The sequence below is a fragment of the Pinus tabuliformis genome, chromosome 7 (genome assembly GCF_031772625.1).
Source record: "Pinus tabuliformis cultivar Carrire ecotype Pingquan chromosome 7, CPIR1, whole genome shotgun sequence".
NCBI classification, from domain to species: Eukaryota; Viridiplantae; Streptophyta; class Pinopsida; order Pinales; family Pinaceae; genus Pinus; species Pinus tabuliformis.
Genome location: NC_142293.1, coordinates 1,436,333,413 through 1,436,621,770, shown reverse-complemented (window position 1 = coordinate 1,436,621,770; position 288,358 = coordinate 1,436,333,413). Strand labels below are relative to the sequence as shown.

Genomic DNA, 288,358 nt, shown 5'->3' with positions numbered 1-288,358 from the left:
TTTCAACGTTTTGGAACAGGAGAAGCTGCAACAAGGTGTCTTCTTTTGGCTACATGAATTGTATGTGATACAAAGAACACAATGTTAAATGTTGTAGCGGAAGAAAGAAGTTTGAGTCTGGCTATGACTCTGTGAGCAACTTATGGAGCTTCTCAATGCTAAGGGCCTCCATAATGTTCTGAATAGTCTTTTGAAGAATTCAATACACGTGAAAAGGTTCTTGAATACTTTGTGGATTTGATACCTAGAGAAAATGTTGAAATGTAAATCACTCACTGTGAAAACTAATTTTCGCAAGTGGCCCCAGGAATCATATTACAGTTGGTTATTGCAGTAAAACAGAGAAATTTTTTAAAAATCCGTGATATGGGTTTTTCAGAAGGACCCAAATTGACTTCCACATGGCAATTTTATGGAAATTATGAATGGTTTCAGAGATTTCGCAGGTTTTTCAATCTCGATTTTTGCAAAAACGTCGTACAAATGACTCAATTATGATGAATTCGATTTGTATTTTGACAATTTCCTCTCCGCAAGAGACTCAAAATCACTATTTTTAAATGGTGTCGTTGAATTCTTGGCGAATGAAGCATAATACCAACTTATTTCACTCTTCTTATGCAACTAATTAAGAATGCTCCAGGGTGAGACTTTGATGTTCAAAGAGTTTGTTGTGACGCTTTCGAATGGTTGAAATAAATTTCCATTGATGGGGAAGAAAACATTTTAAAGTCATGTGTGAAGTCACATTCTGCGCTGTTTGGGGCGATGCGTAGCAGAGTGGGGCGATTCTGAGAATCGCCCCGCCACCACAAAATCACTATTTTTAAATGGTGTCGTTGAATTCTTGGTGAATGAAGCATAATACCAACTTATTTCACTCTTCTTATGCAACTAATTAAGAATGCTCCAGGGTGAGACTTTGATGTTCAAAGAGTTTGTTGTGACGCTTTCGAATGGTTGAAATAAATTTCCATTGATGGGGAAGAAAACATTTTAAAGTCATGTGTGAAGTCACATTCTGCGCTGTTTGGGTGATGCGTAGCAGATGGGGCGATTCTGAGAATCGCCGGGTGGTGGGGCGATTCTCAGAATCGCCCCGCCACCGCCCCACCACCACAATAAAATATGAGAAACATAATTATGAAATATTTTATGTTTAAAATAGAATCACCCCATATTTTATGTTTTTCGATGGAATCTTGCCTATTTGTACATTTCGAAGAAAGAGTTCTCTCCGCCTTCAGTCACATAAAGGTAAAGTAAATAGTATACCTCGGACAGATTAAGAGCGATCACGGAAAAGTAGCATTGGTCCCATAAAATTTATATTTATTTTTAACATAGTATATATCGTAGTTTCCCATGAATAGGTTGAGTAGGTTAAATATCTTTATTTTCATAGCTATTTGTGTAAAGGGAATTAACATATCATTTCCCAATGACATTCGATCTGCTCTAAACATCTTGTTAATAATAACATTGGTTTCATAAATATTATAGGCGTAAAATGACAAGTAACACATCTTTTATTCTTATAAATTTTATTGAAAATACATAATATAAATTTTCATTTTTTATTATTCTATTTTATTTTAAAAATATAACAATTAGAAATAAAATATCTTTAGAGGCCGATCTTACCTCACTTCACAGACGTTTTCCTTTCTAGCGGGCACGGTAAAAGATCCTCTTCATTGCACTTGTATTTTATTACGATGTTGTGATACAATGCATTTAGGTTTTCGAGATAAAAGAATCGGGAATCTAAGTTCCGGGGTCTGGCATTTGTCTTAAGGTTGCTGCATGCAGCAAGCGTAAACATATAACAACTATATTTTATGTTTAACATAATATGAGAAACCATTACGACAAAATTGCTATTAAAAAGTTAAATATTACATTAGAATCCATGATATGAGTATATAACAGCTATAAGCTGCACGGGAGAACTTGATATATCTGCTAATATCGAGACAACCCATGATACCATCACATGACACCTTACAGGTAGAAGGGAAACTCTATATCTGCTAACATCCCGAGATAGATCGGAGATTAAATAACCCCCAACCATTTCAAAGCGTAAGTCGATGGACATTTAACATGGCAATTTTATGGAAATTACGAATGGTTTCAGAGATTTCGCAGGTTCTTTCAATTTCGATTTTTGCAAAAACGCCGTACAAATGACTCAATTATGATGAATTCGATTTGTATTTTGACAATTTCCTCTCCGCAAGAGACTCAAAATCACTATTTTTAAATGGTGTCGTTGGAATGAAGCATAATCCCAATTATGCAACTAATTAAGAATGCTCCAGGGTGAGACTTTGATGTTCAAAGAGTTTGTTGTGACGCTTTCGAATGGTTGAAATAAATTTCCATTGATGGGAAGAAACATTTTAAAGTCATGTGTGAAGTCACATTCTGCACTATTTGGGGCGATTCGTAGCACTGTTTGGGCGATTCTGAGAATCGCCGGGTGGTGGGGCGATTCTCAGAATCGCCCTGCCACCGCCCCGCCACGCCCCACCACCCGACGATTCTCAGAATCGCCCCAAACAATGCTGAAGATCTGTAAGAGTCGCGATCAGCCTAAATAATACGAAAAAATACTTTTAATCAGAGACAGTGAAGAAATAGAGCGATCTTATTCTTAGATTGATGATTAAATACAATATGAACGGACTATTCTATTTTAAACATAAAATATGTATATAATCATATTCCATCGAAAACCATTATTAAAAAGTCAAAACATAGTATGAGAAACCATTACGACAAAATAAATGGTGGCGGGGCGGTGGCAGGGCGATTCTGAGAATCGCCCCACCACCCGGCGATTCTCAGAATCGCCCCAAACAACGCTGAAGATCTGTAAGAGTCGCGATCAGCCTAAATAATACGAAAAAATACTTTTAATCAGAGACAGTGAAGAAATAGAGCGATCTTATTCTTAGATTGATGATTAAATACAATATGAACGGACTATTCTATTTTAAACATAAAATATGATATAATCATATTCCATCGAAAACCATTATTAAAAAGTCAAAACATAGTATGAGAAACCATTACGACAAAATTGCTATTAAAAAGTTAAATATTACATTAGAGTCCATGATATGAGTATATAACAGCTATAAGCTACAGGGGAACTTGATATATCTGCTAACATCGAGACAACCCATGATACCATCACATGACACCTTACAGGTAGAAGGGAGAACTCTATATCTGCTAACATCTTGAGATAGATCGGAGATTAAATAACCCCCAGACATTCCAAAGGGTAAGTCGATGGACATTTAACATGGCAATTTTATGGAAATTACGAATGGTTTCAGAGATTTCGCAGGTTCTTTCAATCTCAATTTTTGCAAAAACGCCATACAAATGACTCAATTATGATGAATTCGATTTGTATTTTGACAATTTCCTCTCCGCAAGAGACTCAAAATCACTATTTTTAAATGGTGTCGTTGGAATGAAGCATAATACCAACTTATTTCACTCTTCTTATGCAACTAATTAAGAATGCTCCAGGGTGAGACTTTGATGTTCAAAGAGTTTGTTGTGACGCTTTCTAATGGTTGAAATAAATTTCCATTGATGGGGAAGAAAACATTTAAAGTCATGTGTGAAGTCACATTCTGCGCTGTTTGGGGCGATTCGTAGCACTGTTTGGGGCGATTCTGAGAATTGCCGGGTGGTGGGGCAATTCTCATAATCACCCCGCCACCGCCCCGCCACCATTTGTGGTGGCGGGGCGATTCTGAGAATCGCCCCACCACCCGACGATTCTCAGAATCGCCGCAAACAATGCTGAAGTCGAAGGCTACCATTCTTCCTGTTTCTACAAAGTGGATCCTTACGAGCTCCGGTGGACAGACAAAGATGGAGCATACACTGAAGCCTTGCGTAGACATGAACAGAAAAAACATTCGACTCTCAAACTGGTGAAAAAACCGCACTACATTCTAACACTATTCGAAGTTGGAGAATGGCTCTTTCTCATTCTGCAGAGATAATCGGTTTCACGCTGGAGGGGTGCTCATCTCTCACAATCTTTTCCAATTCCGTGTTAGTTTTCAATTTGTTGGATTGATCAGTAAATCCTTACATAGTCATTTCACGCTGTTTCTTTATTTTCCTCTTTGAATAATGATCAGTAATGAGGAGCTCTTGAGTGTTAAAAAAAGTTTCAAAACCACTGTTGTATGTTGCTAAATACCCAACTGGAGTGGAGGACAAATTACAAGATTTTGAAATGACAGTGTTGAAGGAGCAGGAACAACCGGTGAATGCCAAGGTTGTGGGGATTGTAGGTTGTGGCGGTGCTGGAAAAACTACACTGGCCAAAGCATTCTTCAACCGTAAGAGATCCGCTTACAATGAATCCTCCTTTTTATTTGATGTTAAAGAGAAGTCAGAGAGAATGTCTGTAAATTATTTGCAGGCTACGCTCATTGAAGACTTAAACGTAGAAATATCAAAATTGAGAGTCCTGATGACACCGGAGCTCGTAAGGCTCCACTTTGTAGAACACAGGAAGAATGGTAGCCTTCGACTTCAGCATTGTTTGGGGCGATTCTGAGAATCGCCGGGTGGTGGGGCGATTCTCAGAATCGCCCCAAACAATGCTGAAGTCGAAGGCTACCATTCTTCCTGTGTTCTACAAAGTGGAGCCTTACGAGCTCTGGTGGACAGACAAAGATGGAGCATACGCTGAAGCCTTGCGTAGACATGAACAGAAAAAACATTCGACTCAGTAATATATACACGAATTCAGAAATGGTGCTAATCAGTAGTTTCCCATTTCGTAATATGAGGAATTTGCAACTTGTTGCAACCCACGAAGATGGTTTAGAACGCATATTGAAGAGGGTTCAGTCCCCACATCTCATATGGCTCCGCTGGTATGGATGTTCCTGCTTTTCCTTGCCTGACTGGATCCCGATGGAGAGTTTAAGAGTTTTAGAAGTGCAAGGCAGTAGATTGAAATTTCTATGGCCACAACAATCTCAAGTATGTATGTGTTTATTCTTTTTTCATTTAATTTCAATTTCAAGAGTACAATCATTGCATAAATAGATTATGTCTTATAGATGAAACTTCGACATTGCAGGGGCCTATTCAGTTGAGAGAGTTAAATCTTGAGGCTCCCCTCTCGGAGTTTCCAAAGTCTATAGGGCAGCTGGGGCACCTCGAATGGATTGCCATAAATGATAGAGGTTTATTCTTATCCACAGTCGAAGCTTTGCCCCAAGAATTTGGTCATCCCCGCTCTTTGAAATACTTAGTGTTAAAAGGGTTCTCAAGAATGATGTCGCTGCCTGATTCCTTCGGAAAATTAACAAATCTGAAGCACATTGATTTGGAAGGTACTTCCAGTTTGCAGATGCTTCCAAAGTCCTTTGGGGATTTAAATTGACTCAAACATCTATCTTTGGCATGATGCTCCAGTTTGACCATCTCAAATGGAACACTTGGAAACATTACAACACTGGAATATTTAAATCTACAGCGTTGTAGCAATGTGAAAGAATTGCCTCCCCCAAATCGCACATCAACCGTCTTTGAAAACACTATTCATGGAATGCACATGCTTAAAAGAATTTCCATGCGGTATTGGAAACCTGTGCAATTTGGAATTGCTGCATATAGGTAACGATTCGTTGGAAGTACTGCCACCTTCGGTCTGTTACCTCGAGAGTCTGAAGGATTATCAGTGCGCCATTCGCCCAAATTGAAATGCCTGCCCGATTCCATTGGACTGTTGACTCAGCTGACAGAGTTGATGTTAGAGGGATGTGGGATAGTATACTTACTGCGAGGACTTTTGAAGTTGAACAATCTCAGAGGTTTAACAATACGGAATTGTCCATTGGAGGAACTTCCATTTAGAACTGTTGACGGAGAAGCATGAGGTCGAAGATCTTGGAATAAACTGGACTGCGCCAAGGACAAATGCATGCTTGGGCTTTGGCGGTTGTCCCTTAAGGGCACAAAAATATATGAGGTAGCCTTTGCCGAAGGTGTTTGCCCAAACCTTAGTCTTCTGTACATTAATGGCTATGAGGAATTAAGAAAAATACGAGGGCTTTGTGGTCTGTCCAAACTTGTTATTTTCCGCATCCAATCCTGTGTAAAAGTAGAGGATCTCGAAAGTCTTGAAACCTTGAGATCTTTGAGGGAGGTCAGAGTTAGAGGGTGTAGGAAACTCAAGATCATACAGGGATTGGCTTAGCTTAGAAAGCTTCAAATACTAGAGGTTAATGGATCGGATGAGATAGTAGAGTTACCAGGTGTGGAACACTACATGTCGTTGGAGTACTTGTTAATAATTGGTAAATTCACTTAGAGACCAGTAAATGTGAAATGAATAGCCAAATTGAAAGCTCAGGACACAACATTGATATATAAAGTAGATTCTATATAAGAGATTGTAGGATCTTGTCACGTGCAATAGATTTGGATTATTGATCCGACCATTAATTCAATGGATGGTGTTTGACATGAAGAGATTGAAATATGTTACTCATGAAGTAGATGGTGGGATTGAAAAAAAAAAAAAACATAGCACCATTGATGTTGATGTTATGGTTGAGAACATGTTGAATTTATACTTAGGAAAGAAAAATGATATTCTACGAAAAACATTAATGTGTTTTTTCCTCATAAACAACTTTGTTTGCCAAATAAAAATTTGGTTTTACTAGCATTTTTTTAAAAGTTTGAAAATTGATCCTAAAAAAAAAAATTATCGTTCTAGTATCATCACTTTTTTGTTTTGAAGCTATATTTTGCACGAAAATTTTGTAGTAAATTTCGTAGTCACTGCCATTTCTAAAACATATTCAAAATTGACCCCTAAAAAATAAAATCATCGTTCCAGTATACACACTTTTCGTTTTTAGCACTGTTTTTGATGTTTTTTCGGGGTTTTTTGGCCAGAGTTCCCGTTTTGAGGTTATAGTTCCCGTTTCAAAGTTTACATTGTTAACATGCAGCAGTATGTTGGTAAAACACTTCAAGAGTAGGGCCATTGTGGGACACTGGTACCCGATAGTGTCCAATGATTTCCATGAGCATGTTATGACTGGTATGATGGTCATGAGGCATATATATGCCTTGATTTTGTATCTTCCAATGTGAGGAAGCCTTGCCAAGGGATGGACTACCCGGGATGGGGGTGCCAGTGCAACTTGGAAGGTGGGTGACTACACAAAAGGGATTGACTGGATTGCCCGAGGGGCTGTGTAGCAGAGAAGGGAAGGTCAGGGATGGATTTGTCTTAGTCATTAGCATTGCCATATGGAATCAGATGCACATTGGGATTGCGCCCTAGAACAATGAGTCGGTAACTATTCGCTGAGAGGACAAGTGGTGCAGGATTGTAGCGCTGGACATTGGACGCAAATTTGACTTTGCATTGGATTCTGGACTTCCTGGGAAGGAGGTGAATCTTCGTATTACTTTGAGGGTGGAGGTGTGAGCCTTTGGATTCCCTTGTTGTGGATGCAGTCATCATATCCTTTTATTTGTTGGTTGAGAAAATGTGTATATGTGTGTACTATTGTAAATATTGTATCAAGATGGATCTATAAAGCTCCATAGATAGTATGATTATTTGTTGGTTAAAACAAATGTGTATGTGTATATGTGGTTATTGTAAATATCGTAATGAGTTGTGTTATAAAGCTCCACTACACAATATGTTGTCATGATGATTTGTTTTTGAGTAGGTCTTTCATTGTAAATATTGCAATGATCTATGTTATAAAGCTCCATGGGTAGTATGTTTTGATTTCAGCGGTCTTGTTGGTTATAGGTGTCATTGAACACCGAGGACAGTGTTCCCCCAAGGGGGAGAGTTTTGTAACAACCCTGGTGAAAATTCCATGTAAAAATATATAAATACCATGGATGATGGGACATGTATTCCAAGATGAATGTTGGGTAGGACATCCTGGTGTGGGTGTTCATTTGGTTGTTTATGGCTAAGGAAATTGGCAAAGGCAATTGGTAAGGCTTTGGAAGGCATGTGACATTTATTGGCATTTTATTTATGAAAATAAAGGAAAATATGAGAAAAGGAAGATGAAAGGTCACAGGTTGCATGTGAGGAGGAAAATTAAGGAAAATAATGGAAAATGAAGAAAATAGAGGCCTCATTGATAAAATGGCTTTTGAGGATTAGTGGGCAAGGCTTGATCAGTTCAGTTTTGGATCTCTCTCGTTATTCTCTCTCTCACACACTCTTGGACACTTAGATTTTTCTTGGAGCAACTTTGGAATTGGAGAAATAAAGACAAAGAAGACAAGAGGAAGCAAAGGTCAAGCAGGGAAAGGCAGGATCAAGCAGCTACAATAGGCTTCCTTGCATATATCAACTTGCATGTGTATTTTTCTTTGCTATATTTGGCATGCATGAGATTTTATGTGGTTATTTTCTATAATGGCATGGGTTTTTCCAGGTGTAACAATGTTTTCAGCCTAGCCTTTCCATTTCTGAATAGTCATGGTGTGATGGGGTTCTCATGTTTTGGTTGAGCTGGATTGTCAGATGGATTCGAAGCTAGTGGGGTGGATCTATGAATGATAGAGCACATGGCCTAGTGGTCCATGAACCAAATTGTGGATCACAGTAAAGCCACTGGCCTAATGACCCCTAAGCCAAACTGTGGGTTGCGGTAAAGCCAGGATTGTGTTGCCTTGGTGGGCCTAAGAATCATTGTCAGTGAATGGCAGGATATACGGTAAATCCAAGAGGTGGTTTGCTCTTCGTTGGGCCTAGTAATCTCAGGTTTGGGATATGCGGTAAATCCTGGAGAGTGGGTCTTGGTTTAGGGCCTAGTGATCCGGGTTTGGATTGTGGTAAAGCCTGAGAGACTAGGAGACAGGAAAATTCCTCACGGTGTAGGTGGAGAAATCCAGTGGCATCCATGCTTGTTTGGCCTAATGATTGGGTGGAGATCACGGTAAAGCTTGTTATGATGTGTTCATTGTGTTGGCCTAGTGATTTGAGATGGATTACGGTAAAGCCTGGTTTCTATTGATGAGGGTGAGGTGGTTTAGCCTTGGTATGCCCTGGTTGGTTCTTTGGTTTGAGTCCCACATTCATGCTTGGAATATGACAGGGGGTGAATGGATGAAGAGATATTTGGCTCAGCCATTCTATGGTTGGGTGGAACGTGGTAGTCCCATCTCCGATTGGTTTATTGCATTTATTAATGAGAAATTCATTCCCTTGATTTTCATGTGTAAATTTACTGATGTATATGTGGATTTTATGGTTGATATGCTTATGATATTTTTGTCCCTATTATGTTAGTTATATGTATGTTTTATGACAACAACTATGTATGGCTCTCAGCATGTTTTTACTTGTAAATGAATGGATAATGTATCTATGGCCTAATAGATGATAATGTAGCAAATGACATGAGGGAACAATGGTTCATAGTGATTCTCAGATAAGTATGAGATCCCTACACTTAATTTTTTTGTTTACACCTATAGGTTACATGTTGATGATATGTTTGACAAAATTCCTGGCATGGCTAGTAGGGTTCTGGATAAGGTCTTATTCAAATTATTGCTTTGGCATCATTCTTTCCCTATAATTTTACTAATTTTAAGTTATCACTCCATTCTAGGCAATGACCTGGGCTCTAGGCTTGAAAAAGTGGCTTAAATATTGGAGTCGCTAGCACAAAATTAATAATTTTACTCTTTGGCTACTGGCAGGCAAGCCTGTGAGAGCAACTTTGGGTTTTTGAACGCTCTCTTTCCCATAACATGGGAGCGACTGTGTCCTAAGAGATTCAGAACATCAGGGGGACCTAGGGATAGACTATCTGAGTGGCTGACATGTCTCCTGAGGATTCTAAAGTTGACGTTGGATGATTGTGTGTGATGTTTACATCAATTCCAATTCCTTAAGGTCTCATAGGAGGTAGAATCTGATCATAGTAGCCTCTCGTCTCATGTTTAGCCTGGTCGGCATGGTTACTTGGATGGATGTGGGAGGAGGGTGTTACACAGTGCCACTATGGCCACCACTAAAATCCAAAAGAATGAGCTTGAAGATCCAGAGGAGGGGGAACACATCTTCCACTCATAGATGTGGGTGAAAGGTTCTCCACTGCAATTCATTGTCGACAGTGGGAGCCAAAAGAGCCTCATTTCAGCAGAGGTCGTGAAGCAGCTGGGCCTACCGACGATAACACATTCATAGTCATACACCATCGGGTGACTTTACCAAGGACAAGATCTCCATGTCAGCTAGTAGTGTCACCTTCCCTATAGCATCAAGCCCTTCACGGATGAGGTACTATGTGATGTTGCTCCTCTTGAAGTTTGTGATGTATTATTAGGACAACCATACTTGTGGAAGCGACATGTTGTATATGAGTCTAGACCTCACTCTGTGATTATTACTTTGGGCAATAAGTTGTACAGGATACTGGAGGTAGCCCTGCCTACCGCCATCTCTTTGATCACTGCAAATCAATGCAGTAAGATCATTTCCTAGACCAGGAATTTGTTTTCCTTATGATTCGCCCTCAGGGCAAGAAGAAGGTTGTGGCCACGGCTTCCAGACAGGGCTCCTCTGCATAGAAGCAGTAGATGGACAAGGTCGTGGAGGAGTATAGGGACATTTTCACCTCACCTACAGGGGTACCTATGCACTGTCAAGTCAAGCACTCCATCAATTTGACCCTCGACACGCCACTACCCAATGGACCAATCTATCAATGCTCTGTTCTGGAGAACGATGAGATCAAGAGGCAGATTCAAGAGTTATTTCAGAAAGGGCACATCAGGCCAAGCTCATCACCCTATGGGAGCCCAATTGTATTGGTACAGAAGAAGGACGAGACCTGGAGACTCTATATTGACTATCAAGCGCTGAACAAGATCAATGTCCGGAATAGGTACACAATCCCATGGATTAATGACATTCTGGACCAGCTCAGGGGGGCAAAATATTTCACCCAAATTGACTTGAAGTTTGATTATCACCATGTTCCTATCGAGCCCTCCAATGCGTGGAAGTTTTCCTTCAAATCCAAGGAGGGCCTTTTCGAATGGTTGGTCATGCATTTCGGGTTGATGAATGCCCCTGCAACCTTCATGAGATTGATGGATGGCATCTTGTGACCCTTCACCTATGCATTCATGGTGGTGTATTTAGATGACATCTTTATCTTCAACCAGAGTTCAGAAGAGAACCTCCACCATATTCGACAGGTCCTTCAAACCCTGCGACAACACAAGTTGTGTGCCAATTTTGAGAAATGCACTTTTGGTATGACCCAAGTTCAATATCTGGGGTACATCATTAATGAGCAAGGTGTGCATGTGGACCCAACCAAGATACAAATAATTTGGGATTGGCCAGCCCCAACCACTTTAAAAGAACTTTGTAGCTTTCTAGGTCTTGCCAATTTCTACTACAGGTTCATGTTGGAGTTCTCTCATATCATTTGGCCTTTAAGTCAAGTCACCAAGGGCGGAGCGAATGCAATTTTTTTTGGTCTAAAACCCAACAGAAGGCGTTTGCTTAGTTGAAGCATCGCCTCTGCTCTGCACCAATGCCCACATTACCATACTTGCAACACCCATTTGAGATTGAGACAGACGCCTCTGACTATGCTATTGGTGTAATTCTTACTCAGCAGGGGCATCCAATGGCTTACCACAGTGAGACACTTTCAGACACAGTCCGAAAGTATCTCACTTACGACAAAGAAATGTATTTAATTATGCAGGCATGTCGTCAACAGAAGCATTATAATCTAGGGAAGGAAACATTCATCCACACAAGCTACCAACCCCTGTAATTTATACAAACATAAGGGAAGTTGTAAAATGATCACCATCAGAAATGGTCCACATACCTGCAACAATTCCATTTGAACACTAAGTACAAGAAGGGAAACACTAATAATGTTGCAGATTGCCTCAGCCGACCACCAATCATGGCATTGATCACTATGCTCGACTCCTGTGGGCATGAGACTTCGGGGTGGTTGCATCTTTACAAGAGCGATTTAGAATTCGGCAGCACATACCAGACACTCTTGGAAGGTAAGCAAGTTCCAAATTTTCACCTCCAGGATGCATTGTTATGCCACCTAGGACACATATGTGTTCCTTCAAGCGAGCATGCCAAGATGATTTGGGAGGCGCACTACAGTCGGGTCGTTGGACATTTCAGAGTAGAGAAAATAGTGGCAGTACTGCAGAAGTATTTTTATTGGCTGAACCTTCGTCGGGATGTTGGGAGGTACATTAAATCCTGCACTACCTATGCCATTACCAAACCAACCATCAAGAAGCAAGGCCTATATACTCCTCTGCCTACTCCTAGTCGACCTTGGGAATCCATCTCCATGGATTACATGTTGGGCCTTCCTTCTACTAAGCACGGCAACGACTACATTTTCGTGGTCATTAATAAATTCTCTAAGATGGCCATTATGGTGACCTGCAAGAAGAGTATCACAACAGAGGCCACTGCTAAGCTCTTCTTTAAGCAAGTGTGGGTGCACTTTGGGATCCTACAATCGATTGTCTCTAATAGGGACAACATATTCCTAAGTTAATTTTGGCCAAGTCTCTGGTCGATGCTAGATACCAAACTCACTAAGTCCATGACTTTCAATCCCCAAACTGATGGCCAAACAGAAGTCGTCAACAGGATGATCATACACATTTTGCGCATGTACAACTCAAAGCGTCCACACACATGGGATGAAAGCCTCCCCTATGTCCAACACAACTACAACAAAGTTCTCCAAAACTCAACAGGCCACAACCCCTTTCAGGTAGGGCCAAGATTTCAGCCATTATGTCCCATTGATGTGGCCATACCATTTGCAGCTACTCAGGCAGATTCAACTCATGTCCAGTCCAAAGCTGATAGGGCTAACAACTTCATTGAGTGCATTCAACACATCTGCCAATAGGTCCATGATATATTGGACAGAGCCAATGCTAAGTACAAGTAGTTCCATGATCAACATTGGGTGTCACACAAGTTCCAGGTGGGCAAAAAATTTTGGGCTACATTTGCAGAAGGAGCGCCTCGTTGGACCCCATCACAAGCTTCACCCGCTCCGATATGGGCCATACACCATCACCAAGGTTATAGGGGACAATGCCTTCGAGCTCAACATTCCATCGTTCCTTGGTTTGCACCTAGTGTTCAATGTAGACCACCTTCGACCATACTTTCCACCATTGTTGGACACATCCGACATTGCAGAACAACTCACACCAACAGAGCTAAACCTAGACTGCATGGAACATGCCACAACTGATCAGATCATGGACACACAAATAAAGAACACTTGCCAGAAGAATATCCAATTGTATCAGGTTGTCAAAGCTGACCAACTCCTACACCAAAGCAAGTGGCTCACCAAGGACCAAGTTCAGCAAAAGTTTCCCCATCTCATGGAGGCACTCAACACAATAGGGAGCATTGCTTCCTAAGGGGGGAATAATGATCTGGATGGATATTGGTGGCCACCCTCCTATTCCACTTGGTCCCCCAACACTGTTTCTTTCAGTTTTTCAGTTTCCTTAGTTGTAGCACAATTTACTATTTTTGGCAGTTTTTTTTAGGTCCTATACTTCCAGAGTCGTTTTGAGGTCCTAAATGACGTTTTTAGGGAAAACAGAGGGAATAGAAAAGTCCCAAATAGATTCACTAATTTTTTTCGGCCTACTCTTTGAGATCTTCGAAACAAGGTATTATGATAGTCAAACGGAGATCGTATGCCAAATTTACGACCCCGAGAAATTGATGTACCAATATACCCTAACGGGGCCCTCAGTTTTGGTGCTTCATCTCCTAGGGCTAGGTTTCTAGATGTTTAGGGTTTTCCATTGTTTCTCAATAATAAATAGGCATAGGAGCCTCATTGTAACACAGTTCAGAAGCATGTAGCCGCCACATCTCTTCTCAAAGATAAACTACCATCGCTCGAGCTAGTTATTTCCATTTTGTTTGTAAGCATATTTTAGTATTTTGATATTAATGAAATGAAGTGTTATTTATGTTGCATTTCTGTATTTATGGTTATATCTGTAATTTGTTGCATTCCTGTTTAAGTTCGGATCATAGCCAGTGTCATAAAACATATACATAACCAACATAATAGCAACAGAAATACCAAGAAAATCACAGCCATATGATCCACATATAAACCAGTATAATACTCATAGAAATACAAGGAGAAATAACCTCATATTGATGATGCAAAATCCAAACCCGGGATGGGACTACCATGTTCCACCCGACCATAGAATGGTTGAGCCAAATCTCTCTTCATCCATTCACCCCCGTGCCATATTCCAAGCATGAATGTGGGACTCAAACCAAAAGAACCAACCAGGGCATCCCGAGGCTAAACCACCTCACCCTCATCAATAGAAACCAGACTTTACTGTAATCCATCCCATATCACTAGGACAACACAATAAACATGTAATAACAGGCTTGACCATAATCTCCACCCGATCACTAGGCCAAACAAGCATGGATGCCACCTGATATCTCCACCTACACTGTGATGAATTTTCCTGTCTCCTAGTCTCTCAAGCTTTACTGCAATCATTTGTCCTGATGTCTCTAACCCGCTTCTTATCTTACCACCAGATGTTTGCTTTACCTCTGGGGCTGAAGATAGCTATTTTGGCCTTCATATTATCTGTGTACTCATGCAACTCAAATAATTTGTTCATTCCAAGTATCCAAGCCACTGCATATTCTGGCTTCTTCACACCTCCATCAAAAGTAGGTGGCTTTTCTTTCTTAAACTCATCTGACAAATATCCCTTTCATTCCTCCTGTAAGGATGATAACGATGACAATCATGATGCCTATCAGAACTAGAACTAGAATAATATTTGTATCCATCACCTCTCCTATCTAGAGTTTCCAACAATCTACCATCTCTAACCATGTCATCTCTATCCAGCCTATAACCACCATGAGACCTATTGCCATATGACCCATTAGTTTTGTCCTCCTATCCATGGTTGATCTAAAGTGGCCCTTGTCGTTGCAATTCTGACAAACTTTGAAGAAGTATACCATTAACCTCTGTTTGTTTCTCTTGTACCTGCATGATTTTTTCATTGTCCGCCTTACAATTCCTTATTTCTTCCTTCAAGCTTCTCAATGTGTCTGCCAAATCAGAAGAGTGCCCAACACCACGCTACTCATCTGATTCATAGGGAGAGTCTTTGTAGTCTACCATTTGATCTCTTTCTTGCAAGGTATACTATGTCAGCTAAACCAAATCACAATAAACCAATGTACCTTAACACAATTCGGGGAGGATATCTTGTCTGCAAGATCATCAAATCAACGTGATACATGTACAACATAATCGTAACATCATATAGACATATAATACATAAGCATATAACCATGTAACAATCAGTCTAGCTAGAGTCCAGTCATCAATGCATGACCATATCAACTACACATACCATGACCTCATGCATGACAACAACAACTATACCAACATACACTGACAATACGCAAGCATAAACAACATGTAACTAATCATACATTCATGAAAACATACTTCATAACAACACATCCTCATTCACATGGCGACATCACTGCAACCATGACTGATGCCATGCATATGCAACAAGCACATAGGTCACAAGAATGATTAACACACGTGCAAACAACATGAATGCATGACCAACACACTACCCATCTAGTCCAAGGGGTGAACCATGCTCTAATACCACTCTGTAACACCCTCCTCCCACATCTACTCAAGTAACTAGCTAACTGGGGTAAACATGTGATGAGAGGCTACTATGATTGGATTCAACCTCCTATGTGACCTTAAGGAAGTGGAATCGACAGAAACACAACATACAAACCTTCCACATCAGCTACAGGACTCCCAGGAACCATCCCAACCACTCAGGTAGCTAGCCCTTAGGTCCCACTAAGGTTTTAGACCACTTGACCCCTAGATGCTCCCATGATATGGGCCTGAAAATGTCCAAGAGGCTCTGGACACTCTCATGCCAAGGCATGCCAGCGTCTAGGGACTATTTTTTCTAGTTATGTGCTAGCGTGCCCAGGATTTGAGCCACTTTATTAGGCCGAGAGCTGAGGTCACTGCCCAGAATTGAATGACATCGTCAAAACAAAAAGATAACAAGGAAACAATGATGCAAATGTAAATACTTGAACAAACCCTTAATTGGACCCCTACTAGCCATGACATACCTTTCATCAAACATATCATGAATATGTAATTTACATGTGTAAACAACATATTTAAGCATAGGGGTCTCATACTTATCTGAGAATCGCTATGAAGCATTGTTCCCTTATATCATTTGTTACATTATCATCTATTAGGTCATAGATACACTGTTCATTAATTTACAAGTAAAAACATGATGAGATCCATGCATAGATACTGCCATAAAACATATACATAACCAACATAATAGCAACAAAAATACCAAGGAAATCACACCCATATGATCCACATATAAACCAGTATAATACTCATATAAATACAAGGATAGATAACCTCGTATTGATGATGCAAAATCCAAACCCGGGATGGAAATACCATGTTCCACCCGACCATAGAATGACTGAGCTAAGTCTCACTTCATCCATTCACCCTCGTGCCATATTCCAAGCATGAATGTGGGACTCAAACCAAAAGAACCAACCAGGGCATCCCAAGGCTAAACCACCTCACCCTCATCAGTAGAAACCAGGCTTTACCGTAATCCATCCCGTATCACTAGGCCAACACAATAAACATGTAATAACAAACTTTACCATGATCTCCACCCAATCACTAGGCCAAACAAGCATGGATGCCACTGGATCTCTCCACCTACACTGTGAGGAATTTTCCTGTCTCCTAGTCTCTCAGGCTTTACCACAATCCACACCAGATCACTAGGCCCTAAACCGAGACCCACTCTCCAGGATTTACCGCATATCCCAACCCGAGATTACTAGGCCCAACAAAGAGAAATCCACCTCTTTTCTTTACCATATATCATGCCATTCACCGGCAAGGATTCCTATGCCCACCGAGGCAACACAATCCTGGCTTTACCGCAACCCACAGTCTGGCTCAGGGGTTACTAGGCCAGTGGCTTTACCATGATCCATAGTCTGGTTCAGGGATTACTAGGCCAGTGGCTTTACCGCAACCCAGCTCAACCAAAACATGAGTACCCCATCACACCATGGCTATCCAGAAATGGCAAAGCTAGTTTGAAAACACTGTCACACCTGGAAAAGTCCATGCCATAACAACAAAAGAACCACATGCAATACCATACATGCCAAATCTAGCAAGGAAAATACACATGCAAATCGATACCTGCAGCGAATACTATGTAGCTTCTTTATCCTCTTCTTCCTTGCTTGCTCCTTCCTTCCTCTTGCATTTTTTGCCTTTCTTGATCCAATGGAAAAATGCTCCAAGAAAACTCTAAGTGTCCAAGAGTGAGAGATAGAAAGAGAAAGAATAATGAGAGAACTCCAAAACCGAAGTGGTGAAAGGTTACAAATTGATCCTCAAAAGCCTTTTTATCAATTAGGTCTCTATTTACTTCATTTTCCTCCTCACATGCAACATGTGACCTTTCACCTTCCTTTTCTCCTAATTTCCATTATTTTCATAAATAAATGTGCAAAAATTTTCATTTTGCCTCTCCAAAGCCTTTGTCTTTGCCAGTTTCCTTAGCCATAATAAACCAAATGAACACCCACTAGGATGTTTTGCCTAACATTCAGCTTGGAATAAGTGTCCTGTCAACCGCGGTTATTATTTTTTCCTTTATTGACTTTTATTACATGGAATTTTTACCAGGGCTATTACATGGCAAGGATAATCGAATAAGAAATTGTCCACGACATCAAGGTGGCAGACCGGAGATTTATAGTGCTCAAGAAGCACAAATAATGGGGGATGTTGGACAGAGTATTCCATAGATTTATGCAATATTAGATAATAGGCATGCAGATCACCAGGCATATATTATCGAGATGGACAGTAAGATTTATGATCAAGTTGTTTCTATTTTGTTGAACTTGGATATAATTATAGTTGTGTTAACCCTGACATGGTGGATAAGTATGGTTTGAATAAAGAGGTACATGCAAAATCTTGGTTAGTGCAATTGGCTACAGGTACAAAGAAAAGAGTTCATTATTGGGTAAGAGCTTGTACATTTGAGTTGAATGGTATGCCTACATCAGTGCATCTGAATGTACTCCCGTTGGGTTCATACAATATGTTGCTGGGTATGGATTGGTTATATATTCATAGGACCAAGGTGGATTGTTATGATAAGGTTATTGAATGCTTGGATGACAACGAAGAACAAAGGATCTTGCAGGGTAAGAAGAAGGCAACATCAGTTAGAATGGTGATAGTTATGCAGGAAAAGTGCAGTCATAGGAAAGGGTGTGTATTATTTACAATACATATTTCCAGTCATAAAGGTAAGGATGTTGAGGGTGAAAAAGTTTTGAAGAGGTACCAAGTTTTACAATAGTTTCAGGATGTATTTTTTGTAGAGATTCTAGAGTTACCGCCTCACAGGGAAGTGGAATTTTCTATTGAGTTGGTACTATGGGCAACACCAGCATCAAAGGCACCTTACATGATGAACACTTGAGAGTCAGTGGAATTGAAGTTATAGAAGAAGGAAATGCTTGACAAGGGATGCATTAGGCCAAGTATGTCACCTTAGGGTGCACTAGTGTTGTTTGTGAAGAAGAATGATGGTACTCTTAGATTGTGCATTGATTACACGCAGTTGAAAAAGGTTACCATCAAGAACATGTATCCATTATCGAGGATAGATGACTTGTTTGACCCATTGAAGGTAGAAACAGTGTTCTCAAACATCGATTTGATATCATGATACCGTCAGGTACATATTAAAGACAAGATTGTTTTTCGGACTAGGTATAGGCATTATGAGTTTGTTGTAGTTCCTATTGATTTAATTAATACTCCAACTACATTTATGTGTTTGATGAATAGTGTATTGTGTCTTTATCTGGACAAATTTGTTATTGTATTCATTGATGATATTTTGATATATTCTAAGAATGAGGAAGAGCATGTCGAACACTTAACATCAATATTGAGATTGTTAAGAGAGCCTCAATTGTATGCGAAGCTTAGTAAATGCAGTTTCTTTCAAACAAAGGCATATTACTTGAGGCATGTTTGTTACACAACATTTTGTCACTGTCCCTGTACTCCCCATTCCTCGATCCTGTAGGACCTCTACAGTGAACCTTACATGCTTTCCCTTCATGACGAAACTCCCATTATGTCCCTCTTCATGAGCATAACGATTCCATTTTGCACCATTTCCCCAAAATCTTATGTTTTTCCCAATTTAAAATACTGGTGCTAATGACCCTTGTCCTCCTCGCGCCAATATGCAGGAATTAACACTGTCCCTAACGCCGACCGGGGAGACTGAGTTTTGTTTCAGTCACACTGATCCTTTTTTGAAAAGTTTTTTAAATAAAGAGTCGAAGCTTCCAGCTCTAGAAGCTTCGTAACAAAATTCTGGTAAATGGTTGAGCCGAATGGAGTCGAGGATGTCAGTTTGGGCTCCTTTCCCCTATAAAGATGGAACTACCTCAAGAGATAAGACCTTCTCCCATGAGAAGAGGAACCATCTCCTGTCCATGCATGCTATATAAACCTCCATTTGTCCCAAGCACAAGCTAGTGTTAAAGTTGGTGTGCTAGTGCTAATAAAGTTTGGAGTAAACAACAAGCTATTCATAATTGTAGCTCTCTATTTGTGTGTGAGGGAGAAGTGTGAATTTGGGTTAGTGTGAAGCCTAAAGGGAAGAGCCTTAAAACTATCATTGTTGAGGCCAACGTGGAATGCTAACGGAAGTGTGTGAGAACCTGGTTTTGTCGAAGGAGAAAAACAACATCAAGACACGGGTTGTAATATCTTTTTGATTCAATATATATGCAACTATCGATTGATTTCCTACATAATTTGTCATCTCACATATTTATGGCTTAATGTTTCTTGACTTGTTAAGTAGGTTGAATTACAATTTTTCTATTATCACGGTTGTTGTTTGTTGTTGTTTACTTGTTTCATATATATATATATATATATATGGTGATAATGTTTGATACATCAAAACCCCAAAAAATAATATGTGTGTTCAAATAACATCGGCGGCTCGCAGGCCTCATATATCTGTGGCACGCAGGCCTCAAAAATGTAAAATGATGGACCTAGGAACTAATCAGCATGGTGATTGTGGTAGCATGAAATGGCTCGTGCAACATGAGCTAGAAATCGTTGGATCCGATCCATTACTCCCACCGTGTGTCTCTGGTACTAGTGATGAATGTCTCCCACACAAACATACTCTGGGATACCACGAGTCAACCCCTCAAGGTTCCTCGCGATCTCCTCCTCGTTGTCACTCCCCTCCTGATAAGGAGTGACATCAAACTGGCGGGCAAAGTGCCTGGCTATCAGGGACATCCCAGCAGGATGCTCTGGTCCAACATCTACATTGACAAAACGAAATGTTATAAACACATATATATCAAAATAATTAAAAAAACAAAAAATGATTTTTTACCTTTGTCATCGAAATCCTCCCCATCTAGCAGCGGCATGTCAGGATCTCCGCGGAAGTCAATACCACTGTATGGCCAATCTTCCATGACGATTAGTCGTCGTCGTATCCATGAAAAGAAGGCGGGCTTGAGACATATGCTGGCCCCCAGTGATCCTCGGAATCAAACGACTCCAACGGGTCATCCATGGGTCTCGTGGCATCAGAGGATCTACATCAATCAGTTGGTACTAGAACAACGACACCTATTCCAAGAAAAAGGTCACTAGTACGGATCCGAAGCAAATTGCTTCAGATTCCCCACCTTAGCTTTTGTCAGCTGGCGTGTGTTGATGTTCATGGCTTCCACCCAATTGAAGATCGTCGGTGTTGTACGGTCGATGGCATATAGAAAGTTCGACTTGTTAGTCTTGTGCACTGCTTGGGACCCCTCCACTTTGTTGATAGTCAACAATAGCACTCTCAGTGTCAGATATTGCGTGGTGGCAATCTCAATCTTGCCGCTCTTAGATTTGAGGGCTTCAGGGCAATGTTCGGCAAGTAGCATGGATATGCTTGCCCCATTCAGCCGTGACCCATATAGGTTGACTAGTTCCCCTCTCCGGGATAGTGTTGTGATGAAATATATGTCTGAAGTTTCTAACTCCAACTCCTGGTCACCAATTATGAATATTTCCTGATTTATGTCCCAGAGACTGTAATGCCCCACTTAAATATTATCCTACAAATTTTGTTAATGTTTACATGATCTAAAAATATTGAGAAATATTGGTCTAATATAAAATTCATGATTTCCATTATTCCAATTCCCCACTTACCTTCTCAAATTGAATATTAGGTAGGATATGGTCTCCTTCCATTATTTCAAAATATATGTATTCATTTCACATTACCCAATGTACCCTCACATTTACTAAGGAGAAGACATGGTCCTCTCCATGTAATTACATTTCACATTCCCTAATGTACCCTCACATTTACTTGGGAGAAGACATAGTCCTCTCCATCTTATTATCAATATATATATTCATTTCACATTCCCCAATGTACCCTCACATTTACTTGGGAGAAGACATAGTCCTCTCCATCTTATTATCAATATATATATTCATTTCACATTCCCCAATGTACCCTCACATTTACTAAGGAGAAGACATGGTCCTCTCCATGTAATTACATCTCACATTCCCCAATGTACCCTCACATTTACTTGGGAGAAGACATAGTCCTCTCCATTTAATTATCAATATATTATATATTCACCTCACATTCCCAAATGTACTTTTCAGATTTACTTGGGAGAAGACATGATCCTTTCCCATTAAATTCTCAATTTTATATTCATGTCACATTTCCAAATGTACCCCTAGCTTACTTGGGAGAAGAGAAGTCAATTGTAAGGATGGATGAGAAGTTAATGACATTAATGAGAGGTGGTTGAGATGGAGAAGGGAAGGAGGGTATAAAAAGGGAAGGGGGAAGGAAGAAAAGGGGGGTTGGAGTCTTGCTTAGGATTGTGGGGGTTGGTTGTGATTGTTTGGCCTTGTCATGATTTTGGGAGACCTTGGAAACCTGTGGAGGTTTCTTGGGTTTGAGAGGAGGAAAGTATCATTATCTAGTTTTGCACATTCTTCTTGAGGACACACTATATCTGGTTGGACTTGGGCACGGAGGGCTAGGGAACCTGTGGAGGTTTCCTGGGCTAGGAATTTATTTCCTAGTTGGCTGGGAGGTAAATCCGGTTGGGTCGGTGAGAAGGAGCGTTCAGCAGGAGCTATAAGACAAAGGTATCATCATCAACCGCCGGAACAGGTATTTTCCATGGACCACTCTTGTTAAGTTGATATCAATGGAATGCTCACCTTAATTTATGTTGCTTATGATAAAGTGATAAGATGTTAAATGTTTAAATCTATGTAAGAAGGTCAGCAAGTTCTTTTTTTTTTTTACTTTTAAAACAGTAGGAAAATAGATTTGTTAGTGTATAATAGATTGAGACTCTAATAATAGGAATCAGGCCCCTACACATGGTATCAGAGCTTTGGTTCAAAATCTGGACCCAAAGCCCACTAAACCCAAATTCCAATATAAGGAGCTTGTAACCCTCATAAGGACTTATAATCCTAAAATATATTCATATAACAGATTGTTTTTAGAATGAAAAAAAAAGGGGATACCCTCTTTATCGCCATGAAAAAGCAATAGAAATAAGTTCAGTAATTGACCAGAGCTAGCAGTAAGTAGCCTGCGAGGGAGGTTTACCTCTGCTTTTATTGTTAATCTTACGGCCAAAGGAAGAAGCCTTGCAGGGCATTTCCATGGATTCGCCCAAGAGCATCGATGACAAAATGGTCTGCATCTGCCCAGAGCTATAGCAGGGCTCGAGAAGTTCACAATAAATAACTAAAAAAAAGAGGTTCATTTTGAGTATTATGTACAAAGTTCAGCTCTCGTTGTTGGGCACTGGATCTGTAGATTAGTGTCCAGTAAGCTTCATATCATTTCTGTTGGGGATTAAACCTCTGCTTTTATTGTTAATCTTACGGCCAAAGGAAGAAGCCTTGCGGGGCATTTCCATGGATTCGGCCAAGAAATAATTGGACAAACCCCTCCTGCAAATTATGCAAACAAGCAGTCAAAATGAAGAAAATATTACAGCAGCCCCGTTCGAAATTGAGACAGAACAGTTTTATTAATGAAAAAATGGTTGCCATTAGACCTACTTTCGAGAAGGGAGGCTTTCTCCGACAGAATTCATGTGGAAAAGAGGGCCGCCATTGACATGGGTTATTTGTGGAGGCAAGAAATTCCATGCAGAATTGCCGCTGTCAGTCATGTCGTCCGAGGAAGCCGAGGAGGCCCTTGAATCGAGTGAAGAAATAGAAGAAAAAGATGCTGAAAATGAAGATAAATCACATGTCGGTATGAAGCGCTCTTCCGCCATGGCTGCTAAGAGGGTTTTGAAATGAACAACAATCTTGAATTTCTGTCACGGAATCTCTGTGTATTTCTTTCTGCAACAACCGAAATTCTCCTCCTGCCAGAAGTTGTGTCGGGCATTTTGGAGCGGGCAGAGACAAGGACATCTCCCCATATGACCACAGAAACTTTGCCACGTGGAAACCTCAAGGGCGGGCTCGGTTCTTGCAGCAGGACGGGAAGTGAAAGTTTCCCCTGGGTAGTTTTTGGCTCCCCAGCCAACTGTTTTAGCGTTCCCATCTGGCAGGTTTCCTATCCGAATGTTAGTAGACTTAACATGCCATGTTGGCAAGGAGCTAGCGCCCTTTGAATTTAGGTCGATGGTCGTTCCTATGACGTGGGGACCATCGAGGCACTATGAAAATTGAGGTAAGGTTTCTGCTTGGTCAACATCATCCAGATCCTTATTTATATCGAGTAAATGGGATTAGAACAGTCGGGAACCGATAAAGTCAATGCTTCCATTTCGTGAAGTGCCCAATCATCCTTACTAGAATTAATAATGGAATTGTGTAAGATGTCCACATTGAAACACCCCTGTCATGTATAAAGATGTATGTGTGTGCCCCTTTGTTACACCATCGCATGTTCTTTGTCGCCATTTTCCTTTTCATTCCAGAAAAGTATTTCGCTTCTTATACAGAGAAAAGTGAAATGCAAGTATATTTATCAGCGTAACTCAAAGAGGGGAGCCTGAGATTTTCATTTGAATAACATAGACTTTCTTCAAGTCTGTCTCTTTAACCACTCAGATAACAATAACTTAAAGAAGAACGCTAATCATAAAATTTTGGACTTCCTGGAAATCCTTGTCCATACTATTCTCTCGTTTTTGGGCGCCTTCCAAAGTGTGGGGATTGAAACTGCAACTCAACCATCCCACTGTAGTTGTAGGTGTCGGCCTTACCAGTTGCCGCTTTGGTGCGGTGTGGATACAGTTATAGCAATTGTTTTGGTGGCATTGGAAAAAGTTGCAAACTCTGTGAGATGAAAGAAAGTTTAAAGCGGCATCGGTCGTTGTCAATTGGGATGTCTACGCCCTGGATTTTGAATAGAGGAATGAAACACAAGTAAATTGGGTAGCGTAGGGTTACTATGCACAAGTGGACAAATAAAGATCAGTTAAATTCTCTTCATTTCCCCATCAATCTGTTGATAATTCAGTGAGGATTAAACCCTGGAATATCTAAATACTGCTTTGCACAACCTTTTTCTATCACCAAGACAATGAGATGAATGGCTTCGTCAAATTGTCCCGGATATATGACTTTTATAAACTCTTGAGGAAAACAAATTTTCTTTAAGAAGCTAAAACATCCATTAAGATACTGCGAACTATGATAATATTTAATAAAAAAATATTATTTTCCTTTAGCCTTTAGTAGAATGCATGCTCTTGAGAATGAAATAGACCAATTTTAAGTTTCTTTTAATTTATATTTGCACCAAATGAACCGAAGCATGTTCCAGATAAATTTAGTTAGTGCCTGAACAACCTGTAGTATCTCTCAACTAGGTCATGAGCTACACAGAACTAGTAAAATCTAGTTTATCTGGACAGAATTTCATTGCTGAAACATTCCTGAAAGTGAAATTATGTAACATTCAGTTTTACCTGACTTGCTGTTGGTATAGGTGCGAAGATGTACAAAACCTGACAGTGCTAAGATCTTACGTACTTAAAACTGATTTTATCTTTTATGTTAGCTTTTCAGCTAAAGCTTTTTGACTTGATCCATCTGAAATATCACTTCATGCAACGTAGCCCTAATCAAGTAAGGGTGACTTGTTCATAAATAAATCTTATGCCGATTATTAAAATTTATTAACACAATTTGAGGCTGAGTTTTAATAACGATTTTCGTTGAGTTGTGGCTTCAATTAACAGTATCATAACCATTCCCCTTCGGAAAACGCGTGAAGTACTGCTAATAACCTATTCACCATATGCCTGCTCAATCCTTACCAAAAAGCCATAACCAAGTCTCCTCAATGTTTCCTTGATCAGATTTAGGATCACAGTTTGTCACAATAGCTTCCCTGAGCCCTTTCTTACTACATCTAAAATCCTATTAGCTCTAGATAAACTGTGACAGAGGCCCCATAGATGTTATGATCAAAGCAGTCTTCAAAAACAGGAAAACTAGGGCCCCTAAAAATCAATGAGCTGGGGATCTGTCCTCGTGATATGAATCCGCATCGATTGGAGTTGCTTCTTGCCTCCCTGGCCTGGTCTTTGTCCTCTGGCACTTCTGCAGCAGCAGTCTGAAACTTTTAAGCCTGCGTGAAATCCATGCAGTAACAACCGAGTGTAAAAATTGAGCAATAGGTCTGCTCACTGAACTAGAAACAAAAGATATGTCTATATTTTTGGAAAAATTGGATGTCAAACTCTGTACTGGACAGTATGTACAGTTTTATGTGAATATGAATAGATAATAGATAACTAGCTAACTTTAAAAAAAAATGTGTATATATATATATATATATATATATATATTCTTGAAAAATAAAGCCATACACAAAGGCAGAAATAGTCAACGCTGAAAGTTTCCCTACAACAACAAAATATATATATATATATATATATATTCTTGAAAAATAAAGCCATATACAGAGGCAGAAATAGTCAACGCTGAAAGTTTCCCTGCAACAACAAAATCCTCTGGGGACATGTTCAAACTCAGGATCCAATATGTGCAAGTAATACCATATTTGGAGGCACAACTCAGAACAATACTATCTCTATGAATACCAAAACAGAAAAATGCAATTTGCCCAACTTGTTTGCCACTCGAATGTGCATTGGATATTTTATTAAAGTTGTTACAGAATTGAACTCGAGGGAATTGCCCAAACGATTGCATACCAAAATCATTTTCTTTTAATGGTCTAGGAAAACATCACAATGTTCAACGCCAATAAAACAAAAACAAAAAAAAATCCGTTGTCTAAAGAGTTCACAATTTTCTCGGAAAACAATGGAAATTCCAGCAGGATTTTCAAAATCCTGCAGATTTTTTTAAAAATCCTGGTTACAGCGGTCAAGCTTCAGGATTTTGGGTGCCCCAGGGGTTCCTGAGGGTGCTGAATCCATTTCAAACATTCCCAGGATTAGATTTCTTGAACAAAAAAGATTCACTGGATTCCAGCAAGAATTTCGCCGTCCGGGCAAAATTGTGGCCTCGGTAGATGAGGCCTAAAACACATAACAAATTAGCAACATATCCAAACAAATAAAAAAAATTAGCAACATATCTAGCGAAGTGTAGAAGCTATGCCGCCTAATACATTCATCAGAAGGTATTTTCTTTTCAAGGAAATATATGCAAAATACAAGACCAAAAAGAAATATATGTAAAGTAGCTGACTCATCCCAATCATTACATCGTTAAGCATATGGTGATCCCAAATAATTAAATCTTTAAAAATTTGGTGATAATATATTCATTTTATACGCTTGTAAGATAAAGGGAAGTATTTCCATTGCATGTCTCTTAAGCATTGCAGAGATTAGCTTTGACTTTTATAAAATTTACGATCCTTAGAGCTTGATTCCAACGTTCTGCAGAGCTTTAAAAACACATGTGAAAACAAGTCTTCTACAAAAAAATAAAGAAAATATTAAATTAGAGACCCTTGCATGGTAAGGGTCAATTACAATTCAGAATACAGATTTACAGGAGACTAAACTATCTATTGTATCAATCTCAATTTCCTGCAATTTGAGCACCTACCCATTGAGTCATATTATCAGACAAGTGACCTATCAAACACCCTTGTCAGTTGTACATGTGAAGAATCAAAACTTTCATAATTTGAATTATGTTGCCACGAGCTCCTTTCTCTATCACTGTGTATCAAGCATCTTAAACTTCCATATTTCTTGCTATCAAGAAGCATAATCCAAACACTCGATCAATTAGCAACATTGCTCTCAGGCCAAGTGCTTGAGATTTCGACATAAAATCCAGTGAATGATTGACTGGATATGCACAACATACAGACATTAATCAGTTAGACCAGACATGAACCAAGCCATGCCAATTGCCAGTATATATTTCATTCCGCTCTTCATCGTAGAATAAGGCAGTGATGTCTTCAAGTGCTTCTTCTACAGTACTTCTGATTGTAGAGGCATTTGGGCGATTTCTAGGACTAATCTGAACATTTGGATCATTCGCACGAATCTTCACCAGGCACTTTCCAGTTAATATGTTGCTTATATTTATAGAACCAACTGCAAACTCCCAGGTACATCTCAGTCATTATATATAAAGAAAAATAAGAACTGTTATAAGAAAGTAAATCTTTTCAGCAATAGAAAATTTACAACCTGTAACTGAACAACAAAGTTGAGGCCTGGGATATCTTACCATTTTCTTCTGCTCCAGAAGAAAGAGGAAGTGCCTTGCAGTAAGAAATAATCAAATCTTGGTCACTAGTAATATAAATGTTATTTGTATTGCAATCAGGATGCCATAGCAAGTGGTCCTCAAATGAGGTAACCAGCTCCCCTCTGAAATTCCATACAGCCACTGTACGATTGCGGAATGTCAGGAATAACTGATTCTCATAAAGAAAAATAAACGCTGAAGGAGTCAAGAACTCTGCCCTGCTTACTTCAGTCAATTGCGTATTGCGAACCTGCCACAATGATTGGCAGCATTTACAGATAGAACTTTATGCAGAAATATAGGTCAGCATTTCAAAAAAACCAATAATTGGAAATCATTAAACTAAGATTTTAAAAGAAAAAAAATGGGGTTACTGAGAAAACACAACTCACATCCAGTATTTGTAGGTTCTCATTTTCTTGTTTTACGAGAAGTTTCTCATTGAACTGCTCAATAAAGTCAACCTTCTTATTGCGATGCAATAGGTGATTAAATGCTTTTAAAACAGTGCCATCCTCTATAGATAAAAATTTTAACGGAACATGCCCACTGGCCCTGTCGAATATTAGTAACATTATCCCTGGGCTGTCCTCCAATCGGCAACGAAAAAAAAAAAAAAGGAAAAGAGAAAAATGGATCAGAAGATTTAATGGAAATCAATGTAAGAACAATGGTCCATTCACAAAGTCTAATCATTGCTAGGATTGACAATTGTTGAAATATCCATTTCAAAGGAACTTGAGCTCTGTTTTACAATCTCTTAGATAAAGTAGATCATATCATCTCTACCTGATCTTTATCTCTTGAACATGTTCATCTGATATTGAATACAATAATGTGTAGTTCTTTAAGTCGAACACCTTATAGATGCTAAAACCATCAGAAACACCACAACACAATTAGGAGATCTAGTAAAGTTTTACGAAAACACTATGCATCAAAAAGTTGTTCACATAAATACCAAGCTTACCCATCCTGGGCAGAGTAGGTAAGAACTTTTCCGTTCACATCATCAAACTCTACAAAACCAGGCCATTTCAATGGCTCGGACTCGAATAAGGCAAAGCCTGCATCTGGTTGACCCCTCCGGATATACCTGCAAATTTTCATGATTCGTGTCATTACCAAAACATCTATCATTCAAGTTGCACAAAGCTTAAATACAATTGCATATATTCCAAACCAAACTTGAAGTTCATGATTCACAAACTTGGATCAGAATAATTCAAAGAAAAACATACTCAATGGGTGTTGTTCTGCATTTCAGTGAACTGAAATTACCCGAGGCATATACTGACACTGTGATTAGAGAATCATTGTTCTTATTATAAAAGAGGTTGCGTAGCACTTCTTCTAGGCTTATATTCAGGTAGCATATTTTCTTATTGGCCTCTGTCAATGCAGAACAAAAATTCAAACAGTAGCAAGAAACCACCTTACAGAACCGAAGAGAATATCAGCCACATAATTAACACTTCGAAAGAAAATGGTCTTCTTAAACATGTCTATCTTATCACCCTTGCTAAATGCTGCACAAACACTAGATTGGGCCAAAGCTAATACAATATCACGTGCTGCAACAATTTCTATGATTTTCGACCTCTTCTTCAAGAACTGCAGCTTCAAAGACCAGAGTACCTTGGGATCATAAGTGTCAAATTCCTCCTGAAAATAATAACAAATTCAATAAATCAATATCGTGCTAAAAGTCCACCATTTAACATACAAAAAAAAATTCATGTATTGCTCTAGAATTTGAAAGGCATCTATGGTCAGCATGCTTTAAACTGCAACTACAGGTCACTGGCAACTGCCAAAAGAAACAAAATCTAAGAAATTTATAAATATTAATGAACAGTAGACTTAACTGCCTGGATATTGAGAAAATGCTCAGTAAAGAGAATCACGAAAAATAACTCAAACCCAAGAAATCTCGGGATGGAATCTTCAACGGTCTATAAGAAAGTGGACAAAACTTCGCAGGTTTTTAAATATGCACTCTATAAGCAGTACGCATGAAAATTTCTCACGAAAATAAATCTTGAGAATAAAGGGCAGGTGTTCCCAATAGAATAAACTAGCAGACTAAAATCTAAACCCAATTGGTTTGTCTATATTATTGATTTGGCAAGAGATGTAATATTCGAATATTTCATGGAAATTTTCAAAAAAAAATTACAGACCGAGACATCAAAAGTTTGCTCTGTTAACTATTATACTTCATCGCAATTGACACTTAATGGTCTCAAATTAATCATTTAGGAAAATGACTCTTTATGCTGCTCAATTACTAACAAGCGCTAGAAAAACTGCCTTAACTTGGGCTAGCCAATGTAGGGCACAACCCAGAGTGTAAAAGTACCTTATCAGAATGGATAACATAAATCAAGGGTTCTCGATCATTCAAGGTCCTGTTCAAAATATCCTATATGTGACGTTAATGATTATTCTATGGGTGGTGGAATTTTCTAGTGAAAACATAGATCGAATACCATGGACTTGTGTAACGCTTATTATGATAGTTGTTTTGATTATCTTAAATTCAATAAGAAGATCAGTTCGTAGAGAAATTGGGATTTTAGAATGAAAGCTTATTTAGTCAATAAAAGACCAATGAAAATATTAGAATACACTTTTACCCTTATTCTAGTGTTGAATAAAAATGCCGTGAAAAATAATGTGTCTCTAGTTTTGGATAAAAGGACCCTCAACTTTCTTCGCAACTTTTGTGGTCACTGGCCACTTGTGAAAGGAGTAGGCATCTTTAGAGATGTGGTGCCATTTAGAAGGGAAATACTAATAGCAACAGGGCAAAGGGAATTGTTCCGTTCGTTTAATTATTTCTCATTTGTTGGTCATATTGTGAGCTGCAATATATATCATGAAATTGTTTTAGTACTAGTAAAGAATGATTAAAAATATAATAAAATTTGAACCTTTGACATTTGGAGGACATTTCTCTCAATTTAAAAAAAAAAAAAGGTATGAAAATCATGTTGGAAACAGTTTCTGAAGTTTTGAGTCTTTTATTTTCAAGATTAACTAATTGGTTTGGAAGATGAAAAAACAAGTTGGAAGAGTGGGACTTTTATATTCACTAAGGTATTAAAGAAATTATATGCATGAAACTTATACTAGAACCTTCTAGTGGAATTGATAGTGCACTAATCCATTGCTTGCCATTATTTTGGTTTTGGTACCACCTTATAGCATGTCCGAGTTCAAATGCTATTTTCCATGACGGACAATTGAATCTGTTTCAACTCTAATTTTTATTGAGGGGTTCCACAAGGATGTCGCATAAGCATTTATGATGCTCATTTTAACATAGATAGCCACCTACATTAAGGTTCTATTTTGCAGTTCCATGTTGTTTTTATGAACATTATATACATTTGGTTGGACACGTGAAAATCAATGGATGGATTTGGTATTGATGATGGAAATGTTGGATGTATGACCAAATATATGACTTACTTGGTTACAATTTATCTAGTGTATGACTTGTCAGAGTTATTATTGCATAGTATAGGTTTATATAGATATGATTTATCTAATCAATGACTTAGTGAAATTATGATTTATCTGATGTAAGATTTATTTCCAGTATGAACAAGAAAAAAAAATTGACATGTGGACACTAGGCTTAATGAACATGATGTTTAAGATCATGTATCTATATCTATTTTGTGGTTATATATATGCATGGATGAGAACTAAACTACAGATTGGAAAGAACCGTATGATAACCAAGATCTACTATTCCATTGGGGAAGGTCGAGACGACCAATGAGGAAAGGTACGATGTACATTGTTTTATTACATTTGGTATCTACTTGATATGCACTCTTATGACACGAGTAAAATGAAAATGACAAGTGGCAAGACGACCTGACTGGATTATTCGATGACAAGTCCAACCAGCTCTGTAGTGAGGTTCGTGTTAGGGCGTTGACCCTAGTTGTGAAGGAGGGGTGGAGGCATTTCCCACCGTGTATCCTCCGAAACCTGGAATCGTGGGAGGGCAGTGGTGGACACGCTCCCCTAGATGTGTGATGATGATTTCCAGTTGCCAACTGGGGAAGTTAGGTCAATGTATTCGACGCTTCCACCATGTCGGTTTTATCAGTGGTTAGTATGGCCTTTGCCACTAATAAAGCAGTAGAGGACGGATAGGGTGGGCACGTAAGTAGGTCAGGATGGATAGGAGGATATAGACCAGTTGGAGACTCTTGATGGGAAGTAATGTCATTGTCTGACTTATCAAATTTTATTGCTATAACTCTCTCTGGTTTGCTATGCTTTCGAACTCCCTATATCTTTTCATTCTAACTTCGGGACGCAGTTTTCTGAAGGAGGGCTGTATGTAATGCCCCACTTAAATCTTATCCTACAAATTTTGTTAATGTTTACATTATCTAAAAATATTGAGAAATATTGGTCTAATATAAAATTCATGATTTCCATTATTCAAATTCCCCACTTACCTTCTCAAATTGAATATTAGGTAGGATATGGTCTCCTTCCATTATTTCAAAATATATGTATTCATTTCACATTACCCAATGTACCCTCACATTTACTAAGGAGAAGACATGGTCCTCTCCATGTAATTACATCTCACATTCCCCAATGTACCCTCACATTTACTTGGGAGAAGACATAGTCCTCTCCATCTTATTATCAATATATATATTCATTTCACATTCCCCAATGTACCCTCACATTTACTAAGGAGAAGACATGGTCCTCTCCATGTAATTACATCTCACATTCCCCAACGTACCCTCACATTTACTTGGGAGAAGACATAGTCCTTTCCATTTAATTATCAATATATATATATTCACCTCACATTCCCAAATGTACTTTTCAGATTTACTTAGGAGAAGACATGATCATTTCCCATTAAATTCTCAATTTTATATTCATGTCACATTTCCAAATGTACCCCTAGCTTACTTGGGAGAAGAGAAGTCAATTGTAAGGATGGATGAGAAGTTAATGACATTAATGAGAGGTGGTTGAGATGGAGAAGGGAAGGAGGGTATAAAAAGGGAAGGGGGAAGGAAGAAAAGGGGGGTTGGAGTCTTGCTTAGGATTGTGGGGGTTGGTTGTGATTGTTTGGCCTTGTCATGATTTTGGGAGACCTTGGAAACCTGTGGAGGTTTCTTGGGTTTGAGAGGAGGAAAGTATCATTATCTAGTTTTGCACATTCTTCTTGAGGACACACTATATCTGGTTGGACTTGGGCACGAAGGGCTAGGGAACCTGTTATCACTGAAAATTCTGTTACTAAAAATTTTTAGCCTAGCTTAAAGACAGGGTGTTTTCGCAGCGCTACCTGTTTAGGTGATTTCGTAGCGTGCTACGAAAATGGGGATTTGTTCGAAGTTTTCAGTGGAGGTCCAAAATCCTAGCATGCCTATTGAACAAGTTAGCTCTTCCAGCAGTTGGGAATGATAACATAATAGTGCGAGAAAATTCTGCATCAAGCGTGGAAGGTGTCGAAGAGTTTGAGGGGGACAACTCGGCAGAGTCTGAAGAGTACATGTTTGTTCTACGCATTGTGTTACTGTTATTTTGGGCATGACTCACTTTACTTTTCTTTAACTCAACCTTAGTGGTGGTACCTGTTTCTCTCGGCCGGGCATTGTTTGCTTTTGTTCTTCGGTTTCCTATTACACCTGGGATCAAATGCAATGATCTTTACGCCTTCAACATTGGATGCTATATTATTTGGGCTGTTGTAGATGGAATTGGATATGCTGTTGATTTTCTAAAGTCACATAACTTGAAATATCTTGTTAACCAAGTTTTAATGTGGTCCATGATTGTTGTCAAAAGCTCCATTCTGTTGTCTTTGTGGATCTTTGTTATCCCTGTTCTCATTGGACTATTATTTGAGCTATTGGTGATAGTGCTTTGCGTGTACCCATCAATGAAAGTCTTGTGTTCCGTCTTTATGAAGATTGGGCGTCGGAACTCATATTTCTCAAGATCTGGACAAAGTAGCCTTTGTAGTTGCTCTCCATTTAAGCTTGGCCGTACCTCAACAATCTTTTCTTCACTCAGATATCGACAATTCTGTAAATATTTTGGCAGGATTCATTTGTACAGTTCTTGCAGGTTTTCTGGGGTTCCGGATTTCATTTACAGATACATTTGAAAACTTAGTGCCCGTCAGTTTGGTTTTATTGGCCTCAATTTCTCCAGTGCGTTTTAGGGTGTGAATTGAAGCAGACCGAGGCTTGGAAAGCTTGGCATATATGCATCCGTCGCAGAGACCCCCTCAGAGTGGCGTTATGAGCCCTACAAGTGCCATGTCGGCGCCTATCGTGAGGCCCGCTGTGGCCGTTATACCTCCTGCGACGCTTGTTTTTATGCCCAATGCGAGGCCCCATATTGGTATCTTTGGCTTAACTGCTGCTGCTGCTCCTGTCTCTGGGCCCATCATGACGGTGCCGCCTATCCCTGGAAATGTATTTTTGGATTCGCCCTCTAAGATTGATATTGCTAGAACACATGCTCTTGAAAAGTTCCAAATTGACGCAAAATTGATATCGACTGAAAAAAAAAGAAGAAGCAAAGAGGCGAAGTGTACTGGCTCAGCTTGAACAGATTGTCAAACGCTGGGTGAGGAGAATAACTTAGCAAAGAGGTCTCTCAAAAGATCTGAGAGAAAGCAGTAATGCAAAAATATTCACCTTTGGGTCTTATCAGTTAGGGGTCCATGGACCAGAAGCAGATATTGATGCTTTGTGTGTTGGCCCATGTTATACAACATTGGAGGACGACTTTTTATTGTTTTGTACAACATGCTTAAGGACACACAAGAAGTTTCAGAGGTTCAATGTGTGAAGAGTGCAAATGTTCCCTTGATGCGGTTTAAATTCAGTGGGATTTCAATTGATCTCTTATATGCAAGGCCTTCTCTGAGAACAATTCCAGAAGATATGGATATTCTCGATGAAAAATTGCTTGAGAATATTGATGATACAACTGTCAAAAGTTTGAATGGATGCAGAGTTACTGCACGGATCCTTCAGCTAGTACCCAAGATTGAGAATTTCCGTTCCACCCTGAGATGTATCAAGTTTTGGGCAAAGAGGAGAGGAATATATTCACATACTTTCGGGTTTCTTGGAGGAATACACTGGGCTGTGCTTGTTGCACGTGTTTGCCAAATGTTTCCAAATGCCACCTTCAGTATGCTGGTTTCAAGATTCTTTTGGATATATGCACATTGGCAGTGGCCAACTCCAGTGACATTGGTGGAGACCCAGCCTGATTATTCTGATGGATCAGAAAGACATCACCATATGCCAATTATCATACCAGTGTACCCCTATAGTTGCTGCAGTTACAATGTTACAAGAGGCACCCTACAAAAACTCAAGTCAGAATTTTCACGTGGTTGGGATGCGATAATGAAAATGGAGTTAAATTGGAGCACCTTGCCAAATAGTGGTGACTGGAATGTACTCTTTGAACGGTTTCCTTTCTGCTCTAGTTATGATTTTTTCATTCAAATCCATGTTACAGCTTCAGATGAAGATGATTTTCGGAGTTGGAGAGGGTGAGTTGAATCATGTTTCCGTCATCTTCTCTTGAAGTTTGAAAAGCTTCCAGCATACTGTGATCCAAATCCATACCCATATTTTGACAAGAATCTAAAGGAAGCCACCAACAGGGTAGTTTTTTCCATAATGACCAATAACAACAGCTGCAACCAGTGGGTTTGTCTACGATGGCAGTATCCTTCAAATGGTGAACCGTGAAGCCTAGCAAACAACAGCTATTCAATTTTGTGAGGAGTTTAGAGGAAGACTGTGTTTTTTAAATCACACAGCAGTTTCGTAGCGCGCTACGAAACTGCTGTAGGTGGTGTTTTTAACATAAACAGGCAGTTTGGTATACAAGCGGGAATTTGAAAGAGAGACACCTGTCCATCAATACAGCCTACAGCACATCCAGGATGTGGCAGCCCACTCTTTTTGTTAAAGGATAAAAGCAAGGATAAAGCATACTCCTTTGGATTCGAATATGTCGAGGCAAACCAAGGACCGACAAACAAGAACAGTTTCCTATATTTCAGGGTGTTGGAAAACATGTTCTATTAAAGGCCAGCAAGCAACTGCAGACACCTGTCACAACCAAACTAAAAGAAGCCATTTGTAAGAGGATGAGCCTGTTCTCTCCTTTTTCTCGTAGGAGCACCATCTTGATTGTAATAAATGCTATTTCCAGCATGATGTAGAAGTAGAGTTTTAATTGTTCTAGGATTCCAGCGTTGTCAATGAATAGTCAGCTGTAATTATTAGTTAGTTAAAGGTTAATAGGTGTCATCATAGGTAGAATCGAGCTCCCCTCATGCTGGAGGAGGAAGCTCCAGGTAGTTAGAAGCATTTTCCTATATATAATGAAAACTCAGATGTATTTAGGGTTGGAGATTTATGAAAAAACAGAGTTTTTTATCAGCTTATGTAAAAAGACTTTTGACAGTAATATAAAGATTACTTTTTCTTCCCAAGATTCATCATGTGTTCAATGCTCAGAATATGTATGGTTTTGTCATTATCCTTTATATATTTTACAGCTCACTAAATATGCAATCACTCTGAATTCACCTAGTGCTCAGACTTCCTGTGTATATTTATGAGTTGAGGTTCTTTTTGAGAAATGTTTTGAGTGTTAAACATTATATGCCTTGGCTTCCATGATTGAGTGGTTAATAGTTTACTGCAGAAGTGTTTGACTCCATGAGCCCAATGGAAGAAGTGTTATTTTGTTGTTCCAACCAGCTTATTTTCATGTACTGTTTGAAGAGTTAGCCATCTGTTTTTGTTATTAATTCCTATCAAAAATCTGTGAGAGAGCCCTCTCTGACTAAGGAGGCTAAGCCTTAGTCTAAAGCCTGGTTTGAAGTAGTTGCATGAGATCTTGCTAAGTAGCAGCCCTTAGTACACGATTTTGTGATAACATTTTGGTGCGTCTGCTGGGAGTCTGAAGATTATTCTTTCCCGAAATTATGAAGCTGAACTTCTGAAGGTAGCAGGAGCTCAGAGAAGGTTTTTGAGGCTGCAAATCTACCTTGGCGACTCCATTGTTGAAGAGTTCGAAATTCATAGGTTCATGGTGATTCCACTGGAGTTATGAAGTACCCAGATGCTACCATTCTTAGTTCAAGGTATGCATGCATAGATTTTTCAGGAATTCATGGTTTCCCAAATAATTTTCCCAAGGATGCATATTTTCTAAGGAATGGTCCCAAATTTAATGGAGAGGATTTGAGTTTAACTCTGAAGCATATCTCAGATTTCTGTCATTTTGCTGAGCTTCTTAGAGTTAAACATGAGGATGTTTGCATTATGTTATTTTATGATTCACTTCAAGGGAAATGCAAACAATGGATTGAAAGTTTTCCTACCAAATCTATTAAGTCATTTCAAGACTTTTGGCTTATGTTTTTGGAGGAATGGATAGACAGGTCAGAGGTGATGGCAAACTCTCCTTCAGTTCAAGGTTTCAAACAATGGAATAATGATCATAGTAAAGGAGAAACAAATGAATATTTTTCTTTGTCCTTGTCCTCATATTTAAAATCCTTTGACTGCAAGTCAGAGGATAAGATGAGATTTTTGAATGAAGTTGCTGAGGATATTGAGAAAGAAATTGAAGGTTTAGAAGGTCAAATTCAGGCATATAGTTTTCATAATCATGATCATTATTTTCAGAGGTTTTCTATGGCAGAACGCAAGGAGAGAATGCTGGTTCCTTTCTCTTTCACGATTGAGGAACTGAACACTGCTGTTGAAGATCAGTTTGCACAGCTGGAAAGTTACAAGGAAAAACAAGCTGATCATGTATTCTGGGATCCTGTAGCTGATTACATGGAAGAGTTTTACTCTCCAGTGCTTCAGTTTACTTATAAAGATCAGAGACAATTTCAGTGGCAGCGGTCATCACACCATCATATTGGCTCTGAATTCCGATGCAGTCAAAGAAATCAAATATCAGATAAAACAGAGGATTGGCTACATTGGAAATTTCATATTGATTGAGCAGAAAGAAGTTGAATTTGTTAGGGTAGGTAGGTAGGTAGGTAAATACAAATAAGCTCAAAGTCAACTGAGCATTTTTCAGTAGATGTAGTTTTCTTTCTCCTACAGTCATGCTTGTCAACCAAATTTATGTGATAAGGCACTGGACCTGCGAGTTCTTAGTGTACCACAAGGGCACACTATCCCAAGTGGAGCCACTGTTATCACTGAAAATTCTGTTACTAAAATTTTTTAGCCTAGCTTAAAGACAGGGTGTTTTCGCAGCGCATGAATTCTTTTTTTTAGCAGTTTCGCAGCGCTACCTGTTTAGGTGATTTCGTAGCGTGCTACGAAAATGGGGATTTGTTCGAGTTTTCAGTGGAGGTCCAAAATCCTAGCATGCCTATTGAACAAGTTAGCTCTTCCAGCAGTTGGGAATGATAACATAATAGTGCGGGAAAATTCTGCATCAAGCGTGGAAGGTGTCGAAGAGTTTGAGGGGGACAACTCGGCAGAGTCTGAAGAGTACATGTTTGTTCTACGCATTGTGTTACTGTTATTTTGGGCATGACTCACTTTACTTTCCTTTAACTCAACCTTAGTGGTGGTACCTGTTTCTCTCGGCCGGGCATTGTTTGCTTCCATTCTCCGGTTTCCTATTACACATGGGATCAAATGCAATGATCTTTACGCCTTCAACATTGGATGCTATATTATTTGGGCTGTTGTAGATGGAATTGGATATGCTGTTGATTTTCTAAAGTCACATAACTTGAAATATCTTGTTAACCAAGTTTTAATGTGGTCCATGATTGTTGTCAAAAGCTCCATTCTGTTGTCTTTGTGGATCTTTGTTATCCCTGTTCTCATTGGACTATTATTTGAGCTATTGGTGATAGTGCTTTGCGTGTACCCATCAATGAAAGTCCTGTGTTCCGTCTTTATGAAGATTGGGCGTCGGAACTCATATTTCTCAAGATCTGGACAAAGTAGCCTTTGTAGTTGCTCTCCATTTAAGCTTGGCCGTACCTCAACAATCTTTTCTTCACTCAGATATCGACAATTCTGTAAATATTTTGGCAGGATTCATTTGTACAGTTCTTGCAGGTTTTCTGGGGTTCCGGATTTCATTTACAGATACATTTGAAAACTTAGTGCCCGTCAGTTTGGTTTTATTGGCCTCAATTTCTCCAATGCGTTTTAGGGTGTGAATTGAAGCAGACCGAGGCTTGGAAAGCTTAGCATATATGCATCCGTCGCAGAGACCCCCTCAGAGTGGCGTTATGAGCCCTACAAGTGCCATGTCGGCGCCTATCGTGAGGCCCGCTGTGGCCGTTATACCTCCTGCGACGCTTGTTTTTATGCCCAATGCGAGGCCCCATATTGGTATCTTTGGCTTAACTGCTGCTGCTGCTCCTGTCTCTGGGCCCATCATGACGGTGCCGCCTATCCCTGGAAATGTATTTTTGGATTCGCCCTCTGAGATTGATATTGCTAAAACACATGCTCTTGAAAAGTTCCAAATTGACGCAAAATTGATATCGACTGAAAAAAAAGAAGAAGAAGCAAAGAGGCGAAGTGTACTGGCTCAACTTTAACAGATTGTCAAACGCTGGGCGAGGAGAATAACTCAGCAAAGAGGTCTCTCAAAAGATCTGAGAGAAAGCAGTAATGCAAAAATATTCACCTTTGGGTCTTATCAGTTAGGGGTCCATGGACCAGAAGCAGATATTGATGCTTTGTGTGTTGGCCCATGTTATACAACATTGGAGGACGACTTTTTATTGTTTTGTACAACATGCTTAAGGACACACAAGAAGTTTCAGAGGTTCAATGTGTGAAGAGTGCAAATGTTCCCTTGATGCGGTTTAAATTCAGTGGAATTTCAATTGATCTCTTATATGCAAGGCCTTCTCTGAGAACAATTCCAGAAGATATGGATATTCTCGATGAAAAATTGCTTGAGAATATTGATGATACAACTGTCAAAAGTTTGAATGGATGCAGAGTTACCGCACGGATCCTTCAGCTAGTACCCAAGATTGAGAATTTCCGTTCCACCCTGAGATGTATCAAGTTTTGGGCAAAGAGGAGAGGAATATATTCACATACTTTCGGGTTTCTTGGAGGAATACACTGGGCTGTGCTTGTTGCACGTGTTTGCCAAATGTTTCCAAATGCCACCGTCAGTATGCTGGTTTCAAGATTCTTTTGGATATATGCACATTGGCAGTGGCCAACTCCAGTGACATTGGTGGAGACCCAGCCTGATTATTCTGATGGATCAGAAAGACATCACCATATGCCAATTATCATACCAGTGTACCCCTATAGTTGCTGCAGTTACAATGTTACAAGAGGCACCCTACAAAAACTCAAGTCAGAATTTTCACGTGGTTGGGATGCGATAATGAAAATGGAGTTAAATTGGAGCACCTTGCCAAATAGTGGTGACTGGAATGTACTCTTTGAACGGTTTCCTTTCTGCTCTAGTTATGATTTTTTCATTCAAATCCATGTTACAGCTTCAGATGAAGATGATTTTCGGAGTTGGAGAGGGTGAGTTGAATCATGTTTCCGTCATCTTCTCTTGAAGTTTGAAAAGCTTCCAGCATACTGTGATCCAAATCCATACCCATATTTTGACAAGAATCTAAAGGAAGCCACCAACAGGGTAGTTTTTTCCATAATGACCAATAACAACAGCTGCAACCAGTGGGTTTGTCTACGATGGCAGTATCCTTCAAATGGTGAACCGTGAAGCCTAGCAAACAAACAACTATTCAATTTTGTGAGGAGTTTAGAGGAAGACTGTGTTTTTTAAATCACACAGCAGTTTCGTAGCACGTTACGAAACTGCTGTAGGTGGTGTTTTTAACATAAACAGGCAGTTTGGTATACAAGCGGGAATTTGAAAGAGAGACACCTGTCCATCAATACAGCCTACAGCACATCCAGGATGTGGCAGCCCACTCTTTTTGTTAAAGGATAAAAGCAAGGATAAAGCATACTCCTTTGGATTCGAATATGTCGAGGCAAACCAAGGACCGACAAACAAGAACAGTTTCCTATATTTCAGGGTGTTGGAAAACATGTTCTATTAAAGGCCAGCAAGCAACTGCAGACACCTGTCACAACCAAACTAAAAGAAGCCATTTGTCAGAGGATGAGCCTGTTCTCTCCTTTTTCTCGTAGGAGCACCATCTTGATTGTAATAAATGCTATTTCCAGCATGATGTAGAAGTAGAGTTTTAATTGTTCTAGGATTCCAGCGCTGTCAATGAATAGTCAGCTGTAATTATTAGTTAGTTAAAGGTTAATAGGTGTCATCATAGGTAGAATCGAGCTCCCCTCATGCTGGAGGAGGAAGCTCCAGGTAGTTAGAAGCATTTTCCTATATATAATGAAAACTCAGATGTATTTAGGGTTGGAGATTTATGAAAAAACAGAGTTTTTTATCAGCTTATGTAAAAAGACTTTTGACAGTAATATAAAGATTACTTTTTCTTCCCAAGATTCATCATGTGTTCAATGCTCAGAATATGTATGGTTTTGTTATTATCCTTTATATATTTTACAGCTCACTAAATATGCAATCACTCTGAATTCACCTAGTGCTCAGACTTCCTGTGTATATTTATGAGTTGAGGTTCTTTTTGAGAAATGTTTTGAGTGTTAAACATTATATGCCTTGGCTTCCATGATTGAGTGGTTAATAGTTTACTGTAGAAGTGTTTGACTCGATGAGCCCAATGGAAGAAGTGTTATTTTGCTGTTCCAACCAGCTTATTTTCATGTACTGTTTGAAGAGTTAGCCATCTGTTTTTGTTATTAATTCCTATCAAAAATCTGTGAGAGAGCCCTCTCTGACTAAGGAGGCTAAGCCTTAGTCTAAAGCCTGGTTTGAAGTAGTTGCATGAGATCTTGCTAAGTAGCAGCCCTTAGTACACGATTTTGTGATAACAGAACCTGTGGAGGTTTCCTGGGCTAGGAATTTATTTCCTAGTTGGCTGGGAGGTAAATCCGGTTGGGTCGGTGTGAAGGAGTGTTCAGCAGGAGCTATAAGACAAATGTATCATCATCAACCGCTGGAACAGGTATTTTCCATGGACCACTCTTGTTAAGTTGATATCAATGGAATGCTCACCTTAATTTATGTTGCTTATGATAAAGTGATAAGATGTTAAATGTTTAAATCTATGTAAGAAGGTCAGCAAGTTCATTTTTTTTTACTTTTAAAATAGTAGGAAAATAGATATATTAGTGTATAATAGATTGAGACTCTAATAATAGGAATCAGGCCCCTACAGAGACTAATCAGGTTTCGAAGTAGCTCAGGTTGGGCTCGCATCCCTGGCGTGAGAAAGAACTTGAGGAGCCACAATTCCTCAAAACATTCAGGCAATTTGGATCATTCAGTACCTAGGTGTCCACATCTTCGTGCTCACGTTCTTTCCATTCTACCATTTTCGACGATTCTTTCCTGCAAAAACCATGTATTCAAGTCAATAATCATTTTTGGCCAATAAAATTTGGATTCAAACGGTGGTTTTGAGAGGAAAATGATTTTTTCCTTGTTCACAGTGTCGACATGCCTATTTTAAAAACAGTTGCACCAACGGTGTGATAGGGAGTTTTAATCACCCTCAACTGGCGCGATTTCAAGCCCGGAATTCGCGTCGACCGAGGGTGATTTTTTTTACAAAACCTCCCTCAAAAATCCAAAAAATGGATGAAAACAGGAATAAATGGTATAGAAATGGAGCTTAGGGCTTTGGCTCTTACTCGTAACTGGCGGCTCGGTGAATGACCTCCCGGATCTCCCGCAATCAGGGCCAGAACAATTAGGGAAAAGGTGGGTGAAAAGTTGTTCACAACAAGGTAAAATGGTAAATAGTAAAAACATATTTACTGTTCCTCCCTTTTATTCAACTTTTCATGAAATATTAGGTTTTGTAAGTGTTTTGACCTATTTTGCCTCAAGATCTTGATAATACACTTTACCCTTTTTTGCGCAGCAACAGGTGATGGATGTTCGACGATGATGCCGAGTCATGTTTCAGCTCTTTTCTCGACTCGTAAAACTCAAATGAAAAGATTACCGAGTATTTTTCCCTTTTGACTCGTAAAAGAGAATAAAATGGGGGGTCCGCTTTCAAGCTCTTTTCTGATCCTTTAAACACAAAAAGATAGTCGAGCCCTTGTCATTTCGAACTCGTTAACGGATGTGAAGCATCGTGCGCCCAGTATACGTTTACCCCTTTTTTGGGTCGAGATGCACTATTTACGAAAAAGGTACTCCTTGACTGAAACGGTCAAGTGATTCTCTCAAGTATTGTTTTCTACCTTTTCGGGCTCGAGAGACACAAATGTACGAAAATGGACCATGTGGAGTTTTCTTTTCCGTGTCTTTTTCAAACTCTCTAAACATGAAAAAGATACTGAGTTGCACCTTTGTCAGACTCATTAAAATATTAAACGACATCAGATTTGTCACATGACGAACATGAGCTTCTCCTTCCTAGGGCTCATTAAACTTACTAGGTCGGATTTGTCTGAAGGATGAACTTACAGTGCAAGCATATGTTATCCCTTTCAACCTTGCGATTAAAAAACAATTGAGGTACCTGCCAGGAATGGTGGGGGAAATTTTGGAAATTCAATCAGTTGTGTTGGCAACTCACTCTTGAACATGACACTTTCTGCTTCGTGTCGGGTTGGAATATCCACCTTTGTATCGTTGACCTTCCTGGGTTGGGCCGTTTATTCTTGCCTTCCATTTGATCTCTACCACGTCATCATGACCACCGATCCTATGGATCCAAAAGCTGCCAAACTTCTAGTCGTGTCGCCGATATGTTCAAGAGTTGTCCTTCTGCAGTTACACTTACCCCTGATTCTCTATATCATCTAAAATCATTTTGCATCGCTTTGTCTTGTGTCAATGATGTGGGATACATTATGGCCCTCCTTCAACACAGTCGCTTCCTATCAACTTCAGCTCATTATCCGGGAAGTTGACCGAGAGACTCCCTTCCGGTACCTTAGAGCTTGCATGCCCTAATGGAAAGTTCTTCGCACTCGACGACAAGTTCACATCATTTGCTTTCGATCGAGTGATTTCACGGGTGTTCGACTTCAGTTCCTCTATTCACATTCTGTGATTTGTGTTGATAGTACCTTGAGGACCATTGTCATTATTGGTGGTTTCTCTCGCGCTTGTTAATGGTTCACATCATTGGCTGGCAAGCAAGTGATTTTCTAGCATGTTCGACGTCAACGCATCTATTCACATGTTAGAATTTGTACTTTGATCGGCTCGTGTTGGAGTGCAAGACCCTAGGCTCAGATTACAAAAGTCCAGGTTGCAAGGCGATGTGACATGATTATGTTGATATGCATGTCTCTCTCAGATGGATGGCTATGACCATACCATGAGTTATCATATGTGATCCTTCTCATTATCGGATGGCTGAGCCCATGCCTGGATCCATTTACATGAAAAGTCTCTAGATGGCTGCATCCATGCCACAATTCATGTATCATTTGACAAAGTTTTCAATTATGTATATGTATTTGTACTTGCTTGCAGGTTTTCCGACGACAGACTTTGGTTCCCCGAACTGATTCATAAAGCATTTCATCCATCACTCTAGTTTGGCCTTCACGCTTTAGGGGGGCATCTCTTACACATCATTTTGTCATTGTCCTTGTACTCCCTATTCCTTGATCCTGGAGGACCTCTACAATGAACCTTACATGTTTTCCCTTCATGAAGAAACTCCCATTGTGTCCCTCTTCATTAGCAGAACGATTCCCTTTTGCACCATTTCCCCAAAATCTTCTATTTTTCCCAGTTTACAAGACCGACGCTAATGACCCTTGCCCTCCTCACGCCGATATGCAGGGATTAACACTGTCCCTAGTGCCAACCGGAGCGACTGAGCTTTGTTTCAGTTGCGTCAATCCTCTTTTGGAATTTTTTTTAAATAGAGAGCCGAAGCTTCCAGCGCTACAAGCTTCGTAACAAAAGTCTGGTAAATGGTTGAGCCAGATGGAGTCGAGGATGTCAGTTTGGGCTCCTTTCCCCTGTAAGGATGGAACTACCTCAAGAGATAAGATCTTCTCCCATGAGGAGAGGAACCATCTCCCATCCATTCATGCTATATAAACCTCCATTTTTCCCAAGCACAACCTAGTGTTAATGGTGGTGTGCTAGTGCTAATTAAGTTTGGAGTAAACAACAAGCTATTCATAGTTGTAGATCTCTAGTTGTGTGTGAGGGAGAAGTGTGAATTTGGTTTAGTGTGAAGCCTAAAGGGAAGATCCTTAAAACTATCATTGTTGAAGCCATCATGGAATGCTAACAGAAGTGTGTGGGAACCTAGTTTTGTCGGAGGAGAAAAGCAACATCAAGACAATAGTTGTAATCTCTTCTTGATTCACAATATATATGCAACTATCAATTGAGTTCCTACATAATGTGTCATCTCAGATATTTATGGCTTAATGTTTCTTGATTTGTTACATAGGTTGAATTACCATTTGTCTATCATCACGGTTGTTGTTTGCTGTTGTTTACTTGTTTCGGGTGTTCGAAGAAGGAAATGGGAAATAGTTGGAGTGAGCAAGCAAGGTCATCACCAAACGGGATAAGCGTACTAAGAAGTAGGCCCTCTTAATTGGTTCAAACCTAAGGAAAATTTCCATAGAATGTATCGGTTGTGGCTAGACCCATTATTAGGCTAGAGGAATTGTTTGTGTCCGCACTCATAATTTTACTTCACCACAATGTTGTCTCCAAGGAAGACCTAGTAGTTGACCCAAAAAAAGATTAGATCTAATATGGAATGAGCATCTCCTAGGAATGTGGATGAGGTTAGATTATTCATGGGGTTAACAGGTTATTATAGAAGGTTCATGAGGAACTTCTCACAAATCGCTTATCCTATTACATCATTACAAAGGAAAGGTAAAAAATTTGAATGGATAGAAGAATGTGCAACTAGTTTTGAGCAATTGAAGCAGTTGTTGACAAATGCTCCAGTTCTAAAAATCGCAGATCCAGACAAGAGTTTGTGGTATGTACAAATGCTTGCAAGAGAGAACTTGGTGGGGTTCTAATGTAGGAAGGACAAGTAGTATGCTACGAATCAAGGAAATTGAATGAACACGAGCATAACTATGTGGTACATGATCTTAAGTTGGTAGGGATCAATCATCCATGCATTGAAGATGTGGAGACACTATCTTTGTGGCAGAGGGTTCATCTTGATGAGTGATCACAGTGGATTGAGATACCTATTTGACCAACTGAACCTGAATGCCAGGCGAGCTAGATGGTTGGCCACGATCAGTGAGTTTGACTTTGAGATCATATACATTAAAGGAAAATATAACAAGGTTGCATATGCTCTTAGCAAAAGAGTACAGGTAAATTACGTAACAACTCATATGGAATAGATTTATAGGATCAAATCTTACAGGCAAGTCAGTAGGATGACATGTATAGGGAGCTTAGGCACATGTTACAACAGGATACAGGTGATTAGGATGGACGGATAGTTTGGTCAAATTTAGGGACATGATCTATGTGTCAGACAATAGTGAGCTCAAAAAGCTTATCTTGAGGGAATTTCATGCTAAGCCGTATTTAAGTCACCCAGGATATCAAAAGACATTGACAATGGTGAAGAAGTTATATCATCGGTTGAATTTGAAGAAAGAGGTGGAAGAGTTTGTGACTAGATGTTTGGATTGTCAACATGTAAAAGCAAAGTGTAAGCATCCAGGTGGATTGCTACAGTCGATTCCGATTCCAAAGTGGAAATGGGAGGTCATTTCTATGGATTTCATCATAGGTTTGTCGAGGACATCTAGACATCATGATTCCATCATGATTGTAGTTGACATGTTCAAAAAGGTAGCACACACTTCATTCCAGAGAAGTCTACTTATTCAGTTAATGATGTATCACATGTCTTAATCAAAGATGTAGTGAGGTTGCATGGTGTACCGAAGAAGATTGTATGAGACAAGGATGCTAAGTTCACTTCTAGGTTCTAGAAAGAGTTATTTGCAAGATTGGGTACAAATTTGGCTTTTAGCACAACTTATCATCCACATACAGATGGACAAACAAAGAGGGTCAACAAGATTCTAGAGGACATGTTGAGAATGTATGTGATGCATCAACAATGAAAGTGGGAAGAGTATCTTCCACTGGTTGAGTTTGCGTACAACAATGGTTATTTGGAGTCACTAAGGATGAGTTCGTTTGAGGCTCTTTATGGGCAGAGTTGTAATACTCTTATCAATTGGAGTGATCTAGTGAACAGGTTATTGATAGGACCAAACATGTTAGCAAAGACGGAATAAGAAATGCAAGTTATCAAGAATAATCTAAAGGCAACACAAGACAGGCAAAAAAGTTATGTGGATCAGCATAAGGTATTTAAGGAGTTTCAAGTTTGGGAATGTGTATTTGTGCATTAATCCCAAGAAGAACTCCTTGAGGGTTGGGTCATGTGCGAAGTTAGCACCTTGGTATTATGGGCCCTACGAGATCCTAGTGAAGATTGGACCAATGGCCTATCGACTTCACTGCCTCCCACAGTGAAAGTCTATGATGTTTTCCATGTGTCATGATTTAAGAAGTATGTTAAGGATGTTGATCATGTGATTGATTGGTCTGTATTGCAGGTGGAACTAGAAGGAGAATTCCTGTTGAAACCTTAGTGTATTTTGTAGAGAAAAATGCTCATGCTTTGGAACAGAGCAATCAAGCAGGTTAAAGTGCAGTGGAAGCACCTTGGGTTCATTGAAGCTACATGGGAGATGGCTGATCAGATGCGAGTTATGTATCCTTCATTGTTTGTCAGTTAAGGAAAAGAAATTTTAGTATATGTACATATTTATGTATGGTTGTTATTGTAATACCGTAACGAGCTATGTTATAAAGCTCCAATAAGCGGTATGGGTGTCATGTTCTTATGTTTGTCATGTTGGTTTGATTTTCAGTAGGTTATTCGTTGTAAATACTACAACGGGATAAGTTATAAAGCTCCATGGCCAATATGTTTTGGTTTTCAACGATTTGCTAGTTGTAGATGTCATTGAACACTGAGGATGGTGTTCCCCTAAGAAGTAGGGGTCTATAACAACCCTGAGTTAAAAATCCATGTAATAAAGTTTATAAAGGCAAAATAATAACCAAGGTCATGGGACACGTATTCCAAGCTGAATGATGGGCAAAAACATAGTGACAAAGATCACTGGTGGTTAATTAATGGTTATGGAAATTGGCAAAGGCATTGGAAAAGGATTTGGAAAGGAAAAGTGGCATTAATTGAAATTTTATTTATGAAAATAATGGAAAATAGGCCCAAAAGAAGGTGAAAGGTCATAGGTTGCATGTGAGGAGGAAAATGAAGAAAATAGAGGTCTCAATGACAAAAAAGCTTTAAGGATCAGTTCATAGCCTTTTGTCAGTTTTAGCTTGGAGCTCTCTCTTTTCTATTCTCTCTCTCATACTCTTGGACACTTAGAGTTTTATTGGAGCACTCTTGGAGGAGTGTGGCTTACTTGGGATTTGGAGCAAGAAGGCAAAGGAAAAGCAGGGAAGCGCAAAGGAACAACATGATAAACAACTATATCGATTTGCTTTGTAGGTACCGAGTTGCATGTATGATTTCCTTGGTAGTTTTGACATGCATGACATACGCATGTGGTTGTTTGGTCATGATCTGTCATTGGCATGGAGGATTGTCTAGATTGACAATGGTTTTGCCTAGCCTTGCCATTTCCTGGATAACCATGGTGTTGTGGGTTTTCCCATTTCTTTTCTGATTGGTGCTCATGTTCCATATGGTTGTGGGTTGAGTTAATATTTCCTGAAGCCTTGTTTAGACAAACGCTCTGGAAGCCTTGTAACTACTTGGGTTGAGTTACTAGTTCTGGAAGCCTTGGTTGGACAAATGCTTTGGAGCCTAGCGACAACTATGGGTTGAGTTACTCGTCCTGGAAGCCGGGTTGGAACAAATGCTCTGGAGCCTTGGACAACTTTGGTAGAGACCAATTTGGTGATGGTTAGTGATGTCCGACCGTGACGTGGAATCACTGGTTGCGGGTTGAGGTGGTTTGGCCTATGAAAGCCCTAACTTGGTAAATCCCTGACTTGGTTGCATTTGCACATGTTAATAAGAACTCTTTTCCTCTTGTATTTTATGAGTAAATGTACTTGTTATTGTGTGGCTTTAATGGTTGTTCTAGAACTGATATTTCTTTGGTTATATGTTGGTTATAAGCATGGTTTATGATAGACTGGAGTTATGGCTCTCATCATGTTTTGATTAGTAAATGAATGGTTAATCGATGTATGATCTAATAGATGATTTTGCAACTATTATGAGAGGGCACTAGACTTTCTTGACGAATCTCAGATAAGTATGAAGTCCCTATGTTCATATGTGTTTTTATGACCTATACATTACATGTGCATGATGTGTTTGATGAAATCCTTGTCATGGTTAAGATGAGTTGGGTTAGGTCCTTGTTCAAGTTTTGAATGAGAGACTTTGTCTTCTAGTTATTTATCATTTCTAAGAATTTCATCAAGTTATGGGTAGAGGCTCTACTCCTAGCCTTGAAAAAGTGGCTTAGAATTTGGGACTGCTGAAACAAAACTGCCTAAAAAAGACTGTTGTCACATGAATGCCCTCGTTATGGGAACGACTAGAGGGTTACAATCACATGGAGGGCTTGTCATTGGAGCAGCTGAGAGTCTAGCTCAATCAAAAGGCAGGTTAACTTAGGGGTTGGGCACCTGGAGTGGTTGGTTAGTCCCTAGGGATCCTGTAGCTCCTGGGGAAGGTCAGTTTGATTTTGGTTTGTCGATTCCACTTCGCTAACTGTACTTGGGGAGTTGAATCATATCATAGTAACTCTTCGTCACATGTTTACCCCAGTGGACTGGTTAGCTTGGGTAAATGTGAGAGGAGGGTGTTACAATTTTCTTCTTGTTTTCAATGTTATTTTTTGTCATTTGAGATAACTAGTGATGATTTTATGCAAATTTTATCTTATCTTCCATTTCTAATAGTCAATTTACAAATCATACAAATTGTAATTATAACCATTGTTTAGATTATCTTTCTGATCCATCGCATAAGGATTCTTTTTCATCGACGTTTCGAACTAGCAACGATGGTTCATCTTCAGGATGTGAAAAATATTGAAACACTGGTCTTATTTTTCAATTATATATAGAGATGCTTAATCGACAAATATAATTAATTTAATTATTCTTTTTTACTTTCAGGTTTATGGTTGTATTAATTATATTTGTTTTAATTTTCTAATTATATAATTATTTTAATTTAATTTTAATTAATTATTTCTATTTTAATTATTTTAATTATTCCTTATTTTAATTATAATTATTTCTTATTTTAATTTTAATTATAATTAATTTTAATTTTAATTATTTATTTATTTTAATTATTAATTTTAATTGTTGTAATTATATTGTTGTATAAATTTTAATTATTGGTTTATTTTAATTAATTATTAATTGTTTTGATTGTATTTATTTATTTAATTATTATTCTAATTGATTATTAATTATTAATTGTTTATTGTTATAATTATATTTCTTTTAATTTATTTATTAATTATAATTATAATTTTAATTGTTGTAATTATATTTATTTCAATATTTTTGTTGGTCATGATTATTTATTAAGGCTCTCTAAATATTGTCCTATGTTGAAGAGTTTATTATAGTTAAGATATTTTTTATTGATGTTTAATTTCTATGATTATTTTTATTTATTTTTTTAAAGGACAAAGTGTGTTATTAAATTAAAATGGTTTAGATCTATTAAGTTTGTTCTAGGTTAATTAGGGGACGATTCTCGTTAGGGGTAGATTTGGATATAACCTACAATCTCATGAATTGTTTAATAACTAGCCTAAATCCATTGGATATAACCTACAATCTCATGAATTGTTTAATAACTAGCCTAAATCCATCTTAACTTTGGATCTGCCAAGAGCCCAGAGGGATCAAATCTTTTTTCACTCTAAAAGAAATTTGCATATCAAGAGAATTGATCCCTCTTGTCACTTGGTAGATCCGAAGTTAAAATGAATCTAGATTAGTTTAATTATTAATTAATTATAAATATAATTATTAATTTTATGTTATTTTATTTTTAGTTTTATGTAATTTGACCAAATCAAATGTTCACAAAACATTACATTATATTACATCATCTCTATCATAAGAACAACTCTCCAAACAAAAATATATCCCCATCCCAATCACTGTGGCGCTTACCTTTGTGTTAATCACTCTAATAACTTTCTTAAAGAAAAACACTTATGATAGAGTATTTGGTTTATGCAAAGTTTAATTCCCATTAAATGTCATGCTCAAACATCATGGAAAACCAGATAGGGAGTCTAAACTATGGTAAGTTACAGCATAGGGAGTCTAAACTATGGTAAGTTACAGCATTTTGGACTATGCTATGCTAATCCACATTGTTTTTTTCCACCAACATCCCCCACGTTATTGGAAAAAAAACCACCATGTTTAAAAGCCACTTGGTTTTATTATATGACCGTACCCCACACCAAATCAGCAAAAAAACTTAACTGAGTTTCACAAAATCAGGGTTAGGGTTTTGGAGCTTCGCTTTCTTAGGTCAATTAGGGTTTGGTTTTGAGGTGCGAGAGGGAGGAGGAGGAGTAGTAGTATTGGTTTTCTCGCTTTTATTACCAGTAACAGTCTTTTGTTTTGAGGTGTGTTCGGCAGGGTTTGGCGCGAGAGCGAGGGAGGAGGAAGTGTAGAGTCTCAGGTAAGCTTTTGCAATCATGTATACTGCAAGAAGGAAAATACAGAAGGAAAAGAATGCCGAGCCCAATGAATTTGAGGAGTCTGTCGCTCAGGCTTTATTTGATCTGGAGAGCACCAATCAGGAGCTTAAAAGTGAATTGAAAGATTTGTTTATCAACTCTGCAAGCCAATATGACATCTCTGGAAACCGTAAGGCGGTTGTTGTTCATGTTCCATACCGCTTGAGGAAGGCTTTTCGCAAGATTCACGTTAGGCTTGTGCGGGAGCTGGAAAAGAAGTTCAGTGGAAAGGATGTAGTCTTGATTGCAACAAGGAGAATAATGAGGCCACCAAAGAAAGGTTCAGCTGCTGTTAGACCTCGCAGTCGTACATTGACTGCAGTTCATGAGGCAATTCTAGAAGACCTTGTTTATCCTGCAGAAATTGTTGGGAAGCGAGTTAGATACCGCGTCGATGGTTCCAAGATAATGAAGATCTATCTGGATCCCAAGGAGCGCAATAACACAGAGTACAAATTGGAGACCTTTGGGGGAGTTTACAGAAAACTATGTGGAAAGGATGTCGTTTTTGAGTACCCTCTGGCTGAGGCTAGTTAAACTATGTTGAATTTTTTTCTTATCCCAAACTGGGGCTTACCAAAGGTTGGACTACTTGGTTGTTAAGTTTTATGTCGAGATTATTGTTTACTTAGTTTTGGTCTTGAGTAGACATCTGAGGCCGTTTAGGGATACATGGTTATTGTTAATTTCTTTAGTATGTGAACTTCTTGAGATATATAAACGGGTCAGTTTTGTTTTCTAGTCTGTATTTGGCGAAAGTGATCGCAGTTCTTTTTAATCTAAAAAAATTTAGGGTTACGATTTTTTGGAATCCACATGAGGTTTCCTTTATGTCACTGTTCTTAGTTGCATCAGAGACGTGCTCTTTTTAGCTTTTTGTTTATGCTTACCATTAAAATGAGGATTTTGTGCAGTGTATCGATTTCCTGTTTTTCCCTGATTGAATGAGGTCTGTTATTTCCGTCTGTTGTCGTCATTCTGTGTGTTGGTTGGTCGGTCTGACAAAGAAACTGTGTACCTGTGTATGTTCTCATGGCTAATTGGAATTTTAGATAACGTTCGGAACCTCCTTGTTTTTATCATATGGCTGCACCCAACACTGAATCAGGAAAATACCAGTATTGCAGGTTCACAAAGTTTTAGGATTCGAGCTTTTCTTTTTTTAGTGCAAACTAGGGTTAGGGTTTGTTGAAGTTCACACGGGGTTTTCATTCTATTAATGTTCTTAGTTGTATTAGAGTCGTTCTGTTGAGCTTTCTAAAATCCATGTAAGTCTTCATTTTTATTTTTTATGCTTGCCGGGAAAAAGAAGGGCTTTTAGTTTCTATCGCAGTATATGATTCCTCAATGGGTTTTGACATGATTTTGTTTTCCGTAATCCCCAATGGAGGCAACATTTAGAAAAATTCTCGATGGGCAAATTCCGTTTAATACACCAGGGTAGATCTTGAGCGCAAACTGATTTGAAAGGAGTGGTTCCTCAGCTCCATAAGGGTGAATGACAGGGGTTTCCTTGTCTGACACCATCAAAAAAATGTGGAGGAAAATATTTATGAACTGAAGGGGGATCACAGCTCTCAGTTTCTCTGACATTTTGAGGCTGTTTGAGATCAACATACATGCATTTGATGCTGTGAAGATATAAAATGGGGAGTAATATTTATCCTGGTAGTGGATTCCATCCCTGGCTGCTCATATTGCTTATGAAATTATTCGTGGCAGAGCTTTATGATCATCAACTAAGGGTTCGAATTCCAACTTCTATATCTATCCGCAAGGACCTTTTCCTTCCCAGTTACCTGAACCTCGTGCCAGAACTAATAACTCTTTCGCTATTTTCTGAGCGAAGGTGAAGTCCATCACTACTGCTTGATTGTTGTTTCATTGTTCTGACACAAGGTCCTTGCCAAGACCTTTTCTGCAAATCAGGAAAAAGTCCTGGATTTCACTTGCCATGGAGGGGATCCCAGCGTCAACATTTTTCCTGGCCAGCTGCTAAGAAACTTTCTTTGTATCCCATGTTAACCGCATTCTTTCCACAGAGATTTCATGACCAAATCAGTTTGTCATCTCCCTCAGATAAATGCATAGAACACAACTGAAGCCTCTTGATATCGTTGATCAACTAAATAACATCATTTCCAGTAACGGCAAGGCCTGCTAAGCTCCTCCCGTTTTGGCAAAGAGTGCCTCGTATTTTCGCTGAATCTGTCAAAATAAGGATTCATTGTTGTTTAAAAAATGTTATCTCCATAAGGTAACTGCATATAATACAACTGAAGCCTGTTGATATAGGCATTTCACTGAACAACGTCATTGCCTTCTTAGTAAGGCTTAAGGTTTTTGAGCTCCTCACCCATTTTGCCAAAGAATATCTCTACTCTTGTCAGCCCAAGTAGCCATAGGTAGGGGATTCCTTGCGTCTTAAAAAGGCACCAACACCATCGCATTCAATCATGAAGTAGCAAAAGGTAGGGATTCATTGCGTCTTAAAAAGGCACCAACACCATCGCATTCAATCATGGATCCATACCCTATGTTCCCCAACCATGGATCCATACCCTATGTTGTGCCCCAACCATGGGGATCCATACCCTATATTCCCCAACCATCTGTTTCCAATTTACTAAGCCAGCCAGTTCCCTGGAAGGGAATAAGCCAGAACTAAAGCTCTTCTGATAACAGAAGCATTTGTAAGCCAGAACTAAAGCTCTTCTGATGACAGAAGCATTTGTAGTAGATATATTTTTCTGCTTGATTCAATCATGAAGTAGCAAAAGGTAGGGATTCATTGCGTCTTAAAAAGGCACCAACACCATCGCATTCAATCATGGATCCATACCCTATGTGCCCCAACCATGGATCCATACCCTATGTGCCCCAACCATGGGGATCCATACCCTATATTCCCCAACCATCTGTTTCCAATTTGCTAAGCCAGCCAGTGGGAATAAGCCAGAACTAAAGCTCTTCTGATAACAGAAGCATTTGTAAGCCAGAACTAAAGCTCTTCTGATAACAGAAGCATTTGTAAGCCAGAACTAAAGCTCTTCTGATAACAGAAGCATTTGTAAGCCAGAACTAAAGCTCTTCTGATAACAGAAGCATTTGTAGTAGATATATTTTTCTGCTTGATTCAATCCAAAGTCACATGGTTCGAGTTGGGGTTTGGCAATGATTAGGTTTGGTTTGAGTTTGAATTTTTTGATGAAGTTTGCCATTAGGTTCATCTATATATATATATATATTGATTTAAAATGAATTAGTAAGAAATCAACATCAGTAAACATCAAAAATAAGTTGCAAGCTTAAGTTGTGATATGAGGTTAGAATAAGTTACAAGTTTAAGTTGTGATATGAAATTATGAGTTTTGATTTATGAACTTCGTCAATGGCTACAAGGTTCAATGAATTTCGGTGAACCTTAAAAATTTTTAAGGTTCGCCAAAATTCAAACTTCAAGATTAAAGTTTGACGAGATTCAATCCTCCACTGATAAGTGGTCAATATAGTTTTGTTTAACCGCTTGTTGCCAAAGGTCTGTACAACAAATTGGCCTCCATATTCTCCTCGCAGGTAGGGCCTTCATAAAGTGATGTACTTTGTTACCTCACTTATTATCTAACTTAAGCCGAACAATGGTTAAATAAGTTATGGGTAAGCAATTCAATGCACTAGAAACAACAAATTGGCCGCCATATTCTCCTCGCAGGTATGGCCTTCATAAAGTGATGTACTTTGTTACCCCACTTATTATCTAACGTAAGCTGAACAATGGTTAAATAAGTTATGGGTAAGCAATTCAATGCACTAGAATTAAAGCGAAGAGAAATGGAGATTAGAAGATTGAAAAAGTAGTGTCAAAGGATTTGTTGATAACGTTTGACAACATGCACATTTACAGCTAGAAAAAGGATACACAGTAGATATACGTTGTGATCGAACAGTATAATTGATCGTAAATATATCATAATTGACCAATGTAAAGACATATTTATCACAAAGCAATAATTGTTAGTACAGAAAATGTTGGATTCATCCTGGCTTGTTCGGCAAAAACTGCAAGTTAACAATGGGAATGTATACGGGAGGAGCCAATGAAATATCAAGTTGATTGTTACAATTCGAGTTTAAGACAGCTGGAAACCCTGAAGATGGTGAAGGAAATCCATCAAGCCAATACATGTCGAAGTACTCTGGGTCGGTGGTTATTCTCAAAAGCGTCTCAAAAGGATCTGTAGACCAAGAAAGTGCAAGGCAACTATGTCAATGTATACTGGAGGAGCAAATAGAATATTGCTCCTCTACGTTCATTGTTAAAGTTTGAGGTTAATTAGCTGCAAATCCTCAAGATGGTGAAGGGAAATCCACAAAGCCAAAACAAGTTGCAGTCAGTTTGGTTTGGTGCTTATTCTCAAAAGCCTCAAAAGCCTCTTAAAGAGCATTGTAGACCAAAAAAAACAAGTGGTAGTCGATGAAATCAGTTTGGCCTCATTATTTGCATGAAAATTCAGTAAACAGAAACCAATCATAGGAAATTAGGAGTGAATTCAAGAGTATTCACGGAAGATGTGTAGGTATAGAAAAGATGATATTAGGTAAAGCAAAAACACATTGACGGGTAAGTACAATGCTGAAACTGGTAAACATTTCTTCAATTGACATATTTCAACCCAAATCAATAAGACAGCGAAAAAGGAGCTCATTTTACTTTTAACACCATCTTTCTTGTATTACTCCCTCTTTCAATGAACTTTGGTGTTCTTGTATTACTCCCCTTCAATGAATTTTGGTGTTCTTGACTTTGGTTTATTTTTCATTTTTGGTGTTCTTGACTTTGGTTTATTTTTCATTAGATTATTTTTGAAATGTCAATTCCTAACCTTTGATATGTAAATTTGACCTCCTCTTGATTTGTGAAAATGTTGCATCATAGAAGATTGCGGCTTAGTTTTTCCTTCCTATTTTCACACAGGTCACATAACCTTTCCTTCCATGGTTCCAAGTTTCATTTTTTCATGTTTCACTTTTTGAGCGTGTTCTTAAATGTAATACTGATTTTCACCATGGTTCTTTTTTTCATGTTTCTCTTTTGGAGCACGTTCTTAAATGTGCTATTCCTGCTTTTCACGACATGGTTTTAATCAAGTGGCTCTGTACTTTGATTTTCTCTTTTAGAGCACGTTCTTAGATGTGCTATTCCTGCTTTTCACCCAGGGTTATAATCAAGTGGTTTTGTACTTTGATTTTCTTTTTTGAGCACGTTCTTAAACGTGCTATTCCTGCTTTTCACCCCATGGTTATAATCAAGTGGTTTTGTACTTTGATTGCCATCTGTTTGTTGAAGTTGTCTATCTAGTGTTCTTTTCTTCAAATGACCTCCTGATTTTCACCCCATGGTTCATTTTTTCATGTTTCTCTTTTGGAGCACGTTCTTAAATGTGCTATTCCTGCTTTTCACCCCATGGTTATAATCAAGTGGCTTTGTACTTTGATTGCCATCTGTTTGTTGAAGTTGTCTTCTGGTGTTCTTTTCTTTTGGCGTGTTTTCGTCTCTACCTTTTTCTTGTGCATATTTTTTGGGCCTTTTATTTTGATTTCCAAATAATCTTTTTGTGCATATCTTTGGGGCTTTTTATTTTGATTTCCAAGTGATTGTGATTCTCAATGTCTCCGACTCTATTTTTGGCTGTAGTTATGCTTAATATGATGAGTATCGCCCAAAAGGAATGTTGGGTAACTTGTTATCAGGTGTTTTTGCATTCATTTGTAGTATTTCTGACTATTTTTGAAAATTCTGCCTTTGTACTTTATCCATTAAGTTGTAGGCATTATGGTTATGTATGAGCATTTGAAAGAGGGAGCATAACATGTGTGATATCCAAGTGTCTGAAGTTCCACATGTGTTTTATATGTTATTTAACCCTCGCACTGTTTTTTATTGTTTTTCTTCCGCTCTTATTCCATGTACCTCCCATTTCTATTGGGTGTGATCAGATAAAAAGTATATCTCATAAGGACTCTTGCATTCTTCAAGTAACTAGCTTGTTATCGGGGTTTTGAATAGGTCTATCTGTTTCTGAAAAATACTTAGCTCCTGTGCTTCAATCCAATCCATAGTAAATATTTAGGTTATTGAACATTTAAAAGAGAGCACAACATTTGCCAATTTCAAGCATCTTTAATTCCACATATATTTTAGTAGGTATTTAGGTTATTGAACATTTAAAAGAGAGCACAAAATTTGCCAATTTCAAGCATCTTTAATTCCACATATATTTTAGTAGGTATTAAGGTTATTGAACATCTAAAAGAGAGCACAACATTTGTCAATTTCAAGCATCTTTAATTCCACATATATTTTAGTAGGTATTAAGGTTATTGAACATTTAAAAGAGAGCACAACATTCGTCAATTTCAAGCATCTTTAATTCCACATATATTTTACAGGAAGGATAAATGTTAATGTATTGCCCCCACCATTTTCCCTTCTGCATGCTAATAACTTCGATTTGTAGAGCACTGCTATTCTAGTTTTTCATGTATTCACAGTGATCCTACCTCCATGAGGCCCCAGTACTGCTCGTCGCACGTGCACTATTTTATGTTGTGTATTGATTGTGTTTTTTGCTGGTTTAATGAACCGTGTTACATCTGTCTCTGGTTTTCATCCTTTGTGTTGGTGTGCCTTGGCAGAGTATATTGGTTTTTTATATGTTTCGTGGCCTTTTGAACCTTGCATTTAAACTCCTTCAAATGTTGCCATGTAAAAAATGAACATGGGTCCTGTCTCTGGTTTTCATCCTGTGTGTAGTATATTGGTTTTTGTATATATGTTTCATTGGCCTTTTGAACCTTGCATTTAAACTCCTTCAAATGTTGCCATGTAAAAAATGAACAGGGGTCAATATCGTCATAAGAAGCTCTAATTTATAATTTGATCCGCTTCACATATGCATTTTACTCTTTGCAGACTCCGCAGTTAACTTTACGTGCATTTAAGAAATGTGTACTTTTAAAAATGAAATAAGCTTCCCATACCCCGAAGCCTATATTTTGTTAGACAAAAAGATTTAGAGCAATTTTGCAAGACACATGGTTTTTGACCTCATTATATTAATAATAACAAAAACGGGTTTTTCAGGCCTCTAATAATGATAACATAAATGATGAGTTTGTGACCCAATGAAGTGAAGGGTGGCAGCTGATGAAGCCATCTGAGACAGTGTGATGTCATTGAGAATTAACCTATGACTTCATTGGGTCACAAACTCATCATTTATGTTATCATCATTAGAGGCCTGATAAACCGTTTTTGTTATTATTAATATAATGAGGTCAAAACCATTTCTGTCGTGCAAAATCGCTCTAAATCTTTCTGTCTAACAAAATATAGGCTTGGGGATGGTAAGCTTATTTCATTTTTAAAATTACACATTTCTTAAATGCATGTAAACTTGAATGTGGAGTCCGCAAGGAGTAAAATGCATATGTGAAGCAGATCAAGTTATAAATTAGAGCTTCTTTTTATGACAATATTGACCTCTTTCATTTTTTACATGGCAACATTTGAAGGAGTTTAAATGCAAGGTTCAAAAGGCAATCCCCATAGATTAAGATTTGGGCACCTGCAGAATATCGTTGCTAGAGAATCAAGGAGTTTGGTGTTCATGGAAGTATAAAGATTTTAATTTTTTTTTCCATGTGAAAGAAAGTTCATTTCATTAAAATTTTTTTTTACAATTTTCCATGCACGTTTCATTTTTCCCATTACTTGAAAAAAAAATCAAGAGCTTTTAAATATGTGTTATGTTGTATGTTAACTATGGGAGCTTTAGACTCAATTGAGCCTCACACAATCCTGGGCTCTGGTGGCAGCATCTCACATATCAGTGAATTGTTCTTTATCAAATATTGAGTTGGAGGCTAGCCTCCAATATTGAGGAGGTCTTACCCTAAACACAATCATCTCACAGATTAATGAATTGTTCTTCCATCAAATATTGAGTTGGTGGCTAGCCTCCAATATTGAGGAGGCATTACCTAAACACAATCAGCCTCCAATATTAAGGAGGCCTTACCCTAAACACAATCATCTCACAGATCAGTGAATTGTTCTTCCATCAAATATTGAGTTGGAAGCTAGCCTCCAATCATCTCACAGATCAGTGAATTGTTCTTCCATCAATTATTGAGTTGGAGGCTAGCCCCCATTATTGAGGAGGCCTTACCCTCAACACAATCTAGGCCTTACCCTAAACACAATCTAATTGGACAAAAATAAATGTATGTCTATATCCAATATGTAGTATAGCCACCTATCACCTCACTTAACAGGGTTTACAAATCACATCTTAACCAATCCAACCAAAACTAGCATAATCTCTGACCGCAGTATATATAAATTAAAAAATATAACGTTTCCTTTGAAAGAAATAGCCCGAGAGTCTGCTTCCAGTAAAGTTATCTCTGTTAAAAAGTCGTTCCTTTATTATTGATCAGTAATTGAGGAGTTTCCAACCTTGGAGCCAAGTTGTGTTAAAGCTTTCTTGAGCTTTTGATGAGATTTAACTAAATTGAAAACGTGCTTTTCACATTTCTTTTGGTTGTTGACAACGTCTTAAATTATGGTTCATGTTGGTTACGTCTCCCAGTTATGCTGATTTGTTAAATTTTCAAGTTGTCAAGAGTGTTATTCACCCCCACTAATCTCATTTTATAAGTTATGAGGAGATTATTATATTATAATTAGGTGCATTGTAATTATTCAACAATTTTGCCTTTTTTATTTATTTTCAGAATCTGTTGATGTAAATGTGATTTTTGGGGAAATCCTATTTTTTTTTAAGGTATAAATTGACTTAGTGCTCTGAAAAACCTTGTGGTATTTGGATTTTGCATATTTTTTCTCTTCTAAGAAAAAATTGAACCTTTCATTGTATATGCTGTAAGCATTCAAACCTTTCATGATAAAAAGTTACATGGTATATGCTGTAAGCATTCAAGTGACTGTATGATTTTACTCATACAGTGGCTGAGATTTGCGTGAGGGATTCCCTCTGCTGCCTCTCGAAGTTTCGATTGCAGTTCACTGACCAGGTTTGGTTTGAGGTCTCCTGTAAGTGGAGAAGCCTCTGCTGAAGTCAGTTTAGGTGCCGCGTGGTCATCAAAAACAAATTATGAACCTACTGTTTCCAGATTTTTTTTTTTTTTTGTTGAGGCTGCTCCAATCCCGGGTTTCCTCAGAAGGGAAAACAACCCAAACAGGATGGGGCAGCAATGTATTTTGTAGTTTTTTTTGTTAATAAAAAGTATTTGTGCATGTCTGAAGAAATGTCTGACCAGTATAACAAAATAACACAGCAAAAGAAGTTTTTTTTGTTAATTAAAAGTATTTGTGCATGTCTGAAGAAATGTCTGACCAGTATAACAAAATAACACAGCAAAAGAAAACAGATAGATGCCAGTACTGGTTGAGATTTCAGAGTGATGGGTTCTGCGCATATGGTGGATGATCGGACACACGGTTCTCGTCCATCTGTTTTTTTTGTTAATTAAAAGTATTTGTGCATGTCTGAAGAAATGTCTGACCAGTATAACAAAATAACACAGCAAAAGAAAACAGATAGATGCCAGTACTGGCTGAGATTTCAGAGTGATGGGTTCTGCGCATATGGTGGATGATCGGACACACGGTTCTCGTCCATCTCTTTGTGCTCTATTCGCCAACTGCCCAGATTTTGGTGCAGACCCTCTTTAGAAAGCTTGTCTGCAGCATCATTGTGTTCCCTGTATATATGAGATAGTGAGATATGATTAAAATGTGATTTTAAGCTCATGGTTTCCTCTAGAAGAGATGATAACAAGTAGTTCTGACATCTGTGGATTCCATTGAACCATTTGACAATGTTTAGAGAGTCCCTGAAGATCTGAATCATGACAATACCCAAATGAATAAGCCAACATAGGAGAAGTTTCAAGGCTGTCAGCTCGGCAAAGTTGTTGGTTCCACTCCCAACGCCTACTGAGGCCGAAAGGCTTCTATGGGGGCTCAAATGTATGATCAATCCCGCTCCACATTTGTTTTCCTAGCTGGATGCCCCGTCGAAGCATGCCCATGGGAATCCCATCCCTGATGGTTTCTTGAACGTGTTTCTTGAATGATCGGTCTGGGGTGTTCTTCATGGGTAGGTTCAGGGATTCTGCATTTTACACATCTTAAACTTACAATTTCAAGAAATTACAATTTCAAGAAATCGATAGCTAGACCATCAAACTTACAATTTCAAGAAATCGATAGCTAGACCATCAAACTTACAATTTTAAGAAATCAATAGCTAGACAATCCTTAATTGAGGAATGTTGGTGAGGAATTTCCAACATTGGAGCCAAGTTGTGTTAAAGCTTTCTTGAGCTCTTGATGAGATTTAACTACATTGAAAACGTGCTTTTCACATTTCTGTTGGTTGTTGACAATGTCTTAAATTATGGTTCATGTTGGTTACGTCTCCCGGTTATGCTGATTTGTTAAATTTTCAAGTTGTCAAGAGTGTTATTCACCCCCACTAATCTCATTTTATAAGTTATGACGAGATTATTATATTATAATTAGGTGCATTGTAATTATTCAACAATTTTGCCTTCTTTTTTTTTATTTTTATTTTTTATTTTCAGAATCTGTTGATGTAAATGTGATTTTTTTGGGGAAATCGTATTTTTTTTAAGGCATAAATTGACTTAGTGCCCTGAAAAACCAAACCTTGTGGTATTTCTGCATATTACACATCTTAAACTTATCTTAAAGTTACGATTTTAAGAAATCGATAACTAGACCATCAAACTCACAATTTTAAGAAAGAATTCAATAGCTAGACAATCCATTACAGCTAGCCCAACAATGACTTTTACAAGCTATGAGCAGAATAAATGTATAGATAAACAAAAAGGGTATTCTTTTACATGATTTAGATTTATTGTGGAGTATAGTTTTTACAATATAAGCTCAGTCAAACTAGTTTTCAGTCAAACTAGTTTTCAGCAAAAATACAAACTTTTCAGATGGGACATTTTTTAGTAAATAAGTCGAATGACAAGATGACACAGGATGTTCTGGTCATTGAAATATTGGTGTTTTATATGGGACATGGTGGCCTTGGAAGCCAGACATGGAAATACAAGTGTTTGGCTTCGTAAATAGGACATGGAGGACGTACAAATAAGAGTATTTGACATGGGGCATGTCAACTAACAAATTAGTGAACTGCATATAAAAAAAATTGTTGGGCATGTCAATTATATATGCATATACAAAATTTTGGGCATGTCAATTATATATATATATATATATAACTAATTTGCTCAATTATATATATATATATATATATATAACTAACAAATTAGTGAACTGCATATACAAAATTGGGCATGTCAATTATATCTATATATATATATATAACTAATTTGCTCAATTATATATATATACAACTAACAAATTAGTGAACTGCATATACAAAAATTTACAACTGCGTATACAAAAAAATTGGGCATGTCAATTATATATATAACTAACAAATTAGCGAACTGCATACTACATATACAAAAATGAGATATAAATGGATTCAAATTTATTTGAAACTTAGAAAAATAAAATAAATAATTTTACATCATGATACATATTCAACAATACAATTAATTTTCTTTTATTAACCATGAAATATATATATAAAACAAATGAGGATATCATATAACTATTTTTCTTTTATTAACCATCAAATAAATAAATAAATAAATATATATATATATATAAAACAAATAAGGATACGTATTCAATCATATAACTAATTTTCTTTTATTAACCATGAAATAAATAAATATATAAAACAAATCAGTGAACTTCATAATTTTAATATCTGTGAAATATAATATATAGCTAACAAATTAGTGAACTGCATAATCTTTTATTATCTGTGAAATATATATATAGCTAACAAATTAGTGAACTGCATAATCTTTTATTAACTATGAAATATAAATATATATATAACTAACAAATTAGTGAACTGCATAATCTTTACAACTAATTTTCTTTTATTAACCATGAAATATATATATATATATATATATATATATAAAACAAATCAGTGAACTGCATAATTTTATTATCTGTGAAATATAATATATAGCTAACAAATTAGTGAACTGCATAATTTTATTATCTGTGAAATATAATATATAGCTAACAAATTAGTGAACTGCATAATCTTTCATTATTTGTGAAATATATATAGCCAACAAATTAGTGAACTGCATAATCTTTTATTAACTATGAAATATAAATATATATATAGCTAACAAATTAGTGAACTGCATAATCTTTTATTAACTATGAAATATATAAACTGCATAATCTTTTATTAACTATGAAATATATATATATATATATAGCTAACAAATTAGTGAACTGCATATACAAAAATGAGATGCAGATGGATTGAAATTTTCTAAAAACTAAAACAAATAATTTTACATGATATAACTAATTTTTGAAAATGAAATTTTCTAAAAACTAAAACAAATAATTTTACATGATATAATTAATTTTTGAAAATGAAATATATATATATATATATATATATATATTTAGTGAACTGCATATACAAAAATGTGATTCCCATGAATTTAGATCTTAATAATTTTACATGATATAACTAATTTTTGAAATGAAATATATATATATATATATAGTGAACTGCATAAACAAAAATGTGATTCCTATGAATTCAAATTTATTTAAAATCGAGAAACTAAAACAAATCAATCATACAACTAATTCTCTTTTATTAATCCTGATATATATATGAAATCTCATTTAAAACAAAAATTTAAATGAAGTGCAAAAATTAGTGAATGCAGATTTCCATAGTACTCTATAATATGTAAGAGGAGGTATGAAAGCTCGAATGAAAGTATGGATGGTTTTGAAAGATGAAATAGATTAATGCAGATTTCCATAGTACACTATAATATGTATGAGGAGGTATGAAAGCTCGAATGAGAAGTATGGATGGTTTTGAAAGATGAAATAGATTATTGCTCTTGAATAAGTATACATAGAGTGCAAGATGTCTTCAAGTAGAAATTTAAACATTGGAAGTAATAATATTAAAAATAATTATCTAATAAAATCAAAACTTGAAAAATAATTTAAATAAAGAAAATAGTTAAAAGTGATTTATTAAAAATAATCATCTAATATAATTAAAGAGAAGTAATATTAATAAAATCAAAACTTAATAAAATTGAAATAAACATTGGAAGTAATATTACTAAAAACAATTATCTAATAAAATCAAAACTTAAAATATTAAAAACAATTATCTAATAAAATCAAAACTTAAAAAATAAAAAAAAATAGTTAAAAGTGATATTATTAAAAATAATGATCTAATAAAATCAAAACATGAAAAAATAGTTTAAATAAAGAAAATAGTTTAGGATAAGTAAAAGTTAACTAAAAATAATCATCTTATAAAATCAAAACATAAAAAAAATGGTTTAAATAAAGAAAAAAGCCTAGGTTAAGTAAAAGTTAACTAAAAATAATAATCAAGAGTTAGGATAACAAAGAAATGGAATGAAATTTAAAAAAAATAAAAACATGAGTTAGGATAACAAAGAAATGGAATGAAATTAAAAAAAATAAAAACATATGAAACACACTGAAGGAGAACAATAAAATCAAACACAATAAGTGTGAGTAAATAAAATAACGGGAAAGTTGTTAAAATAATCATCTAATAAAGTCAACACATGAAAAAAAAAAAAACAGGTTAAATAAAGAAAAAAAGTTTAGGATAACAAAAAGCAATTTAAATAAAGAAAAAAAGTTTAGGATAACAAAGAAATGGAATGAAATTAAAAAAATAAAAACCTATGAAACACATTGAAGGAGAACAATAAAATCAAACACAATAAGTGTGAGTAAATAAAATAAGGAGAACAATAAAATCAAAAACAATAAGTGTGTTGTGAGTAAATAAAATAACGGGAAAGTTTTTAACAAAATGAGTTGTTAACAAAATGATAGGATACACAGTGAGTGTGAGTAAATAAAGTAATGGGAAAATTGTTAACCATAGAGATGCGACTAATTGTGAATAAGATTAGTAAGGCCACATAGTTAGGTTCCCTCACACATAGTTTATTATTATTTTTTTTAATATAGTTAAGTATTTTTTTATATATATATATAATTGATATTATTATTTTTTTAATATAGTTAAGTATTTTATATATATATATATAATTGACATTTAAGAAAATGATAACAAGTTAATGATTATTTATTTAATATTGAATGATGGCAATTTTCTTTTATATAATGTTCATATTATAGTACACATGTCATGTCATTAGAGTATAGATTGATATAATGAGAATTATACATTGTATATGTTATTTTTATTCTTTTTTTTTTTCCAAATTTATATTTTTAATTTTTTTTTGTAAATTAAAAAAATAAAATCCATAAAAATTGTCTATCCAATATCTTATACCAATGAGAAAATGGAATTTTTGAATTTAATTACAAGCCATTTGTGTTTATGGTACATAGTAATTAATATATAATGTTATTTTTCAAATTATTTATATTTATTGTATATGGTAATTAGTGATATAATACATAGTAATTAATAATAAAGCACACAAAAGTCAATTCTTGCCATCATTACACAATACGAGGGGAGACATTTTAACCAATCATATTTGAGATAAATAGAAATAAATTTTATTTTAAAATAATAAATTTAATTTCACACTGTTAAACTTCAGATAGATTTTAAATTTTTTAGTCAAAGAAAAAACTTTTAGATAGATTTTAAATTTTTTAGTCAAAGAAAAACTAATAGCAAGTCAATGAAAAACTGAATATGTTATATGTATAATAATACGTTGCCACGATTAATAATGGGTTATAGAGTACCAAAATTTAAACTCGGGCAAGTGCTAACAGGTTAGAGTACCATAATTTAAATTCGGGCAAATGCGGAATGCATGGTCTGAATTGGTCGGACTGCTTGGTAGCAACCATTGACCCTCCATGACCCTATCAATAAATTCAATATATAAATTCCCAGTCTATAAGAGACCATGTAAAACCCCTTTATGAAAAAAACCCAAGAAACATAAGTGACCGCCAACAATGAAAGGCCCAACCATCTACCCCATCTGTGCTGAATAGATTTTGTTAAATTTTGGTATGTTCTATGCTTAAGAGCGCCATGGAAAGGCCCAACCATCTACCCAATCTACGCCGAATAGATTTTCTTAAATTTTGTTATGTTCTATGCTTAAGAACAATTTACTTCAATTTTCTTGTTAGCCCAATATCAATGTCAAGATTAGCAATCACATTAGCATGATAATAAAATGCAGATAAAACATGGACATAAACAATAAAAGACAAGCCAAGACAAGAGGACAGAAGATGTGGCACCAGCCACGAACAAACCCCAATATGGGAAAACCCTTGATCAAATCTTCTTATAGTCTTCAATAGTTTAATAGAGAGAGATAGTACAAATGATTTAAAGTCAACACTGACTTACCAAATAAGAGATCAGACATCAGAGGTCTTCACCATGAAGATGACACAATGAGGTTGCAATTCTGACACCAAGGGTCAAGGACTGAATATTTCTATACAACAGATGATAGCCATGGAACAACTCAACCAATCACCCAGAGTACTGTGACTTTCCTTCCATAAGACCCTTCTTCCTTCGCTACTGGTTATGTCAACGCTGCAAATCTGGCACCTTTTACATGCTTCAAGGACTGTTGTCTTTTCTTGGCAAACCTGGTCACTGGTTAGGGCACAAACTTTGTCTGCTACAACACCCTAATCACACCCAACAACCCACCTATTGACTGCGACTTTCCTTCACACAGTCCCTCCAATTATACGCTGCCCTTTAATCTTCTCATAGGCTACAAAACAACCTCTTGATCAGGCATAATAGACTATGGTATGTTTCCCTTCCTAACTATTGTCATATGATAGAATATAAGGATAGAACCAACCCCTATATTCACCCAACAATCCACTAAAATGGCTCAGTCCATCCGCAATGTCTTCTGCAATACACTGCTAAAGACAGAGATGAACGTTGCCACAAATAGCCTTACAAACAACCTCGAAGTAAACTGTTGTAAGGTGGTCTTAATGCAGGTTCATGTGCACTTCAAAATAGTCAAGAGAACCACCCTAATGACCTTCCCTTCTTCGCTGAAGTTGGCATAACCTGCGGCCCTAAAATAGAGACCCTTAAGGCTCCTTCTCTTGCTGCAGCTAGGGTTCTTTTAGCTGCGAATGAGGGTCTCCTTTAATTGCGTCTTAGGGCATCTTTTAGCTGCTTATAGAGGGCTCATTTCGCTGCATATAAGAGCCTCTTGGACAACGAATTAGGTCATCACTTGACTGTGGCTAGATCTCCTTTCCATTTGCGGCTAGGGCTCTCCTTTCACTGCGGCTAGGGTTCCTACGACTAGGGATTCCTTCAAGACTGCAGCTAGGGCACATCTAAACTGCAGTTAGGATTCTCTTTGATGACTCTTTCCACAACGTCTTCCTTGAGAGAAGACAAACCCAAAACATGTGGAGAGAGAGATCATGTGAGAGGTGTGTAACAAATGACTTAAGGTCACTTCTATTTATAATGCAACGTTGAGGTTGAGCTGGGGTAATTTGGTTGCTGGTTGACCTTGAAAAATTGTCAAATAATAGAAATAAATTTATATGTCCATAAATACATGTCGGAATTGGATGATCTTTAGATCAATCCTACACCTCTCAGAGAGAGGAATCCAAGAAAAATATCAAATTCCATAAATAAGATGACCCACATAGAGTTTGGCTCTAGTTGCCAATTTTAATACTCCCTCTCATTAGGGAGAACTCCATATACTAATCCATCTGTCAATCAATATTATCTCTTCCATCAATGCAGTGCCCTACACTGCTATGTTGAACTATGAAGAAGAAGAAGTGATTGAGAATGTATCATACCATTTTCTACTGACCCGAAGTCAGTCCCATATAAAGACAGTGTCTCATACCACTCTTATTGATCTGAATCAGTTCCAAATAAAGAGAGTGTCTCATACAATTCTTACTGACCCGAAGCCAGTTCCAATGATCGCAAATCAATATCATCCTAGCATAGGGAGTACTGTAGTACACAATGTGTCTATCATAGTACTATGGTCCCTATCCTCATTTCCCTACTCATTGGCCATATGAAAGGTACTTCCCCATGAGTCCCAAGAATGCATGGGTAGGATGTCTCAACAAGAGAAGGATGAACCACTAATCTTGCCTACATGTCGCGATGGGATATCCTAGGGGAACATTGAACCACTCACCCTGTACACAACAAATCACTAGGGGAAGGCTGGACCACTCACCCTATGATTGTGTCTCAGCAGGAGAAGGATGAACCACTCATCCTACCTACATATCCTACCTACATAGCAAACACTGGGGGAAGGCTGAACCACTCACCCTGTGGTTGTTCATTGCTCCGAGAAGTACCCCAATCCCCCTGGAGCTCCAAAATCTCAATATCCATATCATACAGGATCCTCAGGAGAGGGTCTCTCCACGACTCCTAATTGTACTCAGAAAGTCAAGAATTTGACCTTTTCCAAGGGCTTCATCAGAATATCAGCGACCTCCTCATCAATCCTAATGTGATGGATCCTTATTGCTCTTCGTTGTACCATATCCCAGATAAAGTGCTACTTGATGTCTATATGCTTGGAGCGATCATGAAATACGAGATTCTATGATAATCAGATCCGGCTCTAGTTGTCGCAAAGGATCATGGTGGTATCCAGCACATGTCCAAACAACACACTGAAGAGCTTCCTCAACCAGACAACTTCACAGGAGGCCATACTCGCATCTATCTATTCGATCTCGGCGGTGCTCAAAGCAACCGAATTCTGCTTCCTGCTTATCCAGGATATCGAAGCAGAACCCAAAGAAAAACAACACCTAGAAGTGCTCTTGCGATCCATCACACTGCCTGCCTAATCAACATCAGAATAACTATGCAGCCTCACATTTTCAGCAGTGTACCTCAGTCCATGAGTGGTTGTGCTTCGAAGATATCTCAGAAGATTCTTGGCACCAATCCAATGTGAGTGATGAGGCTCAATCATATATTGGCTCAACATGTTAACTACAAAACATATGTCCGGATGAGAGTTCACCAAGAACATCAATGCTCTTATAAGTTGACGATACTAGGAAGCATTACCCAATTCAGGTTCGACAAATTAAGCTCCATCAGGGTAGTCATAGGCTTGCAGTGCACCATTCCAAATTCAGAATCCAACTTCCTCTTACGTTTGTAAATGAGAGGGTCTACACCTGTCAGAAGGAGGTCATCCATATAAAGCACTAGTATGAGAGATCTATCATCTTCAACCTTAAAAGAAAGGTTTGAATCGGCTTCACTCCTAGTGAATCCCAGCTTCATCAGATAGCCATCGATCCTCTTATACCAAACCTAGGGTGCTTGCTTCAAACCATAGAGAGCTTTCTTCAACCTGCAGATATGAGATTCTTGTACATGAACCTCAAACCCCTCAAGTTGTTCCACATCCGTGGTCTTGCTTTTACTCAATGAGAGGAATAATCCCCTTGTAAGCTTTCCCTTGATACATCCTAGACATATTACCTTTATGCTCTTCTTTGAACTCAAACATCCTTGTCACCATTTGTCTCACATCAGGTAGGGCCTTACAATGAAGATGGGCAGACCTCCGATTCCATTGAAGAGATGTGTCATAAGACATGGTCCCTAATGGAATTCTTGCAACTTGATACAAAGTGCCAACCTTGAACCCAAAAGTAATAGCGTCTTTAAAATTTCTTTTCCAAACACGTACCTTTCCATCGATGAATGCCACCTTGTAACCTTTGTCTTCCATTGCCGAAATGGACACCAGGTTCTTCTTGAGATAAGGTACATATAGAACTTCTTGTAAACGAATCGTGCTACCCTCATTCAATTTAATGGTAACATTTCCTACACCCTTTACGGGATAGGTGGCATCATCTCCAAAAATAATCTTCAAGTTTGTTTCCTTCTCTATCAAATTAGAGAGAGCTCCTTGTATCCGATGAAGTTCCTTTAAGGACCACTATCAATAATCCAATTTCCCAAAGTGTTTGGAGGAGAGGTAGTGGAGAGGGCCGATATAAGATATACTCCTTTTTCTTATCATAAACAACATTTGATTCTTCATACTTGGAGTTCCTTTCTTTCTTGGAGGGTCAACCTTGATGTCCTGCATTCCTTTTTCCTTTTGCCATTATATCTGTCATTCCTTCGATCATTGTTGTTGAAGTTGCCACTGGAATGGTTGTGATCATCATCATGTGATGTGTCCCTTCTATTTGGACACTCCCTTGCATAATGGCCAAACTTATTGAAAACAAAGCATATGCCTTTCCTTCCTCCCTTAGATCCCGGCTTTCCATGGAAATGACCTTTAGACCCTTCATTATTTCTCCTTTTGGCATGAGCGAAGAAAGCAGTGGGGTTGCCTCTATTAGAAGGCATTTCTTGCTCCACCATTCTTGTTTCTTCCTGAATGCATCTTGATATTAATTCTTCAAACCCCGGAATTCGATCATTATTGAGAATAGTGGTTTTGAATATATACCACTTAGGTGGGAGCCCTCCAAAGGTAGTAGTGACAGTAAGTTCTCTGTCAGAAATGACTTTCTCGAATCGATATAAGATCATTCTTGATCTTAGTGATCCTTAAGAAGTAGGATTGAATATCCTTGTCCTTGCCCTTCTTAATATCCTTCAAATTATTTTTGAGGAACAAAATTTTATTTGCATCACTAACCTTGAACATGATTATCAGTCTGTTGTAGATCTCATTGGAGGTGTTAAAATCAGAGATGTAGGCCACCAGATGCTTGTCAATGGAATCTCTGATAATCTTCTTTGTTTTGACTTCATCCTTGGTGTACTTGTTCTTTGTAGCACCTGGTGCATTTGATGGAGGCTCATGGATTTTACCCTTCACATAATCCAATACTTTTTGTTCTTCTAATGTCAGATCAAGAGACATATTCCATCCGTGATTGTCAAACTTTTCACGGAGCTTGTCTTCAGCCGTGAAGTGGGATGAGGAACCCATTGAGCCTTTTGTCCTTTCCAACAATCTTCGGTGATTGCTCTTTCACTCTTGCTTGGGCTTTGTCTTCGCCTCAGCTCCGATACCATGTTAAATTTTGGTATGTTCTATGGTTAAGAGCAGTTTACTTCAATTTTCTTATTAGCCCAGTATCAATTTCCAGATTAGCAACCACATTAACATGATAGTAAAATGTAGATAGAACATAAACATAAACATTAGAAGACAAGCCAAGATAAGAGGACACAAGATGTGGCACCAGCCAGGGACAAACCCCAATATGGGGAAACCCTTGATCAAATCTTGTTATATTCTTCAATAGTTCAGTAGAGAGAAAGATAGTACAAATGCTTTAAAGTCAATACTGACTTGCCAAATAGGAGATCAAACATCAGAGATCTTCACCATGAAGATGACACAATGAGGTTGCAATTCTGACACCAAGGACTGAATATTTCTATACAGCAAATGATAGCCATAGAACAACTCAACCAATCACCCATAGTACCACGACTTTCCTTCCATAAGCCCCTCCTTCCTTCACTGCATCACTGGTTATGTCAAAGCTGCAAATATGGCACCTTTTACATGCTTCAAGGACTGGTGTCTTTTCTTGGCAATCTTGGTTACTGGTTAGGGTACAAACTTTGTCTGCTATGACACCCTAATCACATCCAACAACCCACCTATTGACTGCGAATTTCCTTCACATAGTCCCTCCAACTAGACACTGCCCTTTAACCTTCTCCTAGGCTACAAAACAATCTCTTGATCAAGCATAATAGACTGCGGTATGTCTCCCTTCCTAATTGTTGTAATACGTTGGAATATAAGGCTAGAACCAACCCTATATTCACCCAGCAACCCACTAAAAGGGCTCAGTCCACCCGCAATGTCTTCTGTACAATTCGCTGCTCAAGACAAAGATGAACCTTGCCACAAATGGCCTTACAAACAGCCCATAAATAAACTCCTGTAATGTGGCCTTAATGCAGGTTCATGTGCACTTCAAAATATTCAAGAGAATAACCCTAACGAACTTCCCTTCTTCGCTGAAGTTGGCATAACCTGCGGCCCTAAAATAGAGACCATTAAGGCTCCTTCTCTTGTTGCGGCTAGGGTTCCTTTTAGCTGCGAATGAGGGTCTCCTTTAGCTGCATCTTAGGGCATATTTTAGCTGCATATAGAGGGCTCCTTTCGCTGCGTATAAGAGCCTCTTGGACAACGGATTAGGGCATCATTTGATTGTGGCTAGATATCCCTTCCATCTGCAGCTAGGGCTTCCTTCAAGACTGCGACTAGGGCGCATCTGAACTACAGTTAGGACTCTCTTTGATGACTCTTTCCACAACGTCTTCCTTAAGAGAAGATAAGCCCAAAACATGTGGACAGAGAGATCATGTGAGAGATGTGTGTAACAAATGACTTGAGGTCACTTCTATTTATAATTCAACGTTGAGGCTGAGCTAGGGTAATTTGGTTGCTAGCCGACCTTGACAAATTGTCAAATAATAGAAATAAATTCATATCTCCATAAATACATGTTGGAATCGGATGATCTTTAGATCAATCCTACACTTCTCGGAGAGAGGAATCCAAGAAAAATATCATTTGCCATAAATAAGATGATCCACATGGAGTTTGGCCCTAGTTGCCAATTTTAACATATTTGTCCAGATAATACTGAAATCCTCTCCAAATGCTACTCTTCCATCTTGCTATGGTAGAGGAGGGTGAGTCCCCCACGTCATCCTTGCAAACATTCGCCTCCATATGAACATCGACTTAGCGCATAAATGTTGTGTGTATATACTTAGCTCGATGGTATGCTGCGATATACACTTACTATGTAGACTGCAATAGAAAGGCTCGTGAAACCATTCCTGCATCCCAAAGGGAATTTCCCCTCATGAGCTAGGGTTGTAGTGGTGCCAGAATCCTGTGGAAAATGGGAGGGTCCTAGGGTGTGAGGCGTAGTTGAAGATGGGGATTGGGGAACCTCGTTTCCCCATGACTATATTTTAGAAATATTACATTGGAACACAATCTGGGTGCACTAAATTATTGTGATATGGCATTGAATATTCATTAATCAACTTTCACCGTATTGGAGTTAATACGGGCATGCCAGAGAGCTTGAGAGTGCAAAACAATTGTTGGAAACATGGATGCCCAGGAATAAATGTTCAATGCAATTATGCTTTACCATGGAGCTATGGATTTAATACGGGCACGCTGGAGAGATTGAGACGCCGAAGAGATTGAGAGTGCGACAGACTTGTTGGATTTAAACTTATGCCAAGTGGAATCCCTCAAACGGTAGAGGTATCATAATTTTTTATGGTTTAAATTTGAAATCAGATGTCATTTTGACAAGTTGTAGATATAAAAGAGATGTCAAATCTGACAGGGAAAAATTTCTGCTAGCCGTCAAATATGTCTTAAAACCCAAAATACGTCTTGTAGGACGTCATATTCCAGGCCTACTCTCTCTTGGTTTTCAATATCATCATGATGAAGAAACTTTTGTAACTTAGGCCCTTGACATCGTACCCCCTTGTCCTATTGACGTGATTTTGATGAAACTTTTGTAACTCAGGCCCTTGACATCGTACCCCCTTGTCTTGTTGATGTGATTTTGATGCTGCAATTCAAGGCTCTCCCTTTGAAGGATAAACAAGAGAATGCCACAAGGTGGCAAGTCCCTACCTACGACATCGACATTGAGTTTCTTTATGATTAGTGAAATATGTACTTTATGATTAGTGAAATATATCTAAGTTTGGTTTCTTGGTTGAGTATTTGCGATGAATATAAATATTATATTTGTAAATAAAAATGTGAAATTCATTTCGAGTTGTACAGTATCAAGCCGCAAGCTGTAAAATGCTAGACTTCCGATTACTTTGCAGCATTTCAAATGAAATCATATTCTGTCTTTGCTCATTCATTGTTATGTCTGTAATTGGTTACTTATTTGCAGTGTGGAATGAATTGGAGAAAGAAAACAGAGAATCCTTTTCATCCTATAATTTGAAAAATACAAATGAGAAAAAAAGAGTATCGCAGCCAAGCAACAACCCAACAAATATTGGAAGAAGCAACTGCCCCATTACGCCTTAGCCAAGATTCTTCTGATGCCCAAAACTGACTTCTTCCCATTCAACGCTGATGGACTCTTCGACTCTTTGATACTTAATGATCATATCTGCAGTGTTTGTATTTATGCTATAGTTCTATGTTGTAAAAACTACATGGCTATTGATATCTGACCTGTGTCTTGTTTATCTCTTAGCGATTTTATTTATGTATATATTGTACTGCAAATATGGTAATAGACATACCATTTTGGTTAAGTTGGGGTTACACAACAAATTTGGTAATAGAAAGACTGTTTTCACTATGTTGGGTTGTTATTTGAGTGGCTTTGGAGGTTTTGGCTAGGTTGGGCTATGCGAATTGTTGGCATAAAGTGAGGACCATGAAATTTCACTGTTGCGAGTCTCGATAATTGTCCGAACTTCCATCCATACTAGGACAAGCCCAGACTTTTTGCCATGGCATTACAAATCCTGAAACCATTGTCACTGTTGTGATTTGATAAACTATTGCTATTGTGGTTTTGATAAAGGCAAGGACCTGGTGCTTGAACACATCGAAATCCTGCAGTGATGAAATACTCGTTCACACATTCCAATACTGAAAAGTGTCATCAAAGGCCACACCAATTACAATGGATGATGACTAGCTAACTCTCTAGCACCTGTGCTTTCTTGCTCATTATGTGGACCTAATGAGGACTCATCTTCCTCCTCATCACTATGAACCTCAAGGTTATCTCCAACTTCTTCATATTGACTAATGAGACCTTTCCTTCAGAGGGCTTCCTCTAGGCTTTCACAATCAACTTCATTATATTGGAATTTGGGTCCCTTATACTTTATTAATTTGTTGAGCAACTTGCTAAATGATGAAATGCTTTCAGGCTCACATGAGTCGAGCCAACATCGGTGCTTGTATTCAGTACATACAATAAATAACTCCACAAGGTTGTCTAGATGAACCACATTAACTTCAGAAGTATGCTTCATAAGTTTTTCTATGTGGTCCAATGCTTTGGATGGGTCACCCTTGAATTCTGGCATATTTTGCATAAACTTCCAATCTAGGCCATTTGAGTATCCTAGAACCCATGTGATATCCAAAGCAAGAAACCACTCATGAAGCTTTTTAGAAGCCATTGATCTTTATATATTGATATCATGGGAGTCGCAAGGTGAACTAAAATTGTCTTAACAAATGCTTGCTTCACCCTACAAGCATTGACTTTGAAGTTCAATGAAGAACTAAGGCTTCGTTCTTCTAATGGAGTCACCAACAATGATATGTCAATATGTCATACGGGGAACAAAACACGTGTTTCGTGTCCCCAACAACGGTGCCAAAATGTTACCGCTCAAACTAGTTGTTGGTCCGCCAAAATTAACATTCACTTTCACTCTATTTTTCACCTTTATCCTCATTTTGTCACCTCATTCCATCACATTATCATTACATAACCTTACATTATCATTACTACATGAGTTCACATCTACATTTTCCAAAGTTATTAATTTCATGTATTTAGAGTGAATTTATGATTAAAAGTTAGAAAAATAACATGTATTTGCTTATACTTAAAAATGGCTTGAGTTTCATGACATGTGTAGATCATTTGGAAGCTTCCAAGGCACCCTTATGTGGCCTCCCAAGATCAAATTCGAATTTTAACTCAAGAAGTGGAACATATTCCAAGGAGAAAGATCATGGAGATCTTGATGTGTCATGGGATTTGTATCTAGTATTTAGGGATAAGTTGAGACAAGTATGGGTCTAGTAGATATTTAAGGGATCTACATTTATTGAGTAGATATCCCTAATTCATGTATAAATAAGAAGAACATCTTTCAAAGGAAGAGAACAATTATTAGCTATTCATTAGCATCAGATTTATGATTGTTCGTTCAACATGAATAATATCATTTTCTCCAAAACTATGAGTTATGCGTGTTGTTTGATTCTTAAGGCGTGATAGCTGTTCATGTGTGCTCATTGAGAAATAGAAGGATCCCCATACCAAGCTAAGTGAACTTTGTTGTAGAGTAATGTTCATAGTTGTGAATATACTAGTTTTAATTCTGGATGTTCATATTATTTCTTTGCTGTAAATATTTGTAAATATCATTAATGTGAATTCATTTAATGGAATGTGTTAAGTGAAAATTGTTTCATTTTAGTGATTAGCTTGAATGTAAAAGGACAATTAGGTCATTTTAAAAGAGCCTCTTCTCTGTGAGCTAGGACTAACATTGAACAAGATTCACTTCTTTCAAGCTTTCTTAGATTAAGTTCTTAAGCTTTCATTACATTCTTTTGTGCTTACTTAGATATTGAAAATGTCATTATAGAATTGTTGATGGGAGGACAACCAGAGCTCTTTGAAAGAGCCTCTTCCTTGTTTGTTTTAAAATAGACTAATCTCATTGACCAATCATTTATATGCTTTCATAAAATAGATCTGAATCTTTTCTTTTCAAAATAGTTTAGATTTGTAATATGCATTTCCATTCTGAACAAACTTCCTACAACAGTTTCATCTGAGGTCTCATATATTTTGGTTAGCTTCTAAGTTTACGAAATCCCCGGGTTGACAAATTAAATGATAGGGATTTAGCATATAATTAAATCGCCCTACATTTTGGCGCCGTTGCTAGGGAAACAAACTTAAATGTAAGCTAGTTAGGAAGCATTTTTCATTTAGGATCATTTTCATTTAAGGTTAATTGCATTTAGGTATTTTCATTTAAAGTCTATTTTGCGTTTGCATATAAAAAACATAAAAAAAAAACCCTATTCACTAAAAAATAAAAATAAAACAAAAACACAATAAACATCCATATGTATATCTGTAAGAACCATGAGTATAAGTTTGGAACAACTCACTCATATCCTAGCAAGAGTGAGTCAGGATCTCCTATTCTTGTGAAGAGGAGATCGTGACAGCAGCCAAAAGCTTAACTACTCTTCCAGAAGAAAACAATGAATTAATATTCGAAGAATTCTGTACATCTATTGAGGAACAATTATTCGAACACGAGATTGAAGAGGACAAAGAGAAGTTGCAGCATGATTTAAATCAGAGTAGAAATCACGCCTATGAAAGCTTTACCGAAAGGTGGTTTCGATGGTACGTCTATGAAAGCCTTATCGAAAGGTGGTTTTGATGGTTTCAAGCAAATAGGTTAGATCAATTTCATTTTTGTTCTTATTTCATTAAATCACACTCACAAAAATTAGATTCGATCATCCTTGTATATTTTCATTTTAAAATTGCGAAACTGAAAATGAATATATTTTTACTACTAATTGCGTGAATGGTTACATTGGAAATTTAATTACACATAATAGTTTGTAATTTCCAATTAACATAGAGTAGGTAGAATGGTATTTTCTGTTTCGAATAAGTATGCTCTCCTCCTGCGTCTTCTTTGCACGATCTCAAGAATCAGAAAGTAGGATGTCTATAAATGTTTTTAGAGTTTGTAATATTCTTGTCTCCATTTACTAAAAAAATTTCATCCTAAATTAATAAAAAAATTCTAAATTGTTTTAGGATTAGAATAAAATTTAAATTCTTTTTAAAAGATATTGATTTTAAAACAACATAAGAATTTAAAACATTAGAATAAAATTCAATTTCGATTTTGATTTTAAAACCGGGTAAAAAAAATTTAAGAATAGAATTTATTTATTTTTTAAATTCAAAAAAATAAATCAATTTGATTTTAGTTAAAAAAATAGAAAATAAATCATTTTTTTTTAAACAATACAAAACAAATAAATGTGTGAATTTTAAGTTTTAATACAAAAGAAAAAATAAAGGAGTTGTCTATAATGCGACTTTTTGAGATTCCGGTGACGGAATCCGGCGGAAGAAATTGAGATGAAATCATGATTTGTTGCAGTTAAAATGGTTTTTTAACTGCATATTCGGATTCAGCACCCTGAAAAACCCCTGGGACGGTTTCATTGTGCAGAAATTAGCTATCAAACTTGGATTCCAATAAATTACTGCCGGATTTTCACAGGAAAAAATCGCCGGAAAAGCTTTCAAAAAGTCCCGTTAAAGACTACTCCAAAAATAAAAACTAAAAAATAAATATATAAAAACGTGCAGCGACTTAGATCCTTGGAGTCGTTGGACTCTGCACTCTTTTCTACCTCTTGGGTGGATGGCAAAACACTTTGTCTCCACCATCCTCATGCTAACATCTCATTGGTGAGCAAAGTTTGCATAAACAACCATCATCGGTATAACCTCCAGGAGTGATTAGTAACTGAGAATCCGCCATCCAGTACAAGGTTATGCCGCTAACATATTTAGCCTCGTGGCTCGCCAAGTACATCCTCTGGTTTAAGCGTTGTTCCATGTAAATTGGCAAAACTGTTATAGAAGGCCTCTGTTGTGGCCATATCCTCTTCTGACGTGGAATCCCCTTGCTTGAAGTTCTGGATTGTGAGAGCCGTGGTCAAGGCATAAGGAGAGACAACATTGACTTTGATCTTGAATTTCCCAAGCTCGGCTGCTCCATTCTTAGTCAGCGTATCACTGCATGTTTGGAGGTCGTGTATGCGTATCGAGCTCCTCCCATGATCCCTGCAACGCTGCCCAGTGAGATTATGCAGCCCTTCTTCCTCGGGATCGTTACGTGGACCGCATGCTTTATGCCCAGCATTACCCCTCTTACATTTACGCTTATAACTCAGTGGAATCGCTCCATCTTGCCCTCAACCATAACTGGATCGTTAATTCCAGCGTCTATCGAGCAACCCTTTTTTCTCCATGGCCAACACTTCCCAGTCAGATTATCAACATCTTCAGCCCAGACGCATGATCTCGATTACCACCCTAGCAATCTTTCAAAAATCTGATTCATTGGAACAATATATTTAGAAGTCAACAACGTCAGTAGGGGAGCAAAAGCCTCAAAAATCAATCTGTCTGTGAGAAAAATCAGGTTTCAGTTGGCAAAATATGAAAGAGATCGCGCCAATTCCTCATGCAATAATGCCCATTCCAGCAAGACCAATATGCAATTGATCCTTTGATTAAGTGCAATAGACGCCCCCAATTGCAATTCCAATCCATTTCCGATGTCCAGAAAATCGCTGCGCTAGTTCGAGTTTGTAGAACTTCTGTCATTTTCTGCGGGGCGTTTGATCAAGATCGCAGTTTTCTGGGGTTTCTTTCGTTCAGTTTGAAGTTGTCAGCGGACCTGGATGTTCGTCGATTGGATATGGAGCAGTCAAGAAGTATTCAATCGGTTATTGACAAGAAAAGAGTTGCATCAACAGTTGTGACCGCCCAACTTACCAAGTGTCGGTTAGATAATATATTAGACAAAAGTAAAAGATGCAAAGGGTTGGTCATTCTCCATGTGTCTTGTTATTGGAATCTATGAAACAGATATATCAGAAGTCTATAAAGGTAGCCACTGATTATGGTTACTTGAAAGATATTCCAGAGTGCTTAGTTCATGGTGGAAACATTGCTTCTTTTTTTTCTTCCTATTGCACGGGCCATGACAGAGCAGGGTTGTGTTTAAGATTTGTGCTGACTTTATCAGAAGGAAAATACGCTTTCTGTCGAGATTTTTTCTTTTACCAGCACTAAAATTACGATGCTATCCAGAAGTGAATGCTCTTCTATATGAGGACCTTGGCTGCCTGAATGTGTCCTCCTTGTATCATCATTTTTGGTTACACAGGCTTCGTATCTCATCAACGGACCCAAGACAACTTCCATGGGAAGTTCTGCTGCAGTTCACTTGATTTTAAAAACAATGTACCCAAGACTCGTCAAAGTGTTCCCATTAAAAGGCTTTGGGGAAGAAACAGGAAGCAACAAATTAGGATTTTGAGAAAAATGCCGAGAAAATTAGTTGTATATGTTGGAGAGCTTGCAAGAGCAAGACATATTTTTTTCTTCTTCTTCTGAGAAAAGGGACTCATTTCACATTTTTCACTCTAATGAAGTCTACGTTTTCATAATCCTTGAGATGGATACGAAAACTATTTCTTCTTGGTCTGGAATGCTTCAGCGGTACTGTGATAGAAAGCCGCAGTATTGTGATAGAGCAAGCAATTAGAGTAAAGATATCTTCGATGGTGTAAATCAACTATCCTGAGCAACACCCTATAAAGTATAAATGGTTCATGAATCCATATGGCTGAATCCATGTTTACTGAAATTGGTTTAATCAAAATATATTGAGGGTTTATTCTAAAAAGTAAAATTCTGCATTGAATTGGGTCAAAATATTTTTGGGTTCATCATATTGCATCAAAATTAAAAAATAAAGACATCGTATGAGTTAAAAAAAAACAAATAAAAAAATAAATCAAAACCATAAAAAAAAATACAAAAAATCAAAACAACTAAAAACAAATAAAAAAATCAAAACAATTTAAAAAAAAAATGGACATTTCATAACAATTGAAAACATTTTATGTTAACTTGCTTTTTTGGAGGTGACTGGTAATTTTTTAATTTTATTTCATTGCTAGCGTTCATACTTGCATTTTGTGTCTTTCAAAATGCTCTCACAATTTTCATGTGTATTGAGCTTTTATAGGTGAATGACGATTCAAGTTTATGCAGATCTCAAAAAATCACATTCATCATTGAAAGCTTGAAGAAGTTAATTACATATGTCATGACATTTGCCGCTACACAGAAACATTTTGTGTCATGATATGTTTACCCACACTTCTCCTTCAAATCCTCATCAATCATCTGTTTTGTTTTGGAGTCCACTGATTCATTGCCTTATCCATCATGACTTCATACACGTCTACCTTTCTGAGTTGCATACATTTTTTCCTTCTTTTCAGTTCATATTTTTGTCTCACGAATAAACCATCTCTCTACATTGCCTTGTTTTCCTTTCCATAAAAACTATTTGACCGTGACATCTTTTATCTATAGTCCTACCAATAATTTTGTTCGAACTCATGTTCACTGATGTGGGATTCCTTAAGGACCACATTTCAACAAGTCTTGACCCATCGACCTCAACACCTTATTTGGGATAAAGATTAGAGTCATTATTAGTATCTTGAGGTTTGCATGCCTTAATGGCAAGTCTTCTCGCTAATGAACAATGGGAATACATTAATGTCCCTTGTTTGTCGGAACTTCCAAGTGGCTCGACGTCATCTCATTTATTCGCACTTCGCAAGATGTACTTTGGTACCTTGACACTCATTGACATTAATGGTGAGTTTGCCTCACATTGGTTAACGACATTCATCAATGGCTGGTCATCCAATGACTTCTTTCCATGTTCGACATCGACACATTTATTCACACGGAAAGAATTGTGCCATGATATGGGACGACATGAAGACTATATGATTCAGTAGCAGATTCAACAATATTTTGTACTTTGGAATAGATTCAATAGTAGGAATAAATGATCCACATTCACAACTTCATCCATCATGTATACAACCAAAACGCATATCACATTCTTGTATTCTTCATTCCATGATTCAGCGATAGGAGCTACATTTTCTACATATACACAATTTATCCACTTAGGTAAGTAAAGGTATGTCCTTTTCTAGCTTTTTATCATATAATTCCTTTAATACTGAAATTATAAAATTTGAAAAATGCTTCACCATGTTCATGTTCATGCCTCATATTCACATTTCATGATATATATCACATTCATATTCCATTATCACCTTTCATGTCATATATGTCCTTTATGCACCTGTCATCCTAACCGACATACTTTTCCAAACAAATACTAGTGCATTATGATTCAAACGTTACATGTTTTGCAAATAATGATCGAAGAATGAATCGTTGATTAAATGTTTTCAAAGTCTTTTGATGCAAGACAAAAACAACAAAAGTATTGTTACATAAGAACCAATACTAATCAAATTTTGGTTCACACAAGGACCAACCAAAATAATATGTTGCAATCAAATGTTTTTCAGAAAGAACACTTTGCAAAAAGAACAAAGTTGTAAAAAAAAAATCGATATCAGCCAAAGTTCAAATAAAAGCAAGACAATTCAAAAAGATTAAATCATGATTAAGTGAATCAATGCAATAGATTGCAAGAGGACATGCAATAACTTAAGTTGGGGGTATGTTAGGCCACCAAAAGTAACATTCACTTTCACTCTATTTTTCATCGTTATCCTCATTTTGTTATCAACAATGTAAACTATGAAACGGGAACTGATACTGTTACCCGTTTCGTAGAGATAGCTAAAAAGTGACCTGATTTTGAAAATGGGTGATGCAGAACGCACATGTTTTTTCTAGAGCATAGTTTTTGGCACTTTAGGATTTTTTATGTACATCACGTTTTAGAATGGTAGTGATTTTCATGCTGATTTTAAAAAGTGAGCATTCTGCATCACACTCCTTTCTTAAAAGCCCTGTTTTTTGGCTTTAAATTTTTTAATGTATAAAATGTAAATAATTATTTAGTAAATTTGATAATTTTTGAAGTGGTCGTTTTCTTCACATTTCCTTGTTTTTTATTATAATTTTAATTTTTTTTTTTCGTGAGCTTTTTACTGTTTTGCATTTTTAAATTAGAAGGTCGATATTTAGACTTTTCGATATTCTACATATTTATACATCCTTAATTAATTTTTCAATCGACATGAAATAATTGTTTCTAAAAAACAATATTTTTTAACAATGGACATAAAAATAACCATTTTTAACATAAATATAACTAAAAAACTACACGTTTTGATAATTTTTTGTTAGAATTGACATGTCAAAATCACAATTTTTATACGATAATTTTAACTAAAAATGGTTAAATAATAGTTTTTTCTATGAATTTCATTTCAAAAAAATAATAAAAATCACTTTTTTTTTTTCAAAAAATAATGATTAACTTAAAAATCAATGAAAAAATCACATATTACCAATATTGAACGTATAACAACCATAATTGAGTGTTTATTCTTCTCATAAAATGTCAAAGTCAAAACATTGCAAAGCTTGATTTACAAGCATAACTTAAATTTAATCAACAATGTCACGTAATCCAAACTCTTCGTCCTTTAGAGTTTCATCATTGTCCTCTTCCACAATATTTTTTGTTTCATTTTGCTCATTTTCCTCTTCTAATGGGTCTTTGATGTCTGCGAAACTCCCAATGTATGTCTTTCCAAACATTCCATGTAATGGTGGTTGGGGTTCCTTTGCCTTTTTTGCCACACGTGATTCACCAGGCGGGGGCGCGGGCGAGGCAGGCGCCACCCGGGCGGCCCGCGCCCTCGCCCGACAGGCGGCAGGGCGATTACCAGAATCGCCCTGCCGCTTGCCGGGCCGGGGCAGGGGCCGCCAGGGTGGCGCGGATGAGGCAGGGTGGGTGAGGGCGCCCCGGGGGGGAGGGTGGGTCAGGGCGCCCGGGCAGGGGGGCGGGCGGGTCAGGGCGCCGAGCAGGTGAGGTGGGTGAGGCCGCCGGGCGAGCGGGCAGCCGGGTGAGGGCGCCGGGGCGGGCGGGCGGGGGCGCCCGGGCGGGTGAGGCGGGTGAGGGCGTCGGGCGGGCGGGCGAGGGCGCCTGGGCGGGTGAGGGCGCGGGGCGGGCGGGCGAGGGCGCCGAGCGAGGGCGGGCGGGCAGGGGAGGCGGGTGAGGGTGCCGGGCGGGCGAGGGCGCCCGGGCGGTTGAGGCGGGTGAGGGTGTCGGGCGTGCAAGGGCGCCGGACGGGCGGGCGGACGAGGGCGCCAGGGGGGGCAAGGCGGGTGAGGGCGCCGGGCGGGCGGGGAGGTGAGGGCCACCCGGGCGATTGCCGGAACCGCCCTGCCGCCTGCCGGGGGGGGGGCGGCCGAGGCAGGGTGGGTGACGGTGGCCGGGGGGGGCGGCAGGTCAGGGCGCCCGTGCGGGGGTCGGGCGGGTCAGGGCACCTGGCGGGCAAGCAGGTGAGCGCGCCGGGCGGGCGGGTAAGGGCGTCGGGGCGGGCGGGTAAGGGCGTCGGGGCGGGCGAGGCTGGTGAGGGCGCCGGGCGGGCGGGTGTGGCGAGTAACGGCGGCGGGCGGGCAGGCGAGGGCGGGCGGGCGAGGGCGCCGGGCGGGCGAGGGTGGGTGAGGGCGGGCGGGCGAGGGCGCCGGGCAGGCGAGGGCGGGCGGGCGAGGGCGGGTGAGGCGAGTGAGGGTACCGGGCGGGCGAGGGCACACGGGCGGGTGAGGCGGGTGAGGGTGCCGGGCGGGCGGGCGAGGGCCGGGCGGGCGAGGGCGGGTGAGGAGGGTGAGGGCGCCGAGCGGGCAGGCGGGCGAGGGCGCCTGGGCGGGTGAGGTGGGTGAGGGTGCCGGGCGGGCGGGCGAGGGCGCCCGAGCGGGTGAGGGCGCCCGAGCGGGTGAGGCGGGTGAGGGCGCCGGGCGAGCGAGGGTGCCGTGCGGGCGGGCGGGTGAGGGCGCCGGGCGGGTGAGGGCGCCGGGCGGGCGGGCGGGTAAGGGCGCCCTGGCGATTCCGGGAATCGCCCTGCCGCCCGGGCGCCCTGGCGATTCCGGGAATCGCCCTGCCGCCCGGGCGCCCTCACCCGCCCGCCCGCCTGGCGCCATCGCCCGCCCGGCGCCCTCACGCGCCCGGCGCCCTCACCCGCCCGCCCGGCGCCCTCACCCGCCTCACCTGCCCGGCGGGCAGGCGGGTGAGGGCGCCGGGCGGGCGGGCGGGTGAGGGCGCCCGGGCGATTCCCGGAATCGCCCGGGCGCCCTCACCCGCTCGCCTGCCTGTGCCCTCGCACCCCCGGCGCCCTCACCCGCGTCACCCGCCCGTGCCCTCGCCCGCCCAGCGGGTGAGGCGGGTGAGGGCGCCGGGCGGGCGGGCGGGTGAGGGCGCCGGGCGGGCGAGGGCGCCGGGCAGGTGAGGGCGCCGGGCGGGTGAGGGCGCCAGGCGGGCCGGCGGGTGAGGCGGCCCGGGCGGGCGAGGGCGCCCGGGCGGGTGAGGGCGCCAGGCGGGCGGGCGGGTGAGGCGGCCCGGGCGGGCGAGGGCGCCCGGGCGGGCGAGGGCGCCCGGGCGGGTGAGGACGAGGGCGCCGGGGCGGGTGAGGGCGATTCCGGGAATCGCCCGGGCGCCCTCACCCGCCCGGGCGGGCGGGCAAGGGTGCCCGGGCGGGTGAGGGGGCCCGGGCGATTCCCGGAATCGCCCTCACCCGCCCTGGCGCCCTCACCCGCCCGGGCGCCCTCGCCCGCCCGCCCGGGCGGGTGAGGGCGATTCCGGGAATCGCCCGGGCGCCCTCACCCGCCCGGGCGGGCGGGCGAGGGCGCCCAGACGGGTGAGGGCGCCCGGGCGGGTGAGGTCGCTCGGGCGATTCCCGGAATCGCCCTCACCCGCCCGGGCGCCCTCACCCGCCCGCCCGGGCGCCCTCACCCGCCCGCCCGCCCGGGCGCCCTCACCCGCCCGGGCGCCCTCGCCCGCCCGCCCGGGCGCCCTCGCCCGCCCGCGCCGAGCACCCTCGCCCGCCCGGGCGCCCTCACCCGCCCGCCCGGGCGATTCCCAGAATCGCCCTCACCCGCCCGGGCGCCCTCACCCACCCGGGCCTGGCGGGCGGGCGGGTGAGGGTGCCCGGGCCGGGCGGGCAGGCGGGTGAAGGTGGTTGAGGGCGCCCGGGCCCGGGGGTGGGTGAGGGCGCCGGGGCCGGGTGGGGGGGGCGGTTGTGGGTGCCCGGGCTGGTGGGAGGGGGGGTTGAGAGGGTTGGGGCGCGGGCGGTTGTGTGGGCGCCCGGGCGGGGGGGGTTGGCAGGGTGCCCGGGCCGGGTGGGTCGGCGGGTGAGGGTGGGTGAGGGCACCAGGGCCGGGGGGCGGGTGAGGGCGCCGGGGCCGGGTGGGGGGTCGGTTCTGGGGGCGGGTGAGGGCGCCCGGGCCAGGGGAGGGGGGCATGGAGAGGGATTGGGCACGGGGGGTTGTGTGGGCGCCCGGGCGGGGAGGGTTGCAAGGCGCCCCGGCCGGCGGGTGGGGGTTGAGAGGGCGCCCGGGCCGGGCAGGGGGAAGGATGAGGGCGCTCGGGCAGGCGTTGGGTTGGGTTGGTAGGGATTAAAGGGGCCATGGGTGTGGGTTGTGGGTGAAGGTAGTAAGGGTGTCGAGAGGGGGGTTAGAGGTAGGGGACGAGTCGCGTTGTGGCGCCCACCCTAGCATGTTATGGTTGAAAACATGTTAAATTTATACTTAGGAAAGAAAAATGATATTCTACCAAAAACATTAATGTGTTTTTTTTCCTCATAAACAACTTTGTTTGGCACATAAAAATTTGGTTTTATTAGCATTTTTTAAAAATGTTGAAAATTGACCCTAAAAAAAATAAATCATTATTCCAATATCATCACTTTCATTTTGAAGCTATATTTTGCACGAAAATTTCATAGTAAAGTTCGTAGTTACTGCCATTTTTAAAACATGTTCAAAATTAACGCCTAAAAAATAAAAACATCGTTCTAGTATACACACTTTTCGTTTTTAGCACTGTTTTTGATGTTTTTTTGGGGTTTTTTGGCCAGAGTTCCCGTTTTGAGTTTATAGTTCCCGTTTCATAGTTTACATTGTTTATCTCATTCCATCACATTATCATTACACAACCCTACATTATCATTACTACATGAGTTCACATTTACATTTTCCAAAGTTATTATTTTCATGTATTTAGAGTGAATTTATGAATAAAAGTTAGAAAAAAACATGTATTTGCTTATACCTAAAAATGGCTTGAGTTTGATGACATGTGTAAATCATTTGGAAGCTTCAAGGGCACCTTTTTGTGGCCCACAAGATCAAATTCGAATTTCAACTCAAGAGGTGGACAATATTCCAAGGAGAAAGATCATGAAGATCTTGATGTGTCATGGGATTTGTATCTAGTATTTAGGGATAAGTTGATACAAGTATGGATCTAGTAGATATTTAAGGGATCTACATTTATTGAGTAGATATCCCTAATTCATGTATAAATAAGAGGAACATCCTTCAAAGGAAGAAAACAGTTATCAGTTATTCATTAGCATTAGATTTATGATTGTTCATTTAGCATGAATAATATCATTTTCTCCAAAATTATGAGTTATGAGTGTTGTTTGATTCTTAAGGCGTGATAGCTGTTCATGTGTGTTCACTGAGAAATAGAAGGATCCCCATACCAAGCTAAGTACACTTTGTTGCAGAGTAATGTTCATAGTTGTGAATATACTAGTTTTAATTTTGGATGTTCATATTATTTCTTTGCTGTAAATATTTGTAAATATATTTAATGTGAATTCATTTAATGGAATGTGTTAAGTGAAAATTGCTTCATTTTAGTGATTAGCTTGAATGTGGAAGGACAACCAGGTCTTTTTAAAAGAGCCTCTTCTCTGTGAGCTAGGACTAAGATTGAACAAGATTCACTTCTTTCAATCTTTCTTAAATTAAGTTCTTATGCTTTCATTACATTCTTTTGTGCTTACTTAGATATCAACAATGTCATTATAGAATTGTTGAGGGAGGACAACCAGGTCTCTTTGAAAGAGCTTCTTCCTTGTTTTTCTAAAATAGACTAATCTCATTGACCAATCATTTATATGTTTTCATAAAATAGATCTGAATCTTTTCTTTTCAAAATATTTTAGATTTTTAATATGTATTTCCATTCTGAACAAACTTCCTACAACAGTTTCATCTGAGGTCCCATATATTTTGGTTAGCTTCTAAGTTTACGAAACCCTCGGGTTGACAAATTAAATGACAGGGATTTAGCATACAATTAAATCGCCCTACATTAGCAGGGAGCATAAAAGGGACTCCTAAAAGGACAACTGCTAGATCAAAGGGAACATTGAAGACTTAGCCCACTCTCACCTAAGTTAAGACTCCCTACTCTTTAAGGACTTTCACTGATGGGAGGAGACCCGGTATATAGAAATTCACTTGTGAAGGATGAATCAACAAATAGATGTGAGGTGACCTTAATGATCCTTTCCCTAGAAGAAGATTAAGAATGGAGCTTGCTTGCTTTTCAAGCAAAGTACAAACATTTCTAGGAGGTGAAGATTTAAGGGCTAGGTTAAGGGAATATGACTTGTAAAGGAGTTTCCCAATCCCTAAAATCCTTGCAAAACTTCGATTCTAGAGTTGTCTTGGAAGAATTGTCTTTGATGAGAAATGGGACCACACGGGGCCAAGGGAAGCCAACCTAGGTTAAGGGGAGAGAGTTTAGTAACAAATGATGATCTTAACCTAAACAAGGAAGGGGAAAGGATCAAAACAAGAGTTTCCACTTAAAGGTTCCAAATTGATCCTATGATGTACTAGCCTAAGGAACACCAAGGCAAAGTTCGGTCTCAAGGCTAGGGCTTGGGATATCTCGCAATTCCACCATCATAATTTCTTCAAATTTGGAGGAGACCTTGAGGACACATTAGTGCAGTAGAGGCCAAGAGATTGAACTTTTTCTATGGCTATTTCGTTCGGAAATTGATGCCCTAGGTGGCTTAGCATGGCCAGACCTAGAAAAGAGGGGGGGAGGATGAAAAAAAGAGGTTTTAAGATGATCACCTTATGGTGGATCAATGCCTAATTCCTTTGGGGATATGGATTCAAGAAGAATTATGAGAATGGATCTCGTTTCTAGTTCAAGGAGGTTTTAAGGGCAACTTCATTTAGCTTTAGGGAAAAAAGAGAGTGACTTTAAACCGTTTATACTTCGTTTGCAAATCAAGATGTCTTGTCAAGATAACTTCGATCTCTAGGAAAATTTGTTCAACAAACATGGCCCAATAGAGATATGCTATATACAAACATAATTCCACAATGAAGCAGTAAACGCATTCAACAATTAGCCCTAAGATAGAGAAAATCCCATGATCAATGTATGTTGAAACGTAAAATAAAAGAGCATCAAAATTGTACTTACTTGTAAGAGAATATATCCAACCATCAATAAATTTTCCAATTAATAAGCTCCAAGGTAAGAAAATGCAATCCAAACATCATAATTCATCCATCCTCCAATTTCATCCACCAAGAAGGAAATGTGAAATTCTCAAGAGAGAGAATGATCCAATCCAAGTGATGATACAAAATGAATTCACGTCTCTCCTATTTATACACTCATTAGAAGTTCGAATTACCTAATTTGAGCTACATTATCCCATCAACTAAAATAATGTGCAAATAACTATCATTTGGTGACAAGCCCACTAAACTAGCTCATAAACAACATAATAAGCCTCCTAAAAGGTCGAATAATCAATAATGCATGACATTGGGCTCTTTAAGAGGCTTGATGAATGTAGGAATTTACAGGGCAAGTTCCTTAGATAGAACTCCAAAGGACACCGCTCTCGAATTACCTAATTTGAGCTACATTTTCCCGTCAACTAAAATAATGTGCAAATAACTATCATTTGGTGACAAGCCCACTAAACTAGCTCATAAACAACATAATAAGCCTCCCAAAAGGTTGAATAATCAATAATGCATGACATTAGGCTCTTTAAGACGCCAAATGAATGTAGGAATTTACAAGGTAAGTTCCTCAGATAGAACACCAAAGGACACCGCTCACAAATAGATCACAAATCGATACACCAGTATTCTTGACGTGGTTAAAACCCTCAAAGAGGAACAGTCCACGGCCTGAGCCAACGCGGCCACTTCAGGCAACTTATTAATATAAAAGAAAGAAATTTACATAAGCTTCTCTCATGAACGATTACACTATAAATGATCCTCCATGCTCTTTAAATAGAGATCATGGACCAATCGAGTGTTAAGCCGCAGATCAAGTGTCGGTAATACCGAGGAGAGAATGAACCGTCATATCACATGTCTAGAACATATTGTGATCGTCGAATTGTAAGTTACAAAAGTACATAGTAAAGAAACACACTTTACCTAACTCTACACTAGACCAAGTTATACTTAACTATTTCCTATGTGTCAGAATATCCTAACATCCCCCCTTAAGAACAACTTGGGATAGGATTGAAGGATGTACAAATATGACACAATAGGAGAAAGAAGGAGGCATTAGAGCGTATCCCCCCTTAGTGAAAACTTCCTGAACTCCAACCATAAATCGAAGTTTAGTAAACTTCGCCTCTGTGAGAGCCTTCGTAAAGATGTCTGCAACTTGATCATCTGTTCAACAATATTGCACTTCAAGAGCATGGTCATGAATGAGCTTTCTAATGAAGTGCATGTGTAGTTCAATGTGTTTGCTGCGCTGATGTTGGACTGTATCTTTGCATAGTTGAATGGCACTTTGATTATCACACCAAAGTGTAGTCGGATGCTGCTGCTGAAAGCCAAACTCTGATAGGATCTGACGAACCCACAGGGTTTCCTTACTAGCTTCTACGACGCCACGATACTCTGCTTCTGCTGAAGAAAGAGAAATGGCACTTTGTTTCTTGCAAGCCCATGTAATAGTTCCAAGACCAAGAGTGAAGACATAACCTACAGTAGACTTCTGATCATCAAGGTCACCAGCCCAATCGGAATCAGTAAAACCAACCAATAGAGGAGATGCTTCTCCAATGTAATGAATCCCAAACTAAATTGTTCCTCGAACATAACGAAGTATTCTTTTAGCTACTTTCCAATGACTTTCATGTGGGTTTTTCATAAACCGAGCAATAAGGCCAACAACAAAGGAAAGGTCAGGAAGGGCATGGGTCAGATATAAAAGTTTTCCTACAAGCTGACGGTATAAGGCAGCATCAACTTCAGGGGAAGTACAAGTGACTAAAAGTTTGGCTCTAGACTGAAAGGGAGAAGGGGCTGGCTTACAGTCTTCCATGTGAAAGTGGTGTAGAAGATCACAGACATACTTGGACTGGGAAAGGGAAATACCTTCCTTGGATTGCAAGACTTGAAGACCAAGAAAATAATGCAAGTGTCCTAAGTCTCTCATTTCAAACTACTTTTTAAGGTTGGACTTCACATCGTTTATAAGGTTGGGATCACTACTAGTAAGGATAAGATCATCAACATAAAGAACAAGAATGATAAGAGACTTACCCACTTTATTGGTGTCGGCACTATTTTCATAATGACACCTAGAAAAGACAGTATCTAAAAGAAAGCTATCCATTTTGGCATACCAAGCCCGAGGGGCTTGCTTGAGACGATAAAGGGATTTCTTAAGCCGACATACAAGGCTGGAGTCTGTTTTTATAAAGCCAGGACACTGTTCCATATAGATTTCTTCATGCAAGTCCCCATGAAAAAAGACAAATTTAACATCCATCTGATGGACTTCCCATTTGAAAGAGGCGGCAAGGGAAAGACCAAGGCAGATAGAGTCCATTTTGGCAAGAGGGGAGAAGGTTTCAATATATCAATGCCTTCAACTTGTGAAAAAACCTTAGCAACAAGACGAGCTTTATGTTTATCAACTTTTCCATCTGGTTCATACTTGGTTCTATAAATCCATTTGCATCTAACAAGTTTTCGTCCTTTGGAAGAGGAGCAAGATCCCATGTATCATTTTCCAATTATGAACGATATTCTTCATTCATAGCTGTGTCCCAATTTGGATGGCCTAAAGCTTCTGCAAAGGTGTTAGGATCATAATTCGCTGGAGCTTGAGCCAGTAAAGAAGAGGCTCTATCAAACTGAGAACGAGTGCGATGTTGATCTATAGGATCACTTGCAAGAGCACTCGCTGCATCTTGAGTAGCGCGAACCCATTTTGGAAGCTGACGATCTGAAGGAGGATCCCAAGAAGGTGGGGGAGGATTTTCATCCTCGCTGTCATCATCTGAAGAAGAAATATTTTCAGAAGTAGAAGGGATAGGGAGATCACCTACAAGAGCACTTGTGGCATTCCGAGTAGGACCCATTTTGGACGCTGAGGGGCTGAAGGAGGATCCCGAGAAGGTGGGGGAGGATTTTCATCCTTGCTGTCATCATCTGAAGAAGAAATATTTTCAAAAATAGAAGGGATAGAGAGAGGTGGCACATCCGCCGAACTAGGCTCGTAGGCCAATATATTTTCAAAAAACTTTACATCTTTTCTAATAATAACATTTTTGGATTTAGGTGAAAGAAATCTATATCCTTTGACATCTTCAGAATATCCAACAAAAATACATTTTTCACCCTTAGGTTCTAAGGCTTTATGTTTCTCATCTAGAATATGGGCCCATGCTTCACTTTCAAAAACTTGAAAGTGACTGACATCTGGTTTAATTGAGTTCCATGCTTCTTCTCGAGTGATATTCTTTAAAACCTTAGTAGGAGTGCGATTTACTATTTAATTTGCACAATTAATTACTTCTGCCCAAAAATTAAGACTAATTCCTTTAGATTGAAGCATACAATTAGTTATTTCCTTTAAGATGTGATTCTTCCTTTCAGTTACACCATTTTTTTGTGGAGTATATGGAACAATAAGTTGCATTTGAATTCCATCCTCAGTGCAAAAGTTGATGAATTTGCTGTTAACATATTCTCCGCTATTATCAGATCTTAGCTTAAGAATTTGATGTCCAGATTGTTTTTCAACAAAGGCCTTAAAGGCCAAGAACATGTTAAATACTTCACTCTTGAGTTTTAAGAAGTATACCCAAGTGCGTCTAGAGAAATCATCAATGAAAGTTAAGAAATACTTGTAGCCAGAGAATGAAACAACTGGAAGTGGACCACATAAATCACTATGCACAAGCTGTAAAGGGGCTGAGGCGTGCCAAGAGGCACATTTTTCAAAACTATCTCGATGATGTTTTCCGAGTACACATCTAGAACAAACACCATCTCTGCAAGATACCATAGGAAGACCTGTCACCATATTTTCTTTACATAGATTTTGAAGGGAGCGATAGTTTAAGTGATCAAATCGCTCATGCCAAAGTTTGCTCACTTCATCATTATAAGCGACAAATACTGAGGGAGGAGTTGATGACCCAAAGTTGTTAAACTTATACAACTTTATAGAATCATCAATACTGCCAGTAGCTAAAATCTGTTTAGGATCTCTTAGGTCCTTAATGACAACATTGTGAGGTGAAAATTCAACGGTTTTACCTTCACCTGAATGAGTTATCTGATATAGAGATAGAAGGTTGTAGGATAATGTTGGAACACATAATACATCATTAAATTGACCATTGTCTAGATGAACAATTCCAATCCCTACAAAACTAAGAAATCTATCATCACCAACATATATATTTTTGGTGTTACAATCATTTAAAGAAGAAAACATGGCTTTGTTTTGGCCATGTGATAAGAAGCTCCTGAATCAACGAGCCACTCATGAGAATGAGAAGAAGAAGATACGTTTAGTGCATAACCAGATCGAGATGCTTGACAACCACATGCAGAAAGTGCTATTCCTGAAGATGAAGTTGAAGTTGAAGAGTGCTCCAAATGGATGTTATGCTTCTTCATTGCTGCTTCCAAGTCTTCCATATTCTTAAAGCATTTGAATTCTAAGTGGCCATCTCGATTACAAAATTTGCAATGTATATCACTCTTCCCTTTGTTTTTATTTGCCTTATCATTTTGTTGAATTGATTTTTCATTTTGAGATTGAAATTGTTTAGGACCCTTGTTTGGTTTAAAACCATTCTTTTTAGGATACTGCTTCTTAGGATTATTTGAATTTGGTTGTTGCTGGGCAGCTAAGTCTTTCTTAGAAGAGTTTCCAAGATTAAGAAGACCAAGATGTAAGAGTTTTTCTTATTCTCTTATTAAAGAATCACAAAAGGCATCAAAAGAGGGGGACTTGTAGTCTTGTCCTTGAGAAATAAAGGCTTCTCTAGTAGAATGGAAGGTGGAAACAAACACAGAGTAGGCTAGTCCCAACTTAGTAGGAATGGAATAGATAAGGCTACCATCTTCTTTCTTAACCTTAACACCTTCCAAGAGAAGTCTAAGGGTCCTGAACTTTGACAAAAATCTTCAACGGAAGAAAACTTATTGGGGTCCAAGTTCCAACGTAAGCAACTCATTTTTGAGTTGATGGGCTCTAATTTCATTTTTAACTCCAAAAATTTTAGTGAGCTACTTCATTGCTTCATTAGGGGTATCAAGTTCTGCGATATGGAATCTAATGTCTGGAGAAATAGACATCTCTATCAACCCTCATGCTTGATCTTGCCTATTTTCCCATTTGGTTGCCTTATCTTCATCTTTAGGTTTAGTTTCTTGGCCTGAGGCTATTCTGTAAAGACCTTTACTTCTAAGTAAATCCACAATGTAGGACCACCATTGGAAGTAGTTGGCGCTGTCAAGAATAACTTGGCATGGGCTTTCCATTTTAACAGAAACTGAAGCTGTAGATGCTGAAAATAAGTGTTCCAATGGAAAGATCTCGAAAAATTAGGCCGATTAAAAAAAAACGGCGCTGAAAACGGCTTGCGGTTGAAGAAGTTATGGCTTTTTGAAGAAAAGTTGTTGAAAATGTTGACGAAGTGCATGAATGTGCAGAAATGAATGATAATGTTATATTTAAAAAAAATCCCCCCCTTTCCAAACTTAATCTAATTAACTCACTTAAAAAAAAAGATTTTATGTGACCCACTTTTATAAATAATTGAAAGTCACTTTTACAATGGTACTTTATGAGCTACCCACTAAATTGTAACTTAAATAAAAGATAAAGAGACTTCAGAATTATAAGTGACTCACTTTTTATAATGGGTGAAAACATTTTTACATAAAGTAACTATAAAACATAAGTTACATGTAGTTTTTGAAAAAGTAACTCAACAAAAAGAAAGACTTGAACTCAAGACCTCTATTCTCATAAAGTAATTTTGGACCAAGTGAGCTAGTTTAAAAAGTTAGTAATTTTTGGAAAAGAGGGAAGGTTTTTTTTTTGTCACTGAATCTTTGGGGTGTGTGCTTACTTGAAAAAACTCTCTTTGCCTACAAAACAAAAAACCACACAACTCAACATGGACATACAAAAAAACCAAACCTTATGGCTTGAAGTTAGTTTTCACCAAAAACTAAATATTTTCCTCAATGTTTCTGATTTTCCGAGATCACACTAAGGCGTGGCAAAGAAGAGCATACGCATGAGAAAAATCTTTCCTCTCTGTTTCTGATTTTCCCAGATCGCACAAAGTCGCAGGGCAAAGAGCATACGCAGAAATGAAATGTATAAATCCGGTAATAAAAAAAACAAAGAGCTAAATAAACCGAAATAAACGGAGAGATGAATAACTAAAACTGCAAATAAAGATTGTATACCTCCAGATCTTAAAAATGACGTAGCTAGGATTATCAGAAACCTTTTCGTGTGAAACGAAAGGGGTTCTTCACTGGAAGAGATGATCCTAACACAATAGAGCAATCCTCTCAGCCCAAAAGTAATTAGAAACAATAGATCTAGGAAACGACAATCGCATGCTATTACACAGTAATTTGTCACTGTCCTCATCTCAGTCCCTCTGCTGTGTCATGTGTCAAATAAACATGTTCATATCTTCCCACTAATATAAGAGTATTTAAGCAAATTCTCGCTGATGCTGCAAATTGACCCTCATTCCTTAAGTTTCTACTTCGTCGCGAGTAAATCCTTAATATATGCGACGATCTCATGTCATAAACAATCTCATCGCAACTCCGTCGTAGGTGTACATCTGTTTCCCGCGACGGTCAGATTTCTAGACTCGGCGCGATGTTATGAGCTATATATAGCGACAATGAGTCTGTGTGCATTGCCTCCTAGTGACGATCCAGATTGGGCGAATTTGTTCCAATAGTCGGCCTTCTGGATCTCTAGACTTGGTTGTTGGGTCAGCTTGGGTCGCCATTCCTCCTCTAGAATAGCAGTTCCGTCTTTTGTGCTACCTTCCTTGAGGATGGGCTCTTTCTCCCTCATTTCATGGAGACTCCTTCTCCTGTAAAAAGCACTCACCTTTGCTATGATCTGCTAGTTCTTTTGGTTGGACAGTGCTGCTAGTGTTTTTGAGTTTGATAGATAGCTTCGGTGTAAGTGTGACAAGTGTGGGATTGTTAATAGCTTGTAAGAGGTTGTAGAGTGCCTTTAACTTTGTATTAAAGCTTGTAAGTGAGGGAAAAATATTATATATTGGGAGACCCATCCTCGAGAGTGAATGCTTGAAGAAACATACTGGCTGGATCCTCTGAGAAAGCTTGCGACATCAAGACTTGGTTGTAAGCATTGCTCTTGATTTATTATTAATACAATGAATGATGATTTCCTATGTCTTGTATGTAATTTACTTGATAGCTCATATTTTCTTGACTTTATGAGGAAATAGATCATTGTTGTTTCTCAGTTATGTGCTTTGTTGTTTTCTTGTGGTGCTTCAGGTTGATTGCTCATTGAGGAGAAGAAATGGAAGCTGGAGCAGCGCAACGGAACTTCATCAACCGCCGGTTTGAGGTAGGCCTCCAACGATGACTATTTAATGGAACCAATTTTTGTTTTGTCTTTGCTGTGACTAGACCTACTCTAGAGCTAGAGGGGTTGCCTCTGTCCGCAGAGGGAACACTTTCTTGCATCACAAGTTGGCGACTCCACTGGGGAGTCCTTCCTATGTTTTTCCCCTTGTTTGCTCTTGTTTGATTTCGATTTGGTGTTTTTTGAATTTTGGGGTTCAACCGTCAGTCTTTTGGGTTACCTGGGCCAATCTGGGCAATCCATTTATTGTCTGTAAGGATAGACTGGTCTTTGTTTGGGAGTTTTCATTCATCTTTCATTGTTTTTAAGTTCGTTGCTGGAAAAAGCTTAACAGTCGCGCCGATGTCGCCTTGTCTCTGTTTTAAAGTTCTGTGTGTTGCTGAATCCTGTTGTACAGTTGCGACGATTCCTGAAATCGGCTCGTTGCAGAAGAGACATGTACTCTTGCGACAATGTCGCTTTGTTGCTACGGCTAGTGACTGATCTTCCCTAGTTGCTGGTGTTTCGCTCGCGACGATTCCTATAGAATCTTTTTTTCAATTCTACCTCCTAAATTCACCAGTCTAGTTAATCCCTTACTGTCTTTCTCTTGCCTATTAGTTTGTTTTAATTGCTTCTGGTTAAGGTACTTGCTCTTTGGCTTCATTGAGTGAATCTTGTACTTTTGGCTTTGTAGCCTAGCTTCTTCAAGTTTGGAATTATTTGGCTTGGTTGCTTGTCTGCCCAAGGTTCATTCACAGCCGTCTTGTTGGTTTGCTTGAGTTTTTCCATTGCTTGTTTTTGTTGGTTGATGCTTAGTGTCAATTATTGAACCAATTTTGACGTTGATTCAATTTTTCACTACCAAACATAAATTACAATTGTTTGGATCAATCGGTTCGCGCTTGATTGGTTGTTTCTTTAGAATTCAAAGCTATCAAAATCAAAAGATTGCATTCATTTAGTATACGAAAGTGAAAGTACATTTGCATTTCAGGTTTTCATGTTTGAGAAATTGGAAGGCAAACTTTAAAATTGTCATTAGTAGTATCGATGCATTGTAGGAATTGATGTGCTCATGCATTATGTCTCTTAGCGATTGCATTTGCTAGTCTTGGTTTTGTCTTGGTCTGGGAATGATCTCTCTACCTTTCTGTAAGTAGGTGTTCATCGAAGTGAAATATGCTTTGCTCATTCTAGCTGCATTCTAGGTTTTGATATACATACAATAAGGCCTGGAAATTAAAACATAATTCAAGATCAACTCTAAAATGAACTGAATGAACCTAACAACACTTTGGAACATAACAAACATTATTTAGAGGTCTAGGCTAGAGACGTGCACCGGCGTCATTAAACCTAGTCACTATTGCTTTCAGTTAAGGTTGGGTGATTTCTCCTTCTGTGACTCAATAACTGCTTGTACGGACTTGCGCTCCCAGTACCGTCGAGTATATGTTGGGAGACCCCACTAGGTTATCATCCTATATACTTAGGAAGCCGTGTTTGTCGCCTTGCAAACCGTAATGCAAGAACACAACATTCGGGAAGATTGACTGCCGTACGAAAAGTCCTTGGTTTTCATGTGATCGCCAAGGTGTATATGCAGTTTTACAAGTTGTTTGGTAAACCTTTTGCCTAATTCTCCAAAGTAGTCACTTTCGTTCCTTTTCAGACTCCTTAAAAGAAAAGGTCCATTTGAGCACTTGTCCTTTCAAGCTCATTAAGTATTCGAAGGTGACTAGAGTCATCTTTTCATCCTTTTCTCGACTCTTTAAAGATGAAAATGTCAAGTTCTGTTCCTGTGTCTTAAAATTTATTCGACCACGTTCACATTTACCTTGTTAGATCTTTTTTGCGTAGGATTATTCTCCTTACTCGTTAGTTTTCCCTCGGGTTTTTTGAGTTAAATCATCCTGGCGGAATCACCGATCCCGTCTTCCATTCCAAATGACAAAGGATCTCCATCTTCTATCGCTTCTGAGGTACCAGTTGGTAGTGATACTCTTCCTGTCATTCCGAGTATCCAACTGCTTAACTCTTGCGCTCCAGAGGACGAGTCTTACGATATTAATTGGAACCCCATTTTGGAGCCTTCCGAAGAAGAATTTCCTGTTACTCCTCCTGGTGTTTCGGTCTCGATGTCTTCCTCCGACATGGATGAGACGAACCCCGTCTCGGGTGAAGAAACCTTTATGGCGAGTGGTGAAATCCCTATATCTACGGAAACTTCACCCTTTCGTGTCACCCCTCTTGGTATCACGTTGCCTTTACCCTATAATGATTTGGCAGATATCATGAGCTCTAGATTTCCCCTTACGAGTTCCATGTGGTCTCGTAGCATCACTACGACATCGGAGTCTTTCATGCCCCAAATTCAAAATGTGACTGTCACATCTGTTCCGACTATTCCAACCATTTGTGTGGTTTCTTCAGCCCCCGTTGTCAGTGCCGTCACTGCATCTTCAGTTGTGACCACTGTTGCCGGACCTTCAGCGAGTCCTACAAATAGTGGTCCGTCGACATTCACATCTAGAGTCGTTAATCCTACCCTGAGTGCCCACCTTCTTCTAGTTCCATTCCAGCAGGGGGCATATGATCAATATTTCCAAGCTCTTTAGAATCCGGATCCACAAAATCCGTTTCATTATTATGATTCTCGAGGAACTCATATTTATCACCCTAGACCTATGCCATCTCAACCTGCGGTTGAGGTTTCAGTTCCGTTATCTGTTGCTTGGGGTACCACCACTTATCATGGTGGCCAAGCACAACCTTCAAATTTTCAAGGACCACCCTATCAAGGTCAACCGTCTTACGGGCAGCCGCCTCACGGACAACCGTATTACGGACAACCTTATCCAAGGCAACCTGTCGGCCCACAAGGACAACCCTTCCAGGGACAACCTTCGGCCTTCAGTGGTTCATCTTTCACATACTTCGGGCAACCTTCTGGTAATCCGGGACAACCTTACATCCAACAAGGCCAACCTGGTGTTCAGCAAGGCCAACCGACTGTCCAACCTAGTCAACCTTCTGGACAAATTGGTCAGCCTCAAATCCAACAAGGCCAACCAATTGTTCAGTCTGCTCAACCATCTGGTCAGTCAGGGCAACCCTCGGTTGTGCAAGGTCAACCCAATACCCAACAAGCTCAACCTTCTGGGCAAATGGGTCAACCTCAATCTCAACCAGGTTAACCTTCTATCCAGGTGGCTCAGCCTCAGTTCTCCCAAGGACATCCATCTGGGCTTGCTCAACCGGGCGCTCAAACGCTCATTGCCTCTCAAGCTCCACCCGATTTTCAGCCCTAGCCCGGGCTCCAGGCCATTTTGGCCTTCAAACTCAAGTTGGGACCCAAACCCAACCTGCTCATCAAATGCAGCCTGGCCCCCAGGCTCAGTTTGGAGTCCAGCCGCCTTATGATTTCTAGCAGCTCCAAGGGCAAACCCAATTTTCCCCATACCAAAATTATCAACAACCACAAGCTCAAAAACCTTACATTGCTCCTGTGGGTCAGGTTGGTAATCAGTGGAATGCAGGGGGTCAAATCCAGGGTCAACCATCTAGTTACAGGTATAACCCCTATGGACAAAATACCTACGGACAAAACCCCTATGGACAAAATACCTACGGACAAAACCCCTATGGGCAAAATCCGTCCAGACAAAATCAATGGGGGCAACCGAGAACTGGATGGAACTCTGGTGTTGTTTCTTACCCGCGGCTTCAGATGTCCTTCAATCCTCAATTATTCTTTTTGGCGACGTTGGAATTACCGGATGTGTCTAAACTAACAAATGATCCTATTTTTCATAATCCGTATTGGCCATCGGTTCCAACTAAGATTCCCGATGATTGTCCCAAATTCGACGGTAATTCTAGAGAAGATCCCCAAGCTCATGTCATGACCTATCACCTATGGTGTTCATCGAATTCATGGCTTGATGATTCCATCCGGCTCCGCCTATTCCAACAGACTCTCACTAGCTCTGTCGCAAAATGGTATATTGAGTTAGCTCGCGGAACTTTTCAGGACTTTAACTCGCTGGCTATGGCATTTTTAACTCATTTTCAGTTACCGATTCGATATGAAACGGGCACACACCTCCTGACATCTTTGAAACAGAACACGGCTACGCATATCTCTGATCACATCCATGAATGGAGGCGGCGTCGTCGTTTAATTAAGTTCTGGATCCCCGACCAGCTTCTGACTGACTGGTTTACAACTTCGTTCGTCGGTCCGATAGCCCGAGACATTGCTATGGGGGCATGTGTAACTGAAGAGCAGGCCATTGCGCGTGCTCAGTACCTTGACTTGGTTTACTCCCAGTCTGGTACGCTATATGATTATTTTCCAGATGCCCTGCGACCTGGAACTTCCCAAGTCCTGTCCACACCATCTGCTGACGGTGTCATCGGTTCCGTTCCTCTCGAAAAGCTTTCACGAACCCTGCGAAGCAAAAGTCTAATGCTCCAAATGAAAATGCTTCTCAGGCTTCATCCAATTCTGGTAAAACTTCCGAGGTTAATGCCATTCAGTCCACTGCGGCGGACAAAACCTCGAAAGGTAAGAAGAAGGGAAAAGGAAAGAATAAAGCCGATCAACCAAAGTAGGATCCCCCTAAGCCTCCGGCTGAGGAAGGTGCCAAGTGCAAACCTAAGTATCCTTGTCTTATTTGCGACGAGGATCACTATACTAAAGACTGCCCAAGGCAGTCTGAAGTTAGTCATTTGTTAAAAGGTGCCCCTGGGACTCCTGCTGTGCTCAAAGAGCCTTTTCCCTCGCAGCAGACTCAAATGGTGGCTGATCCATCTCAATCCTCTTCTCCCTTCAGCTCTCAAGTTTTTATGGCTGGGACAATTCCCATCCATATCAGTACACGGTCAAAAGAGTATCCTTCACCCGCTGGGAAGGAAACTGAGGTCCCCTCTAGTGCTCCTCCGTCCAGTTTGGGTCCGCTCCATATCGAGCAACCTAGTACTGAGTCGGTCATTCGACCTCCTCCTAAAGGAGTGCTCCAGAAGTCTTCCTACAACCCTAATGCTCGTGCTGCCCAACATTATAGCATCGTTGAGGACTTAGCCCAAGCTCCTTCGGCTATGTCCGCATTAGAGGTCCTCCAGAGCTATCCCTCCTAGAGGAAGTCATTGCTATCGACCATCGGTGGCATTGACCCGACTGACTCAGATTTGATCACTTTTGACCTGGAAAATCATGTACCGAGACTGCCTCACCAAATAGCCTTCCTTATTCAAGTCATCATCAATTCTAAGACTATTCACCGCACTGTTATTGATGAAGGTGCTTCTACTTGCATCATGTCCGTTGCTTGTTGGAAGGCTATCGGTTCTCCAACCCTGAGCCAGTCTCCCAATACCTTGGAAGCCTTCGATGGGAGAGATTCCCGTCCTTATGGTATACTCCCACATCTACCTATTACCCTGGAAGGGAAGACGGTCGAAGTAGAGGTCGAAGTTGTTGATGCTAATTTGACTTACAACCTCCTCTTAGGACGAAGCTGGACATATGCCATGCGAGCCATGGCTTCATCTCTATTTCGTGTCCTTCATTTTCCCCATCAAGGGAAGATTGTCACGGTAGACTAGCTGTCCTTCTTCGCTTCCTCTTCTTCCGATGGCAACGTGCCTTTCGTGGAGCATACCTCTGTTCCATATGAGAGTGTGGGTGCTGGACTCTTTAAAGATCCTGCCCTCATGGGTGTTTTCTCACTCCCACCTCCCAACATCGCTCCCATCAATATGATTTCTGTTCGTTCTGATCCTTGGGTTCTCCCTCCCGCTGATCAGGTAGAATCTTGGGGCAATGTCATGCCGTTGAGTCCTGCCGAGCTCAACTACATCGAAATTGTTTCTGCATCGGCCTCATCTCCTAAACCTGCTCCTTCAAGTAGGGCTCTCGACTCGTATGTCCAATCCCCTTGGCTTGGAGATAGCGCTTCGTCGGACCCCTTACAGGAAGTTTTTCCTTCTGATGAAGCGCTTATCGAGACTATGTCTTTTGAGGAACCCCCTTGGTCTGATCATCACCATCGTTCCTCGTTTCTCCCTACCCATGGGGCTATGCTTACTTGTCTTGAGCAGTTTGCTTCTTGTGTCCCCTCCCAACCCCTTCAGACACCTATTCAAATCCATCAAGTTTTCTTTGAGGGCAATATGGGGAACATTACGCAAACTCAACCTCTCGACATCTCTGTTAACCCAGGGGTTGTCGAGTATATTCATGTCGGAGTAACCTGTACTCCAGAGGAGATTCAACTTTATACTGATTTTTTTCGAGAATTTCGTGACGTTTTTGCTTGGTCGTATGAAGAGATGCCCGACATCGATCCTAGCATCGTGGTGCATGAGATACCTACATATCAGGGTGCTAAACTTGTTCGACAGCTTCTACGGCCTGTGCACCCCCGAAAGGCTGCAACTATCAAAACGGAAGTTGAAAAGCTTCTTAAAGCTGGGTTTATTTACCCTATCCCACTCACAGATTGGGTTTCTAATATCATCCCTGTGACTAAAAAATAGGGCACTATTAGGGTGTGTGTTGATTATCGCGACATTAATTGTGCCTGTCCCAAAGATAACTACCCTACACCTTTCATTGACCAGCTCATTGATGAGTGTGCGGGGAGTGAGATTTATTCATTTATGGACGCTTTCTCTGGTTACAACTAGATCAATATATCACCTACGAATCAACAAAAGACCGCCTTTATCTACCCGTGGGGTACTTTCACCTATAAAAAGCTCCCTTTAGGTCTAAAAAATGCTAGTGCTACCTTCCAACGTGCAATGTCCTATGTGTTTCATGATATTCGACACATTGTACAATCTTACCTGGATGACCTTCCGACTCATTCAGCAAAGCACCAAGGCCATCCAAAACACCTTCGCGAAATCTTTCTTTGTTGTCGACACTATCCTATTCGTCTTAATCCGCATAAATGTGTCTTCTGCATTGAAACTGACAGACTTCTTGGGTTTGTCGTCTCCAAAGAGGTCATCCACCTGGATCCCCTTAAAGTTGAAGCCATCTTGAATCTTCCTCCCCCTGCTTCTTTGCAGCAATTACAAAGTTTTCAAGGTAAAGCAACTTTTTTACGTCGTTTTATTCCGAATTATGTTGAAGTTGCCAAAGGCTATACGCGGTTATTAAAACGGGATACCCCTTTTGTCTAGGATACCGTTGCACAAAGGTCATTCGAGCAACTCAAGGCGCTCCTTGTTTCTGCTCCTTTGTTACATTCGCCTAATTATCACCGTGACTATACTCTTTATTTAGTCGCCACTGATAGCACCATCGACATGGTTCTGGTCCAAGACGATGATGATGGTACCGAGCATGTCATCTATTATCTCAGCCGCAATCTACTTGACACGAAAACTCGATATGCCTACGTCGAGAAGTTGGCATTGGCAGCTGTTCATGCCATCCAACGTTTCCACCACTATATATTATTGCGCACTACGACGGTGATTTATGATTGCAACCCAATGATGTACATCTTGTCACGTCAGTTACTGGGGGGCAAGTACTCAAAGTGGATTGTCATACTTCAAGAGTTTGACTTGGAGTTTACTACAACCAAGTCTAAGAAATCCCTCATCTTCGTTGAGCTGCTTTGCTCCTTACCATCTGCTACTACGCCCTCTCGGTCAGAGAACCATATTCCAGATGAGTCTTTGTTTTTTATTAGCACCCTCGATCCTTGGTATGGGGATATCATTGTCTACCTTCAGACGTCCTCTTTTTGCCCTGATTTGTCCAAGAATGCTCGGCGACGTATTCGCCATCATTCTCAACCTTATCGCATTATCGGGGACACCCTATACCATCTCGGCGCTGACTCTATTCTCCGCCACTGTCTAACATTCGAGGAAGTTGAACGAGTCTTGAATGACTACCACTCTGGCGCCTGTGGTGGTCATATGTCCAGGTATGCTACTGCTTAGAAAATCCTCCGCGCTGGTTATTTTTGGCTGTCCATTTTCAAGGATTGCATTCTCGCCATCTGCTCTTGTCATGCATGCCAAATCTATCAACGGAAGATGCGTGCGACTCCTGCTCCTTTTCACCCTGTCATTACCGTCGGCCCTTTTTCCAAATGGGGCATTGATTATATGACCTATAAACATCGTTCGACTAGGAGGCATGGGTATATCATCGTTGCCATTAATTATTTCACGAAATGGGCCAAGGCGATGCCTACGCTATCTAATGACGATAAGACAACGACACAATTTTTATTCAATCATGTCATTTCGCGATTCATAGTCCCTCAAGCTATCATCACTGATCATGGTTCTCATTTTCGTAATCATATGATGATTGAGTTAACAACCCAGTTGGGCTTGCGGCATGATAGTTCGATGCCGTATTATCCTCAGGCTAATGGCCAAGTAGAAGCTGTCAACAAAGTTTTGGTCACGATGCTTCAACGCACCATTGACATGCACAAGTCCAACTGGCATCTGATGTTGTTTTCTGCCTTATGGGCCTACCGAACTTCAATGAAAGATGCCACTGGATTTACTCCGTTCCAGTTGGTTTATAGTCTGGAGGCTACCCTTCCAATTGAATGTGAGATCCCTTCACTTAAATTAGCCGTCGAATTGCTCCCAAACACTACTCCGGTAGAAGAACGTCTTCTTTACCTAGAGCGGTTGGACGAGACTCGTCGACTAGCCTCTCTAGTCATTGAAGCGCAGAAGAAGAGAGTGAAAACTCACTTCGACCAAGCTTTTCATCATCGTTCTTTCATTGAAGGAGATTTAGTCATGCTCTATGATCAAGTGAATGATAAGCTGGGGGCAGGAAATTTTGAGCCTATTTGGCATGGGCCTTACATTGTGCAGCGTGTTTTGCAAAAAGGGGCCTATGAGCTGATCGATTATGAAGGGAATCCTCTAAATAAGCCCCGAAATGGGCTTTATCTAAAGAAATATTATGCATGAATCTTGTGCATCTGATTTGTACATACGTGTGTTTTCAGCATGTGTGTTTTTAGTGTGTGTTTGCTTGTATGGCTTGGTGTGTAGGCGTAATTGCCACTTATTGTGTCTTTTTACTTCTTTGCAGATGTATGCTACACCTTACGTTGGTTTCGCTGATGGTGCCTGCCGTAGTACCAGGAACCTTTCCTTTGCGGCATGGGTGATCTACGATCCTCATAGTGAGTTAGTTGACCTTCAAGGTGTTTGTCTGGGTTGCACCACAAACAATGTCGCTGAATATAGTGTTGTCATTGAATTACTGACCGAGGCTATTAACCTTGATATTCGTGCATTGGTTGTGAATATGGATTCTCAACTTGTTGTCTACCAACTTAACGGGCGTTATTCCATCAGAGATCATCGGATTTTAAGGTTGTATTTACGTGTTAAATTATTGGAATTTTTTTTGATTTTATTACATATCAACATATTCCAAGAAGATTAAATACATTAACTGATGCATTAGCAAATCATGTATTAGACATACATTTACGCAACATGTATTTAGACACAATAATGAACCATAAGATAGCATATATATATATATCATGTGGCGCACCGATGCGCTCAAAAAATAAGTGTATATGTAAAAAATAAAGTCTGTGTCTAATACATCCGAGACACATGTCTCTCAAAAAATCAGCATAAAGTAAAGCCTAGGTATCTACTGCGGTGGGTTATGCTCTCTACAACAGACCACTGCTCGCGCAACTCGTCTCAAATGTATATGCACCATAGGTATCACTTCGACTGTGTATCTTTAGTACTCCACTCGGACCTCTTCGATCCCTCTGTAATCCGGGATCCCGTCAGTTAAGCCCTCAAGGTTACAGGATATCTCATCCACTGCATTGCCACCTGGGAGAACCAAGGCCAGCTCTCTGTTGCCTTGCGGATCCCTCCGTGTCTCAGGAGTTAGTCCTACAGGCCTCTCTGGTCACACATCTGCAAGTAACATAAAAGACATCATTAAGACATATGCATGATAAAATTAAAAAACATTATAAAAAACAAAAGACAAAAATAGTGTGTTGTTTCGGTCAAGTGTTTTACCTCCATCATCCCACTGCTCACCAGCAGGAAGCATCATGTCGGGGTCTCCACGAAAGTCCATGCCTGCATATGGCCAATCCTCGACAAAGACCGTCTGGCGATCTAGCCACTCTCGGAATAGCGTCCCCCATGATACCAGTCGACCGCCACCCCCTCGCGGCATAACATGTGCCCAGCGGGTGATGCGGGTCTCCCGTGGTCCAGGCCTATATAAGTCCATGTCCTGTAGTTGAAGAGACGACACCCGCTCCAGCATGAGCGGGATCAAAATAGATCCGTATCCAAACTGCTTTGCCTCCCCGCGACGACACTTTGTGAACTGCCTCTTCATGTTAACGGCCACGACTTCAACCCAGTTATACATGGTTGGGTTAAGGAAATCAAGAGCTAACCAAAGGTGAGTCTTTGTTGCCTCGTGTTGGGCTTGAGAGCCCGCTGTTCTCATCACCATGAATAATACCGAGCGAAGAGTCAAGTCTTCCACTATCGGGATTTGTAATTTCCCGCTAGTGTTTGATTTGCGTGCCCCTGGGCACACCCGTGCTATCAGCATGTCTAGTGTCTCGCCGGCGACATGTTGACCCTCTAGGATCGGCCTCTCACCACGACGAGACAACCTAGTCAAAAAATATATGTCCATAGCATCAAATTCGATTTCTTTTCCCCGGATGATGAACTTCCTGTCCGTAGGGTTCCAAGAGCGGATGATGAACTTCCCGTCCGTAGGGTTCCAAGAGCGGATTATCAGCTCTAGCAAATCAGGTTGTGCTCGAAGATGTGGAGTGAGGAGGAATTTCAGCAACCCACATTCAAGGAAGGCTCTTCTACACCTGGGATCGTTAAATGCTTATTCGTCATTGATATCATGAGTTCTCCCCTGCCACACAAATGCCATGTTGCCCTGCGTCAAAGGAAAAATTGATTAGAACCCTTTTTATAAGCTTAAATGTATCAATTTTAAAAAAATTTGACTTTACGGCATCGTTGCGACTGTTTTTCAAACAGCGGCGATGACTGAAGGTCAGTCGTTCACTTTTCCCTCGACCATCGCGAGAGTACATCTATCTCTCGCGACAATCCCGATGGTGGTATGTGTTATCATGCTCGGCTGTCGCTAACCCAAGCGGATCTTCCGCGACAACCGAGAGGCAGATTTGGATTTTAAAATCCACCCAAAACCACCTACCTAACACCAAATTGAACGAAAAAACCACTGAAATGCAGCGCAAAGGAAAGATTACTTACTTGGTAAAAGTCTCGGGCGAGATCATGGATCATTGGTGTCAGAATCGAGCTCAGAACTTCGCTCAGGTTTGCACGCCAAAACACCAAAGATAAAAACTCACAAGGTAAATGTAAAAATGAAATTACCATACCCCTTTTTATTGTGTTATTCCAAAAAAAATTGAAGTTTTACACTATAGGGTTTAGGGTTTTTTCATTTAACTTGGAATTGTGATTAGGGTATTGAGTTTTTTAACCTTATTTCCGCATATATAATGTAGCTATGTCGAATGGGTCTTATGATGTGGTGTTTTTGTGTAGATACAGAAATGGCAAGCACATGTCATGATCCGTATACACTTGGTCCGTAAAGTGCTCTTTAAGCTCTTTTTTGACTTAAAAGACGAAAAGATTGCCGAGTTATTCATTTTGACTCGTTAAACAAAATCAAAGGTGGTCCTCTTTGAGCTCTTTTTTGACCGTATAGACATGAAAAGATCATCGGAATTTTGTCGTTTCAGGTTTGATACTAGTTATGAAATGACGTGTCTTCGATCGCTTTTCTACTTTTTCTGATTGAGGCCACTAATTACGAAAAGTACTCCTTGATCGTAATGGTCAAGCGGTTCTCTCGAGTATTATTTTGTACTTTTTCGGGTTCGAGGGACACAAATTTACGAAAAAGGACCCCCCTGGAGTTTTCTTTTCCATGTCTTTTTCAAACGCTCTAAAGATGAAAAAGACTTCGAGTTTTACCTATGTCGGACTCGTTAAACCCTGACGACATTGGACTCGTCACCATGACGAGATTCGAGCTTCTCCTCCCTAGGGCTCGTTAAACTATTACTAGGTTGGATTCGTTCGAAGGTCAAACTTATATCACAAGCATATGCTATTCCCTTCAAGCTTGTTTTAAAAAATAATTGGGGTACTTGCCAGCAATGGTGGGAGAAAATTTGGAAGTCATTATTGGCAGCTAATCACTCTTGAACATCGACACTTTTGCTTCTTGTTGGTTTGGGATATCCACATATCGTCCCTTGGCCTTCCCGGGTTTTGGGTTGTCATTTTGCCTCATTCCATCTGATCTATGTTGTTTCCATCAAGCCTCTGATCCCTTGGTACGAAAATGTTGCCACATTCCGGTGTCAGTCGTCGGCATGTTCAAGAGTATAATCCTTCTGTAGTTTACACCCTTAACTCCTCCTCTGATACTCTGCTTCACCATCCACCACTTATTCCTTATCTCTTGTCGTTGATGGGGGAAACATTATGGCACTCCTACGACAAATCGTCTCCTGTCGTCATTATCCAGGGATTGATCTAGAGATACCTTTCAGTACCTTGGAGCTTGCATAATGGCAAGTTCTTCGCGCTTAACGATAGACTTTCATCATTGGTATTCGATTGGGTGATTCCACGAGTGTTCAACTTCAACTCATTTTTCACACTTAGTGGATTGTACTGGACAGTACCTTGAGAGCCATTGGCATTATTGGTGGTTTCTCTCGCGCTTGTTAACGGTGTTCATCATTGACCGGTAATTAAGCGACTTTCTATCATGCTCGACCTCGACACATCTATTCGCATGCTAGAATTTGTACTATGATTGGTTGGGTTTCAAAACCCCGAACTAAGATTACATATGTTCGGGCTGCATGGATTGGTTTGTGATTACATACATGAGTCTTTGATGGATGGCTGCGACCATGCCTGAGTCTTCATGGATGGCTGTGACCATACCTTTATCATTATCATGGTCTTGTCAATTGGATGGTTGCGTCCATACCACAGACCTAGTTTCATATGTCTTTTGGATGGCTGCGCCCATGGCTAGACTATTTGTATTTCACTATCAGAGATATCAGTTGTACTTGTGCCCGCAGGCTCTTCGAGGTAGTATTCCAGTTTAGACAGTTTCGTAAAGCATATCACCCCTCTCACTCTCTCAGGGTTCATGCTTCAGGGGGCATCTGTCACACAATAATTTGTCACTTTCCTCATCTCAGTCCCTCTGTTGTGTCATGTGTCAAATAAACATATTCATATCTTCCCATTAATATAAGGGGATTAAGCAAATGCTCTCTGATGCTACAAATTGACCCTCATTCCCTAAGTTTCTGCTTTGTCGCGAGCAAATCCTTAATATACGCAGCGATCTCATGTCATAAACGGTCTCATTACGACTCCGTCACAGGGGTACATCTGTTTCCCGCAACGGTCAGATTTCTAGACCCGACACGATGTTATGAGCTATATATAGCGACGATGGGTCTGCATGCATTGCCTCCTAGCGATGCCGTCGCGGAGATTTAGTTTACGGATAGTGATGATTCAGATTGGGCGAATTTATTCCAATAGTCGGCCTTCTGGATGTCTCTAGACCTGGTTGTTGGGTCAGTTTGGGTCGTCCTTCCTCCTATGGAATAGTAGTTCCGTCTTTTGTGCTACCTTCCTTGAGGATGAGCTCTTTCTCCCTCATTTCATGGAGACTCCTCCTATAAAAAGCACTCACCTTTGCTATGATCTACTAGTTCTTTTGGTTGAACAGTGCTGCTAGTGTTTTTGAGTTTGATAGATAGCTTTGGTGTGAGTGTGACAAGTGTGGGATTGTTAATAGCTTGTAAGAGGTTATGGAGTGCCCTTAACTTTGTATTAAAGCTTGTAAGTGAGGGAGAGATATTATATAGTGGGAGACCCATCCTTGAGAGTGAATGCTTGAAGAAACATATTGGCTGGACCCTCCGAGAAGGCTTGTGATGTCAAGACTTGGTTGTAAGCTTTGCTCTTGATTTATTATTAATACAATCAATGATGATTTCCAATGTCTTGTATGTAATTTACTTGATAACTCATGATTTCTTGACTTTATGAGTAAATAAATCATTGTTTTTTCTCAGTTACGTGCTCTGTTGTTTTCTTGTGGTGTTTCAGGTTGATTGCTCATTGAGGAGAAGAAACAGAAGCTGGAGCAACGCAACGGAACTTCATCAACCGCCAGTTTGAGGTAGGCCTCCAACGATGACTATTTAATGGAACCAATTGTTGTTTTGTCTTTGCTGTGCCTAGACCCACTCTAGGGCTAGAGGGGTTGCCTCTGTCCGTAGAGGGAACACTTTCCTGCATCACACATGCACTTGTACCGATTTCGGATTTGGATCACCAACGAATGCGGCCCTCAAATAGCTCTGATACCATGTAGGAATTTACAAGGTAAGTTCCTTAGATAAAACACCAAAGGACATTGCTCACCAACAGATCACAGATCAATACACTAGTATTCTTGACGTGGTTAAAACCCTCAAAGAGGGAAATAGTCCACGGCCTGAGCCAACGCAGCCACTTCAGCCAATTTATTAATGTAAAAGAAAGAAAATTTACATAAGCTTCTCTCATGAACGGTTACACTACAAATGACCCTCCATGCTCTTTAAATAGAGATCATGGACCAATCGGGTGTTAAGCCATGGATCAAGTGTCAGTAATACCGAGGAGAGAATGAACCGTCGGATCACTTCATGTCTAGAACATATTGTGACCGTCAAATTGTAAGTTAAAAAGGTACATAGTAAAAAAACACACTTCTAACTCTACACCGGACCAAGTTATGCTTAACTATTTCCTATGTGTCAAAATATCCTAACAATGGAGTCCATAAGTGCCAAACTGATGAATTGAACTTCCAAAACAAATGGACAAGGGGTTGGCCCCTTCTTCTCCACATATTAAACAAGTGGTGCTCCTAATGGCTGTGAGGGCACACAAGTGACCTCATGGGTCTCCAAATAAGTCAAAGATGACTGAAGACCATCTGTCAAGGCTCACATGATGGTGTAAGTGATGCCACATCAACATACAAGTCCTGGGTCATTTGCCAAGTGCATGGTACAATTGTGGGTCTGGCTGGGCAAAGGTGAACTAGGCGCATCTTCCTCCTCCAATGAGCAATCTATGAACATCTCTTGGGATCCATGGAGTGTTGTCTACTGCTGTGGTGGCTCATGGCTCTCAACAAACACCCTACATGTGCCAATGTAGCCCTCTAGAGGGTTAGGAGCTCGTATAGGGAGACCAAACCCAATATGGTGACCACCTGTAATCTTGCATAAGATCCAATGCATCCCGTAGCCTTCCAATACAACAAGTCATCAAGGAAATCGAGTAAAAGAGCTTACAAACCATGGAAAACAAGTAGGGACTTCATAATGGCATGCCCTTCCATAATGGGCTTTGGCATGTGCTAATGTCTCCAAGCTCCAAATGGAGTTAACCAAGTATCCCATTAGGTGGTTTCTACTTGTAAAGGGGATAATATGTCCAAGGTACATCCTTTAAAAGGTAGTGGCATGTGATAAAAGGATGAATGGAGTAAGGAATGAAAAGGGGCAGCCCTGGGCCACATGTTGGGTACAAGGGTAGCTAGTAAAAGGGAAGCCCACACTTGGGTACATAATGTATAGGAAGAAGCAATCGTGGTATATGAAGTGCCCCGACCTTGATATTTCCACCCTTCTTTATATTCCTTTTGCCTTTTATGATTTTTCTTTAATTAACTGCTCGGGGCTCAAGGGTAAGAGCATGATGCGTGAGGTGTGTTGGAATTTCTAAGTCTAACTGTTAGAAACCCTTCATGTACTTCTCTGATTTATTTCTACCTACTTGTTCTGATTAATTAACAAGTTATTTACCATGTAAACACTGAAAATAAATACAAGTACATGCTCAACACATTACAGATCATCAACTGAAGGAAACAAAACAAGAACACAAGTGACAATGTTTTTTTTGGACCAATGTCCTCGGAAAACCTAATGCATAGAAAATCGGTGCAACTATCTGCGGGTTTTATTATTATGCAGTTTCTAAATACAATCTGGGTGCCAAAACCTGCTCACCAACAGAGAATAATCTCGGCAGTAGTACCTCTCTACTCAAAAGCAGAAATTCTAGCTGAAACCCCGGATAAACACTCCGGCAGCTCCACAACTCCAATCTGCCCCACGAATCCCTAGCTTCAGCCTCTCTCTAGCCCAACGTTAGTCCAACATCACTCTGGCTTGGCCTGCGTCAACCTCTGGAGGCATTGCGTCAGCCCTCTGGCCCTCTGCGTCACCCACGCTGGCCCTCTGAGGCACTGCGCAGCTCCTGGCTGGCTTTGCGTGAACCCTTGGCTGCTTCTGCATCCCTCTCTCCGGCTACTGCATTGATCCTCCGGGTGCTATCTATGTCTCTCTGCTTTTGTATTCACTGCCCCTCAGCTGCAACTCTGATCACTCTCTCAACTTTCTTAGCAAACCCAGCCCCAGAAAGTCGAAATCTTGATCTCTTGGTGTGTTCTCCAAGTGACCCTAAAACCTCCTCTTATACTTTTCTCGTTGACAAATCAACAACCAAGATCAAGTCCCTAATCAACGACTAAGATTAGATCTAGCTTGATCCATGACTTTTGGACCGTTCTAACACAATTTTATTTTAAATCACATTAATATTTTATTTTCCCTAAGTTTAGACTTAAGGGACTTTATTAAAAATATTAATTATTTTAATATCTCCCAAACTGTTTAGAATCTACCAAAACCCTTTCTGGGTATTGGAGATCTCATGTGCCTTATCCTGTCCACCAATTTTCATGGCTAGAGCACATCCGATGCTACCCCAAATCAACACTCCCTCTTAGCGAGGATTGTGCCCTCGTAATACTCCTCACTGAGTATCACCCTGATCATCTGGCATCAGTCCTTGTGCTAATGCTAAGCTTGCTGCCCAACATTCTTTGCAATGCTGCATCCCGTACTGCCACCCATGGCCCTGCCACTGCCACTACTGCATCTGCACTGCAAACCCTCTCATCATGTTGCATCGTGCAACTCAGTTACTGAGAAGTAAGTAACTGATCTCCCAACTCTGACATTTCCGTCAAGCTAGAACCACTCCTGATGCTGAAGCTCCCTCTGTCACTAACAAGTGCTCCCTCTTTGACCTCTGCGTTGCTGCAACAACTCTGTGCATCTTGCACCGTTGCACACCTCTCTGTGCCATCCTGCACTGGTGCAACACTCCCGTGCTTCTCGCACTGTTGCAACCTGCTAGCCTTACGCTGTCATGGGAATCCCGTACTATAGCTCCCTCTATCGCTCCATCCGCATCCGTCTCTACTGACATCGCCAATACTGCTACTCCTCTTCGGGGCTCCCGTAGCAAAGGTCTAATCTAAGAGGTTGGGTACCTTAAGGATCCTGCCCCTCATCGCCTGTAGTCCGCCTAACTACAGCTCGATGTCTCCCCACTTCTTCTGAAGTGGCACATGAGCACTCATGACACAATCATCATTTGTCTTCACTTCCTTCTCTACCCTTGCTGGCACTGCCTTGGTCATAGAGGCCTCTCCCTTACTCTTCTTCCTTGGACATTGGGTCGCATAATGACCCAGCTCCCCACAGTGGAAGCATTTGACCTTGGAGAGGTCCTTCTTCTTCAGTTTCTCCTACTTTCCCTCGGATGCTAGGGTAACATCTTCCTCCTCCTCCTTGATTCTGATCCCCTTGCCGCTTCTTCCCGCCTTGCTCAACCTTCTGATCTCTTCTTGGTGAAGAGAAACCCACATTTCCTCCCAATTTGGAAGGGTCGCCTTGCCCAGTATGCTCTGGAAAAACACTTCCCAGTCTTCTGAGACTGCGTTTAGGGCTATTCTCACCATCAATTCTGGATCTGGCGTTGCCCCTGTGGAAGTCAACTGATCCCAGATCTCCTTCAATCGAACGAGGAATGGGTCGATCTGTTCTCCCTTCTGCATCTGGTATGATCGCAGCTGATTTTCTAGTAGCATCTTCCTCTACACAGAAGTATGCTGATACAACTTGGTTAGGGCCTCCCACATCTCATGTGCCATGTGCTTCTCAGCAATATGTGGTACTATATGATCCTTGACCCTGTCAAGGATGATACTCTTAGCCCTCGCCATTACATCCTCGTACTTTTCGTTATCAGCCGGGTCAACTGAGATAGCTATCGTCCTTAAGGTGAAGTGCTTGACACGATTCTTGTCTAGTATAGATAAGATTCTGGCCTTTCAGACTACGAAGTTTGAGGCTCCGTCCAATCTGTCCTGGTCTCTTACTCCGTGTAGTGCCATTTCGTTGCTCATCTACTTCACTCCTAGAAGTTCTCGATATGACTCCTCTGAACCTCGATTTCCCGCTTGGAAACCCTTTTGCCCATGTCGAGATGCCCCTCTCCAATCATCTGTGCGACTGCAACACTGATCTAGATTCCTTGGCTAGAAATCCACCTCGACAACAACTCCCTCTACCTTGGCCATGCCCTGTTAGGTACTCTTCTGCCTACAGTACCCCACCAACTCCACTTTGCAACTTACCCACAGCCTCCTAAACCCCATCAAACTGAAGGTTAGATCTCCTAAGCTCTGGGCAATCCTGACACCGGCAAATCAACCTCCTCAGCCAACTGCATCAGCCCTCCTGGCCTCTGCGTGAGCCTGCCTTTACCTCCCTCAACCTCTGCGCTGCCTCTTCCTGGCTCAATCTTGATGACGCAGGCATTGCATCACCCCTTCCTTGCTGCTACTATGCTAGGAACAACTTCTGTCACTCGGGACATCTGTTTTCTGCTGCTACTGCTCTATTCAGCTGATGTCCTCAATTCTCCTGTGATCTACAACCACCCTCTGATACCATGTTGGAATTTCTAAGTCTAACTGTTAGAAACCCTTCATGTACTTCTCTGATTTATTTCTGCCTACTTGTTCTAATTAATTAACAAGTTATTTACCATGTAAACACTGAAAATAAATATAAATACATGCTCAACACATTACAGATCATCAACTGAAGCAAACAAAACAAGAACACAAGTGACACCGTTATTTTTGGAACAATATCCCCAGAAAAACCCAATGCGGGCAAACCAATGCAGCTTTCTGAGGGTTTTATTAGTATGCAGTTTCTAAATACAATCTGGGTGCCAAAACCAACTCACCCAATAGAGAATAATCTTGGAAGTAGTACCTCTCTACTCGGAGGCAGATATTCCAGCTAAAACCCCAGATAAACACTCCAGCAGCTCCACAACTCCAATCTACCCCACAAAACCCCAGCGTCAGCCTCTAGGGACCGCGTCAACCTCTCTCTGGCCCTGCGTTAGCCCAACGTCACTTTGGCTTGGCCTACGTCAGCCTCTGGAGGCACTGCGTCAGCCCTCTGGCCCTTTGCATCACCCACGCTGGCCCTCTAAGGCACTGCACAACTCCTGGTTGCCTCTGCATGAGCCCTGGATAGATCTGCGTGTACCCTGGCTAGTTCTGCGTGAACCCTTGGCTGCTTCTGCGTCCCTCTCTCTGACTACTACGTTGATCCTCCCGGTGCTATTTCTGCCGCTCTGCTTTTGTATTCACTTCCCCTCAGCTGCAACTTTGATCACTCTCTCAACTTTCTCAGCAAACCCAGCCCCAGAAAGTCAAAATCTTGATCTCTTGGTGTGTTCTCCAAGTGACCCTCAAGCCTCCTCTTATACTTTTCTCGTTGACAAATCAACGGCCAAGATTAAGTCCCTAATCAACGACTAAGACTAGATCTGGCTTGAACCATGACTTTTGGACCATTCTAACACAGTTTTATATTAATTCACATTAATATTTTATTTTCCCTAAGTTTAGACTTAGGGACTCCGTTAAAAATATTAATTATTTTAATATCTCCCAAACTGTTTAGAATCTGCCGAAACCCTTTCTGGGTATTGGATATCTCATGTGCCTTAGCCTCTCCACCAATTTTCGTGGCTAGAGCACATCCAATGCTAACCCAAATCAACAATATGTAGTAGTGGATACCCCTTTTAAGGTAGGGTGGTTCATTGCCCATCAGGGGTTGGGACAATCATGGGTTCCTAAATGGTAAAGGAGGTTCATCTAGGGCCTGTATGAACTAGGGTGATGGCCATGATGATGTGGTAGAGCTCATGTATTCGCCTTTGCCCACGTGCTAAATGTGTTTGTCCCGACCATCTTTTGCATTTTGTGGTACATTTCCTGTTGAATGTGGTCGATTATGCCTTTACTTTTCTTTTCAGCTCCATTGACCTCCGGGGCATTATTCCAAAACTGACCCATGTTGTGGGCAAAGGGAAGGTAAGGCTAACCCCATGTGGACCCAGTGGAGGAATGTGGACCTAGGTGGGAGAAATGATGAAAGGGGTTACAATGAGTGGAAAATGAGTAATATATATGGATGAAGGAGCAGAACCACACAACCAAAATTGGGGTTTCCCATCTAATACCATCCCTAAAACCCAAGGGTCAGTAAAAGAGATCCCACAGGACTAGGGTACAAAGTTAACATCCAAAAGAGGTCTAGGTGACAGGAGCAAAGACCTAGCCCATTCTTTCTGTCGAGTCCCCCCATTAATCCATGCCTAGAAGTGTCCATGATAAGCAAACTATAATACTCAATTACCAAATGACAAGGCATACCTTTAGGTTCAGGAGGCCCACCTTCAAACATATGATCATGGCAGATGGGTGAGGGACCACATGGTTGGCTCAAGTGGCGGAGAAATGACAATGAGCTAGTGGGTGGCTGCAAGGGGCTGCTAGCTGCCGACTGAGGACCATCTTGGAGAAAAACATTTCTCTTAGGGATATCACCCACAAAATGGTGGGTAATAATACTAAAAGATACATTCTAAGAAGTCGTCTTCTAGTCCTCTTTCCAGATGAGGAGGCTGAAACCTTATAACCAAATTAGAGGTTGATCTTGAGGCTGTATTATTTCTTTCAAACGAGATGAGGGTTTCAACATACAATCTTCAGAATTACATCCACAAAAATGTTGAGATATACCTTGGAAAGGAGACCGTAATTCTTTCGCAACAACAACAATTATAGACTAAAATTTTATAGCATTGAGGAAGGACCGAATACATTTTGTTGCTGCTAAATTTGTTTCAAAATTTATATTTCCTTGGTCGTCTAGTTTGCTGTAGCAGATCTATTATCTTAGGGGTGCATCAAACCTCTCCTTTCCTTTGTAACACTGTCTACAAGGGAAGAGTTGTCTAACCATAATTTTGAGCATTGTTTCTCCACGAAGCCATGCATAGTTTTGTTTTAAAATGTCGGTACCAATCACAACAGAGATGGTATCGAATTTCAGTCACTAATTTTAGTCCGAATTTGTGGAAAAGCAACTACATTGAGCATGAAAGATATATCTATGACAAATTCAAGGCATATAAAATTTTGAGTAGACAAGTCCAGAATACTAAGTTAGTCGAGGGCAAGATTTATCTGTGATATCTCTCTCAATAGGCCGAGCTTCTCTATGGCATACCTCTATGCAAAAGGAATTGAAAATTATATGATTAATCCTATGCTACAGGATTAAAAGTCTGGAAGAAACAAAAACTTTGTGATAAAAGAGCCAAATTATGAAGCCTAAAGATCTAGATTAAAGAAACAATATACCTCGTTGTAAGGACTATGATCCTAGTCATATGAGATCCAATGATATATAAATTTTGTAGCCACCCCAAGCCCATCTCAGTAGCGCAAGCCATAGATATAAGAAGGACGAACTACATCATGAAGTTAACATGTTTGATATCGAAGGGGTGTGAAGAATATACAGATGTTGATCCTCCTCTATAAACAATGAATGTGAAAATTCTATAAACCAAGATAAAGGACATTGCTAGCAAAAATCTCTATGGTTCAATGGCTAAAAGTCTGAGGTATCTCTATTTAGTATTAGAGGAAGATGTTACATAACAATTGAAGAATAATCCTTGGATTGGATCCCTATGATTACAAGGATGGACAGAAGCCCTAGCTCTTGAGAATGACATAAATAATGACATCATGATGATGTGATGACAAAGATGGTACAAGATTAAGAGGGATCTAACTCTTCTCAAAAGGTATTTTATACCATTCTCTTCAATTAAGATTGCTTTTATTGTCTTTAAGTTTTTGGATAGTCTCTTGTCCATGTATTCTCTTCTTATTTATAATTATTCTCCCATATCCTCCTAGTGAGGATTGCAGGAAAATAACTAAGGTGACCTAAGGTTTAAAGATTGATTGAAGGATAAACAAGAGGATTTTCCAGATGCAGTCTAGAAGGAGAATCAAGGAGATGGCAAACTTGGAGTAAGCCTTGATAGAACATAGCAAATGACAACATTAAAGCAAAGAAGGTTCTCCCAATAAGGAGAGGAACATGTTAAGACGATTACATCAGATAGAAGAGTTACTCCAGATTCTTGAAGGAGCCTTATGATTATAAAAGACCTCAAAATTTGGAAAGGAAGGACTCATGAAGAAAATAGAAGAGTTACTCCAGATTCTTGAAGGAGCCATATGATTATAAAAGACCTCGAAATTTGAAAAGGAAGGACTCATGAAGAAATATTGACTTCAGAAGGAGAAGGAAGCAGAAGTTGACTTGAAGGATCTCACCACTTGGGACTTGAGGTTACATTGATTGAATTGGTAGTGTTGATGATGATGAAAGACACTACTGATGATTGGGATCTGGTATGGTTTCCTAGAAGAGTATGAAGTGAAACTTTGTTGTGCTGCGGAGGTAGAAGATATGGCAGCTGAAATCGAGGAAGGTCGAAGTGCTTTATGATTTGAGAGTATGATGTAGATAAGAGTTGAGAAGCTACAATAGATCTCCGGAAAAGAACAGGTAGATGATGTAAGGGAAGTATGAGTACTTTTGACACAATCTTGGGCTTGTAGTTATCTCCTCCCTAGTTGAGAGGGAGTGATGGTGGACACCTTGTCCTCCATGTGTCGTGTACTATGGCCAAGACTAATAGCCATAAGCCTAATGCATGAACAATGGTAGGGAGAATGACGTATTGGATAAGCATCTAAGACATACATTCTTGAGTCATGTATTGTGGTTGATTAGGATTAACATCCTAAGTTGGATACATGGACATGGTAAAGAATGGTACGGAGGGCATACTTTCCCTGGGAATTAGGAAATGGTCCTATGAGGTCATACCTTAAGAACACCCAGGTGGGGTATGTACCTTGAGAGGCAGTGGTGTCCAAATTAATGCCTCCCAACATTGTGCTCTGATCTAGTGGAGAGATAGAGCGTACTTGTCAAGGCCTTAGTAGTTTGACAATGTTGGTCATTGATGCTTATCAATTCAGATCCTTTCTTATATGAATATTTTGACTTGAGAATATCGTGTTGAGTCATTATGAATACCTCCCTAGTTAAGAGGGAGTGTTGAAGTTGTAACTAGAGTTGGTCTTCATAATGTGTTGTAAATCTATCATTGATATATTATTATATTCAGTCTTATAATTTATTTTGGTCAAAGCATGTTTTTTTCCCATGGAAAGATCGTAATTTTATTCATATCGAGTAAAATTACATGTTGTAGATGCTGAAACAACATATGCTTTAACAAAACTTGTCCCGCTGGAAACAGGATCTAAAATAATTCACTCTCTATCTATGCTTTCCTACCTTTCTTTTTTTCCACTTTCTGCCAACCGTCATTGTTGGGTGTGGCTGTTACAATATACATTTGTGCTTCATTTGTGGCAGTCAGGATTTCTTTTTCAGAATCTGAGTTTTCTGTAGAGTGTGCTCGCTTGCTACCTCCAATTTCTTGCCCTGGGATGCGTTTCTCACTTTGTTGCTGTGGATTGATTGTCTTTAGGACTATTGCAGATTCAATATGATTTTCATCATTTTGTGGGTTGTGTGGGATGTTTTTTCACTGAGTTTGAATTATTTCCTGGATAATCTACTTCTTGAAATATGTTGGTAGTTTCTGTGTTTTTCTCCTCTTCTATGTCATCTGCCCATGTGGCTAAAAACTGCCATCCTTTCGGCTTTGGTGCCTGTCTTCTTTTCCTGTCTTTTTTGTTTTGTGCGCACGCACTTTGTAGATGACCAGTTTGATGACATATGCGGCATCTGAAGGCAGTGTTTTCATAATCAAGTGGCTGGGCCCATTGCTTTTCGTTGTGGAGTAGGAGAATGTGGTCTGGAAATCCTTGACTAAGATCAACCTCCACACAGATCTTGGCAAATGTATAGATATCCTTGGAAAGGCGCTCATTGTCTACTTTTAAGAATTTCCCCAAAGCGTTGTCAATGCCTTCTAATACCTTGCAGTGCCAAAAGTGCAGAGGTAGGTTATATAACTTTACCCACGCGGGTATTTTGGAAACCACCATGGTGTTTGGGTGAAATTCCGAAAACCAAGACGTCATAAAAAGGCTAGCATCACCCCAGAACCATGGTCCCTCGTTCAATGCATATTCCTTGTCTTTTACTGTGTCGAATTTGACAATAAAAAACCCTTCTGAACAGAGGTGGATATCACAGTTTTCTGTCCATATGGAGTAAATCCATTGACGAAGGGCTTCTGGTTTAGGCCAAAAACCATTAAACCTACATATCATTGCTTTAGATAAATAATCAACATGTATTTCATTTACCTCGGGTACAACAATTGTTAATGCAGGGTTCTGAGTTGTCCACTCAATGATGTAGGCGCCAGGGTTGTAGCTTGTTGTTCTGTTTGCGCTTGAGATTCCATCCTCCCTTTTACTACGTCTTTGAAGGAAACAAGTCCTTTTGAGCTTGTGTCGGGACAGCCTCCGTGGAGTCTTGTGCTAAGGCAGATGGTTGAGTCGTTTCCTATGTCGTATTCTTTTAGTTTGCGCTCCTCCTGCAGTACTTTTCCTGTGTAGATCAAGAGTTGTTTGCAAGGTGGGATTCCTATTCTTTCTTATATCCGCTGTTTGAGTGTTTTTATCTCCTCCCAACTCCCAATCTTGATGCATACTATGTTCCCTTCCATATATTTGATAAAGAGGGTACTTTGTTTAGCCTCCGGCATTTCAAGAGCGGATGGTTCAAGATCCAATGTTGGGGTGTTTGCTTGTTCCTGCACGATCGTCGGAGCTTTCTGTTGATCTGGGTTGTTTCGTTTATGGGCTAACATTTGCCCCTGGTGAGCGCCGCATGCTGATCCAAGGTAATCCTTACCTGTCTGGCCTTCTACTGTGCTTTGGATCTGAGATTTAGGGTAGAGAAGTATCTTGATAGATGCGGGTCCCCGGATCAGATCTATGATCTGAGCCCTCCAAATCTGTGCTTGGTGTGGGCTGATCTGTTTGTTGAGCGCCAGATCTATTAGATCAGTGTCTCCGGATCTGATGGCGAGACAGGCTGCAAAATAAAAGATAGGCTCCGGTGGCTCCTTTTTATTGTTGTCTTCCTTGGCAAGGACAATCGGCCCAGATCCATTCATTGTCCATGCATATGCTGCCTTGCAAAAACCAGGAGCGGGAATAAGGTATATGGAAATAAACTATCCCTTACCTCAGGGTCTGTGACGTGTAGACTGCTAGGTCCGGCCTTGTAATCGTCGAAGCTCCCCTGACCATGGGCCCGGGCGCACGCAGAACAGTTATCTGCATAAACCCTCGTCCTCCCCTTCGTGCATGCTCCATTCTTGTTACCCACACAGCCTATGCTTGTCAGGCCTCTCAAGTTGCCCTTCTTGCAGACCAGATTCACTTTTTCCCATTCAATCTTCTCTTCTTCGCCGTTGAGGTAGCGAGAAACTAGTCGCGCAAACCCCTCCTTCTCATTTTCCCTGATCTGGTTCAACTTCGTGACCTGGCCTGGAAGCTTACAGATCTGGTCAAAGCATGTTATTCATGCTTATAGAGTAAAAAATAGATAATAAAAATTATTTGAGTAATGTCCCATTTGGACATTTATAAGAAAAATAAAAACTATTTATTATTGAGTCTTAAAGTCCCCCAAATGAACAAGTCGGCCCTCCTTGGACAAGTCGGCTTGGCCCTCCAAGAGACACTTGTTTGACGCTCCTAGACAACTATTTATATGAGACAGGTCGACCTACTTTGGGGAAGATATGCAAGCACATACAAGAAGCAATTTTTTGAACCAACAAAGAAGAAAGAGAAGCCGAATTAATGGAGAGAAAAGGAAAGAAGAATCTTGTACATGTGAAGAGTAAATTCTGTAAACAAGCCAAATTTTCCTATGCTATTGCAGGCCTGAAATTTTAGGAGCCGAAATTTTAGGAAATTGATCAGTTTGACCTATGTTGACTTTGACATTGGAGGTGACTTAGAGGAGGGCTAGACTTGCGAGTTTTTTATGGTTGTTCTAGTCTTGGTCTTGGATATCTCATTTTGATCTAATTCTATTAGAGATGGATTGTTGGGTTTCCCCTTAGTGGGGTTTTCCCCCAGCTTGGAGCCTAATTTCAGTGTCTCTCATCTCTTTGTTTTTCTTGAAACAAAGAACTTGTCTAATTGCTTGATGAAGAACACTTAAGAAATAATAAGAAAACATTAATTAAGAAAGAGAAATCAAGCATAATCTCTGCTTCACTTGGTTTCTCGACAGATATTAGACTTCGATGTGCTCACTTGATAACAATCCTTATTGCTTTTGATAGATTTGATTGTGCATGATTATCATGATCTAACTATCTAGACTAATACCATACTAGAAGGTATTCACCCAATATAACACACAAGCTCAACTCCAATGGATTTGATGATCAACATTAATCTTTGATCAATGGCTATGAAATCATTTTAAGCGTGGAAATGCAATAGGTTTATTTATTACCTATGTGCCCATTGGATCCAACGATCCAAGTGAACTTCATCAGACAACGATGATGCATATCAAATCTGAAGAGGTGAGGAGGTTTAAAAAACCATCAATTTTAGATGACATTCAATTGCAACACCTGTCTACCACCTATCCTCCTCCATGCATCAAATTGGTTGCCACATGACATCCACATGTCATTACTAACATCAACAATATGAAAATTTGAGTTTTTTCATAATTATTAATTTGTCTAAGTTCATCAATAAAGATTTTTTCCCAAATTTTCTGCTTCTACAGTGGTCTCATACTTTCACTGAATTCAAGTTTGCAATTGTCAATTTGACTCTTATACCTATACATTTATCATTTTTAAGTAAATTTCCTTTGAATTTCACCTAGAATTGGGCACCTCACCACATTTTGAAACTCTTCTTCCATGTTTGGTTTTGCACTTTGCAATCGAAACCCAATATTACCAATTTGTAGTTGTGATTCCTCTAAACCAATGCCTCTTGCACTTTGTCTGCTATTCAAATTTGACCATTTCCCATATGTATTGAAATTTTAAATCTTTGCATTTCCCCTCCTTGAAATATCTATTGAACAGTTAGCATGCAAACTATAACTCTTCTTTTGCAAGCAAAGTTCAAACCTTCACATTGATACCACCATTTTGTAGCATTCTCAACTACCCCAACTAAGCGAAACTACTACAATCTCTATCTCTAATACCATACGTTTTGAATTATTTTAAATCTAGTTGATATAATTCTTCAAAGCCATAATTATCCATGCCGTGCATATGCATTGGTTCATATGCAAAAGCACCACATAATGCAGTCCACCATTACATGCTAAAATATTTAATTATGCACATTGCATATACATACATATATTGACATGATAGTGAATCAAACACATTTTATACTCAATAACTAAACAAATAACCACATATATGATTATAACAAAAGATAAATTTCCACCAACTAGCTACTGACTAAGGATGTTCCTCCCAAACTTAGGCACTGTTGTTCCATGTCTCTCAACAACATATCACCCATGAGTTGTGGCTATGACACCACAAGGGCTAAGAAAATCACATTGTCACTCACCCCAATACCTTTTGGTACACAAATAGATCACTCATACAACCATTCCAATCACCAACGCTCTTTTCCCCTTGGACCACCCAACCCAATAGGAGATCCCCCTTCTCTGCAACTGCATTCCCTCAAGTTAAGTCCCTCAATAGGGCTCCAATGTAGGTTGGCCAGGAAAATATATGTTGGGACACCAAGGATGCTCCTATGGTAGTATCACACTTGTTTCGACATGTAAATCAATCTCCATAAGGTCCCCTCGTGCTCCCCTTGAACCACCACACTACTTGGTGACCTCCATAGACTAAAAATAAATGACCAAAAGTGACTAAACTCCCTAAAATCCTCACTTTTATGTGCATGGTTTTTAATTGGCACATGGAACACGGAGACTCCCTTCACTAAACTCAAGGTTGACATGGTAACAAAAATTTGGGTAGGAACAAAATATTATCATTTTGGCTTTGGCCCCATTTTTCACTCCTCTGGTTCACCTCTTATGGAGTCATTACATCCCATACTCATTTTGTCTTTTTATCATGCAACTAATAATGTGTTCTTTTATTATCAACATGTAAAATTTTACATTACATAGGTTGGCCCTTCGCCATATCATCTAGATCACCACTCTATGTCATAGTTATATACAATTTACCTTACAAAAACAAGGGTATTAAATCTTTCGATCCAAACCCTAATTTGCCTTGCCATACGTTATTGTCATCTTTCTTAAGTTGTTCTTGCATATGTTTACTAAGCAAAAATCTCACTTGACTCACCTTATTATAGTTAGCAATCTTGCAAATCTTGTCACAACATTAAAAGCCTAAGTTTAACATTATTCAATCCTTACACACATAGCTTTACAATAGAGATTGACACACTTGTCAAAGGGAATTTTTGAAGCTTTCTCCTCCCAGAGGTAATTTGTTGAGAAAACCACTTATGGCAGTTTTTGTGCAAGTGGAAGATATGCATACAATTTCATTGTTCAACAAGATTTGTGGGTGATGGTTTGGGCTCATAGCTAAGAGGGAAAGTGGGAAAGTTACATACATATTTGAGATCAATGATCTTAGAAATAAACACACTTATAGGCATCCTCACGTAAGAAAAGGTGCCCCAAAGTATGGTAAATGTGATCTCAAAAGCATCTTCTAGTTCCATCCTTACCTTATTGTAGCCTGAGAAACCATCCAACATTCTTTCTGATCCCCAGCAACATTTGGTACATTTTAGGTGATTTGAATGGAATTATTAATCTGAGGAATGGGCTCGATTGACCATAGGGAGATCAAGGAAATATTAATAGGATTTAGAAAAAGGAAATAAACCGCCCTGTGAAGCCTATTTCTATCCTTAGCTACCATGATTACATATCTCATATATAAGGATAAGGGCAACCCAAATATAAAGAGATTTAGACATATCATAAAAATATTTCTCTCTGGCAGCATAATTTTCCTTGTTACATAGCCTCTCTCAATCTTGTGTTGTTGTATTATGTGTCTTTCCCATCTCCCTAGCCTTGTTTTTTATAACTTTTCATTGAGATAAATCCCTAACCCTAACCATAATCTCCAAAGTGAATAACAGTGAAGTTTAGATCTCACCTCACTTGAGATCAATGGTTGAGATTAAACCATAATCACTAAAGTAATTTACTTTACTTTTCCTAAGTTTAGTTTAGCTCAATAAGGCAACATAATAATAATGTGTTTTTCCTAAGTTACATTAACAACTTACTCACGCTTGAACAAGTGTTCTAAGGGGTCTTTGGTGACTTTTGCACACCTATACATTTATGCCAATGCAAAAGTACATTTTCCAGCTACAAACATCAACAATTTGACTGGGATTTATTATAGTTAGCAATATTGCAAATCTTGTCAAATAATTAAAAACGTAAAGTTTAATTTTATCCAATCCTTACATGCATATAGCTAAAATAGAGACTGACACACTTGTCGAAGGGTAACATGAGAAGCATTTAAGAAGCTTTATCCCCCAAGAGATAATTTGTTCAGAAAGCCACTTATGGCAGTTTTTTGCCAATGGAAGTTATGCATGCAATTTCATTGTTCAACGATATTTGTGGGTGATGGGTTGGACTCATAGCTAAGACGGAAAGTACATGCATATCTGAGATCAATGAACTTATGGATGGCGATAGCAACATATCAGGCATTGTCCTTCTGGAAACAATGCTAAACTAAACAGAGATCAATGCCTAGCCAAAACAATTACGGTTCTGGGGTAAAATTAATGTTCAGTAGGAAAACCAGAGACGTCCATCAAGAAGTCCAACTAGATTGAGCTCTTAGGAGGACCAATCAGAAGCTCTTGGACCACTATAGAGTATATATAGATGATATATAATATTACGGATGAGTTAAATAAAATAAAAGTTAAACCACTTCTTGCCAAAATCTCTCAGCAGCAACAAAATTTGTCATGATCCCTGTTATCCACTGATTAAGTCTGAAGTATTTGCAGGGATCTTAAGATTATAATTTATGGCGGATAATGTCTGATTTTGCAACTATACCTGTTTAAGCTGGTACAATTTTTTCTTGCAAAAGTCTTGGATAGTACACGGACTTGGAATGATGGGACAATGTATCATGAAAGAATTGGGATGGTTCTGGGATGGTTCTGAGCACATATGACAGAGCATGGAAGGTTCTTATGACAATAGAAAAACTATAGCAATGTAGACAGGATTTCATTTGAAGAAGATGACAGGTTCAAATTTCATTATAACTGTTAAACCAGATAATAGATTTGAATCAGGAGCATGTTGCTAAGTTGATTGTCTTGGATGATGTTGTTTACTCAGATTAAAAGAAAAATATTACCTTATATACTCGAGTCCAGAACACCAATGTTGGATATGTACGAGGACAATATTTGGTCTTCCCCGTGCAAATCCTAAAAAAAAATAAAATTGCATAATAAATAGAGCAACATCAGCACGTGTAGTACTGAAAAGACCAATTTGGAAGGCATTGTTTCAGAGCAGCAAACATTGCAGTGATCAGAATGTCAGGAATGGTAAAGGAACTCTGTATTGTTGTTGTTGTGCCATGATTGACCTCCTCTTCCTCCTATACCAAGATAAACTAATAAGAGGAGGTCAGGTCATTGAAGAAGGAATTCTAGAGTTTGATGTTAATGGTTGGGGACGTATGGATATGATGCTTCAGAGTATGCTATGACAAGATAGCTGACTCTGAAATCTGATGTGTAGAGTTCTGAAAAATTCCTTAAATAACTGATCTTTGTCACACAGCTGATAAACAACGCATGGTTGGTATGAAGCCCTTGCTGTTGCCATGAGGTGTCTCCAGGAGTGAGCTACACAGTCGCCTATTGATTGCCATTTAAGGATATCATGGAAAGGTGAAGCCATTAGAGAAAAATACTGCAACAAATTTTGAAGGCTGATGATGCTTGTTTCAGGACTGTGGAGCACTTCTAGCTTGAGAGCATATCTGAATGATGTTACAAAAGATTTGTAGGTACCTATATAAGTGCAACAACTTTTTATTGGGTGAAAATGTCTAAGCCAACCCAAAATATAGAGTGGGCTGACATGTTTAAGTTCTAGAGCCGACCTGAAAAGTGAAGTTTAAAAAGGGGTCAACCTATACATATGACCTGGAGCCGACTTTTAAGTCCAATATGAATTTGACAAGCACCCTTTGGGATTTCCTTGAGGGTTGTATGCACATGTTGAATAAGTGTTACTGGACCTTCATGGCAACATAGCTGTAATGGGCAGCGGTCACTTTAAGGGGTACCAAGGACTATATATATTGCTTATGTAGAGAAAAGAGATTCTCATCTTAAGGCGTTCAATGATCACTTGGAAGTAGACTTGAAGAAATTGTTTGCATATTGTTACTCATCCATACATCCATATGCATGGGTAACTCTAGGAGAAAAAATTTCTCCTTAGATGCAAATCTCCAGCCAGCAGCCTTATATGATGATTGTCAGATAACAACTTTTCAGATGCCTCTTGCCCACGATCAGATTGCTTGCCAATTGAACTATCCAATGTCTCGTGCAAAGTGGTTACATTTAATGTTTTAGGGCAACTAAGGATCATGCATCGAAATCAGATAATGGATCGTGATGTTTGGAAGTTGTAGTACCTGTGTCCTCATTTACATTGGTGGTCGATATTTCTTCCTAGTCAAGTGTACCGCTTGGGGTTTTTATTTCACTATCTGGGAGGGCATGAATAGGAGTCCTTGATTGATGTAGTGTGTCCATATCCTTTCATACTTAACTTACCATTTTTCCTGAATCTGTTATCCCTGATTTTGTTTGTTGTTGTCAGTCACGTGTACTGGATCCCTACTTGTCTCATTCAATGAGAAGAGGGACTTAGAAATTTTATAGAGGTTGATGCAGCTGCAAAAAGAAATAAAAAGATAAAAGCAAATGCCAAAATATCAAAAGTGCAAAACAATAGCAAGGGATGATCGTTAAAACTCAATTTAAATGGAGCTTCATCCCCGCATGTAAGGCCATCACCTTAGTAAACATGCCTATCAAAGTAAAAGGGACTACCTTTTGAAGGTGAACAGAACATTCACAAGGGGACTTATCTTGATATTTACATGTTGTACACATATGAGAATTGGGTTTCATTGAGTACATACATCTATTATTGAGTACAATCTTCTCAATATGTGCATTGAAAATGTATTTGGAACCTATGATAAGCTAGGGAGGGAGGAAATTTATGTTGAAAGTCAATTATGGGGGAATGTGTTCATACCAAACTTGTACATAAGCAAAGACATCAGACAAGAGTGAGCATCATCATGTCCCTATCAAGTGAGCTTCATGAGAGTGGGCATCATTGTGTCCTTATCAAGTGATCTTCATGAGCTTCATTAGTGTTTGAATTTAGCTAATTTTTCACACTAATGAGTGTGATTTTACCTTAAAGCCCATTAGTGGTCGGTTTCATCATGCTTGGAAATTATTTCCATCATTGGCATCTAACTAGCGGACTTTCTCCTAGTCGCTCATTTTCCAGTAGGAGTAACATACACATTAAAATGAGTTGCAAGTCATGGTTACAAACTTACAAATGAGCATGCATGGTTTGGTCCTCATTCTAATTGATCAAATGAGACACAATGCATTTGATTCCATTGCCTAGATAGGTACTTGGATACATCCCAAGTTTCCAAGGACCAAATTTTACAACATCAGAGTACAAATAGGATGTCACTACCTTGAGTCACTGGGACTTGGATACATCCCAAGTTTCCAGGGACCAACTTTTACAGCATCAGAGTACAAATAGGATGTCACTACCTTGAGTCACCATTGTTAACGACAAGATTACTTGCATAACCAAAGGGTTAAAATTGAACTAGATTCCATCATGCTAGTCCCGTTATAGGTGCATCTAGGTCTTTGTTACCACTCAAACCAGCAGGGGACCTAAAAATGGTTCTTAAGAGGGCAACTGCTAGCTTAACGACAACGATGGAGGCTTAGCCCACTGTCACCATAGCTAAGTCTCCCTTCTCTTTACAGACTTTCACCGATGGGAGGAGTCCCAATAGTGTAGGGATCACTTATAAAGTATATGTCAATGGAATGGTGGAAAGTGACCCTAGAAACCCTTTCCCAAGGATGGAGTGAAGAATGGAACCTGCTTGCTCTTTAAGCAAGGGACTTGGTCCTCCAGGGGTAAGGGGCGAGGATTGGAGGGTTGAGGGAGAAGGAATAGGCTTATAAACGAGGTTCTCAATCACTATAATCCTTGGGAAACTTGGATTCCCAAATGGTCCTTGACAAATAATCTTTATTGAGAAGTGGGACGACACGAGGCCAAGGGACCCAGTCCAAGTTCGGGGATGGAATGTAGCAACCAATGATGTTCCTATTTTGGACAAGGTGAAAGGAAATGACCAAACAAGAATATTTACTTCAAAAGGTTGAATTCATCCTGTTGAGGTCTAGCCTTGGGGATACCTAGGCAAAATTCGATCCTAGAGCTAGGGCTTGGGATTCTTGGAGATTCCACCATTAGAATTGCCTCAAATTTGGAGAAGAGGGAGGGGACCCACCAGCACAGTAGCCTGTAGGAGATCGGAATTTTTCCTTGGCTCAATTCCCGAGAAGTTTATGCCCTAGGTGACCTAATGGGGTTAGACCTAGGGAAAAGGGGTAAAAGGGTTAAAATGATCACCTTTTTTGAGGGATCAGTGCCTAATTCACTTGATCAAGGAGGCCCAGAAAGTCAACGTCATCCAATGTTGAGAGAGAAAAGAAAAGTGACCTTCAAGCATTTATACTTCAAAGCAAATGATGCAAGCTTATCGAGACAAATAATCTCTAGGACATTTCATTCCTATAACATTGGCCCATACATTAAATTAGCTAAAACATGTTTACATTTCAATTATGCAGCAACTAGCCCTAATTTTAGCAGTATGCAGCAACAAGAATATCATCAAAATTTTCTTACAACATTATAGAATATATCCAACCAACATTTCGTTTGTAAGACAAAGCTCCAAGACAAGAATAATAGCCCAAATCCATACGTCAAAATTCATCCATCTCCAAAAAATATCCTCCAAGGAAAAAATGCAAAGTTGTGATCCCAAGTTAAGTGATGATCCAAATGAATGTATCTAACATCAATATATAGCTTCCTAAGGAGTTCAAATTAGCCTTTGGGCTTACATTATCCCCTAATGATAAAATAATGTGCAAATAAAGCCCCTATTGGTGACAAGCCCACCAAACTAGCTCACAAGTGTAGAAATAAGCCTCACAAGGGGCCAAATAATAATATGTACATGTCGTGGGGCCCTCCATAAGCCTAATAATGTCCTAAAGTACCATACTGAGGAATAAATTCCTCAGAATATTATGGTCAAGGGGGTGGCCCCTTGTTCTCCAAGTAGTAGACCTGTGGTTCTCCCAGTGGGTCTCAGGACACATAAATGACCCCATGGGTCTCCATATGAATTGGAGATGCCTGTAGATCCTCTGCAAGGGTCCAAGTGGTGGAATAAATGCTACCATGACATTGTACAAGTCCTAGGACACCTGCTAAGAGTGTGGGGCTCTTATGGGGGCCTACTGGGCATAATGTACCAAGCATATCACCATCATCCCAAAAGTGGATTGCAAGTAGTCTCTGAGGATCAATGAAGATCCATGGAGTGTTGTCCGTTGCTGTGGAGGCCAATGGCTCTTGATGCACACCCTACCTGTATCAATGTAGACCTCTCGGGGTTAGGATCCCGTATAGGGAGACCAAACCCAAATGGAAACCACCTGTAATCCTGCATAAGATCCAATGCGTCCCCTAAGCTTCTAGTACAACTAGTCATTAAAATAATCGGGTAAAAGCGTTTACAAATCATGGATAACAAAGTGGGCACTCCATAATGGCATGCCCTTCCGTAGTGGGCTTTGACATGTGCTAGTGTCTCCAAGATCCAAATGGAGTTAACCAAGTACCTTATTAGTTGGTTTCAACCCTTAAAGGGGATAGTATGACCAAGGTACATCCCTCTAATGGGGGTAGAAAGTGATAAATAAGTGGAATGGAGTAGGGAATGAGGGGCAATTCTAGGCCACATATTGGGGCATAGGGATAGCTAGATAAGGGGAAGCCCACACCTGGGTATGTAACGTGTAGGGGGGGAAATAGTGGTACATGAGGTGCCCCGACCTTGATATGCCTTTTGCCTTTTATGAATTTTCTTTAATTAACTGCTCAGGGCTCAAAGGACAAGAGCATGATGTGTAAGATATAACAGTGATTACCCCTTTTGGGTAGGGCAGTTCATTGCCCTCCAAGGGTTGGGACAATCATGGGTTCCTGAATGATAAAGGAGGCTCATCTAGGGCCTATGGAACCAGGGTGATGGCCATGGATTGGTGTAGAGCTCATGCATTGGATTTTACCCACGTGCTAGTTATTTTGTCCCCACCATCTTTTGCATTTTGTGGTACAATTTCATGTTAAATGTGGCCAATTATGCTTTTTTCTTTTTCTTTTAATTGTTTCAACCTCCAAGGCATATCATTACATGCCTAACCCAAGGTGGGGGCAAGGGGATAGGGAGGCTAGCCCTATGTGGAGCCAGGTGGGAGAAATGATGAACGGGGGAAATGATGAATGGGGTATATTGAGTGGAAAGGGAGTAATATATGCGGATAAAGGAGCAGGACCACACACCCAAAGTCGGTTTTTCCCAAGTACTACCACCCTAGAACCAAATGGCCAACAAAGGAGATCCCACAAGACTAAGATCCAAGGGTAACATCCAAACGAAATCAAGGGCACAAGAGCACAAACTAAGCCCACCCTTTCCGCCAAATCCCCCCATCAATCCATATCCAAAAGTATACATGATAAATAAACCCAATACTCAATTACCAAATAACAAGACATACCTTTAGATTCGGGAGGCCCACCTTCAAACATATGATCGATACAGGTGGGGGAGGGTCCACATGGCTGGCTCAGGTGGCAGAGAAATGGCACAACGAGCTAGTAGGAGGCTGCAAGGGGTTGTTGGCTGCTGACTGAGGTTCATCATGGAGAAAAATTTCTCCTGGGGATGTCATCCGCGAAGTGGTGGGTAACAGTCTGCACATAGATCAAAGATTGTGATAGAGTAATTTTCATTAAATTTTGAGAAACTACTATTTTCAGTAGTTTGATTTTTGCTAAGAGCCAGAGTTTAGGGGTCTACATGTAAGAGATATTTACATATTCTTGGTCTCATGAGCTCATGATGTCAATGATCCTATTTTAGGCGACATGCAAGCAATTTCACGACACTTCAATTTTTAGCAATTTGCAATTCTAGGTTTGCATGTTGTTTCTGAGCAAATATTTTCAATTCCTTGTAAAAAAGGAAGTCTAAGGAGATTGCTTCCATTGACATGGAATACATTTCTATGTTTAGTAGTGTATATTTCTAGACATGCTATGTTTAGTCATAATCTCATAGTTAATAGTTCTCTTCCTTTATCTTTCCTACTTTTCGGCATTAGACTACATTTTTGGGCAGGACTACATTTATCAATTCTATTTATGGTAGGTAGATTGTGTGATGTCATGGTTCCATGTGTCGAGTGGTAGAGTGGTTTCCAAGTTCTTATGGGTGAAGGATGTGTTGACGGCGCTGCACCTGCCAACAATCAGGGGATCACCCCGGTATGAAGTCCCAACTAGACCTCACACCGTTTGGTGTGGGAGTCCCATCCAGTATGATGACCCGGTTGCCATTGTCTTAAGGATTTGCCTCAACTCTTGCTTGTCAACATAGGAGAGTGGTTCACTTTGTCTTCGAGAAGTGAGGTTTTGTTGATGCCTCGAAAGTCGCTGCAACAACATTGGGGATAACCACCCGGTCCGGACCTTAGTACAGCTCCTTTTCCGTTTGGAATGGTGGCTCCGACTGGGGATAATGGGACCAGTTTCCCAAAAATGGATAAAAGGGATGAATGGATGATTGATTAACTAAGCTAATGATGGGCGAATAACTAAATCTATTAACAAGAATACAAGAACTATGACTTATCCCGGGAACTTATTGAGCTTTGAAGTGTAGCGCTTGATAGTCTGTGTCTATAGACAGGCATATAGATGACTCCATCTAACAAACATGGGCATTATTTCATTCAGGATTACTGTGCTTAAATAGTTAAGCAAAGCGATTAAAGCAATATTACTACACTTATCATTTATATCATCGACACATACATGATTAAAAGAAAAGCACACCATAAAACATCCAATAGTGGAAGGAATATAGAACTGCTGTTAAAGCACATGCATATAATCAATAATAGCAAGGATAATCAAATAACAATTCATATGAAAGGAATGAATTCAGACATAGATAGAAGTACCATATGAGCTGCTTGACACTCCCAATATCAATCGCTACTTGTGATTCTTCCTTCAACGCAGAAACACTTTCAAACAAAGACAATAGTGCACAATTGCATACAAAGCTTCCTTGTCAAATTTAGAATAACTGGTCCAGTTTCATAAAAGAATATGGTTGAAGCACAATAGTTCAACTTCAGTCTTTAAGTCAGGTACAAAACTTTACGACCCTTTCCAAAACAATGAAAGGGTCTATAAATACTTAATTAATCTACCTATCTATAAAACAGAAATCCTACTTAATTGGTATCAATAAATTTTGATCCTATTCTCTTCAGCGATCTGGCAGTCGGCGGCATGATTCATCAAGTAGGCTGCTTGCCTTTAAATCTGAGCTGACTTATCGCAAGCATTGGCTCCACTTCAGGTGGTTTGTTGAGGCGCGAGCTGAGCTGGGTGGCATAGGTGGCATCCTGAATATCGGGGATAATATACCCGATTGCATCCGTAAGGCACTTGAGGGCGGCTCTCTGTGTGTGCGGCTTTACCAGGAAGAACCAATAGGTGTCCCAGGTTAAACTGTTAATCCCAGTGATTAATCTTCCCTTTTCTTCTAGATCTGGATAACATGATTGCTCCAATGTTTTCATCGTTGTCAACTTTCCTGGTGTGCATTGGGAAATCATGTTTGATAAGTAGAGAGTGTTATTGACTAATTCAACTAAATTGCTAGAAGTTGATTTACATCTTGAAACCACCCTCTCTGCTTTCATTAACTGGGACTGCCATTCTGTGAAGAGTATATCTTTATGTGATTCTAAGATCCTGGGTAAATTCGCCGCTTGTCCTTGATCAGAATCTTGCCAGTCGAGAAATGCAGCTATTGTTTCTTCAGCTTGATCCAATTCCGTCCTGGCCTTGTCTACTTGCTTACTTATGGATGCCGTTAATTCACATAGTGGCTCTGCCTGGGCGATTTGTTGACACAGAAGCTTAATTTGGGATATTAATGCAGTATTTATTTGTAATGCTTCTGCTCTAAATTCAGCCACTTGTGGAATGCCCTTTATTTTCTCGAGCTGTGATGATAATTGAGTAATTTGCTCATCTTTTGTTTCACCATTTGCTCATTTGCTGCCTTCAATTGTGCCAATGCCTCTGATAATTCTTTCTGCTTCTGGATTGCGCTTTGGTCAATCCTTTGTTTTTCTGCCTGCAATTGTTGAGTTAGTTGACTGTTTAATTGTTGTTGCGTCAACAATTGCTGCTCTGCCTGCTCCGCTTTCTGCTTTGTTTCAGTTAACTGTGCCTGTAACGAGAAAATCTCCTGATCCTTTGTTTTCAGTAAAAGGCTTACCTCCGATGCCTTATCTATTGTTGCTGCCGAATAAGCTCCCGCATACTGTGACAGTTTTGTCAGGTCATCGGAGGGGTCAAATTCCTCCTTCCAAACCACATTGCTCGTGACAGTTTGTTCTGGGAAAAGGGAAGGTTGATCAGTCCTTCTTCTTTTCCTTTGTCGTTTAACCATAGCTTTATGCCTTGGGCTGTAGAAGACATCCAGAGGAGGAATATCTTCTACCTGCAAAACGATTTGGTCGGAGGGGTCCTTTGGTATTATCTCTACCTCTTTAGAAATGGGTGGGTCGCTGGTTCCACTTAGAACCTGTGGTGAAGTGATTTCCTGTGTGTCCGTTACCTTTGCAGTGTCTGTGTCCTTCGAACATTCCAAACCACTGATAATGGAATCAAATTGCTTCCATTCCTGGAGCAATTTAGGGTCAATATGAGTATCCACATTGACATCAATGGTGGTCTGTTTTTCCCTTTCAGCTTGGGTCTCCTCCCGCACTTTTTCCTGCTCTCTCTTCTGCTTTTCCTCCTGTTCTTTCTTCTGATTTTCCTCCTGTGGCTTCTCTTGTTCTTTTGTTATAACTGGAGGTTCCTTTGATTGTTGCCGATCAAGCTCGCTTGACGATGTCGCTGGGGTTGTCGCTAGTAGATCTAGAGGCAGTTGCAACCTCTGTTCTCTAAGTGTGTTAAATTCAGTCAACCCTTCATCATGATATTTCATTTTGGCCAATGATTTAACCTGCATTATTGACTCAGCTGAAGAGAACAGGTTGTCAAACATATCTTCTTTATGATCAAATTTTGACAATTTGGCCTGTTCTAGTGCATTATAAGCAACTTTGTTTGGATCAAATTGCCTATTTAGGAGAGTCGCCAGAGTTAATGATTTAATCTTCGTAGCTTCCTTTTCTGCATGTTTGAGATCATGCAGAGTATAGACACCGCATCTCAAAGGAAAAGAGGGCTAGCCCTGCTTCTTATTTTTCTTGAGAGTCTGTGTAACACTCTCAGCAATAATCTGGTAAGAGATTTCCCTTGCCAACAATTTATCTGGTATGTATAAAGGGAGAACATGAGGTTCGGCTTGGCTACCGAAAACTCTTATATAAGTGAATTTCTCCTCTCCAAACCATCTCCCTACTGCTGTTAAATCAATCCCAGCTTGGTAGGAAATCTTGGGAATGGGTTTATCAAAAATAGAATAATAAATGGGCAACATAAAGCCGTTGCAGACTTGGTACAGATGGTGTTTGTAGGAGGATTTCCATAATTTCTGGTGGTAAATGTGAATAGGCATGGATTCTTGTGGCGTCCACCTCCAGCCGAGCACCGGAAATTCAGAATTAAAACACAAGGTATCTAGGATATAGGCACTGTAATAAAATGGGGGGATTATCCTTTCAGAGATGCGAGTCTTATTCCTAAACTCAAGAACAGCTTTGGCTAGTTTATCTGAGAGAATAGTGGCCCAATCCATTATTATATTGTTGCATGCAGCTTCCATTAAAGGAACCATTTCTATAGTGAAATTAGAAGAGTCATGCAATCCCCACAATCTACACATCATTATTCCAGCGTAGCAATAAGGAGAAGCCAGGGAATCAACAGAGTACTTACCGGAAGACTCATGTTTGTGCTTTGGCGGATTTTGTCTCCAATCCCGGATGGGTTCGGATTCAACTTCGTTCTCGTTTGAGAATTTTTCCAGGAACGCCTTATTGTATATCTTCTCTGGCTCAGGCAAATGATACATTTGCCTCAAATCATCAGCTTTGAATGACCCAAAAATTCTCCCGTCTCTGGTGCTGAAGGTTCTATCCAGGATTGGGATTTCTTCAATTGCCCACCGCACTACATCTGTGTATGGAAGAATTTGTTCCCTAGCTGCTATCCGATGAAGGAAGGAGTCAGCTAAGTCCTTTAGAGTGGCATTAGATTTCCGAGTTGAATCTGCAGTAGCTTCTACTGTTGTCACTTTGGGTTCTTCAACTTCAATCAAGTTGTAGGTGCTCTGCCAAGTAGTTTTGCCGAGACCAGAACATGTGGTATCCGAAATCAATCCTTTCTTTTTGTTTGAGGGATCAGCGACAGCTTGTCCTGCGGCTGGCGCAGCGGAAGCGCCTGTGGTCTTCTTGGATTTCTTCCCCATTTTGCTTGAGCTTTCTCCTTTGGATGAATTCTGCACAAAGGCGAAAATAAACGTAACACAGAGAATTGGCAATGAAAACTTCAATGTGATGAGATATATTGACTGATGCGTGATAAGAGATTAGCTTTTAAAATGGGCGCAGATACAATCCATGGGAGGATTTTAGGACTTACAATTACATTAAATGGCCGTTTAAAACCTGCCAATCCTTAAATATCATTAATCGGCCGAATGATTCATTTAAGCGTGCTGTAGATGTTTTGGCGGTTGAGCGCAGGTGAATCATTGTTGGACGGATCAAGCCTTTAATATGAATTAATCGTGATATCCCTTTATTTTAACGGCTTTTTTGAAATCTGCGCTTTATCGCAATCGGCTATCGGGGCAAGCTTAAACCTTTTATATTGACATCTTTTGAAAACCCCGATCGCTGATCGCCGATCGCCGATATCGCATCGCATCGGGGCCAATGGCATGGGGGCGCTTTAAAATGTGCATAGAGTATTGCCGATAGCGATATCGCATCGGCGGAAACCAATGTGCCACTTATTTATGTACCTTATGTCATTGCGATATGCGATCTTGCGATCGCTTTATCGCAATGGTAAAGATTGATTTATTTGATGAAAATGGGATTTTTTAAAAAGGGTTTTATAATGTTTTCATTTGGTTTTCGGACCTTTTTAAATAATGCAATATTGATACCAATCAAACTCTAAAGGGACCCATTTCATATGATAATTTTGTGAATAAAATGATAAGAAATGGGGGGTTGTTGTAGAGCACAACAATTGGCGATTCGCTGGAAGAAACAGTTATCTCTGAAAAGTATAGAAATACTTAAACTTTTTCAAAATAGAGTTCTAATCAAAGGGTAAAATTCTAATATAACTAGGTATAAATGCATTCCGAGTAAAATGAAACTATTTTGTTAATTTCCTCTCTTTTTAAAGACAATAGGTACATTCTAAGTTTTAAATAGGCCTTTATTGGTTTATAATGATAAAACAGAAAACCTTTCCAAATCAGCTTTTATAGTGAACTCGTCTATCATAGGTAGAGCCTCTGCTGCCAGCAAACGTTCATAGTTTCGACAGGGATACCTTTTAACCATGTTATTGTCCATTGTCCCATCCAATTTAAGAGTGTGATTAACAACATGAATTCAAAATATGTTTTCATATTTTGTATTTCTTTCTTTTTCTGTTATTGATAAGATAAAAGCCATTGTCCTGGTTTGGTAGCCAGCTATTGACAATGCCATTCACTGGTAATAATCTAACCGAACAAGCTGGCTCGTGATGAGACCCCTTGTCTTATAATTCTTAAGCCATTACCCTGTTATGGTATGCAGTATTGGTAATGTCGGTTAAACTATTTCCCTATGATCATGGTAAGCAGGCTTGTAATAAGACCTCTTATCTTTTTATATCAAAATTTTAGAATTACACTCTGAGTAATCATAAACTTTGGTGAATGGGATGGACAATTTTCTCTTTTAAGAGTAGATGGATGACAAGGTAAGAGTTGAAGATGCTGAAGTTGGATTAGCTTCTATCTTGATATTGATAACCTTTTGTGACCAATTTGAAAACAGAAAATGATTTATAATACTTTTAAACTTTGAGAGGTGTTCACAAAACTTGAAGTGTGGTTTCAGAATACAATGATACCTAGTTTCCTAGAAATTATTCCTTTTGGTTAAGACTTCTATTATTTTAAAAGCAAATATCATACTACTTCTGTGGATCAAGTTTTCAAACATAGCAAAGGTCAATGGAAGATACCTTACAACATTATTTTCTAAAAATCCTACAAACTACAAAACTCTATCAAACTAAAAGGAGAAGGGGTTACCTCCTCAATTAAAGAATTTCTTCAAGATAAGGCCATTAACAGGGAGAGAATCTCTCAAACCTGATAAATCTTGCAATATGAAGGTCAAATGGCCTATCTTCTCACAAATCTGAAATGGTCCAAGCCACATCTTCTAGAACTTGGTGTGTTTTCCCTTGTCCTCATGGGCTTTGTCCCATTTCAAAACTAAATCACCGACTTGAAATTGTTTTGAACCGGATGAGACTGAATCAAAAGCAGCCTTGATGATTTGCTGATGTTTGGCATGAATAACCTTGGCTTTTTCTCTTTCCTCTTCTAATTTTAGAATTTGATCATGTCTAAGCTGAATAGAAGAAGAAGGACTTTCCTCAATGAACTGAATTAGGGCTAGAGAAGGAAGAACAAGATTTGTGGGCAGTACTGCTTCTTTTCCATACACAAGGTTGAATGGGGAAGATCCTATAGAAGCTTTCTGTGTTATCCTATCAACCCATAATGCAAACATTAAGGATTTGTGCCAGTTTTTATGATTCTGTTCGATAGTTTGCTTAATGATTTTGATTAGATTTTTATTAGTAGACTCTGCTAAACCATTACCCTGGGGATATTAATTAGCAGAATATTTCAATTTAAATCCTCTTTTAATAGCGAAATCAAACATAGCATTGCCTGAGAAATAAGATGCATTATCAAAAACAAGAGCATTTGGGACACCAAACCTGGTAATGATGGATTGATCTATGAATTCAATGATTGCTTCAGAATTTGCTGTCTTCAAAGGAATTGCCTCAACCCACTTAGTAAAATAATCGGTAGCATGTAAGGATATACTTATGCTGTTTGGAAGACGGTGGAATAATTTCCCCAATGATGTCCAATCCCCATTGCTCAAATGGTTGTTCAATGTTGACTGGTTGCAGAGGGAAAGCTGGTTTACGTTGTCTTCCACTAGAAGTTTGACAATTGAGGCATTTCCTTACATACTCGTGGGCATCTCTAAACAGAGTGGGCCAATAGTATCCAGCATGAATAATTTTGTGAGCTTTTGTGTCAGCTCCAAAATGTCCTCCTGCTGGTCCATCATGTAACTCCTGCAAAACCTTTTGTGCTTCAGGTTTCTCAAGGCATCTTAATAAGATGGAATCATAATTCTGCTTAAAAAGCACATCATCAATAATTGTAAAATTCTTTGCTTTTAACCTAATGGCCCTTTTGTTTTTGTAAGACAAGTTAGGAGGTGCATAACCATTTTTTAAATAAAAGATTAAATCTGCATATTGAGACTCAGAATCAGTAACACTTATCTGGTTGATTTCTTCAGTTTGATTTGTATCACTTGATTCTGGAATGTTGGATGCTCCTGCCAATAACCTGCAAAAACCTTGGCCCCTAACAATCTTTGCTGGCTTAATTTCTAAGTCATATTCTTGAAGCGCTGTGACCCAGTTTGCCCTCTTTTCACCCAGTTCTTTTTGGATTAATAGTTGCCTAACTGCAGGGAAAGGAACTATAACTTTTGTGTGGGTTTTCAAAAGGAAGGGTCTATAATGTTTGACCGCTTTAAATACAACAAAGGCTTGTTTTTCTACTTCGGAGTAATTCAATTCAGCACCCTGAAGATTTTGAACTAAAAAATGAAATGGGTGCTTCCAAATTGTGATCGTTGAGCTGCGTGAGTACTGCTGCATAAGACGAGGTGGAGGCGATAGTGTATAATATAAAATGATTAGAAAAATTAGGAGTATTTAAGGCTGGGGCATCGATTATTGATTGTTTGATTAAATCAAACGCTTCTTTCTCTGCTGATCCCCACTTAAAGACTGAATTCTTCTTGATCATAGTTTGAAGTGGCAAAATAATTTGAGAAAAATCTGGAACAAATCTTTTAACAAAATTGATTTGGCCTAAAAATGACTGCATGGATTTCTTATTGTGCGGGAAAGGGATTTCAGAGATTTCTTTGATCCGATCAGGATCAATATAAATGCCATCTTTAGACACAATAAAGCCTAAGAGCTTTCCTTGGTCAAGAGCAAAGAAAGATTTTTTAGGGTTAAGAGAAATACCATATCTTCTGCAGCGTTGAAAGATTTGATTTAGGTCATGCAGATGATTGGACTTCTTTTTAGAGAATACGGTAATATCGTCTAGATAGACGACTACTGTTCTATTAATCATCCCTCTAAAAGCTGTATCCATCGCTCTTTGGAATGTTGCTCCTGCATTAATAAGTCCGAAGGGCATTTTTTGATATGCATATGTTCCCCATTTGGTTCTGAATGTGGTTTTAAGCTGGTCATCAGGATGGACCAAAACTTGGTTATATCCTGAGAAACCGTCTAGAAAAGACATTAATTCAGAGCCTGCTACTGATTGGAGTATTTGCTCCATGGTAGGTAATGGGAAATTGTCTTTTAAGCTTGCTTTGTTCAAATTTCTGAAATCAATACAAATCCGAATGTCGCCATTTTTCTTTCTGACTGGCACCATATTGGAGACCCAGTTTGAGTGTCAGACTGGAAAAATAATCTTGGCTTTCAAGAGTTTGTTAAGTTCAGTCTTTATTTGACTCTCTAAACTTGGATGTATTTTTCTTAACTTCTGTTGAATTGGTTTCTGATTGGGAAGCACTGGAATGGTATGCTGGATAATGGATGTATCATATGTCTTCAAATCATCATATTTCCAAGCAAAAACCTGTTTATTTTTCCTTAACAGTTTAATGAATGCCTCTTTCTCTTCCAAGGAAAGTCCTAATCCTAAATTAATATTTTGAGGAGCTTGCTCAGTACCCAGATTTATCAACTCAAACCTTAGGGTAGAGCTTTGGAGCTTTGCATTAGTCACAGGTTTAAACCTGTCTTTAATATCATAAAGATCCTCCAGCTTTACCACAGGCTTAGGAATTGAATTTTTCCTGAGGTGTTTCTCTCATTTGAAAGTCATGCTTATTTTCCTCAATACTTTGATTATCATAGGACTTTTTAGAAGTTAAGAATTGTAAAATATCCTCATCATGGTTGAACACTCCAATTAGTGACATTGTCAGGAATTGAAGGCCTAAAAAGCAATTCTACTGAAAATCTATCTGGGCTGTAGTCTTCAGAAGGTAAGAGTTTGGAAGCTACATTGGCTAGCAGGTCGGCTGCCGAGTTTTGAGATCTAGGGATGGCGGAAATATTGAATGCCAAAAAGTGTGAAGTGAGTTCTTGTACTAGCGATTGATAATGTTTAAGATGATTTGAAAGACAATGAATTGTATTTCTCACCTGTTTGATAATAATTTCAGAATCGCTGAATACTTTTAAATATTGTACTTTAAGGCCGATCGCTTTATACAGTCCCTGGACTAAAGCTTCATATTCGGCTGTATTGTTAGTGCATTCAAATTCCAGCCTACAAGACAGCATTGTTTTTTCTCCTAGTGGGCTAACCAAAATACATCCTGCTCCTGAGCCCTCACTAGATTTGGACCCATCGAAATATAATGACCAAAATAAAGAAGTATTAACAATTGTATTTACAGTTTTCTCAGTGTCATTGAAACATCTAGACCTATCTGTTTGTGAAAAAATTTCAATCTGAGATGAAAAATGATTGACTGAAAAAGGGGATGACTGGGCAGTAAAGTTACCAAAGAATGACTCAGATGAATAATTCCCCAAAATGTTGTTATTAAATGCTACAGTTTGGTTTTCTTGTTCAAATTCAGTAACTGTATGGGTCATATGTTTTTCTCGATCAATCCTTATTTGATTTGGCTTACCCTTATAGGGAAGCCACATATGTGACCAATCAGTAGAAATATACCCATGTAGTTTTTCAGACCAATCCCTACTCAAGATTAAACCGTAAAATTCAGGTATATCGGCTATCAGGATATCAATCTTTTGTACTACTCTGGGATCAGCAGATAACCTGATAGTTACGGAATTAATCTCTCCCACAACCTCTACTTTGGTCCTATCCAACTGTACAATATGAATAGTAGACTTTTGGGGTTCAATGTTCAGTTTGGAACAAACTGAAGCTGGCATTATGTTAGAAGATGCCCCTGAGTCAATCAAACAGTTGTGCAGGTTTCTGTTGTAGATCTCATAGGTCAGAAGGAAAGGTGGAGTATGAGAATTTGATCTATCTCCAATCAGAACTGAATCGGTAGCTTCGACCATACCGGGAGGAGGTTGGCCTGAATCATTAGCAGCTTTAGCACTGGAAAGAGGTGTAGAAGGAACAACATTCAATTCTTTGAGAAGCAATTTTTGCTGATGTTTTAATTTACTAAGTTCAAACATAGTAATGTTTGCTTTAGTTTTCTTCATGTCATCAACAATGTTGTACTCCATTGAATCGGATACCACTAATGTTTTAGATGTTGAAGGAGTATTAGAAGTTGAAGGCTGGTTTTGGGGAACTGCTGCAGGTGATTTCTTTGCAGGTATTTTTTTTTGGTTGTAGCGGCACCTGCACTTCTTTTCTTTGACGTTACCTGAACAGGTTCGGAAGTACTTTTACTCCTAGTAGTAACCGGGAACGCTTCTTCTTCATTATCGGTATCGGAGTTGGGGAGTATAAAATCCCACATTCCATGGCATTCTACTACTTCTTCTTCATCATCAGTTGGTGAGATTGTTTCCTCTTCCTCTTCTTCTTGCTCTGAATCTGCATTAGATATGACATTCGGTGGCTTTGGTTCATTTTTCTTATAAGTCCTAAAGGGTCTTTTGGTTGAGGTTTCAGCTACCTGTTTCTTTATTTCAACCATTTCATTTGATAAAGTTTTTAGGACTTTTTGCAAACCCTCCATGTCATATCATATGGATCTTTTGGGGTTTTCTTTCTTGAGTCATTTTTAAACGAGACTTTTTTCGCTTTTCTGTCTTCCAGAGAAGCTTTCTTTTCTAGAGCATTAATGCGTTTCTCCACAGCAAGTGCTTCTTTCATGTTTTCAGCTAAGGTAGGTTTCCCAGCCCTATCTACAAAAATGGCTATATTGGCAGGTAGGGCGGTTATATACCATTCGCTTCGAATTTGTTCACTTGGTTTGGAGGCCGTCGGGATTTTGTTCAGGAGTTTATTGAATCGAGCATTAAATTCCTTAATTGGTTCCCTATGCTCTATCCTAAGATTGGAGAGATCGTTTATTAGGGTAGCCAAAGACCTATCATCTCCATATTTGGTAAGAAACTGCTCTTGGCAAGTGTTCCAACTGGTAATGGAACCAGAGGGTAAAGAAAAATACCAGGATCCTGCTGATCCTTGCAAGGTGTAAGGGAAAAGTCTAACAACAACATCTTGTTCTGTTACTCCTTTCAAGTTGACTGCCAACATGAAATTATTAATGTGTTCCTCAGCCTGGGTCCCATCATCTGGATTAAACTTGGGTAGCCATTTTTCAGGAGCATCTGGTAATGGATGCAATGGTGCAGGCATATTGACTGCACCAGGTCTGGTCCATGGATCTGCCATTATAATAGCAGTAGTGGTTGATACTACTGTTGGAATTCCAGATGTCTGGGAAGGAAATAATGTTGAGGAGTGAGCAGGTTGGGATGTTGAAGCTCCTAATCCCTGATGAACAACAATATGTAATGGGGGAGTGGATGGTTGACTTTGCAAAGGGGAAGATGCAATGGAGGATGTGGATGAAAGCTCTTCACTGTCAGATCCTTCAGTATATTTCTTCGCCTTTTTCCTTTTGGGTAAAGGGAACTCAGTGGGTTCAATACCGAGCTTTTCGCTCTGAAGTCTGGTGAGAGGGTGAGGTAAATTGAACTGCGAAGTCGCACTGCTTTGTGATACCTCAGATTTCTGTGGTGAAATCGAGAAGCTCTGAAGTTTGTGGATAAGAGACTGGACTTCAGGTGATTCAAGACCTAATATTTCTGGAGTATGATGGGTTTGAGCAGTGGTAGTTGATTCCTCTTCTTCTTGTTTGGATACTGGAGAACCAGCATGCAAATGGGAAGTTTGAGGGGATACGGAGGGAGAATTACTCTTAGAATGGCTTGTAGATTTTGGTTTGTGTGCCATTCACAGTTGGGCCCTCCTTCTAGCGCCAAAAATGTTGATGCCTCGAAAATCGCTGCAACAACATTGGGGATAACCACCCGGTCCGGACCTTAGTACAGCTCCTTTTCCGTTTCGAATGGTGGCTCCGACTGGGGATAATGGGACCAGTTTCCCAAAAATGGATAAAAGGGATGAATGGATGATTGATTAACTAAGCTAATGATGGGAAAATAACTAAATCTATTAACAAGAATACAAGAACTATGACTTATCCCGGGAACTTATTGAGCTTTGAAGTGTAGCGCTTGATAGTCTGTGTCTATAGACAGGCATATAGATGACTCCATCTAACAGACATGGGCATTATTTCATTCAGGATTACTATGCTTAAATAGTTAAGCAAAGCGATTAAAGCAATATTACTACACTTATCATTTATATCATCGACACATACACGATTAAAAGAAAAGCACACCATAAAACATCCAATAGTGGAAGGAATATAGAACTGTTGTTAAAGCACATGCATATAATCAATAATAGCAAGGATAATCAAATAACAATTCATATGAAAGGAATGAATTCAGACATAGATAGAAGTACCATATGAGCTGCTTGACACTCCCAATATCAATCGCTACTTGTGATTCTTCCTTCAACGCAGAAACACTTTCAAACAAAGACAATAGTGCACAATTGCATAAAAAGCTTCCTTGTCAAATTTAGAATAACTGGTCCAGTTTCATAAAAAAATATGGCTGAAGCACAATAGTGCAACTTCAGTCTTTAAGTCAAGTACAAAACTTTACGACCCTTTCCAAAACAATGAAAGGGTCTATAAATACTTAATTAATCTACCTATCTATAAAACAGAAATCCTACTTAATTGGTATCAATAAATTTTGATCCTATTTTCTTCAACAATCTGGCAGTCGACGACATGATTCATCAAGTAGGCTGCTTGCCTTTAAATCTGAGCTGACTTATCGCAAACATTGGCTCCACTTCAGGTGGTTTGTTGAGGCGCGAGCTGAGCTGGGCGGCATAGGTGGCATCCTGAATATCGGGGATAATATACCCAATTGCATCCGTAAGGCACTTGAGGGCGGCTCTCTGTGTGTGCGGCTTTACCAGGAAGAACCAATAGGTGTCCCAAGTTAAACTGTTAATCCCAACGATTAATCTTCCCTTTTCTTCTAGATCTGGATAACATGATTGCTCCAATGTTTTCATCGTTGTCAACTTTCCTGGTGTGCATTGGGAAATCATGTTTGATAAGTAGAGAGTGTTATTGACTAATTCAACTAAATTTCTAGAAGTTGATTTACATCTTGAAACCGCCCTCTCTGCTTTCATTAACTGGGACTGTCATTCTGAGTATATCTTTATGTGATTCTAAGATCCTGGGTAAATTCGCCGCTTGTCCTTGATCAGAATCTTGCCAGTCGAGAAATGCAGCTATTGTTTCTTCAGCTTGATCCAATTCCGTCCTGGCCTTGTCTACTTGCTTACTTATGGATGCCGTTAATTCACATAGTGGCTCTGCCTGGGCGATTTGTTGACACAGAAGCTTAATTTGGGATATTAATGCAGTATTTATTTGTAATGCTTCTGCTCTAAATTCAGCCACTTGTGGAACGCCCTTTATTTTCTCGAGCTGTGATGATAATTGAGCAATTTGCTCATCTTTTGTTTTCACCATTTGCTCATTTGCTGCCTTCAATTGTGCCAATGCCTCTGATAATTCTTTCTGCTTCTGGATTGCGCTTTGGTCAATCCTTTGTTTTTCTGCCTGCAATTGTTGAGTTAGTTGACTGTTTAATTGTTGTTGCGTCAACAATTGCTGCTCTGCCTGCTCCGCTTTCTGCTTTGTTTCAGTTAACTGTGCCTGTAACGAGAAAATCTCCTGATCCTTTGTTTTCAGTAAAAGGCTTACCTCCGATGCCTTATCTATTGTCGCTGCCGAATAAGCTCCCGCATACTGTGACAGTTTTGTCAGGTCATCGGAGGGGTCAAATTCCTCCTTCCAAACCACATTGCCCGTGACAGTTTGTTCTGGGAAAAGGGAAGGTTGATCAGTCCTTCTTCTTTTCCTTTGTCGTTTAACCACAACTTTATGCCTTGGGCTGTAGAAGACATCCAGAGGAGGAATATCTTCTACCTGCAAAAATGATTTGGTCGGAGGGGTCCTTTGGTATTATCTCTACCTCTTTAGAAATGGGTGGGCCGCTGGTTCCACTTAGAACCTGTGGTGAAGTGATTTCCTGTGTGTCCGTTACCTTTGAAGTGTCTGTGTCCTTTGAACATTCCAAACCACTGATAATGGAATCAAATTGCTTCCATTCCTGGAGCAATTTAGGGTCAATATGAGTATCCACATTGACATCAATGGTGATCTGTTTTTCCTTTTCAGCTTGGGTCTCCTCCCGCACTTTTTCCTGCTCTCTTCTGCTTTTCCTCCTGTTCTTTCTTCTGATTTTCCTCCTGTGGCTTCTCTTGTTCTTTTGTTATAACTGGAGGTTCCTTTGACTGTTGCCGATCAGGCTCGCTTGACGATGTCGCTGGGGTTGTCGCTAGTAGATCTAGAGGCAGAGTTTGCAACCTCTGTTCTCTAAGTGTGTTAAATTCAGTCAACCCTTCATCATGATATTTCATTTTGGCCAATGATTTAACCTGCATTATTGACTCAGCTGAAGAGAACAGGTCGTCAAACATATCTTCTTTATGATCAAATTTTGACAATTTGGCCTGTTCTAGTGCATTATAGGCAACTTTGTTTGGATCAAATTGCCTATTTGGGAGAGTCGCCAGAGTTAATGATTTAATCTTCGTAGCTTCCTTTTCTGCATGTTTGAGATCATGCAGAGTATAGACACCGCATCTCAAAGGAAAAGAGGGCCAGCCCTGCTTCTTATTTTTCTTGAGAGTCTGCGTAACACTCTCAGCAATAATCTGGTAAGAGATTTCCCTTGCCAACAGTTTATCTGGTATGTATAAAGTGAGAACATGAGGTTCGGCTTGGCTACCGAAAACTCTTATATAAGTGAATTTCTCCTCTCCAAACCATCTCCCTACTGATGTTAAATCAATCCCAACTTGGTAGGAAATCTTGGGAATGGGTTTATCAAAAATAGAATAATAAATGGGCAACATAAAGCCGTTGCAGACTTGGTACAGATGGTTTTTGTAGGAGGATTTCCATAATTTCTTGTGGTAAATGTGAATAGGCATGGATTCTTGTGGCGTCCACCTCCAGCCGAGCACCGGAAATTCAGAATTAAAACACAAGGTATCTAAGATATAGGCACTATAATAAAATGGGGGGATTATCCTTTCAGAGATGCGAGTCTTATTCCTAAACTCAAGAACAACTTTGGCTAGTTTATCTGAGAGAATAGTGGCCCAATCCATTATTATACTGTTGCATGCAGCTTCCATTAAAGGAACCATTTCTATAGTGAAATTAGAAGAGTCATGCAATCCCCACAATCTACACATCATTATTCCAGCGTAGCAATAAGGAGAAGCCAGGGAATCAACAAAGTACTTACCGGAAGACTCATGTTTGTGCTTTGCCGGATTTTGTCTCCAATCCCGGATGGGTTCGGATTCAACTTCGTTCTCGTTTGAGAATTTTTCCAGGAACGCCTTATTGTATATCTTCTCTGGCTCAGGAAAATGATACATTTGCCTCAAATCATCAACTTTGAATGACCCGAAAATTCTCCCGTCTCTGGTGCTGAAGGTTCTATCCAGGATTGGGATTTCTTCAATTGCCCACCGCACTACATCTGTGTATGGAAGAATTTGTTCCCTAGCTACTATCCGATGAAGGAAGGAGTCAGCTAAGTCCTTTAGAGTGGCATCAGATTTCCGAGTTGAATCTGCAGTAGCTTCTACTATTGTCACTTTGGGTTCTTCAACTTCAATCAAGTTGTAGGTGCTCTGCCAAGTAGTTCTGCCGAGACCAGAACATGTGGTATCCGAAATCAATCCTTTCTTTTTGTTTGAGGGATCAACGACAGCTTGTCCTGCGGCTGGCGCAGCGGAAGCGCCTATGGTCTTCTTGGATTTCTTCCCCATTTTGCTTGAGCTTTCTCCTTTGGATGAATTATGCACAAAGGCGAAAATAAACGTAACACAGAGAATTGGCAATGAAAACTTCAATGTGATGAGATATATTGACTGATGCGTGATAAGGGATTAGCTTTTAAAATGGGCGCAGATACAATCCATGGGAGGATTTTAGGACTTACAATTACATTAAATGGCCGTGTAAAACCTGCCAATCCTTAAATGCCCATTATATCATTAATCGGCCGAATGATTCATTTAAGCGTGATGTAGATGTTTTGGCGGTTGAGCGCAGGTGAATCATTGTTGGACGGATCAAGCCTTTAATATGAATTAATCGTGATATCCCTTTAGTTTAACGGCTTTTTTGAAATCTGCGCTTTATCGCAATCGGCTATCGGGGCAAGCTCAAACCTTTTATATTGACATCTTTTGAAAACCCCGATTGCCGATATCGCATCGCATCGGGGCCAATGGCATGGGGGCGCTTTAAAATGTGCATAGAGTATTGCCAATAGCCGATAGCGATATCGCATCGGCGGAAACCAATGTGCCACTTATTTATGTACCTTATGTCATTGCGATATGCGATCTTGTGATCGCTTTATCGCAATGATAAAGATTGATTTATTTGATGAAAATGGGATTTTTTAAAAAGGGTTTTATAATGTTTTCATTTGGTTTTCGGACCTTTTTAAATAATGCAATATTGATACCAATCAAACTCTAAAGGGACCCATTTTATATGATAATTTTGTGAATAAAATGATAAGAAATGGGGAGTTGTTGTAGAGTACAACAGGTTCGCATGCCTAGTGAGTGTACGTGTACTTGTGTTAATGGTTCTTTCACTGTGAGGGGAAAAAGGTGAAGATGAGTTCCAGGTTGAAAGGGATCAGTCCCAACTTGGCTAGGAACACACAACACAAACGGACATACACAACTTCCGGTGGAGCAGTGCACTCGGATGCGGCAGTCACAACATACAAGGTAATATAACACGTACAACACTCATGGAACAATCCTAATGAGTGCAAACGATTGTTACAACAAGGTTAAGGTGAAAGGTCTGTCTAATGTTCGACAGAGCAGTCGACACGAACAGGACAACATTAACAACATATACAACACATTTCCATTAATATATTATGCATTACAACAAATGAACCAGTTTAGATGTAGAACACAGGTTAAGGCAACATGCATTACAAGTGTTAAAGATCAGTCTTACAACAGATACAATACATGTGCGAAAACGTGCTGGCCTGTTAACATGATTATGAATTAAGCGGAAGTTCCAAGACACATCGTTACACCATACATCATTAACCCCGTCAGCCGGGTGTTGGAGCCACTACTTACTCAAAGAAAAGATTACAGACTCTCGTGGCTATGAGGGAGGAGCTGAAGTGAAAAGTCCTCTACATGTACAAATGAGGGGGTATTTATAGCCAAGGGTGAAACTGACCCTTGTGGCTGTTCGACTACCCTCATGACCATTTGACTTCCATGACTCTTCGACTTACATGACTCTTTGTTCAACAAGTGGGTCTCTTGGACTTCCACATTACATCACATTGATTGACAACAAGCCCATAGTGAGGATGTGGGCGACATGACTCATGACGTGACTCGACATGACTTGACATGACAATGCTGGTACATTCGTGCTGTTGCTGGAGTGCATGTCGAGCTATAGTGCTACTAGGTGATGGATGTCTTCATGGTGTATCATAGCTTCACCTCCGCATGGCAAAGTGCATAGAGTCTTCGATGGTCCTTGGTTCGCTTGATGAAGCTTTAGCATGTTGTTCCTTGCTTGCATGTTGGAAGGCTTGACAGGCTCATCTGTTCGCGAAGGTGCTTGTTCGTCGCATTCGTCCGCTTCGCTCGTTTGTCCGTTGGTGAACCCGTCATTCTGCATGTACTCTCTTCGTTCATCCCATTCGTTGTCTTGCCATGTTCGTTGGTGTACCTGTACTTGCAGTCACTCATGACGAGACGACATCAAATCCAAAACCTCCTAGTCTACCATGACATATGATCATTCGGGTGTAGGTGATCGGGAGAGGCAGCAAGGCTGTGATACAAGATGATGACTCAGGGTAACTACAAATGAAAACTGCGCAAGAGTCACTGAGAGATGGAGACAAGTAATCTGAGTTGACATTGACTGTTTGCAGGGTCTGGCTCGGTTGGGAGGCAAAATTGCACAAATTTTGGGAGGAACAATCCGGGCTATTGGAAGGCAAGGCAAGCATGCTCTGCGCATTTTTCAGAACGAACGGACAGCGGGGCTGGACAGCCAGATTTGCGCAAGTTTCTAGAGGAACGGGTCGCGCTGCATGAAGGGTCAGCAAGTAGATTGTGCAATTTTTCTGGGGAACTACCTGGGTCACTAGTAGCGAAAACTGCGCAATTCCCAGAGGGAACTGCCAGTTGGGTGCTGGGGTCACTGGCAACCAAAACTGACCAATTCCCAGAGGGAACTGCCAGTTGGCTGCCCAGGAGACTGGCAACAGAAACTGCATAATTCCCTACTGCTAGGGGTTGCTAGCAAGGAAAATTGCACTGAGGTGGGAGGCCGGCATGCTAATCATCTCTGCGCAATTTCTGAGTTGAGGTGACTGATGGGCAACGGAAGGCCTGCTCATGAACACTGCGCAATTTCTGAGATGAACAGTTGGTCGACTGCCGGGATGACTGACTGGGAAAACTGTGCAATTTTCTGAGGGAAACAAGGACGGGCACTTGGTGTCTATCCGAACTGTTTGCGCAATTTCCTTAGTTAGTGCGAGCGTGTGAAGTCAGTGGCCTCTGCGCAATTTTTTAGGGGAGTCAATCCAGGGGTGACTGCCGGGTCCGACTATCTAAGTGGCCAGCGTGAGAGTTGATTGAATTGCTTGCCGGCAGCGTAACTTGAAAAGACTAGCTTAGTGCTTCTGCATTGTTCTGGTTGAGAGCCGATCGAGTCGATGGCAGGGTGATGGTCCGACTGTCAGAGAGGAGTCTAGTCGTTAGAACCTTCAACAAAAGGCTAAGCGTGTGAACAATTGAAAGATGCATAGGTGATCATAGGAACGCACACTCACATGACTTGACGACGAAATGACCAAATTATCGAGACACACATGTACAACAAGACCAACTGATGGTGTAAGCGACAAGAGCGACACTCATGATTGATCGTTCATTGATCAAGACGAAGCTTGCGCAACAGTGAATGTGACTCTGTGTGTGAATGCGATAGGTGTTTTCATAGCGAACACAACAAGCACATACGAAGCGAAGACTTTGAGCATAACCAGAACATGGTTGCAAGCATGACTCAGACATCAACATGCAGAGACTTGAATGGAATGAATAAGCAAGGTGGATGTAAAGACTCACACGAGCTCATGAAGTGAACCCGAGTGCGTGCAGTCATCAAGTGAAACTCTTCAAGGGTGGCTCCGAAATTGGTGCAGACCAAAATTTTGGAGGGTGGTTGTAGCTACTACAACACTTGGCGACACACTAGTAGAACTCCAACTTCTTTGTTTCAGTTCATTTCTAGTACAGGGCCTTGGTCTTTCGGTGAGTGTTGAATCGCTGTGCGGGATACTTCAGTTTCCCCACTTATCCCATGGACATACATGGTTCACCCTTTGCCACTCGGTCAAACACAATCAAAAGTTTAGCTTAGATCTCAATGTTTTGAATCCGGGAAGGGTAGTTTAGCTTGCAAGTTGAAGATTTTCAAAGTATAAGTTTTCGCCTTTGTATTTTTCAAGAGGACTGTGCATAGGCACTTATTAATTTTGGGGCAAAAGAGGGATCCCAACTTATTGAGAGCAGAAGAGGTTGTTCCTTCAGAGAAGCATGTAAGACCTCTGACAAGCTTTGCTCAGATTTTCCCCTTCTCCGTTTCTACTAGTTGGATGAGCTTGAACACATAGAGCAGAAGGCTGAGTACATGCACAGGGCTTCCCAGTGTGAACACAGATTCATGGTTGGACTGAAATTTCCCTTGCAGATGGTTCATATTTTCCGTCAGGACTTCATCAGCCAAAAGTTACAACCAAGCACAGAGAAGGCAGACACAGGATTGGCCAAGTGCTGTAGTGTCACAAGTTTCCTCAAATTTCAGCCACATACTCTATTCAAAAGCCAGGACATAGTAGTTGACACCACTTATTTCCGGAAACAAAATAGTAATATATCAAATAAACAAAACGAACATGAACAAAAATAGTTAGCAAAATCAAACAAAGCAAAAGAAAAGATAATAAGCAAAACAAACCAAATGAAACAACAAACAACAAGCAGACTATGTACATGGCACGGGTGCAGCCCGACCTATTGAAAATAATGTTTGAGATCTTGGCCATTGGTAGGAAGGTTGTCAATCCTCTTGCCCAGTGATTGCAACTGATACGTGTGTGGGCCAAGCTTCTCCTAGACCAGTGCCAGTCCACAGGCTCCGCTACCGAAACCTAGTGGCATTCCAGAAAACCTTCAAGTGAAGACAACACTACTGTTTTAGGTCCTATGTGCAACATGGGCTCGGATGATGGCACGAGGTAGTTGTTTTTATTCCGAGAAGGATTCAAGTTTCTAAAGTCATGCATAAGTAAATTTTCCCAGATTTCTTACCTGCAGGATTTAAATTAGAAAACCAAGTAAGATGACGAACTTTGCAAGTAATCCAAACACTTAAACTATTAGTCAATCTTTTCGGTGAAAGGAGTGCAAACAACATGTATGTATTACCTGTTCCTTCATGAAATAGCTGGTCTCCTCCTTTACCTGGAATCTCATGTTGGATTGCTCGCGTGTAGTGTGTACTCAAGTCATCATCTACTCGTGCAGACCCATCCCGGTATTGTTCGATCAAGCGGTCAACGATTTGTTGCTGTTGTAGTGTGTAGCTTGTACCGAGATTGGCCATCTTCGGATCGTGGTAGGTTCCTAGGTTTCTTTGTTCGTTCATAGTGTTGGTCCTTTGTGTGTTCAGCATGAGTGCTTCATACTCAGCATCGTTGTTTGTGCTTCGAACTTCAAAAAAGCTCGAAATCATGCATTGTTCATTGTTTTGGATGACTGAGATACACTTGGTCCTTGAGCCATCATGTGTTCTCGACTTGTCAAGACTCATAGCCCACAGCTCGTCTGTACATGGACTATTTGGCATGTTGGTACTGCTGCTACTACCATTGTTGCTACTATTACTACTATTGGAAAAACAAATTGTACAAGTTTCATTATCATCAGTTGGGCAAGGAAGGAGTCCCAACTGCTTGTTTGATGAGGTTGGAGCTGGCCATGCAGGATAACACTCCAATGTCTTTTCCAGGAGGCAGTTGCCAAACATGAGTTTTGTGAAGGCCAACGGTTCGTTCTCGCCGTTAAGGGGAGTGACATTGTGTTTCATATACCTCTTGGATAACACCCGGATTTGGTTGCATCTGCCCTTGTACGGAAGCCACATGTGAGACGAGTCTATAGCAAAATATCCATCTAGCTTGTTGGACTAGTCTCTGCTGAGGAGCAGACCGCATGCTTCCGGTATGTCCACAACAACTATGTTGATGCATTGGTGAACTCGATCGTCGTGAGATAGTCGGATGATCACATCTCGAAGTTCACCAATGGCTGGTACTGATGTTCTGTCAAGTTGGATGATTCTTGCGGATGTTTCGCTCCATCGTGCATTGATCTTCTTAGCAATGGAGAGTGGCATGACGTTGGCTGCCGCACTAGAATCAACCAAGCAGTTGTGAACATTGTAGTTGAAAACTTCAAATGAAAGCAGGAATGGGGGGAAACCTAAGTTTGCTTCTTCCATCCGGAGTGTATTGAGCACAGTAGATAGTGATCCGGGAGGTGTGCTTGCTCCCTTGCTGGTAGAGGCTACGTTGTCCACTATTGTTTGTCCCAATGCACGCAGCAGGATATCTCGCTGGCTCTGGACTTTGGCTGACTCGAACAACGTGATGTTTGCTTGAGTTTTCTTCATGTCATCGACTATGTTGTAGTCCAGAGGTAGTAGACTCATTGAGGTGTTCGGGGTGGAATGGATGTTTGTGCTGTTCGGCAAAGTGTTCTGCAACTTACTGCTCATGGATGTATTCTTATCTATCGCTATCTTCCCGGACTTACTTTGTGTTTGTTGCTTTGAGAGAGCCAGAGAATCGGCCTTATTTATCAGTTGTCTCACTTTATCTTACATTTCCCCAAGTGTAGGGGGAGCCCCTTTACTCCTAAGATTGTAATGATCATTTTGCTTTTGGGGTTGCTTCTCAGTGTTCATCTTCGAGATTACTTGCGAGCACTAATAGTTGTTCACCACATGCCCAAAACTTGGTGTTTCGTCAGGCGCAACCTCTTTGCTATCATCAATGTCTTTCGATTGCTCCTGCATATCGCCTTCCGCATCAAGTGTATGACTGCAGACTGAGGTAACGACTCGATTCCAATCTGAGCAAGAGTTCTTGGGGTGGAACTCTTCGTGGAACAAACAAAAATTAGGATCAGCACAATGCTTGAGTTGGAACATAGGCTTTTGTGCAAATTTGGAAGCGAACCGGTTGTTGCTTGATGAGCCGGTTGATGAACTGCTTGCCTATCTCTGTCTAGGCGGATGGATGCTTGCGAATGTGTCCGTTTTCCGTTGCTTGAGTTCAGACATTTTGGTGGCCAAGTTCTTGACAAGGCGAGTGAGGGTCTCAATATCAGTTGCTTCCTTGTCTCTACCCTTGCTCGTCGTTGCTTGGGGCTTTTTGCTTGCATCCTTGGAGTCTTTCGTTGATTCGTCATCCTTGATGACTCCAATTGCGCGCAAGTCTTTTTCAACAACAATAGCCTCTTCAAAGCTTTCTAAAAGTGTTGGCTTCGCAGCTCGCTTGACGAACTACACAATGGTGGTCGATAGTGCAAACGTGTAATAGTCAACAGTGATGGAGTCATGAGGTTTAGTGTCTGCTACAAATTTGTTCAAAATACGCATAAACCTCTGATTGAAGTCTTTCACTTTCTCTTTTCCCTCCATCCTGAGGCTTCCCAATTCCTTGAGCAGCATGGCTGGGGTCTTGTCATCAGCAAACTTTTCAAGGAACATACGTTTGAAAGAACCCCAGTTCTATATGGAGTTGGGTGGAAGGCTGTGATACCAAGCAGCTGCACGGCCGTCCAAGGTACATGGGAACAGTCTACATGCTACGTCATCATAACATACCTCAAGGGTTTGCAGCTGTAGGTAGAAGTTGTCTAAGTGGTCTTCTGCCTTCACCGCGTTGTCAGGGTTGAACTTGATGTTCATCCTCTCTGCTCGCTTCGGCATCTTGTGCAGAACGGCCGGGAGGGCCAATGGTCCCTGAGTCATCCATTCAAGATTTGGGTCAGCCATCTCTTCGTCTTCTTCCTCTCCTTCGGAGTCTGATGGTTCTGGATTTGAGTCTGTCGGTTCGTCTCCGCCTCCACCTCCTTCGTTGCCTTCCCCTCCACCTTCTATACCGAAGTTCGATCCCAAGATCACAAGAGTGCCTTGTTCATCTTCAAGGAAGATTGGAGGTTCCTCTCCGTCTTCAATAGCTTCCTCTAGACCTTCAAGCATGGCAAGGACTGCTTCTTCCACCAATGATACAACAACTCCTGTGGGAGTGGCTTTTGGCTTCCTAGATGTGTGTGGAAGATGTTGTACGCCTAGGATCAGTCTAACTGCTTTCATGAATTGGCGAGTGACGAGATGGACGGAGTGAAGGTGTTGATATGAAATCTCGTGTTCAATTCTGGGAAGTGAGGAGTAACCAACTGCAGAGTCGTGCGAGAGGGAGTGCGAGTTACTGCCTTGACCAATTAGGGGAATTTCAGCCATGTACAACTAACAATCATCCTTCTAGCGCCAAAAATGTTGATGGTGCTGGATTCGCCAACATTCAGGGGATCACCTCGGTACAAAGTCCCAATTAGACCTCACACCATTTGGTGTGGGAGTCCCATCCGTTATGATGGCCCAATTGCCATTGTCTTAAGGATTTGCCTCAACTCTTGCTTGTCAGCACAAGAGAGTGGTTCGCTTTGTCTTCGAGAAGTGAGGTTTGCGTGCCTGGTGAGTGTAAGTGTACTTGTGTCAATGGTTCTTTCACTGTGAGGGGAAGAAGGTGAAGGTGAGTTCTAGGTTGAAAGGGATCAGTCCCAACTCGGCTAGGAACACACAACACAAAAGGACATACACAACTTCCGGTGGAGCAGTCCACTCGGATGCGGCAGTCACAACATACAAGGTAAGATAACACGTACAACACTCATGGAACAGTCCGAACGAGTGCAACAATTGTTACAACAAGGTTCAGGTGAAAGGTCTGTCTGATGTCTGACAGAGCAGTCGACATAGATGGGACAGCATTAACAACATATACAACACATTTCCATTAATAGATTATGCATTACAACAAATGAAATAGTTCAGATGTAGAACACAGGTTAAAGCAACATGCATTACAAGTGTTAAAGATCAATCTTACAACAGATACAATACATGTGTGAAAACGTGCTGGCCTATTAACAGGATTCTGAATTAAGCGAAAGTTCCAAGACACATCGTTACACCATACATCACTAACCTCGTCAGCGAGGCATTGGAGCCACTACTTACTCCTCAAAGAAAAGATTACAGACTCTCTTGGCTATGTGGGAGGAGCTGAGGTGAAAAGTCCTCTACATGTACAAATGAGGGGGTATTTATAGCCAAGGGTGAAATTGACCCTTGTGGTTGTTCGACTACCCTCATGACCGTTTGACTTCCATGACTCTTCGACTTACATGACTCTTTGTTCAAAAAGTGGGTCTCTTGGACTTCCACATTACATCACATTGATTGACAACAAGCCCATGGTGGGGATGTGGGCGACATGACTCATGACGTGACTCAACATGACTTGACATGACAATGCTGGTACATTCGTGCTACTACTGGAGTGCATGTCGAGCTATAGTGCTGCTGGGTGATGGATGTCTTCATGGTGTATCATAGCTTCACCTCCGCATGGCGAAGTGCGCGGAGTCTTCGATGGTCCTTGGTTCGCCCAATGAAGCTTTATAATGTTGTTCCTTGCTTGCATGTTGGAAGGCTTGACAGGCTCATATGTTCGCAAAGGTGCTTGTTCGTCGCGTTCGTCCGCTTCGCATGCTTCGTTTGTTTGTCTGTTGGTGAACCTGTCATTCTGCATGTGCTCTCTTTGTTCATCCCATTCATCGTCTTGCCATGTTCGTTGGTGTACCTGTACCTATAGTCACTCATGATGAAATGACATCAAATCCAAAACTTCCTAGTCTACCATGACACATGATCATTTGGGTGCAGGTGACCATGAGAGGCAGCAAGGCTGTGATGCGGGATGATGGCTTTGGGCAACTACAGATGAAAACTGCTCAAGAATCACTGAGAGATGGAGACAAGCAATTTGAGTCGACAATGATTGTCTGCAGGGTCTAGCTCAGTTGGGAGGAAAAATTGAGCAAATTTTGGGAGGAACAGTACAGGCTGCTGGAAGGAAAGGCAGGCATGCTCTGCGCATTTTTCAGAATGAACAGGCAGTGGGACTGGACAGCCAGATTTGCGCAATTTTCCATAGGAACAAGCCGGGCTGCATGAAGGGTCAGCAGGCAAGGATTACACAGTTTTTTTGGGGAACTGCTCGGGTCACTGGCAACAAAAACTACGCAATTCCCGGAGGGAACTGTTAGTTGGCTGCTCGGGAGACTAGCAGTAGAAACTGCGTAATTCCCAGAGGGAATTCGCAGTCTGCTAGCAAGGAAAACTGCAATGAGTCCAGGAGGCCGGCCTGCTAATCATCTATGCGCAATTTCTGAGTTGAGCTGACTGATGCGCAGTGCTCATGAACACTACACAATTTGTGAGATGAATAGTTGGTTGACTGCTGGGATGACTGACTGGGAAAATTACACAACTTTCCGAGGGAAACAGGGATGGGCAATTGGTGTCTATTCGGCCTATTTGTGCAATTTCCTCAGTCAATTGAGCGAGTGAAGTCAGTGGCCTCTGTGCAATTTTTTAGGGGAGTCAGTCTCGGGGTGACTGCCGGGTGGCCAACATGAGAGTTGATTGAATTGCTTGCGAGCAGCACAATTGAAACGACTAGCTTGGTGCTTCTGCGATGTTCTGGTTGACAGTCAATCGAGTTGATGGCGGGGTGATGGTCTGGCTGTCAGAGGGGAGTCTGGTCGTCAGAACCTTCAGCAAAAGGCTAAGTGTGTGAATAATCGAAAGATGCATAGGTGATCATATGAATGCACACTCGCATGACTTGACGATGAAACGACCAAACCATCCAGACACACATGTTCAACAAGACTGACCGACGGTGTAAGCGACAAGCGCGACACTCATGATTGATCATTCATTAATCAAGATGACGCTTGCGCAACAATGAATGTGACTCTATGTGTGAGTGCGATAGATGCTTTCATAGCGAACACAACAAGCACATACGAAGCGAAGACTTTGAGAATAACCAGAACATGGTCGCAAGCATGACTCATACATCAGCATGCAGAGACTTGAATGCAATGAACAAGCAAGGCAAATGTAAAGACTCACACGAGCTCATGGATTGAACCCGAGTGTGTGCAGTCATCAAGTAAAACTCTTCAAGGGAGGCTCCGAAATTGGTGCAGGCCAAAATTTTGGAGGGTGGTTGTAACCGCTACAACAGGATGATGAGTCAACCATGGTGTTGGGCAAGTGAAAATGTTCTCCTAGTATCACATTTGGTAGTTTCTATTTATGGTAGGCAGAGTGTGTGTGTCATGGTTCCATGTGTAGTGGTAGAGTGGTTTCTAAGTTCATGTGCATGAAGGATGATGAGTCAACCATGGTGTTAAGCAAGTGAAATGTTCTCCTAGTATGACAATTGACATCTTGTTGAATATTTTTCATTTAAGTGAGGTTATTGCTAAAACATTCTCATGCTAAAACCCCAAATCTCTCTCATTAACTTTAGGAAAATTTTCAAGTTCACACCATAGATTGAATTGATGGTGTTGATATTTTCAAAAGTAAGACCTAATTCGACCTCCTTTTTTTGTAGGTTGGCATGTTACCTAATTTTATCATTCCTAATGCTTTTCAATCCAAACCCTAATTTTCCTTGCCATATGCAATGGTCCTCCTTAATTTTGACAAATCCAAAAATCCTCTCCAATCAAAAAATCCTTGAGTGATGCAAGGGTCCTCAATTTTGACAAATCCAAAACCCTAATTACCATTATAATCCTTTCCAATAAAAAAAGCCTTGAGTGAAGTTGTTCTTGCTATATTTACTAAGCATGATTGACTAGCCTTATTATACTTAACAAATCTTGCAAATATTGTCAAAGCTTTAAAAGCCTAGGTTTGACTTTATCCAATCATTGCACGCATAGCTTTAAAATCAAGATCGACACCCTTTTCCAATACTAACATGCGAAATATTTTTTAAGTCTTATCCTCTCACATGAAATTTGTCGAGAAATCCAGTTATGGCAGATTTTGTGCAAGTGGAAGATATTCCTACATTTTCATTGTTTGAGGAGAATTTACGTGATGGTTTGGTCTCATAGCTAAGAGATAAAGTGCATGCATATCAAAGATCAATGAACTTATGGATGGTTATAGCAACATATCAGGCATTGTCCTTTTGGAATCAATGCTAAATTTAGCAGAGATCAATTCCTAGCCAAGTCAAAACATTTAGGATTGTTGGGAAAAATTCAAATGTTCAATAATTAAACTTGAGATATCCAACAAGTCCTACTAGAGTGAACTCTTAAGAGGACCAATCAGAAGCATTTGGAACACTATAGATGACATGTAATATTATGGATTAAATAAATAAAATATAAGTTGCACATCTCTTTAAAGTGGCCAAAATCCCTCAACAATAAAATCTATTGTGATCCCTAAATGTTGCAAATGAGAGAAACTCTTGGGCAAAAATATCTAATGAAAACAATTTCACCAATTGTGACCACCTTCCAAACGACTTAGTATAAGGTGTTCCACATTTCTTCATCACTTTACAGATTGAATAGATCGAATACCTTGTCTTAGAACAATGGAGCTGCTAATAATGTCATTCCACCATAAATCATTAAGAATAGTGGGCTAGAATGTAACAAGAATTATGAAACAGGGAAATGGATTTTACAAGATAGATTCCAAGAAGGTGCCAACATATGGATAAATCAAGGATTTTTCCACATAATAAGCACGACCCTATAAATCCACACTGTGTTGACGACCATTTCAGTTGATTTGCCAATAGTTTCTAGAATAGTTCTCTGCAAAGAATGGACTTAAGAGGATATTTCATGAATGATGGGAGTTTCATGATCCTACCAGGTCCACCCAATGCCTAAGAGGATTTCGAGAAAGGATAATGAGATTTGGATTATCTGGCTTGTTACTACTCAAACTAGCAGGTAGCCTAAAAGGGACTCCTAAAGGGACAATTTCTAGGTCAAGGGCAACAACAGAGACTTAGCCCACTGTCACCTCAACTAAGACTCCCTACTCTTTACGGACTTTCACCGATGGGAGGAGACCCAGGATGTGGAAAGTCACTTGTGAAGGATGAGTCAACAAATGGATGTGAAGTGACCTTAATGATCCTTTTCCTAGAAGGAGGTTGAGAATGGAGATTTCTTGCTCTTCAAGCAAGGTACAAAGCTTTCTAGGATAAGGAGGTGAGGATTTAAGGGCTAGGTTAGAGGAATATGCCTTATAAAGGATTTTCCCAATCCCTAAAATCCTTATTGAACTTGATTTCCCAAGTGGTTCTTGAAGAATTAACTTTTCAAAGGTATGGGACCACACAGGACCAAGTGGACCCAGCCTAGGTTAAGGGGAGGGAGTCTAGCAACCAATGATGATCTTAACCCATACGAAGAAGGGGAAGCATCAAGACAAGAATTTCTACTTAAAGGTTTCAATTTGATGCTATGAGGTACTAGCCTAGGGCACACTAGGGCAAAGTTTGATCTCAGAGCTAGGGCGTGGAATATCTTACAATCTCACCGTCGAAATTTCTTCAAATTCGGAGGATACTTTGAGGACACACCAGTGCAGTAGAAGCTACGAGATCGAACTTTTTCTATGGCTACTTTGTCGGGAAAGCGATGCCCTAGGTGACCTAACTTGGCTAGACCTAGAAGAGAAGGGGAAAGGTGAAGAAAAATAGTTCTTTGAGTGACCACCTATTGGTAGATCAGTGCCTAATCCCTTGGTGAGAATGGAGTCTAGGAGAATGATGAGAAAGGACTTTGTTTATCGATCAAGGAGGCCTCAAGGACTACTTCGCTTGGCCTTAAGGGCAAGAAGAAGTGACCTTAAATATTTATACTTCACTTTGCAAAAGGAGATGGATTATCAAGATAAATTCAATGGTAGAATTATCCCTAGGAGATTTCATTAAACATAGATGGCCCATACATTGAGAGATGCTATATAGAAACAATAATTCCACAATTTCGCAATTATGACGAAGTAAAACAACAATAACATTAAATGTGTACTTACATGTAAGAGAACATATCCAACCATCAACACCTTTGCCAATAAGGAAGCTCCAAGATAAGAAAGTCCAATCCAAACATCAAAATTCATCCATGCCCCAATTCATCTTTCAAGAACAAGTGCGAAATTCTCAAGAGAGAGAATGATCCAATCCAAAGTGATGATACAAATGAATTCATGTCTCTCCTATTTATACACTCATTAAGAGTTCGAATTACCTAATTTGAGCCTACATTAGCCCATCAACTAAAATAATGTGCAAATAACTATCTATTGGTGACAAGCCTACCAAACTAACTCAAATAAAATAATAAGCCTCCTAAGAGGTCGAATAATCAATAATGCACATCGTTGGGCTCTCTAGGAGGCCTGATGAAGTCCATAAGTGCCAAAATGATGAGTTGAACTTCTAAAAGTAATGGACAAGGGGTTGGCCCCTTGTTCTCCACATAATAAACCTGTGGAGCTCCCAAAGGTTATGAGAGCACACAGGTGACCTCATGGCTCTCCAAGTAAGTCGAAGATGCCTGTAGACCATCTGTAGGGGCTTAGATGATGGTGTAAGTGATGCCACATCATCATACAAGTCTTGGGTCATCTCCCAAGTGCACGGCACAATTGTGGGGCTAGTTGGGCAAAGGTGAACCAAGTGCATCTTCCTCGCCCAATAAGTGAATCTCGAGCAATCTCTGATCCATGGAGTGTTGTCTACTGCTTTGGAGGCCCATGGCTCTCAACAAACACCCTACATGTGCCAATGTAGCCCTCTGGAGGATTAGAATCCTATATAGGGAGACCAAACCAAAGATGAAGACCACTTGCAATCCTACATAAGATCCAATGCATCCTCTAGCCTTCTAGTACAACAAGTCATCAAGGAAATTGAGTAAAAGAGCTTACAACCATGGACAACAAGTGGGGACTTCATAATGGCATGCCCTTCCATAACAGGCTTTGGCACGAGCTAATGTCTCCAAGCTCCAAATGGGGTTAACCAAATATCCTATTAAATAGTTTCTACTTCTAAAGGAGATAATATGTCCAAGGTACATCCTTCAAAAGGTGGTGGAATGTGGTAGAGAAATGAGTGGAGTAAGGAATGAAAATGGACAACCTTGGGCCACATGTTGGGGTACAAGGGTAGCTAGTAAAAGGGAAGCCCACACTTGGCTATATAATGTATAGGAAGGAGCAATTGTGGTACATGAGGTGCCCCAACCTTGATTTTTCCACCATTCTTTATATGCATTTTGCCTTTTATGATTTTTCTTTAATTAATTGCTCGGGGCTCAAGGGGTAAGAGCATGATGTGTGATATATAATAGTGGATACCCCCTTTTAAGGTAGGGCGGTTCGTTTCCCACCAGGGGTTGGGAAAATCATGGGTTCCTATATGACGAAGGAGGCACATAGAACCTGTAGGAACTAGGGTGATGGCCATGATGATGGGGTAGAGCTCATGTATTGACTTTTTACCAAGTGCTAAATGTGTTTGTCCCAACCGTCTTTTGCATTTTGTGGTACATTTCCTGTTGAGTGTGGCCAATTATGCTTTTACTTTTCTTTTAGCTGCATCAACCTCCAAGGCATCATTCCAGGCCCGACCCAAGTTGTGGGCAAGGGGAAGGGGAGAGCTAGCCGTATGTGGACCCAGGTGGGAGAAATGATGAATGACATTATAATGAGTGGGAAGGGGGGAATATATGTGGATGAGGGAGCGAGACCACACAACCAAAATTAGGGTTTCCCATGAAATACCTTCCCTAAAGCCAAATGGTCAGTAAAAGAGATCCCATGGCACTAGAATCCAAGGTTAATATCCAAAATGGGTTTAGGGGACAAGAGCACGAACCTAGCCCATTCTTTCCACTGAATCCCCCCATTAATCCATGCCCATAAGTGTGCATGATAAGCAAACTACAACACTCAATTACCAAATGACAAGGTATACCTTTAGGTTTGGGAGGACTACCTTCAAACATACGATCATGGCAGATGGGTGAGGGACCACATGGATGGCTCAGGGGGCGTAGAAATGGCACAACGAGCTAGTTGGTGGCTGGAAGGGATTGTTGGCTACCGAATGAGGACCACATTGGAGAAAAAATTTCTCCTAGGGATATCACCCACAAAATGGTGGGTAACATGGCTAATGCAAGTTTGGGAATCATGCCGTATTGAGTCGAGAAGATGTAGATTTAGTATGCACCCCTAAGAGTTACTTTTAGTTTTAAGGATTCTAGAAGATGGCTTTTGATGAGGTGTGTGCCAAGTCTATGTGCTAGTGTAGTCTTTACGAGACTTGCAAATACTCCTTCCCAATCGTAATTTAGTGCACTAACAGTATTGTTGCATATGAGGCACTCAGTGAACATGGCTCTGGTCAATCTGTATCTATTAAGCTAGTGTATGATATGTGGAAAATCTCTAGCTATTATCAAATTATATGGTAAATTCTCTTGTTCAACGTTCATTCGGATTAACCAATCTCTAAGGGGAATAACCTTTTAGGACCTTATCAGTTCCTTCTCCCTCATTAGTGGAATTTGGAGATGGTACAGTAGGCATTGCCCTAAATTTGGGATCGGATAATGTTGGAGCTGTATTAATGGGCGTCTTTTTCCTTGAATTTTTTCCCTAGAGAAGAGTATTTGAGAAGAGTATTTGAAGGTAGATTCTCTAGCAATCCACCATCTCTATTCATTCCTCACCCAACCATCATTGATAATTCCCTCAACGTTGAATTGATATACAGACCCTTAATTCCTGACAGAATGTTGAGCATATTCCTGAATTCCTGATAGTAGCTGGAGGGCTAAACAAGAAGAAGGAAAGGGGAAGGTTAGCTGTAATTTTCAGCAAAAGAGGATTGAACAAGTATGTTATGACAACATGGGTACTTTCAATCTAAAAAGAAACGTTATCATCTAAGCCTCATGACTCTTCAATCCTTGTTTACCTAGAATGACAAGCTAAGAAAAGGAAGACCTAATGAGGAGCCTTCTTTCTGCTAAGAAAAGGAAAACCTAAAGAGGAGCCTTCCCTCCACTAAGAAAGGTAGTAAAGAGAGAAACATTGGTAAGTTTGGCCACACAAAATTCTTAGCTGGAGGGCTAAACAAGAAGATGGAAAGGGGAAGGTTAGCTGTAATTTTCAGCAAAAGAGGATTGAACAAGTATGTTATGACAACATGGGTACTTTCAATCTAAAAAGAAACGTTATCATCTAAGCCTCATGACTCTTCAATCCTTGTTTACCTGGAATGACAAGCTAAGAAAAGGAAGACCTAATGAGGAGCCTTCTTTCTGCTAAGAAAAGGAAAACCTAAAGAGGAGCCTTCCCTCCACTAAGAAAGGTAGTAAAGAGAGAAACATTGGTAAGTTTGGCCACACAAAATTCTTAAATTTCAATAGCTCTTGTACTGAAGATGAGACTTCTAATTTTATTGAGTTTTTCAAGGACTTCAAATACATTTTTGTATGGCCATATGATGGGATCAAATCCTAGGACTAAATCATTTTGTAAAATGTGATATTCCCTCTTAGCAACATTGCTAAGGGAAATATCAATTTTGTCCAGCTTTGGAAAAATTTGCACTAACACTTAGGAAGTGTGGGTTTAGAGGCCCCACATGTATTTTTTAATTAAAGTGAGGCCAAACATTAGAGGATGGAGGAGGAAAGTTGAGCCACTAGGGCCACCCATAGAGAAATGCGGCCTGTTACCGCTCAAACTAGAAGGGGACCAAAGGGGAATCCCTAAAGGGAAAATGCTAGGCCAAGGGCAACAATTTAGCCCACTATCACCTCAGCTGAGGCTCTCTTCTATTTATGGACTTTCACCGATGGGAGTAGACCCGGTATGTGTGGTGTGACAAATGAAGGATAAGTCAATGGATATGAGTGGCCTGAATAACCCTTTTCTAGAATTCGAAAAGATAAAGATTGCTTGCTTTATAAGCAAGGTACTAGGTAATCTAGGGAAAGGGAGAGAGGATTTGAGGGTTAGGTTTATGGGATAGGACTTGTGAAGGAGTTTCTCAATCCCTAAAATCCTTGTTAGAATTGGTATCCCGGATGGTTCTTGAAAAATGGTCTTTCAAAGGAGTGGGACCACACGGGGCCAAGTGGACCCAGTCTAGGGTATGAAGGAATGTAACAACCAATGATATTCTTACCTTAGGCAAGGTGGAGAGAGGATCAAAGAAAATGTAATTACTCAATGATGTTGGTTTAACCCTGGGAAGTGCTAGCCTTGGGGATGACAGGGCAAGTTTTGGTCCCAGAGCTAGGGCTTGGCTTTTCTCCCAATTCCACCGTTAGAATGTCTTCAAATTTGGAGGAGGGCTAGAGGAAAGGCCAACACAGGAGATCCTAGGAGATCGAATTTTTTCAGTGGCTAGCTTGTCGGGAAATTGATGCCCTAGGCACCCCAATGTGGCTAGACTTGGGAGAAGGTGAAAGAATAAGAGTTTTGGTGACCACCCTTGGTAGATCAGTGCCTTAATCCTTGGGATAATGGAGTATATGTTGATTATGTGTAAGATTTCTCGGTTCCCAATCAAGGAGGCCTCAAAATTACGTCACAAACCCTCTAGGTCAGCTGAAAGCAATCTTGCAGCTTTTATACTTCAAATGCACAAGAAGAATGGATTATCAAGGTCAGATTTTACCCCTAAGAGATTTCGCTCATACTACATGGCCCATACATGGAAAGAACGTTATAATAGAGACAATCCCACAATATTAAGCAATAATTTGCATGCAACAATTAGTCCTAAAACAACGAAAGTCCCAACGCAGCATATATGACAAAAGTAACAAAAATAACATCAAAATTTCATACTTACATGCAGTAGAGTATATCCAACCATTCACAAATGACAATAGAGAAGCTCCAAGAGAAAATAGACCAATAACCACACATCAAAATTCATCCATAAATGCTCCAATTCATCCTCAAGAAAAAGTGCAAAATTCTCTAAAGGAAGAGAGAGATACAATCCAAAGTGATGATGAGAAATGATCTCACCTCACTTGTATTTATACACATCTTAAGAGTTTGAATTAGCCTCCTTAGCCTACATAAGCCCCAAAAATAAAATAATGTGTTAATAATACAAATTTTGGTGACAAGCCCACCAAACTAGCTCATAAATGAAAAAGTAAGCCTCTCAAGAGGTTAAATGATAATCTATGCATGTCCTAGGGCCCTCTTAGAGGCCTAATGAGGTCCATGGGTGCCACAATGAAGAATAGGACCCTCAAAAGTAGTGGACAAGGGGTTGACCACTTGTAATAACCTGTGGTGCTCCAAATGACATGTGGTGGCACACAAGTGTCCTCATGGGCCTCCAAACAAATCGAGGATGCCTGTAAGTGGCCTGCAAGGGATAGGATGATAATGTAGGTGATACCACATCATCGTACAAGTCCTAGATCATCTGCCAAGTGTATGGTGTAGAATTGGGGCAAGTTGAGCATGATGGATCAGGTGCATCCTCCTCATCTAATAAATGAACCACGAGCAATCTCTGAATAGTTGTGGGGATCCATGAAGTGCAATTTGCTACTGTGGAGGCCCATGGCTCTCAACGCTCACCCTATATTTGCCAATGTAGCCCTCTGGAGGATTAGGACCCCGTATAGGGAGACTAAATCCAAATGGAAACCATCTACAATCCTATATAAGATCCATTGTGTCCCCTAGCCTTCTAGTACAACAAGGCATTGGAGAAATCAAGTTAATGAGCTTACCTAATCATGGACCATAGGTGGGGATTTCATAATGGCTTGTCCTTCCATAATGGGTTTCAAGATGTGTCAATGTCTCCTAAACTCTTAATGCGATTAACAAATTATCCTATTAGGTGGTTTCCACCTCTAAAGGGGATAATATATTCAAGGTACATCTGTCAAAAGGTGGTGCCATGTGACAGATAGGTGGATGAAGTAGGGGATGAGAAGGGGCAGCCCTCGGTCACATGCTAGAGTACAAGGTTAGCTAATAAAAAGGAAGCCCACATTTGGGTTTATAATGTGTAGGAGGGAGCAACCGTGGTACAAGAAGTGCCCCGGCCTTGATTTTTCCACCCTTCTTTATATGCCTTTTTCCTTTTTATCATTTTCTTTGATTAATTGCTCGAGGTTCAAGAGGTTAGAGCATGATGTGTAAGATATAGTAGTGGAATCCCCTTTTTTTAAGGTGGGGTGGTCCATTGCCCACCAGGGGTTGGGACAATCTGTGAAAATTCTATCACTACAACATCTAATTTACTTTGCCTACTTATTTTCATTAAATTATTTATGAAATTCCTTCAATAAACATTAAAATAAATTCTGCGGCAGATAGCACACCATAATACAGAAACAAACACATGCACAAGAATCAACACATCGACACAAATATTTTGGACAACAATCCCCTGAAAAACCCAATGTGGAAAAACCGGTGCAGCAAGGGAGGATTTTATTATTCAACAATTCTTCAATACAACCGAGTGCCGAATTGGCTTTCCCAACAGAGAAAAAAATCCTCCAACACTTCTTCGAGTCTCAACGTCAACCTGGCTGACCTCTACATGGCTCCCAGACACTTTGCGTCAGCCCCTGCTTGTCTGCGTCAGCCTTGGGCCTCTCTGTGTCACCCACACAGGCCCTCTAGTGACTGCGTAGTCTCCTGCTACCTCAACGTCTGCCTCTCCTGCCTCTGCCTTGGTCTTCTGTTGCTGATCCTGACTCTCTCCTCTGTACTTGTTGCCTCCTGCTGCTCTCCAGACTACTAGTTCAAATTTCTCAGCTAACCCCGCTCTAGAAATCAAACTGATTTGGTCTCCCTCAGTGTGTTCTCCAACTGACCCTCAAGCCTCTTCTTATACTTTTCTCATTGGTTCATCAACGACCGAGATTAAATCTCTAATCAACGGCTAAGATTAGATCTGGCTTGATCCATGACTTTTGGACCATTCTAACTCAGTTTTATATTAATTCACATTAATATTTTATTTTCCCTAAGTTTAGACTTAGGGACTCCATTAAAAATATTAATTATTTTAATATCTTCCAAACTGGTTAGATTCTGTCCAAACCATTTCTGGGTCTTGGAGATCTCATGTGCTTTAGCCTCTCCACCAATTTTCATGGCTAGAGCACATCCGATGCTACCCCAAATCAACACTACCTCTTAGCGAGGATTGTGCTCTAGTAATACTCCTCACTGAGTATCACCTTGATCATCCAGCATCGATTCCTGTGATAATGCTAAGCCTCCCTGCCCAACATCCTCTGCACTATTGCATCCTATACTGCTGCTCATGGCTTTGCTACTGCCACTGCTGCATCTGTAGGACAACTCCTTTGCATCCGTGCTGCTACTGGTCCTTTTCTCCCAACACTGCATCCACACTGCAACTCCCTCTGCATCCATGCTGCTATCACCCCAATTTCTACTACTGAAACGGGTTCTTTATCATCCCCATCTTTTCCCTGATGTAATCAAACTTTGTCCTTCCAAGGGCCTTGGTGAAGATGTTTTCCACCTGTTCTCCTGTAGGAGTGTAGCTCGATTGTACAGCTCCTCGTTGGACACAGTCTCTCACAAAGTGATATCGGATATCAATATGCTTTCATCGATCATGAAACATTGGATTCTCAGAGAGCTTGATGCAACTCTGATTATCGCACATGATCCTGGTCGCCTCCATTTTCCTTCTGAATAGGTTCACAAACAATTTTCTAAGCCATATGGCCTCACATGAAGTTGTGCTCACTGTCATATATTCTGCCTCATATGAGCTCAGTGCCATGGACTTCTATTTCCTATTGCGCCAAGAATTCATTCCTGATCCAACGTTGAAACAGTACCCAGAGGTACTTTTCCAATCCACTGAAATTCCTGCCTAATCTGCATCAGTAAATCCACTCACTCTGATATCCTTACCCCTGGTGTACAAGAGTCCATAATCGATTGTTCCCTGTAAATACCTAAGAACGTGTTTGGTTGCTGCCCAGTGCGCCCTCTTCGGTTCCACCATGAACTGAATGAGGGTGTTGACAGCGTAGCAAAAGTCTGGCCTGGTATTGACCAGATACATCAGGGACCCTATGAGCTGCCTGTATAGGGTGGGATCAACACCCATGTCTTCTAATGGATCAATCTTCTTCTAGTTGGTGATCATTGGAGTAGCCATGGGTCTACAGTCCTCCACCCTGAATCTTTTCAGGATATTCCGACACATAGGATATAGTTAAGTTCAACTTGGTCTAGCATAGAGTTAGGTTAGAGTTAGGTAAAGTGTGTTTCTTTACCGTTGTACATTTTGTAACTTACAATCCGACGGTCACGATATGTAGTGATCCGACGGTTCACTCTCACCTCGGTATTACCGACACTTGATCCGTGGCTTGACACCCGATTGGTCCATGAGTTCTATTTAAAGCGCATGGAGGGTCATTGTTCGGGTAATCCGTGCATGAGAGAAGCTTATGTAAATTTTCATTCTTTGATTAATAAATTGTCTATACCCACGTTGGGACAGGCCGTGGACTGTTTCCCTCCTTGCACTCTGAGGGTTTTAACCACGTCAAAAATACTGGTGTATTGATTTGAGATCTGGTTGTGAGCGGTGTCCTTTTGGTATTCTTTCTGAGGAACTTACCCTGTAAATTCCTACATGGTATCAGAGCTATTTGAGGGCCGCGTCCGTTGGTGATCCAAATCTGAAGCCGGTAGAACTGCATGCGGCTGTCGTTTCCTAGATCTGCTGTTTCTGACTGCTTTCGGGCCGAGAGGACTGCTCTGTTGCGTTCGGAGCATCTGTTTCAGTGAGGAACCCCTTTCGTTTCACGCGAAAAAGTTTCCGGTAGCCCTAGCTGCGTCATTTTTCAGATCGGGAGGTATACAGTGTTTTTTTGCAGTTTACTGTCATTTTCTCTCTGCTTATTTCGGTTTCGGTTTATTTAGCTTTTTTTTTCCCGGATCTATACCTTTCATTTCTGCGTATGCTCTTTGCCCTGCGACTCTGTGCGATCTGGGCAAATCAGAAACAGAAAGAAAGGATTTTTCTCATGCGTATGCTCTTTTCCCTGCACCTTAGTGTGATCTTGGAAAATCAGAAACATTGAGAAAAATATTTAGTTTTTCGGTTAAAAGCTAACTTTGAGATTTTTTTTTTAAATTCTAGTTTTTTGGCTAAAGCTAACTTTGAGCCGTAAGGTTCGTTTTTCTTTGCATATTCGTGTTGGGTTTTGTGTTTTGTGTTTTGTAGGGGAAAAGAGCCTTCCCAAGGCAAGCACGCAAATCGAGGCCCCCCCCCCTCTCTCTCTCTCTCTCTCTCTCTCTCTCAAATATTTTGTATAGATCAATTGGTTCAAAGACTTTTTAAGAGAGTAGAGGTCTTGGGTTCAAGTCTCCATTTTGTGGGGGCGGATTTTTTCATTCCCGCACATTCGCGCACTTTGCCGGCAACGTCAACAATTTTTTTTCAAAAAGCCATAACTTCTTCATCCGGAAGCCTTTTTCAGAGCCGTTTTTTTTAAAACCGCCTATTTTTTCGAGATCTATCCATTGGACCACTTACTTTCAGCATCTTCAGCTTCAGGTTTTTTTCAAAAAATGGAAAGTCCATGCCAAGTCATTCTTGACAGCACTAACTACTTCCAATGGGTAGCCTACATGGGAGATTTACTTAGAAGTAAAGGTCTCTTCAGAATAGCCACAGACCAAGAGAAGAAACCCAAAGATGAAGACAAGGCCGAAAAATGGGAAAATAGACAAGATCAAGCACGTGGTTTGATAGGAATGTCTGTTTCTCCTGATCTTAGATTCCACATTGCAGAAATTGAAACTCCTCATGAAGCATTAGAAAAACTTGCTAAAGTTTTTGGGATTAAAAATGAAATTAGAGCCCATCAACTTGAGAATGAGTTGCTTACTTTGGATCCTAATAATTTTTCTTGCATTGAAGATTTCTTGTCCAAATTCAAGACCCTTAGATATCTCTTGGAAGGTGTTAAAGTTAAGAAAGAAGATGGTAACCTTATTTATTCCATCCTTACTAAGTTGGGACCAGCCTACTCTGTATTTGTTTCCACTTTCCATTCTACAAGGGAAGCTTTCATTTGTCAAGGCAAAGACTACAAACCCCCTTCCTTTGACTCCTTTTGTGATTCCTTAATAAGAGAACAAGAAAAACTCTTACACCTTGGTCTTCTTAATCTTGGAAACTCTTCCTCGAAAGCGTTAGCCGCCCAGCAGCAACCAAATTCAAAGAATCCTAAGAAGTCTTATCCTCAAAGGAATGGTCCTAAACCAACTCAGCCTCAAGATGAAAGATCATTTCAGCAAAATGACAAGACCAATAAAAACAAATGGAAGAGGACTGACAGACATTGTAACTTTTGTAATCGAGATGGCCACTTAGAATCTAAATGCTTTAAGAAGATGGAAGCCTTGGAAGCCGCAATGAAGAAACATAACATCCATCTGGAGCCTACTTCAACTTCAACTTCCGGAACGGCACTTTCTGCATGTCATCGTCAATCATCTCAGTCTGGTTATGCATTAAATGTATCTTCTTCTTCTTCTCATTCTCATGAGTGGCTCATTGATTCTGGAGCCTCTTGTCACATGGCCAAAAACCAAGCCATGTTTTCTTCTTTAAATGATTGTAACACCAAAAATATATATGTTGGTGATGATAGATCTCTTAATGTTGTAGGGACTGGAACTGTTCATCTAGACAATGGTCAGTTCAATGATGTATTATGTGTTCCAAACTTATCCTGCAACCTTCTATCTGTCTATCAGATAACTCATTCAGGTGAAGGTAAAATTGTTGAATTTTCACCTCATGATGTTGTAATCAAGGATCTAAAAGATCCTAAACAGATTCTAGCTACTGGTCTTGCTGATGATTCCAAAAGGTTGTATAAGTTTCACAACTTTGGGTCATCCCATCTTCCCTCAGTATTTGTTGCTCATAATGATGAAGTGAGCAAACTTTGGCATGAGCGGTTTGGTCACTTAAACTATCGCTCCCTTCAGCATCTATGTAAAGAAAATATGGTGACAGGTCTTCCTATGGTATCTTGCAAAGATGGTGTTTGTTCCGGATGTGTACTCGGAAAACATCATCGGGACAGTTTTGACAAACGTGCCTCTTGGCACGCCTCAGCCCCTTTACAGCTTGTGCACAGTGATTTATGTGGTCCTCTTCCTGTTGCTTCATTCTCTGGCTGCAAGTACTTCTTAACTTTCATTGATGATTTCTCTAGACGCACTTGGGTATACTTCTTAAAACTCAAGAGCGAAGTATTTAGCACTTTTTTGGCCTTCAAAGCATTTGTTGAAAAACAATCTGGACATCAAATTCTTAAGCTAAGAACTGATAATGGTGGAGAATATGTTAAAAACGCATTCATCAACTTTTGCACCGAAAATGGAATTCAAATGCAACATACTGTTCCATACACTCCACAACAAAATGGTGTAGCTGAAAGGAAAAATCGCACCTTAAAGGAAATGGCTAATTGTATGCTGCAATCTAAAGGACTCAGTCTTAGTTTTTGGGCCGAAGCAATTAATTGTGCAAATTATATAATCAATCGCACTCCTACTAAGGTTCTAGAGAATATCACTCCAGAAGAAGCTTGGAGTTCCATTAAACCAGATGTAAGTCACTTTCGTGTGTTTGGAAGTGAAGCATGGGCCCATATTCCAGATGAAAAGCATAAAGCTTTAGAACCTAAGAGTGAGAAATGTACTTTTGTTGGATATTCTGAAGATGTAAAAGGTTATAGACTTATTCCATTTAAGTCCAAAAATGTTATCATTAGAAGAGATGTAAAATTTGATGAAAATAAATCGGCCTGCGAGCCTAGTCCGGCGGATGTGCCACCTCTTCCTATCTCTTCTATCTTTGAAAACATTTCTTCTTCTGATGATGAAAGCGAGGATGATAATCCTCCCCCACCTTCTCAGGATCCTCAACTTCCAAGATGGGTCCGTGCTACTCGGGATGCAGCAGGTGATCTTGCCGGTGATCCTACAGATCAGCGACGTACACGTTCTCAGTTTGAAAGAGCCTCTTCTTTACTGGCTCAAGCTCCAGTAAATCATGATCCTGACACTTTTGCAGAAGCTTCAGGCCATCCACATTGGGAAGCAGCTATGAATGAAGAATATCATTCATTGATGACAAATGATACATGGGATCTTGTTCCTCTACCAAAGGGACGCAAACTTGTTAGATGCAAATGGGTTTACAGAACCAAGTATGGACCAGATGGGAAAGTTGATAAACATAAAGCTCGTCTAGTTGCTAAGGGCTTTTCACAGGTTGAAGGCATTGACTACACTGAAACCTTCTCTCCAGTTGCCAAAATGAACTCTATCCGCCTTGTTCTTTCCCTTGCTGCCTCTTTAAAATGGGAAGTCCATCAAATGGATGTTAAATCTGCCTTCTTGCATGGGGACTTGCAGGAAGAAATCTATATGGAACAACCCATTGGCTTCATACAAACAGACTCCAGCCTCGTTTGTCGACTTAAGAAATCCCTTTATGGCCTCAAGCAAGCTCCTCGGGCTTGGTATGCCAAAATGGATAGCTTTCTTTTAGAATCTGGCTTTTCTAGGTGTCATTCTGACAATACTGTCTACACCAAGAAAGTGGGCAACTCTCTTATCATCCTTGTTCTTTATGTTGATGATCTTATTCTTACTGGTAGTGATCCCAACCTTATAAACCATGTGAAGTCCAGCCTTAAAAAGAAATTTGAAATGACAGACTTAGGACACTTACACTATTTTCTCGGTCTTCAAGTCTTGCAATCCCAAGAAGGTATTTTCCTTTCCCAGTCCAAGTATGCTTGTGATATTCTTCGTCATTTTCACATGGAAGACTGTAAGCCAGCCCCTTCTCCCTTTCAGTCTGGAGTCAAACTTTCAGTCTCTTGTACTTCTCCTGAAGTTGATGCTACCTTATACCGTCAACTTGTCGGAAAACTCTTGTATTTAACCCATACTCGTCCTGATCTTTCCTTTGCTGTTGGCCTTGTTGCTCGTTTTATGCAAAACCCCCGTGAAAGTCATTGGAAAGCAGCTAAAAGAATACTTCGTTATGTTCGAGGTACAGTACAGTTTGGGATTCATTACAGTGCCAAAGCAACTCCTCTGTTAGTTGGTTTCACTGATTCTGATTGGGCTGGTGACCTTGATGATCGGAAGTCTACTGCCGGTTATGTCTTCACTCTTGGTTCAGGACCTATTACATGGGCTTGTAAGAAACAGGCTGCCATTTCTCTTTCGTCAGCAGTGCCGTGGAAGCTAGTAAGGAAGCCTTGTGGCTTCGTCAGATCCTATCAGAATTTGGCTTTGAGCAGCAGCCTCCAACCACACTTTGGTGTGATAATCAAAGTGCCATTCAGCTATGCAAAGATCCAGTCCAGCATCAGCGCAGCAAACACATTGAACTACACATGCACTTCATCAGAAAGCTCATTCATGACCATGTTCTTGAAGTGCAATATTGTCCAACGGATGATCAGGTTGCAGACATCTTCACAAAGGCTCTCACAGAGGCGAAGTTCACTAAACTTCGATATATGCTTGGAGTTCAGGAAGTTGTCACTAAGGGGGGATAGGCTCTAGTGCCTCCTTCCTTCTCCTATTGTGTCATATTTGTAAATCCTTCAATCCTATCCCAAGTTGTTCTTAAGGGGGGATGTTAGGATATTCCGACACATAGGATATAGTTAAGTTCAACTTGGTCTAGCATAGAGTTAGGTTAGAGTTAGGTAAAGTGTGTTTCTTTACCGTTGTACATTTTGTAACTTACAATCCGACGGTCACGATATGTAGTGATCCGACGGTTCACTCTCACCTCGGTATTACCGACACTTGATCCGTGGCTTGACACCCGATTGGTCCATGAGTTCTATTTAAAGCGCATGGAGGGTCATTGTTCGGGTAATCCGTGCATGAGAGAAGCTTATGTAAATTTTCATTCTTTGATTAATAAATTGTCTGTACCCACGTTGGGACAGGCCGTGGACTGTTTCCCTCCTTGCACTCTGAGGGTTTTAACCACGTCAAAAATACTGGTGTATTGATTTGAGATCTGGTTGTGAGCGGTGTCCTTTTGGTATTCTTTCTGAGGAACTTACCCTGTAAATTCCTACACCTTGCCCAATGAAGATCTCTCCCTTCTGTTGCCAAACTTCCAACCCTAGGAAGTAATGCATTAGTCCCAAATCCTTCATATCGAATTATGTGGCTAGATTCTTCTTGCAGTCCCCAATGAGCCTGGATGATCCTGTCAGAAAGAGATCATCCAAATACAATACTAAGATTAGCGGCTCATTCTTTATAACCAAATAATAGAGATTCGGATCCGCGTCACTTTTACAAATCCCATCTTCTGCAAGTAGTCATCGATTCGACCATACCATGCTCTAGGTGCCTGTTTCAGCCCATACAAGGCTTTCTTCAATTTGCATACATGAGACTTCTTCTCATGTGTCTCAAAGCCCTCTAGTTGTTCAATGTATACCTCTTCTTCTATTACCCCGTTCAGAAAAGTTGTTTTGACATCCATTTGATGAATCTCCCACCCCATTTGAGCTGCAAGAGATATCACGGTCCTAATAGATGTATACCTGGCTACCGGGGTGAAGGTCTCCTCGTAGTCAATTTCTTTCTTTTAAGCATACCCCTTAGCCACAAACCTAGCCTTGTATTTCTCAACACTATCGTCTGCAGCGTATTTGATCTTGTAGATCCATCTCGAATCTACTATTGATCTATCTTGAGGCCTTGGCACTACCTCCCAGACATCGTTCACCATTGTGGAGTTGTACTCCTCTACCATCACATCTAGCCAAACCTGATGTTGAGCTGCCTCCTGGAAACTGGCAGGCTCCCCATCCTGAGCTACTAATGCCTGATATCTATTTGGCTGTTTTCACTCCCTATTATTGTTTCTTGGCGCATTGATGAAGTCCTCTGCATCTTGCAAAATCTGACGTTCCCTGCTAGTTCTTCCTCTGCCAGTAGGTGCCTTTGGTAGCTCCTCTTCATCTTCTGAATCTTCCTGATCTAAGGAAGAATTCTTTACTTCTGTTGGTTGAAGAGGTTTAACCAACAACTCTTCTTTTCACTACTCCTTGCAAGGCATCTCACGAGATTTTCTAAAATCCTTGTCCTCCATGAACTTTACATCTCGTCGAACCACTACCTTCCTTCTCCCTGGAAGATAGATTTTGTATGCCATAGCGTTCTCGCTATATCCCACTGGATATCCCTTTTCCGCAGTTTGATCCAGTTTTTTCCTCTTTTCCTTGAGTATACGGCAATATGCTAAACTCCCAAATATCCTGAAATCACTGACTTCAGGCGTCTTCCCTGTGAAAACTTTCTCTGGAGTAATCTTGACCAACGCCTGATGAGGAGTCATGTTCTGAACATAGACTGTTGTGTTGTATGCTTCTGCCCACAGGAATTTTGGCATATCCTGATCATACATCATGGCCCTAGCTGCTTCTAAAATAGTCCTGTTCTTCCTTTCTGCTACTCCATTCTGCTCCGGATTGTACAAAGTTTTCCACTCTCTTCTGATGCCCTCCTTAGCGCAAAAATCAATGAAGTCCTTATCGACATACTCTCCTCCATTATCTGAGCGCAAAAATTTTATTTTCTTCCTAGTCAAATTCTCCACCAGAGCCTTGAACTCTTTGAATCGACAAAAAACCTCGTCCTTGGTTTTCAGAAAATAAATCCAAGTTTTCCTTGAGTGATCATCAATGAAGATAAGGAAATACTCGGCACTACTAAGAGCTTTGGTGGACATACGTCCGCAGATATATAAGTGTATCAATCCTAGTACACTCTTAGCCCTATGTTTACTCCTAGGAAATGCTGCCTTGGCATACTTTCCTAGAGCACATCCTCTGCATACATCATCTCAATTCGTACTAAGATCTGGAACTCCTGTTACAGTGCTCCTGAGAATTCTCAGAGCCCCATGGTGCAAATGTCCCATTCTTTTGTGCCATAGTTCGTTCAAGTCCTTGTCTCCATGACTACCTATTAGTGCCATTGGTGATTCTAGTTGTAATTTGTACAACATGTTACTTTTGATCCCGATATTCACTTTCTTTTTCTAGCTCAGGTGTTTGAAATACACCTTCTCCTTGATGAAGTAGTTGTCATAGCCCTTGCCTTGAAGTTGCGACACGAAAAGTAAGTTCATCCCCAATTCTGGTACATGCGGCACATTTGTAGCGGGAAACCGTTGTCCCAATTTTGTTTGAAAATCTATGGTACCCTTCCCTACTAGAGTACACTTTGCCTTGTTCCCCATGGTGATCTGAAAGTTTATCTTCTCTTCTCGATAATCTGAGAAACATTCCTAGATTCCCGTCATATGCCAAGAGGCTCCATTGTTTATATACCATACTTCTGATGATGCAGAACTAGTCATACAAGCCACTTCTTCTTCCATCCTAGAAGCCAACATGGAGAAATCGAAATCTCTTATGCAATTTTTTTGAAAATCTATGCGAGTCCCCTGACGTGGATGCCTCTGCATCATGGTCTCGACCCATAACTAATTTTTCCTTCCTGTTTCTGATTACTTACTCTGATACCATGTGAAAATTCTATCACTACAACATCTGATTTACTTTGCCTACTTATTTTCAATAAGTTATTTATGAAATTCCTTCAATAAACATTAAAATAAATTATGTTGCAGATATCACACCATAATACAGAAACAAACACATGCACAAGAATCAACACATTGACACAAATATTTTGGACAACAGTCCCCGGAAAAACCCAATGTGGGAAAACCGGTGTAGCAAGGGAGGATTTTATTATTCAGCAATTCTTCAGTACAATTGGGTGCCAAACTAGCTTACCCAACAGAGAGAAAAATTCTCTAGCACTTCTCCCAGTCCTAGCGTCAGCTTGGCTGACCTCTGCATGGCTCCCAGACACTCTACGTCAGCCCTGGGCCTCTCTGCGTCACCCACGTAGGCCCTCTAGTGACTGCGCAATCTCCTACTGCCTCAGCGTCTGCCTCTACGCTGGTCTTCTGTTGCTGATCCTGACTCTCTGCTCCATACTTGTTGCTTCTTGCTACTCTCCATACCACTAGTTTGAATTTCTCAGCTAACCCCGCTCCAGAAATCGAACTAACTGGTCTCCCTCAGTGTCTTCTCCAACTGACCCTCAAGCCTCTTCTTATACTTTTCTCTTTGGTCCATCAACGACCGAGATTAAGTCTCTAATCAACGACTAAGATTAGATATGGCTTGATCCATGACTTTTGGACCATTCTAACTCAGTTTTATATTAATTCACATTAATATTTTAGTTTCCCTAAGTTTAGACTTACGAACTCCATTAAAAATATTAATTATTTTAAGATCTTCCAAACTTGTTAGATTCTGCCCAAACCATTTCTGGGTCTTGGAGATCTCACGTGCTTTAGCCTCTCCACCAATTTTCATGGCTAGAGCACATCCGATGCTACCCCAAATCAACACAATCATGGGTTCCTATATGATGAAGAAGGCTCATAGAACCTGTAAGAACTAGAGCGATGGCCATGATGATGGGGTAGAGCTCATGTATTTGGCTTTTTCCCACGTGTTATATGTTTTTGTCCCGACCATCTTTTGCATTTTGTGGTACCTTTCCTGTTGAATGTGGCCATATATGCTTTTAACTTTCTTTTCAGCTGCAAAAATCTCTGGGCTTCATTCCAAGCCATGACCCAAGGTGTGGGCAAGGGGAAGGGGCGAGTTAACCCTATATGGACCCAGTGGAGGGATGTGGACCCAAGTGGGAAATATGATGAATGGGGCAATAATGGATGGAAATAGGGTAATATAAGCGAATAAGGGAGCGGGACCATGCAACCAAAATCAGGGTTTCACGTGAAATACCATCCTTGGAACCAAAGATCAATAAAAGAGATGCCACGAGACTATAATCCAAGGTTAATTCCTAAAAGCGTTCTAGGGACAAAAGCACAGACCTAGCCCATTCTTTCTGGTGAATCCCCCCATTAATCCACGGCGAGGAGTGTCCATGATAAGAAAACTACAATACTCAATTTCAAAATGACAAGGCATACCTTTAGATTCGAGATGCCCACCTTCAAACATACGATCATGGTAGATGGGTGAGGGACCACATGGTTGGCTCAAGTGGCGGAGAAATGGCACAATGAGCTAGCTGATGGCTGCTGGATGAGGACCATCTTATCTTGGATAAAAAATTTCTCCTAGGGATATTACCCACAAAATGGTGGGTAACATCTGGCTCCAATTGGGACATGATCTCTCGAAGAAGTGGGCGAAGCAACTAGAACGGGAGGTCACGAAAACTCCAACAATCTCTTGGTTATGATAGACATGTCACCTACACATATAATAGATGGAAAAACATGGGGCAACATGCTTTTCACGGTGTCTCATGATCGCACATATTATATGTTAGGCCATAAAATATATAGAAAATAAACTATGTAGATATGCACCTATTTACCATAAGAAATATCATATGATGTTATTCCTAATGCAAAAATCATCATGCAATGCATCCTACCCTAACATGCATGTAGTAGGGCTAATACCAAGTGTTATCATAAAGCCAATGCAACCAACATATCATCACATCAATATACATATGCCTGTCAGTATGATTACTCATGTAGCACCTCCCAAATCGAATGTGGACATAGTCATATGGCGGATGAAGCGAGTGGGAGGCGGGAAAATATGATCTCCATCTGAGGTAAAGGGAAGTCCTAAGAGAAATAAGACAGGTCAATCTAGAGGTCCCAAGCTTTCTTTCTAGGTACACAATGGTGGAACGAATGATCACTCTGAAGAACTCCTTATCACAATCATTGTCTATAGTATTATGCTTCATATATGCCACAAGGTTGTGATGAGAGGGGAACGAAGGGTTAGGGAAAGAAGGGGTGCAGCAAATGGGATGCTCAATGTGACAGTCACATCGGAGAGGGGAGGTCATGGAGTGATCAAAATCCTGCAGGTGATTCAAAGGGGATAAAGTATATTCAAGGAAGGGGCATGGTCACTCAAGGTCATACCAAAAGGGGCGAGGGACTCACTTGAGGAAGACTCAAGATGATGTACAAGAGGGAAAGGCAAAGGAGAGGGTGAAGTGTCATATTCAAAAGGTTTTCCTGCCCCATAATCTGAAGGCTCGAGTGATTTGAATGTATAATCATGAGGTGGGTAGGTAGGAACCTCATTGCTTTCCCCATTATAAGCATCAAAGATTGTGTTTTCATTAAAAGGAGAATCAATCACTTCCAACTGTCCTTCTTCATGCAAGTGAAAATAATAATTTTCCTTCCCAAGGGTATCGATGGATATGTCATCACAAGTAATGCCTAAGAGAAAGGGGAGATCACTCTCAACCCCATCTTCCTTGTTGGTGTCATAAATAGGAGCACAATCAAATTGAGGATCAACAATTTCCCATTTCTCCTTTTGAATGTGGAAGTAATCGTCAATGTCATCTTCCAAGGGCTAATGGGGTTGCCTTCTTCAAGCTTCTCAAAAGGAGATTCATCGAGAGTAATATCCTTGAGAAAGGTGAGGTTAGTCTAACCTTCACTTTCCATGGACTCACCCTTCCCAACACACGTGTTCTCAAAATCGTTATTTTCATCATGTGGACCCAAGGAGGACTCATCTTCCCATTCATCACTTAGATTCTCAAGGTCTTGATGATGCTCGATAAAGCCTTCCTCTTCAATGCTCAATGCAGGGCATATTTGAAAATGCCCAAAAAAGCCATTAACGAACTCCTCAATAGATGAGATGCTTCTAGGTTCGTGATTTTTCAACCATGAGTTATGAACATAGAGAGAACTAAAGAATAACAACATAAGGACATCCTAGTGGACCACTTTCTCCTTTGAACTATGTGCATTAAGTCTCTCCACATGGTCAACTGCGGAGCTTGGGTCACCACCAAACATGGGTACCCCATGTACCATCCTTCCTGTGACATGATAAGGTTGCCCAAGGACGCTAGCAATGTCCAAAGCGGGAAAATCATCAAAGAGAGACACCCTACTTTGGTTATACATGCAAATTTGGTAGGAGGTGCTAGGGTGATTATAAAGTTGCCTAGAAAAATGCTTGCTTCACCCTACAAGCATCGACCTTAAAGTTCAATGAAGAACTAGGGCTTCGTTCTTCCATTGGAGTCGCCAATAATGATATGTCAATGTGTCATACGGGGAACAAAACACATGTTTCGTGTCCCCGACAACGACGCCAAAATGTTACTGTCAAACTAGCAGGGGACTTAAGGGGAATCCCGAAAGGGCAAATGCTAAGCCAAGGGCAACAAATGGAGTCCTAGCCCACTGTCACCTCGGCTAAGGTTCCCTTCTATTTATGGACTTTCACTGATGGGAGGAGACCAGATATGTGTGCAGTCACAAATGAAGGATAATACAATGGATATGAGTGACCCAAATAACCCTTTTCCAGAATTCGAAGGATAAATATTGCTTGCTTTATAAGCAAGGTACTAGGTAATCTAGGGAAAGGGAGAGAGGATTTGAGGGCTAGGTTTATGGGATAGGACTTGTCAAAAAGTTTCCCAGGTGGTTCTTGAAGAATGGTCTTTCAAAGGGGTGGGGTCAAATGGGACCAAGTGGACCCAGTTTAGGGTATGAAGAAGGAATGTAGCAACCAATGATATCCTTACCCTAGGCAATGTGGAGAGAGGATCAAAGAAAATGTAATTACTCAAAGATGTTGGTTTGACCCTAGGAAGTGATAGCCTTGGGGATGACAGGGAAATTTTCGGTCCCAGAGCTAGGGATTGGCTTTTCTCCCAATTCCACCATTAGAATGTCTTCAAATTTGGAGGGGGTTTAGAGGAAAGGCCAACGCAGGAGATCCTAGGAGGTCGAATTTTTTTAGTGGCAGGCTTGTCAGGAAATGGATGCCCTAGTCACCCTAATGTGGCTAGACTTGGGATAAGGTGAAAGAATAAGAGTTTTAGTGACCACCCTAGGTAGATCAGTGCCTTAAGCCTTGGGAGAATGGAGTCTATGTTGATTATGTGTAATATTTCTTGGTTCCTAGTCAAGGAGGCCTCAAAGTTACTTCAGAAACCTTCCAGGTCAAGTGAAAGCAATCTTGCAGCTTTTATACTTCAAATGCACAAGAGGAATGGCTTATCAAGGTCAGAATTTACTCCTAGGAGATTTCGCTCATACTACATGGCCCATACATGGAGAGAACGTTATAGAGACAAACCCACAATATTAAGCAATAATTTGCATGCAACAATTAGCCCTAAAACAACGAAAATCCCAATCCAACATACATGACAAAAGTAACAAAGAATAATATCAAAATTTCGTACTTACATGTAGTAGAGTATATCCAACCATTCACAAATGACAATAGAAAAATTCCAAGAGAAGATAGACCAATAACCATACATCAAAATTCATCCATAAATGCTCCAATTCATCCTCTAGAAAAAGTATGAAATTCTCTCAAGAAGAGAGATATCCAATCCAAAGTGATGATGAAAAATGATTTTACCTCTCAATTGTATTTATTTATACACATCTTAGGAGTTCGAATTAGCCTCCTTGGCCTACATAAACCCCAAAAATAAAATAATGTGCTAATAATACAACTTTTGGTGACAAGCCCACCAAACTAGCTCATAAATGAAAAGGTAAGCCTCTCGAGAGGTCAACTGATAATCTATGCATCTCGTAGCGCCCTCTAAGAGGCCTAATGAGGTCCATGGGTGCCACAATGAAGAATTCGACCCTTAAAAGCAGAGGACAAAGGGTTGGCCCCTTATAATGACCCGTGTTGCTCCAAATGACATGTGGGGGCACACAAGTGTCGTCATGGGCCTCCAAACAAATCGAAGATGCCTATAGGTGGCTTGCAAGGGCTAGAACAATAATGTAGGTGATGCCACATCATTGTACAAGTCCTAGATCATCTGCCAAGTGGGTGTATATCTAGGGCCAACTGGGCATGATGGATCAGGTGCATCCTCCTCATCCAATAAGTGAACCATGAGCAATCTCTGAATGGCTGTGGAGATCCATGAAGTGCAATCTGCTACTATGGAGGCCCATGGCTCTCAACGCTCACACTATATGTGACAATGTAGCCCTATGGAGGATTAGGACCCCATATAAGGAGACCAAATCCATATAGGGATTATACCTAGCCTTTCGGTACAACAAGTCATTAGAGAAATCAAGTTAATGAGCTTATCTAATCATGGATCATAGGTGGGGACTTCATAATGGCCTGTCCTTCCATAATGGGCTTCGAGATGTGCCAATGTCTCTTAAAGTCCTAATGGGGTTAACCAAGTATCCTAATAGGTGGTTTCCACCTCTAAAGGGGATAATATAGTCAAGGTACATTCATCAAAAGGTGGTGGGTGACAGATAGATGGATGAAGTAGGGGATGAGAAGGGGCAGCCCTGGGTCACATGCTGGGGTACAAGGGCAGCTAATAAGAAAGAAGCCCACACGAGTTTATAATGTGTAGGAGGGAGAAATCGTGGTACATGAGGTGCCTTGGGCTTGATTTTTCCACCCTTATTTATATGCCTTTTGCCTTTTTATGATTTTCTTTGATTAACTGCTCGGGGCTCAAGGAATTAGAGCATGATGTGTAAGATATAGCAATGGAATCCTTTTTTTTAAGGTGGGGCGGTTCATCGCCCACCAGGGGTTGGGACAATCATGGGTTCCTATATGATGTCCTATATGATGAAGAAGGCTCATAGAACTTGTAGGAACTAGGATGATGGCCATGATGATGGGGTAAGCTGATGTATCTGGATTTTGCCAACATGCTAAATGTTTTTGTCCAGACCATATTTTGAATTTTGTTGTACCTTTCTTGTTGAATGTGGCCATATATGCTTTTAACTTTCTTTTCAACTGCATCAACCTTTGGGCTTCATTCCAGGCCATGACCCAAGGTGTGGGCAAGGGGAAGGGGCGGGCTAACCCTATGTGGACCCTATGGAGGGATGTGGACCCAGGTGGGCAATATGATGAATGGAGCAATAATGGATGGAAAGAGGGTAATATGAGTTGATAAGGGAGCAAGACCACGCAACAAAAATCAGGGTTTGCCCCAAAATACCATCCCTGGAACCAAAGGTCAATAAAAGAGATTCCACGGGACTAGAATCCAAGGTTAATTCCTAAAAGGGGTCTGGGGACAGAAGCACATTCCTAACCCATTCTTTCCACCGAATCCCCCCAATTAATCCATGTCCAGAAGTGCCCATGATAAGCAAACTACAATACTCAATTTCAAAATGACAATGCATACCTTTAGATTCGGGAGGTCCACCTTCAAACATATGATCATGGCAGATGGGCGAGGTACCACATGGCTGGCTCAGGTGGCAGAGAAATGGCACAATGAGCTAGTTGACGCCTCCATGGGGCTGTCAGCTACCGGTTGAGGACCATCTTGGAGAAAAAAGTCCTCCTAGGGATATTACCCACAAAATGGTGGGTAACACAACCCACAAGGGAAACACACACTCATTGGAGCGAGTTTGGTGGGGGAAAGTCAAGTTGGGCCCACATGGCATTTTGTGGGTAACACAACCCACAAGGGAAACACACACTCATTGGAGAGAGTTTGGTGGTGGAAAGTCCAGTTGGGACCACATGGGCATTTAGGAGGCTCTTTGACAAAAAGAGCAAGAGGCACTCATTTTGGTCATTCATGAATATTTCAGAAATTGTCTTAGACTAGCACGCTTGAGCTGAACCAAGTCTGTAAGTGTTGTTTAGCACAAGACTGTTTCCGAGCAAAAATATCAACCCTTGCTTCGGTGGATTTTGAGTGCCAGCCCAAGGAGGGAGTCTCATCCATTCCAGTTTGTTGATCCAGGAGCAGAGGGTGCGAGTTTGAGGGAAGTTCTAGCAATAGCAGCACAGACACTGTGTAATTCTTGGAGTCTCACTTGGGGGTTGAGGAGAGAGGGGAGTTGGGGCTGAAACTTGAGGAGTCCGGGGAAGTGTTTTGTTGGTGTTTGCAGCCATTTTGGGGGCTTTTGCAGTAGGATTGATAGGCGGGTCAAATTATCCAGCAGCAGAGCCATTGAGGGAAACTAGGGCCGAAATTCCAAGGTCAATCATCAGCAAATTCCTTCGTGGGATATTTTGGGTATTTGGTGGAGAGCCCGAGATTAATTTCCTGGAATTCTCTGAGCACCGGAGGAGGCCCTAGCAACTATTCTACATAGCCAACAGCTCATTTTCTCGAAATTTTAGCTCAAAGCCAAAGAAGACCAACCAACACACTAGGAGGAAATTTCACATTCGTCACTTGGGCTTAGCTAGCTTGTCTTGGGCAAGCCCAGGTGCATACTTCCAAGCACCCATTGTACTTCATTATTTACCAATAAAATGGGTCAGTGACGCAGTTTTTGGCTCTAAATTGGAGTTCTAATGTTTGTGTAATTTTTCTGTGTATTTATGTCTATGCATGCTTTGTTATTTACTGTAAAATTTCCTTAGGGATATTATAGTGGTATCAAATGTCATAGTCTTGGCTCATCCTGTGGGGAGTGTTGACCACTACGTGTCAATAACCCATAATAGTACACCCACTTTTTTCGCAAAATGAATAGTGCCTGATGGATGTTTGTGTCGTCCAACTATCACCATCAACTTGATCATCATCTTATAATGTAAATTCATTCTGCATGTGTATAATGTATATAATCTCAGCAGATCCATGTCGTGTATGTAATTACTTAGGTAAACCTACTTTTCTGGTGACGATTTACATTCCGGGAGTTTTTTTTGTCTCACTGATCCATTCTCGGATGGTCCGCAGAGTTTTCCTTCAGCCTTACCCCAAGTCAGAATGGATTTTGTCACTGGATCATAAGGGAGTCCTAGTGTTCTAGATCGAGTCTATGTAAAAGTGATTTGGGAATAATTCTAACTATTTGGTTAAGTTATTTTATTACAAATTGCTTGGTCAACTAGATTATATTTGTGTCACAAAATTGGGTAGTCTGTGAGGGTATTTTGCAAATGGGTTTTCCCCTTGAGATGTAAAAAATGTAAAAAACATGAGGTAAAGTGTCTTGAGGGTTGGAAAAATAATTTATCCCCTCATAGATTGATTATTAAATTTTCCGGCCAAAATTAATTAAAATCCTAAGCCAGAAATTTAATTAATTCTAGGGCCTAGGTAAATTTAAATTCTCCGAAGGGAAAATTTGTTGGTCCTTAAAAACTGAAATTTTAAGAGGTCCAGGGACTAAGGTAAATTAATTATTTTGCTAAATTTTAAACCCTTGGTCCTTGAGGTTAAGTCAAAGTCAAAATTTTGAGGAAATTAATTCAAAATTTTAATTTTTGAATTTATTAAAATTCAGTTAATTGAAAAATTCGAATTTCCTCAAGAATTTAAAATTCCGACAGATGAGATTAAAAGAAATTTTGATCCTCATCAATGGTAGAGATTTCTTTGATGTGGATCACTCGAACCAGCCGTTGGAGGATTTATATTTAAATAGGAGGTCATTTTGTCAGTCAGGATCATCCGATTTTTGAATCATGTACTAAGCTCTCTTGTATACTTTTTTGAATTAATGCAAAAGTCTTTGGGGTTTCAATGTGCTGTAGTGTTTCTCTTCATGAATTTATGGTAACATTGTTTTAATTTTTGCTTAATATTATGTAAAAACTGTCAATCAATAGCTCTTTTAGAATAATTTGAATACAAGTATCTTATTCAGTTTGTTGGATCTAGGGTAACATTTTTAATTTTGATTGAAGTAGCAGGTATCTCTATTTCTTCATAATTTTATTGTTGTTCTATTTCTCTACTTGAATTGATGGTTGATCTAGCGTTTGCAGAAGATCTCTCAGATTCTCATTGAGCGTTTGGGAATAGTCTTCGGTTGGACCAGCCAACTCTCAACACATGTTTTCTGAAGAGCCTACTTCATATAAGCCTCAGGATTTATCTAACGATAATGTTTTTTCTGCAGGGTGTTTTTGGGCTAGTACCTCTAAAATTTCAAAATCTTTTAAATATTTTGTGAAAATTTTGATAGATCTAGCTATTAAGTGTCTTAGATTATCAGATCTGGGAGCGGAGTTGGACTCATACTCCTCAGATCCGATAGATCTGTAAATTATTTGTATAGATCTGGTATTTACTTGTGTAGATCTGAAATTTTGTGACATAATTTTGAAATTTAACACTTGGGTTTTGAGATTTTATCTATTTTTTGTACATATTAGGTATTGGATTTTTCTCTTTTCACTTGTGCAGGAATAGATCTGAGAAATCAACCAAAAAAATCTTCAGATCTGAGCTAGATCTAAACCCTAGAGGGCAAGATCTGGCCTCAAAGATTGTGTGCAGGAATAGATGTGAGAAATCAACCAAGAAAATCTTCAGATCTGAGCTAGATCTAGACCCTAGAAGGCAAGATCTAGGCTCAAAGATTGTTTGTTGGAATAGATCTAGGAAATCAACCAAGTAAATCTTCAGATCTGAGATTTTTTCAAGCAGATTTGGGAGTTTTGAGACAAATCTAAGCCCTTGAGGGCAATATCTTGTCTCAAATATTTTTGTAGAGCCAGCCATTAAAGATTTTGCAATAAGTCTGAAGATCTGAAGAAAAATAAACTTTTTCAGAACAAGGGTTTCAAGTTTTGGGGCTCCTAAGCCCAGATCTGCCTTCGCCTAGCCCAACACTAGTTCTATTGGGCCTTGTGCTAGCTCTCATTGGCCCTAGATTCCCTTGCTCCATTTCTGATTTGAATATTTAATTTTCTGAAGCTTTTCATTGGTGGGTTTTTGCAGAAAATTTGGTAAAAAATTGTGTTTCAGGTCTTAAAAATTTTTGGGCAACTTGGGAAAGTGATCTTCAAGTCCTACGGCCTAAGGGTTTGATCTTTAAACCATCTTTTTCCTCACTGTTCACTACAACAATCATATACCTTTCTAATAGTGGTGAAAAATACATCTAAGTGGTTTGAAATTAACTAAAAAATTGCTAAATACATTAATAAGTCATTTATGTTTGATGTGCATCAACAATTTGGCCTAGATCTACATTTTGAGTGACTGTTATCTTTGAATAATTCTGTTTCTGAAGTCTGAAATATAACAGTGGCAAAATTTCATGTGGGTTATCCTAAAATCAATTCCTAAGTTGTCTAATACATTAAGGAATTAATTTCTTGAGTTGGACATTCATCATTAGACTTATTTCATGTTTTAATTGCTGGTTGTAATAAGTACATCAGATTTGATATAATTCTGGAAATCACATCATAATAGGCTGAAATTTTTTGATAATTCATGTGGGCAAGTTTGGAAAAATTTCGGTAAATTTTTGGCATAAAGATATCATTGATAGCTTACTGTTTTCATTGTCATATCCCTGCTGTCATAAAGTTTTTCTTACTGCTGTCCTAGAAACTAATTTATGAAAATTAAGTACTCTGTCATAGAATTGTGATAAAATGCATATCTTTTGTTTCATAAACCGAGTATTTTTTAAGCATCTATTGACATTGATTGCAAGGAAGGTTTTGTTCTCTTTGAGCTATAATCGTATCAAGAAGATCTGAAATAAGCGTGTGATTTAATTGTAATATTTTCAGGAGTTTATTTTTAAGTTTTCATCCAATAAAGTGAACATTTAATTTTGGTGATTGGGGGCTTTTGCGACATAAGTGTTTCTAATCCTCGGGTCCAACTTCTTCTCATCATCTAGTGCATTTGCATATAAGTTAGTTTTTCATAAATAAAATTTACTTCCAAGCATAAGCTTGGTCAATAGAAAGATAGGTATCCATCCATCTTTGCTTGAGAAGCCTACTTTTAATAGTACTTAAAACGGTGACCTTGCAGTCGTCAAAGCCACAGCTCTCTGTAGCAACAGAGGCACCAGGTATGTTAGGTTTTCAGGAGAGGTATCGTTAATCACACCTTAGTGTGTTTCTCCCGATCTTCTCTCTGCCAATTACTACGAAATCAGGCTCAACATAGAAAGGATCGAAGGGTTAAAACTTAGATAGGCATTTAACTAAAATTAATCAAGATTCTTGCATCTCATATTAGCTTTAGGATCTACACTTCATATAAGATAATCATTCATCCAAGCAATAGTTGCAAATCAATTACTTGGTCCTCAATTCCCTAGCAAGATAGTTGACTCCATAAGGCACTGGCATGAATTGCTTAAAATCTAATCAAATCCTATAAATCCTGCTAAATCTAAATCAAGTACTTGGTCGCTTAACTGTGTCTCCCAAACTGGCTGGTGTCCAACTAGTTCTCCGTCATTCCATTTTTGTAGGGTCTACCCCCTTAGCCTGTTGTAAGGAGGCAACTTAGATGAAGAGATTGGGGATCAGGGTGACAACCCCTGAACTGAGTCGTTGTCGTGGTGCCTAGACATTCTGTGCGATAACATTTTTTGACGCCGTTGCCGGGGATATTTTATTCTCAGCACTTCAACGACATTTATCTTCATTCTCCTCATATCATCTTTATCTTTTTTACTAGCAACACCAACATTTTTTGGAGTCGTTGTCGGGGACCAATTCATTGGGCCTTGGCTCTACGACATTTCCTCATCATTCTTCTCATTCCTCATCTTTTCATTTGAGCCTTGGCGCCATTGTCGGGGACCAATTTATTGGGCCTTGGCTCTACGACATTCATCTTTCATCTTTCTCATCTCTCATTCAAGCTGACAAAGTCAACACTCCTTGGCATTTCCACCGGGGACAGAGTTTTTTATATCCTTGGTTTCTTCGACATTGTTTTAATCATTTCATCTTTTCCGCCATTCATTAGCCTGTCAAACGACACAACATTTCCTGGCGTCATTTGATCTTTTCATCGCCTTACCTTTCGTCATCTCATTAATCGTTTCATCTACACTTTTAGCACCTGGACATTTCGATTCATTTCTTGTTTGGGTGGCGGCTCCACTTATTTCATCCATTATTTCTCAAACAAGAAACCCTCCCTTATATCCAGTTGTTTGCCTTTTGGATCTTAGAGCTAGATTCATGTTCAAGTGGCGACTCCACTTCTTTCATTTCTTACAAGAATTTCTACTAGAAGCTCGCTTCTTGTGGATCTCTTGATTTTCTTAAGCAGGGGTCTCTCTCTAGCATCCATTTGGTCTCTCCTTATCCCTTCAAGCAAGTCATCATGGATGATTCATTTACCCCATGTCATTTTACTAATTTTCTCCATGATATACCGTAAACGACCATTCATAAATTGTCTTTGTTCTCAGGTGGTGATTCAGTCACTGTTAAAAATCATTTGCCTAGGGTTTCTCATACACCAATCAAATATTGTAGTTCTCCCTAGTGTAATCATGAAGATGTCAAAATGCATCTATTTGCCTTTTCTTTAGAGGGTGATGCTTTGAATTGGTTTAATAATTGTCCTGAAGATTCATTCGCTTCTTTACAAGACATTGTCAATGCTTTTACAGATAGATATGGTGATCAAGGTGGCTCGCCTTGTGCCCCTAAAATTATGCAACAGAATGAAAGTGATCTTGTAAAGCATCCCACTATCAATGAAAGATTTCAAGACAATTCTCCATATCAGAATGTGCCATCCACTTGTACTGTTGCAAGACAAATCCATGATAGTGGAAAAGCGGGAACAAGTTATTAAATCAGTGTCGACAATGAAAGGGAAAATGATAAGAAAATTATAGAAGAACTAAAGCAGGTTGGTTAAAGACATGCAATTCAGTCAGTCAAACGCAGCTGGTAAAAAATATGGAGCTTAGTCAAGAAAAGTTTGTAATGATTACGTCAAGGATATGAGAACTTTGAACACTCACCTGGAAAAACGTGATAAGGAGATGGAAATCATGAAAATTAAACATTCTGATCACGTAACCGACATGAAGATTCAGCATGCTAAGGAAATTGAGACCATGAAAGCTAATCATGACAGGGAAATCAATTCTATGCAAAGCAAGTTATCAGGCTTAGAAGAAAAGATGATGATCATGGAATTCAGTCATTCAAATCAAGTGACTGCCATGAAAGCAAGTTATCAAGAAGAAATAAGTTTGATTTAGAACAAATTGTCAACTATGAATGAAGAAACGACCATCATGAGATTCGATTATAATAATCAGTTAGCTACCATGCAAGCAGATCATAAGAAAGAGATAAACTATATGCAAAATTGTTTTATGGGCATGAAAGCAAAGAATGATAAAATTATAAAGGACATGGAAGTCGGTCAAATATCTCTTTAGAATAGATTATTGGCCATAGAAGAAAAGCAGGTACCATGGGTCATAAATACAGATGGAATACATATCATCGAAAACAGATTAAAAATAATGGAAGTTAATCATTCCAATCAAATGTCCATTATTCAGAATCAAATAAAGGCTATGCAAGCTAATCATTTCACTCTGCAAGAAAGATTCGTGAAGACTGAACTCAATCAAGCGAAGTTAATAGTAAGACATGCCAGGGAAATGGGTTCACTACAAAAGAGGCTGGAAGAGAGGAAATCACAGGTCCCGTCTTGTTGTGAATATCCCGAGAAAGAGGCTAGCTCCATTAACGAAGATTTAACTAAGAATGACATGATCAAAGAAGAAATTAAAAAAGGTCAAGTTATTACTCATGACACCTGTGCGACTGATCCATCATTCTTGACAGAGCAGATGCAAAATGAAGAAAGAAATGTTACCCATATCTTACATACTTCATCTGAGGGTTTTGAAGCAGAATGTTCCACATCATCAGTGATACAGCCCGTCACAAAGAAAAAGCGCAAGAGAAAGAGAATGAGAAAGTGTTTTGATGCATTAGATGGTCGCGAACAGCTTGATTTCCGGATAGGAAAAAGTCCTATTGTATGCAGAATTGGACATGGCACATCTGAGAAACAGCCGACAGATTTTCCTAAAAGTAGGTAAATGCTCAGTATGCATTATATTGAATGCATCTGATGCCATGGGCATCTTTGTATTGTATTTCTAACCTTATGCTTTGTTATTTCAGTATTTCATTTTGTAGTTAGATTTGTGTTTTTCATGTTATTAGACTAGTTAATAAATGAAGAGCTTATATCTTTCATGTGCTTAACCTTATATGATGATTTTTGGATGGACGCTACTTATGTTGTGTGTTGCGTGGATGCAGATTCTGGATTCTCACATTCCTCCTGTGCAACAACGTGTCCCCAAGTAGAGCCAGATGTTGACCACTACGTGTCAATAACCCATAGCAGTACACCCCCTTTTTTCACGAAATGGATAGTGCCTGATCGATGTTCGTGCCGTCTAGCTATCATCATCAACTTGATCATCATCTTATAATGTAAACCCATTCTGCATGTGTATAATGTAAATAATCTCAGCAGTTCCGTGTTGTGTATGTAATTACCTAGGTAAACCTTCTTTTCTGGTGACGATTCACATTCCGGGAGGTTTTTTGTCTCACTGATCCATTCTCGGATAGTTGGCAGAGTTTTCCTTCAACCTTACCCCAAAGCCGAAATGGATTTTGTCACTAGGATCTTAAAGGAGTCCTAGTGTTCTAGATCGAGTCTATGTAAAAGTGATTTGAGAATAATCCTAACTATTTGGTTAGGTTATTTTATTACAAATTGCTTGGTCTGTTAGATTATATTTGTGTCGTAGAATTGGGTAGTCTGTGAGGTTTCTTTTAAAAATCATGATGTAAAGTGTCTTGAGGGGTTGGAAAAATAATTTATCCTCTCATAGGTTGATTAATTAAATTTTCTGGCCAAAATTAATTAAAACCCTAAACCAAAATTTTAATTAATTCTAGGTCCTAGGTAAATTTAAATTCTCCGAAGGCAAAATTCGTTGGTCCTTAAAAAATTGAATTTTAAGATCCAGGGACTAAGGTAAATTAATTATTTTGCTAAATTTTAAGCCCTTGGTCCTTGGGGTTATAGTCAAAGTCAAAATTTTGAGGAAATTAATTCAAAATTTTAATTTTTGAACTTATTAAAATTCATTTAATTGAAAAATTAAAATTTCCTCAAGAATTTAAAATTGACAGATGAGATTAAAAGAAATTTTGATCCTCATCAACAATCGAAATTGTTTTAACGTGGATCACTCGAATTATCCGTTGGAGGATTTATCCTTAAATAGGAGGTCATTTTGTCAGTCAAAATCATCCGATTTTTGAATCGTGTACTAGATCTCAAGCTCTCTTGTATATTTTTTGAATTAATGGAAAAGTCTTTGGTGTTTCAACGTGTTGTAGTGTTCCTCTTCATGAATTTATGGTAACATTGTTTTAATTTCTGCTTAATATGATTTGAAAATCGTCAATCAATAGCTTTATTAGAATAATCTGAATACAGGTATTTTATTCAGTTTGTTTGGTTCTAGGGCAACATTTTTAATTTTGATTGAAGAAATAGGTATCTCAATTTCTTCAGAATTTTATTATTGTTATATTTCTCTACTTGATTTGATGGTTGATCTAGTTTTTGCAGAAGATCTCTTAGGTTCCCATTGAGTGTTTGGGAATAGTCTTCGGTTGGACCAGCCATGTAACGCCCTGCGGTTGCGTGCACGGGCGCGCGCCTCTCCCATCGCGAAAAATGACTAAGCATGGATTGTGCGAGCGCTCCAACAAGCGAAGGCGCAGTTATATCGTGCGCGCGAGTATAGAGGGCGCTCACACATATATATGGCGAGTTGAGGAGGACTCGTTTAGACAAGCCGACCGAGGTGCGATGACGGATGTAGGGCGAGCTGGTGGGGCGGTCCCGCACCATGGGCGGGCCGACCATGTAAAAGACATCACATATCATTCAAAGGCGCGCGGTTGGGAGTTATTGGAGTGTCGGCCGAAAGCATAGCGCTACACGAAGGTAGCGTATATATGCGCAGAGGAAGTTGGCATTTCAACCAACAATCATTGCTTCGATCTTCAACGAAAAGGAGAAGTGCGAATAGGGGATAGCCGCAGCAAAGGGCAAGGGATGCGCCCGGGTGTCGCGCACGGTTCTTAGACTTCGCACGACGGTTGGAGGTGCGGGTGATGGGCGTGCAAGGGCGCCCGCTCGCCGAAGTGTATATGCGAGTTGGGTTTGTGTTGGGCGTGGGTTGTGCACAGGCGCGCCCGCCCGTTCGACAAAGAACTCGGTTGTATGTTGTATTGTGTATTCGATTAAGGTTGAGGCAAGACCCCCGTGCGCTCTTGCACGGGCGGGCGCCCGCCTTGTTTATAAATGCCGGTGGAGCATTCGCTCCCGGTCATTGTAATCTTTCTCAAATATAATAAAAAGATTACTTATCTTATATTATTGGGTTATTATTGCTCTTGTATTATTGATGGATTCCGCACATTAATAATGTTAATTCATGATTATTATGAATTGTTGAAGGCGTAGTTCGTAAAGTTAATTAACGATGGATAAAGTTATTAACTTAGGCGGTGCCGCACCCGACCAATTTAACGAAAAAAGAATTGGGGGCGTGACAATTGGTATCAGAGCAGGTTCACAAGTGGTGAAGTCGTTGCTTGATGATGAACGCAGAAAACAGACATGTATGCAGGGAAAAGTTATGGAGAAATCGTGGATGAACAGTCTGGGTTTCGTAGACTTGATGGTTCATGGCAAGACCATTCAAGCTCTAGTGGACACGGGGGCCACTCATAACTTCATGACGACATGGTTGGTAAAAGAGGTTGGACTGATGATCTTCCCATCGAATGTGGAAGTCAAGTCAGTGAACTCTAGAGCTAAAGTGGCGGGTTTGGTACACGAAGTATCTGTGCAGATAAAAGACTGGAAGGGTCAGTTGGACTTCATGGTGATGGAGATGAACAACTTTGATATGATACTCGGACAGGATTTCTTGAAGGGAAACAAGGCTATTGTTGTCCCCTTCTGTGATGAGGTGGTGCTGGTTGGACAGTCACAAACTTGGACTTTGCCCACTCATAGGCAAAGGAGGGAAGTCAAGGTGCAGCATGTTTCGGCACTGAGTTTGAAGGACGCTGTGAAGGAATCAGATATGGAGACATATGCGGTGATGTTTAAGGATGTCGAAGGTGATGGAGTGGGGACGCCTGTTCCAACCGAGATTTCCGAGGTGCTGACCAAATATGCAGATTTGATGCCTGATGAGCTACCAAAGAAACTTCCACCAAGGCGTGCAGTGGACCATAGCATTGAGCTTGAGCCAGGAAAGCAACCCCCAGCTAAAGCACCTTATCGGTTGTCAGGGCTTGAGTTGGAGGAGTTGAAACGACAGTTAAAGGAGTTAGCTGATGCAGGTTTCATCAGACCTTCAAGGTCCCCTTATGGAGCTCCGGTATTGTTCCAGTGGAAGAAGGATTCGAATGAGCTACGGATGTGCTGTGATTACCGTGCATTGAACAAGCAGACGGTAAGGAACAGGTATCCTTTGCCATTGGCTGCTGATTGCTTTGATAAGCTTGCAAAAGCCCGAGTGTTTTCCAAGCTGGACTTGAGGCATGGGTATTATCAGGTGCGGATAGCTGAAGGAGACGAGAAGAAGACTGTGATAGTAACAAGGTATGGTAGCTTTAAGTTCCTTGTTATGCCGTTCGGGTTGTGCAACGCTCCTGCTACATTTTGCACTTTGATGAACGATGTTCTACGACCATACTTGGATTCGTTCGTAGTAGTATACTTGGACGATATAGTGGTGTTCAGTGACAACATGGAGGATCATAAGAAGCACTTGGCGATGGTGTTCGAGGCACTGAGGGCAAATCAGTTGTTCTTGAAGAAGTCTAAGTGTGTGTTCGCTCAGACCGAGATTCTGTTCCTTGGGCATATTGTTGGTCAAGGGTACATACGGATGGAGCCGAGCAGGGTGAAGGCGATTGAGGACTGGGTTGAACCGAAGAATGTCCATGAGATGAGGGTGTTCTTGGGCATGACCAACTACCAACGGAAGTTTGTAGAGGGGTACTCCAAGGTGACATCGGCACTGACAGACTTACTGAAGAAAGACAAGAGGTGGATTTGGACGAGCAAATGTCAAGAGGCATTTGATGACTTGAAGAAGAGGATGGTTACAGCACCGATACTGAAGTTGCCTGACTTCGAGAGACCGTTTGAGGTACACATAGATGCTTCAGATTTTTCCATAGGAGGGGTTCTTATGCAGGATAGGCATCTAGTGGTGTACGAGAGTCGGAAGTTGCAGGATAGAGAACGGAGGTATCCGGTCCATGAGAAGGAGATGACTGCCATCATCCATTGTCTTCATGTGTGGAGGCATTACCTGATTGGGAAGCTGTTTGTTGTCAAGACTGACAACGTTGCAGCAAGTTATTTTGCATCACAACTGAAGCTTTCTGCGAAGCAAGCTCGTTTGCAGGACTTGGCAGAATTCGACATGATTATCGAGTATAGACCAGGAAGGCACAATGCAGTAGCAGATGCCCTTAGCAGGAAGGGACAACTTGCAGCATTGGAGGGAGAAGACCAGGCAGCTAGGAGTAGGAGTCGAGTTTAGATGTCAGAAGAGATGCAGAATAAGATCAAGGGAAGTGTTGAAACCGATACTTTGGCGCAGAATATAGTGAAGCAGATAAAGGAGGGGAAGACACGAAAGTTCTTTCTACGAGACGGGTTCTTGTTCTTTGGAAACTGACTCTACGTTCCAAAGTCATCTGGACTCAGGAGGCACCTTTTGAAGGAGTGCCACGACTCGCCATGGGCTGGCCACCCAGGGATGCGTCGTTCTTTGGCATTGTTGGAGAGAGGATTCTTTTGGGAGAAGATGCGGAAGGATGTAGAGGAGTATGTACATATGTGCATCATTTGTCAGCAGGACAAATCAGATACTCAGAGGCAAGGAGGACTATTGCAGCCTTTACCGATTCCAGAGAGGCCATAGATGAGTGTCTCAATGGACTTCATCACTCAGTTGCCACAGGTTCAGGGGTATAATGGGATAATGGTCGTGGTTGATCGTTTTTCCAAGTATGTTGTCTTTGTTCCTACAAAGATACCTTGTGGAGCCGAGCGGACTGCGGAGTTGTTCTTTAAGAACATAGTGAAGTATTGGGGGATGCCATTGAGCATTGTGTCGGATAGAGATCCGCGTTTTACAGGCAGATTTTGGACCACATTGTTCAAGCTAGTCGGGACGGAATTGTTGATGAGTTCGAGCTACCATCCGCAGACAGATGGGCAGACCAAGAGGATCAACGCATTGCTGGAGGACTACTTGTGACATTATGTGACGGCTAATCAAAAGAATTGGCCTGAACTCTTGGATATTGCTCAGTTTAGCTACAATATTCAAAAGAGTTCTTTGACAGGGTATAGTCCATTTGAGTTGGTGAATGGACAGATGCCGGTTGCACCACATACAGTAGTGACAGGAGGCTTCTTGAGAAGTCCTCATGCGAAGAAATTCATGAAGGCTTGGGAGGAGACCTTGGAGTTAGCACGGTTGTGCTTGCACAATGTTGCAAGGAGGATGAAAAAGTATGCTGATCGTGGGAGACGGGAGGCACACTTCAGTGTGGGAGATATGGTGTTTCTCAGGATTACCAGGGAGCAGTTTCAGCCAGCCAAGGGGACTACGAGCGAACTGACACAGAAGTATGAGGGACCATTCCGAGTGAAGAAGAGAGTGGGGGAAGTGATTACGAGCTGGAGCTTCTGCGCCATATGCACATGAAGCATCCAGTTTTTCATGTGAGTCAGTTGAAGAGATGTAGACTTGATTCAGACCATCCAGAGAGAGCTGAACCGCCAAGAGGACCAGCCGGGATTGTGGACAAGCCAGGACTGGAGTTGGATAAGATTTTGAGACTCAGAACTACAGGGGTTGGTTGCCACATGAGAAGGGAATTTCTTGTCAGATGGAAGAATGCACCGGAGGAAGAGAGTTGGGAATCGGAGGACTCACTTTGGAGATGGAAGGACAAGATCGAGAAGTACAACAGGAAGTTGATGAGACGAGCAGGATTGTCGAGGGCGACAATGATTTCCAGTGGGGGAGGATGTAACACCCTGCGGTTGCATGCACGGGCGTGCGCCCCTCCCATCGCGAAAAATGACTAAGTCATGGATTGTGCGAGTGCTCCAACAAGTGAAGGCGCAGTTATATCGTGCGCGCGAGTATGGAGGGCGCTCACACATATATATGGCGAGTTGAGGAGGACTCGTTTAGACAAGCCGACCGAGGTGCGATGGCGGATGTAGGGCGAGCTGGTGGGGCGGTCCCGCACCATGGGCGGGCCGACCATGTAAAAGACATCGCATATCATTCAAAGGCGCGCGGTTGGGAGTTATTGGAGTGTCGGCCGAAAGCACAGCGCTACACGAAGGTAGCATATATATGCGCAGAGGAAGTTGGCATTTCAACCAACAATCATCGCTTCGATCTTCAATGAAAAGGAGAAGTGCGAATAGGGGATAGCTGCAGCAAAGGGCGAGGGATGCGCCCGGGTGCCGGGCACGGTTCTTAGACTTCGCACGATGATTGGAGGTGCGGGTGGTGGGCGTGCAAGGGCGCCCGCCCGCCAAAGTGTATATGCAAGTTAGGTTTGTGTTGGGCGTGGGTTGTGCACGGGCGCGCCCGCCCGTTCGACAAAGAACTCAGTTGTATGTTGTATTGTGTATTCGGTTAAGGTTGAGGCAAGACCGCCGTGCGCTCTTGCACGGGCGGGCGCCCGCCTTGTTTATAAACGCGGTGGAGCATTCGTTCCCGGTCATTGTAATCTTTCTCAAATATAATAAAAAGATTACTTCTCTTATATTATTGGGTTATTATTGCTCTTGTATTATTGATGGATTCCGCACATTAATAATGTTAATTCATGATTATTATGAATTGTTGAAGGCGTAGTTCGTAAAGTTAATTAACGATGGATAAAGTTATTAACTTAGGTGGTGCCGCACCCGGCCAATTTAACGAAAAAAAAATTGGGGGCGTGACAAGCCAACTCTCAACACATGTTTTCTGAAGAGCATACTTCATATAAGCCTCAAGATTTATCTAGCAATAATGTTTTTTCTGCATGATATATTTGGGCTAGTACCTCTCTAAAATTTCAAAATCTTTTAAATATTTTGTGGAAATTTTGATAGATCTAGCTATTAAGAGCCTTAGATTATTAGATTTGGGAGCGGAGTTGGATTCATACTCCTCAGATCTGATAAATCTGTAAATTATTTGTATAGATCTATTATTTACTTGTGTAGATCTAAAATTTTGTAACATAATTTTGAATTTTAACACTTGGGTTTTTGGGATTTTCTCTATTTTTGTACATATTGGGTATTGGGTTTTTCTCTTTTCACTTGTGCAGGAATAGATCTGAGAAATCAACCAAGAAAATCTTTAGATCTGAGCTAGATTTAGACCCTGGAGGGCAAGATCTGGGCTCAAAGATTGTGTGCAGGAATAGATCTGAGAAATCAGACAAGAAAATCTTCAGATCTGAGCTAGATCTAGACCCTAAAGGGCAAGATCTAAGCTGAAAGATTGTTCGCTGGAATAGGTCTGGGAAATCAATCAAGTAAATCTTCAGACCTGAGATTTTTTAAAGCAGATCTGGGGGTTTTGAGACAGATCTAGGCCCTGGAGGGCAATATCTTGTCCCAAATATTTTTACAGTGCCAATCATTAAAGATTTTGCAATAAATATGAAGATCTGAAGCAAAATAATTTTTTTAGAACAAGGGTTTCAAGTTTTGGGGCTCCTAAGCCCATATCTACCTTCTCCTAACGTTGGGATTTTGCAATAAATTTGAAGATCTGAAGCAAAATAATTTTTTTAGAACAAGGGTTTCAAGTTTTGGGGCTCCTAAGCCCAAATCTGCCTTCTCCTAGCCCACCGCTAGTTCTATTGGGCCCAGTGCTAGCTGTCATTGGCCCTAGATTCCCTTGCTTCATTTCTAATTTAAATATTATCATTGGTGGGTTTTTGCAGAAAATTTGGTAAAAGATTTGTGTCTCATGTATTGAAATTTTCTTGGGCAACTTTGGCAAGTGATCTTCAAGGCCTGGGGCCTAAGGGTTTGATATCTAAACCATCTTTTTCCTCACCGTTTTCTACAACAGTCATATACCTTTCTAATAGTGGTGAAAAATACATCTAAGTGGTTTGAAATTAACTAAAAAAATTGCGAAATACATTAATAAGTCATTTATGTTTGATGTGTATCAACAATTTGGCCTAGATCTACATTTTGGGTGACTGTTATCTCTGAATAATCATGTGTCTGAAGTTTGAAATATAACAATGGCAAAATTTCATGTGGGTTGGCCTAAAATCAGTTCCTAAGTTGTCTAATACATTAAGGAATTAATTTCTTGAGTCGGGTATTTATCATTAAGCTTATTTCATGTTTTAATTGCTGGTTGTAATAAGTATATTAGATCTGATATAATTCTGGAAATCACATCATAACAGGCTGAAATTTTTTGATAATTCATGTGGGTAAGTTTGGAAAAATTTTGGTAAATTTTTGGCATAGATATATCATTGATAGCTTACTGTTTTCATTGTCATATTGCTGTTGTCATAAAGTTTTTCTTACTGCTGGCCTAAACTAATTTCTAAAAATTAAGTACTCTGTCATAGAATTGTGATAAAATGCATATCTTTTGTTTCATAAACAGAGTATTTTTTGAGCATCTATTGACATTGATTGCAAAGAAAGTTTTGTTCTCTTTGAGCTATAATCGTATCAAGAAGATTTGAAATAAGCTTGTGATTTAATTGTAATATTTTCAGGAGTTTATTTTTAAGTTTTCATCCAATAAAGCTAACATTTATTTTTGGTGATTAGGGGCTTTTGCGACACAAGTGTTTCTAATCCTCGGGTCTAACTTTTTCTCATCATCGGTGCATTTGCATATAAGTTAGTTTTTCATAAATAAAATTTACTTCCAAGCATAAGCTTGGTCAATAGAAAGATAGGTATCCATCCATCTTTGCTTGAGAAGCTTGCTTTTAATAGTACTTCAAATGGTGACCTTGCAGTCGTCAGAGCCACAGCTCTCTGCAGCACCGGGTATGTTAGATTTTCAGGAGAGGTATCATTAATCACACCTTAGTGTGCTTCTCCCGATATTCTCTCTGCCAATTACTACGAAATCATGCTCAACATAGAAAGAATCGAAGGGTTAAAACTTAGATAAGCATTTAACTAAAATTAATCAAGATTCTTGCATCTCATATTAACTTTAGGATCTACACTTCATATAAGATAGTCATTCATCCAAGCAGCAGTTGCAAATCAATTACTTGGTCCTAAATTCCCTAGCAAGATAGTTGACTCCATACAACACTTGACATCAATTGCTTAAAATCTAATCAAATCCTATAAATCTTGCTAAATCTAAATCAAGTACTTGGTCGCTTCACTGTGTCTCCCTAACTGGCTGGTTTCCAACTAGTTCTCCGTCATTCCATTTTCGTAGGGTCTACCCCCCTTAGCCTGTTGTAGGGAGACAACTTAAACGAAGAGATTGGGGATCAAGGTGACAACCCCCAATCTAAGTTGTTGTTGTGGTGCCTAGACATTCTGTGCGACAACAGGGAGCAACATCAGTCTATGACACCAAAAGACCAACAAAACGTAAATTACAGGAGGCAGAGGTACAAAAGCAGAGAGAGACAACTACAAATCACCCCAAATCCAAAGGTTACTGAACCAGAGGTCGAAAGGCCAAAGATGGGGGATAATGTGGGAGACAGGGGGAGTAAAGAGGAGGTTGCCCAAACTCTTCTCAAGGTCGTTCAAGATTTGTCCAAAGGTATTGAGGAGCTGAGGCAACAAAATTGTAGCAACAACAGGGGCAAAGGGATTCAAGGGGAATTCCAAATTGGTGAGGGCTCCAGTACTTCACATCACTAAGGGGGTCATGGCCCCAACGCACCCATCATTCCCAACACACTACCCAGGTCCACCATTTCTACATTTATAGCATTCGGCCTTGGAGGGCCGCAACGGTAAGAGGAGATGCCCATGGGAGACTATTTTATAGAGTCCTAGTCATATGGGCCTGACTTTAGAGAGCCCATTACCTTCAAGGACTTTTGTCAGCTGAAAGGTAATAACAAGGGAAAGGGACAAGGTGGAGGAAGCTACACTCATGGCACCGATCTACAACGTACCATGGGGAGATTGTTCCTCTCAAATTTCGATGGGGTGTCCAAGAGTTCAGTAAGAGCGTGGGTGGAGATGATGGATGTATATTTCCAGCTCAATCAGATGACGAGAGGAGAGGCAATTGCGTGGGTGGAGAAGATGGATGTCTACTTCCAGCTCAATCAGACGACGAGAGGAGAGGCAATTAAAATTGCCACTTTGCATTTAGAGGGAGAAGCCCATGATTGGTGGTTCCATGGGCCAACCACGATGGGGCATATCAGAGTGGCAACCTATGAGTTCATTAGGAGGGGTGTTGCAGCATTTCAAGAGGATAGACCCGGATGAGCATTTTGGGGAGCTGACAAGGCTCAAACAAACAGGAAGCGCTAAGGCCTACATTTCAAAGTTTCTGAGGTTGTTAGTGATGGTGCCTGATCTATCAGAGGCCAGGAGGGTCTTCACATTTGTAGAGGGGCTAGCAGAACCGTTGAAGGGACTAGTGAGGTCCAACAGGCCCACTACCTTGGAGCATGCAGTGGAGAGGGCCCGAGATTTGTAGGATGCCATACCTAGGGCTAGAGCATTATTTCCACCTAGACAAGGATTCCAGCAGTGGAAGAGACACAAGGGCTCCATCACTGAGAGTCAACCAAGGGTGAGGGCAGCTGGATGAGGAGACTAGGACGGACCTCCAGAGGAGGAAGTTGTGTTTCACCTGTCAAGAACCATGGGCACCAGGCCATAGATGTACAGTAGGCAAGGCCCATTACATTGAGGTATTTTCCAACAGTGACCTGGAGGACGAGGTAGAGTTGGAAGTGGGTGGAGATGAAAACACAACACATGTGGAGAGGGGACCACCACCACCACTAGAGGGAGCTCCTTTCGCACCAGAAAGAGGGGTCGTTGCATCTTTGCGAGGGGTACCCAACTTTTTGACCTTGAGGATCAGGAGCACGGTGTAGGGACAACGTGTTTCAGTTTTAGTGGACAATGGGGCTACCCACAACTTCATCGATGCACAGATGGTTCAGAGGAGGGGCATCACAACCAAGGAGTTTGAGAGATTTTCGGTTCTTGTGTCAGGAGATAGAACAATGCAGTGCACTCGCTATGTTCACGCCTTGACAATCACCATTGGGAACTAATTAGTGACAAACCACTTTTTTGTGGTAGATGTACTGGACACCAATGTGGTGATGGATGTTCAATGGCTCTATTCACTTGGCCAAGCCACTATAGATTGGAGAAAGTTGGAGATGGAGTTCATAGGACCAGATGGCAAATTGGTTTTCCTTAGGGGTATGCACTCTTACCCTCCACATATTTTTTCGGCCAACATGATGGAGGCTGATATGAGGCATGGTGATATTGAGTGGGCTGTGGAGTTGAGGGTTTCTAAGGCTAGGGGTCAACCCAAGCCACCACACCCAGACGTACAATCTATTTTGGACAAGTACCTGGTGGTGTTTGGGGACATACCACCCGGGCAACCTCTTGATCGGGGTTTTGAGCATACCATTGAGTTGGAGCTAGGGGTATAGGTCATGATCACTACACTTTACAGACATCCCAAGGCATACAGGGATGAGATTAAGAGGGCCATCCATGAGTTGTTGGCACTTGGGCACATCAGGCCTTAGCTCCAGCCCTTTTGCTTCATCAATTGTCCTAGTGAAGAAGAAGGATGGGTCTTTGCGCATGTGCATAGATTACTGGTTCCTCAATAAGAAGACCATGAAGAACCACTACCTCATCCCACACATAGATGAGCTAATGGATAAGCTGAGGGGGGCTAAGTTCTTCTCGAAGATTGACTTGCGCTCAGAGTGCCACCAAATCAGGGAAAGGGACCAAGATGTCCCTAAGACAACTTTCAGGTGCCACTATGGCCACTTCAAGTTCTTGTTTATACCCTTTGGGCTGACCAACACACCAGCCACCTTCCATTCTTGCATGAACCATGTATTTTGTGGGCAGTTGCGGAAGTTCGTGTTGGTGTTCTTTGATGACATACTGATCTACAACCCAACCTGGGAGGAGCACTTGCAGCATGTAGAGACAATGTTGCGCATTCTGGAGGAGCAACTGTTTTGCGCTAAATTGTCCAAATGTGAGTTCGGTTCAATGGAGATGCTCTATCTAGGGCACATTATTGGAGAGCATGGCGTGCGAGTTCATGAAGAGAAGATCAGAGCCATCTAGGATTAGCCAAAGCCCCAGAATGTGACGAAGTTGAAGGGATTTTTGGGCATTTGCACCTACTATCAAAAGTTCGTGAAGGGATTCTCGCAATTAGCATTTCCTCTCACCAATTTGACGAAGAAGGGGGCGTTTGAGTGGACAGATGAGGCACAAGAGGCTTTTGAGCGCCTCAAGAAGGTCATGAGTAGCTGCCCAGTGTTGGCACTCTGATTTTGCACAACCTTTTGTGTTGGAGTGTGATGCATCACAGGAGGGTGTAGGAGGTGCTACGAGAGGCTGCACTCCATTTACGATAAGAAGATGCTAGCCATCATGCATGCGCTAGCCAAGTTCATGTAGTATTTGGTGGGAAACAGGTTCAGGGTCAAGACAAACCACAACAGTCTCAGATTCTTCTTGGAGCAGAAGCAGTTGCAAGAGAGACAACAAAAGTGGGTGAGCAAGCTCTAGGCATATGACTTTGACATTGAGTATGTGAAAGGGAAGCACAACGTGGTAGCTGGTGCATTGTCCAAGAGGCCAACTATCCTTTCCTTGATGAGCATTGCATCAAATTGGCAAGCACAATTGCTGGTAGAGTATTCCAAGGACCGTTTTCCATGTGAGGTCCTTGACGATGTAGTTTCGGATGACCAATACTAGGTGATGAATGAGGTGATCTACTTCCAGAACCGGATTTATTTGGTACCCAGCTCCCAGTTGAGGGAGAAGATCCTGCAGGCAGCCCATGACTCACCATTATCAGGGCATTAGGGGTTTACCAAGACTTACAGGACCATCAGGGAGCACTTTGCATGGAAGGGCCTCAAGGATGATGTTTTGAGGCATGTTTGGGAGTATGACACATGCCAGAGGAACAAGGGTGAGCAAACAAACCTTGCTGGGCTACTACAACCTCTTCCTATTAGAGCTTATCGATGGATTTTATCATTGGGTTTCCCAGAGCACAGGACAAGGACTGCATATATGTGGTGGTAGACCGATTGACGAAGTTTGCACACATTTTCGCCATCTTAGCTCGGTCCTCGACCTCACAGGTGGCCGAATTATTTTTCGGCGAGGTATTTCAACTTCATGGTCTTTCGAAGACCATAGTTAGTGATCGAGACAACAAGTTCATGGGAGGATTTTGGCAAGAGTTGTTTCGACTAGTGGGCACAGAGCTCACTCTGAGCACCAATTATCACCCCCAAACGAATGGGCATATAGAGATTGCGAACAAATGGTTGGAGGGTTACCTGCGTAACTATGTGACAGAACAACAACGTGCATGGATACGGTGGTTGCACTTGGGCAAGTATTGCTATAACACCACGTACCACATGTCCATAGGTATGTCCCCATTCAAAGCCCTGTATGGTTTCGATGCATTATCTTTTGTTGACGTGATGTTTGGAGACAACAAGGCCCCTAAGGCCAAGGAGTGGATACAAGAAAGCCAAGATATCTTAAGGGCTCTCAAAGATAACTTGCAGACTATGTAGAACCAGTAGAATCTCTACGCAGACAAGGGCTGAGTAGAGAGCCAATTTGAGGTTGGGGACTTAGTCTTCTTAAGGCTCTAGCCATACAAGTAGTCATCACTCAAGCTAAAGGGTGTCGAGAAGCTCAAGCCTCGCTTCGATGGGCCGTACTGAGTCACTAGGAGAGTCGGGGAGGTAGCATATGATCTAGAGCTAACCCTGGGGATCTGAGTACATAATATTTTCCATGTGTCTTGCCTAAAAAAGGCACTGGGAAGTAGGTGAAAGCGGCTACAGAGCTACAACCTATGGATAATGAGGGGCACTTAGTTTTGGAGCCGGAGACTATTTTGGACACCCGTGAGAGGTACTTGTGGAACAGGGTCATTAAGGAGTTTTTGATAAGATGGAAGAGCCTACCAAATGAGGATGCCACTTGATTGGGGGAGAAGATACTTCAACATCCCTCATTACAGTTGCTTGAGGACAAGCAACGTTTTGGCAGGGAGGATTGTGATATTCCCTCTTAGCAACATTGCTAAGGGAAATATCAATTTTGCCCAGTTTTGGAAAAATCGCACTAGCACTTAGGAAGTGTGGGTTTAGAGGCCCCACATGTATTTTTGATTAAAATGAGCCCAAACATTAGAGGATGGAGGAGGAAAATCGAGCCACTAGTGGTATGTGGGGGCCACCCATAGAGAAATGCGGCCCACAAGGGAAACACACACTCATTGGAGCGAGTTTGGTGGGGGGAAGTCGAGCTAGGCCCACATGGGAATTTTGGAGGCTCTTTGACAAAAAGAGCAAGAGGCACTCATTTTGGTCATTCATGAATATTTGAGAAATTGTCTTAGACTAGCACACTTGAGTTGAAGCCAAGTCTGCAAGTGTTGTTTAGCACAAGAGTGTTTCCGAGCGGAAATCTCAACCCTTGCTTCGGTGGACTTCAAGTGCCAACCAAAGGAGGGAGTCTCATCCATTCCAGTTGGATCCAGGAGCAGAGGGTGCAAGTTTGAGGAAGGTTCTAGCAGCAGCAGCGCAGGCAATGTGCAGTTCTTGGAGGAGTCTCACTTAGGGGTTGAGGAGGGAAGGGAGCTGGGGTTGATACTTAAGGAGGAGTATGGGGATGTGTTTTCTTGGTGATTGCAACCATTTTGGGGGATTTTTTCAACAGGATTGACAGGTGGGTCGAACTACCCAGCAGTAGAGCCATAGAGGGAAAATAGGGCCAAAATTCCAAGGTCAACCATCGACAAATTCCTTCGTGGGTTATTCTGAGTATTTGGTGGAGAGCCCAAGGTTAATTTCTAGGGATTTTTTGAGCACCGGAGGAGGCCCTAGAAGCTATTCTACACAGCCAACAACTCATTTTTTGGGCATTTCAACGCAGAGCCAAAAAAGGCCAGCGAGCACGCTTGGAGGAAATTTCACATCATCACTTGGGCTTAGCTAGCTTGCCTTGGGCTTAGCTAGCTTGCCTTGGGCAAGCCCAGGTGCATACTTTCCAAGCACCTATTGTACTTCATGATTTACCAATAAAATGGCTCTGCAACACAGTTTTTGGGTCTAAATTGGTGTTCTGATGTTTGAGTAATTTTTTTGTGTGTTTATGTCTATGCATGCTTTGTTATTTACTGTAAAATTTCCTTAGGGATATTACATAAAGTAACATACCACTTAAGAAAAGAGAAAATATTTTTAAACAAAATCATGAATTGATGAATCTAGCATTAAATCTATTGATTAAGTTGAATTGGAGAAAATGTTGAGTGTAGGAATTATACTAGCCATCAGAGTCCAGACATTTTTAATGGATTTCTCTTGGTGATAGTGAGAAAAAAGAGTTGAGAAAGTAGGCCTTTGTATGGGTTCCTAGGATATAATCAAGTAACCATAGGTTGACAGAAATCAAAATTAGATGATATTCACACAACCATGGGGAATGTATGCTTATGTTTAGTTGCCTTTTGTTCAAAAAACCATGGGGAATATATGCTTATGTTTGGTTGGTTGGCCTTTGTTCTGATAAATATCATAGCTACATTCCAAAGAGAAATGCATCATTTTTTCTATGATCTAATTGGGAAAACTCGTCTAATCATCAAGATGGTCTCATTGTGTATTCAAATCCCCGTGAAGAATAGTTGGCTCATCTTAATAAGTGTTTATACAATGTTGAAGTTAAGACATATCATTGAACCTACAAAAGTGTTTCTTTGTTGTCAACAAAGGGAAGTTGTTGGAGCACATTGTTATCAAGAAAATAAATTTATGTTGACCCAAAGAGGATCCAAGCTATAAATGAGTTGAAGCCCCTTATGAACAAGAAAGGAATTCAATCCTTCTCCAAGAAGATTTATACCTAGTTATGCTCCCATTGTAAGACAAATAAATGATCTCATGAATAATAAAAGAATAGAATATAATCAAGTAACTATAGGTTGAAGGAGATCAAGATAAAACGATGTTCACACAACCATAGGGAATGTATGCTTATGTTTAGAACTTGAGTTGCCTTTTTCAAAAAACCAAGGGAATGTATGCTTATGTTTAGTTGGCCTTTGTTCTGATGAATGTCAAAGCCACATTTCAAAGAGCAATGCATCACATTTTCTCTGATCTAATTGGGAAAACTCTATCTAATCATCAAGATGGTCTCATTGTGTATTCAAATCCCCACGAAGAATATTTGGCTCATCTTAAAAAGTGTTTATAAGATGTCGAAGTTAAGACATATGAACCTACAAAAGTGTTTATTTGTTGTCAGCAAAGGGAAGTTGTTGGAACACATTGTTATGAAGATATGAATTTATGTTGACTCAGAGAGGATCCAAACTATATATGAGTTGAAGCCCCCAACTATAAAGCACTTGAAGCCTTGGACAAGAAATGAATTCAATCCTTCTCCAAGAATATTTATACCTGGTTATGCTCCCATTGTAAGACAAATAAATGATCTCTTGACGAATAAAAAGAATAGGATATAATCAAGCAACTATAGGTTTAAGGAGATCAAAATAAGATGATGTTCACATGACCTTGGGGAATGCATGCTTTGTTTAGTTTCCTTTTGTTCAAAAAACCATGGGGAACGTATGCTTATGTTTAGTTGAATTTTGTTCCGATGAATGTTAAAGTCACATTCCAAAGAGCAATGCATCACATTTTCTATGATCTAATTGGGAAGATTCTGTCTAATCATCAAGATAGTCCCATTGTGTATTCAAATCCCATGAAGAACATTTGGCTCATCTTAACAAGTGCTTATACGATGCCAAAGTTAAGTGTAGAAATTATGACGTAGATTTGCAACTGCTCATGAGGTTTTAATCAAAATCACAAGACACAAACCTACTCTACTACTCTGCGGACATTAATTCACAATTTAGAACAAAAATCTTAGGCATGCAATAAGAAATCACACACATATGCAAAAAGTATTTTTCCTAGGGAAAGCAATATGCTAAAAACACCAATGCCTACTTGAAATAATTTGATGAATAGAGATGTAATACAATTGCTTTGCTCAACTGAGCACAACCTGCAAGTGCATAACCTATCTCTCTGCTCACTGAGAAGCTCTGAACCAGACTTGGTCAAAGTTTGCCTCTACTTGAGCTCCTATTTCCTTGCATTGTTCCTTGAAAAATTAAGCCCCTATTGTTTAGGAATTTCTCCAAAATGGATTGTGCAATGCCTTAGGCTGATCATTTGACTGCATTCAAACACCTATACACTCAAGACTAGTCTACAACTGATGTTACACTGCCTTGGAATCTCCACCAAGCCTGGGGAACTCGAATTATTTTCATGCACTAGCTATCTTGGGCTGATTGATCAGTGAATTAGATAATCACTGAGTTTGATTGAAGTCCCACTGCACCACTGATATTCCACTAGTTCCTTCAACAATGAGAACTAACTTAACTAAAAAACACCTTAGATAACTAACCTTGATTGCTAGAAATTAGCAATCATACATGCTTAACTGAACTCTAACTCCTCCAACTCGAATTTACTGAGTAAACTGGGTGACACAAGCCATGTCACACAAGTTAACTGCAACCAAGTTGTTTGTTGATGTGGAAATTCGAATTTTCTCAATTTAATCAAGGCAAAATCAGATTGGGAATTTCTTGCTGCATTTTTCAACACTCCCTCTCAGCAAGAAAGGGATTACCAACCACCCCTATCCTACATCCATGGAAATCGAACTTCCCTCTTGACAAGGCCTTTGTCAAAATGTGAGCATCTTGTTCCTCTGCCAGAATGTACTGCAACAACATTATCTGCCTCTACACATAATCCTGCAAATGGTGATACTGGATTTCTATGTGCTTGGATCGATGGTAAAAAACAAGATTCTTAGAGAGCTTGATGCAACTCTGATTATCACAGTAGATCACAGTTGGATCCATCATCTGACCAAACAATCCAACAAGTATCTTTCTCATCCAGATCGCCTCACATGCTGCTTGACTTATAGCCATGTATTCCGCTTCTCCCGAGTTGAGCACAACAGATATTTGCTTCCCGTTGTACCAAGAAACCGTTGCGGACCCAACACTGAAAATTCCACCTGATGTACTCTTTCGGTCTGATGGAATCCCCACCCAATCTACATCTATGAAGCCACACAACTTCACTCTCTTTGTCTGCCTGTACCATAAAACAAGATGGGTAGTGACTCTGAGGTACCGTAAAACATGCTTAGTTGCCTTCCAATATAGTTTAGTTGGTCTAACCATAGCTTGGCTTAGCTGGTTGACTACATAGCACATATATGGTCGTGTGTTCACACATTAGCAAACCCACTAGCTGTCGATAAATGGTAGCATCCACTTCTTCACATGAAGTGGCATCCTCCTTCCTCTAGTTGGTCGCTAGAGGTGTCTCCATGCGCTTGTAACTCTCCATGTGGATTCTCTATAGTATCTCATTTTCAGACTTGCCTTGAGAGACAAACAGTTCCTCGTCGCCTTGCCATACTTCCAAGCCGAGGAAGTAGTGCATGAGACCCATGTCCTTCATTTCAAATTCTCTTGCAAGGTCCTCCTTGTAAGATTTGATCAGTTGTTCATCACCTGTTAAAATCAGGTCATCAACATACAAAACAATAATCAACAATTTTCCTTCTACCAAGATATGATAAGAGGTTTGCATCTTTCTCACTTTTGGTGAAGCCCAAACCGGTGAGATAGCTATCGATCCTGGTGTACCAAGCACGCGGTGTTTGTTTGAGATCGTACAATGCTCACTTGAGTCTGCACACATGAGACTCCCGATCAAAAGTCTCAAAACCTTCTGGTTGCTCGATATACACCTCCTCAATAAATCGATTGAGGAATTATGCTTTTACATCCATCTGGTGGATCTTCCACCCCTTCTGCGCAGTCGGAGCAAGAATTGATCTAATGGATGAGTACCTTGCTATAGGAGCAAAGGTACCCTCATAGTCAATCCCTTCAACTTGAGAGTACCCCTTGGCCACAAATCTGGCCTTATATTTCTCTATGCTTTCGTCTGCTTCCTGCTTAACCTTAAAGATCCATCTCGAACCCAAAACTGATTTATCTGTTGGTCTTGGGACCACTTCCCAAAAAATGTTCTTTACAATGGATTCGTATTCCTCCACCATTGCATCAACCCATACAGGTTTCTCTATTGCTTCCTCAAAAGAGGATGGCTCAGTCTCTACAAGCTCAGTCATTAGAGCCATGTAGCCAGTGTACCGATCAGGTGACCTTCTCTGCCTCTGAAATTTGAAGGAGCACCCACATTCTCCCTCGCATCTTGCACAAGTCTCTCATCTTCCCTGGTTCTTTTCCTGCCTTTTCTGGGTGGTTGTGCTTGAGTGGTGGTCTCCACTCTCTGCTCCTTAATTTGTGGGTTGCTCCACAACTTCTTGAGGCTCCTCCTTTCGAGCTAAAAGCTCCTCCGATGGGATCTGAAGCTCCCTCTCAATAAAGCACTACATTGTTTTCTCCTCATCAAATTTTATATCCCTTCACACAACTGTCATTCTGAGGGATAGTAGGTACACACAGTAGTTGTGAGGAGTTTATGTGTAACCCAAAAATACCCCCAAATCTTGTTGTCAACTCTAGCTTCTTCCTTGATTCTTTGGAGATATGGCAATAAACAGAGGCTCCAAAAATCCTGAAGTGCGACGCATCCGACTTTCTCCCCAAGAAAACCTCCTTCGACGTTATCATGCTCAGAATTCGGTGAGGATTCTGGTTCTGCAAATAGATTGTTGTGTTGCATGCCTTGGCCCACAAATGCAGAGGTAGGCTTTGTTCATGCAACATCGCCCTCGCTACTCCCACAATGCTACAGTTCTTTATCTCAGCCACCCCATTCGGTTGTGGGGTGTTGTCAACTCTCGTTGATAAATTCATTCAACACGTAATCACCTCCATTAGCGCTACTAAGAGCCTTCACCTTATTACCAGTTTTTTTCTCAACCAGTGCCTTGACCCCTACGAACTTGGAGAATGTCTCATCTTTCTTCCGCATGAAGAAGATCTAACACTTCCTTGAGAATTCATCAATAAAAATGACAAAATATGTGCCTAGCAATGTAGGTTGTCGAGAAAGGTCCACAAACATCAAAGTGGATCCTTTCTAAGACTGTATGCGCGTTGTTATCCCAAGCATGAAATGTGGATTTTGTGTACTTCCCCAAAGTACATCCTTTTCATACATCCTGTTGCTCAAGTGCTCCTTTGGGGACACCTGTGGTTATTTGTTGCATAATCTTCAGGGTGACATGATGCATATGGCCAAGTCTTCTATGCCAAAGTTCACCGACACCGCAACTCTACACCTTCTTCACCTTAGTGCTTAATGTAACATAGTCTTCCACTTCTAGCTTATATAGGTTCTTCCCACAAACCCCAGTTTGCTTCACCTGTCCCATGACTATCTCAGGAATGCCTTTCCTTTGCTAAAGATCACATCATAACCACGGTCTTCCAAAACTGCAACAAAGATGAGATTTTTCTTTAGGGTCGGAACAAACATGACATCCTTAAACCTGAGGGGGGAGCCCGACTCCCTCTGAAAGGTGACTCTACCAACCATGGTCGCGCTATACCTTCCATCGTCCCCCATCTCAATGTGCACTTGCATATCATTTCCTTCTAGGTCACTGAAAAAGTCTCTACAACATGTCATGTGGAACAAGGCACCTGAGTCCAAGTACGACATGCTTCCCATCATTGTGATGGCCATGCATGCAATGAGGGTAAAGTCAAGCTCGAACTATGAAGCGAAAGCATCACCTACTACTCCTCCTGAGGTCTTCTTGCTTGTCTTTTTGTGTGGACACTTCATGGCATAGTGCCCAAATTCATGACAATGGAAGCATTTAATTTTCGACAAATCTTTCTTCTTGCCCCCTTGATTGGATTCTAGTTTGGATTGAGATTTCTTCCCTTTTCCCTTCTTTGCCTTTCCAGCCAATGCAAAGTTTTCTTCATCCTTGCTCTTGGATGAAGTCCCATCTTTGGTATTTTGCCTTATTTCTTCTTATACCAAATCGGACCAAAAACGCTCCCAATTCGGTATTTTCTCCCGCTCGTTCCCTAAATCTTGATAACTATGCCAACTCTTGGGAAGGCCCAGAAGAGCTAGGCTTACCAAGTCTTCTCAGGAACATTTACACCAACCCTACCAAGTTCATCACAACATTGTGTGAACTTGCTCAAACACTGCGGAATAGTGTCATTCTTCTGCATCTTGATACTTCGAAGTTTATCCCTGAGCGTCATCTTCCTATGGTCACTATTATTCTTGAACAATTCTGTCAGTGCTTTCCACATTGCAAACGAAGTTTCTTTGCTGTGGAGATTTGAGACATGTGATCCCATACTCCAATATTATTCTCCTCGCCTTGGCTACATATTTCTTCTACTAAGAAAGGTTTTGGGCATCAGATTCCGGTGGCTTTGCAACATTTGTCTTGATGTATTCTAGCAATCGATTGTCATCCAATATTGCCTCCATGAGATCCTTCCATGCAACAAAATTAGAGGTGCCTTCCAAGGCATACTCTAGCCTTAGTCCATTGAAGGCCATCTTCTCAACTCTGAAGAGATCCTACTATGCTGAACTCCAAATTCGAACCTCCTGAGAAATAACTTCAAAATTCCTTCTCTAATGGAATCGTGCTCTGATACAATGTAGAAATTATGATGTAGAATTGCAACTTCTCATGAAGTTTTAATCAAAATCACAAGAGACACAAACTTACTCTACTACTCTGCGAACATTAATTCACAATTTAGAACAAAAATCTCAGACATGCAATAAGAAATCACACACATACAAATAGTACTTTTCCTGGGGAAAGCAATCTGCTAAAAACCTCAATAATGCCTTCTTGCATTAATTTGATGAATAGTGATGTATTACAATTGCTTTGCTCAACTAAGCACAACCTGCAAGTGCATAACCTATCTCTCTACCCACTGAGAAGCTTTGACCCAGACTTGGTCAAATTTTGCCTTTGCCTAAGCTCCTATTTCCTTGCGCTGTTCCTTGAGAAAGTAGGCCCCTATTATTTAAGAATTTCTCCAAAATGGATTGCGCAATTCCTTAGGCTAATGATGATCATATGACTACATGCAACACCTGTACACTCAAGACTAGTCTACAATTGATGTTACACTACCTTGGAATCTCCACCAAGCCTGGGGAACTCAAATTATTTGCATGCACTAGCTATTTTAGGTTGATTGATTAGTTAACTGGATGATCACTGAGTTTGACTGAAGTCACACTGCACAACTGGCCTTCAAAAGTTAGAACTAGTTTAACTGAAAACAACCTTAGATAACTGACCTTGATTGCTACAAATTAGCACATGCTTAACTGAACTCTAACTCCTTCAACTCGAAATTACTGAGTAAACTAGGTCACACAAGCCATGTCACACAAGTTAACTACATCCAAGTTGTCTGCTAATGTGGCAACTCGAATTTTCTCAATTTAATGAAGGCAAAATAAAATTGAGAATTTCTTGCTACATTTTTAAACACTCCCTCTCAGCAAGAAAGGGATTATCAACCACCCCTATCCTGTACCTGTGGAAGTTGAACCTCCCTCTTGACAAGGCCTTTGTCAAAATGTCAGCATCTTGTTCCTCTGTCAGAATGTACGACAACAACATTATCTGCCTTTGCACACGGTCCTGCGAATGGTGATACCGGAAATCTATATTCTTGGATCAATCGTGAAAAATAGGATTCTCAAAGAGATTGATGTAAGTCTGATTATCACAGTTGGATCCATCATCTAACCAAACAATCCAACAAGTATCTTTCTCATCCAGATCACCTCACATGCTGCTTGACTTGCAACCATGTATTATGCTTTTGCCGAGTTGAGCGCCACAGATATTTACTTCCTGCTGTACCAGGAAACTGTTGTGGACCCAAGATTGAAAATTCCACTTGATGTACTCTTTCGGTTTGATATAATTCCTACCCAATTTGCATCTAATAAGCCACACGACTTTACTCTCTTCGTCCTCTTGTACCATAGTCCAAACTGGGTAGTGCCTCTAAGGTACCGTAAAACATGCTTAGCTGCCTTCCAATATAATTTGGTTCGCCTAACCATAGCTTGGCTCAGCTGAATGACTGCATAACACATATTTGGTCGTGTGTTCACAAGAGACATTGATGAACCTACTAGCTGTCGATACATGGTAGCATCCACTTCTTCACCTGAAGTGGCATCCTCCTTCCTCCAATTGGTTGCTAGAGGTTTTGCAACTCTCCATGCAAAATCTCTATAGTATTTCATTTGCATACTTGCCTTCAGAGACATAATTCCCCATCACCTTGCCATACTTCCAAGTCGAGGAAGTAGTGCATGAGACCCATGTCCTTCATTTCAAATTCTCTTGCAAGGTCCTTGCAATATCTGATCAATTGTTCATCACTAGTTAAAATCAAGTCATCAACATATAAGACAATAATCAACAATTTTCCATTTACCAAGATACGATTCAGGTTTGCATCTGCCTCACTTTTAGTGAAGTCCAAATCAGTGAGATAGGTATAGATCCTGGTGTACCAAGAACGGGGTGCTTGTTTGAGTCCGTACAACGCTCACTTGAGTCTGCACACACAAGACTCCTGATCAAAAGTCTCGAAAGCTTCTGGTTTCTCGATGTACACCTCCTCCTCAATAACTCCATTGAGGAATATTGTTTTTACATCCATCTGGTGGATCTTCCACCCCATCTGCATAGCCAGAGCAAGAATTGATCTAATGGATGAGTACCTTGCTACATGAGAAAAGGTCTCCTCATAGTCAATCCCTTCAACTTGAGAGTACCCCTTGGCCACAAATATGGCCTTATATTTCTTTATGATTCCGTCTACTGCCTGCTTAACCTTGAAGATCCATCTCAAACCCACAACTAATTTATCTGTTGGTCTTGGGACCACTTCCCAAACATTGTTCTTTACAATGGATTCGTATTCCTCCACCATTGCATTAACCCATATAGGTTGCTCTACTACTTCCTCAAAAGAGGATGGCTCAGTCTCTATAAGTTCAATCATTAGAGCCATGTAGCTAGTGTACCGATTAGGTGACCTTCTCTGCCTGTGACAATTTGAAAGAGCACCCACATTCTCCCTCACATCCAACACAAGTATCTCAACTTCCTTGGTTCTTTCCCTGCCTTCTTTGAATGGTTCTGCTTGAGTGATGGTCTCCACTCTCTGCTCCTCAATTTGTGGTTGCTCCACAACTTCTTGAGGCTCCTCCTTTAGAGCTAAAATCTCCTCCTCTGGTGGGATCTAAAGCTCCCTCTCAAGAGAGCACCACATCACTTTCTCCTCATCAAATTTTACATCCCTTCGCACAACTGTCATTTTGAGGGATGGCAAGTACACATGGTAGTTGTGAGGAGTTTTTGTGTAACCCACAAATACCCCCAATTCTGTTGTCGACTCTAGCTTCTTCCTTGATTCTTTGGACACATGGCAGTAAACAGAGGTTCCAAAAATTGTGCTCCAAAAATCTTGAAGTGCGACACATCTGACTTTCTCCTCGAGAAAACCTCCTTTGATGCAATCATGCCCAAAATTAGATGAGGACTCCGGTTCTGCAAATAGACTGTTGTATTGCATGCCTCTGCCCACAAATGCATAGGTAGGCCTTGGTCATGCAACATCACCCTGATTGCTCCCAAAATGCTACAATTCTTTCTCTCAGCCACCCCATTCTGTTGTGCATTGTGGGGTGCTATCAACTCTCATCGAATGCCTTCTTTCGCACAAAAATTTTTAAATTCATTTGACATGTACTCACCTCCATTATTTCTCCTGAGAGCCTTTACCTTCATGTCGGTTTCTTTCTCAACCAGTGCCTTGAACTCTACGAACTTGGAGAATGACTCATCTTTCTTCTGCATGAAGAAGATCCAACACTTTTGTGAGAAGTCATCAATAAAAATGACAAAATATTTGTGTCTGGCAGTGGAGGCTATCAAGAAAGGTCCATAGACATCAGAGTGGATCCTTTCTAGGATTGCATGTGCTTTGTTGTCCCGATCATGGAATGTGGATTTTGTGTACCTCCCCAAAGTACATCCTGTTGCTCAAGTGCTCCTTTGGGGAGGCATGTGGTTATTTGTTGCATAATCTTAAGGGCGCCATGATCCAAATGGCCAAATCTTTTGTGCCAAAGTTCACCGACATCGCGACTCTGCACCTTCTTCGCCTTAATGCTTAATGTAGCACAATCTTCCACATCTAGCTTATACAGGTTCTTCACATGAACCCCAATCTTCTTCACCTATCCTGCGGCTATGCCTCAGGAATGCCTTTTCTTTACTGAAGATCACATAATAACCACGGTCTTCCAAAACTGCAACAAAGATGAGATTTTTCTTTAGGGCCGAAACGAACATGACATCCTTAGACATGAGGGGGGAGCCTGACTCCCTCTAAAAGGTGACTGTACGAACCCCAATCGTGCTATACCTTCCATCGTTCCCCATCTCCATGTTCATCTGCAATTATTTTTCTTCCAAGTCACTAAAAAGTCTCTACACCCTGTCATGTGGAACGAGGCACCTAATTCCAAGTACCACATGCTTTCCATCATTGTGTTGGGCCATGCATGCAATGAGGGTAAAGTCGAGTTCGAACTGTGAAGCCAAAGCTTCACCTACTACTACTCCTGAGGTCTTCTTGCTTGTCTTTTTTTGTGGACACTTTGTGGCATAGTGCCCGAATTCATGACAATGGAAGCATTTAATTTTCGACAAATCTTTCTTCTTGCCTCCTTGACTGGATTCTGGTTTGGATTGAGATTTCTTCCCTTTTCCCTTCTTTGCCTTTCCAGCCAATGCAAAGTTTTCTTCATCCTTGCCCTTGGATGAAGTCCCATCTTTAGTATTTCGCCTTATTTCCTCCTGTACCAAATCAGACCATAAGTGCTCCCAATTTGGTAGTTTCTCCCTCTCGTTCACCGAATCTTGATAGCTATGCTAGCTCTTGGGAAGGCCCAGAAGGGTTAGGCTTACCAAGTCTTCTTCAGGAACATTTACACCAACCCTGCCAAGTTCATTACGACATTGTGTGAACTTGCTCAGATACTACAGACTAGTGTCATTCTTCTGCATCTTGATACTTCGAAGTTTATCCTTGAGCATCAGTTTCCTGTGGTCACTATTATTCTCAAACAATTCTGTCAGTGCTTTCCACATTGTGAACGGAGTATCTTTTCAGTGGAGATTTGAGACAATGTGATCCCGTACTCCCTCCAAGATTATTCTCCTTGCGTTGGCTACATGTTTCTTCCACTGAGCAAGGTTCTAGGCATCAAATTCCGATGGTTTTGCAACATTTGTCTTGATGCATTCTAGAAATCCATTGTCATCTAATACCGCCTCCATACGATCCTTCATGTAACAAAATTAGAGTATCCTTCCAAGGCATACTCTAGCCTTAGTCCATTGAAGCCCATCTTCTCAACTCTGAAGAGGTCCTATTGCACTAAACTCCAAATTCAAACCTCCCGAGAAACAACTTTGAAATTCCTACTCTAATTTGAAACCTGTTTTGATACCATTTAGAAATTATGATGTAGGATTTGCAACTTCTCGTGAAGTTTTAATCAATATCACAAGACATAAACCTACTCTACTACTGTGCGGACATTAATTCACAATTTAGAACAAAAATCTCAGACATGCAATAAGAAATATCACACATGCAAATAGTATTTTTCCTGGGGAAAGCAATCTGCTAAAAACCCCAATGCCTACTTGCATTAATTTGATGAATAGTGATGTACTACAATTGCTTTTCTCAACTGAGCATAACCTGCAAGTGCATAACCTATCTCTCTACTCACAGAGAAGCTCTAACCCAGACTTAGTCAACTTTTGCCTCTGATTGAGCTCCCATTTCCTTGCATTGTTCCTTGAAAAATTAGGCCCCTATTATTTAGGAATTTCTCCAAAATGGATTGCACAATTCCTTAGGCTGATCATCTGATTGCATGCAACACCTGTACACTCAAGACTAGTCTACAACTGATGTTACACTGCCTTGGAATCTCCACCAAGCATGGGGAACTCGAATTCTTTGCATGCACTAGCTATTTTGGGTTGATTGATCAGTTAATTGGATGATAACTGAGTTTGACTGAAGTCCCACTACACAACCAACCTTCCACTAGTTCCTTCAATAGTTAAAACTAGTTTAACTAAAAACAACCTTTGATAACTGAACTTGATTGCTACAAATTAGCAATTACACATGCTTAATTGAACTATAACTCTTCCAACTTGAATTTACTGAGTAAACTGGGTGACACAAGCCATGTCACACAAGTTAATTGCATTCAAGTTGTCTGCTACCATGGAAATTCGAATTTTCTCAATTTAATCAAGGAAAAATCAAATTAAGGATTTCTTGCTACATTTTTCAACATTAATACATATCATTGAACCTACAAAAGTGTTTATTTGTTGTCAGCAAAGGGAAGTTGTTGGAACACATTGTTGTCAAGAAATGAATTTATGTTGACCCAGAGAGGATCCAAACTATAAATGAGTTAAAGCCTGTGGACAAGAAAGGAATTCAATCCATCTTCAAGAAGATTTATACCTAGTTATGCACCCATTGTAAGACAAATAAATGATCTCTTGAAGAATAAAAAGAATAAGATATAATCAAGTAACTATAGGTTGAAGGAGATCAAAATAAGACGATGTTCACACAACCATGGGCAACGTATGCTCATGTTTAGTTTCCTTTTGTTCAAAAAACCATGGGGAATGAATGCCTATGTTTAGTTGGCCTTCGTTCTAATGAATGTCAAAGCCACATTCCAAACATCAATGCATCACATTTTCTATGATCTAATTGGGAAAACTCTGTCTAATCATCAAGACGGTCTCATTGTGTATACAAATCCCCACAGAGAACATTTGGCTCATCTTAATAAGTGTTTATACGATGTTGAATTTAAGACATATCATTGAACCTACACAAGATTTTTTTTTTCCTGTTGTCAGCAAAGGGAACTTGTTGGAACACTTTGTTATCAACAAACGAATTTATGTTGACCCGGAGAGGATCCAAACTATAAATGAGTTGAAGCCCCTTATGAACAATAAAGGAATTCAATCCTTCTCCAAGACAAAGTTTAGATCCAAACTATAAATGAGTTGAAGCCCCTTATGGACAATAAAGGAATTCAATCCTTCTTCAAGAGAAAGGGAACTTGTTGGAACACATTGTTATCAAGAAACAAATTTATGTTGACCCAAAGAGGATCCAAAATATAAATGAGTTGAAGCCCCCTTATGGACATGAACGAAACTCAATCCTTCTCCAAGAATATTTATACTTGGTTATGCTCCCATCGTAGGATAAATAAATGGTTTCTTGAAGAATAAAAGGAATAGGATATAATCAAGTAACTATAGGTTCAAGGCGATCAAAATAAGACGATGTTCACATAACCATGGGTAATGTATGCTTATGTTTAGTCGCCTTTTGTTCAAAACACCATGGGGAATGTATGCTTATGTTTAGTTGACATTTGTTATGATGAATGTCAGAGGCACATTCCAAAGAGCAATGCATCACATTTTCTATGATCTAATTGTGAAAACTCTTATCTAATCATCAAGATGGTCTCATTTTGCATTCAAATCCCCACGAAGAACATTTAGCTGGTCTTAATAAGTGTTTATATGATGTCGAAGTTAAGACATCATTGAACCTACCGAAGTGTTTATTTGTTGCCGACAAAGGGTAGGTGTTGGAACACATTGTTATCAAGAAACAAATTTATGTTGACCCTGAGATGATCCAAACTATAAATGAGTTCAAACCCCTATGGATAAGAAAGGAATTCAATCCTTATCCAAGAATATTTATACCTAGTTATGCTCCCATTGTAAGACAAATCACAAATAAATGATCTCTTGAAGAATAAAAAGATAGGATATAATCAAGTAACTATAACTATAGGTTGAATGATATCAAAATAACCATCCTGGATGAAATTTGAGTAAAATCATAGGGAGATAAGTTGAAAATACGAGTTGAAAAAATATTTTTTCAACTCCAAAACTTGATGAGGTAATCTAATCTTATTTTAATACTTCCACTATTATTTTGGAGGCCCATTTTAGATCTCAAAATTTCTCTAATGAGAGCCACATCCCAAAGAACATTTTTAATGATCTAATTTGGAGATTTGTATCTAATCATCAAGATGGTATTGTTAGCGCTTGAAATTTCACCTCAGGCTGAGAAAGGTAAACCTCAAGGCAACATCAAACCACTTAGCCTCGTAGCTAGCCCTACAGGGCAGGAGAGGGCTCTCTCCGGTCTATCTCAATAAAGATCTTCAATGGGCGAGATAACCAATAGGGTAACACTGATTTTAGGCTAGTAAACTGATCAAAAGGGTTGATTTGGGATTTTTAGGGTTTTTGGTGGAAAATTGGGGAAATGGCAATTTTAGGTGCGGGGATTGGACACAGTTTTCGCAGGGGGTTCTTTGGGGCGAGGTAGGAAACAGTATTGATGCCTTTAATAGAGATGGATGGATGAGAATGACCGGTGAGGAGTTAAAGAGAGCAAGCAATAACCTTGAATTCCCTTTAAACAGTCGAAAACATTGATATTAAGCAAACTTAAAAGCAGAGCATGACAGTCATGAGTTCTACTTTAACACTTCATTTGCCTAATGTGCGGAAGGAAAAGTAAGGAAATGATTCACATAACACACTTACAAGTACAAAGAGAAACACACCATCAATACATGTGACCACAAGAATCCCAAAAAGGACTGCAAAACCCTGGTCTTCCTTTGCCAAAAATTGCAGAGATACAGTGAGTAATACAATAAGAGCTTCTCCCTCAAGAGTCCAACCCTGAAAATGAGCAAGAGAGTACATAATATAGATCATCTAACATCTTTCCCTGCCTCTAGGGGTCGAGCTCACTATCCTAGGAGCTGTTTCAACCAATTCTAAACTAAGCACTGAAAACTAGGCAGTCAAAACAACTTGCCTCTATAAACTAGGAAACCAATTCATTCATTTAATTTTCACCTATCTCATGAATGAATCTTCCAGAAGAGATACATAAGTGTAAAAGTGTCATAAATTTACATCATTTACAACAAGAAGGATAAAAATCAACTCCAAAAAGTCAAACACAGTCAAAACTGTGTTTTGCTGAGCTGTAGGCTGAAATCCTGAGCAATTTGCCTGACGGGTCGCGCGCCTTTGAGAGCACTTTTGGGGCACTTTCAGGTGTCCAAATGAGGCAAGAGTAGGCTTGTTGGAAAGGTCTGTGAGTCTACTTTCCAACCCAACTGGAATTTCTGAATTTGGTTGTCATTTACCCCTCCAAAATTGCAATCTCCCAAGACGGCTTTCTGCGTGTCAAAAATGTGGCAGAAAGTCATTTTTTGCTTGTTTTTTGACTTTCAGGAGGCCCAAAACTTCATAAAATCTCTTGGCAATGGGTGAGCATGTGTAACTTTTCATGCCAAATCCAGAAATGCTGAGTTTTTTGAAAATAGAGTTGCCAAGTGAAAGGGTCGCACGGGGGGTGAGACCCATCAAGCGGAAAAACCTGTTTTTTGCCTTAAAAACCAAAAATCACCCAAAATGCTCAAAATTTCTTGGAATTTGTGCTGGGGCTGAGCTATTTAGTGCCATGATCCTTCAAGGAAGCCTCGGCCAAGATGTGGAGGGGATCGGGCCTTTTTATCCGTTTTTGTGCTTTGACCAACCGCCTTTGGAGCACCTTCATCTTTGCCTTGCACACGTGCATCTGTGCCCAATAATGATTCTTCATGTTTCTCAGCAATTTCTTATCTTGGTTGGCCTTATCCAACAGCCTTTCTAAATGAGCATTGAGCCGAATAAGCATAGCCTCTCGCTCAACTGGCACTAAATCACCGGGTCTTCTTCGATTCAAGTTGCGGTCACTACGAATCCTCCACAACTCATCAAGAGTTTGCTCATCCTCCAACTGCTTGTTGCGCTGTGCTAGATATGAGATTGTCCATTGTGCCCCTTCTAATCTCTTCTGCAATGTATCATTTTCAGCTCTAAGGTGCTGAATGATCTCCTTTGACTCTAGGCTAGGAGAACTGACATCAAGATCAACAAGCTCTATATCTGGAACACCTGATGGCCCCTCATCAATCCTGGGTTGTTTGCCCCTCTCTGATACCTGTGCTGCTGTCGGAGACGAGGCCCCTTCCACCTGGTGTGGAGAAAATACTCGCCTAGCTGCTGCAAATAAGGCCCTGTGGCCTCTCTGATAAGTGACCAATGGAGAAGAGCTGACATGGCTAGTCTCGGGGATATCATGCTGCTGTGATGGTCCTCCCTCCTCATGAACAATCTCTGGATGTGGTGGTGGTGTTGTAAAGAACTCACGAGAGATGAACTCCTCCCATGTGATGCCCTACTGAGCCAACTGATGTCTGACCACAAGCTGAATCAAACCGTAATGATAGAGGCTCCTATACTGCTGTGCTGGGCTCTTCCTCTGCATCAAGGGCACCATCCTCTCAATGTTTTGGCACATGAAAACAGGGATGTTCATCATCCGTACCCGTGTGAAATGCATCATCAGGCGAATATGGTACGAATATATCTGTGAAAAACTGCCCTCACAGGTGAAAAAGAGCATGATAAGCCTCATCATGGGAGCATACTCACTCCTCAAAAATCTGAAGGGAAATACACCCGTCAAATGTCTCATGAATGCATGTCTAATGAAAGGCTCAAACTGAACACTGTCCAACATCCTGCGCTTGTTCCACACCTCTCCGACATTCGGTATCCCTGTGGCTTGAGCAATCATCTCGGGTGTCAATGTAAAATCCACCCCAGCAAGGTTCACATGTCCATCATGCAAATGCAAAACAAATAAGCGAGCCAACTCCCTGTGATGCTGAATCCGAGAGATCCTCTCGCAAAACTCATAACAAGACATATAACGGAAACATGATACTGCCATTGGACAAGCCTGCAAATCGGTCAAAGAGGTGGGCTCCTCTCTCCTATGATGACCGCCCTTTCCACCCTTGTGAGGCCTCCTCTGTTCCTCAAACTCTGAAGCTGATGCATGGTCATCACTTTGCTCATAATTGGTTTCGGTTTCTGACATTGTTTTAGGAGCAAAGTGGCTGAAATGTACTGTTGTTTCTGCTTTGCAAACTGCTGATTAAAATGTTGTTTCAAGGGGACATGGAGCACAAGGGAAATGTTAGGGAAGGGATATTTTAAAGGGAAACTGGGAATAATAATGAAACAGGGAGTTTAGGGAAAGGATTATTGCATATACATTATTTTCCAAATTTATTTACAATAATGATATGGGAGGAAGGGCTAGGGTTTAATTTTTCTTTTGATTTCTTGGGAAGAAGGGTAGGGTTTAGGGCTCTTTAACAAATTTGGAAGGGAAATTTACATAAAATGATAAGGAAAATGTAATGGGAGGTGGAAAAAATGAGAACAATGGGATACCTCAAAACAGCATAATAAACCCTAGCAATTTTTACAACTTCAAGCCAAAGCATAATAGAGACTTCTACTTGCAAATGGAGACCTTTACAAATATAATCATGACCTTCTTGAACTGTAACAAGCAATATTTTTTTATGATGGAGGGCCTACCTTGCACAATTTAGCAATTTGTGGCTCCTTGGCAAATTTGCTGGCGGTTTTGCAGAGAGAGCGCTGATGGGTCGTGCGCCTCACCCAACGGGTCGCGCGCCTCTGACGGGTCGCGCGCGTTGTAAATTAACACTGGCGGAGGGTGCCTGACGGGTCGCGCGCCTCTGACGGGTCGCGCGCCTGGTTCGACGGGTCGCGCGCCTTCCCAACTCACAAACTTCACTCAAACTCTCTTGCAATCAGTTGCTCTATCACTTGGATGCATAATGAGGCTTGATAGAGGGAGATTAGGGCTTTTATAGCCTTGTTTGAATTAATTTCATATCATAACCCACTTTATAATGTTTTTCCATGACACTTTATAAACTTGACTTTTTGGTTTCCTTTTGTCCTGAAACTGATTGATTTGATGCTTTTCTTTGATAATTTTTGCAGGGATAGGCTCTAAGGGATCTTGGCAAGGGAGCCAGGGTTATATGCTGTCCTTTGAATCATTTTGAATTTTTTACAATTTTCACAAAATTTTTGAGAAATGACTTTGGCTTTAAAAACAGGGTTTTTAAATCCAAGGTGAAAATTAACTGTACAAGATAGAATCTTTTGAAAAAACACTTTAAAAATCATCCCTCTGGCTTGCTGGGTACTTATTGACCTTCAGAGACATGAGCTTGAAGACAAACTTGACCAAAAACCCTAGACCTAAAAATTTGATCTCAAGACAATAGACAAGTAACCTTGACAAAGTTTGATGACTGAAACAAGCTGATCCAGCAGTGCCCAGAGGGGGACAAAGACACCAGCTCCTCCATCAGGGTTATGGCATGCCTAACGGAATGCAAAGAATGACACTGATGAGACACCTACCTATGCAAATGCAAAGAGCTTTGATCGCTGATGGAGGGCTACGAGACCGACTCTAACATTGGCTCCAATGGGGATGGTAGCTCCTTGGAGGTACCAAGAACCTTAGACCTCTGGGAGAGCAGACCAGTGCTTTATCATCATTGGGCAATGGAGTCAATATTTACACATGTGACCCAAATTTGGACAACTTTATTGACTTTGACAATTGACTGAAATTTGAACTAACTTGGACACAAACCGACTCACTTTATGCAGAAAAAAGACTGATTAAAACAACCTGAAAAACTCACACCAACTAATCACCATCTTCAGAAATATAGCCTTCACCGCGGGCCCCAGACTAAAGATGGAAGATCAGTTCACACTTGCTGCAGAATGAAAGTAAAATGGTAATTACAATGAGAGTGATTAGAGCAGAAAATGCTCAAGCATGATACCTTTTGAGCAGCCGGCCATTCACCGACCCACCGAGACAATCATCACCGTTCATTTCTTTGAGAAGAAAGGCATTTGGACCACGGTATGCTGCAATTTTGTAGGGACCTTTCCACAAGTTGTCGAATTTTCCATGTTTCCCTTTGTCTTCATTTCGGGCATCCCATCTCAAAACAACATCATCTATCTGAAAATCATCTGGTTTGGCCTTTTTGTCATAGATTTTCTTTATAAGCTCCTGCAACTTAAGGGGATTTTGAAGAACCTCCTCTCGTGTCTGCTGTAAATGAATCATTTGACTAATCCGCCGTTGCATAGGATCCTCCTCGCCACCAGCTTCTTGAAGCAACTTTGCTACCAGAATACTAAGAGAAGTAGGAAACACTGCATCTGTCCCGTAAACCAGTTCAAAGGGTGACATACCAATTGACTTCTTTTGACTTACCCGATCAGCCCATAATGCATTTACTAACTTTTTGTGCCAGCTCTTCTTATTGATTTCCAGCAATTTCTTTATGATGTTCACTAGAGATTTGTTCGAAGATTCAGCCAGCCCATTTCCTTGCGGATGGTAGGCGGTCGAATGCCCCAAGCTGATGTTATATTTGTAGCAAAAATCAACCATTTTCTTCGATTTAAAGGCTGCTGCATTATCTGTAATCAACTTATGTGGACAGCCGAAACGTGACAATATGTTATTCTCAAGAAAAGAAATAATTACCGAGTCTGTGGCCTGCCGGGTGGGAATGGCTTCAATCCACTTCGTGAAGTAATCTGTGGCGGTCAAGATCCATCGATGCTGCCCGGAAGATGCTGGGTGGATTTCGCCAATAAAATCCAAGCCCCATTGCTGAAATGGTGCGCTGATTTCAATGGGCTTGAGAGGTAACGGCTGTAATTTCTGCTTTCCTTGAAAAATTTGACATTCATGACAACTCTTAACTGCTTTATATACATCAGAAAATAAAGAAGGCCAATAGAAACCAGCTCTTAAGATCTTATTGGCCGTGGTCTTCCAAAACAAGTGACCCCCACAGTCACCTTTATGAAAATCCTCTACTGTTGTCTTAGCTTCTTCTTCGACTAAACAATTCAGCAATATGCCACCGGGGTCTTTCCAATAAAGTGCAGATTTGATGATACAAAATTTGGCAGCCTTTAACTTCAATGTTCTAGCTTTGTTTCTAGGCATCCCAGGGGGTGAAGACAAATTTTGAAGCACATATACAATATCAGCATACCAAGGAGAGGAAACAAAGATATCTGACACTTGTAGAGTTGAATTCTCTTCGTCTTCATCGGATAAGGCAACAATCAAATTGATGTCTAAGACATGAAGATTTGTTTCAGCCATCAACTTAGCAAGACCTTGACCCTTGATCAACTTGGTAGGCTTAATTTCCACATCATACTCTAATAGTGCAGCGATCCACTTACCCCTTCTTCCTTCCGGTTCCGCTTGTACCAAAACATCCTTAACAGCTGCGTTGGGAACATATGCCAAAATATGAGAATTCAGTATGTATACCCGGAAATCTTTCAAAGCTTTTACTAGCGCCAATGCTTGCTTTTCGATGATATTATAATTCAGCGCTCCGTCCCTTATGATGCGGCTGAAAAAAGCTATGGGCTTCTCAACTCCATCTCTCTTTTGCATCAACACGGCTGCCAACGTATGCTCAGAAGCAAATGAAAATAAAATAAAATCTTGTGTATAATCCGGGCTGATCAAAGTTGGGGCTGAAGATAAAATTAACTTTACCAAGTTGAAAGACTTTACCGCCTCTTCGGTCCATTTGAGCTCGCTGTCCTTTTTGAGCATGTTGGTTATTTCTCTAAGATGTTCGGCAAGATTGGGAATAAAGCGACGCAGAAAATTCAATTTGCCATTGAAGGACTGAATCTCCTTCTTGCTTCGGGGCTGCTCTAATTGCTGAATTGCTTCCACCCGTGCAGGATCTATACGAATGCCATCTTTAGAAATAATATGACCCAGCAGCTTGCCTTCGCTCATAGCGAAAAGGCTCTTCTTCGGATTCAACGAGATACCATACTTTCTGCACTTTTGGAACACCTTAGTCAAATGAAACAAATGCTCTTCATCAGATTTAGAAAACACAGTCAAATCATCAAGATAAACGACCAAAAAGACATCTTTCTCATTAGCAAAGGCCATGTCCATTGCCCGCTGAAATGTGGCGCCTGCGTTCTTCAATCCAAACGGCATCTTGGCATAATGAAATGTCCCCCACGGAGTAGTGAATGCTGTCTTGTCTCGGTCATCTTCATGTACCAAAATCTGATTATACCCGGAATAACCATCAAGCAATGACATCCTTGATGCCCCAACTACCCGCTGCAATATATGATCCATTTTGGGCAGCGGATAATTGTCCTTTAGTGACACCTTATTCAGATTTCTGAAGTCTATACACAAGCGAATCTCGCCGGTCTTCTTTCTCACGGGCACCAAGTTGGAAATCCAATCAGAAAATCGGATTGGCACTATGATTCCAGACTTATATAACCTGTTGACTTCCTTCTCGATCAATGGCAGCAACTTAGGATTAATTCTTCTCAACTTTTGTCGGAAAGGCTTTTGATTTGGCTTTATGGGAATGGTATGCTGAATGATACTTGTGTCATAAGTTTTCAAATCTGAATAGTCCCATGCAAAAACATTAGAAAACGAAGACAACAATCTGATATATTCTTTCTTTACCTTGGGCGACAATGCTTTCGAGAGCTTCACCATCTTTGGATTTTCGGCTGTCCCGAGATTCACATCTTCGACACCTTCTTCCGTTGGCCTCAAAGTTGGTTTGCGGGCCACATCATCTTGATCGAACAATTCTTCCAAAGGAATTAATCCTTTAGGAATGTAATTGTCCTTGAGCTGCAACACATCCATCTGATTTACTCCTTCAGCTTCCATGTCTATGGAGATGTCTTTGAAATTACCCTCAATTTGCAGAAAATCTTTGATCTCTTCGTCATCTTGGAAAACTTGCCAACACCTTTGATTATCTGGAACTGTAGGACGATGCTTCACATATATCTCAAACTTATTGCTAGAATTCATGGGTATTTTCAGATTACTTGCTGCCTTAGCCAATGCATCCGCAACACCATTTTGAATCCGGGGCACACATGTCAAAGTATGTTCTGAAAACAGTTTTAAGATATCTAGGACAACATTCCGATATGCTCGCATACGAGGATGTTTAGCCTGAAATTCACCTTTCACTTGCTTTATAACCAACTCGGAGTCACCATATACCGCTATCTTCTTTGCCTTCAACTTCCAAAGGATTTTCAGACCAGCAATAAGAGCCTCGTATTCCGCCTCATTATTTGAACAATCAAATGCCAATTTATATGAACATACCCGTACCTTGCTAGGGACTTGGTTTTGGACTGAAAATGGGCTTCGAATCCACACACCTATACCAGCACCATCGCTGCCCACCGCACCATCAAAATCCATGGTCCAAAGACCATCCTCATCGTCTTCTAAGTGCTGAAAATGTGATGTCGATGCATTCTCTGTTTGCTGCCCATTTATTTCAGCTGTTGGCTTTATGACAGCAGACCTTTCTTCACTTTCCTTTCTCAAAACTTCTCTAAAATTCTCTGTAATATCTGGTATATCTTCTGCTTAAACTAACTGACTATCTATCTCATTGAAATTATCCGCAAACAAAACAAAAGATTCTAAATCTGTTTGTACATAATTTACAGGATGATTGACGGGCTTTTCCTTACTAGTGATCATGTATTTCATTTTTTGTTCCCGATACAACTTCCTCATCTGACCAAAAACGGGAATTGTAGCATAGGAAAAATCGAGCTGAAGTGTTCCTTTGAGCTTGGCTCCCCATGACCTCGAAAGCAACATGCCAAATCGCGGAGGAATATCCGCCACCACCATATCCATCAAAACATTCTTTGCTGGGATTTGATCTAGACTCACCACCAAATCCTTGATCAAACCAATACATTTCACCCGGCTGGAATCAAACGAATACAAATCATGATACTTCCTTGTGATGTCAAGTCCCAGCTTCTCCATAATCGCTTTGGGCATCAAATTATGTGAAGCTCCCGAATCAAACATGGCATTGTGTAGCACATACTCATGTAATCGCAAACTGATATAAAACGGAGGGACATCACTCTCGGGAGACTCACCATCTAAAGCGGGCCCAAAAATCAGCTCAGGCTGATCATCTTCTACATTCACCGTGTCTAGCATTGGATCGAAATTCAGCATCTTGGAGATTTGGCCTCGGTAAGTGTTGTTCTTCATGATTTCCGTCAAGGGAATAGACACCTTCAACTTTGCAATCTCATTCTCCAAACTGAAAGCTGAAATCTTCTCACCTTCTTTAGCTGGATTGTCTCTTTTCTCACCTCTATCTCTTGGTGCGTTTGATGGCTGGTCTATTTTGCTTGCTGATAATGATTGGCCTGCTGGAGGATCGCTTATTTCTTTCCCTTTTTTTTACGGGACAGCATAACCATTCTTTGCGGAAGCCTCTGTTCTCTTTTGAATGGGATTTATGGGAACAACTCGGTTTCTCAATTGCCTTTGCTGACCTTGCTGAGCTGATAAAGCATGCAAATACCCTCTTTGATACTCTTCGGATTCTTCTTGAAGTGCTGCATCGTTTGACAAAATATAATGCTCATCTTGGGGAATGATGGAATTACTCACCAACTCTTCCTCTTCTGTAATATAAGTGGGCAGATCATCAGGAGTGAAGAAGTGATTTTCTTCTCCAACATTATCACCTTCATCCTCTGATTCTTGGCTAACAAAATTCTGCTGAAAAGGAGGTTTCATTTGCTGCTGAACTGCTGCCTCTTGTGCCTTTGTTTCACGCTGCTTGATTCTATATTGTTGTTGTTGTGCACCTCGGAAATTAGGATTACGGATCTGCGGTTCCGGCTTGTCAAGACGAACATTTTCAAGTGCCCTCTTTATCTGTTCAACATCACAAAGAAGCTGATTTGAGGTGGATGCTTCCTCTTTGATTGTGACTCGCTTTTCGGCCTTCATTCTTGCCCTTTTATCATTTAAGTTTGCCTCAACACTGACAGCAATTTTCTGCATATCCTCCAAGGTAGGAGGATCTCTGTCTCTCAATGAGTAGGCCATCTCCGGATCAAAGCCATCCGGGAACTTAAGAAGTGCTGATTTTCTAGATGGCCTCAAATCATCTGGAATAGCATTGTAAACTGTATTAAATCTGATAATATAATCTTGGACCGACTCACCATGATTACGCTTGAGGTTGTTGTATTCGGCATTAATCTGAAGCGGATCCTTTCTGATTTCCCATCGATCTAAAAACTGGTTCTGAAGTGCTTCCAAGGTGGGAATGCTTCTAGCTGTCAACCCTCTGAACCACTTTCTAACTTCTCCTCCAAATGTTTGCACGAACAATCACATGGTAACATCTTCTTCATCTATCTCATATAGATCAAAGAAAGTGGTCATTTTGTCAATATGTTGCTGAGCAGAAATACTTTGTGGAGTGCCATCAAACATAGGGATTTTACTTTGATAATCGGCTGGCATATCATGAAGATTTTGGGGAAGAGCAAGTGGGGCAAACCGGGCAGCCATTGCTTTAGGAGGGGGAGTAGGATGAGTATGAGGAGGAGAAGCTGTGATAGCAGGGATTGTAATAAGAGGAGTTGTAGTTTGTGGAGTTGGGGGAGTCGGAGGGGTAGGAGGAGTAGGAGGGGTATGGGATGTAGAAGGAGAACCGACTGTGGATTCAGGATAGGTGATTATAGGCGAAACTGAAACAAAAGGAGGATAAGATTCTTCGTGAGCCGTGATAGTGGATCCAATATGATCAGAGATAGTCTCAACAAAATCAGCAAGGGTAGTAGCTTGAATATGTGTCTGGAGATGTCTCAAAATGAAATTTTCGACTAACTTGTTGTGTCTCTCAAATTCAATGACAGCTGCAAAATCAGGGTCAAGGACTAGCGAATCGAGCGCACTCTCGGACTTGGCTTTAAACAGGGACAACTCAAAGCTTTTGTCAAAGTCTAGATCTTCGAAATACTTGATAATAGCTGGAGATGAATGGGATTTGAAAATGGGTCTAGGATCTGTAGCCAGCTTGTTTTTCTCAAAAAGACTAGGAAAGAAAAACCATTCAGCCTGTGAAAACTCTCAACCTATCATCAACGGCTCAGAGTTAACAATTATACTGGGATAAAGTGCCAATGAAGCGCTACGTTCACAAGCTCACGGAGATTAACTGAAGCAGCGTTTATCTACTAACGCTGATGTAAAACAAGAGCATTTTCGAAGGCTACCTGGCGTATCTTCAGACTCCGTCTAAGACTTATGGAATAACACGTCAATGAGCAAACGATTAGTTTGTTCTCCCCAGTATGGTCGCCAGTATGTTAGCGCTTGAAATTTCACCTCAGGCTGAGAAAGGTAAACCTCAAGGCAACATCAAACCACTTAGCCTCGTAGCTAGCCCTACGGGGCAGGAGAGGGCTCTCTCCGGTCTATCTCAATAAAGATCTTCAATGGGCGAGATAACCAATAGGGTAACACTGATTTTAGGCTAGTAAACTGATCAAAAGGGTTGATTTGGGATTTTTAGGGTTTTTGGTGGAAAATTGGGGAAATGGCAATTTTAGGTGCGGGGATTGGACACAGTTTTCGCAGGGGGTTCTTTGGGGCGAGGTAGGAAACAATATTGATGCCTTTAATAGAGATGGATGGATGAGAATGACCGGTGAGGAGTTAAAGAGAGCAAGCAATAACCTTGAATTCCCTTTAAACAGTCGAAAACATTGATATTAAGCAAACTTAAAAGCAGAGCATGACAGTCATGAGTTCTACTTTAACACTTCATTTGCCTAATGTGCAGAAGGAAAAGTAAGGAAATGATTCACATAACACACTTACAAGTACAAAGAGAAACACACCATCAATACATGTGACCACAAGAATCCCAAAAAGGACTGCAAAACCCTGGTCTTCCTTTGCCAAAAATTGCAGAGATACAGTGAGTAATACAATAAGAGCTTCTCCCTCAAGAGTCCAACCCTGAAAATGAGCAAGAGAGTACATAATATAGATCATCTAACATCTTTCCCTGCCTCTAGGGGTCGAGCACACTATCCTAGGAGCTGTTTCAACCAATTCTAAACTAAGCACTGAAAACTAGGCAGTCAAAACAACTTGCCTCTATAAACTAGGAAACCAATTCATTCATTTAATTTTCACCTATCTCATGAATGAATCTTCCAGAAGAGATACATAAGTGTAAAAGTGTCATAAATTTACATCATTTACAACAAGAAGGATAAAAATCAACTCCAAAAAGTCAAACACAGTCAAAACTGCGTTTTGCTGAGCTGTAGGCTGAAATCCTGAGCAATTTGCCTGACGGGTCGCGCGCCAAATCCTGACGGGTCGCGCGCCTTTGAGAGCACTTTTGGGGCACTTTCAGGTGTCCAAATGAGGCAAGAGTAGGCTTGTTGGAAAGGTCTGTGAGTCTACTTTCCAACCCAACTGGAATTTCTGAATTTGGTTGTCATTTGCCCCTCCAAAATTGCAATCTCCCAAGACTGCTTTCTGTGTGTCAAAAATGTGGCAGAAAGTCATTTTTTGCTTGTTTTTTGACTTTCAGGAGGCCCAAAACTTCATAAAATCTCTTGGCAATGGGTGAGCATGTGTAACTTTTCATGCCAAATCCAGAAATGCTGAGTTTTTTGAAAATAGAGTTTAGAAGTGAAAGGGTCGTGCGGGGGGTGAGACCCGTCAAGCGGAAAAACTTGTTTTTTGCCTTAAAAACCAAAAATCACCCAAAATGCTCAAAATTTCTTGGAATTTGTGCTGGGGCTGAGCTATTTAGTGCCATGCTCCTTCAAGGAAGCCTCGGCCAAGATGTGGAGGGGATCGGGCCTTTTTCTCTGTTTTTGTGCTTTGACCAACCACCTTTGGAGCACCTTCATCTTTGCCTTGCACACGTGCATCTGTGCCCAATAATGATTCTTCATGTTTCTCAGCAATTTCTTATCTTGGTTGGCCTTAGCCAACAGCCTCTCTAAATGAGCATTGAGCCAGATAAGCATAGCCTCTCGCTCAACTGGCACTAAATCACCGGGTCTTCTTCGATTCAAGTTGCGATCACTACGAATCCTCCACAACTCATCAAGAGTTTGCTCATCCTCCAACTGCTTGTTGCGCTGTTCTAGATATGAGATTGTCCATTGTGCCCCTTCTAATCTCTTCTGCAATGTATCATTTTCAGCTCTAAGGTGCTGAATGATCTCCTTTGACTCTAGGCTAGGAGAACTGACATCAAGATCAACAAGCTCTATATCTGGAACACCTGATGGCCCCTCATCAATCCTGGGCTGTTTGCCCCTCTCTGATACCTGTGTTGCTGTCGGAGACGAGGCCCCTTCCACCTGGTGTGGAGATAACACTCGTGGTGCTGATGAAGAAGGCGAGACCCCTTCCACCTGGTGTGGAGAAAATACTCGCCTAGCTGCTGCAAATAAGGCCCTGTGGCCTCTCTGATAAGTGACCAATGGAGAAGAGCTGACATGGCTAGTCCCGGGGATATCATGCTGCTGTGATGGTCCTCCCTCCTCATGAACAATCTCCGGATGTGGTGGTGGTGCTGTAAAGAACTCACGAGAGATGAACTCCTCCCATGTGATGCCCTGCTGAGCCAACTGATGTCTGACCACAAGCTGAATCAATCCGTAATGATAGAGGCTCCTATACTGCTGTGCTGGGCTCTTCCTCTGCATCAAGGGCACCATCCTCTCAATGTTCTGGCACATGAAAACAGGGATGTTCATCATCCGTACCCGTGTGAAATGCATCATCAGGCGAATATGGTACGAATATATCTGTGAAAAACTGCCCTCACAGGTGAAAAAGAGCATGATAAGCCTCATCATGGGAGCATACTCACTCCTCAAAAATCTGAAGGGAAATACACCCGTCAAATGTCTCATGAATGCAGGTCTAATGAAAGGCTCAAACTGAACACTGTCCAACATCCTGCGCTTGTTCCACACCTCTCCGACATTCGGTATCCCTGTGGCTTGAGCAATCATCTCGGGTGGCAATGTAAAATCCACCCCAGCAAGGTTCACATGTCCATCATGCAAATGCAAAACAAATAAGCGAGCCAACTCCCTGTGATGCTGAATCCGAGAGATCCTCTCGCAAAACTCATAACAAGACATATAATGGAAACATGATACTGCCATTGGACAAGCCTGCAAATCGGTCAAAGAGGTGGGCTCCTCTCTCCTATGATGACCGCCCTTTCCACCCTTGTGAGGCCTCCTCTGTTCCTCAAACTCTGAAGCTGATGCATGGTCATCACTTTGCTCATAATTGGTTTCGGTTTCTAACATTGTTTTAGGAGCAAAGTGGCTGAAATGTACTGTTGTTTCTGCTTTGCAAACTGCTGATTAAAATGTTGTTTCAAGGGGACATGGAGCACAAGGGAAATGTTAGGGAAGGGATATTTTAAAGGGAAACTGGGAATAATAATGCAACAGGGAGTTTAGGGAAGGATTATTGCATATACATTATTTTCCAAATTTATTTACAATAATGATATGGGAGGAAGGGCTAGGGTTTAATTTTTCTTTTGATTTCTTGGGAAGAAGGGTAGGGTTTAGGGCTCTTTAACAAATTTGGAAGGGAAATTTACATAAAATGATAAGGAAAATGTAATGGGAGGTGGAAAAAATGAGAACAATGGGATACCTCAAAACAGCATAATAAACCCTAGCAATTTTTACAACTTCAAGCCAAAGCATAATAGAGACTTCTACTTACAAATGGAGACCTTTACAAATATAATCATGACCTTCTTGAACTGTAACAAGCAATAATTTTTTATGATGGAGGGCCTACCTTGCACAATTTAGCAATTTGTGGCTCCTTGGCAAATTTGTTGGCGGTTTTGCAGAGAGAGCGCTGATGGGTCGCGCGCCTCACCCAACGGGTCGCGCGCCTCTGACGGGTCGCGCGCGTTGTAAATTAACACTGGCGGAGGGTGCCTGACGGGTCGCGTGCCTGGTTCGACGGGTCGCGCGCCTTCCCAACTCACAAACTTCACTCAAACTCTCTTGCAATCAGTTGCTCTATCACTTGGGTGCATAATGAGGTTTGATAGGGGAGATTAGGGCTTTTATAGCCTTGTTTGAATTAATTTCATATCATAACCCACTTTATAATGTTTTTCCATGACACTTTATAAACTTGACTTTTTGGTTTCCTTTTGTCCTGAAACTGATTGATTTGATGCTTTTCTTTGATAATTTTTGCAGGGATAGGCTCTAAGGGATCTTGGCAAGGAAGCCAGGGTTATATGCTGTCCTTTGAATCATTTTGAATTTTTTACAATTTTCACAAAATTTTTGAGAAATGACTTTGGCTTTAAAAACAGGGTTTTTAAATCCAAGGTGAAAATTAACTGTACAAGATAGAATCTTTTGAAAAAGCACTTTAAAAATCATCCCTCTGGCTTGCTGGGTACTTATTGACCTTCAGAGACATGAGCTTGAAGACAAACTTGACCAAAAACCCTAGACCTAAAAATTTGATCTCAAGACAATAGACAAGTAACCTTGACAAAGTTTGATGACTGAAACAAGCTGATCCAGCAGTGCCCAGAGGGGGACAAAGACACCAGCTCCTCCATCAGGGTTATGGCATGCCTAACGGAATGCAAAGAATGACACTGATGAGACACCTACCTATGCAAATGCAAAGAGCTTTGATCGTTGATGGAGGGCTACTAGACCGACTCTAACAGGTATCATTGTGTATTCAAATCCCCACAAAGAACATTTGGCTCATCTTAATAAGTGTTTATACGATGTCATTGTTAAGACATATCCTTGAACCTACAAAAGTGTTTATTTGTTGTCAACAAAGGGAAGACGTTGGAATACGTTGTTATTAAGAAATAAATTTATGTTGACCCAGAGAGGATCCAGATCCCAACTATAAATGAGTTGAAGCCCCCTATGGACAAGAAAGGAATTCAATCCTTCTCCAAGAAGATTTTATAAACCTGGTTATGCTCCCATTGTAAGACAAATATAAATGAGTTGAAGCCCCCTATGGACAAGAAAGGAATTCAATCCTTCTCCAAGAAGATTTTATAAACCTGGTTATGCTCCCATTGTAAGACAAATAAATGATCTCTTGAAGAATAGAAAGAAATAATCAAGCAGCTATAGGGTGAAGGAGATCAAAATAAGAAAATGTTCACACAACCATGGGGAATGTATGCTTATGTTTAGTTTCCTTTTGTTCAAAAAACCATTGGGAATGTATGCTTATGTTTAGTTGGCCTTTGTTCAAAAAAACATGGGCAATGTATTATGTTTAGTTGGCCTTTGTTCCGATGAATGTCAGAGCCAAATTCCAAAGAGTAATGCATCACATTTTCTATGATCTAATTGGGAAAACTTTGTCTAATCATCACGATGGTCTCACTGTGTATAAGTTGTTGGAAGACATTGTTATCAAGAAATGGATTTAGTCTCACTGTGTATAAGTTGTTGGAAGAAAGTGTTATCAAGAAATGGATTTATGTTAAATCAAAGAGGATCCAAACTATAAATGAGTTGAAGCCCCTATGGACAAGAAAGGAATTCAATCCTTCTCCTTCTTCTTTGATCCAAACTATAAATAAGTTGAAGCCCCCTATGGACAAGAAAGGAATTCAATCCTTCTCCTTCTCCAAGAAGATTTATACCTGGTTATGCTCCCATTGTAAGACAACAAAAAAAATTTTGAGTGGAATTTGGAGATCCAACAAGACTTCAAGAATAATAAATCTGCTATAACTAGTGCTCAAATATTGATTAGCCCAGATTTGGAGAAGGAGTTCATCTAGTACTCCATTTGCTTCCAAGGAGACTATGGCAGCCATCCTCACTCAAAAGATTCATGAAGGGAAATAGGTGCTTGTATATTTCATGAGCGGAAGGTTGTAGAATTATGAGTTGAGGTATTACCCTATGGAGTAATAAGCATTTTCCTTGGGTTGAGGTATTTCCCTATTGAGTAAGAAGTGTTTGCCTTTGTGAAGGCAATGGCTCACAACAAGGCTTCTAGAATTATGAGTTGAGGTATTACCCTATGGAGTAATAAGCATTTTCCTTGGGTTGAGGTATTTCCCTATTGAGTAAGAAGTGTTTGCCTTTGTGAAGGCAATGGCTCACAACAAGGCTTCTGTTCTTTCGGATCATGTTGTGGCTTATGTTTTCTTGCCTCCAATTCAAATGATGTTGAGCCAACCTCTATGGAATAGAACATGGGCTAACGTTTTGGCCAATTTAGAAGAATATGACTTAGAAGTAAAACCCTTCAAGGAAATTACAAGACATGGGTTATGCAAATTGATAATTGTGAGATCCTTATTGCTAGTATCCTCCCTTATCTGCACATCAATGGTACAAAGATATCATATTCTATCTAAATTCAGGTTAGCTCCCAATTGAACTCTCAAGTAAGGAAAAGAAGAGCCGAAAGATGTAAACCATAAGAAAGGGAAATTTGATGGCACGCTTTTGAAATATTTAGTTCCTATCAAAGCTGCCAAAGTGTTGAAGGGGATGCATGGAGGTGTATATGGCCTACTCTTTTTGCAGATTCTTATAAAATTGTGAGAAGTAGTTTGGCCTGTCATAATTTTGAATTTTTAAAGAAGAATGAAAAGAACAGCCATGCCTTTGAAGCCATTTTGATAAAAACAGTATTCCCGTAATCGGGTTCCTATCAAAGCTGCCAAAGTGTTGAAAGAGATGCATGGAGGTATATATGGCCTACTCTTTTTGCAGATTCTTATAAAGTTGTGAGAAGTAGTTTGGCCTGTCGGAATTTTGAATTTTGAAAGAAGAATGAAAAGAACAGCCATGCCTTTGAAGCCATTTTGATAAAAACAGCATTCCCGTAATTGGGCTTGTGTAATTGGACAGCAGAAATATGAAATCTAAGGGACATTCTTACATGTTGAATGCCACAAATTATTTCGTGAAATAGCCTAAAGTTGTAGCATTAAAAGAAACAAATTATGTACAGCTAAATCAGTTCTTGGGGGAAAAGATATTGTCAAGATTCAGTTTCCATTAACAATTTATCACCAATAACAGCTCTATATCTGTTGGAATCAAAATTTACTACACTTTGTTGGAAATATCACATTATTATGGGGAAATCATCAAATTATTATCCCAAAATAAATGGTTTGGTTGAGTCCACTACTAACAAAGCAATAATTCACATTATAGAGAGAACCATTTCTGCCAACATGAGAAATTGGCTCAACAAGATACCAAAAGCTTTATGGGCTACTAGAGTGACCCATAAAGACAGCAATAATCAGTTTCCTTATATGTTGGTCTATGGAAAGGATGCAATCCTACCGGTGCACCTTGAGCTAAATGCATTGGTTGTTGCTAAGGGGGTTAAAGATGATGAAGTTACACCTGTACAATCGTAATATTGCCAATTGATGCACCTAAAGGAATAAAGGCAATGATATTTTGAAGCTATCCAGAGGAGGCATGTTTAGCATTAAAAGCAACAAATTATGTACAGCTAAATCAATTCTGGAGGAAAAGATATTGTCAAGACAGTATTAATCAGTTTCTTTATATGTTGGTATATGGAAAGGATGCAATCCTACCTGTGCACCTTGAGCTAAATGCATTTGTTGTTGCCACAGGGGTTAAAGATGATGAAGTTACACCTCTACAATCATGATATTGCCAATTGGTGCACCTAAAGGAATAAAGGCAATGATACTTTGAAGCTATCTAGAGGAGGCATGTTTAGCATTGAAAAGAAACAAATTATGTACAGCTAAATCAATTCTTGGAGGAAAAGATATTGTCAAGATTCAGTTTCCATCAAAAATTCATCACCAATTGGCACTAACAGCTCTATATCTGTTGAATCAAAATTTACTACATTTTGTGGGACATCTAATATTATCATGGGGAAATCATCTAAATTATTATCCCCAAATAAATGATTTGGTTGAGTCCATTACAAATATGGTTGAGTTCACTACTAATAAAGTAATAATTCAGATTTTAAAGAGAACCATTTCTGCCAACATGAGAAATTGGCACACCAAGATACCAAAAGGGCTACAAGAGTGACCCCTAAATACAGTAATAAGCAGATTACTTGTATGTTGTATGGAAAGGATGCAATCCTACTAGTGCACCTTGAGCTAAATGCATTTGTTATTGCTACAAGGGTTAAAGATGAAGAAGTTACACCTCCACAATCATGATATTGCCAATTGATGCACCTAAAGGAATAAAGGCAATGATACTTTGAAGCTATCAAGAGGAGGCATGTTTAGCATTAAAAGCAACAAATTATGTACAGCTAAATCAATTCTTGGAGGAAAAGATATTGTCAAGATTCAGTTTCCATCAACAATTCATCACCAATTGGCAATAACAGCTCTATATCTGTTGAATTAAAGTTTACTACATTTTGTGGGACATATAACGTTATCATGGGGAAATCATCTAAATTATTATCCCCAAATAAATGATTTGGTTGAGTCCATTACAAATATGGTTGAGTTCACTACTAATAAAGCAATAATTCAGATTTTAAAGAGAGCCATTTCTGCCAACGTGAGAAATTGGCACACCAAGATACCAAAAGGGCTACAAGAGTGACCCCTAAATACAGTAATAATCAGATTACTTGTATGTTGGTGTATGGAAAGGATGCAATCCTACTAGTTCACCTTGAGCTAAATGCATTTGTTATTGCTTCAGGGGTTAAAGATGAAGAAGTTACACCTCTACAATCATGATACTGCCAATTGATTCACTTTGAGGAATAAAGGCAATGATATTTTGAAGCTACCTAGAGGCGGCAAAACATGATTAAGAGATATTTCATTCAAAATATTAATCTGAAATACTTTCAAAAGAGGTAGCAGGTAACCATCATTGCATAACAAATTTGATGTTCTTTGAATTGGTCCTTATAAAATTGAAAACAAATTCACTTTAACTCTTAGTTGCTCAACGAAAGAGACAGAAAGCCTATGAAGTTGCCTATCAATGAGTGGCATCTAAAAAACTTTTTTCAGGGTAGAATGATTTTCTCATTTCATAACATTATATATAAACCAAAGCTCTTGAATATAAGAACTTTTTTCTTCTAAGCTTTTTTCTCACTTCAATTTTTTTTGTGTTTTACTCATAAAAGGTTTCGAGTTTGTAGAAAAAATCAAGTTTAGGAACATCATCCTCTTCTTTGACTCCATTTTTAAGCTCTTGAATATAAGAACTTTTTTCTTCTAAGCTTTCTTCTCACTTTAATTTTTTTTTTGTGTTTCACTCATAAAAGGTTTCGAGTTTGTAGAAAAAATCAAGTTTAGGAACATCATCCTCTTATTTGACTCCACTTTTTCTAAGAAAGGCAATTCTCAATTCTCAATGACCTAGTGGGGGTCATTTCCTACTTTTGGAGCCAAATGTTGATGATATTTTATTCACATCCCTATGTTTACCCATCAATATTAGTCCTAAAAATTTAGTCCTAAGCATTTTTAGGATCTTTTCAAGTATCCTTTGTTTCCTTGAAGTTGCCGTGAGAGTATCACCAGTTAAATTTTCAAGTGTTTTGAAGAGATTCTTTGATTCTATGCAAGCATGCTTAATTGAATAAGTGCTTGGTGAAAGTGAAATGTCTTTGGGTATCAAGTCCCATTCTCCACACTTGTATCTCCACATCTCTCTTAGCATGCATTGTCCCATAGTGCAAGCCAAATGCTGATGATATTTTATTCACATCCCTATGTTTACCCATCAATATTAGTCCTAAGCATTTATAGGATCTTTTCAAGTATCCTTTGTTTCTTTGAAGTTGCCTGTGAGAGTATCACTAGTGAAATTCTTAAGTGTTTTGAAGAGATTCTTCGATCCTATGCAAGCATGCTTAAGTGCTTGGGGAAAAGTGAAACATCTTTGGCTATCAAGTCCTATTCTCCACACTCATATCTCGACATCTGGCTATCAAGTCCTATTCTCCACACTCGTATCTCGACATCTCTCTTAGCATGCAGATGCATAGATATTTTTCTTCTCTTCTTTATTCTCCTCTCCCTCGGCCCCTCTTCCATGCCTTGCATTGCTTTTTAGCATGCAGATGCATAGATATTTTTCTTCTCTTCTTTATTCTCCTCTCCCTCGGCCCCTCTTCCATGCCTTGCATTGCTTTTTAGCATGCAGATGCAAGGCAATGGAAGGAAGGCCCATAACCTTTACTTCACTCCAAACTTCCACCCCACCTTGGAGAGAGATCCAAATCCATGCCACCATACCCTTCGTCTATATGCTCTGCCTCCCCACATCACTTTTAAAATGTTGATTGTTCATATATTTTGGTTAATCTTCACTTGTGGCCATGTGCCAACCCATATTGTGGATGGTTGAGGCTCTTAACGAGCCACCTTGAAGGTAGTAATGGGTGGTTGAGGCTCTTAACGAGCCACCTTGAAGGTAGTAGTGAGTTGTTGCAACATTGTTACACTTTATTACATTTTATTATAATTTAGGGTAATTCCGCCCTAGCCTCCTTCTTGGGGCTAATGCTTTAACCCTACTAAGAATTGTATAAATACACCATCCTTTATTTGTAAAATAATCACATTCAAGCATGTTTAATCATCGTTTTGCCTACGGGAACTGCACCATTTCTCTCCACTCATATTGTGCTCTCTTGAACTCTTTTGTGAAGTTGCTAATTTCAACTTATTTTATTGAATTCATCTTGGAGAGTTCACCTTAGATACTCTACCTCATGATTTCTAACATCATATCAAAGCTAATGTGCATTTTTCTTTCTCTATCCATTAATTTTTAATTTATATTTAGGTCTGAAATTAAGGTTTTCCAGCACCCTTTTTTTAATATCAATCAATTTTTTTTTTTTTATAGTTTTGCATCCTTATCTTCACCAGCGCACCCCTAGTTGCCATTTTTTTGGGGGATTTTGGTGAATTTAAGGCACTTTAATGTGATTTTGATCCCTCCTTAAAGGGAAGGCACTATTTTTTCCTTTAATTCAGTCACAAGTTGTTGTTGATATGCGCTGGTATTGTGACATCTATGCCTGGAAAATGGCTTTTTTACCAGCTTAATGGGGCTAGCAACCTTATCTTCACCATCGCACTCCTAATTGCCAATTTTCCTTGGGATTTTGGTGAATGTAAGGAACTTTAATGCGATTTTTATCACTCCTCAAAGGGAAGGCACTATTTTTCCCTTTAATTCAGTCACAAGTTGTTGACATGCATTGGTACTATGACATCCATGTCAGGAAAATGGCTTTTTTACCACCTCAAGGGGGCTAACAATCATACATGAGCTTTTCAGATGGAATTTCTACTCTGCAATAAATAGTTATGGATGTATTTGGAGAAAACACTTCCCTACAACTGACGATAACAATGATCGTGTATGTCTGAAGAAGGATGAAGCTCTTTGATTGATCACGGTAAACAAAGCATGTTTTGGATGTTTCCCACACCCTATTTTTCATAGTGAACACCACTCAAATCAATAGAATTAGATAAAAATATCCAACTTCAAAATGGTGGATTTTGCTATCATTGAGGAGCACATTTCCCAAGTCATGGGTAAAATGGATTCAGAATATATCAATATTGTTCTTAATAAAGTTGTATTGGGCTCCAGAGCATTGCATTTCTTATCTTGACATTGTGATAGTTGTGGATGTTTTCCACACCCTATTTGTCATAGTGAACACCGCTCAATTCAATAGAATTAGATAAAAATATTCAACTTCAAAGTGGTGGATTTTTCTACCATTGAGGAGCACATTTCCCAAGTCCAGGGTAAAATGGATTCAAAATATATCAATATTATTCTTAATAAACTTGTATTGGGCTCCAGAGCATAGCATTTCTTATCTTTTGACATTGTGATAGTTGTGCTTAGACATATTAGGGTGGCACTAATTCTTTATTTTATAAGATTTGTAGTCCTTTGTATTACCACTTTGTATTAATTATTTCTTTTATAGGAGTTTCACTCCTTTGAAGTACCACTGTGTATTAAAACTTGTGGTCTCAATGAGCATTTTATTTCCTATCTTTTGACATTGTGATAGTTGTGCTTATGACATTGTGATAGTTGTGCTAAGAAATCTTAGGGTGGCACTAATTCTTTCTTCTATAGGAGTTCCACTCCTTTGCACTACCACTTTGTATTAAAACTTATGTACTAACTACTAAGTAGTCCCATTGAGCATTGTATTTCTTATCTTTTGACATTGTGATAGTTGTGAGTAGACATCTTAGGGTAGCACTAATTCTTTCTCTTATAGGAGTTCCACTCTTTAACAATACTACTCTGTATTAAAACTTGTGTACTATGTAGTCCCATTGACCTGACATACCTTTGGTCATTGGTTGGAAATTAATAAATTTATCATATGTTTCCTACGTGCAAAAAGAAATTCGCTTCTTAAATTTATCTTATCCTATTTCCTACATTCAAAATGAAATTCGATCAATTTTTTAATATTCCCCTTTTCCTTCCAAATCCAATTTCTTCTACATTCGAAGATGTATTTTGTAATCTTATTCAGCATCGAGTCACCATGACAAACTTGTCTGAATATCTCCCTAGGAACATCCCCACACTAGCACTACTCCCTCGCCATGTGCACATGAGTCTCTAGGGAAGACTAAGATTAAAGATATTGCTTAGTAAATAGCTAGAAACAATGATCTCTTCGAAGACAAAGCGTATGTTGACATGTGTCATTTTTTAAAAATAAATTATGTAAATGATGATCTCTTTGAAGAGAAAGTGTATGTTGACATGTGTCAATTTTTTAATAAATAATGTAGGACAAAATGACAATGGAATACTTTATAGATAATTTGTGCAGATATCTTGAGATGTAATAAATTTGGCATATGCCACTATCCTTCGAAAATCATAATGCATTTTGGTAAGTATTTGGAATGCACATCAGAGGTACGAAGAAAAACAATATGAATTATGGTGGGCCTAAAAGTCAAGGTGAACAAGACACTATCAACTTGTTGGTTGAAAGTAACAAATATTTCCACTTGTATGTTGATCTAAATGATATTTAGAAATGCAAGAAGAGGAGAGAAAGGAGAATGAAGCTTGGGTTTCATGGTTGGTGAACATTGGAGGTATGACAAAGGGTTTTTTATTTCAGAGAGGTGTGTACTGGTGTGCTAAGTTCAGGGGTATTGCTGTGTTATAAGATTTCCACTTGTATGTCATGATACTTCAAAAATCATAATGCATTTGGGTATTTGGGAAAGTAGTTGGAATGCACATTAGAGGTACAAAGAAAAATAATAGGAAATATGGTGCCTAAAATTCAAGGTAAACAAGACACTATCAACTTGTTGGCTCAAATAAGAGAGATTCTCATTGATATGTTGCACCTAAATGGTATTTAAAAATACAAGAAGAGGAGAGGAAAGAGAAAGAAGCTTGGGTGTCATGGTTGGTGAATATTGGATGTGTGACAAAAGGTTTTTCATTTCAGAGAGGTTGTGTACTAGTTTACATTCCGATTCCAAACAACAGCTCATGAGGTTGAAGGGAGGGAAAACGCATGCCCCTTTAACGCCTTCTACATTCTAAAGAATGTTGCACCTTCTATAGAAAACTAAGCTCCTCAAGATATACGAAATTGATTCCTTCTTGGATGCACATGGTGGTGTTTTAAGTATTCTAAATAAATGGCTTCCACAACTCATGCAAGCATATCTTAAGACATATCACGTTAATATCAATGAGCTATTAGAGCCATACCTGGCTTTTCATTCAATAAATTGGGAAGGAAACTATGGCATAAGTGCTAAGGTATGTTTAGTATATCATCTGCTACAACCTACATAAGACAAACAATCCTTGATTGGGGTGCATTTATATCAAATGAAATTTCTCACTGGTTGATCAATTTCAAATGGACCAACAAAATTTATATGACCTCCATAGTTTTTGCTTTGGTCTTCTACCTAATAAGAAGATATAAAATATGGGATATACCTAATACAGCATTGTTACTTAAATCTTTGGATGCATAAGGCTTCGTTTAATTTAAAAAAAAAAAAACAGGATGCTTTCATGGAAAGGATATGTGAACTCGGAAGGAACACGAGCATTTGATAATGGAAGCATAAAATTTCTTCGTAGGTAAGAAAAATTATTTTTATGAAGATAATTACACCTATAATTTAAATTATTTTTATGAAGATAATTACACCTATGTTAGGATATATAAATTTAAAGGAAAATCCCATTTCTTTCAGAAATTCCAATGTGATTGTTTCTTCCCCATAAAAGTTTCTAGGGAGTATGGTATGTGGTCGAATTTTTTTGATTGAAAGAAAAAGATGTTAGAATAATCATGGACCACACTAGATGGTTCGAAACGCGTCGACAAATGGTATTCCATGTGATTTTCGCCAAAAAATCTCTCACAAAAAATAATCACATTGTTCATCCTTGTTGCCATGATGACTATTCGGCGGCAGTCGACATGAGTCAGTAGATTTAGGTGAAGAATCAATTACAAATGGTGATTGCACTTTAGAAACTCCGGTTGTGGCATATATAAATAATGATGATTTTGAATGAAATTTCAAGCTCTCTTTGGAGAGTCTTCAAGCTCACCTTGTGAGTTTCAACATGGTATCAGAGCATGTTGAAACTCACCAAGTGAGCTTGAAGGCTCTTAGAAGAGAGCTTAAAGATTACATTCAAGAACTGTTTATTTATACATGCTTCAATCGAAGTTTCTACAATGAAATCACCGCATGTAATTTATTCTTCACCTAAATCGTTGACTCCTAGCCGAATGCCGCCGACTAGCCGTCATGGGAATAGGGACGGACGGCATGATTATTCTAACAAAAGAAGTAATTTTTTTCCATTCCCTTTAAGTTTGTGAGTAGCAATATTAGAAGTGTATTGCATTTAGTTGAGATATCCCAGGGATTGTGTTCCTTTGAGTTGAAGGGAGCCAATGTTGTTCCAAATTATGACCTAAGGGAGTATTCAAAGGTAGCTAATGTTGCTCCAAATTATGAGCCGAGGGAGTATTCAAAATGCATATGATGACCATCTGTTATAGCACTAGTTTCACTAGTTTCCCATAGCGTGCAGTGCATGGAGTTGGAAATAACAAGGATGTTAGTATTGAAGATGAGCATGTTAATAAAACTCACACTCAACCCCCAATCTTAACTCATGCTTAACCCCAATCTTGTAGGTAAGACGAAGAATTATGTTCTATAAGCCAACCCTCATACCGTAATTAGTTCAAATTCACGATTTAAGAAGAAAATTCTTTAAGAGAAAGAATATGAGTCCATATTAAACGAATAAGATTCCTTAGCAGGAGGAAACAAGGAGTCACTATAAAACAACACCCAAGAAGATATAGAGGTAAATCTAGAGGTAGTACAAAAGCAGGATCCGCTGAAATTCCAGCACCCTTATTTTAATATCAATCAGTTTTTTTTTATAGTTTTGCATCCTTATCTTCACCAGCGCACCCCTAGTTGCCATTTTTTTTGGGGGATTTTGGTGAATTTAAGGCACTTTAATGTGATTTTGATCCCTCCTTAAAGGCAAGGCACTATTTTTCCCTTTAATTCAATCACAAGTTGTTGTTGATATGCGCTGGTATTGTGACATCTATGCCTGGAAAATGGCTTTTTTACCAGCTTAATGGGGCTAGCAACCTTATCTTCACCATCGCACTCCTAATTGCCAATTTTCCTTGGGATTTTGGTGAATGTAAGGAACTTTAATGCGATTTTTATCGCTCCTCAAAGGGAAGGCACTATTTTTCCCTTTAATTCAGTCACAAGTTGTTGACATGCGTTGGTACTATGACATCCATGTCAGGAAAATGGCTTTTTTACCACCTCAAGGGGGCTAACAATCATACATGAGCTTTTCAGATGGAATTTCTACTCTGCAATAAAGAGTTATGGATGTATTTGGAGAAAACACTTCCCTACAACTGACGATAACAATCATCGTGTATGTCTGAAGAAGGATGAAGCTCTTTGATTGATCACGGTAAACAAAGCATGTTTTGGATGTTTCCCACACCCTATTTGTCATAGTGAACACCACTCAAATATATAGAATTAGATAAAAATATCCAACTTCAAAATGGTGGATTTTGCTATCATTGAGGACCACATTTCCCAAGTCATCGGTAAAATGGATTCAGAATAATATCAATATTGTTCTTAATAAAGTTGTATTGGGCTCCAGAGCATTGCATTTCTTATCTTGACATTGTGATAGTTGTGGATGTTTTCCACACCCTATTTGTCATAGTGAACACCACTCAATTCAATAGAATTAGATAAAAATATTCAACTTCAAAGTGGTGGATTTTGATACCATTGAGGAGCACATTTCCCAAGTCCACGGTAAAGATGAGAAGAAGATGAATGAGACTTGTGGTGAGGGTGATAGTAGTAAGTACTAAGGATCTTGAGAAATCAAAGTAAGGAATAGAGCGTGCTTAAGGATCTTGAGAAATCAAAGTAAGGAATAGAGCATGCTTAAGGATCTTGAGAAAGCAAAGTAAGGAATAGAGCATGCTTATAGCCCTTCAAAGGAAAAGGTCAATATCCATTGAAATCTTAGTATGAATGTCTGAACTTTGGAAAAAAAAATGTTTTTGCTTCCTATGGAGGTAGAGATGAAAGAAGATGAATGAGATTTATGGTGAGAATGATGATAGTGAGGATATTGACAATCGAAGGAATTGAACATGCATATAGCCCTTAAGAGGAAAAAGTCAAATTCACTAACTAGAGGGAAGAATCGTCTAAAGGACATTGAAAAGCACAATGTTTATGATACAGAAATCGATCTAAAGGAATATTGAAAAGCACATTCAAAATGTTTATGATATGGAAAGTGATGGTGATTCTAACAAATTTCTTTCTTGAACGATCGCACAACTTGAAAACAACAAACTAATTGCAAAGAATGCCATGTAATGAAAGTTGCCTATGATTGATGATAACTCTATACGGTACAAGCTATGAAGTTATGACAAGTGAACCAAAAGGATACAAGGATACAATTTGTGAAGGTGAAGATAAAAAAAGCTCTTGAAAGACCAAAATAAGGCTCATACGAGTATTTTAGGTCATAAGCGTCACCCCTGGTAGAGTTTACAATGTTCAATATTTGTGTGATACTTCTCTATAAAGACACTTGTTGTAGAATTTACAAAGTTAGATATTTATGTGATATTTTTTTATAAATATGTTTTTTTTACTTGTCATTGGATTAATAAACAACCATATGAAGAATAGCCTTACCAATTAAATTCTCAACGATATGAATGATAGCGTGTTATTCGCCAATTTATTCTGTACTTGATTATGACTGATGTGATACTCCTCTAATCGTGAGTCCATCCAATAGACGTTGCTTTCTCTTTTATCTCATAGAGAGACACTTATGTCAAAAGCTTGGGTTAGGGTTTGATTACCCTTGACAGCGTACTTATTGGGAACTTATTTCAAAAGCTTGGGTTAGGGTTTGATCACGGCCCACAGCGTACTTATTGGGAGCTTATTGAGGGCAACAAATAACTAGCTTGCCATAGGGCATTTAATGTTCCTATGGACGCTGGTTCACCATACATGGGCATGGATTAGTCATAGCCTGATTTGACAGCCGACCGTGCGATCGCCCGCGGATTCAACGACTTCTAGTGCCCCACTCGTCGCCCTGCTGGCACCCGTTGCCATGCTGCAGTTTCAAATCCCTGGCTCGCGTGAAATATGGACTTCGGTTCACCTTACGCTTGTTGCAGAGGAGGTCCAGTGTGGTTTAAGCGAGGGTTGCAGAGGAGGTCCAGTCTGGTTTAAGCGAGGGTTGCAGAGTCCAGACGAGCGCGGGCGGATTTTGTTGCAGGTGAGGTCCGGTTTCGGTGAGGGTTCTGACTATAGATGATGAGGATTTCTTCATTAAATCCACAAACACTCAAGGGGATTCGGCTGACTGTGTGTGGAAAAGGCACTGGCCCACAAAAGTGCGAAGGAAAGCCGAAATCACGCTATTAATGTAATTGAAGTCAAAATCGGCACGTGTCATTTTTATCATTTTATTTTATCAGAAAACTAATAAGATTGCAATCCACTCTAATGTTAATCTTATTTTATCAGAAAACTAATAAGATTGCAATCCACCCTCATGTTAATGATTTTATTGGTAAAAGATGCGTATTCATATGCATGAACGATATCCTATTTTAAATAATTATTTTATTAAGGTAATTGAAGTCAAAATCGGCACAAGATTGCAATCCACTCTAATGTTAATGATTTTATCGGTAAAAGATGAGTATTCATATGCATGAACGATATCCTATTTTAAACAATTATTTATGTGATTTTATTAGGGTAACTGAAGTCAAAATCGGCACGTCGTCATTTTTAGCATTTTATTTTTTAAGATTGCAATCCACTCTGACGTTAATGATTTTATTGGTAAAAGATGCGTATTCATATGCATGAACGCTATCCTATTTTAAATAATTATTTATGTGATTTTCTTATTAATAAAATAATTGGTTTTAAAACATTAATAACATAATGTTATTAATAATATATTATTACTGTGGGAATGTGATATTATTTATTTTGGTTTTAGGCTGACCACCTATTATTATTTTGGTCAAATAGGGTAAATAATTTTTTCAATTTCACACAGTGAAATTTTTAGAAATTAATTTTTATTTATTACAATTTTTTTTGGTTAAAGAAGGTAAATTCATTTTTAATTTTACAGAGTGAAATTTTAGAAATTATTTTTTTGTTTATCACAATTTTTTTTATTAACATTTATCTATAATGTTATAAACTCTGATTTTGAAAATCTTATTGGGCCATGCCTTGTAACTCGTGATATAATGGTACCACTTAAATATAATGATAACACTTGAATTTTAATGTTAGTCTAATCATATCAGCTTTTTTAACTCGTGATATTATAGTAACATTTGAATTTTAATGTTAGTCTAATCATATCAGCGTTTCTCTGCGTGATAGGAGCAGAAACACCTCTCACATTTCATTAAATTGGCAGTCACATTTGCATTTCACTCAAATAAATATCCATGGTACATAGGGCTCAATCCACATTTCACTCAAATAAATATCCATGGTACATAGGGCTCAATCCACTGTACATAGGGCATAGACTAAGCATAGTTTAAAGAACCCACAAATTAGCCTGGACAAGATTATGACAAAATCCCTAGAAAATTTTGAAAATTTTAGTTACAACAGTCAAACTTCAAGATTTTGGCGGCGCATAGTTTAAAGAGCCCACAAATTAGCCTGGACAAGATTATTGCAAAATCCCTAGAAATTTTTGAAAATCTTAGTTACAACAGTCAAACTTCAAGATTTTGGGGGCCCCAAGGGTTTTTGAAGGTGTTGAATGTTGAAAATAGCAACAAAAAATGCTAAAAATAGCATTGCTATAAATAGCATTTCAGGATATACTCCAACTTTGTTGGAAATAGCAAAAAAATAGAAATGCTAAAAATAGTATTGTTATAAATAGCATTTCAGGATAGATTCCAATTTTAATTAGTCCCTGAATTAAAATTGAGAATTTAAATTCAAATTTAGTCTCACTAGTTGTTTGAAAAATAATTAATTAGCTGGAGAAAATCAAACATGAAGTCTTTGTGAAGACATGCAACATAGATTCCAATTTTAATTAGTCCCTGAATTAAAATTGAGAATTAAAATTCGAATTTAGTGTCACTCGATGTTTGAAAAATAATTAATTAATTCATCTTGAGTTAATTAATTGAAGAAAAATAAAATTCGAATTTAGTGTCACTCGCTGTTTGAAAAATAATTAATTAATTCATCTTGAGTTAATTAATTGGAGAAAATCAAACATGAAGTCTTGGTGAAGACATGCAACAGTTATCCCATTGATTGAGGAATTTATCCCTTAGTTAAAGGGATAAGGATGAGCTGTAATTTGAGTTGTAATTAATTAGCTTAGTTAACTGAGTTAAGTCCAGTTAGATTAGTTGAACTAATTGTGAGTTCAATTAGATAATGCATGCATGCATGTAACTGTTGCACTTCAGATAACTGAATATTCTCTCATAAATAACTCATGCATGTCAGTTCAGACAGAGACCCAGTTGAGATCAGAGGAAGGCACAATGTACTATCAGTTGGAGGATTTTTCCTATATAGAAAACTCATCCATGCAGAAAGAATTATCTCTTTCAAGATTGCGTAGTTAGTTCTAAGTTTAGTGAGTAGTGTGATGATGCCAATTCACATAGGTGGTAGCATTGGAGGACCCAGGAGAAACTGTGCAAGGAAATGGGAGGCTTGGAGGACTGAAGCAAGGTATATGTGTTGTCTATTCTATCTATGAGCAACAGCGAGGGATTGTATTGAGAGCTAGATAGCTTGTGAGCTAAAGCTTTTTGTAATCCTGAGATATTTCCACTTTTATGATAATAGAGATAGCGGGGTTTTTGGCTAAGGCTTTCCCTAGAGTATTCTTCTGTGTTTCATGTGTATGATTTCTTCTTCTCTGTTATATGTGTTCTAATTGATCTTGCTCAAATTGATTAAGCTTCCGCAAAGTTTGATAGTAGAAGTAGATCAAGTATTTTGCTTTAGTACATTGCATTATCAGGTGATCTACAGTATGAAATTCTACATGGTATCAAAGCCAAGTTTATCGAAGCAGTGAACAATATATGAAGAAGAGAATTCGAAGTACTTCAAAAAAAAAAAACGGGGCCGTGAGTTTTCATAGCAGATTTGAAAATTTTTGTGCAAAATTTTCAGAAACAAATAGTAGATCTGGATTCCTTGCGGAAAAAGACCCAAATTCAAAAAAATTGGCTGAATCGAAGTTCAGATGAAGGAGATATCGCTGATTTAAAATCAACTCTTTTTCCAGAAAATTTCATGACAGCGGGAAAGATGAAACATATTGGTGTGCTAGCCAAGAACCCGTATGCACTTGAGGTACAAGATGCAAGGCAAAGGTTAGATACTTGATGTTCGAGAGGGAGAGTACATTATCTCAACATGCAGCGCCAGAAGAAATCTCAAACAATTGTGGAGGAGCCACAATTAGTGAAGCAACTTCAGGAGGTTGTGGAGCAGCCACAACTGGAGAAGCCGAGAGGAGACCGAGTGGAGGCATCTACTCATGCAGAGACCTCCAGTAAGGGGAAATTTTGAGCCAAGTGGACAGACGGATCACACGCAGCCATACCTCCACGTGTGAAGTGGGGCAATGTGAAGTGATAGTTCCAAGAAGGCTGAAATAGGGGCAGGATCCTTGAGGTACCCAACCTTTTTTATTAGAGTTTTCTACAGGAGCCCCGACGAGGAGTAGCAGCACTGGTTGAGTGGGTAGAGACGGATGCAGATGGAGAGGCAAAGAGAGCTACAGTGCAGGAGTCGCAAGACAGCGCAAAGCTAACAGGCTGTAGCAATGCGAGAGGCACAGGAGTGCTACACTAGTGCAGGATGGCACAAAGAGGTGTGTAACGGTGTGAGATGTAGGGAGTTGTTGCAACAGGGCAGAGGTCAGATAGGGAGCACTTATCAGTGGCAGAGGGAGCTTCAGCATTAGAGGGTGTCTCAAGCTCAATAGGGAGGTCAGTTGGGATATTAGTTACTTACTTCTCAGTAACTGAGTTGTAGTGCAACAGTGGGCAGCACGATGCAACATGATGAGAGGAGATGTAGTGAGAGGAGATAGGACCAGCAGCAGCATGGATGCCGCAGGAGGAATCAGTGTGATTCATGCAGTCAGAGATCAAAGTGACAGAGGTTAGAGCAGTCAGATACTAAAGAGCACAGAGGTGAAAAGTTTTCAGTCGATAGAGGCAATACCAGTCAAAGACTTTGATGACAAAGGCATCATTCTGATTCAGGTTGGATATTTTTTGTGTTTCTAGAGTTGTTGGAGCAACAACACTTGAGAGAAGTGTAGCATGCAGAACATTCCAAAGGTTCAAGATCGGGTTCTAGTTGAATGTCTTTCTTGTTGAGAGGGAGTGTTGAAAATAGCAACAAGAAATGCTAAAAAATAGAAATGTTAAAAATAGCATTTCAGGATATACTCCAACTCTGTTAGAAATAACAAAAAATAGAAATGCTAAAAATAGCATTGTTATAAATAGCATTTCGGGATAGATTCCAATTTTAATTAGTCCCTGAATTAAAATTTGAATTTAGTCTCACTAGCTGTTTGAAAAATAATTAATTAATTCATCTTGAGTTAATTAGTTGGAGAAAATCAAACATGAAGTCTTTGTGAAGACATGTAATAGTTATTCCATTGATTGAGGAATTTATCCCTTAGTTAAAGAGATAAGGATGAGTTGTAATTTGAGTTGTAATTAGTTAGCTCAGTTAATTGAGTTAAGTCCAGTTAGATTAGTTCAAATAGTTTGTTAAACTAATTGTGAGTTCAGTTAGTTAATGCATGCATGCATGTAACTGCTGCACTTCAGATCACTGAATATTCTCTCATAAATAACTCATGCATGTCAGTTCAGACAAAGATCCAGTTGAAATCAGAGGAAGGGACAATGTACTATCAGTGGGAGGATTTTGGGAGGATTTTTCCTATATAGGAAACTCATCCATGCAAAAGGAATTATCTCATTCAGGATTGCGCAGTTACTTCTGAGTTTAGTGAGCAATGTGATGAGGCCAATTCACACAAGTGGCAGCATTGGAGGATCCAGGAGAAATTGCACAAGGAAATAGGAGGCTTGGAGGATTGAAGGAAAGCATATGTGTTATCTATTCTGTCTATGAAAAGCAGTGAAGGATTGCACTGAGAGCGGGATAGCTTGTGAGCTAAAGCTTTATGTAATCCTGAGATATTTCCACTTGTATAATAATACAGATAGCGGGGTTTTTCGCTAAGGGTTTCCCCATAGTATTCTTCTGTGTTTCATGTATATTATTTCTTCTTCTCTATTATATGTGTTTTGATTGATCTTGCTCAAATTGATTAAGCTTCAGCAAAGTTTGATAGTAGAAGTAGATCAAGTATTTTACTTTAGTACATTGCATTATCAGGTGATCTACAGTGAGAATTTCTACATTGAATCCATTTCCATCATCAAAAAATGATTCAAACACTCTAACTTTCTGATTTTTTGATTTTTTTTAACAGAAAGCAACAAGAAATCTGTCATGCACCCAAATTTGTAGCTTAAATAGACAATGCCCATAAACTAGGGAAGCTCTGGTGTATAAATAAGTTCTTCTTTCAGTGCAACGTGTGAGTGATAAGCTAGTAGCACCAACAAGTAGTGTTAGTACTAGTTAAAATATAGAATCAGACATAATAGTTCTATACTAATGATCCAACTACCTAAGGTGTTTTATCTGGCTATTGTTTGCTTGCTTTCTCATTTCCCCATTTGCATAAAACATTGAGCCCCCTGGTCTCAAATAGACGATCAGGGATATGATGCGTTGTGCAGTGTTGTGCCAAGTAGCCAAGTAGAACCATTTTCCCTTAACTCATTCCTACATACATTCCAAGTTTACAACACAAACCAGGTATATCAGTGATAAATATAATTATTCCATCCCATATAAGTCAGTGACATTTTAACTTTGGATGTTTTACGATAAATTGACTTCCAGCCATTTTAAATTATCAACATAAAAATATTTTTTAATACCCAAATTTTCTCTTTCACTCAATAAAAATCATCTCTTTCACTCCATAACAATCATAAATATTCCGTACATGACCATTAAAGCTTTTTCTAATCATTCATTGATTCAAATTTATTAGAATTATTTCACATTTCAAATTCAAAAATTAAAATTACTTTATATGATGCAATTTTCTTTTCAAATGTCGTAAAAATTTCAGATAACTATCACAAAAATTAATAAAAAAAATTAATATATTGAATAAAATTACTCATATGAGCATTTTGTATAGTTAGATTTGCTTTCTAATTCATTACTCATATTAATGTTTTGTACAATTAGATTTGCTTTCTAATTCAAAGGTGACCATGTCCAATCAATCAATCAATAACCCATGAACCATCGTCATGGTTAGAAAAACAAACACGGATAATTAATTCCATCCGTTATAGTAGTTAGAAAAACAAATACTAAACATTTATTCAAAGAACTGAATACAATCATGTTCAATTTTATGAATTTTATTGTAATATCTCTTTTAAAAAAAATCAATTGTTTTGTAATCCATTTGTTTATATATATGCATATGCAGCTTATGATCAACCAATCAGAAATTATAATTTATTATTATTGGTAAGCACTAGCTACTAGTCGTTGTTTAATGATTTTTACTATGTTGTCTAATTGGTAAGCACTAGCTACTAGTCGTTGTTTAATGATTTTTACTATGTTGTCTTTGTTTAGTAATTTTCTTTTGTTTCATGTAAAGAAATTTAGACATAAATTATATTAATAACATATTTGGGTGGTTCTGGTAAGGCATGGCCCAATAAGATCTTCAAAATCAACGTCAATAACATTATAGATACTATGTAGTACCTATAGATACTATGTAGTACCTGTTTAGTAATTTTATTTTGTTTCATGCAAAAAAATTTAGACATAAAGTATATTAATAACATATTTGGGTGGTAAGGCATGGCCCAATAAAATCTTCAAAATCACAGTCAATAACATTATAGATAAATGCCCCGGATGCGGGTGTTAAGAATGCGAATTAATGAGATGGGATGGGCGTGGGAAGGAACAGGCTGCCCCCTGTGTGCCTGGTACCACATGGAGGACAACAGAAACTGGTTAAGTCAACAGCTGGGCGATTCACTCGGGTGGAGGATTCAGATTGCCGGCAGTTCGCTTGGACGGAGGGTTCAGATGGCTCTGAGCAGTAATTCCGCATGCTTCAAGCCTGTTTGGGGTTCGGCTCCCTTAATTATCGCTGTTATGGCGGGGGATTGCCGAGGAGAGGAATTAATAACGGTCGACCTGCATCATATTTGGCTAACTTGGCATGGCTCGGCGCATTTCATTTCTGGGAAGGTTGGAATTTGGGTGTCTGCGGAGCCCTACTCTGTCATTCCGCCTCAGCTTCAGCCTGCTATCTGTTGGCATTCGGGCTCTGTCTTATATCCTGGCTTCTCCCTCACTGTTATTTCTGGCAATATGGTGCGGCAGCGACTTATCAGTCATAGAGGTGGCTCGAGAGGGGGAAGTTCTCGTCCACAGGCAAGGCGGGGAAGCTCCTCAAGCTCCCTTTCCTCCACTGCAGACACTTCCAGTTATCCCAATACCAGAAGCGGCCGGGGACGTGGTCGTGGTCGTAGTCGTGCTCAGGATCATGCTTGCTATCCCTCTGCTCCTTTCCCTCTACCTCAGCACCCCTCCCTTCACACCACCTTCTTCCAATTTCGCACCACGCTCCCCCAGCCCATCATCACTGCCACCCTTGCCATTACCTTCTCGGAGGAAGCCGCCCCTGCTACCCTATTGCCCTCCCTTAGAAGCGACTTCCTCAAAGGGGATACCAGCCAGTGTGGGGATTGGAACTCCTTCAGCAGAGACATTGCAGAGGCGTCGAGAGCTCAGCCCAGCCGAAAAGGCAAGGAGGTAGCGGACACTTCGCTTAAGGGCGCTCAGCATAATCTGGAAATTCCGGAAGCTAACCAGAACCAGATGGGCAAGGAGGACGCACAGACGGCGACAGACAAAGGCGATCATGCATGCCCCCAGCCAGACACGGGTGATGAATGGGGCTGCCCGATTATTGAGGAACCGGTCACGGAGGAGCTGCTTCATCAGCTCACCAACGCCAAGTGGCATTTCTTTTAATCTCATTGTCTTTCTCTGGAGGTAGTTGCGTATTTTTGGAACTGTTTCTTTTTGGTTCTGCTCAGATCACTGTTACAATGTTAAAAGGGCATCTTTTTGTAATACTTAACCAATCGGACTAGTTTCCCCTCTGTTGGGGTAGTCCCAGAACTTGTTTATCGGCTAGCTGAGATAGACTGTTTCTTGAAACAGTCAGCAACCTCTCTATAAATAGTTTTTCTCCTTTTTTTAATAGATTAATCTTATTTAGCAAAAAAAAACATTATAAATAAATGCTAATAATTTTTTTTGCAATAAATAAAATTATTATTTGACTTAAATAATAAGAACCTAAAGCCAAATACATAATACATGCTATAGGAATAATAATATATTTATCTAAAATTAAAACAATTTCATTATATTATTAACATATTTATCTATTAAAAAAATTCATTATATTAATAACATATGTACATAAAATTAAAACAATTTCATTTAGGTGAACATAATAATTTTAATTTTAATTTGATCTATTTATAAATAATTATAATAAATTAACTTATAATGTGCATTAAACTTATATAATAATGAAATCTAGAAAATTAACTTGAAAATTATTTATAAAATTGAAAATTATTTACCTAAAGTAATGGAAACCTAAAACCAAATACGTAATACATGTTGCATGAATAATATTATATTTATCTAAAATTAAAACAATTTTATTATATTATTAACATATTTACATTATATTAATAACGTATGTGTTTTAATTTTAATTTTATTAACATATTGCATAAAATTAAAACAATTTCATTTAGGTGGACATAATAATTTAATTTTCATCTATTTATAAATAATTATAATAATTTAAACTTATAATATGCATTGAACTTATATAATGTTTTTTAATAATAAAACCTAGAATATATTTTTCTACCTGTAAAACACATCATCTTTGTTTCCAACTTTACATAAAATTAGAACAATTTCATTAACATATTTGTTAATGAAATTAAAACAATTTCATTTAGGACATAATAATTTTAATTTTGATGTATTTATAAATAATTATAATAATTTAACTTATAACATGGATTAAACTTATATAATGTTTTTTATAATAAAATCTAGAATACGTTTTTCTACTTGTAATTCACATCTTTGTTTACAAGTAGAATTGATGTCAATAGCTTTTATTTTATATTGCAATTCATTTTTGAGTCAAATTCTACAGTTTAATTTTATATTTAATGTAAGACGATATATTGAAGAAAATATTCAAAATTATTAAAATTATTTTAAAATAAAATTTATTAAATATATTAAAGATTATAAATTATATATAAACTAATTTATTAAATTAAATATATTTGGCGTGAAATAATTTTAAAATAAAAATGGTTAAATATCTTAAAGATTATATTTTAAAATAAAAATGGTTAAATATATTAAAGATTATAAATTATATATAAAATAATTTATAAGATTAAATCAAATATATTTAGCGTGAAATTATATATTAAAGAGAACATTTTAAATTATAAAATTACTAATATATTAAAAATTTAAACTTATGAATATAAATTTTCACTCGCACTAACACTAATATGTCGAGCAAGTGCGAGTGTTTCTAAAACCCCGATTCAGTGCATCACTACCTTGCTTGCTTTTCCGAATCTGCTCTCTAGGCAGCCACACTTATCATTTATGTGCCGATCAGGGACTTAATCCATAAAATTAGAGTTATGGGATATTTTGGAATTTCAAAAAAATATTTTATTTAAATAAACATTGTTTTTTACAAGTAGGAAAACTTATAATAAACTTGTGGGAAAATCTATCGTAATTTAGTTGTCAAACTAGTAGTGAGGAAGCCATGTCTGACTACTATCTGTGCATCATTACAAAAAAGGTGACATTGGTGATCCATAAGGGGTAGATTTTCGCTCCTGTTTACGTGGAAGGAAGACTAGCTCTTAGCTAAACAAAAGCAGTTTTAAGGCATACTCAGGACCTAATAAACATTGTGTTATTAATTTGAAAGTTATTTTTACTTAATATAAATATAAAATTAATAATTATTATAATAATAAGTAGTAAAAGCAATAATTCCCCACTAGAGCAGCCAAATAAAAGCAGTTTTAGGGCATACTCGGGGCCTAATAAACATTGTGTTATTAATTTGAAAGTTATTCTTATTTAATATAAATATGAAATTAATAATTGATAATAATAATTATAATAATAAGTAGTAAAAGCAATAATTCCCCACTAGAGCACCCTTGTTAGATTAAGTAGAGCACCCATTAGATTAAGTAGTCCAAGTAGTCTAGACCTAGGGCATGTTAAGTTCTTAGAGCTAGATGTGAAGTGCTTTGATAATAAAGAAGTTCTTAGAGCTAGATGTGAAGTGCTTTGATAATAAAGAAATATTCCTAGTTGAGGGGAGAGGCTCAATTTTACAGCGTCAATTCTATAGCCCAGTATGATGTATAAACCTGTCTTTAGGTCATAAAAGTTGAAATTTTACTCATGTTAACCTGTAATTCTGTTGGGCGGGAAATCCTCTAACTGGTTCCATGCTCTCGTTGTTGCTGCTTTTATTTCAGCAGTTTTTTATCCCATGCTCGCGTTGCTTCTTCTTTTATTTCAGCATTTTTTTATCCCATGCTGGCGTTGCTCCTTCTTTTATTTCATCATTTTTTTATCCCATGCTGGCGTTGCTTCGTCATTTATTTTAGCATTTTTGATCGAGGAGGAGTTGAGGTTGGGGTTTAGACTTCCGTTGAATCTGCAAAGATGATGATATCCGCCAAGGACAACACCACTAGGTTGCATCAAAAGGCCCAGGGGCGAGGCTAGCTTCGTCCTTTATTTCAGAAATTTTGATCGATGTAACATCCCCAAAATAACTCATGGTAAAATAAATAAATAAAAGAAATTACAAATCAGTTATGAAGAGTTAATAGGTAGTTTCGGAACTGGTTCTTAGTATCCGGAACTGATTCTTGGTATGGAGAACCGATTCTCGGTATGGTAAAACGGAAGGAGAAGCGTGGCCGCAATTCCATTATAGGTTAAGGTTAGAAAGTGTATTTCAGTTCTACATTCTAGGGAACAGAGGTTCGGTGGACAGGGTTTCATGGAAGAGTTTAGCCTACTGCACCGTCTTATGCCGGGGAGCTTCGATTCTCTATCGCTGGCATTGATTCCTTTTCTGCAGAAGTTAGATGCAGAGAGTAAATGAGGAGGCACTTTAGAGCGTTTGGTAAAAGTTGGTATTTTGAAAAGGTCTGGTTATTGCTTAACGTGGACTGTTGTCGTCCATTAAACCCGCAGACGAACCCTGTTACAGGGATGTCACGATCTTTTCTTTGATTTACAGTATACACGAAACTGGACCACTCATGCCCGGTAAATATTATGACTCATGAGGCGTGGGGACAATTGTTTCTTAGGTATCTTGAATCAACATATGTTTTTTTTACCCCTAATCTGATACGAGGAGAATGTGTTATACATTTCACATTCTGCGTTTCATTTTTCCTTGACTTTGCCATTGCTCGGTCTGTCCGGTCATGCAGTCATTGTTCTAAGGTTAGGGAGGCTTTCGTCAGCTCGCGCATTTGTTTTAATGCATTTTGGGCCTATAACAGTAGCTTGGTGGGTCAGTCCATGTTGTGGATTAGCATCTCGATGGAGTGCTCAGATTCATGTTGTCGCAACCATTAATGGAATCTTTGCTGGTTTTTGAAATCAGTTTCTTGATATTCTTCTTGTTTTCCAAATAACGGTGATTTCTTGATATTATTCTTGGCTTCTAAGTTCAGTTTGATCATTTTCATGAAGTTTTTCTGATCCCACCTGATCTCTTTCATAACGTGAAAGACTCATGGATAAAAATCAAGATCAAGAAGAGACCTGCATGGTTCTTCCTCTGCACAACCGGTAAATTCTCATGCGCCTTTGACTTTGAAATGAACCGCTGGTACAAGATTCCCAGCCCTTCAATCCCTCGGATGTCTATTATTACTGCAGCAGGCAGCATTTTATGTTTGGGAAATCTCGTTACAGAGTGCGTACTTCAAGTATGTGTTCTTTGCATGTTAGCAAAACTATGATAAACTCTTGAAAAATAACTATGTGAAAGGAATGCATGTGCAAGGGCGCAGAACAATAGTTATTACCAATAGTATTACCTGGTATGTAAACATGACCAATGTGTTATATGTTTAAAAAAAGAAACATGGACTTGTAAAACTAACGGTTAGATCTCTTCAAGAGAGATATGCTTTAGTGTGAATAAGCATTGTGAAAAGTAGAATAAGAATTTACTTGAATACATGTACTAGTTAATTAGTACGTTATGCTTGTTCATGCAGATGAGTAGATGTGCATGAGTAGATATTGAAAGATCACTTTTAGAGACTGCTTATTGCTTGATTAATAGTGTATCTAATATTGTTGCCAAAGCTTGTTGACAACTACATTGACAGGAAATGATGGCGGTTGGTGCCAAAGGAAAGTGAGGTTTAACATGGTGGCAGGAAAAGGATTGAGTTCAAGTTCCAGTATCGTCCATTACTAAAACCATCATGCTACAAGGAATGTTGCATGTGGCGGTATGTAAGTGAAAGATTACATGGAGTTGAGGTTGGGGTTTAAACTTCCCCTGAATCTGCAAAGATGATGATATCCGCCCAGGACAGCACCACTAGGTAGCATCAAAAGGCCCAGGGGCGGGGCTAGGGTTTGGTTGTTGGCTATGCTAGGGAATACATCAAATTTGATAGCAACATTGGAGGAGAATGATCTTCTTTTTGTCTTACGCACACTCAGCCGGAATTGATATTGTATCACCAACCATAGAATCAAACCCTGACCATAGAAGCTAGGCTAGTGTGAAGCTTTGGAAAACCTAAACAACTCAGAATCTCCAAGCTCATAAAATCTTGCTAGAGAGTTTCAATCATATATACCCTCCCAAACAAAATCAGGGGTTTGTGTGTAAGCTAATCCCACTTTCAAATTCCTTCCTCGTCATTCCCATTAAATTCCTTCCTCGTCATTCCCATTTCACAAAGTACCTGTACTTACCCTTAGCGATTGCTTTAGTGATTCATATGTTATTTTGTAGCAAATAGATCTTAGTTTTGTTTCTCTTTTACAAATTTTGCAGGGCTTTTTAAGTAAGTTGTTGCAATCAAATTTATAAATCTATTTATAGCATAAGAATTACAACATTTCATTCTTGAAATCGTGAGATTTCATCACCAAATTCCATCACATCGTCTGCAAAAAGACACTGTCTACATGAATAAATTGCCCTGATTAGTACTAATCCTGGACATAGCAATCCATGCAAACACTTTTTGCAATCCACGCAAACACTGCCCGTTTATTCAGTCGCTGCCAGATAAAGAATGAATCGTTGTAGTGAGGATCCCATGGACTACTCAAGATGCCTCAACTCCATCATGTCAAATAAACCACTCCTGCAATATTGCATCAATTCATTTTACAGTTGAAAGCTAGCTGACCAGTATATGCAAATAACGCACCAATCTTCAGCAGATGTATGAAACAAACAGATGCCCTACAGTTCTTCAAACCTGGCAGGGCAACTAGCAGAGGGGTCAAATCCGGCGGTTCTGCAATTTTTGGAGGCAATTATGCCCAGTTTAGTGGACGGTGGCATAGTTTTCGAGGTCAACTAAAGTTAGTTGACGGGCCACCATTTTGGTGAACACACCAAACACCAAACCACAATTGGTGGTAACGGTGAAACAAGATTAATGTAGTCGTAACTCGGCGAACAGACAAACCCACCTTTTACACCACCCAATGTGTATGCAAGTCAAGGTTTCTTGAAGATGCCAGGTTATTCCACAAAAGAAGTGATAGGCAGAAATGTTAGGTTTCTGCCAGAACCCAGTAGAGAAGAAAAATCCTGCCAGGTTAGTATTTTGAATTATAAAAACACTAGCACAACCTTTAGGAACATTTTTGCATTTGGCTCCAGTGTTTTCTGAGGGAGATGGTAGAGTTATTCATTTTGTTGGAGTGCTATATCAAAATTTTCTCATTTTTTTTGAAACCGTTCATACTATCATCTCTTGAATTTCCAAAAGAAAAATAACAACAATAAACTGTGCGCCCTTTCTTTTATAATTATATTTATAAATCAAATAAAATGTTCTAAATTCACACTTATTTTGTTCTCATGTTTAATTGTTCTCATCTGTTTTGGTAGACAAACATTATGAGCATGGGTTCAGCAGCGGCCGAGGCCTCTGTTTTTTTCTTGTTTAATTGTTCTCATGTGTTTGGTAGACAGATTGTTCTCATGTTTAATTGTTCTCATGTGTTTGGTAGACAGATTGTTCTCATGTTTAATTGTTCCCATGTGTTTTGTAGACAGATTGTTCTCATGTTTAATTGTTCTCAAAGATTGTTCTCATGTTTAATTGTTCTCAATGTGTTTGGTACAGACATTATGAGCATGCAGCGGCCGAGGCCTCTGTTCTTGGGAAGGCCTCTGTTTTTTTTCTTGTTTAATTGTTCTCCTGTGTTTGGTAGACAGATTGTTCTCATGTTTAATTGTTCTCATGTGTTTGGTAGAGAGACATTATAATCATGGGTTCAGCCGTAGCCGAGACCTCTGTTCTTGGGAAGATGATCTTCCCAAATATTATATTTCTTTCTATTCCTTTTATGTATTTTTGATATCTTATTTTTGATATTTTTTCTTTGTTTAATTGTTCTGATGTGTTTGGTAGTGTTTGTTTAATTGATCTGATGTGTTTGGTAGACATTATGAACATGCTTCCCAGCCTGTGGCCGGGGAGGTTGTGGCCTACAACCTCTGTTCTTACCTACAACCTCAACCTTGATAACCTCTGTTCTTGCTTACAACCTTAACCTCGATGATCTTCCCAAATACTCTATTCCTTATTCCTTCGAGGTTGATCTTCCTAAATGATTCCTTATTCCTTATAAACCTTTGTTTTTGGTATCCTTATAAACCTTTGTTCTTGATAAAATGATTTTCCCAAATATTATAACCTTATAACCTTTGTTCGGATAAAATGATCTTCCCAAATATTATAATCTTATAACCTTTATTCTAGATAAAATGATCTTCCCAAATATTGTATGTTCTATTCCTTATGTGTATCTTCTTAATATTCTATTCTATTCCTTATGTGTATCTTCATAATATTCTATTCTATTCCTTATATGTATCTTCTATTCCTTATGTGTATCTTCCTTATATTCTATTCTATTCCTTATTTGTATCTTCCCAATATCCCTGGTGTATCTTCTATTTATTCCTTCCTTATGTGTATATTCTTTGTATTCCTTATGTGGCAATTGCTACTTTAAATAGACAAGTTAATCTAATCCACCCTCGTCCCATTTTAAACGCCTCGCCAGTAAATTATCTTCATATTATATTCATATTATAGCTATGAATAGACGAACGACGCGTATATATATTGCTACCGTATAAATATCATGCGGAACATGATCGATCCGAGTGCGTCCCACTGATGCGCCAAGTAAGGACGCATTCATTTAATCGCTCTGTAATCTGACCTTCAAATCTTCAAACTCCAGGCCTACTGAATCCGCTCAATTTTATTTTATATGGTTTTCTACATTTTAGAAAAGAAAAATCATGGACACCATCTAAATCCGAAGATGGGAAGATGGGAGTGGACACTTTTATTTTATAGGGTTTTCTACATTTTAACCCCGAAACGTATGGGCGCCAAAAACATGGATACGATCTAAATCTGAAGGTAGGAGCGGACATTCAAATTGGACCAGAGTGTAGGGAGTGGACTCCTCAAATTGGACTAGACTGAAAACTCTTTGGACCAGACTGAAAACTCATGGTTATTATCGTACTGTAATGTAAATTAAATGGTCCTGACTGACTATTTCTTGAAACCTTCTGTCATAAAAGTAAAACATATAAGAAAAATCATGAAATTAACTATTTCCTTAAACCCTCTGCCATAAAACATATATTGGAAACTTATGAGCTTATGATCTTTTCAATTCAGAGTAATAAACAGTTTTGTAGTTTTGAAATACAAAATCAAAATTATCCTATAAACGTTGAGCATCATATTGGAAACTTATGAGCTTATGATCTTTTCAATTCAGAGTAATAAACCGTTTTGTAGTTTTGAAATACAAAATCAAAATTACCCTATAAAGAGGAAGACATATACCCGAAAAGCCTTCCTTCTTGCAAGGAAGCAACATGTCCTTTATATCCATTGCATTACCCCTTGCGCAACTCTAACCGTTACTGCCTTGCACACAAAATAAATTATAAATCATGCATCTAAATTCCACAAACAGCGAACTGTTCAGAATTATAAAATAGTAAACAAAATTAATATCCTGAAAAATATGCAACCTATCAAAAAGAGACTTCCTAAAACTGAAATAAAACATCACCTCAACAAATACTCTGTCACAGATATCTGATATCTTAGTAACGCCACCGAATCCTAAATAATAGACGCGAATAGGAAAAGGAGAATATTACCTGTGAAACTTTTTTCATGTCGAAACCCGATTTCACTTCGATTCCCATGAATGCACTCTAATTTGGGATAGGTTTTTGTCCAGCCATGTCATGATCTTGGATATGAAATTAAGAAGGTAAAAACGGAAAATCAAAATGGGGTGCACCCAGGAAAAATTACAGAAATAAAATCCAATTATAGTAAAAAGGACAAAAAGGAAGAAACCTGAATGAACCAGAACCAATACCATTAAAAACTTGAAAACAGATAAAATAGAAGAGGCAGGAGCATGAAAATAAGAAAATGGCCATTTGATAGAAGAGAGATAAATGATCAAGATCAGTCTGAACAGATTAAAAAGTTAAGATGAAACGCCCGGAGCGGCTTGTTTTCTTTTTATTGATGTATAGATGGAGCCGTTTGCTTTTCTGATTAAATGATGGAGCTGCTCGGTCCGAACAAAATAGAAAGTTTCAGAGTTTTTTGCTTTTCTAATTAAATGACAGGTTTGTTTGCTTTTCTGATTAAATGACCGTTTAGAGGTAGCATAATGGAGGGAATGGGTTAAAAAAAAAAAAAATGAAATGTAGGAAGCAACTGCTTCGGCTCACGGTCAGCTCTTTTAAAATACTCCACGGGAATCGAACGTGCCTTCAATGTTTTATTGTAAGTGATGGTGATGAACACTTGTGTGTGGTGCTGGACACCTGTCGATTGTCACGCACACCTGTCTCGGGATCGTCATAACTGTCCTGATAATAAAGACTGCGGCAAAACGAGAGAGGGCTAGTTAATTATAATAACTAGTAACTTTTAAAAGAGATAATTTAATATGGTGGTAATTTATTGGTGGTAACTGAGGTTCCCTCCCAGAAGTGGACGGAGCTGAGCCTTCTATGAAGCAAGGAGTAGTCTACCTAGGCGGTAGAATGGCCCGATTTCCGGCGACGCCCGGAAAAACGTCCGGCTCCCGCCGCCAGCGATTCCTCCATCCTCCGCCACCATCCCCGGCCAACCTCCGCCACCATCCCGAATTAATTTTATGAGTTGATCGGATCGGAGTTGGCTGACAGAATCCGCGTGATGAGTTGATCGGATCGGAGTTGGCTGACAGAATCCGCGTGACGGAGAGTTAATGCGCGTTCCAATTCGAAATTTTACAAACCGCGGGCTGCTCCCCTACCCAACTCGACTCGGTTCTCTATTGCGCTGCAAAACATTCGTGTTCGCTCTCTATTGCGCTGCAAAACATTGATTCCGTTCGTAACTGCAAATTTCTTTGAGTTCTTGAATCTTTCTGGTAAGAATTCTTACAGAGATTGAGACAATAATTTTGACCCCCTTGAGAAGAGTTACTTCTATGTAGCTGCAAATTTCTTGGAGTTTTTACTGTTTGTTTGATTGAATCTTGAAGAATCCTTGTAGAGATTGAGACAGAGAATCCTTGCAGAGATTGACTCTAATTGTGACTCCCTTGAGACGATAATTGCAGCTCCCATCAAGGCAAAAGAAGCAGCGGGGAGCTACAAATTTCTGAGGTTCTTGAATCCTGCAAATTGCTCTGTGTCGCTGCAAATTTCTGGGATTCTCGAATCCTGAAAAGTTATTGCAACCCCCTTAATGGCAAAAGAAGAAGCGGGAAGCCGATGGTCAGAATGAAGCCCACCACTGTAACAATGCCGGACTCACCACCATTATCAGATGCCAGGGAAAACCGAAGACAACGTGTTGCCTTGGAAAATTGTGCGGAACTTATACATGAGAGCATATATCATCTTAATGATTCGTTGTCCATGCGGGCATTGTCCAATATGTCCAAAAACCAGAATCCTCATCTCGTTATTGCGAAGGATTACAATTCTCATCTGGTTATGTATTAGCTTGGAACAATTTAAAGGGATTTCCAACCTCCTCTTGTGGCATCAACATCAGGGTTGGTCAACATACAGGCAATATCCAATATGTCCAAAAACCACACCATAAATTCGTTATCAATCTTTCTCTTCATTGCAGACGTCAAAACTTGGCTCAGTGTCGCTCTTACAAACCAGAATACTTGCCTGGAGGGTTTCCAACACCAAATCACTGCGGCAAGAGGCAGTGTTCAAAAGAAAAATATCACACAGCATATAGCAAAAGAATCTCAAAAGTTATCGTAATTGATCGGCAATTCCCTGGCACTGTTCCAGGTCTTATACAACAACTCCAGCTTGGAAGATAAAGAGTTCAAATCTCCTCTGGAAAATCCTCGACGGATGTTGGCAATGACAGATCACGGGAATAACTATATCTACCATACTATGAACACTTTATAGTTATCTCCGTAGTTATTCCCATCATGGAACAGTGCCAGGGAATTGCTGATCAATTACGGATACGGATTTCCCTATGATCGATCCATATGAGAGGACGGAGTTCCCTATGTAGTTATCAGCAACAGATAGCCTACTCCTGCAGCTTTCCCCTGCAGACTTAGAAGGCAGTGGCAAGTATCGAACCAATATATGTTGGTTGGTGATGGCAATGGAAGGATTGTTGTTGTCTCCAGCAAAAGTGTGAAGGATGGCTCTACTACCTTAGCTCTGCTACTTTGGGTACCTGACTCATAAAGACCTGACTCATATCCCCATGGAAAATGACAAGAGAAAAGGGAACTCAAAGTTATTCTGAACAGCCTCCTTAATTGATCTCTGTTTGAAACAAAGCAAAACTATGTATGTCTCTTTCCCTGCCATTTGGACTTCCTTATTCATATGGTTTAGTCCATGAAATTAACCTGAATTTTTCAAGAACTCCAGCGGTTGCTGGGAGCTTTACATTAGACATATTTTGTGTTAATTTTGCATTGTCTATTGCAATATGTCAATGGTAGAATCTTACACATTCTTTCTTCATTTATGTTGAACTTCTTACATTACCAGCTTTCAAAAGATTTTTCTTTTCTGTTATGATTCAGCATGTTTCTCACAAAATCTAACTCACTTGTGGCCTAAACTGGTGTAAAGGCATTTGTTTACTATCAACATTATCCAAAATACTCAATGCTAACAAGAACAGGTCTGGTGTGAAGCTTGAGTAGCTTGTAGCTAACTATTATTGGTGTGTCCTGAAATTTTTATATAGAACAGCTTGTTGGTAACTCTGACCTCTTTCTCATATACACAAATGCCATTGCATGGTAGGGTGCAGAATTCGGTTCTGCTATGATTCCTGACTCTTAATAACTCAGACCTCTTTCTCATATACCCAGCTGTCATTACATGGTGGTATAAAAGTTTGTTCTAATGCGAGTATATAATTAAATTTAGATTCACATTCACTAGTGTTTTTGTCTCCTTTGTTAGTATGTAGAGATTTGTAAATGTATTGAATTTAACGAGTCTGTTCTGATGTGAGTATATAATTGAATTTAGATACACATTTACCAGTGTTTCTGTCTCCTTCGTTAGTATGTAGAGATTTGTAAGTGTATTGAATTTAACAACTATGATTAGTATAAATTTATACTGATTCATTATCATCCCTTCACAGGGATATGCAAATGCAACAACAACGTTAGATTTTTATTCTTTTTACAAATCATCATTTCTTTACAGGATATGCCAAATTCCAATACAATAACAATGTTAGAGATATAGCCATTGCAATAACAGTGTTGTAAAAGCAAAAGCTCGGGATATACCAGTACTACAATGAAAGAGATACATAGCCAATGCAGCAACAATGTTGTAAAAGCAGCAGCAAGGACAGTGCGGTTTTCACACTTCCCTAACCTGTTTTGAAATTCCTAGTGTCAAATTTGACGGTTTTCACACTTCTCTAACTTCTCTTCCTTGAAATTTCAAGGAAATATCTTGACATTTTTACAAATTTTTAAACCATATTTGATAGCAAATCACCCATGACGAACAATTTGCGGCAAATCAATCACCCCATGACTGAAAATTTACCCATCAAATTCCATCCCTGCAACATAACCAATGGAACAACAAATTTGTTAAAGCAAAAGCAAAGACAAAGGTGGTTCTATGTATGAAAAGCTAAAACCAACTGCAAAAGATGGGAATAGTTTGATGTATGAAAAGCTAATTCGAAATTGGAATATATTATTTCTAAAGAGGATCCCCTGCCCACTTGCCAATATATATTGGAAGATGCTTTTCTAAAAGTTCAAAAGATTATTCCATTAATCATATTTTATAAAAATCAACAATTTTAATATACACATTATTACACATATGAATATAACATTATTATAAAAAAACCAATTGTTTAAACCAGAAGAACATGAAGTTGTTTTAATATTTTTGTGATAATAAGAGCCTCATGTATTGCAAAGCTTGAACGTTATTTTCAAACATATATTGAAATTAATGCTGTTTGGCCTGAAAGTCAAGTTATAATGCATTATATGACCATTGACATGTTAATGAAGTAAAACTTTTGACAAAACAATACGTTAGGTGGTGGTTCTCCAAATTTTTCACCATGTCCTTTTCCATTGAGTTGAGGTCCCTTTTCTCTTGTCATTTTCCATGGGGATATGAGTCAGGTTTTTATCAACGAAAGGTAAGAGTAAAAACAAGAGAAAAACTAATATTATTAGAAAATGTAACTTTTAAGCCTTTTTTTATTAAACAGTCAAAATATTTGTTGATAAAAATATTTTTGGGATGCTGTGGTTATAATACTTTGGTTTTTTTGGGATGCTGTGGTCATAATACTTTACTGTCTAGTGTGTGTTTACAGTATTTCTGGAATTAACATGTTACCATCAAGTCACATATTTGTCAGAGGTGATTTGCTGGTAGAATTGATAATGAACCTTTGTTACATCAACCTCACTGATACCAAGATTTCTTGGTTTGCTGATGATACCCAGCTTTCTTGATTTCTTTTTGATAATACCAAGCTTTCTTGATTTTTTGATAATATCAAGCGTTCTTGATTTGTTCATAGAGTTGGCTATGGTGTTTATATTCCAGACAAGAAAGAAAGAATGTGTAAGATTCTACCATTGACATATTGCAATAGACAATGCAAAATGAACACAAAATATGTCTAATGTAAAGCTCCCAACAACCACTGGAGTTCTTGAATAGTTCAGGTTAATTTCATGGACTGAACCATACGAATAAGGAAGTCCAAATGGCAGGGAAAGAGACATACATAGTTTTGCTTTGTTTCAAACAGAGATCAATTACGGAGGTTGTTCAGAATAACTTTGACTAAACCCCATTAAGCTCCCTGAAATTTTCTAAAATGTATGTAAACTTGTTATAGAATAATTTATCTGGACAAGTTTAAATATCAACCTGTATAAAATGAAGCTACTGAACACAACAAGATTCAAAAAACCCAATAAGCCTATGAAGCCTATGCTCAGGACTGCTTACTCAGAAATGAGATCTGTAAAACACATCCTTGATAAAATATCTGGCTGAAATTCTGATTAAACTCATTTTTCAATGCGGACCAAGTAGATCTCAAAGGACATTATAAATTAAACATAAAACATTAACACGATCCAAAGAATACTACAAAAGCACTGAGAAATATGCAAACTCTTGAAGCAATGAATCTGTAATAAACAAAATAAGCAGAAATACCAAGAGATCTTGGATACATATGTAAGATTTAGGAGTAATTGACTGTTTGATTGATAAATAATAAACAAAACACTTCCAAAATCATGACCTTGAGCCAAAGATTTTGAAATATAAAACATTAAATTTCATTGCATGAAACAAGGACCTGTATATAAGTGGCCACAGCAAATTCTAGAGTCTGGACTACAAAATTGTGATTACAGCAAGGCTGTAGAGCCCTTCTAAAGTTGGCTGCCATGCAAAAATCCAGTGAGAGTTGAAGGCATTCACTCAGCTTTCTGCATCTTTGAGTCATCAGTCCCCTCTTGTTCTCCAAATTGATTATTTTTCTTTCCTTGATTTTCTGCATCTTTATCCTTCCCAATTGCATTCTCTTTCTGTTGATTCCTTTGACATTGGCATCTGTCAGCGGACGTCAAATGATCCTCATGGAGTTGAGTCTTCTTAGGAGTCTCCAGGGCTCTCTTTTCTTGCTCCTCATCCTCAACTGGGTTTGGGTTTGGGTTTTCTTCCCTTGCCCAAGATGCATGAGGCTTGTCCTTTGCAGCCTTGAATGTTTCAAGCAACTCTTCCAATGCCCGCGTGGCATTCAAACGGTATTTCACGAGAATTTCGATAACATCTGTGGGCGTCATCCAGGCATCTTCAGTAACCTGCTCCAGTTCTGGAAACAGTTGTTGTTTCTCGATCCCTAGATAGGTTTTCACCAAAATTTTCAAGGCCGGGAATGTGCAGAATGACATGAAAATGTGCATGTCCATCCATCCTGATCTCAACAGTGCAGGGTCAAGTTTCTCTACATGATTGGTAGTGAAAACAAAGATTCTCTCACTACCACAGCATGAACAAAGCCCATCTGTGAAATTAAGCAAGCCAGATAGGGTAACTGAATTGTTGTTCTCATCAGGCCGCTGCATTGGAGATCTTGCCATAACAGAGTCCACTCTAGCAGCTGGTTTTTTTGCATGGCTTGAGAGATTCAATGAGCAATCAATATCCTCAATAACAATAATAGACTTGTTGGTGGTCTTTATCAGAAGTTTCCTCAGCTCTCCATTTGTATGGACATTAGAGATCATAGACATTAACTCTCCATTTGTTATCTAAAATTAACACATTAACTCTGTAAATACATGTCATGAAACAATATTGAAAAATCAATTAACCAGTTAAAAAAAAAAATTAAAAAGCATTTACTGATATTGGATTAAACAATAAAAAAATGGAATACAGAAAGGTTTGGAAAAGTACCCAAAGTAGCAGAGCTAAGGTAGTAGAGCCATCCTTCACACTTTTGCTGGAGACAACAACAATCCTTCCATTTCCATCACCAACCAACATATATTGGTTCGATACTTGCCACTGCCTTCTAAGTCTGCAGGGGAAAGCTGCAGGAGTAGGCTATCTGTTGCGGATAACTACATAGGGAACTTCGTCCTCTCATATGGATCGATCATAGGGAAATCCGTATCCGTAATTGATCAGCAATTCCCTGGCACTGTTCCATGATGGGAATAACTACGGAGATAACTATAAAGTGTTCATATTATGGTAGACATAGTTATTCCCGTGATCTGTCATTGCCAACATCCGTCGAGGATTTTCCAGAGGAGATTTGAACTCTTTATCTTCCAAGCTGGAGTTGCTGTATAAGACCTGGAACAGTGCCAGGGAATTGCTGATCAATTACGATAACTTTTGAGATTCTTTTGCTATATGCTGTGTGATATTTTTCTTTTGAACACTGCCTCTTGCCGCAGTGATTTGGTGTTGGAAACCCTCCAGGCAAGTATTCTGGTTTGTAAGAGCGACACTGAGCCAAGTTTTGACGTCTGCAATGAAGAGAAAGATTCATAACGAATTTATGGTGTGGTTTTTGGACATATTGGATATTGCCTGTATGTTGACCAACCCTGATGTTGATGCCACAAGAGGAGGTTGGAAATCCCTTTAAATTGTTCCAAGCTAATACATAACGAGATGAGAATTGTAATCCTTCGCAATAACGAGATGAGGATTCTGGTTTTTGGACAATGCCCGCATGGACAGCGAATCATTAAGATAATATATGCTCTCATGTATAAGTTCCGCACAATTTTCCAAGGCAACACGTTGTCTTCGGTTTTCCCTGGCATCTGATAATGGTGGTGAGTCCGGCATTGTTACAGTGGTGGGCTTCATTCTTACCATCGGCTTCCCGCTTCTTCTTTTTCCATTAAGGGGGTTGCAATAACTTTTAAGGATTCGAGAATCCCAGAAATTTGCAGCGACACAGAGCAATTTGCAGGATTCAAGAACCTCATAAATTTGTAGCTCCCCGCTGCTTCTTTTGCCTTGATGGGAGTTGCAATTATCGTCTCAAGGGAGTCACAATTAGAGTCAATCTTTGCAAGGATTCTCTGTCTCAATCTCTGCAAGGATTCTTCAAGATTCAATCAAACAAACAGTAAAAATTCCAAGAAATTTGCAGCTACATAGCAGTAACTCTTCTCAAGGGGGTCAAAATTATTGTCTCAATTTCTGTAAGAATTCTTACCAGAAAGATTCAAGAACTCAAAGAAATTTGCAGTTACGAACGGAATCAATGTTTTGCAGCGCAATAGAGAGCGAACACGAATGTTTTGCAGCGCAATAGTGCAAAAGAGAGCCGAGTAGAGTTGGGTAGGGGAGCAGCCCGCGGTTTGTAAAATTTCGAATTGGAACACGCATTAACTCTCCGTCACGCGGATTCTGTCAGCAAACTCCGATCCGATCAACTCATCACGCGGATTCTGTCAGCCAACTCTGATCCGATCAACTCATAAATTTAATTCGCGATGGTGGCGGAGGTCGCGGAGTTTGGCCGGGAATGGTGGCGGAGGTCGCGGAGGTTGGCGGAGGATGGAGGAATCGCTGGCGGCCGGCCGGACGTTTTTCCGGGCGTCGACGGAAACCGGGCCATTCTACCGCCTAGGTAGACTACTCCATGAAGCAATGGTTCCCATTGCGTTGAGTGCTTCCATGAGATAGGGAAAATTCTGTTGAACTTGGTCCTTGGTGAGCCACTTACCCTGGTGCAGGGGTTGGCCATCTTTGACAACCTGATACAGTTGGATCTTCTATTGGTGAGTGTTCTTGATCTGTGTGTCCATGATCCAATCAATTGTGGCTTGTTTCATGTAATCTGGGTTGAGCTCTGTAGGTGTTACTTGTTCAGAAATGTCCAATGTATCCAACAATCGCAAACTTCACCTCCTCCGATATGGGCCATACATCATTACCAAGGTTGTAGGGGACAATGCCTTTGAGCTCAACATTCCACCGTTCCTTGGTTTGCACCAGTGTTCAATGTAGACCGCCTTCGGCCATACTTTCCACCATTGTTGGACACATCCAACATTGCAGAACAACTCAAACCAATAGAGTTAAACTCAGACTGCATGGAACATGCCACTACTGATCGGATCATGGACACACAGATCAAGAACACTTGCCAATAGAAGATCCAACAGTATCGGGTTGTCAAATTTGGCCAACTCCTACACCAAAGTAAGTGGCTCACCAAGGACCAAGTTTAATAGAAGTTTCCCCTATCTCATAGGTACTCAACACAATGGGGACCATTGCTTTCTAAGGGGCCGGGACGACTAATCTAGGGGGATATTGGTGACCACCCTCCTATTCCACTTGGACCCCTAACACTGTCTCTTTCATTTTTGTAGTTTTCTTAATTGTAGCACATTTTATGTAATGTCTTACTTGATCCTATCACACTAATTTTTATTAGTGTTTAATTAACATGAAATTATTGGCTTATAATTATTAAGAAATATTGGTATATAACTACATTTGTGAAATTGTAATTTTATTTTATTGATATGACTTTTATTATTGTTATTATTCAATTCCCAAGTTGTCTTCTCAAATTTAATTTTGGATAGGATATAGTCTCCTCCAATTTATTTCCAAATTAAATATCCATATCCAAAGGTGTCTTATCAAATCTACTTTTGAGAAGATATGGTCTTCTCTAATTTAATTCTAAATTAAATATCCATATTTTATTCTCAAAGTGTCTTCTCAAATCTACTTTGAATAAGATATGGTAAGAAAAGTCAAGGATAGTAAAATGAAAAGATGAGGGGTAGTCATGACATTAATGATAGGTGGTTGAGGTGGATGGGAGGAAGAGAAATAAAAGGGGAAGGAAGATAAGAGGAGAGGGGTAGAGATCCTTGGTCTTGGTTTTGGTTTTGGAGGATTTTGTTTTGGGGGAGGAATGTGGAGAAATAAATAAGAGAATTCAAACTTGGATCTATTGGAGAGTGTTGGTTTAATTTGGACAACTGGTTGGATTTGGGCTCGGAGTGCTAGGGAACCTGTGGAGGTTCCCTGGGCTAGGAAATAATTCATAGTTGGCTAGGAGGTAAATTCAGTTGGGTAGCTGAGAGGAGCATCTCAACCAAGCTATTGGAACATGTATTCTTTCATTTATTGATTACTTATGTAAATTGTTGCAATGAAATTATTACTTGTTTAATATGTTGTTTCCCTTCTTATTGTGTTTAAATTAAATAAATTTAGTTTTAGTTAGAGGACCTTAGGATGGATCCTCACATATGATATCAGAGCCTAGGTTTAAAATCTGGACCTTCAAACCTTCCTACTAGCAAAAAAAAAAAAAAAATTAATTAATTAATTATATTAGAAACCAAAACAAATTGAATTATTGAATTATTAAATGAAATTGACCATAAATTTAAATGATGAAAAAAAATATTTTTATGTTTTTTTTTTAATTATTTTCCATATTTTCATCAAATATATATATATATATATATGGGCAAAATGTCACATTTACTTTTTCCCTACAATTTGTAAAGGAGCAGAATTTTACCATTGCTAGATGTAACCACGATGTAGAAAAAAATTATAGATTTAACCATCAACATTTTGAAAAATAAAAATCTTTTGAAAATTAAAAAAATAAAAATATATCACAAAACAATGGTGTTAAACAAGAGAGCAAGTATATAAAATTTTAAATTTGAACTAAGTTTTTAGTGTGGAGCATTCGAAATAAATAAACTGATGGTCTCCTTTGAATGATGAAGAATGAGAGAATATGCAATAAGTTAGGGGTTTTTAAAGTTAAATGAAAGGTTACATGTCTCAAAGATCCCAAAAACTAGAAAATTCTCCCATGCGCATCCTAAACTTTGGTTGGTTACAAAATTGCATTGCAAAAATTTTGCTTCTATCTTAGCCCTTGGATCCCAACTTTTGCATTTATCATCAACATATAGAAGAAACACCCATGACTGAGACCAAGTCGAAGGTTCCATGACCATCGTACACCCATCCTCACCATCTTTGAAGTACTATCACTAGCTTGGGCCGAATTTTGAATATTGTCCGTCATTGCTCAGAAACAGGGGGAACTCCCAAAGTTCCACTGCTAAGATTTAGTTGCAAATGTGTAGGATATTGTTGCTAGTATGAAGAAATGAAGTTTAATATTTTTTTTACTCCAAATAAATCAAGTTTAATATTTTTTCCTCGCCTCCGAGCACAAGCCTTGTAGTAACCCTACTTGTCGTGTACGATTTCTTGACGCACATATATATATATATATATACAACGATTAAAAAAAGCTCATAAATATTTATAGGGATAAAGCTCGCAATGTTCTGGGATGGAACCTGGTTATAAAGTAATGTAATAGGGTTATAGAAAGGATATTGGAACACCCAATACAAACCATGAATTTCAGTGAGACAATAGCCATGAATTTCAGTGAGGTCATAATCATGAATTTTATTCGAACTTAGTTTGAAAAGAAAGAGCAACCGCAGAAGACATTTTCTTGGTTTAATCACTTTGTCATTGCTTGCACAATATGTGAATGCATTGGCAGTGAGAGGAATTCTTAATGTTGTATTTGATGGTGAGCAGCTTGGTGTGTGTGAAATCTTGCAGCATGTACGAGCTCTTGAGCCACACACATCCTCTGCAACACCATTTGGAAGAAGACAATAGAAAATTTGTTTACATCAATAATAACTTTATGGGATCACAAAAAAAAAAAAATCTTAGAATCATGTGTAATAACTTATTCCATAACTCTTTTACGTTGATGACAAAACACTTTGTTATATTGCTATCAATATCTTTGCATATGAGTGTCCGCTTTTAGTGTTTCTCTAGAAATTATTAAAAAAATAACTTTGAACTAAAATAATAAAGTAAACTAGACTTGGTGAAGTTACGTGGTTTTGAGCTCCATGTTTATGAGAACCTATGGTATTCATGGGTCATATATGTTAAACAATATGCTTGGAATTTTATGGTTAGTTTTGTTATAGTGCAAATTAACATATATAAGATGTTAGATTCTAAAATAAATTTGATAAATTATTTACGAAAATTTTAACCTTCTCACAATATAACTTGTTAATAAATATGTGTAATAATTTTAAAGTAAATTTGACAACTTATATATCAAGTTTAGAAAATGATAATAATGTTTTACATTATAAACTCTCTATATAAAAACTAAAATAATTTTATAATAGATAACATTAACTCTTTGACGAGATAGCTTGTATATTTGTTAATTATAAGTTATTAGCTTATCTTATTAAGATCTCATGTTTTTTTACAATGAATTAGATAAATTTAATTGAAAAATACATACATTTAGAGATTTAAACTATATATATATATAGAGAGAGAGAGAGAGAGAGAGACAGAGAGAGAGAGAGAGATGAAAAATACATACATTTAGAGATTTAAACTATAGAGAGAGAGAAAGAGAGATTTTAAATTCAAAGCAGATTCATTTAGGTTGAATTACACATAATATTTTAACCTTAGTTGAATTTGCTTTTAGTATGTGTATATTAAGGGAAAAATCATGATTCAAAGGTTTTAACATAAAAATATAAATGTAAAAAAATAAATTAATAACAATAATAATATAAATTCAAAGCATATTCATTTAGGTTTGAATTACACATAATATTTTAACCTTAGTTGAATTTGCTTTTAGAATGTGTATATTAAGGGAAAAATCATGATTCAAAGGTTTTAACATAAAAATATAAATGTAAAAAAATAAATTAATAACAATAATAATAAATAAATGTGATAAGAGATAATAAACATATTATTTTGTGATCCATATTCAACTATGACATAAATTTATGAGAAGATCATTTGTGAAACCAATATTGCAATAAACATAAAATTGTTTCTACTCATATATCATCTAGAGAAATTTAGTTAGAATGTGATATATTCTTTTATATTATCATCATTTAGGAATGATCGAGATTTGAAAGAGTTATAGTAGTGTAATTTGAAATAACCACTTGGTGTTGATCTATGATGTCAATTAAAAAAAAAACATTCATGGTTATTTGCTAAACCTTGCTTCAAGGACCAATTGTTTATATGTTCCCTAAGAAATCCTAAGATTCATAAAATGGACATAAATGATTTTAAAACATAATATAAATATTGGGAAGGAGAAACTAATTCCCATAGGAGGAAGGCATGACTTAAAAGGTATTATTCACATTAGTATTTAATTTAATTATTTAAACCAATTTATTAATTAACTTTAATATTAATAAATAATTATGGTTACTAAATAATTTGGTGTTAATAAAGCATTAGAGTGTGACTGACATATACATTGCACTAGTAACCTAACTAGTATCAATGGAAAAATTTTAGATTATGTAGAGCTCACGCATGAGAAGACTTAGTAGATCCTTGGGGATCTGCCCAGTATTAATAATGCTCATTTATGAGCATAGTAAAAGAAAAGAAAAAAGTATGCCTCTCATTTTATATATATGTGTGTGAGTCCTAAGTTGCATCAATAAGTCTTGTATGGAACAAATAATTAAACAATTCAAAATGGTGAAGACGTAAGGAAATCAAGGTCAAGGAGGATCATCACAAGGACTTCCTACAAATAACCCATTGCCATCACTGGAGCTAGCTCTCATCGTGCGTTCCCTAGAATAATGAATGAGACTTTAAGAGGGCGCCAAACAATTGAAGTGGAAGTGGAGCATCCTCCACAAGGGTTGGGCAATCTCGACGGATCAAGAGATTCTGATAGAGGACCTCTAATCGAGGACATTACTAGGAAGCTCCAAAAGATTAAGCTCCCTGAGTTTGCTGGAGGTCGTGCCAGCGAACGAGCAGAAGCCTGGTTAGAAGGAATGAGAAGGTGCTTCGCACTAAGAGATTATACTTCTAATTCAAAAGCTAAAATAGCAATATTCCAACTTAGAGATAATGCTCTGAATTGGTGGGGTAACTTAGAGTGTCAACTACACCTCACTGCAGACATAGTTACCTGGGAGTTATTTGAGGATAGATTCAAGAAAAATTACCTAGCAACATATTATGAAGAACAACAGGTAGGAGCCTTCCATGCTTTGGTACAGGGAAATCGTACGGTAGAAGAATATGAGATTAGATTAATGGAATTGGTCAAGTATGTCTCCTACATGGATACTGATCAACGTCAAGCAAATCGTTTCATTTATGGATTGAACCCTAAGATTAGGGCAATGGTTTGGATGTGGAAACCATCCTTAGTTGTAGAAGTTGTGGAACATGCTCGTTATGTCGAAGAGCACTTAGACTTAAAGGGTTGAAACAAAACCATTTTTCCACAACAATTAAGGTTTATGGGGAAGGTCCCTTGCACCTTCTCTAGGGGAGGAAGTTTGAGGCCACCGCGATATGGAAACAGGGTTGTACCCAGAGCACCGACAGTGGGGATTTCAATGGTTACCAATGCGGCTTCACTTGCAGCTTCAAGAACTCATGCAAAACAAGGTAATACGCGAGGAGCAACAAGTAGGGGTAGGGGTCCCAAGGGAATGAACTATTTCCAAAGAAATCCATGATCCAGGTGGATATTGGTGGCCACTCGCCAATTCCACTTGGACCCCCACCATTACTTCTTTCAGTTTTTCAATTTCCTTAATTGTAGCACAATTTACTATTTTTAGCATATTTTCGGGTCCTAAACTTCTGGAGCCGTTTTGAGGCCCTAAACAACATTTTTTTTGGAAATGTACCGCTAGTGATTTATTTTCTAAAATCGCATTTTTTGTCGTAGTCCTCGAAGAGATCTTTCCAACGGGCTATCATGCACGTCAAACGGAGATAATATGACCAAGTCACGACTTCAAGAAGTTGGTTGTCCACTCAACCCAACGAGGCCCATAAACTCTTAGTGTTACATCTCCTCGGCTTAGGGTTTTGGTTGTTTAGGGTTTTCTCTTATTGTTCAATAATAAAAAGGCCCTTGAGCCTCATTGTAAGGCAGTTCAGAGGCATGTAACTGCCACATCTCTTCTCAGAGATAAGCTACCATCGCCCTAGCTGGTTTATTTCCATTCCTGTTTGTAAGAATATTTAAGTATTTTACATTAATAAAATGAAGTATTATTTCCGATGCATCTCTGTGTTAATGGTTATCTCTATAATTTGGTGTGTTCATGTTTAAATCCGAATCACTCCACAACATTATGTTTAGAGTCTACCACGCATCACTTATTGGGGATGTGAGGGACCTTGTTGAGCTAATTTGTGTACCTAAATTAACACAATTATTTTTTATCAATCCGGGTTGTTTATGCTTTGAGGCAAGTTCACTATATGTGAAGATCAGATGTAATCAAACCTTGAAAGATAAGTTATTCAAAAGCTTAAAGTAATACATCATACAACTCTAATTCAATTAGTTTAAAAGAGGAAAAACATTGAAATGGTTCTTGACTCAAGAAGTCCACTTTTGCCTCAATTACCACTTAATGAATCAGAGATTAAAACCAAGAACTTAAGATGGATAAATTATTAATGAAAGAAGCTCTTAACTTAAGAGACACATAAGGTATTCCATCATAATTCATTCATCTCAATATCAAAATCTCAATAAGAAACTACTTGCATGCAAACAAAGGAAACTAGTTTTAATTCATCATTTTAGTAGAAGGGATGCTCAACTTGAACACTTGTTTTTCCAACTTAATAAAGTGATGAATAAGCTAAGAACTAATGAAATCAATCACCATGCATGAACCATAAATCAATCTGAAATAAAGCTTTGAAAAACCAGTTCTACAATAATCAGATTACAAGAAATAAAACTAGTTAACAAGGAAGTGTACTTAGCTTGGAATGGGGGCCCTCCACCCTTGTCTTGCACGCTTGAGAGGTGATATCAGAAGCTTAAATTCATTCACACATCCATAGCATTGAACAGCAAAATAATAATAACACAAATCTTCAAATTAACTCTTCAATCCAAAGGTGTCACAGCATAAAAGTATAATAATTCAATACATAAGCCATCAAAGTTTTGGCTCTTAAATAAGAAGTCTCATGAAACAAACTGATCTATATTCACTCAAACAAACCCATCTACTCTCATCCACCTATCTAAGTCGAATTCATTACTCCCATCCCAAGAAATATGACCAATCCTATAGAATCTCAAAACTGCCCTATTTCTATGGGATTTCTGAATGACTAGTCATGATTGACTAGCACCAAATGGGCCTAATAAAGCTTGTTCTATTCGAACTAAGCATAGCTGGCTTAGTCCTAGTTCCCAAGTTGTCCATCCATGCATTCAATTCGTGCCCAAGTGTCCTGCAACCATATCAACCATAGAGCTATTACGAGAATTTCTGAATCTGCCAATTTTGCACTAAAAACCAAACTTTCATAAAAACTTTAGAAATTGAAAAATTAAAATTAAATACCTGAATGGATATCAAATATACATCAAAATGGGATGAATGAAGGGAAAATGGATGGAAAATAGATGGATTAGTAAGTTTCTTAGAGCAAAAATAAGACCAAAACTAAGGCCCAACAGACCTCATTACCAGCGCGATAGTCCTGAGTTGCAAACTGGTAACAACCATAGAGAAGGAAAATCACCAATGGGGGTAGAAAGTAGCCACCATCGAATATATGTAGCAGTTTAACACCAACCTGTCATGGTAGAAACATCAGGTATGATAAACAAAGTAAAAGTTAAAATTTTGTTTGATTTTGGTGCTACGGATAGTTTCATTTCACCAGTTGCATTAGAAAAATGTGGGTTGGCAGCCTATGAGTACGATGACTTTAAGCAAGTTGAGATGGCTTCTAGGATAAAACAAGTAGTAGGACCTAGTGTTGACCAATGTCAGGTGAACCTTGGGGTGTGTATAACTAAGTTGAAGGCATACGTCACAACATTGGGGACGTACGATGTAATTATTGGAATGGATTGGCTAGAAGCTCATCGAGCTTTGGTAGACTGTTTCAAAAAGAAGGTGATTTGTTTAGATGATGAAGGTAGGTCAATTGAGATTTGTGGTATCAAGAGAGGAGTGTCCCTATGATTCATATCCATGATGAAGGTAAAACGTTGTCTCCAACAAGGTTGCAAACTATATGTGGTCGAGGTTGTAAGTGACCAAAAAAGACCCTCCCTAGATCAACATCCAATTTTGTCAGAATTCAACGATGTTTTCCCTAAGGAATTGTCTAGATTACCTCCTATAAGGGAGATCAATTTCATAATCTACCTAAAACCCGGTGCAAAACCAATATCTAAGACACCCTATAGGATGTAAACTCCAGAACTTTGTGAGTTCGAGATGCAGTTAAAAGAGATTTTAGACTTGGGATTTATCATACCTAGTATTTCACCTTGGGGTGCACCAGTTATTTTCGTCAAGAAGAAGGATGGTTCCTTAAGGCTATGCATAGATTATGTATTGTTCCATTTGGTTTGACCAATGCACCAGCAATATTCATGAGTCTCATGAATGGTGTGTTCAGGAAGTATTTGGACCAATTTGTGCAAGTCTTTCTGGACGACATTCTTGTGTATTCCAAGAATGAAAAGGAGCATGAAAAGCACCTAAGGGTTGTATTGACTTGCTTAAGGGAAAATCAATTGTATGGAAAATTGTCAAAATTTTCCTTCTTTCAGAAGAAAGTTCATTATCTTGGGCACATCATTTCAGGAGAAGGGATTTCAGTTGACCCGGAAAAGGTAAAGGCCATAATGGATTGGCTAGTACCAGAAAATGTTCATGAGGTGTGTAGTTTAATGGGGCTATCAGGTTATTATTGCAGGTTTGTGGAATGGTTTTTGAGGATTGCAAAACCCATCACCATATTATAGCGAAAAGGGTCAGGTATGAATGGACATATGAATGTGACACTGCATTTACTGAACTAAAGAGGTTACTAACTAGTGCA

The 288,358-nt window shown here is 39.7% G+C and overlaps 1 protein-coding gene, 1 long non-coding RNA gene and 3 pseudogenes across 2 annotated transcripts; 3 read left to right on the top strand and 2 right to left on the bottom strand.

Moving 5' to 3' along the window:
• Nucleotides 1-27,601: 27,601 nt before the first annotated feature.
• On the bottom strand, nucleotides 27,602-33,706 carry LOC149253090 (uncharacterized). Its single transcript, XM_089454363.1, has 8 exons — nucleotides 33,686-33,706; nucleotides 29,570-29,717; nucleotides 29,294-29,444; nucleotides 29,023-29,148; nucleotides 28,842-28,922; nucleotides 28,445-28,637; nucleotides 28,032-28,302; nucleotides 27,602-27,895 (listed from the first exon to the last, which is right to left on the bottom strand). Exons 1-8 carry the CDS (start codon nucleotides 33,704-33,706, stop codon nucleotides 27,669-27,671), a joined length of 1,218 nt encoding a protein of 405 aa, XP_089310489.1. The 3' UTR covers nucleotides 27,602-27,668.
• A 352-nt stretch (nucleotides 33,707-34,058) lies between these two features.
• Nucleotides 34,059-35,833, top strand: LOC149253089 (nuclear poly(A) polymerase 4 pseudogene; annotated as a pseudogene).
• Nucleotides 35,834-39,345: 3,512 nt separating this feature from the next.
• Nucleotides 39,346-40,856, top strand: LOC149253088 (nuclear poly(A) polymerase 4 pseudogene; annotated as a pseudogene).
• Nucleotides 40,857-51,765: 10,909 nt separating this feature from the next.
• LOC149253087 (small ribosomal subunit protein eS7 pseudogene) lies at nucleotides 51,766-52,813 on the top strand (annotated as a pseudogene).
• An 8,593-nt stretch (nucleotides 52,814-61,406) lies between these two features.
• LOC149253086 (uncharacterized) lies at nucleotides 61,407-271,013 on the bottom strand. Its single transcript, XR_016266120.1, has 3 exons — nucleotides 270,494-271,013; nucleotides 270,171-270,250; nucleotides 61,407-61,804 (listed from the first exon to the last, which is right to left on the bottom strand). It is a non-coding gene; the product is annotated as an uncharacterized LOC149253086 (long non-coding RNA).
• Nucleotides 271,014-288,358: the final 17,345 nt, after the last annotated feature.

What these genes read in the sequence shown, in the direction of transcription:
- LOC149253090 (XM_089454363.1), bottom strand. Translation starts at nt 33,706, where the DNA reads ATGCCCGGCCGAGAGAAACAG. An exon ending in TGCCCGGCCGAGAGAAACAG is followed by an intron (nt 29,718 to 33,685) that starts GTACCACCACTA and finishes TATTATTTTCAG; the next exon opens with GAGGAATTTGACACTTATGA. An exon ending in ACCTACTCTGCCCAGGATGG is followed by an intron (nt 28,923 to 29,022) that starts GTAAGCTTGGTA and finishes TGATGGTTTTAG; the next exon opens with CATCTATAAGGTGTTCGACT.